Here is a 288,358-nt window from a genome sequence, read left to right as displayed (position 1 = left end):
AATGTTGGATTGGGGTGCCAGTCTTTCGAGTGACTCCAATGGGTGTCAGTTTGTGAGTGGGTGTCTCAAAAAAAACCTACTTTATATCTACCAGTTGCATCCCTCTGGTGATTTTGTTCACGTTATACCAGAAAATCCTACCAAAAATAGTGGATATGGCCCAGTCCATCATGGGTAAACCCCTCCCCACCACTGAGCCCATCCAAATGAACCGCTGTCACAAGAAATCAGCATCCATGATCGGGGACCCCTGCCACCACCTTTCTTCTCACTGCTGTCATCAGGAAGAAGGTACAGGAGCTTCAGAACTCACATGACCTGGTTCAGGATCAGTTATTATCACCCAGCCATCAGGCTCTTGAACCAGTGGGGATAACTTCACTCAACTTCATTTGCCCCAGCACTGAACTGTCCTACAACCTACGTCTCACCTTCAAATACTCTTCATCTCATGTTCTCGATGTTTATAGCTTATTTATTTATTTATTGTATTTGCACTTCGATTGTTGTATTTTTCATGTTTGTTGTTTGTTTGCCCTATTGGGTGTTATCTTCTATCGATTCTAATTTTTGGACTTTGAACTCCTCCCCTTCCCCACTGAAGAAGAGTTGATAGAGCAGGGGAATCTGAAGGACCCCTGCAGAGTCAGGTGGAAGAAGGGGAAATGGTGATGATGATGAAGAGCACAGTGCATAACATGGCTGACAGCCTGTAATGCCAACATAATACATACTATTTCGGCATGAACAGAGTAGGTTAGTGCAGAGGTTTCACAGAATGTTGTTGGAACAGTGCAAGAGGCAAAAAACAGAGCAGTCAGAGCAGGAATGGGATGGAGAATCAAAGTGATGTGCAACAAATCAGGTTCATTGCTGTGGATTGAACAGAAGTACAGTACTCTCCAATCTTCCTTTGGTTTCCACATTGTGTAGGAAACCATATTCTGAACACTGAAAATCAAACTAAATGCAAGTAACTCGTTGCTTCATTTGGAAGGACTGTTGTGTTTCTGGATGATGGGAAGCAAGGTGGTAAAAGGATTCAGCACTCAATATTAAATTCAATTATTTCCAGTGACCATATGATTTTACTGGTTTAATCTTCAAATTATTCCTTTGTTTCTTTTTAATTCTTTCTCTCATTGCAATGTTTTAAGAAAATCGTTACCTTTATAACTTCATCTATCCCATCATTCTCTAAGGTCTCTGTAGCCTTCCCCCTTTTTGCAATTTAAGCCCCACTTCTCTCATTTTTTTCAGTTCTGGAGAAGGTACCTTGAAATAAAGGACTGAGTGTTTTTTCTGTCTTCAGAGATGATGCCTAGCATTAATTCAGAATCTCCCAGGTAGCTTAGCTCTGGGTTTGGAGGGTGAAGCAATGGTGGCCCTGTCTGTGATCATTTCACTATTGTCTCTAAGCAGTCCCACCCAGGAGGCTGTATGGTTCAGCATTTTGCAGTCCACAGTCCTGACAATGTCAAGTCAACTCCCCCCTTCAGCTTTTGGGCAGTATGCTTGCTCAGACCTCTCAATCATGCATTCCACACTGTTCCTTCAGTTAGTTCTGGGCCATGAGTTAAAGATGAAAGCAAGACATTCACTTGAGTCATTTTTGAGGCATCTCTGTGTGAAATCAAAGAGAAAAGGGTCAGTCAGACACTAAACAGAAATGGGAGGCACAACTTAGCCCTAGGGCATGAAAGCCCATATAAAAGGGAGTGATGGGCAAAAGAAACTGGGTTGTTGGAATTTGAAGCAAATTTTATTTTGGAGAAATGGCCTGGAGCAGGCCCTTCCAGTCCTGATGCACCATCAATAACTCATTCTGAGACGTAAAAGCCGATATCTCACCTTTACGTCTCAGAGTGAGTTATTGATGGTGCATCAATTTTATTGACTGGAAGTTTAAAAACATGGAAACCGTTTTATGTCCGGAAAGATTGGATTTGGACCCCCAAGACCCTGAAGCAGCTCTTGCCTTTGAACTCTGGCTTGCATGCTTCCAATCATACTTGGAGGAAGTTCGTGTGTCTGAACCCGCCGTTATGCACAGAATTCTCCTCTCGAGGATCACCCCAAAAGTTTATTCATTTATCAGGGACCTGTCGACCTATGAAGGGGCACTGGACGCCCTCAGAAGACAGTACCTGTGGCCGGTGAACACCGTCTCCGCAAGACATCGCTTAGCTGCGCAATGACAGCGGCCTGGAGAGTCAAGCGCCGAGTTTCTCCGAGCCCTACAGACACTCGTCCGAACTTGTGACTGCAAAACACTCACGGCGGAACAGCATGTGGAGCTCCTGGTAAGAGACGCCTTCGTTACAGGACTGAGGTGAGTGTACACGCGTCAGAGGTTTCTGGAAAAAGCTGATCTTACCTTACGCTCGGTGATCGAGATGGCCGACACGCTGGAGACTGCTCTGCACAACGCTGATGCTGTCCAGTCGCGCGATTCCCCGCCGGTCCCCGCGAGCAAATTTGCCAATGCCGCTGCCAGTCGCGATTCCACGAACTCCCCGAACCCGACCACGGCTGCGGCCAGGCGAAAGCCTGAGCTGTGTTATTTCTGCGGAGTCGAAAAGTACCCCCGAAAATGCTGCCCGGCTCAAGAAGCGACCTGCTCCAGCTGCGGGAAGCAGGGCCATTTCGCCAAGGTCTGTAAGTCTAAACTACGAGTGGCGTGCCGCATTGCGGTTGAGACATGGGGGCCGCCATCTTGCATGCCTGGATGTGGGCGGCCATCTTTGTCAGTGTCAGCATGCCCCGCCCCCGACCCGCCGGTGTTTACCGGGCACCATGACGGCTCAACTCTGGCCACTGTAACCCTCGACCAAAGCGCCCCACACCAGCTTGCAAGGTCAATGATGGACATCCTGGTGGAGGGGCACAGGACTAGCTGCCTGTTTGACATGGGCAGCACTGAGAGTTTTATTGACCCGGACACGGTGCAACGCTGTGGACTCGTGACACGGCCAGTAAGCCAGAGGGTCACCATGGCTTCTGGGTCGCATTCCACAGACATCCGGGTGGGTTGTGTAGCGACATTGGTGGTGCAGGGCACAGAATATCGGAACTTTGCGCTATTGGTCATGCCTCAACTGTGCGCGCCTGTACTATTGGGGCTGGACTTCCAGAGCGACCTCGAAAGTGTGACTATGGTATATGACAGGCCCCTCCCACCACTCACTGTCCGGAATCCTCAGTTTGGTGGGACTTTGCCATATACCCCGCTACTGACCGCTCACACACACCGACCCACACATCCCACCCAGCACCATGCCGACAGCTGCGCTACTGACACCACTTGCAGTCTCTCCACCCTCAAGATCCCTCCCCCATCGCTGTTCGCCAACCTGACACCCGATTGTAAACCTGTGGCAACTAAAAGCAGGAGGTACAGCGCGGGGGACAGGGCCTTCATTCAGTCAGAGGTGCAGCGACTGCTCAGGGAGGGGATCATTGAGCCAAGAACAAGTCCTTGGAGGGCCCAGGTGGTTGTTGTTCGGACCGGGCAGAAAGATAGGATGGTCGTGGACTATAGTCAAACCATCAATAGGTTCATGCAGCTTGACGCGTACCCCCTACCCCGCATCGCGGATATGGTCAACCAGATAGCTCAGTACAAGGTGTACTCGACAATAGATCTGAAATCCGCTTATCACCCGTCCCCTTCGGTGTCACGAATGGTGTCTCTGTCTTCCAGAGGGAAATGGTCCGGATGGTGGACCAGTGCCAACTGAAGGCCACATTTCCCTATCTGGATAATATCACCATCTGTGGTCGCGACTGGTCGGATCACGATGCCAACCTCCAACGATTTTTCCAAGTGGCCGAAGCTCTGAACCTTACTTATAACAGGGACAAGTGTGTGTTCAGAACCACTTGACTCGCTATACTTGGGTATGTCGTGGAAAACGGGGTCATTGGCCCTGATCCCAACCGTATGTGCCCCCTGTTAGAACTCCCTCTTCCCACCACTCTCAAAGCCCTCAGACGGTGCCTGGGTTTTTGTTCCTATTATGCCCAATGGGTCCCCAATTACGCAGACAAGGCCCGCCCCCTGGTCAAGGCTACCACTTTTCCCCTCTCTGCTGAGGCCTGCGCGGCCTTCAGCTGCATTAAAGGGGACATTGCCAAAGCAACGATGCATATGGTGGACGACACCATTCCCTTCCAAGTAGAGAGTGATGCCTCCGATTTTGCACTGGCTGCTACACTCAATCTGGAAGGCAGGCCAGTAGCATTCTTTTCTCGTACCCTTCAAGGCCCTGAAATTCGGCACTCCACGGTGGAGAAAGAAGCCCAGGCCATAGTGGAAGCTATTAGGTACTGGAGGCACTATCTTGCTGGCAAAAGGTTCACCTTGCTGACCGACCAGCGCTCAGTTGCCTTCATGTTCAGCAACCAACAGCGGGGCAAAATCAAAAATGATAAGATTTTGCGGTGGAGAATAGAACTTTCCACCTACAACTAGGATATCCTGTACTGGCCTGGCAGACTCAATGAGCCCCCTGATGCCCTATCCTGGGGAATGTGTGCTAGTGCACAGCTCGACCAGCTATATGCCCTTCATGCACATCTTTGCCATCCGGGGGTCACCCGATTTTACCATTTTGTGGAAGCCCGGAACCTGCCGTACTCCCTGGAGGACATCAGGACGATGACCAGGGACTGCCAAATCTGCGCTGAGTGCAAACTGCACTTCTACCATCCTGAAATGGCGCAACTTGTCAAGGCCACCCGCCCCTTTGAGCGACTGAGTGTTGACTTTAAGGGCCCCCTTCCCTCCACCGACCGCAATGTCTACTTTCTCAACATTATTGACGAGTACTCACGGTTCCCCTTTGCCATTCCCTGCCCTGACACCACTGCCACGTCCGTCATAAAAGCCCTGCGCCAGCTCTTCACTCTGTTCGGGTATCCCTGCTATATCCACAGTGACAGAGGGTCCTCCTTTATGAGTGACGAGCTGCTCCAGTACCTGCTGGCTAGGGGCATTGCTACTAGTCGGACCACGAGTTATAATCCCCGGGGAAATGGACAGGTGGAGAGGGAGAATGCTACAGTGTGGAAGGCCACACTTTTAGCCCTTAAGTCAAAAGGGTTGCTGTTCTCTCGATGTCCTCCCCGAGGCACTCCACTCTATCCTCTCCTTGTTATGTACGTCCACCAATGCCACCCCTCACAGACGCCTATTCTCTTTTCCCAGGAAGTCTGTTACTGGGACCACCCTACCACTTTGGTTGACGTCCCCAGGGCCAGTGCTGCTCCGGAGACATGTGAGGAGTAATAAATACTCCCGCTGTTCGGGAGGGTTCACCTTCTATATGCGAACCCCCAGTATGCCTACGTGGTCTTACCTGATGGGCGGGAGGACACGGTCTCCGTCCATGACCTGGCGCCTGCAGGAGCAGCAGACCACTACCCCGAACACTCCCTGGCAACTATGAACCCTGTACCTGAGGTGACACCGCGCACACCAGGGCCTACACAGACTCCTCATGACACTCATATACCGGGCGTTTCGTACGCGTATATACCTGACGCCTCGCACACGCGTGAGGGATCACTGACGTCTAGTGGGCTGACACCTCCCGTCAGGCCGGAACCAGCACAACCTCCGTCTCCGGTGCAATCACCACTGGCACCTGTGCAATCACAGCCGGTGCTACGTAGATCGCTGCGACAGATTCGATCACCTGATAGACTTAACCTGTAAATATACTTGGAAGAAACTTCACCCCATGGGGACTCTTTTTAAAACAAAGGGGGGGGGGGTGAATGTGGTGAACTACATATACCTGTCTGGACACGCCCCCTGATGACTGCTCCTGTGGCTCCTCCCACAGACCCCGGTATAAAGGCGATCAAGGCCTGAGCCCGGCCTCAGTCTTCAGGATATAGTATGGTGGTCACTCACTGCTTGTTCCTTCTTCCAGTCAATAAAAGCCGATATCTCGCCTTTACGTCTCAGAGTGAGTTATTGATGGTGCATCAATGCCCACCCGGATGTCTGTGGAATACGACCCAGAAGCCAAGCTGACCCTCTGACTTACCGGCCGTGTCACGAGTCCACAGCGTTGCACTGTGTCCAGGTCAATAAAACTCTCAGTGCTGCCTGTGTCAAACAGGCAGCTAGTCCTGTGCCCCTCCACCAGGATGTCCATCATGGACCTTGCAAGCTGGTGTGGGGCGCTTTGGTCGAGGGTTACGGTGGTCAGAGTTGAGCCGTCTTGGTGCCCGGTAAACACCGGCAGGTCGGGGGCGGAGCATGCTGATGCCGACAAGGATGGCCGCACACATCCAGGCATACAAGATGGCGGCCCCCATGTCTCAGCCGCAGCGCTGCCTGACCCCGCTCGTAGTTTAGACTTACAGACCTTGGCGAAATGACCCTGCTTCCTGCAGCTGGAGCAGGTCGCTTCTCGCGCCGGGCTGCTTTTCGGGGGTGCTTTTCGACTCCGCGGAAATAACACAGCTCAGGCTTTCGCCTGGCCGCAGCTGTGGTCGGGTTCAGGGAGTTCGTGGAATTGCGACCGGCTGCGGCGTTGGCGAATTCGCTCGCGGGAACCAGCGGGGAATCGCGCGACTGGACAGCGGCAGCATTGTGCAGAGCAGTCTCCAGTGCGTCGGCTGTCTCGATCGCCGAGCGTAAGGTAAGATCGGCTTCTTCCAGTCAATAAAATTGATGCACCATCAATAACTCACTTTGAGATGTAAAGGTGAGATATCGGCTTTCATTGACTGGAAGAAGGAACAAGCAGTGAGTGACCACCATACTACATCCTGGAGACTGAGGGCCGGGCTCAGACCTCAATCGCCTTTATGCAGGGGTCTGTGGGAGGATCCACAGGAGCAGTCAGCAGGGGGCGTGTCCAGACAGGCACATAGTTCACCACAAGTCCTTTGAGCCCTTTCACCAGCAACCCACTAATTTAACACTAGCCTAATCACAGGAGGATTTACAATGGCCAATTAACCTACTAACTGGTACATCTTTAGACTAGTTAGTAGGTTAACTGGAGCACCTGGAATAAATCCATGATTTCACAGGGATGACGTACAAATTCCTTCCAGATGATGTTGGAACTGAGCTCTGAACTCTGTTCCCCGAGGTGTAATAGTGTTAACTGCTGCACGATTGAGGTTAGTTGTAATTTTTATTTCATTTGTATTATTTTCTTAAAACAATCCTGAGCATTCTGGTACTTGAGGAAAACTGTGTCTTTCATTCTGCAGAAGTAAGTGGGATAGCTGCTGGCAATATAGGATACAATATTGTATCATATCTATTATGATTCAGAAAGAGGCCATTCACTATTCAGTTCATGCCAGATCGAATGAGATCAATCTCAACATTCCATTTCCTTTTGTTTTATTTTCCTGCAGCCCTGAAACTTAATCTCTTTCACATATGCACCAACTTCACTTTAAGAATGACTTTGGCAAGCTGTGCCTCGAGGGCTAATGGAGTGTTGCCAGCACTGTCACCACTGAGCTGTGTGTCTGATTAGCCAAATGCTGGGGAAAGCACACTCTGCTCATTTGAGCAGATCCCGCTGGATCTTGTGAGATGATTGAACAGCCTGCAGTGAGGTCTAATGCCGTCCAGTCAGGACCCACAATACCAGCAGTGGTCCCTTTAATTAACACTGAAAGCGACAAAGTAGTGAGATGTGCCCTGAGTTTTTCTGCAACTGATCCACAAAATTGTGACTTTATAGTTGCATCGATAAGGGAGTCAACGGGCTTCAGTTATCTTCACGTGCACACATACAAACCCAGAGTCATTCAGGTGTACAAAAGTGTTCAGTCCATTTTCCTCATGGGTGCATTTTCTCCAGGAGATGAATGCTTGTACTATCCACATTACTTAAATCAATTTTTGCACAACGTATGGGTAAAAAATATCAAAGATTCATCAAGTCATGGAGCTATACGTTCCCTCCATGACTGTCTGGGTTTCTTCTGGATGCAGCAGTTTCACCCCACATTCCAAAGACATATGGGTTGGTGGTTTAATTAGTTGCATGTATGGAATTGGGCAGCATGTGCTTGTTGGACCAAAAGGGCCTGCTGACCCGGGCCTGTGGAACCAGACCCGGACAAATTATGCCCCTTCATCGCAATTTGTCTATGCGGACCAAAGTGCCTACCTAAGCTAATACTATTTGACTCATATTCTTTGAAATCATTCCTATCAAACCTGGCAAAATCTTGTAATTGTACCCACCTCTAACATTTCCTCTGGCAGCTCCCCTGTGGCAGAAACTTGTCCCTCAGATCCCGTTTAAACGTACCCCCTCTCACCTTAAATTATTAGGTCTATTAGGTCACCTCTCAACCTATTCACTCCAAAGAAAACATTTCCAGCCTGTCCAATTTCTCCTTATAACTCAAAACTATGTCTATTAGATTTTTGGTGAATAAAATGGGCAGCGCCACTTGAAGATGAAGATACGTCTTTTAAAAGTTCATGTGAAATATTTAAAAGGAGGCGAAATTCCTTCAAATAAACTTATGGGAAGAATTTGCTGAAAACATGTGGTTCAGAATAAAAACAGGAACAGATGTTGATATTACTCTAGGCTGCCAGGTTTTTGTTGGGGAATTTTCCTTTCCAGTGGGTTCATAATAAAGTCATTGCACATAAGGAGTGAAATGCATGTGAAATATGATGAATTATTGCCAACAGATTTGATGTAACTCAGCTTCACAACCTAGTGCTTTCTGTGAGTTAGAATATAATTAAAATTCAAATGTTAGCACTGGAATCATAGAGATTTTTAATGTTCCATAGCATTGTACCAGACACCGCACATAAATGGCTGTTTGCTTTTCAAGTTGTCTCTGGCCACACACCACTCCCTCAGCAATTGTTTTCAAAAAGGTGAAGCTTGTATATCCTTTGACAATTACTGATGCAAATTGGTTCCTAATTGTTGAAAACTTTTTTAAATAAGATTTATTTGGTTGACTACAAATGATCAATGTCAGTTCAGTATCTCCAAACAAATGGATAATTTAATTGAACTTTCCACAATGTTTGGCAATGCAGCCACTGCAGAGTTTATTAATTCATTTCATAAATGTTTTGTTGTATTATGTTTCCAATAGAAATACCATCACTTTCAATTGAAATGCCATTTTGGAGGCAACAAATGAAAAGTAATAAAGCCAGATTAATTCCTGCACCTAGTAGTTTAAGATATCAATTGTTGACACATAAATGAGTGATCTGAGCATTACTGTCCTTGAAACATGCAGCAGTTAGCCTCTGCCTGGATCCTGCTTATTTGTTTTGGGAGAATAGATGCAGAACCATGGCTGACATTACAAATGAGTCCAGCTGTGTTGATTTGCATGTTTATTTGAATAAGTGAGAACTGAAATTATATTCAATTTTTGTTTGAAGCTGATAAATCAGCCATTTCTGGAGTGAAGTGAGCAAGAGGATAAGACGTGAGAGAATAGGACCAATCAAGTGTGACAGTGGTAAAGCATGTATGGAGCAGGAGGAGGTGGCAGAGGTACTTAATGAATACTTTGCTTCAGTATTCACTGAGAAAAAGGATCTTGGTGACTGTAGGGATGACTTGCATCGGACTGAAAAGCTTGAGCATGTAGATATTAAGAAAGAGGATGTGCTGGAGCTTTTGGAGAGCATCAAGTTAGATAAGTCACCAGGACCAGTCAGAATGTACCCTAGGCTACTGTGGGAAGTGGGGGAGGTGATTTCTGAGCCTCTGGCAATGATCTTTGCATCATCAATGAGGACAGGAGAGGTTCTGGAGGATTGAAGGGTTGTGGATGTTGTTCCCTTATTCAAGAAAGGGAGGAGGGATAGCCCAGGAAATTATAGACTAGTGAGTCTTACTTCAGTGGTTGGTAAGTTAATGGAGAAGATCCTGAGAGGAAGGATTTATGAACATTTGGAGAGGCATAATATTATTAGGAATAGTCAGGATGGCTTTGTCAAAGGCAGGTCATGCCTTATGAGTCTGATTGAATTTTTTGAGGATGCGACTAAACACGTTGATGAAGGTAGAGCCATAGATGTAGTGTATATGGATTTTAGCAAGGCATTTGATAAGGTACCCCACACAAGGCTTATTGAGAAAGTAAGGAGGCATGGGATCCAAAGGGACATTGCTTTGACGACAGAAGGCAAAGAGTGGTTGTAGACAGGTCATGTTCTGCATGGAGGCTGGTGACCAGTGGTGTGTCTCAGGGATATGTTCTGGGACACCTACTTCTTGTGATTTTTAAAAATGTCCTGCATGAGGAAGTGCAGGGATAGGTTAGTAAATTTGCTAGTGACACAAACGTTGGGGGAGTTATGGACAGTGTGGAGGGCTGTCAGAGGTTACAGCGGGACATTGATAGGATGCAAAACTGGGGTGAGAAGTGGCAGATGGAGTTCAACCCGGGTAAGTGTGAGATGGTTCATTTTGGTAGGTCAAATATAATGGCAGTGTTACGCCTGCAGCCCCCTCCTTTTTGAGAATCGCAGGATCGCTATTGATTGGGTCAGGAGACCCAGGAAATGAGAGAGAGACGTGCGGAATGTCTTGACCCCCCCCCCCCCCCCGGCGATATAAAAGCTACGGGAAACGGCCATTGTCTCTTGGAGATGGACTTGTGTATTACAATACTGTGCTACGTAGAAGCCCTCAGGCAAAATGGGCTGGTTGAGGGAGGGATTGCATCACCCCAACCAGATTGACATCTGAGACCCTGTGAGTCAGGATAAAAGAGGGTCTGTGGGAACAGCCCCTCAGACACACCAGAAGAAACGCTAGCGATCCCGTAATAGCGGAAGCTGGTGGGGAGGCCACGCGCGTTCAGTTCCATTTGCCCCAGAACCGGTGCCCTTTACCATGGAAGAATGGCTTTTAGCTAACAACGGGGAAACCAACTCCCAACGACTCTCGAAGGATTGACATCGTGAAAGGACTGGGCAAGTTTTAACCTGTCTTTCTCTCAAACCAAACGCTGCAGCTTGAACAAACTAACAGTGACTTTTATATTTCCATCGGACAATACATTATCCCCTAGACAACGATAGAGCTATTTTTTATTGATTATTATTATTATACCAGCGCTTTTAGATTTAGTATTGACGACGTATATTATCTGTATGTTTGCATTGATATTATTTTGTGTATTTTTATCAATAAATACTGTTAAAAATAGTACCATCAGACTTCAATGGACCTCTCTATCTTTGCTGGTAAGTGACCCAGTTACGGGGTACGTAACAGCAGAATATAGTATTAATGGTAAGACTCTTGGCAGTGTGGAGGATCAGAGGGATCTTGAGGTCTGATGCACAGGACACTCAAAGCTGCTACACAGGTTGACTCAGTGGTTAAGAAGGCATAGGGTGTATTGGCCTTCATCAACCGTGGGATTGAGTTGAAGAGCCGAGAGGTAATGTTGCAGCTATATAGAACACTGGTCGGACCCCACTTGGAGTACTGTGTTCAATTCTGGTCTCCTGTTTTGAGGTGGAAAATAACATGGCGGTGAAGAAATCCACCCCCCCCCTACAAATGACCAGGTGCTGTGTCTCACCGTGGTCGATGTGAGAAGAACCCTGTGCAGGGTGAACCCACGGAAGGCTACTGGACCAGAAAACATTCCTGGTAGAGTGCTCAGAGGATGATGCAGACCAGCTAGCAGATGTTCTCACTGACAGCTTCAACATCTCCCTGAGCAGCGCCACTGTTCCAACGTACTTCAAGGCCATCACCATCGTCCCCATGCCGAAGAAGTCTTCAGTGTCCTGCCTAAATAACTACCATCCTGTTGCACTTACATCCATCATCATGAAGTGTTTCGAGAGGCTCATTATGAGGCATATCAAGACCTTGCTGCACCCCCTCACGGGACCCCCTGCAGTTCGCGTACCGTCCCAACTGCTCAACAGATGACACCATTGCCATCAGCCTCCACCTGGCCCTAACCCACTTGGACAAAAAAGACACATACGTTCGGATGCTGTTCACAGACTTCAGTTCAGCATTCAACACAATCATCCCTCAGAAACTGAGCCTACTGGACCTGAACACCTCCCTCTGCAACTGGATCCTAGACATCCTGACTGGGAGACCTCTGTCAGTCCGGATCGGGAGCAGCATCTCCAACACCATCACACTGAGCACAAGGGTCACCCAGGGCTGTGTGCTCAGTCCACTGCTGTTCACTCTGCTGACCCACGACTGTGCTGCAACACACAGCTCAAACCACATTATCAAGTTCACCGATGACACGACCATGGTGGGTCTCATCAGCAAGAACAATGAGTCAGCTTACAGAGAGGAGGTGCAGAGCCAACAACCTGACTCTGAATCTGAACAAAACAGAAGAGATGGTTGTTGACTTCAGGAGGGCATGGAGTGACCACTCCCCGCTGAACATTGACAGCTCCTCGGTAGAGAACGTTAAGAGTACCAAATCTCTTGGTGTTCACCTGATGGAGAATCTCACCTGATCCCTCAACACCAGCTCCATAGCAAAGAAAGTGCAGCAGCATCTCTACTTTCTGCGAAGGCTGAGGAAAGTCCATCTCCCACCCTCCATCCTCATCACATTCCACAGGGGTTGTACTGAGAGCATCCTGAGCAGCTGCATCACTGCCTGGTTCGGAAATTGCACCATCTTGGATCGTAAGACCCTGCAGCGGTTAGTGAGGTCAGCTGAGAAGATCATCGGGGGTCTCTCTTCTTGCCATCACGGACATTTACACTACACACTGCATTCACAAAGGAAACAGCATTATGAAGGATCCCACGCACTCCTCATAGAAACATAGAAATTAGGTGCAGGAGTAGGACATTCAGCCCTTCGAGCCTGCACTGCCATTCAGTATGATCATGGTTGATCATCCAACTCAGAACACTGTACCTGCCTTCTCTCCATACCCCCTGATCCCTTTAGCCACAAGGGCCATACCTAACTCCCTCTTAAATATAGCCATTGAACTGGCCTCAACTGTTTCCTGTGGCAGAGAATTCCACAGATTCACCACTCTCTGTGTGAAGAAGTTTCTCCTCATCTCTGTCCTAAAAGGCTTCCCCTTTATCCTTAAACTGTGACCCCTCGTTCTGGACTTCCCCAAAATCAGGAACAATCTTCCTGCATCTAGCCTATCCAATCCCTTTAGAATTTTATACGTTTCAATAAGATCCCCCCTCAATCTTCTAAATTCCAGCAAGTATAAGCCCAGTCGATCCAGTCTTTATTCATATGAAAGTCCTGCCATCCCAGGGATCAATCTGGTGAACCTTCTCTGTACTCCCTCTATGGCAAGAATGTCTTTCCTTAGATTAGGAGACCAAAACTGCACACAATACTCTAGGTGCGGTCTCACCAAGGCCTTGTATAACTGCAGTAGAACCTCTCTGCTCCTGTACTCGAATTCTCTTGCTATGAATGCCAACATACCATTTGCCTTTTCCACCACCTGCTGTACCTGCATGCGCACTTTCAAAGACTGGTGTACAATGACACCCAAGTTGCATTGCACCTCCCATTGACCTAATCGGCCACCATTCAGATAATAATCTGTTTTCCTGTTCTTGCCACCAAAGTGGATAACCTTACATTTATCCACATTAAATTGCATCTGCCATTAATTTGCCCACTCACCTAATCTAAAAGTCACCCTGCATCCTCTTAGCATCCTGCTCACAGAGAACACTGCCATCCAGCTTTGTGTCATCCGCAAACTCGGAGGTGCTGCATTTAATTTCCTCGTCTAAATCATTAATATATATTGTAAACAACTGGGGTCCCAGCACTGAGCCTTGCGGTACCCCACTAGTCACTGCCTGCCATTCTGAAAAGGTCCTGTTTATTCCCACTCTTCGCTTCTCATACAAACTCTTCTCCCTCTTTCTGTCTGGGAAAAGGCACTGAAGCATTCAGGCTCTCACGACCAGACTATGTAACAGTTTCTTCCCCCAAGCTATCAAACTCCTCAATACCCAGAGCCTGGACTGACACCTTACTGCTCTATTGTCTTGTTTATTATTTATTGTAATGTCTGCACTGCTTTGTGCACTTTATGCAGTCCTGGGTAGGTCTGTAGTCTGGTGTCGTTGTTTTTTCTTCTGTGTTGTTTTTTATGTAGTTCAGTCTAGTTTTTGTACTGTGTCATGTAACACCATGGTCCTGAAAAATGTAATCTCATTTTTACTATGTACTGTACATAGCAGTTTTGGTCGAAATGACAATAAAAGTGACTTGACTTGACTTGACTCGACTCACTACAGGAAGGACGTGGAAACCATAGAAAGTGTGCAGAGGAGATTTACAAGGATGTTGCCTGGATTGGGGAGCATGCCTTATGAGAATAGGTTGAGTGAACTTGGCCTTTTCTCCTTGGAGCGACAGAGGATGAGAGGTGACCTGATCGAGGTGTATAAGATAATAAGAGGCATTGATCGTGTGGATAATCAGAGGCTTCTTCCCAGGGCTGAAATGGCTAGCACGAGAGGGTATAGTTTTAAGGTGCTTGGAAGTAGGTACAGTGGAGATGTCAGGGGTAAGTTTTTTACGCAGAGAGTGGTGAGTGTGTGGATGGGCTGCTAGCTGTGGTGGTGGAGGCAGAAACGATAGGTCTTTTAAGAGATTCCTGAATGGATACATGGATCTTAGAAAAATAGAGGGCTATGGGTAAGCCTAGGTACTTCTAAGGTAAGGACATGCTCGGCACAGCTTTTTGGGCCAAAGTGCCCTGTATTATGCTGTAGATTTTCTGTGTTTCTATGTTTTTAATAAATAATCACTGAAAAAAGGAAAACTATTCACTGACCAATTACTTAAAGCTGAATTTAAGGTGAACTTTATCAACATAATACTGCTCCAGCACTTCACTTTAACAGAGGCCAGACAAAGAAATCCTTCACTCTACTTATCTGGAAACTCAAGGCAAAATGAACCCTGAAAGGCTTAAGGATATTATTGCCGCCTACGTTTATGATTCCTGCTACTTGCTCCAGCTATGGCTCATCTTCCATGTTTATTTCTTCGGCCTGTACCATGAGTGAAACGACTTTTCTCCTACACTACATGGTGATGACTTTAGGTGTCCACTCAGTCACCCCACAAACGGTTCAATGCATATGGGGTAAACACTGTATTGCCAATAGAATGCACCGAAATGGTGATGTGTGACACAGACTGATGCCCAATTGGTCTTGTATGAACTGGTTGGTGGCTTTCATGTTAATATCTTAGTAGGTGAGTGTGTACATTTAAGATGTGACCATCTGATCACCCCAGTAGTATGCATTAAACACAGGGAATTTCACGAGAATCTCACACTGGTTAAAATAAATCAGTACCAGGTTCTGAAGGCTCTGCTCCTAAAGGGGAGTTGCTTTTCAACCACGGCAGAATATTATGGCTACCCAGAAGAAGGAAGGTTATTGTTTTATTGACACTGTCCTAGGCATCCATATTGAAGAACTCATTCACATCAAGGGGGTCCCTGTGCACCAAAGATCTTTTGACCTCTGCAGCTGTGATGACGTGGCAATGGAAAGAGTTGGCAAGGAAATCAAACGCAGGCCAAAGTTTGTTTGAAGCTGTTGCCAGTGTCAAAAGAAGATCAATAACCTCAAGTCAATCCTAATTGATCATGGAAGCCATTTTATTCACTCACAATGGCTATAATGGTGTTCAATTGAGCTATTAGTAGGAGTTGTACAATTCTAAATGCAGTTGCATGACCTGCTGTCCTGCTGTCAGTAAGTCCACGTGATGCCCTGGTCTAGAGCACTGTCAATGGAGCTATACTGTTTGTTTCTCATTTCTGCTCTCAGCATGCTAGGATTCATTGTTCCCCAGTGGTAGTTTGTCGACAGCACCTAGCCAGCTAATTTTGATTGCTGTTGGTCACCCCTTATGGCCAACAGTTGTCTCCTTCTCCTTCTCAAGGGAACAACATTAACTTTCCTGGATGAAGTCACAAGTCTGAAGACAACTCTGTTTATAATTAGTGAAGCAGCCAAAGCACTTTGGAGACAGACACAAATGGTACACTAAAGGATGGCAAGGGAATCTGTGTACTGTAATGTTATTGAGTGCTTGTATAATGCCGCTGTTAGCAAATTGTGTAACTATAATGCTGTTGTTGCCAATGGTTCTGCCTGTCTTACTCTTTGCTGGATGAGAACAGTGAAACAGTCACTTGACATAGTGAAGCCAACAGGAGAACTGAGGCAGTGAAGGGATTTATGTCTCTCTTCATTGGTGGACAAAGTAAGGTAATGCCATTGCTGGGTAGCCAGTGAATTTACCTGATTGCCTAATTTATTTGACAAGGATGTTTTTTCCAGGACTGTTGCAATGTTTGCCTTGAGGGATCTCATTCTCTTGTTGTTTTGGGGACAACTGCAGCAAAGAACATGAAGGAGCCGACGGAGGAAAGACATATTTCCAAGTCTGGAAGCTGAGTAATGAGGTGCTCTGGCGGCAGCAGACATGGCCCAGCGAAGGAACCAATCTATCAACCCCTAAATCAACAGGCAGTCGAGAATTTGAACGTCTCTTTTCCATTCTAGGAGAAGGTAATTCCCTTTCTCTGTCTGACTGTAGAGCATCCATGATGAACATAGGTATAGGGTATGCACACACTGCACAACAGGCAATGTAATGAATGGAGGGTAAGTAATACAAGATGATCATAATTTCTACAGGAAGCTCATTTCCTTCACTAGCAACCTTTACCACCAATAACAGCAAATAAACTTTGGTCTTCTTGCTAAAAACATAGAAGGAGTGCAACAAAGATTCATAAACTGGTTCCAAGGATGGTGGGAGAGATTGAATAGAATAGGTCTGTATTCTCTAGAGAGGAAATTTCATTGAACGTTTACAGCATTCTTATAGGCTTCAGCAGATGGATGCAGGGCTGATGCTTCCCCAGGTTGAAGTGTTTGGAATCAGGCACCATAGTCTTTGAATGACCATGGTGAATATTTGAAACGTTCAGCCCTGAAGGGCTGGAAGGACACAGTGACTGAGTTTGTTCAAAGAAGAGATCAATATATTTCTGGGTCTTAAGGAAATCAATGCAAGGGTGGATAGTTCAGAAAAATAACATTGAAGTTGGAGATAGGTGGTAATCTTGAAGATCAACAGAGCAGGCTGGAGCGATCAAATCAGCTCTTCCTGCACCTATTTCCTCTATTCATAGATTCTTAAGAAGGAAAAGGGCGGGCTGTGCATGATAACTCCACTATTGGCAGTTTTTCCTCCAAGTCACACATTACTCTGACTTGGAAATAACATAATGTTCCTTAGTCTTTATTAGGAACTTCATTCCCAACAGCAGTGCATGAGTACCTTCTCCAAAGTTAACTATAGTGATTTATTTTCATTTATTTAGAAACCCATTGCAGTGTCAGGACCTACTGCCCAATGAGCCTGTGCCGTCCAATTACACCCATGTGACCAATTAATCTGTTAACCAATTAATCTAATGTGGGAGAAAACCAAAACACCCAAAGAAAACCCATGTGGTCATGGGAAGAACGTACAAATTCCTCACAGACAGTGACAGGGCTTGAACTAGGGTCATCGGTGCTGTAACAGTGTTGTGCTTTTAGCTATGCTACTGTTAGATGAAACTATATAATTATTATTTCTTTCCAGTTTAGCTTTGTATGTCTGCTTATATTTCAGATAATTACCTACAGTATATACTGTACATGTAATTGTATAGTGCGTCACCAAATGGTTACGGTTCTGTCTCTTTCTGGATGCTTCTTTAGTATCGCATTATTTGAATAGCGCTAGCTGATCGGTTAACTCTTAACTACAAAGTTGAATGAAATGCCTCTTATCTATGGTATACGAAGGGCAGAGCCCTTCACTGTTTCTTCTCTCTCTTCCTCTCCTGGACTCCTGCTACTGTCTGTTTCTGATTCCTTTGTTTTCTTAGTGCTTACTAACGTGATCTGTTGTATACTTCTTTCCTGACTTCTGAAAAACGCTTGGATCCAAAACATCAGAATTCAATAGTTTAGCGTGGTCAGCAAGAGTGGTTGTGAAGATTTAAGGATTCAAATGAATCCCAGATGAAGTGTAAATTTTAGTGTGAAGCAAAGGAAGTGAGAACTTTCTCTAATTCCAGGTCATCCAAGTAAAACAAGTTCTACTTCAGTACACCTTCTGGTGGGAATATAAGAGTGAGGAAACTACTATTCTGTCTGTTGCTATTTGGAGAAACTCGAATCTTTAAAAACAGACTAACAGTGAAATCACTATCGTGTTCAGATTAAATTCATACAACCTGGTGGGGTATGGAGAAATACTTTGGTTTGCAATCTAATAATATTTCAGATCATGGTCAAAGTGATAAAAAGCATGTATAAATCAAGCGTTACACTAGATTGAATTAAGATAATGGCCAAAGTCGTGGAACTAAGCTCTTACCTGAATAAAACATATCAGTCTGATAAGATTAATGAAAAAATCCAGATGAAAAATATCATCAATGTTAAGTTTATTAAGAAGGCATGTGATAAGATGCAGAGAATGCTTGAGGGAAAGGAAAAAAGACATGAGTTAAATATACAAGCAAGTGGTCAGTTTGATTGAATGTATGAGTAAGTGAAAAAATTAATGAATTGAGTTGAATTGACTTTATTGCTTACATCTTTCATATACATGAGTATATGTCTTTACGTTATGTCTCCATCTAAATGCAATGTGCAATTTATAGTTATTTATAATAAGTTGTATGTACAACAGGACAGTCAATATAACATAGAAATACGGTTGTATCACATGAATTAATTAGTTTGATGGCCTGGTGGAAGGAGCTGTCCTGGAGCCTGTTGGTCCTGGCTTTTATGCTGTGGTACCATTACCCGGATGGTAGCAGCTGGAACAGCTGTGGCTGAGGCGATTCGGGTCCCCAATGATCCTTTTTACACACCTGTCTTTGTAAATGTCCTGAGTAGTGGGAAGATCACATCTACAGATGTGCTGGGCTGTCTGTTCCACTCTGCAGAGTCTTGTGATTAAGGGAGGTACAGTTCCCATACCAGGCAGTGATGCACCCAGTCAGGATGCTCTCAATTACCCAACCTTTTCAACTGTCTGAGGTGAAACAGGTGCTGTTGTGTCTTTTTCACCACATAGCCGGTATGTACAGACCACATGAGATCCTCGGTGATGTTTATGCCAAGGAACTTAAAGCTGTTCACACTCTCAACATCAGATCCATTACAAGCAAGTAAAGAAGTTAATTAAACAATTGGGGAAAAAATGTGGAACATGTGATAAACTACAAAAACAGTCTGATCGAGGTAGTAAAAATATAAAGAACAAATTTTTGCAGTAATTGAATGAACAAGATAATAACATCGTAAGTATAATTGAATCAAAGTGCATTGTATGGAGCTAAGCAGCAAACTAAAGCAATATCAAAAAGCTGAGCAGGGCCTTCAAGTGGGCTTTCGTACCTGTGATGCTTCTCTTGGGGGAGCAATGCCAACACCAGACAGTCTTCCAATTCAGGGACACCATTCAAATGCTGAGGAATTACAGCTTACATGGGGCAGTCCTCCGAGACAGGGACACCATCTGAACCCTGAGGGATTACAGGATGAGCATGACGAGGACTCTACAGCGGCACCTAGTGACTCAAGTGAAGAAACAAAAGAGAACACTTGCAGAACGGAGCAGGGAATCTACGAAAGGACACTAATAGTGGATCACCGGGTTGCTAATCAGTGTATTGAAAAGCAGATCCATCAATTATCTTCAATGCCCTGAACCAATCACAAAAGTAGTTGATAGTTACTGATATGGCCAATGGATTCTGATCTGATACTGCTGGCTTCTGAATGCCAACTATGGTTGTTTCTCAGAGCTGATGGTCAACAATACCAGTAGAGAAGGTTACTACAAGGGTTCCACAACAGACTCACTGCATATCACATGGCTTTGAGACAACATCTGAGGGAGCCACCAGCCATTGATTCAACCATTATACAATATGTGGATGATAAGATTAGAAGACTATTAGACATGGGAGCAGAATTAGCCTATTTGGTCCAATGAGTCTGCTCCACCATTCACTCATAACTGATTCTTTTTTCCCCTCTTCAGCACCACTCCACTGCCTTCTCTCTGTAATGTTTGGGGCCATGTCCAATCAAGAACCTATCAATTTCTGCCTTAAATACTCCTAAAGATCTGGCCTCCACTGCTGCCTGTGGTAACAAATTCCACAAATTCTTCACCTTCTGGCTAAAGAAATTTCTCTGTATCTCTGTTTTAAACGGATGCCGCATCGATCCCGAGGCAGTGTCCTTTTGTCGTAGACTTCACCACCATGGGAATCATCCTTTCCACATCGACTCTGTCTAGGTATTTCAATAATCAAAAGGTTTCAATGAGATCCCTCCTCATCCTTCTAACTTCCAGGGAGTGCATATATGGAGCTATCAAATGTTCCTTGTATGATAACCCTTCCATTCCCGGAATCATCCTTGTGAACTTCCTCTGATGTTGGCGCATCTTTTCTTAGATGAGGAGCCCAGAACTGTTCACAATACTCAAGCTGAAGCCTCACCAGTGCCTTATAAAGACTCAGCATCATATCCCTGCACTTGTATTCTAGTCCTCTTGAAATTAATGCTATCATTGCATTTCCTTCTTCACCACTGATTCAACCTGTAAGTTAACCTTTGGAGTGTTCTGCACAATGACTGCCAAGATCTTTTGCATCTCAGATTTTTGGATTTTCTCCCCGTTTAGAAAATAGTTTGCACATTTATTTCTACTGCCAAAGTGCATGACCATGCATTTTCCAACATTGTATTCATTTGCCACTTTCTTTCCCATTCTCCTAAACTGTCTAAGTCTTTCTGCATCCTACCTGCTTCCTTAACACTGTCTGCCCCTCCACCAATCTTTGTATCATCTGAAAAAATTGGCAACAAAGCCATTTATCCCATCATCTAAATAATTGATATACAGTACAGAAAAAAGAGGTCCCTAAACCACCCCCTGCTGAACACAATGTCACTGGCAGCCAACCAGTAAGGATCTTTTTATTCCCACTCACTGCCTCCTATCTATCAGCCAATGCTCTAACCATGCCAGTAACTTTCCTGTAATACCATGAGCTCTTAACTTGGTAAGCAGCCTCATGTGTGGCTCCTGGTCAAAGGCCTTCTGAAAGTCCAAATATGCAACATCCACTGCATTCCCTTTATCTATCCTACTTGTAATCTCCTCAAAGAATTCCAACAGGTTCATCAGGTAAGATTTTCCTTTAAGAAATCATACTGACTTTGTCCTATCCTGTACTGCTTTGCTAAGTACTCTAACTTCATCCTTAACAATTGATTCCAATATCTTTCCAACCACTGAGGTCAGGAAAACTGGTCTGTAATTTCCTTTCTGCTACCTTCCTCCTATGTTGAAGAGTGTAGTGACATTTGCAATTTTCCAGTCCTGTGGAATCATGCCAGAGTCCAATGGTTTTTGAAAGATCATTTCTAATGCCTCCACAACTTCTACTGCTACCTCTTTCAGAACCCTTGGGTGCAGTTCATCTGGTCTGGATGACTTGTGTACCCTTAGGTCTTTCAGATTTTTGAGCACCTTCTCCCTTGTAAAATTAACTGCACACTCTTCTCTTCCCTCACACCCTTCAACACCTGGCACACTGCTAGTGCCATCCACAGTGAAGACTGATGCAAAATACTCATTTAATTCACCTATCATCTCCTCGTTCCCTTTCATTATTTCGCCTCATTTTCTAGTGGTCCTATATCCACACTCAACTCTATTACTTTTTACATAATTGAAAAACACTTCCACTATCCACTTTGATATGTTTACTATCTTGCATTTATATTTCATCTTTCCCCTCCTAATGATTCCTTTAGTTGCTCTCTGTAGGTTTTTAAATACTTCCCAGTTCTCTAGTTTCGCAATAATTTTTGCTTAGTTGCATGCCCTCTATTTTGCTTTTACCGTAGTGTTGATTTACCTTGTCAGCCACGGTTGTATTACTTTGCCATTTGAATTTTTCTTCATTTTTTGTAATACATCTATCTTGCACCTTCCTCATTTTTTCCAGAAACTCAAGCCATTGGTGTTCTGTTGTTATCCCCTGCCAATATCTCATTCCGATTAATTTTGGCCAAATTCTCTCTCAGAGCACTGTAATTTCCATTACTCCACTGGAATACTTTACTGTCAGACTTTACTTTCTCTCTATCAAATTTCAAGTTGAACCTAAATCACATTGTGATTACTGCCTCTGAAGAGTTTTTACCTTAACCTCCCTAATTGTCTCCAGTTCATTACGTAAGACCCAATCCAGTAAAGCTGATACCCTAGTAGGCTGAACGACAAACTGATCTGTAAAGACTGAGAAAGGATTAAGTGTGTGGCTAGTGGACATCACAGAAGCATATCCCTGTTGATGGCAAAATTATGCGTGAAAAAGCACTTAGCCTCTATGAGCACTACTGTGAAGGGGTTGAGGAGAGCGCGAGGAGAGTTTAAGGCTAGTTAAGGATGGCTGGCTAGCTATGTAAAGCGCTGCAGCCTCAAGAACTTAAAGATCACGGGAGAATTGGCATGGTAGATGTACCAAGTTTCCTATTATGGACCTGATCGAAGTACATGCTTGAAGTCTCTCAGAAAAAAAATTGTTGATCACAAACCATCAAAAGCTCACACTGCTGCTCTAAGTGCTGAAAATATAGCTAGTGAAGTTGCTCTTGGAAAATTATGTGACACCATGAATGATTTGTATCTAAAGGCAACTTGTTCAGTTTTTCGTTCTGCGTATTATTTAGCTCAGAATGACAGACCATATTCTGATCACTTTGGCTTATTATCAAGCAGATAAATGGCAAACTTTGTGTTCTCATTGATGAATCAACAAGCCTGAGCATTAAGACTATCCTCATAGTTTATTTGAAATGTGTAAGTGATAAGGAAGGTGATCCCCATTTTATGTTTTTAGATCGAATTGAACTGCCTGATCAGAAAGCTGAAACTACTGCTAAGCATGTATTAAACTGTCTCAATAACCATGGGTTTGATGACTGTTAATTGAAACAGTACCTTGTAACATTTGCTAATGATGGGGCGAGTATAATGCTTGGTGTCAAATCTGGTGTTGCTACAATTCTCAAGGAACATCACACTGATATGATAATTTAGCACTGTCTTAATCACAGTTTAGAACTTGCAGTAGGTGATTCAGTGAGAGAAATTCAAGGAATAAATCATTTTCAATCATTTATGGACAAATTGTACCCTGTTTACAGTAGATCACCTCTAAATCAAAAGGAACTGTCTGAATGTGCCTCTCAACTAGAACAACAAATTTGCAAAATAGGCCATGTTCTGGGCACCAGGTGGGTAGCTAGCTCATTTTGAACAGTTTCATCAGTGTGGCAAAATTATGAAGCACCGTGTTTTCATTTTGAAAAAGCAATGAAGGATGAAACAAGATTTGGGAGTGCCAGGAAAACCTACGCAGGTCTGTTGAAAAGACTCTTCAAAAGAGTCTCTATTGGACTTGGCTCTAATATATGACATGTTGCATGAACTTGGTTTCCTGTCAGAGTGTTTACAGAAGCGCACTACTACGATTGTTTATGCAGACAAGCTGATCCAACGGAGCAGGATATCACTGCATGGACTGAAAGAGCAACCTGGTACAAAAACTCTAGAAGCTCAAGAAGCAGTTGAAAAGGAGAAGGTTGGAGAAATTACCTTAACAAGCAACAACAAAATTGTCTCCATTAATTATCTACAGTTTCTTACTAGTTTTATAAACAATTTGCAGCACCGTATGTTCACGGCAACATCCTTGAAAGGTTCTCAAACTTCTAAACCTCAAAGTATGTATAAATCCCTGCTGAATGAAACATATGTCCTTGATAAAGATAACTGGCCTGCTGAAATATTGCCTAATTATGGAAAAGCTGCAATATCATCTCTCTGTAAGAGGTTTAAGCTTTCTTCCTCCTCTGTAATAAATCCTTCGGAGATTATGTGGAGGATCGTGGACACCACATCCACCAAGAATTTTGTCCATTACTGAGCACAAGTTATTCCTATTAGTACTGCTGAGTGTGAGAGAGGATTCAGTCACATGAACTTGATAATAACAACAACACATGATAACATGTATCATGACTTATGTTTGTTAAACTACACAGACCTCTTCTAGTTCAGTGGAATCCTGAGCCGTATGTCACATCATGGCTGCGGTACCACAGATCAGCAGATGTCACCAGGACAAGAGTTGCTTCAGACCCCCGAACATATATTATGCCTGACCCTCTGTGGAAATTATAGTGAAACTTCTCATTGGTGGTATTTGGTAAGTAGGTAATTACATTTAAATTGGTAAAATACATGATTACCGTCTTTTTCTTTACTTGTTTGATAATTATATTTTATGATAATTAGTGAGTGCAATCATGCAATACTTTGTCATGTTATTAAATTAAGTATTATATGTTTTATTATACCAGTTATACACTGAAATGTAGTGATAGGCTATAATCTTGTTAATGTCTTAACTATCACTATATTTTTGTGGAGCTCTGGAAAAATATATTTCTTTCATGTTGGTTCAGTGCTTGACATTATAAGAAGCCCAATTTATATTCTATATATATATGTGTGTGTGTGTATATATATGTACACACACACCCAATTTGTGTACCTGCTCATTATGTGAATGGGGCAAGGAAGTTGCTGTCATGGTCCAGTCCATGATGTCCACGTTCCGGTTCACAGTCCGGTCTGTGGACTTCAGACTCCGGGTCTTCTGGCTGCCTGTTCTTTCATTTGGGCTTAATCTTAGGCACCTGATTCTCATATTAGGACTGGAATATAAGTGGCCCTGGGTTCAAGTGTGGTTGCTGATTTGTCTTGTCAGCATCCTGTCCTTGCCTTTGTGGGGTTTGTCTTGTCAGTATCCTGTCTTTGCCATTACCCTGTGTCCCTCTCTGCCCTTGCCTCCTTTGGGTAAGATAGGCCATCTTTGCTGTTACCCTGAGGCTGGACTGTTCCCTTCCCTTCCCCTTCTTTCAGCACTCCATGCCTGAAGCCTTGCCTGCATCCTCACCTGTATCACCGTCAAGTTTAGCCACTGCAGTGAGACCGGAGCCCTGCCATGCCAACAGAAGGAACTATCTATTGTTGAGCTTGGAACTGTCTCTTTGTGTTCCCATATTTAGTGTCTGTGTATGAGTCCTGGCCCTACATCCCCTCTCCAAGGAGGAGTCCCGGCTCTGTGTTCAGTGTTCCTGTGCTCGAGTCCAAGGCTCAGTAGGCAAGCAGTTTGCCTCTACTTGAATGGACTGTCGTTTGTCATTCCATGTCCAAGTCCATTCTGTGCCTAAGGCTCTGAGGATGTTCCAGTCTGTGTCCAAGTCATAGCCCAGGCCCTAAGTCCTGGTCTCGTCCAGGACCAGTGTCTGCGTCCAGCTACGTCTCTCCCTGTTTCTGCTTTGCTCTCCCTCGACCAAGACCTAGTCTGAGCTTCATGTCCTCGTCCAGCCCTGGAGTCCCGCGTCCTGCCCCCACGTTCAGTCCTCGCCTGGATCCGGAGTCTGAGCCCAAGTCAAGACCTGGGTTCTGGGTTCCTATCCAGTCTCTGGCTCAGAGTTCTTTTCCAGGTTCCTTGTCCCTAGTTCCCTGTTCCTAGTTCCTCCTCCAGGTCCCACTTTTCTACTCTAGTCCTAGCCCATGCCCTGAGTCCTGGTCTTGTCCAGGGCCTGTCTTGTCCAGCATCGTTTCTTCCCTACTTCCCTTGCTTTCTTGATAAACCTAGTCCTCTTCCTAGCACTTCAGTGTCTGTGTCTTGCATTTGGGTCCATTCCCAACACCCACCTTGTGACAGTTGCCCAGTACATGAAGTAAGCAGGTATACAGATTGGCTGTGACATATATATAGAGAGCATTTTGTCAGCTCCAGCACCTAAAAAATTAGCACTGCACCCCTGACCTTTTCTATTTCCCATTGCATTGCTAGCTTTTTTGATTCTGCATCCTAATGCCACTGGTACTCACCCTGCTGGCTGCAATTTTGTTCTATCATCTGCTGGCCCTTCCTGACAATCTGATTGCATGCTATTTTTGTTTTTTTTTAACCATCCATCCTATCCTGAGTCTCCCTTACTCTGGTTCCCTCCCCCTTACTCTGGTTCCCACCCCCTGCCAAATTATATTAAACCCTCGCCAATAGCTTGAACAATCCTGCCCACAAGAGTATTGGTCCCCCTTAGGTTCTGCTGCAAACCATCCCTTTTGAATAGGTCATACCTCCCCCAGAAGAGATCCCAATGATCCAAGAACCTGAAGCCCTGCCCCCTGCACCAACTTCTCAGCCATGCATTATTTTGCCATATCATCCTGTTTCTAACCTCACTAGCACGTGGCAATCCAGAAATTACTACCTGGAAGTCCTGCTTCTCAGCTTTCTGCATAGCTCTCTAAATTCTCTTTTCAGAGCCTCTTTTCTTTTCCTTCCATGTCATTGTTACCAATATGTACCAAGAGATCTGGTAGCTCTCCCTCCCCCTCCAAAATACTGTGGACAGGATCTGAGATATCCCTGACCCTGGCACCTGGGAGGCAACATACCATTTAGGTTTCCATTTTTATCCACAGAATCTCCTGTCTGTTCTGCTGACTAATGAGTTCCCTATCACTACTACTCCCCCTTCTCCCTCTTTCTCTTCTGCACCATGGACCCATATGCAGTACCAGTAACCTGGTCTCTGTGACATTTCCCTGGGAGGTCATCCCCCACAGCAGTATCCAAAACAGTATATTTATTTTTGAGGGGAATGGGTTTATTTGCTCAATTATTTATCCTCAAAATGTCACAAAGCAAATTTAGTCAAGGCAACAAGGAAAAGTAATTTACTTAGGAAAGGAAATTACCCATGGTCTGCAGGAAATCACTGAGGATCATGCAAAAGTTGTTCAGTCAGCAAAGGCACCTACAAAGGACCTGCAACTCTGATCATTTCTGAGTTTGTGTAACTGCAACAGAGCATTGGTCAATTCATATGCTGAAACTGCCCAACCATTCAACAATCTACTGAAGATCAGAGGGCACTCAGATGACCCTGTGACTCTTAGTGAAGTACAATGGAAAGAATTTCAGACTTTAAGGAGACATTGTGTACTGCACCTGCCCTAGGAATCCCTGATGCGGATAAACCCTTTACCCTGTATGTCATGAGAAACACATGAAGGCAATCTTAACTCAAGATCATTGACACTGACAGCATCCTTTTGGTTATTACTCTTCCAAAGATCAGATTCTCTATACCGATGGCTCTTGAATAATTGAGAAAGGAATTTGAATGACTGGATGGACCATTGTTTCTGAAACTGAAATGCTAGAATCAGGAATCATAGCTCCTGGTACCTCTGCACAACAGGCAGAACTGATTGAAACCTGTAAGGAGTTGTTCATGATTTTGGACACTTAGGGAAACAGAGAGTATATCTTACGGCTGCAGAAACTCCAATCAAAAATAGCCAACTAGTACAAGAACATATGAACTGCCATCAGAAGTTGTTGCATTAAAATGTAAAAGCCACTTCAAAATGACAGCAATGGGAAGCTGTGGAAATATATTCAAGAATGAAATTGTGAGAAAAGCAGAATGGGAAAGAGTAAAAGAATTAAAAGAAATATCGAGAACATATGCAATAAATACGTTAACTGAAATTATGGAAAAGATGTTGGACTCTGTATTACAGATGAACACACAATGTATGCAGGAGATGCAACTCAATGGCTTAAAAAGGGAAAGTAGTTCTGGATGGAGGTTATGCAGTGATAGAATATGGAGATATAACACTAGTATTAGACTAGTAGCTCCGACTAAATTGCTTTCTTATCTGGCACAGTAGATACTCTCCCTAGGACACACTGGAATGCAAAAACTGATTGACAGATTTTCCCAGTAGTGGTGAAATCCAAAGTTCAGGACACAAGCTCGAAAATCTTTTGAAAGATTCATGACATGCCCAGAGTACAAATCCTGGAGCAGCAGAGTGGTGGGTATGAGGAATGCACTGCCAGTGGTGGTGGTGGAGACAGATATAATAGGGTCTTTTAAGAGACTCAGATAGGTACATGGAGCATAGAAAACTAGAGGGCTATTCATAGGGAAATTCTAGGCAGGTTCTAGGGTAGGTTGCATGGTTGGCACAATGTGGGCCAAAGGGCCTGTGATGTGCTGTAGATTTCTATGTTTCTATCACAACTATGTGTTATTGCCCCACCATTTTTATACTTAGAAGTAGACTACATTACTTTGCCAAAGCATCACGGGTATTCAGGCTTACTGGTAACTGTGGACAAGTTTTCAAGATGGATGGAAGCTATTTCAATATGGAAAACCGCTGTCATTCACTTAGCAAAAACTCTGATTAAGGACTATATCCCTCATTGGGGATTGCCATGAGACTGACTCTGACAAAGGAACATATTTCAGTGGGAGTGTTTGAGGAATTATGTCGACTGATGAACATGCAATGTATTTTTCATTGTCCACATCACCCGGGGTCATCAGGACAAGTGAAGAGAATGAGTGGAACCATTTAAGGAGATGTACTATGGCCTGTGGCTCTCCCTATGGTTTTATGCAGCAGCAGAGCAACCCCAAACAAAAAAACACTAAACTAAGTCTGCTCAAGGTGGGAACAGGGCATCTTATGTCACTGCCGAGAGCCCTTGATCTGAGGGGCTGATATACACATTATAGCAGACTTTTTAGTAAACTATTGTGTGAAATGAACCCAAACTGTACCGTTTGCTTCTCAGTGGGCTTCTGCCACTTGGAGTGATCCAACAGAGGAAGGACACGCCTGATTTCTGGTGTGTGGGTCCCGATTAAGAAGCCACATAAGGAACCATGAGATGGCAAGGTCCTCATCAAGTGAGGTAAATTATAAACTTGGCAGTGAAAGTAGGAGGTAAAAGTGAATGGATACGCAACGGCTAAAGTGGTATCTGATGAGGACAACAAGTACTCTAGTTAATGTGCTAGTTGCCTCTGATCAGTGCCTACACTGCTGAGCTACAGTGAGCAAATCACTTACTAGCCAGAATAGTCAACCACTATTGGACATTATCAAATTTATTCTAATATTATTTGTTGTTATCTCTTTGCCAATTTTCTCTACTCCTAATGTGCCAATTGAGGTGATACATAATGTGTACTTGCAAGTATCACATGAATTTGCTGATGCTGTTAATGCCTCCAGCTGTTCAGTACATGGGTACATCTTTTTACTTGTATAAAAGTATCATTAATAGAGTAGTTCAAACTCACGTTAAATGTGTCTACTAATCTAACTAGCATTGACATAATCCTATAAATACCCTTTGAAGTGTCCATAGCTTAAGCAGTTTTTGATTATTTTAAGCTTAATGTAGATACTCCAAATTTTTCTGCCTCTGAATTTTCAGATGTAATGATTCTAAAATGTAATTTAGAGTCAAAGGGGGGGAAAGTTAGATTAAACTCTATAATTGCTATTTCTTTGCAGTTTAACTTTTTATACCTGAAAAAAAAATATGCAATTTTTCAGTGTGTCCCCTAGTAATTGCAGTTCTGTCTCTTTCTGGAAGCTTCTTTGGCATCACATTATTTGAATAGGGCCTACCTGATTTGTTAACTCTGATCTACATACACTTTTGAATTCAATGTCTCTTATCTCTGGTATAAGAAAGGCAGATCACGTTCGCCCACCATCTTTGCTTCTTCTTTTCCTTCCCCTAAGACTCCCGCTACTGTCCATTTCCAATGTCCTTTGTTTCTTTAGTGGTTAACAAAATGATTGCAAAGCAACAAGTTTTATGCCTCTTTTTTGTCTTTTTTCCCAGAAGAATCATAGATCAAAAACAGAATTCCGACACTACTGCGTCACAATTTATGAAAATGTCTCACTGCTACCTCCTTGAGGACAATTGGAGTTGATGGACCACCTCATGAAAAATAAATTTTAAAAAATCACGATAAGCTTTCACAGCAGATTCACTAACTGAGCATCAGAGTGGCTTTGATATGATTCAGGCGTTCTCAATGTACCCAGTGGCATTATTCTCATTCACAGTTCATGAACAATTATTTGATCAAAATCAATAACTTAAGTGTCATGTACAGTTACTCAATTTCTTGGTCATGATCTCTGAGTTAGAAAGCACACTGTTCTTGGAAAAATCATAGTGAACTTAAAGGGAAATGTCATTGCATCCAATAGTTTACTTCATTATTTGGATATACTCTATACAACATTTCAAGTTGAGTAATTTAAAGGAAGAATAACAGGTGAATTGCTGTTTATAAAAAAGCAGTGGACAGGGCCTAGTCCATCACGGGTAAGGCCTTCCCCAAAATATTGTCACCGGAAAGCAGCATCCATCATTAGGGACCCACTTCACCTTTGTCCTGCTCTCTCCTAGCTGCTGCCTCCACGAAAAAGGTACTGCCTTAGGACTCACACCTCTGGATTCAGGAACAATTACCACCCCTCAACCATCAGGCTCTTCAACCAAAGGGTATAAGTTCACTTAACTTCACTTGCCCCGTAAGTGAAATGTTCCCACAAGCTAAGGACTCACTTTCAAGGTCACTTCATCTTATGTTCTTGATATGTATTGGTTATTGATTTATTATTATTATTATTACAGTGCCTATAAAAATACTTACCACCCCCACCCCCCAGAAGTTTTCATGTTTTATTGTTTTACAACATTGAATCACAGTGGATTTAATTTGGCTTTTTAGACACTGATCAACAAAAAACAGACTCTTTCATGTCAAAGTGAAAACAGATCTCTACAGAAGAGATGAAAAGTATAAAACATTGATTGCATAAGTATTCACCCCCTTCAACTCAGTATTTAGTAGATGCACCTTTGACAGCAATGACAGCCTTGTGTCTGTGTGGATAGGTCTCCATCAGCTTTGCACACCTGGTTACTAAATTTTCCACATTCTTCTCTACAAAACTGTTCAAGTTCTATCAGATTGCATGGGAGTCATGAGAGAACAGCCCTTTTCTGGTCCAGCCACAAACTCTCAATCGGATTGAGGTCTGGACTTTTGACTTAGCCACTCCAGAACATTAATTTTGTTTTTTTTAAGCCATTCCTTTGTAGCTTTGGCCTTATACTTGGGGTAATGATCTTGCTGGAAAACAAATCTTCTCCCAAGTCGCAGTTCTCTTGCAGATGGCATTAGGTTTTCCTCCAGGATATCCCAGTAGTTTGATGCATTCATTTTACCCTCTAACTTCACAAGTTTTTCAGGTCCTGCTGTAATGAAGCAGCCATCATTGTACTTCATGGTATAGATGGTGTGATTCTGATGACATGTGGCGTTTGGCTTACACCAAACATAACGTTTAGTATGATAGTCAATTTTGGTTTGAGTAGTCCATAGAACGTTCTTGCAGCTGACTTTAGCATTTTCCCACATGCCTTCTGGCAAACTCCAGCTGAGATTTCATGTGAGGTTTTTTCAACAGTGGCTTTCTCTTTGCCACTGTCCCTTGAAGGTGTGACTGATGAATCAGTTTTATGCACGGTCTCTCCCATTTCTGCTACCGCAGCCTGTAACTCCTCAAGAGTTGTCATAGATCTCAGTAGCCTTCCTCACCAGTCTCCTTCTTGCACGGTCGCTCAGGTTTTGAGGACGCCTGCTCTAGCTAGATTTATAGCTGTGCCATATTCTTTCCATTTCTTAATGATTGACTTAATTGTACTCCACGGTTATTCAGTGACTTGGAAATTTTCTTGCATCCATCTCCTGACTTGTGCTTTTCAATAACCTTTTCACTGAGTTGCTTGGTGTGTTATTTTATCATCTCGGTGTATTTTGTTTGCCAGGATACTGACTCACCAGCAGTTGGACCTTCTAGATACAGATGTATTCTTACTACAATTAATTTCAAACACCTTGACTGCATACAGGTGATTTCAATTTAACCACTTATGTGACTTCTGAAACCACTGGCGCACCAGTGATAATTTGGTGTGTCATATTAAAGGGGGTGAATACTTATGAAATTAATTATTTTGTGTTTTATATTGTAATTAATTTAGATCACTTTGTAGAGATCTGTTTTCACTTTGACATAAAAAGTCTTTTTCTGCTGATCAGTGTCAAAAAAGCCAAATTAAATTCATTGTGATTCAATGTTGTAAAACAATAAAACATGAAAATTTCCAAGGCGGGGTGGAGGGGCGAGGGCGGTGAATTTTTTTTATAGGAACTGTATTTTTTTCTTTTTGTATTTGCACAGTTTGTTGTCTTTTACACACCAGTTGAATGCTCAAGTTGGTGCGGTCTTTCATTGAATCTATTATGGCTATTATTCTATTATGTATTTATTGAGAATGCCTGTAAGGAAATGAATCTCAGGGTTGTATATGGTGACTTATATGCACTTTACTTTGAACTTTTTCAACACATTAAATGTACATATATTCACAGTCCTTGGACTTCACCATATCACGGTGTATTGTTACAACACAAGAAATTATTGATCCTCAGATTTGTAAGCCCCAAAAAGGGTAAAAAGAAACAATTTAAAACAATTGCAATCAGTTCCAGATTTATTGGCTGTTTAATTCCATACTGTTCACTTGTTTATATGACATATGCTTTCATTACCCAGATTGACTATGTATTTAGATTAAAATTTATGAAAACCACGTTCATTTTGGTATACACCTTTATGTCAATATCGGCAATTAATTTGAATCGCTGTTGGTCAGCCCACAGAATTAGAGTCAAAATTTGCTCAATACCAGTGGAAAGGAACACAAACAAAAGCAGAAAATGCTTGAATAACGCCACAGGTGAGGCAACATAAGAGGAAAGGAGAGCAATAAGATGGCATCAGAACTGTGATGATTAAAACTCAAATCAACTTTTTAGCTTCAGAGAAGTGGCACCAGAAGAGATAGAAACAGGATAGTGTGGCAAACTGAGGATGAAGAAAACCTGCATAATACAAATGGTGGCGCTGCAGGAGAGAGGCTGGTAAGTGCATATTAATGTCATTTAATCTGTGAGAAAAGCAGCGTCAAGGGTGAGGAAAACAGATCATCATCTCAGGTCAATAACTCACCTCTCACTGATCAGACCTGGTACAAACCAAAAAAAGGTGGTTATCCTGGTGTTGTGGAATTCACTATTAAGTCTTGAAAGCAGGTGATATACCATCAAAACAATTAGATGTTTCTCTTAGCTTTATTGGGGAAGTCCGATCCAACCAAGTCCTCAATGGTGGAACAGGCGGACAAAGTTACTTTGATCTCAATGGCTGTGAAGGCGGATGAAGGCTGCAACAAATCCATCAGCTCCAATCATTGTGGTTTCCATGCTATTGGAACCAGTTGGTTGATTTGTGAAGTATTGTGTGCTTCTTGGAGTGCAACATCAAGTGCACGTTAAACAAATACATGCACAGATGTCTTTGCTTGTGATAGATCAATGGAATGAAGACCATAATCCTTGACCTTGAGGGATAGCCATGACGACGATGATTGGGGCAGTCTAATGGGCCTCTGATAGGAGAATGGGGATGGGATGGAGAACTAAAGAGACTGGTAGCTATAATATGGATTAAATCGTTGTGTTTTGCAAAACACTCACCCATTCTAGATTTGATTTCTAATGTAGGTTAAATTGGAAGCACTGAATACTGAAATGCTGAACAGGAAAAGGAAAAGAGAATCACTGCTGCAGGAACACTAGTCCAATAACTTGAATACCTGCCTAAAAATTTGAAAGCAAATGCAAATTTGTACACAATAACTTTTATTGAAAGATTTAGTACAGACTTTTCTTCTGGAATCAGATCAGCATGCTGGCAAAACATTATATTGATATTTATAGAGTCTGAGTATCTCACATATCTCAGCTGTGGGTTAGTATGGTGTTGTTTGATAGTATTTGTTTCTCATGTCTCTGAACAGTGAGTGAATTTCCTTGCAGCTATTGAGTTATTTTTTTAGTTCACTCCATTGCATGTATACCTATGAACACATTCAGTTCAAGGAGCCAAGGGGGAAGAACAACAAATAACATTGACTGCTCATGAAAAGTTTTCCCAACCTGGGGTCCACACACCCCTTGCATAATGGTATTGGTCCATGGTATAAAAATGTTTGGGAACCCCTGCCTAAGAATGAAAACAGCTTGGGGGAGGCCACCCAACCTATGCTATCTGTGATGGATATCTCCAGTTTTTCTTTCTATAGACATAAGTGTTTTACTTCCTCAGGTTCTTATCAAATAACTGTCGGAGGAGAGTACTGTTATCAAGATAGGCACAGATAGATACTTTATTAATCCCGAAGAATTTATAGTGTCATAGTGGCATTACAAATTCACTGATTTACAATATAAGAAAAGGAGAGTAAATAAAAAAATTAAGTTACCTCAAACAGTCTAACTGGAGGGGGGTCACCACTTCCCTGGCTGTAGCTTGACTCATTACAGAGCCTGATGGCCGAGGGTAAGAATGACCTCATATAGCGCTCTTTGGAGCAGCACAGTTGTTTTAGTCTATTACTGAAAATTCTCCTCTGTTCAGCCAAGGCGGCATGCAGAAGGTGAGAAACGTCCAGGATTGCCAGGATTTTCCGTAGGATCCTTTTTTCTACCACAGCCTCCAGTGTGTCCAGTCTGTACAGGCAACAACAGACTGGTGCAACATGTGAAGGAGAGTTTTGCATACTCCAAAGGACCTCAGGAAGTTGAGGCGACTCTGGCCCTTCTTGTACACAGGTTCTGTGTTGACGCTTCACTAAAGTCTGTTGTCCAAGTGCAGCCCCGGGTACTTGCAGGTCCTCACCACGTCCACATCATCATCATCAATAGTAACAGGGAGCAGTGCAGGTTGAGTCTTCCTAAACTCCAACACCATCTCCTTCGTCTTACTGATGTTGAGCTGCAGATGATTCAGCTTGCACCATTTGACAAAGTCCTCCACCAAGGGTCTTGTATTCGTTCTCCTGTCCTCCCTTTATACACTCAACTATTGCTGAGTCATCAGATATTTCCTGCCGATGACAAGGTACTGAGTTATTTGAAGTAAAAAGGGTAAACAGGAAGGGGGCCTATGGGGTCCCAGTGTTGCTTATAGCCATGCCTGACACACAGCACTGAAGCCGCACAGATTGTGGTCTGCCAGTCAGGTAGTCCATTATTCAGGATAGAATGGAAGTGTCACCTGCACTGAACAGAGCTTTGCCCCCCAGCATTGAGGGCTGTATGATGTTGAAAGCACTTGAGAAATCAAAAAAACATGATCTTCACAGTGCTGCCCTGCTTATCCAAATGGGAGTAGGCTCTGCTCAGCATTGTTGACTTTGGTAGGCAAACTGTAGGTGATTGAGGGCTGATCTGACCAGGAGTTGGAGGTAAGCCAGGACCAGCTTCACGAGGGTCATCATGATGTGTGAAGTCAGGGCCACTGGGCAGTAGTCATTCAAGACTTTTGGTCAGCCCTTCTTGGGTACTGGGACCATACATTATGATTTCCACACTGTGGGATCCTTTCCAGGCTGAGACTCCAGTAATGTCTGGATCTATGTCATTCAGAGCAATGATCTGCTTCACCCCTGCCCCTTAGCACCTGTGCGTGCTTTTATCTAATATATATGCTGTATGTAGTTGTGCACAGATACAACAAATTGGCGACAAGTATGAACCTCAATGTCAGAAAATATCATGAACTGCACAAAGGTTATGGCACAATTATGGGACAAAACAGTGAGAGTTAAACAGCATAAGATCATCACATGTGTTAACAGATGTGTGAGTACAGTGCATAGTAACATTGAAAGATGCACTGAATTTAGAGTGAAAATAATGTGGCAATGGCTTCAGATGGGAATGTTGACGAATTTGATAGAGCTGATAGAGGCTGGGAGTCGTATTATCGCAAGGTTTGAATTGTATTGTAACACAAACAATGTGGAGGAGCAAAAGAAAGTTCCTACACTTGATAGGTTAATGGGCTCAAGAACATACAGTCTCTTACACAACTTAGCAACCCCTGTAAAGCCAGCAAGCAAGATGTTCGATGAAATTGTTACGATTTTACAAAACTGGTTGAGTCTTAAACCGCTGATAATAGCAGAGAGATTTAGATTTCACAAAAAGGACAGGTCAAAAGATGAAAGCCTTTCTGAATACATTGCAGAGCTGCGCAAACTTCCCTACTATTGTGACTTTAGACGTGGACTTTATGACGCATTAAAGGATAGGCTTGTATGTGACATGCATGGCCAAAGCTCTCAAGTGAGGCTACTGGCAGAAAGAGACCTAACCTCAGAATGGGCATTGGCCATTGCAATATCATTAGAGACCTCAGCAAAAGTTGCAGCAGAACTACAGAAAAGGAGGTTAGGATGTGAAATGCACAAAATGTCCCTGAATGGTGCAAAGAGCCAAAAATGTCATCGATGTGGCAAATTGTCCAATGCAAATGACTATTGGTTCAAAGAAAAAGTCTGCAGGAAGTGCCCCAGACAAGGAAGAAAGTGTGCGAGGCAGACAAAAAGCACAACCGAGTGAAAAGTCTCAAACACAAAACTAAGCAAATGCAGTAAGTTAGTGAATGTAACTTGGGGCATTGAAAACTTGATAGTACACAGTAGTTTCCAGGAACGAGGTACAGTATCTGTGTAGAAAGATGTAAAGAACTGGTACTTGGTGAGTCAGTTTTCTTGGAAGTATATAATCTCTGTGGTTAACCTGCCTCAAGGCTTCTCCTTGCTGTGCATAATACTAACGTTAGGGAAATGTTATCTGCATCTTACTTGACTCATTCAAAATGCCTTTTCATTTCTGGAATCAGCATGCACTTGCTGTGATATTTTGCAGAATGCAGCAAATTGAAATCATTGAAGCTCCTGCAAGGCAGTGTTGCGGATGGTCATCGGATTATTTTCTCGGCACTTAAAAGGAGACAAGATTTCAAAGATCTGTTCAGTGACTTCTCTTTTTCTAGTACAGGATTCGTTATTTGTAGTTTCCCTCTAAATGCTGAAATTTTACCAGGATCATAAGCCACACAATAACATTTGAACAACTGAAACAAGTCTCTGAGTCAAAACAGCTGACAATTCTTTCCCTATTTGCAATTAGTGCAGCTCATGGTTTTATATTTGCTTTGTTTCACTTTTAAAGGTCTTATCAAGGACCACATATTCTTCATTCAATCTTATTGCTTTGGGTGTTTATTTATTCTGAAACAGTGTCATTATTTCTTCAAATCTCTTGTTTTGTGTTGCTGTTCTTTGGTCTCCCCTGTAAATTAGTTTGAGCTGTCATGTAATTATATCATTATCTTTTTCTTATGGTTATCTACCTGTCCTTGGAAATTAGTTTCATAGTTCTGGTTTTCAAATCAACATAACTGTATTGAAAATCAATTGGACTCTGTAAATTGCATTTGTGACTATTTTTGATTAAATCATATGAATTGTGAAGTTCAATTTGTTTTGAATCATCCTAGCATTCCTGGTGTAACCTTCTGTCAGGTGTGGATAGGATGATGTCCCTGTATATTGCACATTATGTGCAGCGTCCCATTTGGAGGGTTGTCCATGATACCCTAATCTGCACACCAACTTCCAGCATACAATCAGAGCAACTTTTGCTGTTGAGATCCCCATCATTATCAACATCTCAGGCCTTCTCCTGGTGCCCATGCCAGAGAATGCTGGCCTCCTCCAATCCCAAATGCCAGAATCTCTCTCCATCCCAACCATAAGTGACGTCTCTACCTGACCATTACCAGTGTCTCTATTGCCTGCCCTCCTTACAACAGAATGGGTCATTTGAACATTCATTCCCTTCTAATAATTTCCTTGCTTTCCCCACCAGCTATACAAGACGAAAAATCCGGAGTACCATCAAGGCAGTGGACCCCTGATCCAGGAGCCTTATTTGGCCAAATAATGAATAGTCTCAGGCTAATTGCTTGAGCTTAAATTTGGGATAGGAGATTTGGGCAGCATAAAGGGTCTCAGCCTAGAAAGCTGACAATTCATTTCCCTTCATAGATGCTGCTGAGCTCCTCCAGCTGTTTGTGTGTTACCACATTTTCAAAAACATTCTCAAGCCTTGGTTGCAAGTAAACTTAGATTTAGTGAAGAAATACAAAAACAAGTCATTGCTCTTCCAGAGAACACTTTAGGAATACACAGGAATTTTTAGAATATATTTCAGATCTTGTGATTGTATAGCTTCTCCTGCTCAGGTTTGCCAGATGTTTTATCTCTTGGACATGTTCTTTTTATTAAGGATATCAAGCGAACACTAATATTATTTCTTAAGGCCACATTGATGTACTTCATCAAGAGGTAATATTGCATGATATTATAATATAAACTTATGCAGTAGGTTTCCTGTTTGTTCACTTATGTTGTTTGGTTCAGAAAATAAAAATTGCATTTTCAGTATCTAAGACCTTACGTAACTTCAGGGCACTCCAGACAATTTGGTTCTCCAGCAGAATCTGGACCCGAAAGCTTAAATGATTGTCTATTGATATATCATTCTTCCTTACTTCTCACCTTTAATTAAGGGTAGGTCTTCATTCCATTCACACCAGATAATTTCCCCACTTTATAAAAGTGGCTTTATTAATACCACATTTACACGCTTACCCATTCAGTTCTGTTGTGAACTCCAATCCGTAGCAGAGACTAGAAACTTACTGGAGACCAGTTCTCAATTTGAATTTCAACTGACCTTCAGATATATCAATTTTGCAATGCCCATCTTATTTCTATGAAGTTTACTCTAAAGTGTACACTACTCCTGGGCCTTTCACTGTTGCATTTAACCTTCTTCTAATGTCTTATATTGTTTATTTTATCAGGTAAACTTATCGCCTTTCCATTTGTAATGTATTTATGGAATGCACGACTGTCTACTTCCCAGAGCAAAGGATTGCCTGCAGCTGGAAACTTTTTGTGACCTGCCTCTAGGTTGATTTACTACCATTTCTACCATTTCTGTCGGGATCTCATTACTACCAGTTTTCTGTTCATATATATAACCTCTTGGGTAGCTGGTTGCATTCCTGTGAAAAAGGTAAATAGTTCCCAGCCATCAGTCAAACCTCCAGTTCTCCACTGAGTGATCATTTACTTTCCCATTCACCCAGATCATTAATAAGGAATCAAATCGGCATGTCAACTTATAGTTTCCCATTGCTTACTATACAGTCTTAAACTAAGTTATTGAGATTTTTTCAAAGAATTATGAGGGAGAGGAGATCAATAAGGTGAATTTTACTGATTGTATTGATTTTAAATGGAGCACTAGTTTGGCAGCAGCATTATCTATAGTGGCAGATTAAACAACTCTAAAGTCAAAGGAAAAGAAGCACAGGAGCAACCAAAATAACTGTTTTGATAATGCACTTAAAGCTCAAAGACAGCAGACTGCTGTTCTTCAGGTCAAGCTGGCCTTGCATGATAATTGGCAGTACAGCTGTCTAAATTACCCTCATAGACAATGCCTTGTGGTACATTTTGGTTCTACTGCACCTGGTGGGGCACAACAGGGGCATCATTGACCCCTGATTAGCCTTCAGTGGACTGTTATTTATTTGAGTAATTGGCTGACTGGCATCAGCTCCTGGAACCACAGAATCACAGCATCAGGTCAGTCAGGCAATATCACCTATATTGGCTCTTTCAAAGAACGTACCAATTTGTCCAAGAATATTTTAATTGCATATAGTGCCTATAAAAAAGTATTCACCCTTCTTGGAAGTTCCATGTTTTATTGTTTTACAACATTGAATCACAGTAGGTTTAATTTGGCTTTTTTTTGACACTGATCAACAGAAAAAGACTATTTTGGGTCTAAGTTTAAACAGATCTCTACAAAGTGATCTAAATTAGCTTTGGCTTTATGATTGGGGGTCAGTGTCATGCTGGAAAACATATCTTCTCCCAAGTCACAATTCTCTTGCACACTGCATCAGGTTTTCCTCCAGGAGTTCCCTGCATTCATTTTACCCTCTACCTTCACATGTCTTCCAGGACCTGCTGCAGTGAAGCAATCCCACGGCATGATGCAGCCTCTTCACAGTGCGGTGGTTGGCTTACACCAAACATAGCGTTTAGTCTGATGTCCAGGAAGCTCAGTTTTGGTTTCATCAGGCCATAGAACCTTCATAGAGCCACAGAGTCTCCCACATGCCTTCTGGCAAACTATAGTGATAATTCAATGTGAGTTTTTTTCAACGGTGGCTTTCTCTTTGCCAGTCTCCTATAAAACTGTGACTGGTGAAGCACTCAGGCAACAGTTGTTGCATGTGCAGTCTCTCCCATCTCAGCCACTGAAGCCGGTAACTCCTCTAGCATTGTCATAGATCTTTAGGTGGCCTTCCTCCCTAGTTCCCTTCTTGCACGGTCACTCAGTTTTTGAGGACGGGCTGCTCTGGGCAGATTTATAGCTGAACCATATTCTTTCCATTTCTTGATGATTGACTTAACTGTGTAATGTATTGTGTGAGTATTCATAGGTCAGAGTGCATATGACATCAGGACGGGGGTTAAGAAAAGTGGAAGTCTGTTGAATAAACCTGGTTGTTCAATCTACAGCAGTGTCCGAGTCACATCAATACCTCATGCTGTCAGAAGAAATCGTGAAAAAGAAGGAAGAGAAGACACATAAAAGGTGTCACAGTTACAGCCACCATCAAGTTTAAGTCTACAAGGTAATCTTGCTGAGAACGGGAAAATATGGATCCAGAAGTTTGAACTGTTTTGCACCGCTAGCAGCATAGCTGAAAAGATGGAGAAAGTGCAATGTGCTACATTTCTGCATGTGGCGGGTGAAGAGGCAATAAAGGTTTGCAGCACATTTGTCTTCCAAGTTGAAGAGCAAGATAAAATTGAAGTGTTGAAGAAAAAGTTTCAAGATTACTGCGAACCGAGAAAAAACCTACTATACATCCGACACATGTTTTTCACGAGGGCTCAAGGACCAACAGAGACCATAGATGCCTATGTAACAGATTTGAAGAACAAGGCAAAAGACTGTGAGTTCGGACAACTGCATGATACTTTAACACGTGACAGGATTGTATGCAGCATACCAGATGAGCAAGTGAGAATCAGGCTTTTGAGAGAGGCGGATCTTACATTAGAAAAGGCAACTGATACTTGCTGTGCCAGAGAGATCACGTCAAGTCAGGTTAAAGTGTTTAATGAAGAGATTGAAGTGCACAAGATAAAAACTGTGAAAACTAACAAGAGTAGGACAAAGCCAGCTCCACAGGATGATAAAAGGAAGTTAACTGCAACAGATGTGGTTATAAACATGGATGTAGAAAATGTCCAGCCTTTGGTCAGACATGCAAGATATGCCAGAAAAGAAATCACTTTGCAAAGATGTGCAGATCGCAGGAGCATGCAAGGAAAATGCATTCTGTGGAACAGAGTGAGGGCAACAGTGACATGTTCATTGGCACAGTTGAAGTGGAACAGGAGGTATGCATCAAGAATATTGACAATGCAGAGATGGAGGATGAAGATGATTGGACAAGATCTGATGGTAAACAGGTAGAATGTGACATTTAAGCTTGACACTGGGGCAAAGTGCAATGTAATGTCAGCAGAAACATTCAACTCACTGGACATCAGAGGAAGACTGAGAAAATCCACCTGCAAGCTTGTTGCATATTTCGGCCACAAGACAGTGCCATTGGGAAAGAAAGCACTCACCTGTGTGTACAAAGGACAAAAACACAAGATCGAGTTTGAGATAGTACAGCAACATGTTCCAGCAATACTGGGCAAAGCAACATGCACAAAGCTAGGCCTGGTGAAGCGAATCTATGGTGTTGAAAAAGAAAATGACATTCTCAAAGACTTTGCTGACTTGTTTTCTGGATTAGGATGTTTACTGGGGAAACACCATATCCAGATTGATCCAACTATTGCACCAGTCGTGTGTGCTCCGAGAAAGATTCCAGTAGCTCTGAGGAATCAAGTAGTGGAAGAGTGATACAGAATGGAACAGATGGGAGTCATAACGAGACAAATAGAATCGACCGACTGGGTGAATAGTATGGTGACAGTGGTCACAGAAAAAAAGATGAGTATTTGCATGGATCCACAAGATCTCAACCAAGCCATCAAAAGAACACTATCGGCTGCTCACAGTTGAGGAGTTTGTCTCCCACATGCCTAATGCGAAACACTTTTCAGTATTAGACTCAAATCAAGGTTTCTGGCAGATCAAGCTGGATGAGGAAAGTTCCAAATTATACACTTTCAACACGCCCATAGGGAGATATCGTTTCTTGCATCCACCCTTTGGGATTTCTTCTGCATCAGAGGTATTCCAGAGGTCCGTGGCACAAATGAATGAAGACCTGGACGGGGTGGTCAACATCATGATGATTTACTGATATGGGGTGACACAATTGAGGAACATGATCAGAGACTGAGGAAGCTCCTGGAGAGAGCACACGAATACAACCTAAAACTGAACAAAAGTAAATGTAGGATCGGAACTACAGAGATCAAATACACAGTTCACGTACTCAGTGCTGACGGTCTAAAACCAGATAATGAAAAGGTCAGGGCTGTGGTACAGCTACCACCACCCAAAGACAAGCAAGAACTATTGAGGTTCATGGGCATGATACAGTATCTTGCCAAGTTCATTCCCAACTTATCGGAGGTCAGTGCTCCACTTCAAAAGCTACTAGAGAGCAACACGGAATGGCATTGGGAAGATGAACGAAAGAAAAGTTTTGACACATTGAAGCAGTTGGTTACCAATGCACCAGCACTCAAGTTCTATGATGTCAATAAACCGGTGACAATGTCTGTGGATGCCAGTTCGGAGGGAATAGGAGCTGTTATACTGCAGGATGGGAGGCCTGTGGCGTATGGATCACGAGCACTTACGGACTGTCAATGCCGATGTGCTCAAATCGAGGAGGAATTACTCGCCATAGTTTATGGGTGTGAGAAGTTCTACCAATATGTATATGGCAAAGAAATCCAGGTTGAGAGTGATCACAAACCACTTGAGAGCATCTTCAAAAAGCCACTTCATCAAGCTCCTATGAGGCTGCAAAGGATGCTTCTCAGGCTACAGAGGTACACCTCACAGTCACCTATAAGCCAGAAAAAGAACTGCACATCACTGATGCTTTGAGCCGTGCTTACCTCAAAGAGCAAAAGGAAGAGTTGCTAGGAAGAGAGCTGGAGGTCAACTGGGTTACACCTCAGCTACCCATCTCTGAGGAGAAGTTGAACATGTTCAGGAAAGCGACTGCAGATGATACTGAAATGCAAATGCTAAGAGATATTACAATGAATGAATGACCAACAGAAAGAAAAGATGTTCCAAAGGAAATGCAGAAATACTGGACATTTAAAAAGGAAATCAGCTATGCATCAGGACTAATGTTCAAAGCAGCAAAATTCATCGTACCAAACCAAATGAGACAGGAAGTGCTCAACAGAATTCATATATTACACCTGGGGATAGTGAAATATAAAGAAAGAGCAACTCAGATAGAGGACATCGTGTCTCATTGTGCTGTCTGTAATGAAAATAAAAACAGCAATCCAAGAGAGCCTCTGCTTCCCCACCAATACGAGGAAGACCATGGGAGAAGCTTGGCACAGATCTCTTTCGCTACAATGGTGCAGAATATCTGCTCTGTGGTCTACTATTCAAAATATCCAGAGATCACCAAGTTAAGTGACACGTCCAGTCAAGGTGTTATTACCACAATGAAGTCGATATTCGCAAGACGTGGTATTCCAGATATTGTTGTTAGTGACAATGGTCCACAATATGCCAGTGGTGAGTTTAGAGGGTTCTCAGAAAGCTGGGAATTTCAACATGTTACTTCCAGTCCAGGGCACGCACAGTCTAATGGACAAGCAGAGAGAACTGTACAAACTGTGAAGAACATGCTCAAGAAGTCACAGAGCAACAACGGTGACCCTTACATTGCTCTGCTTGAATACCACAACACACCGATTGAGGGTGTGGGGTTCTCTCCTGTGCAGCTGTTGATGGGACTGTCTGAAGTCCAAGCTGCCAACATCCACAACTCTACTGACTCCTGAAAGTAATGCTCAAGTACATGACAAGCAAAAGTACAAGCAAATAAAGCAAAAGAGCTACTATGACAGACATACAAGACAGTTACCAGATCAGCATACAGGTGAAAATGTCAGAATACAGAGAGGAGACACTTGGCAACCAGCTGTGGTTGTGAAAAGACATCTGCAACCAAGATCCTTCGTAGTTCGCACGCCGGATGAAAGAGTCTACAGGAGGAACAGAAACATCCGCTGAAGACAGGTGAGAGGGTGTTTCCACGTACAGACACACAGGACATTTCCACAGATACAGACATGGAAACAAACGACACCAAGAGTGATGCAGACCGCAAAGACACAGAGGTCACTCGAGAGACTGACACTGATGAAGGACAAGCACAGTCACAGTTGTGTTACACACGGTCAGGGAGACAAGTCAAACTTGCAGCTAGATACAGAGACTAGATCTATCTACTGTCTCACACAGTTTGAGGCAAAGTCACACATGTTATAAGTCCCAAGGTGTGAAATAAAAGGTTTATTAGTCTATGTTAGTAAAAGAAAATACACTGCTATTAGTATTGAAAGATACAATGTAGAATACAGTGTAAGAAGTTAAGATTTTTTTTTGGTTATGTCACGGCTGTTGCAATGTAAGAAAGGCATACCTAGAGGTATTGTTTTGGTAATTCACAGTGTTGTTAAAAAAAATCTTGAGAAGGGGGATGTAATGTATTGTGTGAGTATTCGTAGGTCAGAGTGCGTGTGACATCAGGACGTAGGTAAGAAAAATGGAAGTCTGTTGAATAAAAGTGGTTCTTCAATCTACAGCGGTGTCCGAGTCACATCAGTACTACAAACTGTACTCCAAGGGATATTAACTGAGTTGAAAATTTTCTTGTATCCATCTCCTGACTTGAGCTTTTCAATAAATTTTTTGCTGAGTTGTTTTGAGAGTTCTTTTGTCTTCATGGTGTAGATTTTGCTAGAATACTGACTCACCAGCAGTGAGACTTTACAGATTTAAGTGTATTTTTACTGCAATCAATTGAATTGAATTGATTTTATCTCTTACATCATTCACATACACGAGGAGTAAAAAGCTTTATGTTACGTCTCCATCTGAATGTGAAATGTGCAATCATAGTAATTTATAATAATTTATAATAAATAGAACAATCAATGTAATACAGAGTACACTCAGATCAGCCTGAGTTCATCAGTCTAATGGCCTGGTGGAAGAAGCTGTCCTGGAGTCCATTGGTCCTGACTTTTATGCTGCAGTACCACTTCCTTGATGGTAGCAGCTGGAATAGATTGTGGTTGGGGTGATCTGGGTCCCCAATGATCCTATTGGCCCTTTTTACACAACTGCCCTTGTAACTGTCCTGAATCATGTGAGTTCACAACTACAAATGCATTGGGCTGTCCACGCCACTCTCTGCAGAGTCCTGCGATTGAGGGAAACTCCTTGACTGCACGTAGTGATCTCCATTTAACTTATTATGTGGTTTCTAAAACCATTTGCCTGCACCAATGATGATTTGGTGTGCCATATTAACGAAATTGAAGACAGTACTTATGCAATAAATTATTTTAAGTTTTATAGTTGTAATTAATTGAGATCACTTTGTAGAGATCATTTTTCATTTTAGCATGAAAGAGTCTTCCTGTTGATCAGTGTCAAAAAAAACCTCTGTGATTCACTGTTGTAAAACAAAAAAACATGAAAGCTTCCAATTGGAGTGAATACTTTTTATAGGCACTGTATATAATTATGTTTTGAACATTCCTATGGAATTTGCTTCCACCCTTTTTTCCTGGTGAAAATAATTCTTTCCATTTCTCCTCAAACTAGTTTTCTACTTTCCTTAGATCCATGATATTTGGCATACAGTATTTGCTTGATCGAGACACCCATAATGTTGAATATTTTCATAAGATTTCCTCTCAATCTTCTCTGCTTTAAAGAAATCTGTCTTAGCTTCTACATTCTCTCAATTTTACTGCTGTTCATCACCATCTCTGGTACAATTCAAGTTCTCATCTTCTGTATCCTTTCCAAAGCCTGTCACCCTTCCTACACTGTCATGCACAGAAGCACAGACACCATTGCAGCTGAAGCCCATTGCCAGATACAAAAGTCTTCATGTGATTCTTTTTATATATTTTCTACAATCTGTTCTATTTACAAGTTTAAATTTTCCATGAGTTCCCTTTGCTGTCTTACCCACTTGCTTGGCTAGCTTCAAGAATTTATGAAAATATACATGTTTGTTGCAGAGTTCTTATACGCATCTTAATATAGTATAATTTAGGTTATGTATTTCTTTCCATGTTGCTCTCTCACGTGAATCATTTCACAGTTTCATCTGTGGATCTGAACGAATACACCATGTCTGTCACAGGCTTTATTAAGGCAGCTGTACATGAGAGTGCCCCCCCAAAAAATCATTCAGAGTCATCCTCATCCAGGAGCCCTGAGAATTACAATCTGCTGAGGGCCAGATCAGAGGCATTCAAGTCTGGTGACCAAGTAAGTTACAAGAGGTCCATGTTATAATCTCTGGAAAGCCTTCTTATGGGTGAAGTGGCAGTTTTGGACTAAACTTGAATTAATGAAAGATGTTTGACAGTGGTAGCAGGGCATGGATACCATTACCTCTTATAAAGTTAAACCAAGCAATGTAGACGACCGCAGGGCTTTGCTTCCTGGTGAGCTCAGTGCCTTCTATGCTCACCTTGCCTTTGCTGTCAAAACATGAAGGAACCATCACAAACTCCCACAGCCTCAGTTGATCCTGTGATTTTTGTCTCTGCAGCTAACGTGCAAGTAGCCTTCAGTAGGGTGAACCCACAAAAATCATCTGGCACAGTCAGGGGACCTGGCCAAGTACTAAAGATCTGTGCTGATCAGGTGGCTGGAGTGTTAATGAGATCTTTAACCTCTCACTTTGGCAGTCTATGTTATACATTTGCTTCTATTCTACCAGTACCTATGAAGCACATGGGGGTGACCTTCCTCTATGACTCTCATCCAGTGGCACTTAATTCACAGTGATGAAGTGTTTTGAGAAGTGACTTGGATCTGCTCCAATAGAGCAAAGGGCCCACAGCAGATGCCATCTCATTGGCTTTTCACTCAACTCTGGAACATCTGGACAGCAAGGATGCATACATCAGGATGCTCTTTATCGACTACAGCTCAGGATTCACTACCATCAATCCCTCAGAACTAATCAATAAGCTCCAAGACCTTGGCCTCAATGCCTCCTTGTAGAACTCAGTCACTTTGAATTGGCAGCAACATCTGCTCCATAATCTCTATCAGCACAGGTGCACCACAAGGCAATGTGCTTAGCCCCCTTCTCTACTTGCTTTACACTTATGACTGTATGGCTAAGCACAGCTCCAATGCTATATTCAAATTTGCTGATGATACCACTATCGTAGGCTAAATCACAGGTGGTAACAAATCAGCATATAGGAGGGAGACTGAAAATATGGCTGAGTGGTGCCATAACAACCTCTCACTCAATGTCAGCAAGACCAGAGAGCTGATTATTGACTTCAGGAGAAGGAGACTAAAAGTCCATGAGCCTGTCTTCATGTGAAGATCAGAGGTAGAGAGAGCCAGCAGCTTTAAATTCCTTGGTGTTATTATTTTGGAGAGCTAGTCCTGCGCCCAACACATAAACGTAATTATGAAGAAAGCACAGCAGCACGCCTACTTCCTTTGGAGTTTGTGAAGATTTGGCATGACATCTAAAACTTTGACAACTTGTATATGTGCATAGTGGAGAGTGTATTGACTGGTTGCATCACAGCCTGGTGTGGAAGCACCAATGCCCTTGAATGGGAAAGCCACCAAAAAGTAATGGTTACAGCCCAGCTTATCACAGGTAAAGCACTCCTCACCATTGAGCACATCTACATGAAGTGTTGTCATAGGAAAGCAATGTCCATCATCAGGGACCTAGGACATGCTCCCTTCTTGAAGAAGGCTACAAGAACATCAAGACTCACACCACCAAATTCAGGAAAAGTTATCACCCCTCAACTATCAGGCTTTTGAACCAAAGGGTATAAGTTCATTTATCTTCACTTGCTCCATCATTGAAACGTTCCCACAACCTATGGATTCATTTTCAAGGTCTCTTCATATCATGTTATCAATATTTATTGTTTATTTATTATTATTATTATTTCTTTCTTTTAGTATTTGCACAGTTTATTATCTTTTGCACACCGGTTCAATGCACAAGTTGGTTTAGTCTTTCTAATAAGTTAACAAATTTCACAACATCTGCTGGTGATATTAAACCTGATTCTGATTATGGTTATTATTCAATGGATTTATTGAGTATCCCCACAAGAAAATTAATCTCAGGGATAGATAAGGTGACATAGATATACTTTGATAATAAATTTTACTTTGAACTTTGAACTTCCATTATCAACCACCATCTGCCGTATGTCCAGCTAAGTCAACAGTTGTCTTAGCCCTCCAGAACTATTTATTGTGTCTCAACTTCTGTATCATTTTCAGACTTTCAAATTTCACCTGCTGATTTCTGTATCACTAAGAAAAACAAAGTGTCTGATACTAACTTACGAGAAAATTCACTAACAGATATCAAAGGATCTCTCTACAGCTCTACCTCTTTTTTATCCCACAATCAGTACCCACCTACAAACTTCTTACCTTTAATCAGAAAATTTAAACACCATTTAAATCAAGTGTTACTTGAACATAATGATTTTCATCATGGTGAGTGTCTAGAATATGGATCTTGCTACCACCTGGAGTAGTTTAGGTGTATAGCAACTATTCATTTCAGGGAAAGCTGGGTACAGTGGGGGGAAAAGGAACAGATGGATTTGCTGACAAGGTGAGATGGTGAAAGGAGGCTTGTGCAAATCATAAACATGAGCACAGACCAATCTGGTTAAAAGATTCAGTATTGTAAATCCTATGAAATACAATTTTTTCTGTTTAGATTAACATTAGTATTGCTGATTGATAAAGAAGTTCAAGAAATAATTATTTTTAAATGAAACCCTGTGAAATTTCCAATGCATCACTGCACTGTGGAATAACATGGTCTGGTTGTGCTGCATCTGAAAAAGAAAATCAATGATAATAAGAGCATTTGTGTAGCTTGACAAAACCTTACACCATATAGAACTTACTTACGGTCATTTTAAAAAGCAATGGCAAAGATACAGTTACAGAGGATTGCATTTCTCGAGGGAAAGGTTCAATGGTCCAGAATTTCTGGAAAGGTTGGGATTGGAAATGTGTATCATAAATTTCTCAGTCTAGTTTCTTTTTGTTGAAAAGTTACTCCCAATTTTTCTTCTCAATTAGTATATACCGTAGCAAGTGCAATGCCCATGCAGGAATTGGATGAACGTCTCTCATGCTGCACAAACAGCAATTAATCATTTGTGCACTGGTCAGCAAAAGCAGCATAATAACCATAGTGTACATTTTGTGGGACAGTAACTGATTAACCCTCATCGACTGTTCAAATGCTAACATAGATTACTGCTTGAAATACTCATGGTTCATTTGTCTCTGTTACTTTAGTCTGCCGGTAGAATGTAATTTCTCAGTATGAAACTGCTCTGGGAATTAACACTGAAATCCAAACCTGTTCCTATTGGCATCATTCATTTTGCCTTCAGTTGGACTGCCAGCTTGGTTTGAACAGAACAGAACAGGCGTAAACATCACATTATTGGAACTAGCTGTCATGAAGTGGTTCTGAATGGGAAGCTGGAAGCAGAATCTAACATCAGGTAATATGTAAACTGACTCCCTGCTAGGATTCCATAGTGCACAGTTTTTTAACCTTTCTCTTCTACTATATATAGCCCACAAATGGCAACTAAATTAGTTTGCCCTGAAAGTCGGCATGGAGATGGGGATTAGCCTACATCTGTTAATTTTATATTGTGCAGCATGACAATTTTGTTTCAGCTGGGGACCAATATGGTTGATTAACTGGCAAACAGTCAAAGCTGGCCTAAATTACTGAATATCATTCTGTACCTTGTAAAATAATTGCTTTGTAGCTGAAGTAAGTAATAGTGCATTCAGGAATTCATTTTGAATGGGAAAATATTGATGAATACGCACAAGAGACTGGGCACAAAGTCTTTAACTCTGTTGTGCAGGGCAAAGTAGTGGAGAGGAGGTACGTTCAATGCACACAGGATTAGGAATTCTTCCTGACAGACTAGGGGATGGCGAGGGGACAGGGAGATACCAATGATGCCTTGAGGATCCTGATGCTGTGTTGAAACTGAGTGGTCTGCTGCAAGTGGTCTGCTGAGGATCAGTGTCCTCAAATGCAACAACATATCCTGTTCACTCCACCTCTGGCCTCAGATACTGCCCATGGCACAGCAGCGCCTCCACTCTGTGTCAAACAATGTGAACCAGTCAGGGCTCACCATTGATTTAGCATGTGATGACATCTGTGTCAGTTGTTCAATCTTGACAGGTACAGTAACAAGGAACATGGCATACAGACACAATGTCTTCTTCCATGACCAAGCAACCAAATGGAGCAGGGGACAGGCACAGTTGCACTGGTCTACCCCTGCATCATAGTTAGTGTTAGCTACCATTGCAAAGGGAAACAACAGAAGGTCACACTATCCTTACAATTAGCCCATCTTCCCACTTACTACTTGCCCTGTATCCCAATTTTTTTCTTATTTAGAAGTCATGGATGGAGTAAAGAGACAGCCGATGCTTTACACCCCCCACTCCCCCACACCCCCCAGATCTTATGCCTGGATTCTTTCGGCTAGCCAGGGGCACTAATTGGTCAGGTAGTGTTGAAGGAAGGCAGCACTGACATTGGTAACAAAACAAAGTCACTGAATTCAATTTTGATCTCATATGCAGCAGCTCGGTAGATGAATTTTACTTTGAGGGGAGATTTGCATGTGATGACATATCAGGCATGATAATCCTGTAGCTGCTGAAGGGATCAATAACAGGAAAGATGACAGCCTTTAGAGGGCAGGATCATATGTACAAGGAATCAGATAAGTATTCGGATGATGTACAGTGCAAAAGCAGCCAAATAGATATGAATGAAATGGCACTTGCTGACCGCCTTGCTTACTCCTGTCTGTGTTAAGAAGCTTTCTGGGTATTAGTGAAGAATATTAAATCATGGTCTGCCCCGTGAAATGGCAGAAAGGGACTTTGACAGCTGTCTAACATGCCCCTGGCTTAACTGATTCTCAAACCTGCCAATATTTTGAACTTTGTAAACATCCCTTAAAACTTGAAAACTATCAAAACTTTTAAAAATTAATACTAAATGTTTCTTAACTAAACAATGGAAGTGACTTTACATTTTCCATCATCTCCAGCAGCTGCTTCTGTTTCTGCAAAAACTAGGTTCTGCTTTTGGGGCGATTCCTCTTGTGGAGTACAAAGTCAGAGAGCCTTCTGGAAGAGACTGGTGTCTACAAGTTCATAACTTTGTAGTCCCAAGCACAAATCAGAGAGTCCTAAGCCTGGTCATATTAAACTAGGGAAATGCTGGCAGTTCCACAAGCTGAAGAAAATAAAGCCAAGATAATTTGTTTATTTTTACCTCACAATATATTGCTCATGGAAAAATAAACTTGCTTTTGCTGCAGCAGCTTGAAATTATTGTAAAGATAAATGGACCATAAACATGCATGGAAGTGAACAGAACAACACTTGACTTATTGGGACTATCTCAAATTGGAGACAAAGGGAAAAATAAATACCTTGCACAACTCTAATAAAGCAATCAGCATTCAATTGAGATCATAAGACCACCATCAGACACAGAACCAGAATTAGGCTATTTGGCCCATTGAATCTGCTCTGCCATTTCATCTTGGTTGTCCCATTTTTCCTCTCAGCCCCATTCTTGACCTGTATCCCCTGACCATGCTCTGACCAGTATATCAACCTCTGCCTTAAAAATACCCAATGACTTGGCCTCCACAGCCACCTGTAGCAACAAATTCCACAGATTCATCATTCTCTGGCTACAGAAATTCCTCCTCATCTGTGTTCTAAAAGGATGCCCCTCTATTCTGAGGCTGAGTCTTCTGGTCCTAGACTCTGCCACCATCCTCTCCACGTCTAATCTAGTCTATCAAGGCCTTTCAATTAGGTCACGCTTCATTCTTCTGAATTCAGTGAATACAGGCCCAGAGCCATCAAATGCTGTTCATATGACAAGGCATTCAATTCTGGAATCATTTTCATGAACCTCCTTTGAACCCTCTCCAATGTCAACACATAATTTCTAAGTTAAGGGGCGCAAAACTGCACACACTACTCTAAGTGAAGCCTCCCCAGTGTTTTATATAGTCTCAACATTAATTCCTCGATTTATATTCTGGTGCTCTAGAGATGATTGCTGACATCACATTTACTTTTCCCATCACTGACTCAACCTGCAAATTAACTTTTATGGAATAATGCATAAGGACTCCCAAGCCCATTGATACCTCAGTTTTTTGTATTTACTCTCCATTTAAAAAAATAGTTAACACTTTATTTCTTCTATCAAAGTGCATGCCCATACACTTCCTGACACTGTATTCCACCTATCACTTCTTTGCTCATACCCCTAATCTGTCTAAGTCCTTCTGTAGACAATCTATTCCTCAAAGCTACCTGTCCCTCCACAATGGGAGACAATGACCCTAAACATAAAAGCCAAAGCTACACAGGAATGGCTTAAAAACAATAAAGTTAATGTCCTGGAGTGGCCAAGTCAAAGTCCAGGCCTTAATCCAATTGAGAATTTGTGGTTGGACTTGAAAAGGGCTGTTCCCTCGCGATCCCATGCAATCTGACAGACCCTCAGCAGTTTTGTCAAGAAGAATGGGGAAAAAGTTCAGTGTCCAGATATGCAAAGCTGACAGAAGCATATCTACAGACTCAAGGCTGTCAAAGGTGCATCTAGTAAAGGCAGACTTGATCAATTATTTTATGTCTTATATTTGTAATTAATTTAGATTATTTTGTAGAGATCTGTTTTCACTTTGACATGAAAGATTCTTTTTTTCTGTTGATCAGTGCCTAAATAAACCCAAATTAAATTTGCTGTGATTCAATGTTGTCAAACAATAAAATATGAAAACTTCCAAGGGTGGGGGGGGTGTGTGAATACTTTTTATAGGCACTGTAATGTAAAAAAGATTGTTCCCAATACAGACCCCTATGGAACAACACCAGTCATCAGTAGCAAATCAGGAAAAGGCTCTCTTTATTCCCATACTTTACCTTCTGCCAGTCAGCCACCATAGGCTCATAGCTTGTTAAGCAGTCTCATGTGTGGCATCTTGCCAAAGGCCATCTGAAAATCCAAGTTCCCAACATCCACTGATTTATCTTTACTATCCTGCTTGTTCTTTCTTCAAAGAATTCCGATTGTCAGATAAGATTTTTCCTTGAGGAAACCATGCTGACTATAGCCTATTTTATCATGTGCCTCCCAGTATCCTGAAACCACATCCTTAACAATTGACTCCAACATCTTCCCAACCACTGAGGTCAGACTAACTGGCCTATAATTTCCTCTCTTCTGCCTCCTTCCTTTCTTGAAGAGTGGAATGACATTTGCAATTTTCCATTTTAATTCTTCTGGAAGCATTTCATAATCCAGTGATTCTTCAAAGATCATTACTAATGCCTTCACGATCTTTTCAGCCACCTATTTCAGAACCTCGGTGTGTAGTTCATCTGGTCCAGGTGACATATCCACATTCAGACTTTCAGTTTCCCAAGAACCTTCTCCCTTGTAATGGCAACTTCACACACTCCAGACCTCTGCCATCTGAAACTTACAGCACGCTGCTCGTGTCTTCCACAGTGAAGACTGATGCAAAATACTTTTTCAGTGCATCCGCCAGTACCTTGTTCCCCATTACAACCTCTTCAGCATCATTTTCCAGTGGTCAGATATCTACTCTCAGCTCTCTTTTACACTTTATGTATCTGAAGAAACTTTTGATACTGATTTACTGTTGTCCACCTTGATTCCTTTTTAAGGGATATGATATGAATTTTAAAAACCAGTTAATCGAACACCATTTAGAATTACCGGTCCTCAAGAAAACATGCTCTGTGTTGGTGTTTGTAACTGTTTTATATATTCAAGGAATAATTAAATGACTGTAAAGGAAAGATTAAAACAATTAACTATGTTTATTTTTTCTCCAGTCTGCATTATCTTTTCTCTTGTTCTTAATTCCAACTTTATCCCTTAAGTAGTTCTTCGCAGTGGCTGACAATGTTCCATTACAATCCTATTTCTGCAAATTATATCCGGCTGTTCAGCACAGTACACCTGTTGTCCACCAGAAAATCCTGACCTTCAGTGTGTATCTGACTTGTGTACCATTGTACAGGCACAGCATCTGGTCTGAGATGACTCATAAAGAGGGTGTTGCTAGCAATTCTCTGTAAGAGTGCCCGACACAGGTAGGTAACTTATGTCTTTACATGCCATTGTGGCTGGAAGTCAGCTATCAATTCACTCAGTTACCCGATTAAAACAGAATCAAGCCACAGAAAGGACCAATGCAAAATACTGCAGAAGCTAGAGAACTGATACAAGAATATAACAGTAGATCACAAAAAGCCGATTGATCTAAAATGTCTGATTATTTTGCTCTCCACAGAAGTTGCATTTCCAGCATGTTCTGTTTTTTTTAATAAAGAAGAGAAATAATGGGGTGGAGTTTCAAGATGGCGACATAAACATCTGCCTTTTAGGTGCTCTTCATTTTTTCAACTATAAGCACCCTTTAATCAAATCTTTTTGAACTTAATCATATGAGTTGCTACTTCTGATTAACTTTTTTTTTCCTAAAACAATATTTGATCTAATCTTGTCAAACTTAAAATGGCTACAAGCAAGAAATTGTCTAAGGATCCTTTTCCCGTCGACATAATTTCTAATCTTCTGGATGCTAAACTTGCGGGTTTGGAAGGCAGATTAGAAGGTAAATTGGGAAGTAGACTGACAAGTTTGGAAAATAAGCTTACCATGAAAATATCTGAACTTGAAGAAGTTGATAGATCGCTTGAAACTAAGCTTCAATCGCAGGCATCAGATATTCAGCGGCATGAAGATAAGATCACGACTCTTGAAAAATCAATTTGTGAAAAAGTACGTACAATTGAAGCGCTGGAGAAGAAGATAGAGTTGACTGCTAAAACTATGGATCAGTATAAGTTTAAAATTACTGATCTCGAAAACCGATCTCATAGACAGAATTTGCGTATCATCGGATTTCCCGAAAAAGTTGAGTCCGGTGATTTAACTGAATTTTTCTCTAAATTATTGTGGGAAATTTTCGGTGATGAAGGCTTGCATACTAAACCTGTTATCGACCGCGCTCACAGAGTTGCGAGATTTTCGGCTGTGTCTGGTAAACCACGAGCGGAGATTGTTCGCCTTCATTATCCTCGGGAGAAAGAGCTTTTAATTCGATTAGCTCGTAAAAAAGGTATGATCTCTTACAACACCAAATCATTTCGAATTGTTGAAGATTATTCATACGAAGTAATGAGAGCGAGAATCGCTTTTAAACCAGTGATGGCAGAGATTCACTCGATTGGACTTAAACAAGCTTTAATGTATCCAGCGAAGCTTAGAATTACGCTGAACGACAACAGTCAGCAATTTTTCAACACTCCGGAAGAAGCGAAGAAATTTGTTGAAGAATATCGATCTTCTAGTGCAACTTGAACTATGTGTTATATTGAAGATTTTTCGGAGAGAGGATGCCATCTCATTTTAAGTTTTAACCTATGAAGCTGGGTTACAACTTCTTATCCTGATCTACGGGTCTGGTTCTTTTTTTTTTACTATCATCATTGTTTATAGATGCTCTTTTAATTTTTATAATATCTTTTTTTTATTCTTTTTTCTATTTCGGATATACACGTTTATATTTTGTAATAATGATTTACTTTTTTTTCAAGATGTCGTTTCTTTTTCCCATAAGACTTTGCTTTCTGTAAGCGTTTATTTGTTTGCCTGTACTTAGAAATGGGACGAATGTTTTGAATTTTTTAGTCTTTTTTTTATATATTGTAGTGTCTATTAAATCTTTCTTTTAATCCTATTTTGATAACTCTTTTTTATTAATTTTTTTTAATAGATTGCTGAACTTACATTTATATTTTGCAATATGGCTTTTTCAAAATGTCGTTTCTTCTTCCCATAAGTCTTTGCTTTTGAAACATCATCTTTCTTGTATTTGAACATGGAATTTTTTTTTAAAGGTATATTACACTTTCAAACTTTAATGTTTATACTTTTTTTTATTAATGATTGTTTGTTTTATTATATTAGTTTTTTCATCCTGACTGATATATATTTTCTTTTTGCAATGCTATATTTAAATCTGGGTGTTATATAGTTTTTAAAAAATCTTTTTATGGAGCTGCCATCTTGAAATGGGGGTAATGTTAGTGTTAGATTATGCGCCTGCTGCTTGGCTTTCTTTCAAAGGGTGGGGGGAGGGGGGAGGGATCTTTTTTCACGCTTTTGCTTTTTATTTTTTTGCTTTTAGTTTATGGGCCAACTTTAAATTATTAATATTGTTGAGGTGTCATGTTCTCCGGTTGCTCCTGAATCAATTTTCCTTCTTCCTGAATTATGGGTTATGTGTCTTTTTAACCTTTTATGATACACACAACTAATGTTGGCATGATGGATAAATCTATTAACTTTATCTCTTGGAATACTAATGGTTTAAATAATCTGATTAAACGTAAAAAAATATTTAAAGTATTCCATAGATTGAACGCTAATATTATTTTTGTACAGGAGACCCATATTAGGAGGGAGGATAATCAACATTTTTTTAGGTTCTGGAAAGGTCAACAATTTCACTCGAATTGTACCGCCAAAATTAGGGGTGTGTCTATTTTTATAGACCCCTCAATTTCGTTTACACATCATGAAATTATTTCTGATCCATAGGGCAGATTTTTGTTGATAACTGGTTCACTTTTTAATCGAAAAGTGATTCTAGTTAATATTTATGCTCCAAACTTTGACTGCCCTGAATTTTTTAAACGTTTATTTACTTCCCTTCCTAATCTAAATGAATATATGTTGATAATGGGTGGAGATTTTAATTGTTGTTTGAATCCTTTGATGGATAGATCTAAACCTATTCGAACTCTTCCGAATAGATCAGCCTTACTTATTAATTCTTTTATGGTCGATTTGGGAATTACTGAAATATGGCGGTTTTTGAACCCTAAAGATAAAGAATTTTCATTTTTTTCACATGTATATCATAGTTATTCTAGAATTGATTATTTCCTTATTGATCATCATTTATTAACAGATGTTACTGATTGTAAATATGATTCTATTGCCATTTCAGATCATGCACCTTTGAAGTTATCTATCAAGATCTCGGACTCTTCCATTAATACTAGATCTTGGAGACTCAACGCTACTTTGTTTCAAGATCCAGAATTTATTACCTTCATAAAACAACAAATTGACTTATTTTTTTCAACAAACTATACCGAAGAGATTGACAGAGGAATACTTTGGGACTCCTTCAAGGTTTTTATTCGTGGACAAATTATCTCATATTCTGTTGGTAAAAGAAAACAAAGATATTTAGATATAGCTTTATTGGTGGATAAAATTAAAGAAATTGATAAGATTTATTCCGTTACTCCTACCAAAGAACTTTATAAGAAGAGTGTTGAGCTTCAAATGGAACATAGCTTATTATTATCTTCTTCAATTGAGAATCAATTAATCAAGACTAGGGCTCAATTTTATATTCATAGTGATCGAACTGGTAAACTGTTAGCTAATCAATTAAAAGCTATTTCGACTAAGTGACAAATTATTAAAATTTGTAAACAAGACGGTAATTTAACTACTGATCATAAAGAAATCAATAACACTTTTCAAGATTTTTATAAATCTCTATATCAATCGGAATTTGATGGTGACCTGTCCATGATGGATAATTTTTTTAACAATTTGAATATCCCTAAACTGATAGATGAAGATCGTAGCTTGTTAGATTCTCCTATCTCTATGGCCGCAATAGGAGAGGCTATCTCATCAATGAATTCAGGGAAAGCTCCTGGCCCTGATGGTTATATTGTAGAATTTTTAAAAACTTTTTCTTCTTTGCTTTCCCCTTGGTTATGTGAAATCTTTAATGATGCGTTTGCTAAGAAGAGATTACCTCAATCTTTTTATGAAGCTACTATCTCTCTAATTCTTAAAAAAGATAAAGATCCTACTTCATGTGCATCTTATCGCCCTATATCATTATTAAATGTAGATTCTAAGATTCTTACAAAAATTTTAGCCATTAGATTAGAAAAGGTACTATCACAGATTATTTCAGAAGATCAAACTGGTTTCATTAGGAATCGGTATTCCTTTTTTAATGTTAGAAAATTGATTAATATAATTTATACTTCATCACCCACAACCCCAGAATTTGTTATCTCATTAGATGCTGAAAAAGCTTTTGATAGAGTTGAATGGACATACTTATTTAATGCATTGAGAAATTTTAATTTTAGTCCTAATTTTATATCATGGATTAAATTAATATATTATGAACCTGTTGCTTCTTTTCTTACAAATAATTATAGATCCTCTTTTTTTCAATTATCTCGTGGTACGAGACAAGGTTGTCCTTTGAGTCCTTTATTATTTAATATCGCATTAGAACCTTTAGCCATTGCTATTCATGAATCTCCTAATATTTTTGGTATTACCCGTAATGAGAAGTTATACAAATTATCACTTTATGCTGATGACTTGCTGTTATATATTTCTGATCCTGACAGGTCTATTCCCGCTATTTTATCCTTGTTGTCTCAATTTGGTAGTTTTTCTGGTTATAAATTAAACTTAGATAAGAGTGAATTATTCCCCTTAAACGTGCAAACTTTATTGAATGACAGGATACCATTTAAAGTTGTTACTGATAACTTTATCTATTTAGGTATAAAAATTACCAAGAAATATAAAGATTTATTTAGACTGAATTTTTTACCTATGCTTCATCAGATTCAACAATTTACTACAAGATGGTCTCCCTTATTCCTATCATTAGTTGGTGGGATTAATGCTATTAAAATGATGATTTTACCAAAATTTTTATATTTATTTCAAGCCTTACCAACTTTTATTCCTAAATCTTTTTTTGACAACATTGATTCAAAAATTTCCTCATTTGTGTGGCAAAATAAAAACCTCAGGTTAAGTAAAAGGCAATTACAAAAATCTAAAAAAGATGGTGGTTTAGCTTTACCTAACTTTAGATTTTACTATTGGGCGAATAATATTCGTAACCTAACATATTGGAAATTAGATTTGGACTCACCTTTGTGTCCGCAGTGGGTAAGTTTGGAATGCAATGAGGTAAAGGGATATTCTCTATTTTCCGTTCTTGGTTCTTTTCTTCCTGCTGATTTAGTTAAATTCAATAAACAGATATCTAATCCTGTTATCAAACATACACTACAAATTTGGTTTCAATTTCGTAAGTTTTTCACTCTGAAAAACTTTGTTCTTGATAGCCCTATTTTACTTAATTTTTTTTTCAAACCTTCATTGACAGATCAAGCTTTTAGCATATTGAAAAGGAAAGGTATAAAATGTTTTCGTGATCTTTTTTTTGAAGGTACTTTGATGTCTTTTGACCAACTTTCCAACAAATTTAAATTACCTAAATCTAATTTTTTCAGATATTTACAAATCAGAAACTTCTTACATAAAGTTCTACCATCTTTTCCCAATTCAACTTCAATGGATTTCTTAGATTTGTTTTTTACCTTAAATCCTTGTCAGAAGGGATTAGTAGCTTTTATTTATAATATGATTATGAAGATACAACCAGAAATATCAGATAGAATTCAACAAGAATGGGAAAAAGAACTTCGATACAATATATCAACAGATAAATGGGAAAAATTTTTACAAATGGTTAATTCTTCTTCTATATGTGCTAAACATGCTTTAATACAATTTAAAATTGTACATAGAGCTTATATGTCTAAAGATAAGCTTGCTCGATTCTATTCTCATATTAACCCTCAATGTGACAGATGTCATTTAGAAGTGGCTTCATTGACCCACATGTTTTGGTCATGTCCCACTTTACATAACTATTGGAAGGACATATTTGTTACCATTTCCTCAATTTGGAATATCGATTTACAACCTCATTTTATTACTGCAATTTTTGGTATACCAAATGAGGATGGTGATCAGTTTTCCCCTTCAATCAGATGAATGATTGCTTTTGTAACATTAATGGCCAGAAGGTCTATATTACAAAACTGGAAAGAAGTAAACCCTCCTACCACGTCTCAGTGGTTTTCTCAAACTATTTCTTATCTGAGTTTGGAAAAAATTAGAAGCACTATTTTTGACTCATCAATTAAATTTGAAGAAACTTGGGGACCGTTCATTCGACATTTTCATATGAATTAATTTGGCCTTTTCCAGACCTTCTGTCTGCTTATTCTTGTTCAGGTATGGAGTTCCGGAGTTTTTTGACACTATCATATACTTATAAACTGTTATTATTGCCCATGTTAGTTTAGTTTAGTGTTTTTTTTCAATATATATTCTTTTTTATATATTTTCAAATTTTTTTTCCTTTTCTTTTGATGATTATTTTTGTTTTTTTTTCATATATAATTATATAGACTTGATTGATTAATGTACCTTTTTTGTTGATGTTTAATAGGATATTATTATCCTATTATTAATGCAATTTCAAGTCTACTGTATTCATAACCTATTCATTATTATGTTATGTTTTTTTATATATATATATATGAAACTCAATAAAAAGATTGAAAAAGAAAGAAAGAAGAAGAGAAATAATGAGAACTTCAGTTATTTCAGAACTATTTAAGAGCGTATCTTTCAAAACATCCTAGGAGAAAATAAAAGTCTTAGAGAATTTAGATTCAAGGTCAAGATGTTTGAAAAAAACAATATTGAGTAACTAATCTCTCTGCTGTCAGTCAGAATGCTGTTTTCCCAACCAAGATGACAACGATGTGAAGATTGGTAGAGATGCCAGAAGTTCGTGAATTTTGTTGCTTTTAAAAGGGCAAAGAATACTGGAAATGACCTTTGACTCAGTAAATGCAGAGAACTGGAACATCTAGGTTAAATGCTGCTTCCTTAACTTTTGTTCTGTTCATTGGACTCTCAGCTGAAGCATTTCCATTAACTAATACAGGCCCTCAAGAAAAGACTGGACAACAAGAATCTTGCAAAGTTGTCATACAATTTCTTTGTCGAGCTTAGGGAATTGCTCAAGAGGTGCTTAATGGCAGCAAGTTTGAGGAGTTTCTTCTGCACAATGCACTTTTAAACTTTGGATTCCCTAATCTAAGTCAATACTGCTCATTTGTACACTATTCAGCAATTGCTGTATTTCCAATACTTCCACTGCAATTAATTGCAAGGATAAACAACCCCTGTGGTAGTTAATTAGATGAGAACAGCACAAAACACCAGTAGAATCAGTAATACGACAAACAAACCTCAATTAGCTGTAACAAGCTTCAAACAAGTATAAAAATATGTAAGATTTGGAGCTGAGGGAGCTCTTCTACCTCACATGGTTGTTGTCCGTGTCAGTAAGTACATGGATAATAACCCAGCAGAGAAATAGGCCCAGATTTATTTTTCTATGCACAGTTTGCCCTTGCCCTGGGCTAATGTACAGAATGAGGCCAAAAGAAGCATGGCAGTAAGGTCTCACACAATACAAAAGTATATCACAGAATATTAATGCTGTAAAGAGTCATATGCACTCATTTATATGGACTGTAATGTGTCATAGCAGATGGCTGATTTTGAAACAGGTGCATAACATAACCTATAAAAGATCAATATTTGGGCACAAGGTATGGCATTGGTTGATTTAGTTATGCTAATTTCCCCTCCAGTTTTTATTGCAAACATAAAAATAATTTGTTTTATTGATGCATGTAATATTGCGAGTTTGCATTAATTTCTGAATTAAAACTGATAATCTGCTAAATGATTACTTGGAAATGCTGATGGTGGTTACTTTCAAACTTACCACAGCCCTTTTCCCCAAGTTTCCTGAAAGTCACTGGTGCCTGATTCTTGAAACTCAATGGTGCCCCATGTCCTGCGCTCTCTTGAAATTAATCTGCTTCTGTATCTGTACTTCATTTAATCCTACTGGGTTTGTTAAAAATATATTACATTATGAACATTAAAAGTGTGGTGGGATATTAATAGGAATAACATCCAAATATGTCACACTCTTACTGAGTGGCACACAAACGCACAGGACTTGCAGGATTAGCAGGTTTACCATGTTTAATGGTCTGTGGGAAACAATCTGCTCAAACCAAGAACTTTTTGTACAGTTTTGTCAATGAAGTTGTGTCTTAAAACAATGGTTAGACATTTTTGAAGGAAATGTGTGGAGATAGTTTTAGGAGTCTTTGAGGGACAGTGAGAGGGGAAACAAGTATATGATGGGAGTGTTTAGCTGGCAATGAATTACTATGAAATTGTGTGACTCTCGCAACAAGAAAGATGGGCCCCAGTTTTAAGTCCAGGACTTGCAAATTTGAAGACACTTCTGACACTAACATGCATTCTTATATACAATTGCAAAAGTAGGTGGAAATCTAGTGTCTTGCATCTCTGGACATTTTCTTGACCAGATTTGTTTTATGTTTATTATAAAGGAATCTCATTTGTCCTTTTGATCCCAGGCAACGATTGCATGACTACTATTGTGCATTGGGAATAAGGAAAAGCAGGAATTTCAGATGATGAAACTTTGCTGAAATGACATGACAATGTAACAAGAAATAGCAGAAATTACTGAGAAAACTCAGCAGGCTGACAGCATCTGTGGGGGGAGAATCAGGTAACATTTCAGTTGGATGAGAACTGAGAAAATTTAAATGGCAGGCATGTTTAAAGTTGACTGAAGAATGCAAATAAGATTGAGAACTGCCAAATAGTGTTGATTCATTCCTTCCTAGAAGGAGCAATTGAACTGGCTGCTGGTGGGTACTGCATGCCAGGGAACTTCAGAGATGGCATTGATGCACCATCAATAACTCTGAGACGTGAAGGTGAGATATCGGCTTTTATTGACTGGAAGAAAGAACAAGCAGTAGTTGACCACCATACTGCATCCTGGAGACTGAGGGCCGGGCTCAGGCCTTGATCGCCTTTATACCGGGGTCTGTGGGAGGAGCCACAGGAGCAGTCAGCAGGGGGCGTCCAGACAGGTATATGTAGTTCATCACAGGCATAAACAAGACTTTCTTCAAGGATGGAGACAGAATTTAACTGCATTAACAACTGGTGGTCTCCCTGTTATCTGTGTGGGGAAAGGCATTTTTTTGATCCTCCTTGATCGGCACTGTCCCAAATGCAGATTCCACATATCTGGAGGCAGAGTGGGGATGACCTTCAGCAATGATTTTGTAAGGGAAATAGAGAGAGTAGCACTAACCACTACCCTTCAACCTCATCCTAACCCCAAACATTTTCTGACCACATATAAGCCTTTGGTTCTGTCATTCAAGAGGGAAGATGGAGCATCTTTCTCAGAGTTATGGGCTTGCAACAAAATTATTCCCAGGCTTCAAACTGTTATCTCATACACAATCTGAACATATTCCATTATTGTTCCAGGCTGTGAAGTTGTTGCAGGAAAAGATTGGAAGAAAAAAGATGTAGGTATTGATCGTGGTTGTACTATGTCTCATATATACATATACTGTGGAATATGCAAATCCTCCTTCATTAAGTTTATTAAATGGGAGATTTAGATCTTGTCCTAATTCAGGATTACCTCTGTTTAACACCACCTCGGTTCTAAAATATTCCTTCCATGTAAAACAATGATTCACCTGCACTTTTCCACCTTGTATTTGGTGCCATGATGTAGTTTCCTCTCCTATGGATAAATTAAGTACATATTGATTGACTGCTTTGATGACTTGAGGAAAGTCCTCAAGAGTGACCCTGAGCCTATCACTTCAATTCTCAATCTTATTTGGACTCTTCAGGCAAGTTTAAACATTTCTGCCATTTAAATTTTTTCAGTTCTCATCCAACTGAAATGTTAACTGTTTCTCCCTCCACAGATGCTGCCAGCCTGCTGACTTCTATCAGTATTTTCTGCTATTACTTGTTACAATGTTATGTCACTTCAGCAAAGTTTCATCATCTGAAATTCCCACTTCCCCTTTTTGCAATGCGTAATAGTAGTCATGCAATCATTGTCTGGGATCAAAAAGACAAATGATTTTAAAAACAAGATTCTGATGTAATAAGCATAAAACAAATATGGTCAAGGAAAAGTCCAGAGATGCAAGACACTAGATTTCCACCTACTTTTGCAATTGTATGTAAGGATGCACGTTAGTGTTAGAACTATCTTTGAGTTTGCAAGTCCTGGACTTAAAACTAGGGCCCATCTTTCCTGTTGTGAGAGTCACACAATTTCGCAGCAATTCATTGCCAGCTAAGCTCTCCCATTATCGACTTGTTTCCCCTCTCCCTGTCCTTCAAAGACCTAAGTCTACTGCTTATATAAGCACATTTATAGAGGTCTTTTGCTTTTTTTGTAACACTTAGATATTTTAGAGAAATTTCCCTTCTTTTGTTAGTACAGGGTATCCCTGGATAATAAACAGGTTCTGCTTTTAAAGACACTCAGAAGTTGAATTTGTCTGTGTTACGAACCCTGTAACTGGGTGACTCACCAGCAAAGATAGAGACGTCCGTTGAAGTCTGATGATACTATTTTTAACAGTATTTATTAGTAAAAATACACAAAAATAATATCAATGCAAATATACAGATAATATACGTCATCAATACTAAATCTAAAAGTGCGGGTATAATAATAATCAATAAGGAATAAGCTCTATCGTTGTCTAGGGGATAATGTATTGTCCAATGGAAATATATAGTTCGTTCAGTTCATACAGGCTGCAGCCGTTGGGGACCGCTGTGCTTCAATTGTTGGAGAGAGAGAGAGAGATTATGAGAAAAACTTGCCGGCTTTCCTTTATGATTTCGATCCGTCAGGTGTCTCATTGTCGTGGCCATTCAAGTGTGACCTCTCCTTTAGCTAAACCATTCTTCCGTGGTGAGCACGCCACCCAGGCAAGGGAGGACACACACGAGCCCCCACCGGCTTTCGCTATAAAACGCTGTCACGGGATTTCTAGCGTTTCTCCTGGTGCGTCTAAAGGGGTTGTTCCCCAGACCTCTCTTTTATCCTCACTCACGGGGTCTCAGATGTCAATCAGGTTGGGATGATGCAATCCCTCAACCAGACCACTCTGGTTGTCCCCTGAGGGGTTTCAATGAATAGTACAGTTCTCAATACACAATTCCTTCTCCAAGAGACAATGGCAGTAATCAGTGGTTCCATTCCGCCTATGTCAGGACACATTCCACTTGGTTGTGTATTCTGCGTCTCTCTCCCTCATGATGTGTATCTCTCTCATTTCCTGGCTCTCAGACCCAAAATAATAGCGATCTTGCAATTCTCAAAAAGGAGGGGGCAACTTTGTACCCTTCGGCCCCTCAGAGTTGCTTCACCTTCATAACATCCCCTTCCTTCTAGGATTTTTGCCACAGGTAAAAATTAATTAATAGAGTCTTACAGGATTTCAGAATCTAACACAATACAAGAGAGTTTTTTTTTCACTACAGAGTAATAGTTATACATTCAATTCAGCATCTAAACAGTTAGTCACTTCCTTTAATATCTTAACATCTTGTACCTTAATAAATTCTTGTAGCATCAGACTCCAATTTAATAACCACCTATTTATTTTCTTTTCTTCAGCAAATCAGCAAAACAAAACTAAAGAGTTGTGATCTTAGCTTACGTGTATACTACAAAAGTTCATGCAAATACTAATCCTTATTTTACTTTCAAACTTAACTGTCTACCTTCCATGGTGTTGTCTTTATTATTTACATGCTTTGTCGAAATCCCTCAAAACCAGATCCTGTTATTTAAAATGGCATCCCTTCAACCCTCGCCCCTTTTCCAGTTAACTCCCACGTGGTTAGCTTGCTTCCCAGTGTGGAATAGGCTTTTGCATGCTCCTTTTATAGGAGTTATTTTATCAACAATGTTTTCCGAACTTAGCCCATTTGCTGAATTTCCACACAATTCTTTATTTTTAAGCAAGTCGTTAGTTTTATCTTCAGGACCCATCATTCTATTGGTTTTCAGTTTAAAATCTGCAAGCAATCTCCCTTTGTCCAAACAACATTTCACACTCTGCCTCTTCGCAGCACACTCCTGGATAACATTAGCGGGTGGGGCACCGTTACATTCCAAATCAACCCATAATTGATTCGCAGGCACTGTGTTAACAAGCTATTGTCCCTTCAGCCTGGTTACTACTTCTGACACCAATCCAGACTTTAACTTTTCTTCATTCAATTTAGGAACTACACTTTTCCCTTCTCCTTCAATAATAAGATTCACATCACCACCTTTTATCTCCTCACTAACTTTTAACACACCTTCGAACACAAACAACTGGGAATTCTCACTTCTCACTAGTGCCAAGGTTAACCCTTTCTTCACTGAACCAAATCCATCTGACCCACAAGGACTGTGTTCCTTTTTAACTGAATCAAATACCTCAGACTTTTCCTGAGTTTCATTACTAGGTTCAGTACCACGTGCATCCACATCTTGAACACACTCAAACGGGACATCTGCCTCTTCCAGGCTTTCAATACCCGTCCCCTTTTCAACTTCTAAGTTCCCCTGATCCTCCCAGTTACTCTCTGGGCAACTCCCTTCCAGAGTAAACTCAACCCTGCAGGCTGAAACAACCTCATCTGCTAACCCAGCAGACTCCTTCCACGTAACAGCATCCTTTTCATCTTGGACTGCCCTCATTTCATTATCGGGAACACCTTTAAAATTTTCAACTTCTTCAAACAGTTCTGTCAAGCCAGACAGATCATCCATGTCCAACCCTGGACCTTCTAACAGCCTTATCTGTTTCTCATTTTTACTCCATGCCTCTATAATTTTCCTCCTGGCTAAGGGCAGGTCTACCTCCTCTCCCTTACTCTTTTTCACCTCCCTATTCTCCGTTTTACCACCCTCTAACCCCTCTTGGTACAGGGTCGGTAAAAACGTCTCAGCCAAATCGATACTGGCCTGAATTAAACTGATCTCTGTCTCAGCTGCCTTTCTCGACATGCTGCGAGTGGTCGTGCATGCGGGATAAATCTTGGAACGTAGGGTTGGGCCCTCAACACTCACAGGCTTGCTCGTCAGCTCCATTGCTGACCAAACTTCACCACCAGCTAAATCGTTACCCAGAAGGATGTCTACGTCAGTTCTCGGAAATTCTGATCGCACCCCTACTTCAACAGGTCCAGATACCAGATCACAATCTATAATGATCCTATGTAAAGGCACAGCTTCTGTCCCTTTTCCTATGCCTCTCAAAGCTACCTCTCCAGTCTTGGGACCAAAATCTAGCACTGTACTGCGAATCAATGACAGCTCAGCTCCAGTGTCTCTCCAGATCCGCACTGGAACTGGTGTGTCTCCCTCTTTCACAGACACAGTTCCTTCTGAAATAAATTTCTCAGGCCCCTGTCGTATTCTGTCTACCTAGGGCTTTCTTGTCGATTTACTGATCAACACAATACATCCTGTAGGGACTGCTGCTTTCCCTTTTCCTGTCTCCTTCCTTGGAGCAAAGCACTTAGATGCAATATGCTCCACCTTTCCACAATTAAACTAGGTCAAGCCAGGACCCTTCCTGCCGTCTTGCCTTTCTTCCTCCTTATTTTTACCACTGGCTCCTGGCTGAATCTCTGCCTCAGCCAGCGGACTTTCTCTACCATTCCCACGGTCTTTCCGGTAACTTTTATTTGAGGAAAACTTTGTCTTGTGGGTTAGAGCATATTCATCTGTGAACCTAGCAAATTCGGATATGGACTTATTCGGCTTCTCGTTCAAATACATCTGGATATCATCCGAAACACAACCTTTAAATTCCTCAATCAGAATTAACTCCCTGAGATGCCGAAAATCTTCTTCCACCATTTCTGCTGCACACCAACGATCCAAGAGCACACCCTTCTCATAAACTCTGCTTACGTCTGATTCCACCCTTTCTTTAAATTTCTGAACTTTTGTCTAAAGGCCTCAGGTACCAATTCGTAGGCCCGAAGAATGGCCTCTTTTACTCCCTCATAATTCTCAGACTCCTCCTCTTCCATGGACAACGCCGCATATGCCAAATGTGCCTTCCTTTTTAACACACTTTGTAACAATGCCACCCATTGCTCTTTGGGCCACTTCTGACTCTCTGCCACCTTTTCAAAATGCAAGAAATAACTATCAACATCTGTCTCCTCAAACGGAGGTAGTAACCTAAACTCCCGACTAACATTAAACCGCTCCTCTCGGTCTGGCCCTTGAGCTCTTTGCTCTTGCCTGAACCTCTCCATGTCCAGCTCATGTTGCCTCTGTTTCTCTTCTCCTCATACTCCCTCTCCTTTTCAGCTCTTTCTTTCTCTTCTTTAGCTGCTTCCAGCTGTTTTAACTGAATTTCATGCTCGCTCTGCTTTTCAGCTCTTTCCTGCTCCCTTTTCACCTCTAACTCCTTTAGCTGGAGCTCAGACCTCCTTTGCTTTTCGGCTCTTTCTTTTTCCTTTTCAGCTGCTTCCAGCTGTTTTAACTTAATTTCATGTTCCAACCTTAATTTCTCCAACTCTAACTGAGCGGTCCAACTAGCTGGTGCCTTTTCAGGGATATTTTCCAATACTTCAGCCAAAAACACATTCTTCACAATATAATACTGAGTTATGGCCCTCTGCACCTCCTGCTTTTTAATTGACCTCTGCGAGATTTAGTAATTACGCAATATTCATCAAGTCCGACTTTGTGGCAGCCTCTAGCACCTCCAGAGTCGGGTTTTCTATAAATTCGTCTACGTCCATCTTTGCTGGTTTCCCATCTGGTTACCTGCGCAACCAGATCCAAGTTTGGGCTTAAAAGCCCGATTTACTGGCCCTGCAATTTGGTATCAAATCTCGAGACGAGGCCCCTCGTTGTTACGAACCCCGTAACTGGATGACTTACCGGCAAAGATAGAGATGTCCGTTGAAGTCTGATGATACTATTTTTAACAGTATTTATTAGTAAAAATACACAAAAATAATATCAATGCAAATATACAGATAATATACGTCGTCAATACTAAATCTAAAAGTGCGGGTATAATAATAATCAATAAGAAATAAGTTCTATCGTTGTCTAGGGGATAATGTATTGTTCAATGGAAATATATAGTTCATTCAGTTCATACAGGCTGCAGCCGTTGGGGACCGCTGTGTTGCAATTGTTGGAGAGAGAGAGAGAGATTAGGAGAAAAACTTGTCGGCTTTCCTTTATGATTTCAATCCGTCAGGTGTCTCGTTGTTGTGGCCGTTCAAGTGTGACCTCTCCTTTAGCTAAACCCGTTCTTCCGCTCGCCATAGTACAGTACTCAATACACAATTCAAGAGACAATAGCAGTGGTCAGTGGTTCCGTTCTGCTTATGTTAGGACACATTCCACCTGGTTGTGTATTCTGCATCTCTCTCCCTCATGATGTGTATCTCTCTCATTTCCTGAGTCTCAGACCCGAAATAATAGCGATCTTGCGATTCTCAAAAAGGAGGGGGCGACTTTGTACCCTTCAGCCCCTCAGAGTTGCTTCACCTTCGTAACATCTGTAAGTCAGAAAATACACAAAAATCTCTTGATATTATTACTGTATTGTAATGAGTAGCATCAAAAGCAGATACAGCTGTTAATTTATTTCTTTTTATTTAGAGATACAGCACATTAACAAGGTCTTCTGGTCTAATGGGCCCACCCTGCTCAATTACACTCATGAGACCAATTAACCTACTGATTCATATGCCTTGGAATGAGGGAAAAAACTGGAGCACCTGGAGGAAACCCATGTGGTCATGGGGAAAACGTACAATCTTATTACAAGCAGTGGCAGAACTGAAACTGGGTCACATTAATTCAATGTGGTGTAATAGCATTACCACTAAAGAACAATTACTAAAAAGATGGAGGGAGGGCGGGAAGTAGTTCTGTTGCTCAGAGGAAGGAGCATACACCAACTTTTGTGTTTAATAATATTATGGGAGCTTTGTTGGACTTAAAGTCAGGAGTGCTTGGTGCAGGCTCAGTCTAAATGCCAAGAGGGCAATGTCAAGGGTTCTAATTTGTTTTAGATACCATGCATCCAGCAGTTTGGATCAAGGGCTGGGCCAGAAACAGGAGGGAATCACAGAAGGAGGCCATTCAAGCCAGTGTCCCTTTATCAGTTCTTTGGAAGAGTGAATTGATTTCTTCTTCAGTAATACAAGTTTTTCAAAGCCCAGTATGCTTTCTCTTTTTAATTATTAATTCAATTCTCTTTTCAAAGTTATTATCAAATCCTTTTTCATTTCTGTTTTGGGCAAGGCACATCAGGTCATGTTAATTCAACATGTGTACTTTATTTTTCTCATACTACCTTTGGTTCTTTTGCGATCAAAAAAAAAATCACCGTATCTGAAGTAAAGGAAAATGAAAATATTGGGAACACTCACCATGTGTGGTAGCATCTGTGAAATGAAGAAAGAAGTAGATGTTTTGGGCTGAACTCTTTTTAACAGAACTGGGGAAGAGAGGATACAAGTTAGTTTTAATTTGCAGAGAGGTTGGAGGAGTAGTAACAGGACAACGGAGATATATCTGATAGGGCGAGACCAGGTATACTGTTGGGATCAGTTGTTGTGGTTAATTAGTTGGTGATTTAACAGGTGTGGTTAGAGAAGGGGATAATGTACAAATGCTATGAAATGAAGGCTAGTAGATGGTGAGAACACAAACATAAAAGTGCAAAATCTATGACGTGCAAGATTGAGGAACATGTCAGGCAGGTCAGGATGTGATGAGAGAGAAGAATTGAGCCAATCTCAAAATGAATATGGCAGAAATAGTTAGATCTGACAAATTCAGAGATGGTAAGATATCTGAAGTTATAGTATTTGATATGCCGATCAGAGGGCTGCAAGATAAGAAGGTAAGATGCTATTCCTCAGGCTTGCATTGGGTCTTGTTCTAACAAGACCCAGTGTAGCAGGAGTCAACAAACAGAAATATCAGAGTGCAAATGGGATGAAGAAAAGTTGTCCAAAGTGTGTGTGAGAGGCAATAGGGAGCACAAGGTTACCTCCAACAATGATGGTTTGCCTAATCACCTAACACCAAATCTGTGTTTGGTTTCTCCAGAGCAGAGGAGGCCACGTTGTTGATACTAGCTACAGTACACTAGATTGAAAGCAGTGCAAGTGAATCACTGCCTCATTAAGAAAGACTTTCTTGACCTTGGAAGGCGGTAAGGGATGTTGCTTCAAGGCTTTGAACCACATGTCTTCAGAAATTTGCCTGTCCTGTGGAGAACAGCCCCAAGATTAGCAAATGAGAATAATACAGGTCCCAACATAAATGCAATTTGAAGTCTAATTGGAAAGTCTGGAACACTTCCCCACTTCACCAATTGCACAGTGGATACAGCAGGATGAGTTTTCATAAGTTTTAGCAGCACACAGATTTCCTCTTGTTCATTATTTTTACTTTGGTCTGTTCAGTTCTGATCATAACCACAAAAAATAATCACAAAACTAATGCAAGTTTAACAACCTATGTCACTTTTCTTCAGTTCTATTTTGTTACACATGACTAACGTGAAAGCATTAAAATGCAATTTACACCTCAATTAAATCTTGCAAGTGAATAAAACATGTTGACAGACATGATTCAAGGTGGTAGAAATTCATTTTAGTGTGTGAACGATGCAAGTGTAGAAACATTTTAACCAAGTCTGTTTTTGCACTGAATCTGCCAGCCAAATCATTATGTACAGCCTTGTTGTGACAGATGCACTTAAGTAAGATTCATACAACCAAATAAACCAATGTCTTCATCAATGGACGACAATAGTCTGTTGAGAAATTGAAACTGATAACATTTGCATTATTTGGAACATGATTTATAACAAAATACTGGTGAGAATTTTTGGTAAGTTCAGGGAGGAGGAATCCTTGGTGGCAGACTTGGAGTATCAAAAGGTCACGAGACAATCAAAACAAGCATCCCTCCTAAGGACAAAGAAACTTGGAGCTACTTAAGTTATGGCATAAAGATGGTTAAAGTACATTAAATTAGTTGTGAGATCTTCAAAAGAAGAGTGAGAACAGAAATTAAAGCAAATTAAAAGATATATAAATTCAATGAGAGTTTAAATTATGAGAGTCTAAAATGTTAAAAAAAATCTTGAGGAAGTCTGCAGATGCTGGAGATTCAAAGCGATGCACACAAAATGCTGACAGAACTCAGCTGGTCAAGCAGCACCCATGGAAATGAATGAACGGTAAATATTATTAAAGAGTGAAACACTTCTGGATCCAGTTAAAAATCTATAAATACTTCCGTACCTTTCATTATTTTCAATTAAAAATGAGGGTAAAGATCAGTTACTTCTTAAATTTGGTATGAGATGTTTTGGTGTTTGGAGCTTAACTGGCGAGCTCCTTGACCAAGTTCATATTCTCCCAATGAATTCAGAGGAAGCTTATTTAATCTCCAGCAGAGTCAGCTTACAGCAACTTTCATTTTTCCAGACCTTCAGGTTCATGGGTGGAAAAGTGAAAGTTGCTATCCTTTTTGCAGTGGAATGTGAGAAAACTTGACAGCTGTCCCTGCTAAAGCTGGAATACCTTGTCTATGATTTCTGTTGTTTAGAAAAGATATCAAGTAACATCAAAAAGTAAAACCTTGCACATTCTTACAGATGCTTAAATAGATAAAATACTAACTTACAAATTAGGACAGCATCCAGGCCTTTTGGTCCTCAAGCCAGCTCTGCCAATTAATTAGGTTATTGCGGATCTGATTATTTCTACCCCTGTAGCCTTTTACTGCTTTCCTGATCTTCCTTCTCTACCTTTACCTTAAAAATAGTCAAAGACTCTGCTTCCACTGCCAAACAAAAGAAATACTTCTCTAAGGGTGTTGGCAAACTGGTTAGCTCACTGCACTTCATGAATAGAAAATAATGGTATTTATAACTTGTTAGATTTGACCCAATAAGACTCACAAGATTAAGTACTATTTAAGTAAGGACTTGGAATGGTGATTTTCCTTCTAGTTCCACTAGTGTAACCTTTAATGTCCCAAACCAAATGTCCAAAGGTTAGTGGAATGTCTGTCTATTTGTTCACATTATGGTATTTATTGGCAATCCTCAAATGGCCTTGAACTGAAGAGGCACATATTCATTGAACGATGTAATAGTAAAGTCTCTTCAGTCTATTGAGTCCATACCAACAATCAACCATCCATTTACACCAATCCTTTTCATCTCTATCAACTCCCCCATATTCCACCTGTCATGTCAATATGATAGATATGAGGGGTCATTTATAGCACCAATAATTTACAGCACCCAAAGGTATTACCTGCACATCTTTGGTATATGGGAGGAAACTGAAGCACATGGAATGAATCCCTGCTGCCACGGAGAGAACATGCAAATTCCATGGAGACAGAACCAGAGGTCATGATGGAACCCGATTCAATGCCTTAGTTAGGCAGAAGCTCTGATAGCTGCATTCAAGAGCCAACCAAATTGATAGGTTTGAAATCAAACACTGGCTAGATCAGGTGGTGATAGTGGACTGATTCCTTGGAGAACAGTAATGGAGCAGCAGGGTCTTTATGGTAATTAGTTGTTTCCTGATAAGTTTAGCTTTTTACTTCCTGATTTACTTGAGCTTTGAACTTAAATTCACTGGCTTATATGAAATTATTTGAACTATTTTCTCCACAGTTCCAGATTCCAACCTTAGAACTTAGTCACAAAGTTCCTGGACCCAACATGTAAGTGCAATTGCAAAGAAATCATGGCAGCACCTTTTCTTCCTTAAGACTCTGCAGAGATTTAGCATGACATTTAAAACTTTGACAGACTTCTATAGATGCATAGTGGAAAGTGTACTTTGATAAAAAATTTACTTTGAACTTTGATGAACTTTATAGTTCCTGTCCCTTTGCTCTTTAGACTGTAGTCAGCATTGAAGTAAGGCATTGATCACGTGGCTTGCTCACAGCAATCTCCAAGTAAGTACCAGAAAGAGGGTACTAGAGGTGCTAAATGGGGAATGGAAGCAAGGGCTCTGGAGTTAATGTCAATGCTCCATGCTCCAACAAAAGGATTTAAAAACATGATTTTGAAATTTAGTTTTCATTGTATACAGGTATTCTCTTTAACGTTGACTAATTCCAGCGCAGCGTCCCTGACCTTTGATTAATGTCCTCAGTCAGCTTTGCTGCTCTATCATTCCACTGCTAAATAAATGTTCTTTACTGCCATTTTATGCCTAAAAATCACGTACAATACTTACCTGTCACTACTATTAGCAACAAGAATCCAAGTTTGCAGGCAGTGATAATTAAGGGATTCTCAATTGTTGTGACAGCTTGTGGCTGAACATTTTTTTAAAAAGGCTTAAATGTATGTGAAACAGAGTAAGGGCAGATGCCTGTGTCTCACGTCAGTGCTAGTAATGTGATATTATTGCGTATGTCTGTGCTGCTGGTATTTACTGTTGTTCAAACCAAGTCGTCCCCTTGATGGCAGCATAAGATATTGCTCCAGCAGTTGCTAAATTCTCCAGGGAGCAACCACCAAAGGGCAGCATGCCAGCAGAATCTTAATTAGCCACTGCAGTCAGTGACAACACTTCACCCTTTTATTAGGTTTTCAGTCAGTGGCAGAGGACAATGCACTAGCAAGAGGATAGCATTCTGGCTCATCACTGTACATATATTGTCTACACACAGAGAATAAAATCGTTTGATGTTGCTATTACTTGGCAAGTCATCAATTAGTATGCAAACAGCCCAGGGAAGAAAACAATGAGGCCATGTTTATAGATCACATACCAGCATCGAGGGGAAGGACGCTTAAGTGAATGAGGCTTATGGAGGTGCGCTTTGAAAGGAGTAATTTATTAAGCTAACAGACCTCCCTCGCTGCATCTTTGGAACAGGGATTTATGCCCATCTTCACCTTCCTCTTCTCTTTGTGATTGCTCCCTTCTCAAATCCCAGATAAAGGTTCTTTAACTGACAAGGTTCTGCAACTGACTGCTATTCTGTGAATCAATCTCGGGTGTGCTGCAAAACCCTGGAATTCTGAAAAATGTTCAATGCATCATTACACAGTGCCGAGCCTGCCCGTTTGTATACCTTGCCTGTATTTCAATATCTCTCAACAGAAAGGGGATGTTGGTCACTGGCCCAAGTCACATCAGATCGGTGGAATCACATGGTCATGGCAATTAGGTGTGACATTTATACTACTCTGCATGTCATTTGCGTTGGTATGGTAATCTGGCAGTTTCAAGGTCACCAACAATGATAGTACTGTCTTTTTTTCATTCAAGATTTCATAGTACATTCTGAGCTGTGAGCTATGGATTTATTTATTTATTTGGACATACAGCAAGGTAACAGGCTCGTCTGGCCCGACACGCTCATGCTGTCCAACTACACCCATGAGACCAAGTAACCAACTAACCCGTACTTCTTTGGAATGTCGAAGAAACCGTGGCACCCGGAGGAAACTCACGCATTCATGTGAGGAAGATAGAAATACCTTACAAAGAGTAGTGGAATTGAACCTGGGTCACTGCCACGGTAATAGCTCTGTGCTAAACACTACGATATTATGCTGTTTACAAATATTGAGTCATAGCTAAGGATGCTGTAATTAACAAGTAATCTGAGAAGTTATTCTTGCAGACTGTTGTCTTCTTAAAAGTATTATGACCCATTGTTTTGCCTTAAGATGTGGGCGTTCTGGGTGAATTATTTTCTGTGCAAGAGTTCAGGAATTATTAAGGTTCAAAGGTTTATTTATTATCAAAGTATACGTCTGAAATTCTTCTCCAGATAGTCACGAAACCAAGAAAAAAAAAGAATGGCAGCGCGATCATCAATCCCCAAATCCCTCCTCCCTGCACAAAAAATGAGGAAAAATGGAACAGGCTCGTTGTAATTATGTCACCATATGTATAGTGTTATTGAATAAATTGAAACCTATGCACTTTTAAGTGTTTCTGCTATTAAGAAGACTCCAGGAATGTGCAATACTTCCCAAAAGAAGATGTATAACATTGTCATAAAAAGCCCTCTGTCTTTGATTTAAGGCACACAGTAGCAAAGGGAGAGATAGAAGATGAAGTTCTGCGCCGATTGTAATATATTCCTGTCAAGATATTATTTATAAAGATCTTGTTTTCAGCTAATTATATATACATTTTATTAAGTATTCTTTGTCTCGCTTGCTCTTCCTCTTGGTTGAATTTGAAACATCATTGATGTCTTAAATGATAGGAGCACTTGATTGACAGTTTTGATGAGATCCTAATACAGCATTGTAGGTTTCTTTGTGAAGCCTGTATGGCATAACTGAGTATGGTTGTGGATGCAGATTGGCTCTGCACACCTATCGCCAGCGTCTCATTGCATTACAGTCCTGCTTGCTAATGGATTTGCTGACAGTGTGGCAACAAGAGATTGTAACTTCCAAAGCAGCTGATATGATGCAGCTAAATCACTGCTGCACCAGCTTCTCATGTAGATGGAGCAGTTACTCATGTAACTTTTGATCAGTATGAAGCACCAAAATACAGAATAATTTAAATGATACCCTAAATTCAAAGAGGCCTTAATAATTTATTCTTTTGAATAGTAATGAAACCATTTAAATAAATTTTCTTCAGGAAAATGAATGACACCTTGGGACTCCCAAGCAAAGCCAACGTGGTATTTCTGAAAAGGATAAGAGCTCCAGACAAAATTTTGTGTTCACATAACAATAGTGCCTGAATAAACTATTTGATATTAACATCACAATGTTAGTACCAGAGTCACTGCATTGAGTTTTTATTTTATTGGAAATCAATTGTATCCTTACAATTTCAAAATGAAAATAGACAATTTGTATTAACTATGTACAGTAGCTGCTATTGCAAATTTCAATTGCCAAATTTCAACCTGCTATGTAAATATTCCGATAATAGTTTCAATGATGTAAAATGGTATACTAATTCTCAGCTGATGTAATTTCCCTTCAGTATAACACCTATGCTCCAGTATAGCATTGCCTTTTGGTAAATGTTCCAGTATAGTTGCAACAGTGGCATCTGCTGACGAGATGGAAATTTGTCCAAATTGTCCTATCTATAAAAAGCAGGACAAATCTAGTTTGGCTAATTATTGTCAAATTAGTTGAATTTCAGTCAAAATTATTAAGCAGCTCTTACTCACCAATAACCCAGTCATTGATGAGCAATTTAGGTTATGCCTGGATGACTCAGCTCCAGACCTCATCACAGTCTGCGTCCAAGCATGACGCAAAGAGATGAATTCCTGAGGTGAGTTGAGAGTAACTATCCTTGAAATCAACTGCAAGCTATGTTTTTCTTGTCTCGTAGCTTCTTTTTACTCTTCCCTGAGTGTCAAGCTTCAATATTTGTGCATAGCTTCTACACTTGTACCAGCACATTATACCTGTTTTTTTTTACACACTTTTAGGATTGTTCTTCACTGGCAATATTGGCTATCAGGTACTGCGCTTCAGAAAATGATAGTGAGAAGCTTTTTTGACAAACTGCAGTCTTTTTGGTTGAGTAGAGGAATCTATGATTTAGATCCAATGGACCAGCAATATATTTCCAAGTTTGGATAGTGTGTTACTTAGAAGGAAACCTGCAGGTGGTGGTGTTCCCATGAACCCACTCTCATTGTTCTTCCAGGGAACAGTGGTTTTGGGTTTGTGAGATGGTGGTACATAAGAAACTGCAGTGCTTTTGATGAATGATACACACTTGAGCAGCATGCTGTGCAGTGGAGGAGAGATTGACTAGTATATTTAGGGTTATTAATGGAATGCTTATAAAGTGACCTGTTTTGTCCAAGTATGGCATAAAAGTGTCCCGGTAAAACTGCAGTCAACAATCTTCAATGGAAAACGTTCCAGTGGTTGGAGACATAATTTGCAAAAGGAGAGATGGTTGTAGTTGTTAGAAGTCAGTCACCTCAGGCTCCGGAGACAAACAGGACAAAGTTTACATAATAAATAGCAGGACCCTGGCAGGGGTTGTAAAGAAGAGAGACCGACGGATACAGATATTAAGTTCAAGGAAATGGAGATAGGGTGGTGAAGAAGATGTCTATATTCACCGGTCAGAAGTTGGGACTTGTATTTCAACTGTACAGGTTATTGTTAAGACCTCATATCATGTTTGCTGTTGTGTGGTGGGGCAGCAGGCTGAGGGTAGCAGACACCAATAGAATCAACAAACTCATTCGTAAGGCCAGTGATGTTGTGGGAGTGGAACTGGACTCTCTGACGGTGGTGTCTGAAAAGAGGATGCTGCCAAGCTGCGTGCCATCTTGGACAATGACTCCCATCCACTCCATAATATACTAGTTAGGCACAGGAGTACATTCAGCCAGATTCCATCAAGATGTAACACTGAGCATCATAGGAAGTCATTCCTACCTGTGGCCATCAAACTTTACAACTCCTCCCTCGGAGTGTCAGACACCCTGAGCCAATAGGCTGGTCCTGAACTTATTTCCACTTGGCATGTTTAACTTATTATTATTTAATTATTTATGGTTTTATATTGCTATATTTCTTCACTATTCTTGGTTGGTGCAGCTGTAACAAAATCCAATTTCCCATGGGATCAATAAAGTATTTCTGTCTGTCTGTCTCATATCACAGAAACCAACTCCTCTCTATTGCACTCTGTCTCTATTTCTCACTGCCTCAGTACAACAGCCAGCATAATTAAAGACCAGCTATTCTCTCTTCTCTCCTCTCCCGTTGGACAGAAAATATAAAAGCCTTAAAGCACGTACCACCTGGTTCAAGGACAGCTTGTATCCTATCAGTTAGCTTTTATAGTTTACACTGTATTGTTACTGTTTTATCTTATTTTAGATCAATGCACTGCATAATACTGGATGTGTTTTAAACAAGCTTTTCACTACATCTTGGTGCATGTGACAATAATAAACTGATACAAGTATCAATACATATTGTGTGCCATTCTGGTCACCCAGCTCGAGAAAGGATGAAAAGATACAAAAGAGACCCAAACAGATGCTACCAAGATTGGAGGGGTTGAGCTTTTAGGAGAAGCTGGGAACCATGGGAGGCTGGGGAGTGACCTTATACAGGCGTATAAAATGATGAAGGGCATAGATAACCTGAATAACTACAGTTTTTTTGCAGGGTAGGGGAGTCTAAAACTAATGGATGGAGATATATGGTGACTGGAGATAGATTTAAATGGGAGTTGAGGAGCAACGTTCTTACTCAGATGATGGTAGATATTTGGAGCATACTACCAGATGTGAGTACAATTACAACATTTAAAATCGCTTAGATAGGTATGTGGAACGGAAAAGTTAAGAGCAGTATGGTCCAAACACGGGCAAATTGGACAAGTTGGGCCAAAGAGCCTGCTTCCATGATGTGAACTCTTTGACATCACTGCACAATTTCCTCAGTGCAGTACCTTTAGCTCAGCCACCTTCAGCTGCTTCATACATGACATTGTTTTCTATGATAATGTCAAATGTGAGGATGTTGTTGATGATTGCACAATTTTCTGCTTTGCATTTCTGACAGCTCAGCGAGTGTAACAGTCAGTGCTTGTTCGCGGCAAGACTTAGGCTCCATTTAGGAATGCACTGATAACTGTCCTGTAATATTCATGCCACAGAAGTGTCAGACAATTACTTACTCCAACAAGAGAAAGATCTTAACCAGCTACTGCTCATTTTCCACCATAGATGTTGCCTTACCTGCTGAGTTCCTCCAGCATTTTGCGTTGCTCAATGTTTCCAGCATCTGCAAATCTTTTGTGTCTCCCAAGCACCTACCCTTGATATTCAGTGGCATTACCATTGTTCAATTCTCCATTGACTTGGAGGATCACCATTGACCAGAAGCTCAGTGGGGTTTGACACATAAGCACTGTGGTGACCTGGTGAGGGGCTGCTTAGCCACTCGTTAGTGACTTGTCTCTTCATAACTTCAGCCCTACAAAGCATGAGTAGCCAAGAATGCGAGGGAATACCTTCCGCTGGTCTGGGTGAATGCAGCTCCTAAAACCCTTGTGAAACTCACTATCGTGTTGGACAAAGCAAGTCACTTAATTGGCATCCCATCAATAACTCTACTCTTTCCATTGTGCTGTATAATGCATTGCAGCTTCTTCAGTAAGCTGCTCCAACAGGCCAAACATGGAACCTCTGCCCCCTGGAAAGTCAAGAACAGTGGATTCATGGGAATGCCACTACCTACACATTTCCTTCCAAGTCACACACCATCTAGACTTGGAAATGTATCCTTCATCATCATTGCATTTTAATCCCCAAGTAAGCTTCTCATCAGCACTTTGAAAGTACTTCATCACAAAGACCACAGAGGTTCAAGCAGTCCGCTTGCCATGACTTTCTCAAAGGCAATTAGTGATGTCCAATACCACAGGCATTGCCTGTGATGCTCGCATCCCCAAGAGAACTAAAAACACATATAATGCATTGGCACTGGTGTAGGAACATTGAACCTTGATGCACTGGGCCAATCAACAAACTGTCCCTGGACGAGGAAAACCTATTTTTCTGCTTATTTCTCAATATTGGCAATAGCCTTTTTCGGGTGTGCCGTTCATGAAATTATCTTGAATATGTATTTACTCTCCTTTCCTAAGACTTAAATGACAGGATGTTTCTTGCAGCCTAATAGTGAAACCATTGAAAACAAATACCAGTCTTTATACCCTGGGAATCTCTAGATACATTATGTATCATGTATTCTTCCACTTGGGAGAAAATCTATCCTTCGGTTATCACTGCTTCTTCTCAGCTGGCGACTATCCTGTCATGAATTGCTGAATAACACCTGAAGTCGCAATATAACTGTGTACCATAGATCTCTGTGAGTAAGGACACACTGCCAAATAATTCATTCCAAGAGATCCTGGAAAGGCTTCAATTCCAACAGAGGCAATTAACTTTTTCAATTTTGGAGGATGGGCTTTTATTACATTGGACGATGCAGCGACGATATGTGCAAAGCCTGTTTTTGCCAGAACTACCTCTTCTAGTTCATGCTTGCTACATTAAACTCAGTGATCTTTATAATGAGAAACCAATTTAGAAAAAAGGTCATAAATGTCCTAAATTGTTCTGAAAAGTAGCATTATAATTTCTTGAGAAATTCTCTGCTTAATAAAACTCATTAAAAGGAAGATCAGACATAAAATAGAAAGTTAAAATTTGTCACATTTTGTTAAATTATGTGATAGAGGAAGTGGTTCACTGGGTTCACTGAGAGTGCTGTAGCACAATATGACAATTAACTTTAAGTAGAGTCGCTGGTTAAATTGACAGTGAAGGCATTTTTCTGCATGCAACTGTGTGAAAAATGATTTAATTAGCATATCTTTACCATCTGATAATACAAGTGAATTTGTCAGCAAAGGTTATTAATACAAGTTCTTCATTTTGCATCATTAGTTGCAGACATGATAATTATTTTCCGGAGCTAAATTCATTTTGATGTGTTGTTTTTTTTTCCCCAAGTAAGGGTAGGAAATTGCTTCATAAAAACCTGTTTCCCATATACTGTATAAAATATGGAGAATATTGCAAATCAAAATCTTTGCAATTTATGTTCTGGCCATTCATGAACAAATAGGAATTACTGAGTCCTTGCCAGTTGTTTTTGACTGCTGACATTCCTCTTAATACAACATTTCTAAAGCTCTAAAATGAGAATTAGACTGTTTAAAAGAGGCATTAACTCTGTTTTAGGCTACATTTTCATTTGTAACTATAAATTCTAGAAAGCAATAATAAGTCTAAAAAGTATAATGCAGTCTGTATAATAAAGTCTGTTGGTTCTATTGTCAGTATTGCAGACACAATCTTCAAATTCCCAATCTAAATGTCTGTCATTGTAATTTTTCTGCACTGAGAATTGTGGCTCACAGAATATGCAAAAATCAGAATTAACTACATGTTCCTGGCATTCTTTAAATGAATGCAGAATATTGCTGTGTTTAATGGGACTCCATTTACATCTCCTTTACCAATCTCCATCAGGCTTTCAACCCTGATTCTCAGGTAACTGTTATTAACAACTTGGAAGTAACAGAAGTATTTAGCTGCACCTTATGTTTTATCCAGCTCTAAAATTCATGTGGTGTAGACGCTACCATGCATGCTATTTCTTTTGAAAAGGGTGCAGAATAAAACTATCTGCTGGAGCAAATCAATTGGACATTTGTCGAGCAAAAAATAAACTCTTCTAGAAGCTTTTGCTCCAGATTCGAGCATCTGCTGTAACGTGTCTGGAGTATCAATGGACATATTCAAACTCTCAGTTTTGTGGTCTGAGCTTCACACCTGATTCAGAAAGTTATCTGTTGTACTGGAGCCCAAGAAGAGCAGGGTGACCTGCCTCAATGACTACTATCCATTAGCACTTATGTAGAGCTCTCAGTAACATTAACTGTGGTGTTGACTGTTCAGGCTAACAAAATAGCTTCTCTGTAATGTTACTTAATGCTGTAATGGGTTTCTGTGTCTGGAATGTTTGGGTTATAACTGCAGGTAAGGGGGGAACTAACCAATGGAGAATTGTTATGCTATCTTGTATGTGTAAGCTGGGTGGGAGTTCGTGGTCTTTTTCAGGGAGGTGAGCGAGGTGGACGGACGTGTGAGGAGAGGACTGTGGTTCCAGAGCAACGGATACTGGACATTGGCGGTTTGGACGGTGGCCAAAGGCTCGGAAGGTCATTGTGGATGGAACCAGAGGCGTGAGCTCCAATGTATTAAAATATTATGTGCACAAACTGATAAACTTACTGATTTGGCGCCTTTAGGTTAGCTGTTTCTACTAACCCATCACTAAGAAATAACTATAAAGTTGTAATTATTTACTCGTCTTTGGTGTATTGTCTGATATTTGTGTGGTGAGCGTGTACTGGGGGGTGCATTACACCGAAGTATTGCACTGTTGGTGGGGCAATGGTGGTTCACCCTAGGTGAATGGGGGTAAATTGGGGGCACGGATGCTACACTTACATCAACCATAATGATGTGCTTCAACAGGTTAGCTGGACCCTCTGCAATTCACTTACTGCCACAACAGCCGATAAGCTGTCTCTGGCTCTCCACTCTGCTCTGGACAATAGGAACTCATACAACAGGCTTCTGTTCATTGACTATAGCTTGGTGTTCAACACCATCATCCTATCTGAACTTATCATCCAGCTTCAAGTCCTGGGCTTCTGTTCCTCCTCTGGAAATGGACTCTGGATTTTCTCATAGCCAGACCTCAATCAGTGAGAATTGGTATCAATCTTTCCTCCTCACTGATCATTAACAACTCAAGACCGCATGCTTACCCCCCTCTTCTACTCTCTATACTCACAAGGCTATGTAGCTATGCACAGGTCCAACTCCATCTTCCAATTCATCAATTACATGACTGTTGTTGCAGAATCACAGGTAATGATGAGTCAGCTAACCAGAGTGAGGATAGTATACCTGGTTGAGTGGTGCCTCGGCAACAAACTTACACTCAATGCCAGTAAAATTAAAGGGCTGATTGTCGACTTCAGGAAGGGGGAGGAGGGAAGGCATGAACCTGTTTACTTTGGGGGATCGATGGAGGAGAGAATCAGTTGCTTTAAATTCTTGGGTGTTGACATATCAGTGGACTTGTCTGAGATCCTACACATAAGTATTTTTCACAAATAAGGTGAGCCAGCATCTTTACTTTCAAAGGAGATGGAAGGGGGTTGGCTTTTCTGGAAACAATGACAAAATTTCAAAACGTATACTGTTGAAAGTATCCTGACTCATTGCATTATGGTCTGTTCCAACAATCCAAAAGCACAGAAATGCAAGAAGCTGCAGAGAGTAGTGGATTCAACCAAGTACCTCACCAGAACATCCTCTAGTATCTACAGGAAGGACTGCCTCAAGAAGGTAACATCCATCATCAAATATCTCCACCATCTCTTGGCCATGCCATTTTCTTGCAGCTGCCATGTAGAAGGAGGTACAGAAGCTTGAGGTCTCACTCCACCAGAAGCCTGAAACCCCATGCCACCACCACCAGTGGGGCGGCATGGTAGCAGAGTGGTGAGTACAACGCTTTACAGTACAGGGGACCAGATTTCAATTCCCATCGCTGCCTGTAAAGTGTTTGCACGTTCTCCCCATAACTGCTTGGATTTCCTCTGGATGTTCCAGTTTCCTCCCACAGTTCAAAGATATACCAGTTGGTAGGTTTATTGGTGATTGCAAACTGTTCTATGATTAAGCTAGGATTAATATCTGGGGATTGCTGGGCGGCATGGTTTGAAGGGCCAGAAGGACCTATTCTGCTCTGTATTTCAATAAATAGGTAAAAGATTCAGGAATGGCTCCTTCCCCTCAGGTACAGACAAGAGTAAATCTGTAGATGCTGGATATCCAAGCAACACACACACAAAATGCCGGAGGAACTCAGCAGGCCAGGCAGTATCTATGGAAAACAGTACAGTTGCTGTTTTGGGCCGATACCCTTAATCAGGACTGGAAAAAAAGATGAGGAGTCATTCAGTTGTTCAGCTGCTGAACCAATTAGTACAACCCTAATCATTATAATTTAGCAACACTGTGATTACTTAGCACTAAAATGGACTTTGTTTTTTTAATTGAATCAGAATCAGATTTCATATCACTGTCTTCTATGAAATTTGTTGTTTCGAGGCAGCAGTACAATGCAAAGATATAAAATTACCAGAAATTGCAAAATCAATAAGTAGTAATAAGGTAGTGTTCATTGTTTCATGGACATTCTGAAATCTGATGGCAGAAGGGACAAAGCTGTTTCTGATTCACTGAGTGTAGATCTTCAGTCTCCTGTACTTGCTCCCTATTGGGTAGTGATGAGAAGAGGACATGTCCCAGATGGTAAAGATCCTTAAAGTTAAATGCCACCTTCTTGAGACACTGCCTCTTGAAGATGTCCTCGATGGTGAGGAGATTGTGCCTGTGATGGAGCTGGCTGGGTCTATAATCCTTTGCAATCTGTTGTGGTTCTGTGCATTCGAGTCTCCTTAGCAGACTGCAATGCAAGTCGGAAAGGTCCCCATTGTACATCCATAGAAATTTGCACCAGTCTTTGGCGAAACACCAGATCACCTCAAACTCCAAGCAAAGCAGAGCCGCTGGCCTGCCTTCTTCATGACTCCATCAGTGTGTTTGGCCTTGGATAGATCCTCTGGGATACTGACACAAAGGCTCACTCTTTGTACAAATAGCCCTTCAATGAGGACTGACACATGTTCCCTCAACTTTCCCTTCCTGAAATCCATCATCAGTTAACTCCTCTGTCTTGCTGATATTGATTGCTAGATTATTGTGACATCACTCAATCTAGTCACTCCTGGACTCTTGTAGTCACTACTTCTTGTAGAAAATGTGCATAATTTATGTTTTTCTTGTGAATGCCACTGATATGATGCTATGTGCATGTGATGCTACCGCAGGTAAACTTTTAATTGCTCCTGTGCATATATGAATTTGTGTAGATGTCAAAAAATTGGACTTTGATTTTTTTTGTCTCCATTTTACTCATGCTCCATGATGATTTGGGTATCAGAAAGAATGAGTTACAAGCATACTACATTGATTGCCCTTACCTCAAATAATAATGAGGTGGCCTACAGGAAGAAGTCATCTTTCTGACACAATGGTGTCAGGAAAATGACCTCTCCCTCAATGTCACAAAAACAAAGGAGCTGGTTGTGGATTACAGGAGGAAGGGAGACGGGCTAACCCCTATTGACATCAACGGATCTGGGGTTGAGAGAGTAAACAGCTTCAAGTTCCTTAGCATTCACAGCACCGAAGACCTGATGTGGACTGTTGGTGAAAAAGGCACAATGACGCATCTTTAACCTCAGATGGATGAGGAAATTTGGTCTGGGCCCCCAATTCCTAAGAACTTTCTACAGGGGCACAATTGCGAGCTTCCAGACTGGCTGCATCACTGCCTGGTATGGGAACTGTATCTCCCTCAATCACAGGGCCCTGAAGAGAGTGGTGTGGACAGCTCAACGCAACTGGAGTTGTGAACTTCCCATGATTCAGGACATTGCTCGGGATTGCTACCTGTGCCATGTGCAAGTGAGGCGAAGAATAGAATGATTACGCACATTAATACGAGGCTGAGAGCATGGTGCAGGAAGGAAGGGTTCAGGTTTTTGGATAATTGGTCTTTGTTCCAGGGACGTTGGGATCTGTTTCGAAGGGACGGTCTACATCTGAACTGGAGGGGTACTAACATTCTTGCAGGAATGTTTGCCAGTGCTGCTCGGGGTGGGTTTAAACTAGATGTGCAGGGGGCAGGGATCCAGAATACGAGAGAAGATGATATGATGAAGGATAAGGGACAGGTGGGGAATACACGTTTCCCAAATATTAATTGTGTAAAGGAGAAAGGTGAGACAGAACATGTGTTGGAAAAGTTACATGTACAGAGGGTTGGTCAGAAAAAGCATGGGGTTAAATGTGTAGAAGGTTTGGGTGATCTTGAGAAGGTCATCAAAATTCAAGTTGCAATTAGCCCGATGGAAGTTCAAGGAGCTGGGTTAGGTACAATAGACAGTGTTTTAAGCAAAGAGAGGAGGAATGGCTAAGAATTCTATACTTGAATGCACTTAGTGTCAGAAATAAGACAGATGAGCTTGAAGCTCGGATGAAAATGGGGAACTACGATATTGTTAGGATAACGGAGACATGGCTGCAAGGGGATCAGGCCTAGGAATTGAGTGTACCAGGGTATACATGCTATCGTAGAGTCAGAAATATGGGAAGAGGGGGTGGGGTGGCCCTGTTGGTGAGAAATGAGATTCAGTCCTTAGCAAGGGGTGACTTAGGAACAGGGGAAGTAGAGTCTGTGTGGATTGAGCTGAGGAACAGTAAGGGTAAAAAGACCCTAATGGGTGTTGTGTACAGGCCCCCAAACAGTAGCGTAGATATTGGGTACAAGTTGATTAGGGAGTTAACATTGGCATGTGCTAAAGGTAATGCAGTCGTTATGGGAGATTTCAACATGCAGGTGAACTGGGAGAATCAGGTAGGTGCTGGACCCCAGGATAGGGAGTTTGTGGAGTGTCTAAGAGATGTATTTTTGGAACAGCTTGTGCTTGAGCCAACCAGGAACGAGGCTATTTTGGACTTGGTGATGTGTAATGAACAGGAATTGATAAGTGATCTTAAAGTAAAGGAGCCATTAGGAAGTAGTGATCATAACATGATAAGTTTTATCTACAATTTGAGAGGGATAAGGGCAGATCAGAGGTGTCAGTGTTGCAATTAAATAAAGGAGACTATGGAGCCATGAGGGAAGAGCTGGCCAAAGTTAAATGGGCGGATGCCCTGGCAGGAAAGACAGTGGATCAGCGGTGGCAGATATTCTTGGGGATAATACAAAAGATGCAAAAGCAGTTCATTCCAATGAGAAGGAAGGATTCAAAGAGGGGGAAGGGGCCACAGTGGTTGACAAAGGAAGTCAGAGATTGTATAGCATTAAAGAAAAGGAAGTATGACAGGGCTAAGATGAGTGGGAATACAGATGATTGGCAAAGTTTTAAGGAACAGCAGATCTTAACTAAAGAAGCAATACAGAGAGAAAAAATCAGGTATGAGCTTAGTCTAGCCAGGAATATAAAAGGGGATAGCAAAAGCTTTTTTAGCTATGTGAAGAGAAAGAAGATAGTTAAGAACAATGTTGGCCCCTTGAAGAATGAATTGGGAGAAATTGTTATGGGAAAAAGGGAAATGACAACAGAATTTAATGCGTACTTTAGATCTGTCTTCACCAGGGAGGACACAAGCAATCTCCCAGATGTATGGATGGGCCAGGGTCATAAGATATCAGAGGAATTGAAACAGCTTGACATTAGGAAAGAAACTGTGATGAGTAGACTGATAGGACTGAAGGCTAAAAAATCCCCGGGTCCAGATGGTCTGCATCCGAGGGTTCTAAAAGAGGTGGCTCAGGAAATTGCGGATGCATTGGTAATCATTTTCCAATGTTCCTTAGATTCAGGATCAGTTCCTGAAGATTGGAGAGTGGCTAATGTTATCCCACTTTTCAAGAAGGGAGGGAAGGAGAAAACGGAGAACTATCGCCTAACGTCAGTCGTGGGGAAGATGCTTGAGTCCATTATTAAGTACGAAATAGAAGCATATCTTGATGGCAGTAATAGGATTAGGCCGAGCCAACATGGATTTACCAAGGGCAAATCATGCTTGACTAATCTGTTGGAGTTTTTTGAGGGTGTAACAAGGATGTTAGACGAGGGTAAGCCAGTGAATGTAGTGTACCTAGATTTTCAGAAGGCATTCGATAAGGTGCCACATAGGAGATTGGTGAGTAAAATCAGAGCTCATGGCATTGGGGGCAGGGTTTCAACATGGATAGAAAACTGGTTGGCAGTTAGAAAGCAAAGGATAGCAGTGAATGGGTGTTTCTCGGACTGGCTGGAGGTGACTAGTGGGGTACCACAGGGCTCTGTATTGGGACCACAGCTCTTTACGTTTTATGTCAACGATTTAGATGAGGGCATTGAAAACTATATCAGCAAGTTTGCTGACGATACTAAACTGGGTGGCAGTGTGACATGTGAAGAGGACGTTAGGAGAATAGGCTGGGTGAGTGGGCAGATACTTAGCAGATGTCATTCAATGTGAATAAATGTGAAGTTATCCATTTTGGAAGCAGGAACAAGAGGGCAGAGTATTGTCTGAACGGTGTAGAGTTAGGTAGGGGAGAAATGCAAAGAGACCTAGGAGTCCTAGTTCATCAGTCAATGAAGGTGAATGAGCAAGTGCAACAGGCAGTGAAGAGGGCAAATGGAATGTTGGCCTTTGTTACAAGGGGAATTGAGTACAAGAGCAAGGATGTCCTTTTGCATTTGTACAGGGCCCTGGTGAGACCACACCTGGAATATTGTGTACAGTTTTGGTCTCCAGGTTTAAGGAAGGACATTCTGGCAATTGAGGAAGTGCAGTGATAATTAAAGGATTTGATAGGATTGAGGCAGGAAATATGTTCCAGATGTTGGGAGAGTCCAGTACCAGAGGGCATGGATTGAGAATAAGAGGTCAGTTATTTAAAACAGAGTTGAGGAAAAACTTCTTCTCCCAGAGAGTTGTGGAGGTGTGGAATGCACTGCCTCGGAAGACGGTGGAGGCCAATTCTCTGGATGCTTTCAAGAAGGAGCTAGATAGATATCTGATGGATAGGGGAATCAAGGGATATGGGGACAAGGCAGGGACTGGGTATTGATAGTGAATGATCAGCCATGATCTCAGAATGGCGGTGCAGACTCGAGGGGCCAAATGGTCTACTTCTGCACCTATTGTCTATTGTCTATTTACAAGGACAGGTGTGTAAAAAGGGCCTGTAGGATCACTGGGGACCCACACCATCCCAACCACAATCTATTCCAGCTGCTACCATCTGGGAAGTGGTACTGTGCATAAAAGTCAGGACCACTGGGCTCTGGGACAGCTTCTTCCACCAGGCCATCAGATTGATGAACTCACGCTGATTTAAGTGTACTCTATATGACACTGACTGTTGTATTTATTATAAATTATTATAAATTACTATGATTGCACATTTAGATGGAGATGTAACGTAAAGATTTTTACTCCTCATGTATGTGTAGGATGTAAGAAATAAAGTCGATTCAATTCAATTCAAATCCGTTCCAGGAATTCTCTGCAGATGGCCTTAAGCAGCAGGTGTTCTCCTGAGGGTATCCTCGTTATCACAGGGAGAAAGGATTAATAGTGGATAGCTTTAATCACAGCTTTGATCTGCTTGAAGGCATTTAAAGGGAGTGTCCAGAAATTTCAGGCATTAGCCCTGTCAGTTAGTACCAGAGACAGAATGGATACCAGATGATGTCATTGCCACAGATAGGAGACATACAGAACTTCAGTCCACTGCAACTGAAAACAGGCCCTTCACCCAACTGACTTTGTGTCAACCATTGAATGCCCATTTACCCCAATTCTGTATTTGCCCTATTTTTTTTAAAAAATTCTGCCCACACTCTTAAAAACTTTCTACAGATTCTCTCACTTGCCGCCTCACAGGACAAATTTACAGTGACCAACCAACAGATAGAGTGCGGAAAAGGCCCTTCTGGCCCTTTGAGCCACTGCCGACACCTATTTAACCCTTTGGACTGTGGAGAACACCCCCGAGCGGCACAGCGAGGACGCACAGCCACCTTGCAGAGGCCGCGGGATGGAAATCTGAACTCTGAGCTGGAATAGCATCGTGCAAATTGCAACACAAATGTAGCTCCCCATGTTGGATAAAATTGGAGTGCCAGGTAGGAACCTGTGTGTGGCAGAGAGGATATTTAAGCTCCACACAAGCTCTACTAAAGATTAAGATTGATTTTGCATTTCTGGCTCTGTGAGGCAGCATTTCATTAAAATGAATACAGTTCTCCCAACTCTCTTTACTGAGGGTGGGTTTCTGGCTAATTGGTGACTGACTGGAGAGACAGCTTTATAATAATTGGACAGAAACCAGAAAGCCAATAATGGCATTTACAAGAGATTAGAGTGAAAAGCTGAAAGTGTTTGATTTACTCAGCAAGTATACCAGCACATACGGAGAGAAAAACAGATAATGTTTTAAAATATTTCAACTGGATTTTTTGTTAGCTATCTCAGAAGGATTTCAATTAGGCAGTTGATTATACATAAGCCCTGGAAGAGTTATGGGCACAACTGGTGTGTTGTGTGTTTCACCATGCTATGGACAACAGTTCATCATAGAAATTATTGGAAAACTTTTGGCTTTAGGAAGTTATCATCTAGAGACTTAGTATAATAACACATTGGGGTTTAGTATCCATATGATCTGGTTACATAAGAACCAGAAGCTGTGACTAAAACTACCACCCAGTATGAAATAATAGAATTCCTACACTGTTCATCTTGTTTTTTTGAGCAGGGTCTCTGACCTATTCTCTACACAGCTTTGGCTGAAATGTGTGCTTGACAGGAAGAAATGGTGTCAAGTAGTTGTTAAAATGGACAATAGCAGTATCGCTGTTGAACTCTGTATTATTGCTGTACCAAAATTTGCTGCCCTGTGTATGATTCAAATTTGTACAGTACAGTATGGTTCATTTTGGATGCCAATGTAATTCTGATCCCACAGATTCCCAGGGCCTGGAAAAAAATTAAACTGAAACTAATCTTGTTGCTAATTATAAGTAAGCAATCACTGTTAAAGGAGCTCAATCTTAGAGATTGGTTGACGATACTGTGAAACTTAGCTGGAGTGCCGACCAGTTTGATTTTAATTTAGTTGTGTATAGGGGATGGGCTTCAGTAGCAAAGCAGGCATTTATTGTCCATCTTAACAAAATAGCTTGTGAGGCCATTGTGGCATTTATGGCTGTGAATATCAGTTTTAGCACTGTGTGAACTGCCAAGTGAATGCCTCATCTCTTTTGCTCAGTAAGATGAAAACTTCATTTTAAACATTTATTAGATTAATTTGGTTTTATAGCTAGATTTTATTAACCAAGCCTTCATACTTAGTAGCAAGCCAACAGTAAAAGTAATAGGCAATTTGTTGCAATGAATGAGGCGAACCCAAGTGCAGGACACAGGCACGGAGGTTGTGTTAGGATGCAGATGGAGGCATGAGCATTGAACAGCAAACAGGAGAGAGTGCAGGAAGGCAGGACACAGGCAGAACTGGTCTTGACATGGAGCGTAGAAAGGGAAGCGGCAGACAAAATTTTTCTTAGCACGGAGAGACTGAGTTTCATGGGTAATTCTTGGTACGGAAGCAAAACTTGGAACACACAGTCTAAGTGGCTAGGAATCGTTAATTACATTTGCACAGGCAAAACCAACAACCTGGCAACTAGTGGTTGCAAAGCCAGGGTTCTTATGCTGTAGGTCTTGATTAAAACCAGGTGTGTCGCCATCAAAGGAAATTAGGAGAAAATGTGGAATTAACTTTGGGACCATGACACAATTGGCCCGGCAAATTCTTTGAATTTGATAACTGAAGTTACTGTTAAACTGTTGAGTATAGGTGATAATATATGATTAGACCATTTGGTCTGTAGGGTAACGTAATTGGGAGAAATGTACATAATTCACAACCACCAACACTGAGTTGGGGTTTCGCTTTAAGAGGCTGGTCTGACATGATGACGTATTTACATAAAGATTTTTAGCACAATTTTATTGTGTAGGTTTTGGAGTTCAATAAAATGGGTTATGGGTGTCATTAAACATAAAACGCCTCACTTTGTTTTATTTGCAAAAACCTGCATTGATGACCCTGATGCTCCAGGATGATTCCGGAGTTATTGAACATGTTTGCCAACGCAATTGCTTTGAAAGTGCTGGCACTTTGGGAGCAAAATGCCTTTGCTTGGTTCGTACAAGTGGAGGCCCAGTTCGCTCTGCGAGAAATCACCGCTGGCAACACCAAATTTTATTACATGGTAACGTCGCTCAGCAACACCACTGCTGCGAGAGTAGTGAGTCTGCTTGAACACCTATCTGAGCACAAGTTATACTGATCGCTGAAAACTCATCTTTAACAGCCTTTGGGACTATCGAAGTCTGAGCACACCAACAGTTGCTCTCCTTGCCAGGTCTTGGTGATGGTACCACATGCTGTCTCAATAAGCCCGGTCAGCAAGGCTCCCAACATAAGGACACCCACAGCTGTGAAACAGCCGATGCTGGGCCTGTGGTTTTATCACATACATTTTGGTATGAATGCTAGAATGTGCCGACCACCTTGCAGCTTCAACAGTGTCAGCGCATTGGGACATCGGAGGCCTGTGTACATGAAGGGTTCCTGCTGCCAAGGCCATCTATTATTTATTATGGATACCCTTTCAGGGCGACGCTTCCTGTGTGACACGGGTGCTCAAGAGAGCATGCTGCCAGCCTTGCCTATTAATGAGAAGGCAGAGCGATGAAACCTCACTGGAAGCCATCGATGGAAGTAGGATCCAGACCTACGGGACACGACAGGTGAAGCTCTGCTTCTGTGGGCGACGTTACACATGGAACTTTGTCCTGGCTAGAGTGGACAGACCTCTGCTTGGCGCTGATTTGCTGTGTGCCCAAGGAATGTTAGTTGATCTTAAGAACTGCTGGCTTGTGGATGTCAAGGATTTTGGGTCATTACCCTGGTCCCCCAGTAAGTTCCCCATGACCATGTCAAGCACATGCACCACCGCATGTGAGTTTACTTAACTGGTGGGTGAACTCCCAGACCTCATCAAGCCCACATTCTCCGCTACAGCCACAAAACATGGGGTCGAACACCTCATTCCCACATCTGGCCCACCAGTCCATGCCTGCGTGTGCAGACTGGACCCAGAAAAGCTGGCAACAATGCAGATTGAGCTTGCCAACATGGAAAGACTAGGAGCTATACGCTGGTCGGGTAGTCCCAGGGCTTCACCCCTCCATGTGGTCCCTAAGTCCAATGGTGTTTGCTGCCCACGTGGTGATTACCAATGCCTTAAAGAGGCTACCATGCCCGATTGGTATCCAGTTCCACAAATCCAGAACTTTTTGGCATGTTTAGCCGGAAAGTTAGTTTTTTCCTAAGTAGATCTAATGAGGGGCTACCGTCATGTGCCTGTGTGGTTGGAGGACATTCCCAAAACAGCTGTGACACTTTGGCCTATGAGTTTCTGTGCATGCCATTTCGACTGAAAAATGCAGCACCGACTTTCCAACGGCTAATGGACTCTGCACTAAAAGACTCAGATTTTGTTTACCTGGGTAACAGTCACTGGCTTACAGCTGACTGACATTAAGATCGGGGAAGCTGTGGTTTCTCTTCCTGTGCAATGTCTCAATTGGTCACCCTCATCCCATTGTGCTCACAAACTGGCAGTGAACTGTTTTTGACTCCATGCATGGCCTCTTGCATCCATGCTGGACGGCCTCACAGAAACTGGTTGCACTGAAGTTTGTTTGGCATGACCTCAGAAAGGACATGCATGACTGGACTGCAGCTTGTGTGGAGAGCCAGTAGGCAAAAATTAATCATCATATTCAGGTGCCACTGACACCTTTTGAGGTCCCTGACCGATAATTTGCCCATGTCAATGTGGACCTTGTCGGTCCTCTTCCCCCCCCCCACCCCCCGTGGTTTCATGAACACGGTGGACCAGACCATCAGGTGGCCAGGGGTTGTCCCTCTAGCATCGATGACCCCGCAGATGTGGCTTGGACATTCATCAGAACCTGGGTTTCTCTGTTTGGCACCCCATCTGATATCTCCTCTGACCACAGTCCCCAATTCATTTCAGACCTCTGGGCTGCAATGGCATTAGGATCGATCACATCACAGCTTTAGGATACATTACACCACGGTGTATCACCTGCAGTCCAATTGTCTATGGGAGTGGTTTCACTGGTCTTTAAAGGGTGCTCTGAGGGCTTCCCTGACCGATGAGTGTTGGCTTGATTTCCTCCCATGGGTCCTGCTGGGGCTCAGATATGCTCTAAAAGAGGGCCTGTAGTTGTCGATGGCTGACTTGGTATACAGGCAGCCATTCTGAGTGCCAGGTGATTTCATTCCTGATACCATGACTACCTGGTTGACCTCTCAAAAATGTTCTTCGGGGGGGGGGGGGTGGAGTTTCAAGATGGCGACGTAAACATCTGCCTTTTAGGCACTCTTCACTTTTTTAACTATAATCACCCTTTAATCAAATCTTTTCGAATTTAATCAAATGAGTTGATATTTTCGATTGACTTTTTTTTCCCTAAAACTATATTTGATCTAACTTTGTCGAACTTAAAATGGCTACAAGTAAGAAATCGTCTAAGGAGCCTTTATCTATCGATGCAATTTCTAATCTTCTGGACACTAAACTTGCAAGTTTGGAAAGCAAGATGGAAAGTAAAATGGCAAGTTTGGAAAGTAAAATGGCAAGTTTGGAAAACAAGCTTACCACGAAAATGTCTGAACTTGAAGGAGTTGTTAGATCGCTTGATACTAAGCTTCAATTGCAGGCATCAGAAATTCAGCGGCATGAAGATAAGTTGGAGACTCTTGAAAAATTAATTGTTGAAAAAGTACGTACAATTGAAGTATTGGATAAGAAGGTACAATCGACTCTTAAAACTGTAGATCAGTATAAGTTTAAAATTACTGATCTTGAAAATCGATCTCGCAGACAGAATTTGCGAATTATCGGGTTTCCCGAAAGAGTTGAGTCCGGTGATTTAACTGAATTTTTCTCTAAATTACTGTGGGAAATTTTCGGTGATGAAGGTTTGCAAACTAAACCTGTTATTGACCGTGCTCACAGAGTTGCGAGGTCTTCGTCTACGACTGATAAACCACGAGCGGTGATTGTTCGCCTTCATTATCCTCGTGAGAAAGAGCTTTTAATTCAATTAGCTCGTAAAAAAGGTATGATCTCTTACAACACCAAACCATTTCGAATTGTTGAGGATTATTCTTATGAGGTTATGAGAGCCAGAATCGCTTTTAAACCAGTGATGGCAGAGATTTACTCGATTGGACTTAAACAAGCTTTAATGTATCCAGCGAAGCTTAGAATTACGCTGAACGACAACAGTCAGCAAATTTTTAACACTCCGGAAGAAGCGAAGAAATTTGCTGAAGAATTTCGATCTTCTACTGCAACTTGAACTATGTGTTATGTGGAAGATTTTTCGGAGAGAGGATATCTTTCTATTTTAAGTTTTAACCTATGAAGCTGGGTTATAACTTCTTATTTTGATCTACGGGTCTGGTTTTTTTTTACTATCATCATTGTTTATAGATGTTCCTTTTAATTTTTATAATATCTTTTTTTTCTTTCTGTTTCGGTTATATACGTCTATATTTTGCAATAATGATTTACTTTTTTTTAAGATGTCGTTTCTTTTTCCCGTAAGATTCTGTTTTTTGTAAGCATTTATTTGTTTGCCTGTACTCAGAAATGGGATGAATGTTTTGGATTTTTGGTCTTTTTTTATATATATATTGCACTGTTTATTACATCCCTTTTTTTTAATCTTATTTTATCTTTTAACAGATTACTGAACTCACATTTGTATTTAGTAATATGGCTTTTTCAAAATGGCGTTTCTTCTTCCCATAAGTCTTTGCTTTTGAAACGTCATCTTGTATTTGAACACAGGATTTTTTTTTAAAGGTATATTACACTTTCAAATTTTGAAGTTTATACTTTTTTTATTAATGATTGTTTGTTTTATTATATTAGTTTTTTTTATTCTGATTGATATATATTTTCTTTTTGCAACTCCATATCTTAATCTGGGTGTTATATAGTTTTCTTTTAATCCTTTTATAGAGCTGCCATCTTGAAATGGGGGTAATGTTAGTATTAGATTATGCGCTTGCCGCTTGGCTTTTTTTCGAAGGGTGGGGGTAGGGGGTAGGGATCTTTTTTCACGCTTTTGCTCTTTATTTTTTTGCTTTTAGTTTATGGGCCAACTTTAAATTATTAATATTGTTGAGGTGTCATGTTCTCCGGTTGCTCCTGAATCAATTTTCCTCCTTCCTGAATTGTGGGTTATGTGTCTTTTTAACCTTTTATGATACACACAACTAATATTAGTATGATGGATAAATCTGTTAACTTTATCTCCTGGAATACTAATGGTTTAAATCATCTGATTAAACGTAAAAAAATATTTAAAGTATTCCATAGATTGAACGCTAATATTATTTTTGTACAGGAGACCCATATTAGGAGGGAGGATAATCAACGTTTTTTTAGGTTCTGGTAGGGTCAACAATTTCACTTGAATTCTACTGCTAAAATTAGGGGTGTGTCTATTTTTATAGACCCCTCAATATCGTTTACACATCATGAAATTATTTCTGACCCACAGGGTAGATTTTTGTTGATAACTGGCTTACTTTTTAATCAGAAAGTTGTTCTAGTTAATATTTATGCTCCAAACTTTGACTGCCCTGAATTTTTTAAACGTTTATTTACTTCCCTTCCTAATCTAAATGAATATATGTTGATAATGGGTGGAGATTTTAATTGTTGTTTGAATCCTTCGATGGATAGATCTAAACCTATTCATACTCTTCCGAACAGATCAGCCCTACTTATTAATTCATTTATGGTTGATTCGGGAATTACAGAAATATGGCGGTTTTTGAACCCTAAAGATAAAGAATTTTCATTTTTTTCACATGTATATCATAGCTATTCTAGAATTGACTATTTTCTTATTGATCATCAGTTATTAACGGATGTTATTGATTGTAAATATGATTCTATTACTATTTCGGATCATGCACCTTTGAAGTTATCTATTAAGATTTCGGACTATTCCAATAATATCAGATCTTGGAGGCTTAACGCTACTTTGCTTCAAGACCCAGAATTTATCACCTACATAAAACAGCAAATTGACTTGTTTTTCTCAACAAACTATACTGAAGAAATCGACAGAGGAATACTTTGGGACTCTTTTAAGGCTTTTATCCGTGGACAAATTATCTCATATTCTGTTGGTAAAAGAAAACAAAGATATTTAGATATTGCTTTATTAGTGGATAAAATCAAGGAAATTGATAAGATTTATTCCGTGACTCCTACCAAAGAACTTTATAAGAAGGGAGTTGAGCTTCAAATGGAACATAGTTTACTATTATCTTCTTCAATTGAAAATCAATTAATTAGGACCAGGGCTCAATTCTATATTCACAGTGATCGAACTGGCAAACTGTTAGCTAATCAATTAAAAGCTATTTTGACTAAGCGACAAATTATTAAAATTCATAAACAAGACAGTAATTTAACTACTGATCATAAAGAAATTAATAATACTTTTCAAGATTTTTATAAATCTTTATATCAATCAGAATTTGATGGTGACCAGTCCATGATAGATAATTTTTTTAACAATTTGAATATTCCTAAACTGATTGATGAAGACCATAGCCTGTTAGATGCTCCTATCTCTATGGTGGAAATAGGAGAGGCTATCTCATCAATGAATTCAGGGAAAGCTCCTGGTCCTGATGGTTATATAGTAGAATTTTTTAAAACTTTTTCTTCTTTGCTCTCTCCTTGGTTATGTGAAATTTTTAATGATGCGTTTGCTAAGAAGAGATTACTTCAATCTTTTTATGAAGCTAATATCTCTCTAATTCTTAAAAAAGATAAAGATCCTACTTTATGTACATCTTATCGCCCTATATCACTATTAAATGTAGATTCTAAGATTCTTACAAAAATTTTAGCCATTAGATTAGAAAAAGTACTATCACAGATTATTTCAGAAGATCAAACTGGTTTTATGAGGAATCGTTATTCCTTTTTTAATGTTAGAAAATTGATTAATATAATTCATACTTCACCACCCACAATCCCAGAATGTGTTATTTCATTAGATGCTGAAAAAGCTTTTGATAGAGTTGAATGGATATATTTATTTAATACATTGAGAAATTTTAATTTTAGTCCTAACTTTATATCATGGATTAAATTAATATATCATAAACCTGTTGCTTCTGTTATTACAAATAACTATAGATCCTCTTTTTTTCAATTATCTCGTGGTACGAGACAAGGCTGTCCCTTAAGTCCTTTATTATTTAATATTGCATTAGAACCTTTAGCTATTGCTATTCGTGAATCTCCTAATATTTTTGGTATTACCCATAATGAGAAGTTATACAAATTATCACTTTATGCTGATGATTTGCTGTTATATATTTCTGACCCTGATAGGTCTATTCCCGCTATTTTATCCTTGTTGGTTCAATTTGGTATTTTTTCTGGTTATAAACTAAATTTAGATAAGAGTGAACTATTTCCTTTAAATGTACAAACTTTATTGAGTGATAGGATACCATTTAAAGTTGTTACTGATAACTTTACCTAATTAGGTATAAAAATGACCAAGAAATATAAAGATTTATTTAGACTGAATTTTTTACCTATGCTTCATCAAATTCATCAACTTACTACAAGATGGTCTCCTTTATTTTTATCATTAATTGGTCGGATTAATGCTATTAAAATGATGATTTTACCGAAATTTTTATACTTATTTCAAGCCTTACCAATTTTTTGATAAATCTTTTTTTGATAACATTGATTCAAAAATTTCCTCATTTGTGTGGCAAAATAACAACCCTAGGTTAAGTAAAAAGCAATTACAAAAATCTAAAAAAGCTGGTGGTTTAGCTTTACCTAACTTTAGATTTTATTATTGGGCAAATAATATTCGTAATTTAATGTATTGGAAACTAGATTTGGATTCACCATTGTGCCCACAGTGGGTAAATTTGGAATGTAATGAGGTAAAGGGATATTCTCTATTTTCTGTTCTCGGTTCTTGTCTTCCTGCTGATTTAGTTAAATTTAATAAACAAATATCTAATCCTGTTATTAAACATACATTACGAATTTGGTTTCAATTTCGTAAGTTTTTTACTTTGAAAAACTTTGTTCTTGATAGCCCTATCTTACTTAATTTCTTTTTCAAACCCTCTTGGACAGATCAAGCTTTTAACATATGGAAAAGGAAAGGTATAAAATGTTTTCGTGATCTTTTCTTTGAAGATACTTTGATGTCATTTGACCAACTTTCCAACAAATTTGGATTACCTAAATCTAATTTTTTCAGATATTTACAAATTAGAAATTTCTTACATAAAGTTTTACCATCTTTTCCTAATTCAACTTTAGTGGATTTTACAGATTTGATTTTTACCTTAAACCCTTGTTAGAAGGGATTAGTAGCTTTTATTTATAATATGATTATGAAGATACAACCAGAAATATCAGTTAGAATTAAACAAGAATGGGAAAAAGAACTTCGATATAATATATCAACAGATAAATGGGAAAAAATTTTGCAAATGGTTAATTCCTCTTCTATATGTGCTAAACATGCTTTAGTACAATTTAAAATTGTACATAGAGCTCATATGTCTAAAGATAAACTTGCTCGATTCTATTCTCATATTAACCCTCAATGTGACAGATGTCATTCAGAAGTGGCCTCATTGACCCATATGTTTTGGTCATGTCCCACTTTACATAACTATTGGAAGGACATATTTACTACTATTTCCTCAATTTGGAATATAGATTTACAACCTCATTTTATTACTGCAATTTTTGGCATACCAAATGAAGATGGTAATCAGTTTTCCCCTTCAATCAGACGAATGATTGCTTTTGTAACATTAATGGCCAGAAGGTCTATATTACAAAACTGGAAAGAAGTAAATCCTCCTACCATGTTTCAATGGCTTTCTCAAACTATTTCTTATCTGAGCCTGGAAAAAATTAGAAGCACTATTTTTGACACATCAATTAAATTTGAAGAAACTTGGAGACCGTTTATTCGACATTTTCATATGAATTAATTTGGCCTTTTCCGGACCTTCTTTCTGCTTATTCATGTTCAGGTATGGAGTTCTGGAGTTTTTTTGACACTATCATATACTTGTAAGCTATTACTATTGCCCATGTTAGTTTAGTTTATTGTTTTATTTTTCTTAATATATACTTTTTTCACATATTTTCAAATTTTTTCTTCTTATAATGGTTATTTTTTTTTCATATATAATCATATGGACTTGATTGATTAAGGTATTTTTTTCTGCTGATGTTTAATAGGATATTGTTATCTTATTATCAACGTGACTTTGTCTATTGTATTCATAACTTACTCATTATTATGTTATGTTTTTTTTTATATGTATATATGAAAATCAATAAAAAAATTGAAAAAGAAAAGAAAGAAAAATGTTCTTCAGTAAATTCAATTCCTTTTCACCTATTCCTACATCCCATCATGAAGTGCTGCACTCTTAGGTTCCTGTTGATATACATTCCTCCTCATTTTTTTTTTGTCCACCATGATGCACACCAACAGCACCTTAGATCTCCTTACAATGGCCTGTTGCACACTTTGGAACAGAGAGAAAAGACTTCTATCATAGATAAGTTGAGTAAACCTGAATGTATTTTGACAGATCATCTTTAACGGGGTCACCATGATTTGGAGTATTCCACTGCCATTCCCCTGGCATCACAACATGACCATGACCATGCCAGAGGCATCTATGGTTCCTCTACACAAGGAACACAGGACCAGAGCCTGGTGGCTCATCTGAGATCCAGACAGGCTCACAATGTCTGTTTTAGTGACTTCAGTGGAGGTTTGTGTAGAGTAATGTAATTGGGAGAAACACACATAATTCACATTCTCTGACATTGAGTTGGGGTTTTGCTTTAAGAGACTAAACTGACATGACAATGTATTTATGCAAAAGATGTTTAGCATAATTTTGTTTTGTAAGTTTAGGAGTTCAATAAAATGTGTTATGGATTTCATTAAACATAAAACGCCTCACTTCATTTTAATTGTGAAAGCCTACAGGTTTATTGAGTCTGCTCCACCATTACATCATGGCTGATTTATTATCCCTCTCAACCCCATTCTCTTGCCTTCCTTTGATGTCTTTACTAATTAAGAGCATATTAGCTTCTGCTTTGAATATATGCAATGACTTGGCCTTCACAGCCATTTGTAGTAATGAATTCCCCAGATTCACCACTCTCTGGCTAAAGAAATTCCTCATCTCTGTTCTAAAGAGATGTCCTTGAATTCCGAGGCTGTGCCTTTTGATCCTAGATTCCTCCACTATTGGAAACATCCTCCCCTCATCCACTCTATCTAGGGCTTTCGGAAGACGCAGGATAAATACATCCCAAGGAAGAAGAAGTATTCTAAAGGTAGGGTGACACAACTATGGCTGACAAGAGAAGTCAAAGCCAACTTAAAAGCAATAGAGAAGGCATACAGTAGAGCCAATATTAGTGGGAGGTTAGAGGAATTGGAATTATTTTTAAACCAACAGATGGCATCTGAAATAAGTCAAAAAAATGGAATATGAAGGTAAGCTAGCCAATAATATTAATAATATTAAAAAGGATACCAAAAGTTCCTTCAGATATATAAAGTGCAAAAGAGAGGTGAGAGTAGATTTCAGACTGCTGGAAAATGGTGCTGAAGAGTTAGTAATGGAGGACAAGGAAATGGCGGACAAACTGAATATATACTTTGCATTAGTCTTCACTGTGGAAGACATTACCACTATGGCAGAAGTTCAAGAGTGTCATGGGGCAGAAATGAGTGAAGTTGCCATTACTAGGGAGAGATTTTTGAAAAATTGATAGGTCTGAATGTAGATAAGTCACCTGGACCAGATGGTCTATGTCCCAGGGTTTTGAAGGAAGTAGCTGAAGAGATTATGGAGGAATTAGTTATGATCTTCCAAGAATCACTGGATTCTGCCATGGTTCTGGAGAACTGGAAAATTGCAAATATCACTGCACTCTTCAAGAAGGGAGGGAGGCAGAAGAAAGGAAATTTATAGGTCAGTTAGTCTGACCTCAGTGGTTGAGAAGGTGTTGGAGTTGATTGTTAAGGATACGGTTTCAGGGTACTTGGAGGCACATGATGAAATTGGTTGAAGTCAGCATGGTTTCCTTAAGAAAAAATCTTGTCTGACAAATCTATTGGAATTTTTGGAAAAAAATAACATGCACGATAGACAACGGAGAATTGGTGGATGTTGTGTTCTTGGGTTTTCAGAAAGACTTTGACATTGTGCCACACATGATACTGCTGAAAAAGTTAAGAGGCTATGGTAATACAGGAAAGGTACTAATATGGATAGAGTATTGGCTGATTGACAGGAGGCAAAGAATGTGAATAAAGACAGAGTTTTCTGGTTGGCTGCCGGTGACTAGTGGTGTTCCACAGGGGTCTGTGTTGGGATCACTTGTTTTTACATTATATATCAATGATTTGAATGATGGTATTGATAGCTTTGTGGCCTAGTTTGCAGATGATATGAAGATTGTTGGAGGGGCAGGAGGTGTTGAGGAACAGAGAGGCTATGGAAGGACTGAGACATATTTGAGGAATGGGCAAAGAGATGACAGATGGAATACACTGTTGAGAAGTGTATGGTCATGTACTTTGGTAGAAGAAATGAAAGTGTTCACTATTTTCTAAATGGAGGGAAAATACAAAAATCTGAGATGAAAAGGGATTTAGGAGTCCTTGTGCAGGGTTCTCTAAAAGTTAGTAAGCAGGTTGATTAGGTGGTAAGGAGGCCACATGCAGTGTTAGAATTTATTTTGAGAAGACAAGAATATAAAGACAGAAGTGTAATGTTGAGGCTTTAGGCACTGGTTGGGTCTCACTTGAAGTACTGTGAGCAGATTTGGGCCCTTTATCTAAGAAAGTATATGCTGACATTGGAGAGGGTTCAAAGGAAGATCATGAAAATGATTCTGGATTGACAGGCTTATCATATGAGGACCAATAGATGACTCTGGGCCTGTACTCACTGGAATTCAGAAGAATGAGGAGTAACCTAATTGAAATCTATTGAATGTTGAAAGACCTCAATAGAGTGGATATATAGAGGATGTTTCCTATGGTGGAAGAGTTTAAGAAAAGAGGGCACAGTCTCAGAATAGAAGTGTGTCCTTTTAGAATGAAGATGATTCCTTTCGTGAATCTTTTGAATTCATTGCTATTGACAGCTGTGGAGAGCAAATCATTGTGTGTATTTAAGCCAGAGGTGATAGATTCTTGGTGAGTCAGGGCATGAAGGGACAGAGGGAGAAGGCAGCAGAGTGGAGTTGAGAGGGAAAATGCATCGGTCATGTTGAAATGATGGAACAGGCTTGATGTGCCAAATGGCCTAATTCTGCTTCTGTGTCTTATGGTCTTCCAATATTCAATAGGTTTCAGTGAGATTCCACCTCATTCTTCTAAATGCCAGTGAGTATAGCCCCAGAGCTCCTCATTTTTGAACCCTTTCATTCATGTGAACCACCTTGGACTCTTTTAGTTGCCTTCCATTGGTTTTAATAACCTTCCCAATTCTCTAGCTTTCCACTGTTTTTTTGTTATATCTCATGCCTTCTCTTTTTCTTTTATGCTGGCTTTGACTTCACTTGCCAGCCACAGTTGTCTCATCCTCTTTAGAATGCTTCTTCTTTGCTGCAATGAAGTGACCGTGCACCTTCCAAATACTACTAGAAATTTCAACCATTGCTGCTCTACCGTCAATCGTGTATGCTGCCTTCACTCTCATGCCCCTGTAGTTCAAATTTACTCTATTGTAATACTGATACATCCAACATTAGCTTCTCCCTCTCAAAGTGCAGGGTAAAATCTATCATATTATAATCATTGCATCCTAAGGGTTCCTTTATCTTAAACTCCCTAATTAAATCTGGTTCATTACACAACACCCAATCAAGAATTGCCTTTTCCCAAGTGAGCTCAACCACAAGCTGATCTAAAAAGTAATCTCAAGGGCATTCTACAAATTCCTTCTCTTGGGATCCAGTACCAACCTGATTTTTTTAATCTGCTTGCATATTGAAATCCCTTATGACTAACAGTTCTTTTTTTACATGTCTATCTCCCATTGTAGTCTTTATCCTGCATACCAGCCACTATTCATTGGCCTGCCTTAAATTAAATTAATAACCCTATCAGGATATTTTTATCTTTGCAGTTTCCTAACTCTACCCACAAGGATTCTACATTTTCTGATCTTATGTCATATCTTTCTAAGAATTTGGATTCAATTTTTACCAACAGAGCCAGCCCACCACCTTTGCCTACCTGTTGTCCTTTTGATACAAGTGTATCCTTGAATTTTAAGCTTTCAGGTATGATTGTCGTTCAGCCATGCCCACAACATCATTCCTGCCAATTTCTCACGGCTCTACAAGATCATCTACATTATTTGCTGTTGACCTGTTGTGACAATAGGCAAATTGGCATGGACCCAGATTACTCCATGACTAACCTCTTGAAGGATGCAAGACAAGGTTCAAAATACCTTGTTATTTCAGGTTCAGTGAGTCAGTCTGATGATAAACCTGGGATAACTCAGCTAATGAGATTGTGATTCCATTAAATTATAATCCACAGTCAACATTTAACTTAAATTGATATCGTAAAGCTAATAGACAGCATTATAATTAACATCTGTAAATAGCCAGTTAATACCTTACTAGACAATTAAAGAAATTAATTTAATTTAAAGCAGGGTCTGTAGAGTGGATGGCATTTTGCAACTAGAGTATGTGGGAGCTAATGGAAACTTTTAAGATGCATGGCAATCCCATTTGCAATAGGTCTGCAGACACCAAGATGTCTTATCTCTGGACCTTGCAAAGCATCTCCCAGGCCGCATTGTTCCAAGAGGCAGTCATACCCCTTAGATTAAACACTACTACCATACAGTATGTCATTTCTTTCTGGAAACCAGTGTACATCCACTTATTTCCACTGATACAATTTTCTCCACAACACTTAGAACTTTTTGGAAGATCTTCTAAAACTTCAACAAATGTTTATTTTAACATGTGTCAAAATTGTATGATTATCTTATGATTTCCTAATTATTACAGTCAACAGTCTTAAAAATAAGTTCTTGTAGCGGTGTGCTACACGCAGCGCTAAAATTACGACACGGAGTCGGTAACTACAGTCGAAGAAAAAACTTTATTCGAAATACCCAGCCTTGCTTTTAAGCCTCCCTCAACCTGCCCCCCGTGGCACAGAGGCTCCAAAGCTCTGTGCTCGCAAACCCCCATAGGCTATCTCCCTTAGCCGGAACGCTGGCTAATTGTGAGCTGGTTCGGATGTGCCAGGAAATGGGTCGCCACATAACCACCCCCCAGAACCGGCGATACACCCTCCCAATGTCCACAGTCTGGGCCGGAACCTGTTTGGGAGGTCGGCCTCTGCGCCGAGGTGCCGGAAACTCGACCGGTTGCGCTAGGTCCACATGGGCCGGTTTGAGGCGGTCCACCGTGAAAACCTCCTCTCTCCCCCCCATGTCCAGCACGAATGTGGACCCGTAGTTCCGGAGCACCGTAAACGGCCCCTCGTAGGGCCGTTGCAGCGGTGGCCGATGCCCGCCCCTTCGTACAAACACAAACTTACAGTTCTGCAGGTCTTTGGTATGCAGGTCGGGTTCTGCCCAAGCTGCGAAGTGGGTATGGGGGCCAGGTTACTGAGCTTCTCGTGAAGTCTGCCCAGGACTGCTGGGGGTTTCTTCCTCTTGCCCCCTTGGGCTGGTAGGAACTCCCTGGGGACGACCAGGGGCGCGCCATACACCAACTCGGCCGACGAGGCGTGCCGATCATCTTTGGGCGCCGTGCGGATGCCGAGTAGGACCCAGGGAAGCTCGTCTGCCCAGTTAGCTCCTCGCAGGCGGGCCATGAGGGCCGACTTCAGGTGACGGTGGAAATGCTCCACTAGCCCGTTCGACTGCGGGTGGTAGGCAGTGGTGTGGTGCAGCTGAGTCCCCAAAAGCCTGGCCATAGCTGACCACAGGCTGGAGGTGAACTGGGCGCCTCTGTCGGAGGTAATGTGGGCCGGTACACCAAAGCGAGATACCCAGGTGATGATCAGTGCCCGGGCGCAAGATTCGGAGGTGGTGTCGGTGAGCGGGATCGCCTCTTGTGAGCCGGTCCACGATAGTCAGGAGGTGACGCGCTCCGCGCGACACTGGCAAGGGGCCCACGATATCCATATGAATGTGGTCGAAACGCCGGTGGGCGGGATGGAACTGCTGCGGTGGGGCTTTGGTGTGGCCGCTGCACCTTGGCCGTCTGGCAGTGCATGCACGTTTTGGCCCATTCACTGACCTGCTTGCGGAGTCTGTGCCAAACGAACTTGCTGGAAACCATCCGGACAGTTGTCCGGATGGAGGGATGCGCCAAGTTATGAATGGAGTTGAAAACGCGTTGCCGCCAGGCTGTTGGGACGACGGGACGGGGCTGGCTGGTGGCGACGTCACAGAGTAGGGTCCTCTCACCTGGGCCTATGGGGAGGTCCTGGAGCTGCAAACCGGAGACTTCGGTTCTGTAACTTGGAATCTCCTCATCTGCCTGCTGTGCCTCTGCCAGTGCCTCAAAGTCTACCCCTTGGGAAAGGGCATGATTGGTAGGGCGAGAGAGCGCATCCACCACGACATTGTCCTTACCCGAGACGTGCCAGACATCCGTCGTGTATTCAGAGATGTAGGACAGGTGGCGTTGCTGGCGGGACGACCAGGAGTCGGATGCTTTCGTAAACGCAAAGGTAACGGCTTGAGGTCCGTGAACGCGGTGAAGGGCCTACCTTCCAAGAAGAACCTGAAATGCCGGATTGCCAGGTAGAGCGCCAACAGTTCCCGGTCAAAAGCACTGTACTTGAGCTCGGGTGGCCGCAGGTGTTTGCTGAAAAACGCCAGGGGTTGCCAGCGACCTGCGATGAGTTGCTCCAGCACCCCACCGACTGCCGTGTTAGATGCGTCCACTGTGAGGGCGGTAGGGACGTCCATTCTGGGGTGCACTAGCATTGCGGTGTTCGCCAAAGCTTCCTTCGTTTGAACGAAAGCGGCGGCGGACTCCTCGTCCCAGTTAATGTCCTTGCCCGGACCGGACAGCAGGGCGAACAGGGGGGCGCATGATCCGGGCAGCTGAAGGGAGGAAGCGGCGGTAGAAATTGACCATACCTACCAATTCCTGAAGGCCTTTGATCGTGGTGGGTCGGGGAAAGTGGTGAACCGCATCTACCTTAGCGGGCAGAGGGGTTGCCCCATCTTTAGTAATCCTGTGGCCCAGGAAGTCAATGGTGTCGAGCCCGAACTGGCATTTGGCTGGGTTGATTGTTAGACCGTACTCACTCAGTCGGGCGCAGAGTTGACGAAGGTGGGACAGATGCTCCTGACGACTGCTGCTGGCTATGAGGATGTCATCCAAATAGATGAACGCGAAGTCCAGGTCCCGTCCTACCGCGTCCATTAACCGCTGGAACGTCTGTGCGGCATTTTTCAGGCCGAATGGCATGCGGAGGAACTCAAAAAGGCCAAACGGGGTGATGAGAGCCGTTTTGGGGACGTCGTCCGGATGCATCGGGATTTGATGGTACCCTCAGACGAGGTCTACCTTGGAGAAGATCCGTGCGCCGTGCAGGTTTGCTGCAAAGTCCTGAATGTGCGGCACAGTGTAGCGGTCCAGTGTGGTAGCCTCGTTCAGCCTGCGGTAGTCGCCACATGGTCTCCAGCCCCCTATCGCTTTGGGCACCATGTGCAGGGGGGAAGGCCCATGGGCTGTCGGACCGCCGGATGATCCCCAATTCCTCCATCCTCTTGAACCCCTCCTTTGCCAGTCGGAGTTTGTCCGGGGGAAGCCGCCGAGCGCGAGCGTGGAGAGGTGGTCCCTGGGTCGGGACGTGGTGCTGTACGCTGTGTCGGGGCATGGCCGCTGTGAACTGCGGTGCCAGAACCGAAGGAAAATCTGCCAGGACCCTGGTGAAGTCGTCGGACAGTGTGATGGAGCCGAGGTGAGGGGCTGGCAACTGGGCTGCACCCAGGGAGAACGTCTGAAAGGTCTCGGCGTGGACCAGTCTCTTCCTGGGCAGGTCGACCAGTAGGCTGTGAGCCCGCAAAAAATCCGCACCCAGAAGCGGTTGGGCTACGGCGGCCAGTGTGAAGTCCCAAAGTCCCACGTGAACCGGCTGGAGCTGAACTGTAGCTGCACCGTATGGGTGCCGTAGGTCCTTACTGTGCTGCCGTTCGCGGCCCTCAGGGGGGGACCCGGTGCCCTGCTGCGGGTGTCGTAACTCGTCGGAGGTAAGACGCTGATCTCAGCCCCAGTATCGACCAAAAACCGGCGTCCCGACCTTCTATCCCACACATACAGGAGTCTATCCCGATGGCCAGCCGCCGTAGCCATCAGCGGCGGCTGGCCCTGGCGTTTCCCGGGAACTTGCAGGGCGGGTGACAACGGCGGGCTTCTGCGCCCCACCGCTGGTGGTAGAAGCACCATTGTTCGTTGGGCCCCCCCCACCTCTGCCCCTGGGGTTAGTGGGCTCTGCAGCCGGGCCTGGACTGGCTTGCTGCTGGGAGCATGGCTGGGTGATCTGTGCGATGGACGCCCCGCTCACCTTTTTGGCGTTCCACAGCAAGTCCGCCCGGGCTGCCACCTTCCGGGGGTCACTGAAATCCGCGTTGGACAGCAGCAGGAGTATGTCCTCGGGCAGCTGCTCCAGGAATACCTGCTCAAACATGAGGCAGGGTGTGTGTCCGTCGGCCAGAGACAACATCTCATTCATTAAAGCCGATGGAGGTCTGTCTCCCAAGCCATCCAGGTGCAGTAAATGGGCAGCCTGCTCGCGCCTTGAGAGTCTGAAAGTCCTGAGGAGCAGGGCTTTGAATTCCATGTACTTGCCGTCTGCCGGGGGCGACTGTACGAACTCCGCGACCTGGGCTGCTGTGTCCTGGTCGAGGGAGCTCACCATGTAGTAGTAGCGGGTGTCTTCTGAGGTGATCTGCCGAACGTGGAATTGGGCTTCGGCTTGCTGGAACCATAGGTGAGGTCGCTGTGTCCAGAAACCCGGCAGCTTCAACGAAACCGCATGGACAGAGGCGGCGACGGTCATTTCTGGTCCAAAAATCGTTTGGACTGTCGAGGTCACCAATTGTAGCGGTGTGCTACATGCAGCGCTAAAATTACGACACGGAGTCGGTAACTGCCCTCGAAGAAAAAACTTTATTTGAAATACCCAGCCTTGCTTTTAAGCCTCCCTCAACCTGCCCCCTGTGGCGCAGAGGCTCCAAAGCTCTGTGCTCGCAAACCCCCGTAGGCTATCTCCCTTAGCCGGAATGCTGGCTAATTGTGAGCTGGTTCGGATGTGCCGGGAAATGGTTCGCCACATTCTTACATTTTGTTTAGACATATGTGAAATTAACTGACTTGCACTGTGGATTCCCATTTTCTGTCTTCCCCATTTTTTGAATTAAGGTATTTCATTCTAAACTTTTAGAAGTCAGCCAACATATGAGAAGTGGAACTGTGGCCTAATAATAAAACATCAAATTCAAAAAGTATAAGGGAGGCAGGATCTCAATTCAAAATATCTAGAAATAAGATTAGCCTGTGTGAAGACCATCACAGCAAAGGACAAAAATCCTTGGTAGATGTTGTCTGCATGTTCCCTGTCGGTATTGGTATAGTAGGTTATTGTACAAATCAGAAGGGACATAAAACAATGATAATATATGATCATGAGGTACTTTACCTATATATTGAGTTGGAAACAAAGTCTGAACTTTATCTAAATGCCTGTAGTATTAGAAACAAGGTTAGTGAACTAGTGGCACAGATCAGTACCAAGGCATATAATTTAGTGGCCATTACAAAACCTGGTTGCAAGGTGGAGATGACTGGGAATTAAACATCCAAGGGTATCAGGTGATACAGAAAGATAGAAGGAAGGCAGAGTGGTGCTCTTGATCAGGGATGAGATCAGGGCGATTGTGAGAGACAATATAAGATCTATGGAGCAGAATGTTGAGTCCATCTGGGTAGAGATTAAGAATAGTAAAGGGAAAAATTCACTGGTGGGTGTTGTCTATAGACCACCTAATAAAAATATTGCAGTGGCAGAGGCAATTAACCAAGAAATAACTGAAGCTTGTAAGAAAGGAACCTCAGTTATTGTGGCGGATTTTAACTTCCACATTGATTGGGTGAATCAGGTTGGTCAAGGCAGTCTTGAGGAGGACTTCATAGAATGCATCCGTGATGGCTTTCTTGAGCAGCATGTTAGTGAAGCTACAAGGGAAAATACTATCTTAGATGTAGTCCTGTGCAATGAGATAGGTAAGATTAACAATCTTGTAGTCAGGGATCCTCTTGGAAAGAGTGATCATAGTATGATTGAATTTTGCATTCAGATGGAGGATGAGATAGTTAGATCTAAAACTAGTGTATTATGCTTGATCAAAGGAGTCTACAACGGGATGAGGGAGGAGTTGGCTAATGTGGATTTGGAGCACAGGCTATTTGGTTGGACCGAGTTGAGGAACAGCGGAATACTTTCAAAGAAATTTTTCACAGTGCTCAACAAAAGTATATTCCAGTCAAAAGTAAAGACAATAAGAGTGGAGAGAGCCAGCCTTGGATAACTAAGGAAATAAAAGATAGTATTAAATTAAAAGTTCATGTGTACAAAGTCACAAGAGGTAGTGGGAGACTGGAGGATTGGGAAAACTTTAAAACGCAACAGAGAACAACTAAACAAGAAATAAAGAAAGGGAAGATAGAGTATGAAAGTGAATTAGCACAAAATATAAAAACAGATAGCAAAAGTTTTTAAAGTAGAAGAGGGTGGCTAAAGTCAATGTAGATCCCTTGAAAGACGAGAATGGGAAATTGATATTGGGTGATACAGAAATGGCTGAGGCATTGAATGGCTATTTTGTGTCACATGTCAGAATCAGAATCAGAATCAGACTTTAATCGCCAAGTACCTGTACACATACAAGGAATTTACTTCCGGCAGATGTTGTCTCTCTGCTCATAACAGATGATAATTATAAATGAAAATATAGATTATACATACAAGTAGTGCAAACCAAGTAATAGTTAGCCGACAGTTAACCGGGAAAAGCAAATTGTACAGAGGATGTGGAGAGTCTGCAGAGAGCTATAGATAGGTTAAGTGAGGGGGCCAAGGTCTGGCAGATGGAATGCAACGTTGGTAAATGAGAGATCATCCACATTGGAAGGAATAATAGAAGAGCAAGTTATTATTTAAATGGTGAAAGATTGCAGCATGCTGTTGTGCAGAGGGACTTGGGAGTGCTTGTTCATGAATCACAAAAAGTTGGCTTGCAGGTACAACAGGTTACTAAGAAGGCAAAAGGAGTGTTGCCCTTTGTTGCTAGAGAGATTGAATTCAAGAGCAGGGAGGTCACGCTGCAACTATACAGGGTACTGGTGAGGCCACACCTGGAGTACTGTGTGCAGTTCTGGTCTCTGTACTTGAGGAAGGATATACTGGCTTTGGAGACAGTGCAGAGGAGGTGCACCAGGTTGATTCCAGGGATGAAGGGTTTAACTTATGAGGAGAGATTGAGTCACCTGGGACTATATTCTCTGGAGTTCAGAAGAATGAGAGGGGATCTATAGAAACATACAAAATTTTGAAAGGGACAGATAAGATAGAATTAGGAAAGTTGTTTCTATTGGTAGGTGAGACTTGAACTAGGGGACATTGCCTTGAGATTCAGGGGAGAAGATTTAGGACAGAGATGAGGAGAAACTGTTTTTTACAGAGAGTGGTGAATCTGTGGAATTCTCTGCCCAGGAAAGCAATTGAGGCTTCTTCACTCAATATACTTAAGTAACAGTTAGATAGGTTTTTACATAGTAGGGGAATTAAGGTTTATGGGGAAAAGGCAGGTAGATGGAGCTGAATTTATGGACAGATCAGTCATGATCTTATTGAACGGCAGGGCAGGCTCGATGGACTGGATGGCCTACTCCTGCTCCGATTTCTTATGCTCTTATGTAAGAAAGGAAAGGGGGAGGAACACCAGAGGGAGGTGATGGGAAAATAAGGAGATAAGGAAAGACATTATATATATGAATGATGATAAAATTGATTCTGATATGGGTGACTATTGTGAACTGAGAGTGGGAATGGGGCAGGGAGAGGAGAATCATGGTTGGGAACAATTGAAAGGAGAGGGGAGGAATCACCAGAGAAACATTCTATAAATTCTATAATGATCAATAAACCAACTGTATGGAGTCAATTGACCTTGGTTTGTGTCTCGGGGGGGGGGGTGTGTCTGTAACCACACCACCCCTACCCCTGACTCGCTTAGTTTGCCACCTGTCCCACGTTCGTTCTGCAGTGCTCCAATCTCGCCATTTCCAAGATTTTTGCTCCCACCAGATTTACAAACTCACTCTCTGCTCCACTTTGATAAATACAGTATTGGGCAAAAGTCTTATGCACCCCAGCTATACAGTGGCATGCAAAAGTTTGGGCATCCCTAGTCAAAATTTATTTTACTGTGAATAGCTAAGTGAGTAAAAGATGATCTGATTTCCAAAAGGCATAGTTAAAGGTGACACATTTCTTTAATATTTTAAGCAAGATTACTTCTTTATTTCCATCTTTCACAGTTTCAAAATAACAAAAAGGGAAAAGGTCCCGAAGCAAAAGTTTGGGCACCCTGCATGGTCAGTACTTAGTAACATCCCCTTTGGCAAGTATCACAGCTTGTAAATGCTTTCTGTAGCCAGCTAAGAGTCTTTCAATTCTTGTTTGGCCCAAAGCATGATCAATGCACCCCCATGCTTAACAGTAGGAGAGGTGTTCTTTTCATGAAATTCTGCACCCTTTTTTCTCCAAACATACCTTTGCTCATTGCGGCCAAAAAGTTCTATTTTAACTTCATCAGTCCACAGGACTTGTTTCCGAAATGCATCAGGCTTGTTTAGATTTTAACTGATGAATTTAAGCGGGGGGGTGGATTGAAAATGGTTTGGGCTTGTGTTGCAGCCAATGGCACGGGGAATATTTCGCTGGTAGAGGCAAGAATGAATTTAATTAAATACCCGCAAATTTTGGAAGCAAATATCACACCATCTGTAAAAAAGGTGAAGATGAAAAGAGGATGGCTTCTACAACAGGATAATGATCCTAAACTCACCTCAAAATCCACAATGGGCTACCTCAAAATGCGCAAGCTGAATGTTTTTTCATGGCCCTCACAGTCCCCTGACCTAAACATCATCGAAAATATGTGGATAGACCTCAAAACAGCAGTACATGCAAGACGGCCCAAGAATCTCAGAGAACTAGAAGCCTTTTGCAAGGAAGAATGGGCGAAAATCCCCCAAACAAGAATTGAAAGACTCTTAGCTGGCTACAGAAAGCACTTACAAGGTGTGATACTTGCCAGAGGGGGTGTTACTAAGTACTGACCATGCAGGGTGCCCAAACTTTTGCTTTGAGCCCTTTTCCTTTTTTGTAATGCTGAAACGGTAAAAGATGGAAATAAAGAAGTAACCATGCTTAAAATATTAAAGAAATGTGTCATCTTTAACATTATGCCATTTGGAAATCAGGTCATCTTTTACTCACTTAGCTATTCATAGTAACAGAAATTTTGACCAGGGGCACCCAAACTTTTGCAAGCCACAGTATACTGTCTATGTGCCTAAGACTTTTGCACAGTACTGTATATCCTTTAAAAAGACAGAAACACAACAGAATAAGTGTTCAAGCCGTGGCTAATTAGACCTGTTAATGATACTGTTAGATCAAAGGAAAAGGCTGACATTTGAATTTCCATCCATTCTCCCGGTTCTTCTGTTTCAGTTGCTACTGCTCCAATTTATTTCCTTCAATTCTGCTCTGATCCCATTTTCTCCGGGACCAATTAAGGGTTGATTTTCAATGGTCCTCTTCTTCCATCCAACAGTGTCCCTATTTAATGGATCATACTTTTGCATATTTCAGGAGCTTCAGCAATGTTCCATCACTTGACACGTACCCCTCTCCCCTTTCAACATTTTGAAGGATTTGTGATTACCTATCTGGTCTGCTATTTTGTCCCCACCAAACACTCCCCCTTTTATGCCACTTGCTCATGTAATGTCTGACCTTTCATCTCTTTCTTCTCTGCCATCTCATTACCCAATAGTCTTTCCAGGTGAAGCACCAATTCACATGCTCTTGTTACTGCGTATAGTGTTCACACCGTCTGCAAAATCAAAAGCAAACTCCGGCTGGCTGATCATCTTGCAAGCCCCTGTGTGCAGTCTTCAGTGGCGACCCTTTATGTCTCATCTTCCACCAGTTTAATTCTCTATCCCATTCCCACTCTGATCATTCTGTTTGTGGTCTCCTGCAATGATACAATGAGGCCCAGTGCATGTTTGAGAAATTATTACCTCAGTTTCCATCTGGGCATGTTGCAGCCTGCAACTTCAAATTTGCATCAATATCAAATTCTCAAACATGAGGAAATTTTTTGTTTTAGTTTATTATTGTCACATTGACTGTGATCCATTGAAAAGCCTGATTGCATACTGTGAATACAAATCAAATCATTGCACGGTACATTGAAGGAGAACAAAGCAAAACAGTAACAATACAGAGTGCAGTGTGACAGATTATACTGGTTACTTTAATGAGACCACTAGAAGAATAACCAGAATCCAGATTTCCTTTCTTTCTTTCTGTCTGTTTCAGAATTGGCCATTCCTGCTTGTTGCCCACCTGTGAGCAACACACACAAAATGCTGAAGGAACTCAGCAGGCCTGGCAGCATCTATGAAAAAAAGTACAATCGATGTTTTGGGCCAAAGCCCTGATTTTGGTTCTACTATTAGTACAATTGAGCACTTCACTGCTACTAGTAACATATAACACAAATGAAGAAGCTAAAATGTGCTTCTAATCCCTTTGGATCATTCTACCAGAGATATTCAGATATTATACCCAACTGTCCCTCATCTTCTGTGCTATAGTAAGATATATTCTTTACTACTCAGTTCTGAAGAAAATCTCATTCAATTACTCAGTTCTGATGAAAAATCTCAGATGTGAAATGCTACTTGTTTCTTCCACAGAATTCCAGCAATAAGCTTCCAGAACAATTATAATGTCGACAGTAAGAGCAGTAAATCTGAATGCTGGGAAAATTTCAGAATTCAGCATAGGAAGACTAAGGCATTGGAAAGTAGAATATGAGAATTAACCTGGAAAGAAAGATCAAAATAGATGATAACAACTCAAATCACTATGTAAAGAGGAAAGGTTTAGCATCAGTTGCTTAGAAAGATGTGAGAAATTGGGGATATTGGGGAAATAATGAAAAAGCATAGAAATTAAATGTTTTGTGTCTGTCTTCACAGAAGATGATACTGCAAAACTTTAGGAAATAGTAGAGAACAACAGATTTTGGCTGAATGAGGAGCTAAAAAAAAGTAGCAAAACAGCAAAACATTGATGGGACTGAAAGATAATAATTCATAGAACCTGATGACCAGCACACCACTGTTTTGGAGATAGTGAATGAATTGGTTGTCACTTTCCAAACTTTTACAGTAATAAAAAAAAAGGTGGTAAATGTAAGGATGAAAAAAAAATTGGGGAATTGTAGATCAGTTTGCTTGATATCAGTAATGGAGAAAAGTCAGAACTGAGTATTAAGGAACGGTGGAAGGGCATTGTCTATTGTAATGTATTGTAACCTAAAGTGTACTTTTGCTCCTTTTGAATTAGACTTGGTTTGAATAGCTGAATTGGAAACACTGAGGTACAGGTAAAAAGTAAATAGTCCATTGGAATGTTAAAGATACGATCTATTCAGTGAAGGTCAGAGGATTGCAGCAATTTTTATAGCAAACTCTATGGCAACCAAGCAATATAGATTACAACTTGATTGACATACTTGGAGACAATTGGATATGCCATGTTTTATTGGAATACACAGGTTTTGGGATAATGGGCATGGTCACAGGATAAAAGACATCCGAAAGAATGTGGGAATAAAGATAATAATTCTTCTGAGATAGATGAACCTCTTCTGGAGAAATCAATCCTTCAGAATTTGTAGGTGACAAATCGGTTAAAAATAAATAATAGAGTCGTAGTGAATACAACACGATATTGTGCTGTATTATTTTGTGCAATACAGCTCAAACCTTAAGCCCAATGAATCTATGCCAACCATGGTCTATTCTATTCAAAATCCCACCCCTCCATGTACCTATTCAAGTGCTTCTTAAATGATATTCTTATACTTGCCTCAACCACTTTAGACAACTCATTCCATATAGTCACCACTGTCTATTTGAAAAAGTCGCCCCTCAGTTCCTTCTAAATCTTTCCCCCATCACCCTAAATTTATGTCCTGTAGTTTTTTTCAGATTTACTCTGGTGAAAAGACTGTTACTGTCTACCTTATCAATGCCTCTTGTAATTTTAAACATCTCTATAAGGTCACTGCTCATTCTCCTACATCCTGAGCAATTAAGTTTAAACCTGGCCAATCTCTTTTTTCTATGGCCAATTTCTATGTTTCTATTAAAGGGATCAGGGGTATGGAGAGAAAGCAGGTCCAGGGTTCTGAGTTGGATGATCAGCCATGATCATACTGAATGGCGGTGCAGGCTCGAAGGGCCGAATGGCCTACTCCTGCACCTATTTTCTATGTTTTTATGTTTCTTTGTATAACTCAGGTCCTTTAGTCCTGGCAACATCTTTATAAATCTTTTCTGTACCCTTTCCAGTTTGACTCCATCTTTCCTACAACAGGGTGGCCAAAACTGTACACAGTAACCAAGTTCGGCATCACAGAAGACTTACACAACTGCAACATTATGCCGACTCCTATATTGAATGTCCTGACTGATGAAGGCCAATATGCTAAACATCTTTTTCATCACCGTTTACTAGTGATGTTACTTTCAATAAACTATGCACTTGTGTTCCACTACACTCCCTAGTGTCCGCATCTCTTCCGTTTCACACAGGCTGTCCTCATCCCATCCTCCCACCATCACACCAGAGATAGGGTTCCTCTTCTTCTCATCTACCAATCCACTAGCCTCTGCATCTAGCTCATAATTCTCTGTAACTTCTGTCCTCCCCAAAGGAATCCCACCACCAAACACATCTTTCCCTCCCCCACTTTCTGCTTTCCTTAGGGATCACTCCCTATGTGACTAGCTTGTCCACTTGTCCCTCCCCAGTGATCTCCCTCCAGGCACTTATTCTTGTAAGCAGAACAAGTGCTACACCTTCCCTACACCTCCTCCCTCACTGCCATACAGGGCCATGAACAGGGCCTTCTGGGTGAGGTGATAGTTCACCTGCAAGTGTATCTACTGTATCCAGTGCCCCCGGTGTGGCCTCCTGTATATTGGCGAGACCCAACGTAGATTGGGAGACCACTTTGCTGAGCACATATGCTCTTTCTGGCAGAAAAGTGGAATCTTCCTGTAGCCATCCTTTTTAATTCCACTTTACATTCTTATTCCAACATGTCAGTTCATGGCCTCCTCTATGCTATGATATGGCCACACTCAAGTTGGAGGAGAAACACCTTATATTTTGTCCGGGTAGCTTCCAACCTGATGGCCTAAACATTGATTTCTTGAACTTGTGGTAATTTCTCCACCTTCACCATTCCCCATTCCTGTTTCCCTCTCTCACCTTATCTCCTTACCTGCCCCTCACATCCTTCTGGTGCTTGTCCACCTCCCTTTTCTTCAATGATCTTCTGTCTTCTCCTAGATTCCCCCACTCCAGCCTTTATCTCTTTCACTGATCAACTTTCCAGCTCTTTACTTTACCCCATCCCTCTCTCCCGGTTTCATCTATCACCCACCACCTTGTACTTCTTCCTCCCCTCCTCCTACCTTCTTACTCTGACTTCTCCCTTTCCTTTCTAGTCCTGAAGAAGGGTCTTGGTCTGAAATTTCAACTGTTTACCTTTTTCCATAGGTGCTGCCTGGCCTGCTGAGTTCCTCCAGCATTTTGTGTGCATTGCTTTGGATCTCCAGCATCAGCAGATTTTCTCTTGTTTGTTGTTTAGCTTACTCTAGTTTTCCAAAAACAGAAAATCAACCTTTCTCAGCATACATTGACTTGGTGCTGTGGCTCAAAATGCAATAGCTGTGACCTTTGTCCATGTCGTAGAAAAAATATAAATAACTCTCATGCAGAAAAAACTGTCAGTCATTAGTTTTCAACTTTCTGGCATCTAAAATCTAAAAGCTGTCTAAATTAGTCCAGTTTCTCTATTCACAACTTAACCAAAAGCAGTTCCATGTCGCTTTGAATGCCACTAAATTGGATGCAAAATTGCCTCTAACCTTCATGAAGTATAAAATATTCTATGTCATCTGTCGGCTTTAAAATTTTATTTAACTACTTATCAGTTTACTAATTTACTATGACTTGACAGCATAAAAACGTGAATGCATTACTTACCTGAATTGTAACATACCATTAAAATTTATGGGACTCTTAGGAGTTAACCTTGACGCAATTACTGAAAATGCAGTGGAACATATATTAAATAGTTACCCGAGGGACTCACCAATATTGGCTTCTTGAGAGAAATTCCTGCTCAGTGTAGACTTGGATTCCACTAAAAATCATTGCACTGGGACTGAGGTAGGCTGAAAAATGGTTGTTAAAGGCATGGGACTTCGTAATACATGTTACCATGAACACATGTTTCACATGTTTTTTTATACGCTACTCTGCTTTCAACTGAGGACCTTTAACAATGGAAGAATTGGATCTACATTAAAGGAGCCAGGGAAAAAGCAGAAATGATGTCTTCACCTGCAGGATAGGCCATGCTGGAAACAAGCATAAACTAACTTGGTTATATATATGAGAAACTCACACAAAAAGCTGGAGGAGCTCAGCAAGTCAGGCAGCATCTGTGGAGGGGAATAAACAGTCAATGTTTTGGGCCACGATTTGATGAGTTCCTCCAGCATTTTGTGTAGGTTCCTCAAGATTTCCAGCATAAACAGAATCTCTTTATTTATACTGTACATATATAAAATATATATACTATGTATACAGAATTTCTCTCTCTCTCTCATAATCTCAGAAGCATAATATTGAGTATATATATCACAATTTGATTAATGAACAAGTCAGTTAAGTGTTAAACACATAATAGGAGCTAATGGTTATAAAAGTAATGTGCCATTTTAGATGTGGCATATGTTTAATCTGTCAAATAGGTATGGCATTTAAATGCTGACAAGTATGCTACCAATATTATGTTCTGTATTATAGAAAAAGTTTAATCTGATATCCATTCCAAAGTTTAGTAGAGAGCTATCAAACTACAAATTTCACAACTTGACAGATAATTGTTAATATTCAGCTGCACAAATGTCTTAGGGATTTAACAGGTCAATAGCTTAGGTGTGCTGGCTTGTAAAGTAAGTGCTACCTCCAGGTATATGCAGTACATATGTTGTAGTATGGTTTTGTTATTGGATTCATAGCTCAAAGCCCAAGTGTTAGGGTCCGGTCTGGAGCCCGCCTTCCAGGTCTTGCTCCGGTCCGCAGACTCTGGACTCCGGGCCTTGCAGCCAGCCCTCCTGTCACCCGGAGACATTGGATCATCTTGGCTTCAGGAGGTACAGCTGTCGCCTATTAGGGGCAGATGTTTATAAGGGGCTCAGGGACTGAGCCTACTTGGGTGGTTGTTTTGCTTCTTGCTTGCTCTGAACCTGGTTTGTTTGCCTGGAATCCTGCTCTTTGCCTGTTCTGCAACAGGCTTGGTAACCTGCTCTGCCTGGTTTGTCATGCTTTTCCTGCTTTTCTTGGGTATGCTGGTCCTGTTGTTCTGCCATATTTGCCTTGCCCATGCTGTTGTGCTGTCTGCTTGCTTCTCCCTATTTACTGGTGCGTTGTGGTTGTCTTGCTGCTCACCCTGGACCCAGCTCCCTTCCTGTCCCTTGCCTCTGTCAGATAAGCCAGGCTGTTGCTGTTATTCCTTGGGTGGTTCTGCCCCCTTCCTGTCCCTTGCCTCTGTTGGGGAAGCCAGGCTGTCTGCTGTTGCCTGTTGGAGGGACTCTGTTCCCTTTCTTACCCCTTGCATCTGATGGGTTGTGCTCTGCACCTGACCAGGGGTCTCTGCCTTGCCCAGGCTTCTGTGGCCCTGCCTGGGGTCCATGTGGCCTGCCCTGAGAACTCTGACTGTTTCCACCCATTGCTCCCTATGGGTTGTGCCCTGCACCTGCCCAGGTGTTCTGTGTCATGCCCAGGCCTCCATGTTCCTGCCTGAGAGGCAGCCTTGCCCAGGAGTTATGTGCCTGCCTCAGGGGGCTCTCCTTCTGCCTGCCACAGATGTTGTGATCCTTCTGCCTGCCTGACCTCTGGGATCCAGCCCTGCCTGCATTACCCCTTAAATGCCTTGGCATCCCCATCCTGTCCTACCCCTAGTACTTCAGTGCCTGTGTCCTGCATTTGGGTCCATTCCATGTTTGTTCCTGACACCAAGTTGTTATTTCAGAGGCATGAATTCAAATCTCACCTTGGTTATGATTTTTTGCTTCTTTTTCAAAGCCAGCATCTGTAATTATAAACTTTTTGTTTTAAAAGTTCATCTGCTTCTCCAACACTCTCCAGGAAGGAAAATTACCTTTCTTGGAGAGCTGATCAGTGTTGCTCAAAATTTAATATGTTCAACTCTGGTTTTCAGTGAAGAACCAGGGGTAGGTCATACAGTCTTCTGTGTCCATTCCAATAAAACTCAATTGGATCATTGTTGATGTTTTGTCTCTGCAAAATGTTCCCTTGTTAGACAAAGACTGCTTACCAATGGCATGTGAATTCAGAGTCAGATGACAGTGATCCCAAGCTATCTTACTATATATTCCAAAATCCAAAACACTTCCTGCTCCAAGCATTTCAGATAAGGGATATTCAGCCTGTATCAAGTCTATTACTCTGTGCATTAATTGTACTTAACAGCTAAACAATTGCACTTTTCCTGTGTCAAGAATTCCAAAAATTCACTATTGCACAGGTGAAGAAATTTCTTCTCATCCTCATCCTGAATAGCTAACTTTGGAGGCTAAGGCTGAATAGCTGTTTGGAGACTGTGATCCCAGACTCGTGACACTCCAGCCATAGGAAACCTCATCCCTGCATATACCTTAAGATTTTTGTACTTTGTAATAAGCTCATCTGGTTCTTTAAAACAGTAGGGTTTGGGGTAGAACTGCTCAATCTCCTTTCAAAGAAGAATTATTTATAGAAGTCCTTTCTCAGATCAAGCAGGAGAGTGTCTCTTTGTTCTATTTCTCAGTTTTCTCCAAGTGTACAGAATGATAAGTTATCAAAGTCACTGGGCTTGAAATAATCCAAATCATGAAGGCATGTTATTAGCTACTAACATTATTTTCCATGTATGACTGTCATATATCTCTGATTCTCAATAGTATCTGACATGACATTCATTAATCAAAACTTGGTCATTATCATTCTTTCCCAAGTTTAGTTGAACTCCACAGTTCTGTTACTGCTGGCCATTTTCCTTCCTTGGAAGGTGAACTTTCTGGAAACAATGAAAGATGAGCTTCTTGGGAATTTCAGGAACAGCTGTGTAGAAAAGTTGCTCACAGTTGTAGGAATAATAAAGTTGTATTAGAGGGAGGTATCAATTTCCTTAATTTTGACTGGGACACCCAAAGTGTTGGATGAAATATGCCCAGTTAAAATGTAGTGGGCCATACATGGGAGGGGGCAATACTGGACCTCCTCTTAGTGAATAAAACAGAAATTAACTGAAGTGACAGTCAGGGAGCACTTTGGCTCTAATGATTATAATTTTATTAGTTTAGAGGTTTGGAGATAGTGATGGAAAAGATTAGGATAGGCCCACAAATTAGGGTCGTAAACTAGGGCAGGGCTAATTTTGAAAGAATTAAACAGGATCTAGCAGAGGGTGATTGGTAAGGGAAGGGAATGAATGGTTTGGGAATCTATTAAGAGTGTTCCAGAGCATCATGTTTCTCTTAAGGTGAAGAGTAAACTTGGATGTTTAGTGAACGTTGGCTGATGAGAGATTTTGAACTTAGTTCAAGATAAGGTAAAAAGCATACATTTGGTGTAGGAGGTTAGGATTGAACAAATCCCCTAATTTTTATAAATAAGATTAAGAGTACTACTAAAAAGAAAATTGGAGGGGAAAAAGAAGGTATGAGGTAAGGATAAGGAAAATTCTAAGAGGTTTTGTGGCTATATTAAGAATGAAAGGATGGCTAGGGACAGTATGGTTCCCCATAGATATCAGCAAGGTCACAAATGTCTTGAACAGCAAGAGATTGCTGGGATTTTTAATCAGTATTTTTCCTCAGTGCTTATTGAAGAGAAAATAATGGTTCCTCAAGAGATAAGGAGAACAAGAATGAGATTCCAAATGATACTGTGTGTTGCCTTCCCAGTTGCCGGGGCCAGGAATACTTTAGGTCGAGACCATAAATTTCTTAAGAGAGGGGTTGAGCCGCTAGATGTTGTGATCCATGTCAATATCACTGATTTTGGTAGGAAGGGTGATGAGATTCTCCAAAGTGAGTTCAGGGAGTTAGGTGTTAGTTAAAGGACAGGACCAACAACATTGTATTCTCAGAAACGCTACCTGTGCCTCATGCTCATGAGGCCAGAAATAGGATGATAATACAGTTTAACACATAACTAAGGAGATGGTGCAGATGGGAGGGCTTCAGAATTTTGGATCACTGGGCTCTCATCCAGGGAAGGAGAGACCTGTATAGACAGGATGGGTCGCACCTCAACTAGAGAGGAACTGGTTTCCTTGTGGCAGAGGGATGGGATCTAGGGTGCCAGGGCAGCAGGTAGAGTGGTTGTGGGGAGAAATGCTGTTCAGCCCACATACAAAGAAAGGAAGCAAAAGGTTCAGCATACTGGGAATAATATTCTGAGTTGCATATATTTCAATGCAAGGAGTATTTTAGGTAAGGTGGATGAGCATAGAGCATAGATCAGCTTGTGGAATTATAATATTACAGCCCTCAGGGGTGCTCAGGGAGAGGTAGCACCTCTGGTGAAAGGACTTGTCATTTGCATTCTGAGGCAACTCACTCACCTATCATCCCCACCAGACACTCACCTCTCACCTGTGGTTCAAAGTAGCTCTTTGCATCCTGCTACACCGCTTCGATAGGCAGACTATACCAGGTGAGGGTCTCGTACCCCTGTGAGTTAGGGACACGTCTGTCACAATATGTGAAGTCAGCTCCAGCAGACTGGGGGGATGATACCCAGTGAGGAAGGCGGTTCTGCAATGCTCCATGGGGAGCGGAGGGAATGACAAGACACAGAAAATATCATGGTCATCCATTGCAACCCCAGTTTGTGATGCTTGTTTGTACCGCTGGACCCAGACTTCTGAGGTAGAGAGAGTGGAAATGCCCCAGTGCAATGACTTTTCCACCTTAAAAATTCTCCTGCATGGGTTTCCTGTCATCATTGTACATGACGGACAGCCACCACCAGCCAGTAGTGGAACTTGTTTGGAGGACGGGCAGGAGTGGCAGCTCAGTGTTCTGACATTCTGTTGTTTTAGACATGATGGAGCTGGAGGGATTAAAGGGGGGTGTATGGCACTGTGAGTTAGAGAAAATGTCACAGAATTGCTCAGACAGGACAGAATGGACAGTTTGTCTACTGAAGGTATATGGGTGGAACTTAGGAATATGAAAGGGATGACCACATTAATAGGATTAAATTATAGATTACCCAATAGTCAGCAGGTTTAGAATTTTTTGTATTATGGATTTTTTGTATCTGAATTTACTCGGGAGATGGACATAGAGTCTATAGAAGTGAAGCAAAACTAGTTAGCCCCAAGACAGCAAACTAGGGTGAATAAATCCCCAAGGTCTGTCAAGATGTTCCCTTGGACCTTATAGGAGTCTAGTATAGAAATTACAGGGGCCCTAGAAGAGGTATTTAAAACATCCTTAGCCATGGGTAAGGTGCTGAGGTTTGGTGGATAGCTAATATTGTTCCAAAAAAGTCTCTATGAATAGGCTGGGAAATTATAGGCCAGGGAGCCTAATGTCAGTAGTGAATAAGTTATTGGAAGATATTCTAAATGTCCAGACATATAAGTATTTGAATAGACAGGGACTGAATAGGTATAGTCAGTATGGCTTTGTGCATAATAGATCAAGTCTAACCAGTCTTATAGGGTTATTGAAAGAGATTACTAGGACAGTTGATGAAGGAAAGCCAGTGCATGTAGTCTACGTGGACTTTAGCAAGGCCTTTGACAAGATCCCAAATGGGAGGTTAGCCAAAAGGTTCAATCACTTGGGATTCAGGATGAAGTAGAAAGCTCGATTCAACATTGGCTTCATGAGAGATGCCAAAGAGCGGTAGCAGATGGTTGCCTCTCTAACTGGAGGCCTGTGAGAATTGATGTTTCACACGGATTCGTGTTGGCTCTGTTGTTTGTCACCTATATCAATGATCTGGCTGTGGTTAACTGGATCAGTAAATTATCAGATGACACCAGGATTGGGGGTGTACTGGAGAGCAAGAAGGATATCAAAGATCAGCTGGAAAATTGGCTGAAAAATGGAAGATGGAAGTTAATGATAAATAGATAGATAGACACTTTGTTGATCACAAAAGAAATTATAGCGGCATAGCAGCATTATAAGTGCACAGATATACAAATATTAGAAGAGAAGTAAGAAAGAATTAAAAAAAAGTTACCTTATAAATAAGGCAAGTGTGAGGTTTTGTAAGGTCAAACCATGGTAAAACTTACACAGTGAATGGTAGAGTACTGAAGAGTGCAGTTGAACAAAGGGATCTGTGATTACAGATTCATAATTCCTTGAAAGTGGTGTCATCAGTAGATAGGATCATAAAGAGTACTTTTGATAGTGGCCGTCATAAATCAAAGTATTGAGTGCAGTAGCTGGAATATTATGTTGATGTTGTATAAGACCTAGTTGAGGCCAGATTTTAAGTATTGTGTTCAGTTCTGCTCAGTTCCTTACAGGAAGTATGAAAGTATCATGAAAGAGTACAGAAAAAAAATTCCAAGGATGTTTCTGGGACTTGAGGACCTGAGTAATAGGGAAATGTTGAATCCTGGGGCATAGGAGTATGAGGGGAGATTTGAAAGAGATATATAAAGTGACAAGTGGTATAAACAGTGTACATGCAAGCAGGATTTTTCCGTTGATTTTGCGTGAGACTAGCACCATAAATCATGAGTGAAGGGTGAAAAGTGAAATGCTTAAGGGGAACTTCTTGACTCACAGGGTGGTGAGAGTGTGGAACAAGTTGCCAGTGGAAGTAATGGGTGTGGGTTTGATTTCAACACTTCAGAGAAATTTTGATAGGTATATGGATGGGACAGGGTTTGGAAGGCTATAGTCTGGATGCAGATCAATGGGACAGGGCAGAATAATAGTTCAGCACAGAACGGATGGACTGATGGGACTGTTTATGTGCTATGACTCTATGTTTTGGAGCATAATTATATTACAGGGCAGAGGTAATTGCAGTCTTAATGTTCATTGAGGGCAGCACTGATGGTGGAGAAAGGGGTTCCCCTCTTCACTATTCCCCATTCTTATTTCCCTCTCTCACCTGTCCATCATCTTCCACTGGTGCTCCTCCCCTTTCCATTTCTTCCACGGTTTTCTATCCTCTCCAATCATATTCCCCCTCCTCCAGCCCTTTATCTCTTTCACCAATCAACTTTCCAGCTCTTTACTTCATCTGTTCCCCCTTTCCCGGTTTCACCTATCATCTGAAACTTTGTACTTCTTCCTCCCCTGCACCTACCTTCTTATTCTGACCTCTCCCTTTCCAGTCCTGAAGAAAGGTCTCAGCCTGAGACATTGACTGTTTACTCTTTTCCATAGATGTTGCCTAGTCTGAGTTCCTCCAGCATTGTTTGTGTGTAAACACTAATCAAAATGTTTATTCCTTTTCATGCTTAGTTTTACAGTTTGCAAATTGCAGTCTGTTTTTTGCATAACCTGTCTTTGAATAGAATTGTTCTAAGCTGTAGGAGAGAGTTGTCAATCTAAATGGAATTGTCCTATTCTGTGGCAGAGAGTTGTTAATCTAAAGTCTGAGGCAAACTCTTGGTCTAATGTTCGTGAATTGATTACAGTGGCAGAGGAATGATGTACTGAAAGAGTATAGTTAAAAGAGCCATCTTCTCCTATGGTTGTTTTACTTCCACTTTTGGTTGCTCCTGAGTCACCCAATGGACAGGACAGTTTTCCTTGAATCTGCCTGTTACAGTGTTGGGAAATAATCTTGTAAAACTCTGCATTCTGTAGTGCTATTTCTGCCAACGCACTCAGTGATCCCCATATCCTATCGTAACTTCTAGCAGCATATGGATTTAGCAGTCATTTCAAGACACTTCAGCACATTCATTAATCTCCCCTGCATCATACAAACATAGCAAAATTGATACCCCTCCACTCTACTCCCAATTTCAATAAAGGGTCTCTCACCTGAAACTTCAGCGGATTTCTCTATCCACAGATGCTGCTTGACTACCTGAGTTCTTTGCAGTACTTGTTTTAAGTTGAATGATGGGCTAGTGGCAGAAAACTGAAGTGTATTAACAGTTACTCATTAAAATAAAGTAAAGCTAAACCCAGCATCTGCAGTGCAGTCAGTTTAATATCATTGATGCACAGCAGCATTAATACTTGAATGGAGCAAGATTTAGATTCAGAATTACTTATTTATCACATGTACATCGAAACATAGAGTGAAATTTCTCATTTGCGTTAACAACCAACAGAGCTTAAGGATTTAGCATTCATTTTGAGAGGATTAGAATTTAAAAAAGCAAGTTATGTAATGCCAAGGCATCATAAGGCATTGGCCAGATTGTACTGAGAGTATTGTGAGCAGTTTTGGGCCCCTTATCCAAGAAAGGATGTGGGGGGTGGAGTTTCAAGATGGCGGCGTAAGCATCTGCCTTTTAGGCGCTCTTTATTTTTTTAACTATAATCACCCTTTAATTAGACCTTTTCGAACTTAATCATATGAGTTGCTACCTTTGATTGACCCTTTTTTCCTAAAATAATAGTTGATCTAATCTTGTCAAACCTAAAATGGCTACAAGTAAGAAATCGGCTAAGGATCCTGTATCCATCGACGCAATTGTTGGTCTTTTGGACACTAAACTGGATGTTAAATTTGCGGCTATGGAAAGTAAATTGGACAATAAACTGGATGCTAAATTTGCGGCTCTGGAAGGCAGACTAGAAGGTAAATTGGACAGTAAACTGTTAAGTTTTGAAAGGAGGATTACTTCGAAAATATCCGATCTTGAAGGAGTTGTTAAATCGCTTGAAACTAAGTTTCAGTCGCAGGCGTTAGAGGTTCAACAGCATGGAAATAAGATCACGACTCTTGAACAATCAATTTGTGAAAAAGCACGTATAATTGAAGTGTTAGAGAAGAAGATAGAGTCGACTGCTAAAACTTTAGATCAGTACAAGTTTAAAATTACTGATCTTGAAAATCGTTCTCGCAGACAGAATTTGCGCATCATCGGAATTCCCGAAAAAGTTGAGTCCGGTGATTTAACTGAATTTTTCTCTAAATTACTGTGGGAAATTTTCGGTGGTGAAGGTTTGAAAAATGAACCTGTTATTGACCGCGCTCATAGAGTTGCGAGGCTTTCGTCTGTGTCTGATAAACCACGAGCCGTGATTGTTCGCCTTCATTATCCTCGTGAGAAAGAGCTTCTAATTCGATTAGCTCGTAAAAAAGGTATGATCTCCTACAGAAATTATTCATTTCGAATAGTTGAAGACTATTCGTATGAAGTTATGAAAGCCAGGATCGCTTTTAAACCAGTGATGGCAGAGATTCATTCGTTTGGTTTTAAACAAGCTTTAATGTATCCAGCGAAGCTTAGAATGGTGCTGCCCGACAACAGTCTACACTTTTTTATCACTCCTGAAGAAGCGAAGAAATTTGTTGAAGAATATCGATCCTCTAGTGCAACTTGAACTATGAGTTACATTGAAGATTTTTTTTTGGAGAGAGGATGTTATTTCATTTTAAGTTTTAACCCTGGAAGTTGGGTTATAACTTCTTATTTTGAACTATGGGTCTGGGTCTTTTTTTTTTACTACTATTATTATTGCTTATAGATGCTGTTTTAATTTTTATAATATCCTTTTTTTATATACGTTTGTATTTTGTAATAATGAATTATTTTTTTTCAAAATGTCGTTTCTTCTTCCCATAAGTCTTTACTTTTTATAAGCGTTTATTTGCTTGCCTGTATTTAGAAATGGAACAAAGGTTTTGAATTCTTTTTCTTTAGTTTTTTTTTAAATATGTTGTAGTGTCTATTAAATCTTTTTTTTTATAAAAATATTCTATTTTGATAACTTTTTTACTATATTTTCTTATTAGATTGCTGAATTTATATTCATATTTTGTAATATGGCTTTCTCAAAATGTCGTTTCTTCTTCCCATAAGTCTTGGCTTGTGAAACGTCATCTTTGTATCTGAATATGGAATTTCTTTTTTAAAGGTGTATCACATTTTTAAACTTTAATGTGCATTTTTTTTTATTAATGATCTTTCTGGTTTTACTATTTTAGTTTTTTTTTTTTTTGATTTGTCTGATATGGGTGTGTATGTGTATGTGTATATATATATATATATATATATGTAGGTATATATATATATATATATATTTTTTTTTTGCAACTCTATATTTTAATTGGGGTGTTATATAGTTTTTTCTTAAAAAATTTTCTTATGGAGCTGCCATCTTGAAATGGGGGTAATATTAGTATTAGTTTATGCGCCTGCCGCTTGGCTTTCTTTCAAAGGGTGGGGGGAGGGGGGAGGGATCTTTTTTCATGCTTTTGCTTTTTATTTTTTTGCTTTTAGTTTATGGGCTGACTTTAAATTGTTAATATTGTTGAGGTGTCAGGATCTCCGGTTGCTCCTGAATCAATTTTCCTTCTTCCTAAATTGTGGGTTATGTGTCTTTTTAACCTTTTATGATACACACAATTAATATTGGTATGATGGATAAATCTATTAACTTTATCTCGTGGAATACTAATGGTTTAAATCATCCGATTAAACGTAAAAAAATATTTAAAGTATTCCATAGATTGAACGCTAATATTATTTTTGCACAGGAGACCCACATTAGGAGGGAGGATAATCAACGTTTTTTTAGGTTCTGGAAAGGTCAACAATTTCACTCAAATTGTACCGCTAAAATTAGGGGTGTGTCTATTTTTATAGACGCCTCAATTTCGTTTACACATTATGAAATTATTTCTGATCCACAGGGTAGATTTTTGTTGATAACTGGTTCACTTTTTAATCGGAAAGTTGTTTTAGTTAATATTTATGCTCCAAACTTTGATTGTCCTGAATTTTTTAAACGTTTATTTACTTCTCTTCCTAATTTGAATGAATATATGTTGATTATGGGTGGAGACTTTAATTGTTGTTTGAATCCTTCGATGGATAGATCTAAACCTATTCGAACTCTTCCGAATAGATCAGCTTTACTTATTAATTCTTTTATGGTTGATTCTGGAATTACTGAAATATGGCGGTTTTTGAATCCTAAAGGTAAAGAATTTTCATTTTTTTCACATGTATATCATAGTTATTCTAGAATTGATTACTTTCTTATTGATCATCGTTTATTAACAGATGTTATTGATTGTAAATACGATTCTATTGCTATTTCGGATCATGCGCCTTTGAAGTTATCTATCAAGATTTCGGATTCTTCTATCAATACTAGATCTTGGAGACTTAATGCTACTTTACTTCAAGATCCAGAATTTATTACCTTCATAAAACAACAAATTGACTTATTTTTTTCAACAAACTATAATGAAGAGATTGATAAAGGAATACTTTGGGACTCTTTCAAGGCTTTTATTCGTGGACAAATTATTTCATATTCCGCTGGTAAAAGAAAACAAAGATATTCAGATATAGCTTTATTGGTGGATAAAATTAAAGAAATTGATAAGATTTATTCCGTTACTCCTACCAAAGAACTTTATAAGAAGAGAGTTGAGCTTCAAATGGAACATAGTTTATTATTATCTTCTTCAATTGAGAATCAATTAATTAAGACTAGGGCTCAATTTTATATTCATAGTGATCGAACTGGTAAATTGTTAGCTAATCAATTAAAAGCTATTTCGACTAAGCGACAAATTATTAAAATTCGTAAACAAGACGGTAATTTAACTACTGATTATAAAGAAATCAATAACACTTTTCAAGATTTTTATAAATCTTTATATCAATCAGAATTTGACGGTGACCGGTTTACGATGGATAATTTTTTTAATAATTTGAATATTTCTAAACTGATAGATGAAGATTGTAGCTTGCTTGATGCTCCTATTTCTATGGATGAAATAAGAGAGGCTATCTCATCAATGAATTCAGGGAAAGCTCCTGGTCCTGATGGTTTTATTGTAGAATTTTTTAAAACTTTTTCTTTATTGCTTTCTCCTTGGCTATGTGAAATCTTTAATGATGCGTTTGTTAAGAAGAGATTACCTCAATCGTTTTATGAAGCTACTATCTCTTTAATTCTTAAAAAAGATAAAGATCCTACCTTATGTGCATCTTATCGCCCTATATCATTATTAAATGTAGACTCTAAGATTCTTACAAAAATTTTAGCCATTAGATTAGAAAAGGTATTACCACAGATTATTTCAGAAGATCAAACTGGTTTTATTAGGAATCGATATTCCTTTTTTAATATTAGAAAATTGATTAACATAATTTATACTTCATCTCCTACAACCCCAGAATGTGTTATCTCATTAGATGCTGAAAAAGCCTTTGATAGAGTTGAATGGACATATTTATTTAATGCATTGAGAAACTTTAATTTTAGTCCTAATTTTATATCATGGATTAAATTAATATATTATAAACCTGTTGCTTCTGTTCTTACAAATAATTATAGATCCTCTTTTTTTCAATTATCTCGTGGTACGAGACAAGGTTGTCCTTTAAGTCCTTTATTATTTAATATTGCATTAGAACCTTTAGCTATTGCTATTCGTGAGTCTCCTAATATTTTTGGTATTACCCGTAATGAGAAGTTATACAAATTATCGCTTTATGCTGATGATTTGTTGTTATATATTTCTAATCCTAGTAGGTCTATTCCTGCTATTTTATCCTTGTTGGCTCAATTTGGTAGTTTTTCTGGTTATAAGTTAAACTTAGATAAGAGTGAGTTATTCCCTTTAAACGCGCAAACTTTATTGAGTGATAGGATGCCATTTAAAGTTGTTACTGATAACTTTATCTATTTAGGTATAAAAATCACCAAGAAATATAAAGATTTATTTGGACTGAATTTTTTACCTATGCTTCATCAAATTCAGCAACTTACTACTAGATGGTCTTCCTTATTTTTATCATTAGTTGGTCGGATTAATGCTATTAAAATGATGATTTTACCGAAATTTTTATATTTATTCCAAGCTTTACCAATTTTTATTCCTAAATCTTTTTTTGATAATATTGATTCAAAGATTTCCTCATTTGTTTGGCAAAATAAAAATCCTAGGTTAAGCAAAAGGCAATTACAAAAGTCTAAAAAAGATGGTGGTCTAGCTTTACCTAACTTTAGATTTTATTATTGGGCGAATAATATTCGTAACCTAATGTACTGGAAACTAGATTTGGATTCACCTGTGTGCCCACAGTGGGTAAATTTGGAATGTAGTGAGGTTAAGGGATATTCTATATTTTCCGTTCTTGGTTCTTTTCTTCCTATTGATTTAGCCAAATTCAATAAACAGATATCTAACCCTGTTGTTAAACATACACTACGAATTTGGTTTCAATTTCGCAAATTCTTTAATCTGAAAAACTTTGCTCTGGACAGCCCTATTTTATGTAATTTTGTTTTCAAACCTTCATTGACAGATCAAGCTTTTAGTATATGGAAAAGGAAAGGTATAAAATGTTTTCGTGATCTTTTTTTTGAAGGTACTTTGATGTCTTTTGATCAACTATCCAACAAATTTGAATTACCTAAATCTAATTTTTTTAGATACTTACAAATTAGAAATTTCTTACATAAAATTCTTCCATCTTTTCCTAATTCAACTCCATCGGATTTTTCAGATTTGATTTTTACTTTTAATCCTTGTCAGAAGGGATTAGTAGCTTTTATTTATAACATGATTATGAAGATACAGCCAGAAATATCGGATAGAATTAGACAAGAATGGGAAAAAGAACTTCGATGTAATATATCAACAGATAAATGGGAAAAAATTTTACAAATGGTTAATTCCTCCTCTATTTGTGCTAAACATGCTTTAATACAATTTAAAATTGTACATAGAGCTTATATGTCTAAAGATAAACTTGCCCGATTTTATTCGCATATTAATCCTCAATGTGACAGATGTCACTTAGAAGTGGCTTCATTGACTCACATGTTTTGGACATGTCCCACTTTACATAACTATTGGAAGGACATTTTTGATGTCATTTCCTCAGTATGGAATATCGATTTACAACCCCATTTTATTACTGCAATTTTCGGTATACCAAATGAAGATGGCAATCAGCTTTCCCCTTCAATCAGACGAATGATTGCTTTTGTAACATTAATTGCCAGAAGGTCTATATTACAAAACTGGAAAGAAGTAAATCCTCCTACTACATTTCAGTGGTTCTCCCAAACTATTTCTTATCTGAGTTTGGAAAAAATCAGAAGCACTATCTTTGATTCTTCAATTAAATTTGAAGAAACCTGGGGACCATTTATTCGACACTTTCATATGAATTAATTTGGCTTATTTCAGATCCTTTTCTCTACTTATACTTGTTCAGGTATGGAGTTCTGGAGTTTTTCTTGACACCTTTATATATTTATAAAGTGCTATTATTGCCCATGTTAGTTTTAGTTTAGTATTTTTGTTCATTATATATTTTCTCTCATATATAATTTCAATTTTTTTTTCTTTTTTCGACGATTATTTTTGTTTTTCATATATATTTATATAGACTTGATTGATTTATGTACCTTTTGTTGATGGATGTTTTAATAGGATATTATTATCCTATTACTAATGTAATCTCAAGTCTATTGAATCTGTAATCTATTCATTATTTTGTGTTGTTTTTATATATGAAATTTAATAAAAAGATTGAAAAAGAAAGAAGAAAAGAAAGGATGTGCCGGTAATGGGGAGAGTCCAGAGGAGGCTCACAAGAACCTGTGGCGTTTATTACCACGGGCAGCTCCCGCATAGGAGATCCCTTACAAAAAAGCACTGGAATTAAGCTCTAAATTCTTGAACTCCCCGGGCTGTAGGAATGCTTTGGGAATGGAATACAATGAAAGCTGGTGTGTGCTGTAAAGAAAAGTCTAATAAAATTATCTTTGCATTGATGGGAACTGTTAAAATTAATTACTGAAAACTGCATACTCATTTCTCCTTGGGCTGCAGATTCACTGCTTCCTGCCTTTTTTACAGAATTCAGTAACGGAAGGCTCCGAAGGCAGAGGATTCTTGGTTCAGCCAGTTCACAGTAAAAGTAAAGAATGCTACGAGCAATTTATTCATGTATAATTGATTAGTTCAATGTTTCTGGAATTTCAACTACAATGATTGATTCATCAAGTAACCTCAAGGCACATGTTGGAGTTTTACAATGCCCAATAAATTGTTGGTATTACTGTCTAAGTGCAGGAACCTGGTGATTATGTTCCAGTTGGTTTACTGAGCAGTGTTCCAGTAATTTGTGTCACCATATTTTTGATTGCCATCTGTGATCATTTAACATTTAAAGCTCGATTTAATGTGTTCAGGCAGGAAGTATGGTTCAATTAAACCAGACTAAAACTTTAATAAAAGAGATGGTAGATTGATGCACAATATTAGAAAAATAACAATCATTCGTCAAACTGCACTGCCCCTGGCAGAAACTTGTTATGCTTGGTTACTGTATTTAAATCTGAATGAACATGTACTTATCTGTGGTTTATAAATGTAACAAGTGGATAAATGGGTTGGAAGAAATGGATGAGAGTGTTTATAATTTTTCATCCTGTTCTGTGGCTGGAGTTACTTTTTGCTAGTAAAGATCTCATACCCTTGAAGGAAGCAAAGATTAAATGTGGCAGAAAACCAGCTGGTTCAAACAACAACAGATGCAACTTCTGCACTTATGGAACAAAGGTACAGTACTGAGAGTGCTGATAATCCAAAATAAAATCAGAAAATGCTGGAAATATTCAACAGGTCAGACAGTAGCTGTGGAGAGAGAAATCTCATTAATATTTCAAGTTGATGCTCTTTCATAAGACTGAGGAAAACTTGAAGCTCCTGGGTGTTAATTTCTCTGAGGATCTATCCTAGACAAAACAGATTAGTGGAATCATGATGATGGTACAGCAATAGCTCTTCTTTGTTAGGAACTTGAAGAACCAAAGACCCCTGCAAGTTTCTATAGATGTGTGGTGAGAACATTTTATGCCTTTGCATTGTACCGCCACTGAAACCCAACAGTAATCACAACATACAAGTTGGTAATATTAAATCCGATTCTGACTCTGAAATTGGAAGGAAATGAAAGGTGGTTGTTGTGGGAGTAAAAGAGGACATAAATTGAGAATATTCAACACTTATCTGAGGAATGCAGAGAATGCTGGAAATCTAAAAGACACAATAATCAATAATGTTGATTATTTGAAATTGCTAAACTCAATGTTTCCAGAAGGTTTTATTGTGTTTTGTCAGAAGGCATGCTGTCCCTTTCTCTTAGTTTGAATTTTGTTGGAAAAATGCTGAAAACTGAGGTCAGGTCAAAATAGATGTAAGATAAAGAAATAAGCTACTTAGCAATTGGAAGTTTTGGACAACTTTTTTGTGGAATGAATGGAAGGCTTTCTGCAAATACATCAGTCTATCTTTGCTTAGTATAAAGATGAAAGAAAATGAGATTTCACCCTGATGAACAGTGCTCTAAATGCGAAGAAGTGTGAATAAATAGCTGTTGCTTCTGGAAGTGTTGTGTGAGGGCTTCAATGATGAGGAAGGAGAAGGGAAAAGAACAATATGGGTTTAGATCTGAAACATTGACTGTGTTCTTTTGCACAGATGCTGGCTGGCCTGCTGAGCTCCTCCAGCAAAATGTGTGTGTTGCTCAGATTTCCAGCATCTGCAGATTTTCTCTTTATGATTGGAATATTCTATCTTACATTTTTTCTCAAGAAGGCTTTCCTGAATGTTTGTAGGATTTTCAGCACCACTTAAGTTATGAATTCTTACAAGGGGCTTCACAGCAACCTTATTAACTAATATTTAACAGCAACTGAAGTAGAAAATTAGTGCAAAATCCAAAAGGCTAAAGACAGAGATTAAAAGAGTGAAATAAAATAGACGGACAGTGAGGTCTCGAGAAGAATTCTATGTGTTGATGTTGGATTTGAGATTGGTAAGAAATTTAACCAATTAAAGGTAGTGGAGGATATGAAGGAGGCAGCAGGATCAAAGCTGTCCTTGACCCTGATGGTATGTGCTTTCAGGTTTTTAGTGAGATAGGAAGATGAGAAAGAAGTCTAGCTTAGTTGGTTCTTTGATTATGTTAGCTGCTTTACTGAGACAGCAGGAAGTGAAAGCAGACCCCATGGAGGGGAAATTGATTTTCATGATGTTCTGAGTTGTGTTTACATCTCTCTCTCGTTCCTTCTGGCCACAAGGAGAGCAGTTGCCACTGAAACTGCTTTGAATCTATTCCACTACCACATCTGGAGGTTTATTTGAGGCACCTACTACTCTCTATATATTTTTAAAGTAAGCTTGTCCTATGTATATCCCTGTGGACCTAATCTGGAGCCAATGTATTGATGCAGTTATAAAGAAGGGAAGACAGTAGCTATATTTCATTAGGAGTTTGAGGAGATTTGGATTGTCAACAAAAACACTTGAAATCTTCTGAAAATTTACTGTGGAGAGCATTCTAACTGCATCAGAATGGGGTGGGTGGGGGAGGATTTACCGTACAAGATCAAAATAAGTTACAGAAACTTGTAAAAATTAGTCAGATCCATCATGGGTACCGGCCTCCGCAGTATCCAAGACATCTTCAAGGGGCAGTGCCTTAGGAAGGCAATGTCCATCATTAAGGATCCCCACCAAACTGGACATGCCCTCTTCACACTGTTACCATCTGGAAGGAGGTACAGGAGCATGAAGGCACACGTTCAGTGATTCTGAAACAGCTTCTTCTATTACGCAGTGCAGATATGGTCCAAGTGCGGAGTGAGAGACACTGAAGCAGGTCAATAGTTCACAGACTTTAATGTGAACAGTGTTAAAGAGAAAAGAAAACAATAAACACTTGGCCAAATAGGGCATTAACTAAAACTCTCAAACGGAAAATAGCCTACACTGCGGCTGCGGAAATTTACACTACACGCTGCATCCACAAAGCAAACAGCATTATGAAGGACCCCATGCACCCCTCATACAAACTCTTCTCCCTCCTGCTGTTTGGGAAAAGGCACCGAAGCATTTGGGCTCTCAGGACCAGACTATGTAACAGTTTCTTCCCCCAAACTATCAGACTCCTCAATACCCGAAGCCTGGACTGACGCCTTACTGTTCTATTGTCTTGTTTATTATTTATTGTAATGCCTGCATTGTTTTGTGCACTTTATGCAGTCCTGGGTAGGTCTGTAGTCTAGTGTAGTTTTTTTCTGTGTTGTTTTTTACGTAGTTCAGTCTAGTTTTTGTACTGAGTCATGCAACACCATGGTCCTGAAATATGTTGTCTCATTTTTACCATGTACTGTACCAGCAGTTATGGTCGAAATGACAATAAAGGTGACTTGGCTTGTCAACTAAGAATAAAATGAATACTGCTAGTCTTCAGAGTCAGTTGACTTGACAGTCCAATTTCTCAACAAGGTGGAAAGCAAGCAAGCAGCGAAACGTTGCCATGTCCGAGTCTCGACAAGAACTACGACAGAATGAATGAAATAAGATGCTATCACAATGAAATAATAATTAGCTGACACATGCACGTTCACTAGCGCAATTGCCAAATTTGTTGCGCTGCTGAATCTGTGGTTGTGACATCTTCCCCTTTGTCATCCAGTTTCTAAATGAACACCATGTCACTACTTTTTATTTGTTTTTTGCACTACTTATTTTAACTTAACTATTTTATACATGCATATTTAATGTAACTCAGTTATTTCTCTATATTTATTGTCTCTGTACTTCATTGTACTGCTGCCATGAAATGAGCAAGCTTCACAACATAATAACCGGTAATATTAAATCTGATTCTGATATCCCCTTTAAACTTCCCCTCTCACTTTAAAACTATGCCCTGCGATATTCAGGTATCACTATCTTATCCCACCCTTTAAGTAAATCCAGCCCAATACAAATTTAGTTAAGCCATAGTTGGTCATAGAAACAGTCCCCAGATTAGAGCAGGATCTGTTCCTGAGAAATGTTCATAAATTGGAAATGACCAAAAGCAGCATGTCGGAGAGGATTGCAGAATCAGCTGTGACCAAAATGAGTGAGCAAGTGCAGAAAGGGTCGCCGCTGGCCACCTTCACCAACTTGGAGAGTGAGAGACTGCTGAGCTAATTCGAAGCATTGCTTGCTTTGATATAGACCCTGATTGTTGACGCAGGTAGGGTTGTGGTGGGAAAGAAAAGACATGTGGAAATACCCTGTTCTCACTTGGCAGAAGATGCCCACAAGATTGCAGTAGATGGCAAATCCATCCCACTGGTCTGCCAGTCACTTGGTCACATGTATGAGTTGTCTATAAGTTTGGTGTTTGTAACCTGGAGAGTACTTGTAGCGAAATGCAGCACTGAAATAGGCCTCCAGTTCACCAGGCCCACCTCAACCATCAAACAACCATTGTTTTTCACACAGTAAGGTTTCTCTAATTATTCTAATTTCATTCATTTGAACTCTCTCCCAGATCTTACACTCAGCTACACACAAGGAGCAATTCTGAAGAGGCTAATTAACTTGTGAACTAACACATTTTTGGGATGTGAGAGGAAACACATGCAGTCGCAGAGGAGAATATGGAATCTCCACATAGGGAGCACAGGAGGTCAGAATTGAACTTTGCTCATTGGAGCTGTAAGCTGACAGTTTTAATTGTTGTATCACTGTACTTTTCCACTATTCTCTGAAATGACCCAAGTAATTATGCAATTGTTCAGTTGAATGAAGAATACTCAATAAGTGATAAGGACAATTTAATCTCTTGGCCAGCAAAAATGAATGATTGAAACTGTGCAGATATGTATTTGGAACAGAAGTTAATTTCATTGAAGACTGCCACAGAAGCATAGCCAGTGTCAAAGTTCAGAGTTCAATTTGTATGTTCTTCCTGTGTGTATGTGAGCTTCCTCCAGGTGCTCCAGTTTCCTCCCACAGTCCAAAGATGTACCAGTTAGTTGATTAATTGCTCATTGTAAATTGTCCTGTGATTGGGCTAGGGTTAAATCAGTGGGTTGCTAGGCCGTGTGGCACAGTGTTGACTTGTTCCATAATGTATATCTAAAAAAATAACATAAATTAACTTCTTAATTCTACTTAACATTACTCAATTTCAAAAAAATAATAATGATGGGGAGGCCTCTTTATCTTGAATTGTCAGGCTTGTTGTGTAGTTCCATTTACACGAAGATCAGATTGTCTTTGATCACAGATCATATTGATTAACTTCCTTGATCCAATTAGTAGCATTATTACTTTGATCAAGATCAATAGCTTATTCTCTTGTAGATGTTATTTTATGTTCAACACAATTATGCAAATTTTCTTATTTGTAACAAGATTATACAGATTGACTGAACTGTTGTCTTCAAACACTCATGTAAATTATTGAGGATGCTTGAAGATAAAACTGATATTGCAGATAGACTGACTCCAACAGTAGCTGTTTGGTTTAATTTGCCCTGATAATAGTGATAAAGCATCTGTCAGAGCACTTAGACATCCACAAACACCAGACCAAGAAGCACTTTTGAAATGTGATCACCATTTCAATGTGAAGTTATAGCTATCAATCAGCACAGAGCAAGAAATTGCAAGGAAATTGAGATACAAAGAAGATCACCATTGTTGGCAGAATTTCTGATGGTGGCAAAAGAGCATACAGGAACGAGATATACCAGTTGGTTGAGTGGTGTCGCACCAACTCCACATCATCCTGCAAGAGCAAAGAGTGGATAGTGGACTTCAGGAAGGTTAAGATGAAGGAACACAAACCAATCCTCATAGAGGGATCAAGTGGAGAAAGTGAGCATTTTCAAGTTCCTGGATGTCAATTTCTCTGAGGATCTAACTTGGATGTAACATATTGATGCAACTATAAAGAAGTCAAGACAATGACTATATTTCAATAGGAGTTTGAGGAGGTTTTGCTTGTTAATAAAAACACTTGAAAACTTCTACAAATGTATCACAGAGAGCATTCTGATTTGGCTGTATCACCGTCTGGTAAGAGGGGTGGGGTGCTACTGCACAAGATTGAAATAAGTTGCAGTAACTTGTAATATTGGTCAGTTCCATCCTGGGTACTAGCCTCCGCAATATCCAATACATCTTCAAGAAGAGGTGTCTTAAGAAGGTGGTGTCCATCATTAAGGATCCCCACCACCTAGGACCTGCCCTCTTCACACTGTCACAGAAGCCTGAAGGAACACACTCAGTGATTCAGGAACAGTTTCTTCCCCTATGTCATTCGATTTCTAATTGGGCATTGAACCCATGAAAACTCCCTCACTATTTTTAATTCTGTTATTTTGTACAACTTATTTCAATTTAACCATTTAATAGACAGAAATATACTTAATGCAACTCTTTTTTTCTCCATATTTATTTACATGTATTTCATTGTACTGCTGCTGTAAAGTTAACAAACTTCACATCGTGTGTCAGCGATGTTATGACTGATTCGGATTCTGATGTTTGTCGGTTGCCCAGGTCACTTGAGGAAGATCAACCCTTGTCTTCTTCAAATCATGAGGTAATTACTGTTGTTCCAGTTCTGATTGTCAGTTTCCTCGAGGATCCAGATTTAGTACTGAAAATTCAATGCATGTGTGTACAGTACTGTGCAAACATTGACAATGCAGCCATTTCTTTTCCATACTCATAAATCCAGCTTAGGAAAGCCAAGTTAAGGGCATTCCCCAACACTTGCTGTTTGGATTTGATGAACCATTACCTCCAGGTTGGCATTATTTATTTATTTAGAAATATAGCATAGTAACGGGCCCTTCCAGCTCAATGAACCTGTGTTGCCCAATTACACCCATATGACAAATTAACCCATTAAACATATGCCTTTCAAATTTGGGAGGGAACTGAAGCTCCTGGAGGAAACTCATGTGGGCATGAATATACAAACTCCTTACAGACAGCCCTGGGAATTGCACGTAGATGGCTGGCGCTTCAAGAGCATTACAGCAAACACTAGGCTACCAGGCCTCCCCTAATGTTCATCTCCCCCACCACCTCCAAATAAATCACCACCCTTCCTCTAATTATTCATTTCAGCGTAACAGAAAGCCTGCAAGAGATTTCATTAACAATCTGTTAAATTAGATTTTTCTAATTTTTTTTGAACATTTTATAGTTTTTACTGCTTTTAAAGAACTTGAGGGTGTTTAGCAGCTGCATTGGTATTAAATATTGGAATCCTTTCATGTGGGAGATGAAAAAAAAACAATGCTTCCCACTTCAAAAGCTATGATGTATCCAATTAAGCCAGAGTTATGTGTTAGTTGCCAGTCACTTCTCCTGCTTGGTGCTCACTCCCCTCTTCTCCCCCTGCGATCTTATGTTGTGGGAGCCCTTGTGATGGTGGTGCATGGAGTTTAACATCATCATCTGAGAGCTTTACATGCCATAGCTAGTGAAAATGATGCACCTAAGCCAGCTGAAACAAGTTCTTCATTAACTTATTTTAAATACTTGCTTGCTATGCCTGGGAAATTAGTCCAGAGATGATTGGTCAAGAAATTCTTTGGCATACTTCGATAACCCTTTTATGATGAGTCAATTGTGTGGACCTGCTGATGCAAGATTCAATAACATCTGAAGTGCTTGCACACTTCCCTTCTCTGTGTTCTGAAAGTGAGGTTGTGATGGTGTAGGTGAATTATAGTGTTTCATGACAGCGGTCATTGATGTGGGATGTGATCTGGGGTTCCCTGCAAATGGAACCCATGAATCTGGTGATTGGGCTTTGGTTTCAGGATAAGCTTCCAGAGAATAGTTGTCTGAAGAGTGAAGAACAGTGATTATTCCTCAGTTCTACTGGATCTAATTTCTTGCAAATTCTACTTGTAATTGCTTCACCAGCCCAAGTTTGACTTGCACCTGGAAAAGCCCAGAAAAATTTCTGGAGTGGCAGTGTCTGACCTAGAAATGTCTGCAGTTGTTACTCACTCTGGAATTGAACAGTTTTCATGAGCACTACTATAACATTTAGGAATTTATTTCTTCCTGCTGATGAATGTGAGCGATGCATTGATAGGTTTCTGAGTATTTCGATGTTCTTGAGTACAGCCTTCAGAGCAACCATTGTGAAATGCTCACTTTTAAAAGATTCGGGAACTTCTTCAATCAGTCAATTAACTCTCAAGGGGTTATCGTCTTTAAAATTTCAGGAAAATTATTATTTGTTGCTGTCAATATTTCTAGTGGGATGTCTACCATCCAGGAGGACCTTGTCACACGACCTGCTGCTCTCAACCAAAGAGCAAGGAGAATAATTTGGCTTATATCAATCATGCTTCTAGCCACAGTCTTAGAGACTGTCCATTGGCAAAGTAGGTATGGCCCTGCAGTGCAGTTGTTGGTTTTACTCAGAATGTGATAAATAACAGTGAGACTTCTTGGAGATGTGTGCGACAATGCTGCTTGGAACACCTCAGCCCATATCATTCTCTCAAATCCTGAATCTCTTTGTATTCAGGAATGTAAATCAAATACCCATCAATCTCACAATCAATAATTAACAAACATAGAAAAATTTCATTCTTTTAAATTTCATTTAACTGCTTCACACTTCAACAGTGTTGGTGTTGCACAAAATTTGACATTATCACCTGAAAGCTTTACGTGTTAGTGAAAATGAAGCACCTGAGCCAGCCTAACAACATTGTCAAGCTAGTAATGAGCTGTCATGACAAATCAGGAACTGTAATATCTGAAAAATTGGATACCCAAATTTATTCTCTAACATTTAACCATCCCTAATTTCTAACTAAACAAAAGTAGAAGCAGTGGAACAGATTTTGAAATGTCTACTGCTGACACTACAAACCATTCCCATCTCTTGCATCTCTGTCAGCTTTGAGATACCTCACTTCACTGTTGTTAAGAGTTCAGCATTCTCTGTGATGGCAGAGCTTCAGTATTCTGTAATGTTTCTGTCCTTGTCCCAAGGACAACCAAATCAGTCTGCATCAGGAGCATTAATTTTTCAGGACAAATGCAAAGAAACTCCTGACAAACTTAATGCATTTTAACACTATTGCTGTTATGGTTCCTATTATGATATTTCAAAGAGCACAAAGATGGCATTCTATGGACATCAGAAGATGTTTGGCATTTATGTAAACATAAAAGACATAATTTTTGAAAGCTTCCAACCACTCCTGGTTACTGATATGAACATCAAATGAAAGCTTACATCACTGAACAGATTAGAAATGACAATAGCACGCACTGATTCAAAAAAAGAAAATGTTGCAGTTCTAGGTGAAATAACTTTAATATGAATCTGATCTTTGAACAGCTCGAATTAGAAGTGTGTGGAATGTGGGTTGTGTTGGATTAGAGTCTAAATTGTTATTTTTCTTGTAGTTTTTCTTTCCTATTCTTATCACTACCAACCACATTTGCAGCTCGTATTTCAAAGAGTGGTGATACTCAAGGAGTGAAGCATATGTTATAAATTAGCTAAAGGTCACAGGGTCCAATTTGGAGTCATTGTGAATTGATTAGACAGGGATAAATTTGCATATGTTAAGAAGCATCCTGTAAGCGGAACAGAACATATCTTAATGGGGCCACAGTGAGCTTGCTTATGATGTTTTCCAGCAAGGACCAAGACATTGATGCTTATCCTTTCAGAGACTTGCTGGAGGAAATTTATGCCCTTCCTTTCCAGGGCGTGGAGAAGCAGTCTGATAATCTATGGGCAGTGGAGGTGGACAAATGAGGTGGTGGAGAAAGAGGAAACTGACTTGCCTTTCCAGTATTTTTTCCATAAAATTACTGGATAAATAGATTATTCAGTATTGTGATGCTTTTGAAATTTATACTATGGCCACTTTCTTAGGTCCACTGTACACCTGCTTGTTAATGCAAGTATCTAATCAGCCAATCATTTGACTGTAACTCAATGCATAAAAGCATGCAGACATGGTCCAGAAGTTCAGATGTTGTTCATACCAAGCATTAGGGTGGTGAAGAAATGTGATCTGAGTGATTTTGACCATGAAATAATTGTTGGTGCCAGATGGGGAGGGTTGAGTTCCTCAGAAACTGCTTACCGCCTGAAATTTTCATGCTCACCATTTAGTAGAGTTTATAGGGAATGGTGCAAAAAACAGAAAACATTCAGCAAGCAGAAGTTCTGTGGGCAAAAATGCCTAGTTAATGAGAAACATCAGAGGAGGATGACCAGGCTGGTGCTAGTGACAAGAACATGACAGTAACTCAGATAACTAAGTATTACAACAGTGGTGTGTAGAAGAGCATCTCTGAACACATCAAATCTTGAAGTGGTTGGGCTATAGCAGCAGAAGACCATGAGCATGCACTTAGCCCACTGCTCTACTCTCTCTTTTCCCATGACTGTGTGGCTAGGCATAGCTAAAATACCATCTATAAATTTGCTGATGATACAACCATTGCTGGTAGAATCTCAGATGGAGATGAGAGGGCGTACAGGAGTGAGGTGTGCCAACTAATGGAGTGTCGCAGCAGCAACCTGGCACTCAGCATCAGAAAGATAAAAGAGCTGATTGTGGACTTCAGGAGGGATAAGATGAAGGAACACATACCAGTCCCCATAGAGGGATCAGAAGTGGAGAAAGTGAGCAATTTTTAAGTTCTTGGGTGTTAAGATTTCTGAGGACCTAACCTGGTCATAACATATTGCTGCAGCTATAGAGAAGGCAAGACAGTGACTATACCTCATAAGGAGTTTGAAAAGGTTTGGTACATCAACAATAACACTCAAAAATGACTATAGATGTACAGTGGAGAGCATTCTGGCAGGCTGGATTACTGGCTGGTATGGGGGTGGGGATGCTACTGCACAGGACTGATTGAAGCTGCAGAGGGTCATAAATTTCATCGGCTCCATCTTGGGTGTGAGCCTACAAGGTACCCAGGACACCTTCAAGGAGCAGTGTCTCAGAAAGGCAGCTTCCATTATTAAGGACTCCCAGCACCCAGGGCATGCCCTTTTTTCATTGGGTAGGAGGTACAGAATCCTGAAGGCACACACTCAGTGATTCAGGAACAGCTTCTTCCTGTATGACATCCAATTCCTAAATGGACATTGAACCCGTGAACACTACCTTACTTTTTCAATATATATCTATATATATATAGATATATATTTCTGTTTTAGCACGATTTTTAATCTCCAATATACATATACTGCAATTTATTTATTTATTTATCTTCTATTGTATGTGTTGCATTGAACTGCTGCTGCTAAGTTAACAAATTTCACGACACACGCCAGTGATAATAAACCTGATTCTGATTCTGACAAGAATTCCTGTTCCGAAAGTACCTCCTGAACTAATAACGTGGCACTGTCTGTAGATTCAATTTCCAAAAGTACAGTGTTTCACAATTACTTAAAATTTATTTTAGGAATGAATTATATTGGCAATGTTAGGAATGGCATGACCCTTGAATTATTTGTATTAACATTATGCTTCATAAATATAAGCATATTTTATATTTCATATAAATGAATTCTTATAAATGAATTACTTTTGGTAACCCTTCTATTATAATCTACAGGATTAATCTCAAAGCTTCTGTTGAATGGGCCAATTTTCCACGTTGCATCTCTAAATAAATAAATAGATCACTGTAGCCCAGCTGGATGTTTCCGTTTCTGGATTCTTGCATGTCTTCCCAGGAAACCACATAGAAAGCCTCCATTATTCTAATGTAACATATTTATTCTTAACTTGTATATTAAAATATTTATCATCTTAAACTAAAATCAAACATGCTGGTATTGGACAAGGGAGGGTTGAGATATTTTGTTAACACATTTATATGATGTTACAGTCCATTGATGGAGGGGAAATGTTTGTGGCTGGAACACCTCTGCTGTTGTTTGAAAAAATATGTGCAGTAGTTGCTACAGTCACTGATGTGGAAATTGCCTGGAAGCCAGTGCTTTTGACAGATTTCATTATTCAAGTGAAACCATATCGGTTAGCAGTGAGAAATGATATACTAATTTTCTCTCTTGCACTAAACAATGCTACTGTCACAACTGTTCACTTATACACTTCTTTTAGAAGGCAGGCAGATGCCTTTTACTATGATCTCTCAGTACATGCAGATCTCACTTCAATATCTGCTATTTATTTGTGTAGTATTAAATACTTCATGATTGTAGCTTACTGTAGTTACATATTGTTACTCCCCACTACCACTAATTTATCATTTCTCGTCAGAGTCACTTAATGTACAGATACTCCTGTTCAATGTTGTAGTGTTTGCCGAATTTGGCAATTAGCTTGCAGACATTTCATTACCATTTGAGGTGATATGCTCAGTTGTTAATGTTACTCTCTGGGACTCTTGCATTTATATAGCAACCCCCCCCCCCCCACTTCTCCTTCATCAGTCCTGATTGGCTACCCCTTCAGCTGACCTTTGAATTCTATTGGCTCTTAGAGGTTTGTAGACAGTGTCTATTTTGATATGTTTATTTACGGAGTTATTGGAAGAGAACCACAATTCTAAAATTTCTCATGCCTACTTTATGTTTACTTGAACTTCCATGCTGTCCTAGTTAAAGTGGTTAAGTTGGATTTTATTAACTTTGCCACTGTCCTAGTTAAAGTGGTTAAATTGGATTTTATTAACTTTGCCACTGTCCTAGTTAAAGTGGTTAAGTTGGATTTTATTAACTTTGCCACTGTCCTAGTTAAAGTGGTTAAATTGGATTTTATTAACTTTGCCACTGAATTCCAAGTCTTCTTTGGGATTGCTCTCTCCATAATTACCTTGTCCATTTGTCCTTGCCTATTAATTTCCCTCTTGGTACATATCCCTGCAAGCAACAAAAACGCCAACCTGCCCATTCAGCTCTTCCCTCACCTCCATTCAAGTCCCCAAGCAGTCTGTCCAGTTAAAGCAACACTTCACCTGTGAGTCTGCTGGGGTCATCCTTTGGATCTGGTTCTCCTGATGTGGTCTCCACCGCTTCATTTGTCAAAAGCAGGATTTCCTGGTGGTCAACCATTTTAATTCCTATCCCCATTTCTGTTCCAAGATGTCAGTCCTTAGCCTCCTCTTTTGCTACAATAAGGCCACCCTCGGGGTGGAGGAGCAACACCTCATATTCCATCTAGATAACCTTCAATGTGATGACATGAACACCAATTTCTCCTTCAGGTATTTTTTCCCTTTTCCCTTCCCCCTTCCTTCTTCTTCTATTCCCCACTCTGGCCTCTTCCCTCTTCTCCTCATTTATCTGTCACACCCCTGCTGGTGCTACTCCTTCTTCCCTTTCTCCTGCGGTCCACCCTCCTCTCCTCTCAGATTCCTCCTTCTCCAGCCCTTCTTCCATCCTCCCAGCTTCATCTATCACCTTCCACCTTCCCCTCCCCCCACCTTCTTTATTCTGATGTGTTCTCCCTTCATTTTCAATCCTAATGAAGTGTCTTGGCCCAAAATATTGACTGCTCATTCATTTCCATAGATGCTGTCTGACCTGCTGATTTCCTCCAGCATTTTGTGTATGGTTTCTCTGAAGTTTTGTGTTTGTGGGAGGGAAAAAAAATTCAGTATCTTTATTGCTGTATGATGTGAGAATCAAACAGCATTTGCTAACTCCATGCTTTCACTGTGTTTTATTGTTTTTATTGATCTAAGGCACAAAGTCAAAAAGTGCATGAACACCACCTTCATTAAGGACATAAGAAATAAAAGTGGGTGAAGACAATTCAACACTTCATTCTTCCTCAAAGATTTAGTAAGTTCATGGAAGATATTTTACTGTGCCAATGTGCTCTACCCATGTCTTACATTTGATTCTCTTAATATAAAAAAAATCATTGATCGTTAACCGAAATATGTTGAGCAACTGAGCTTCCACATGTTTGGATAAAAAATTCTAAAAATTTACTATCACCTGGGTGAAGAAATTTCTTCTGAACTCTTTCCTTTAATCTGAATTGTTATCTCTGGCTCTGGACACCCCAGCTATCCCAATATCATCACTACCAATCACAATAAGCATTTTGTATGTTTCGATGAAATCACCTCTCATTCTACTAAATTGGATAAAATACATTCTTAAGTAATTTAACCCATTTCATTCCCAATCCAGGAATCAATATGGAGAACACCACTGACATCAGTATATACTTCTTTGGCAAGGGGCCGTGACTTGTACGCACTATTTTATGTGTGGTCTCACAAGGACCATTAAGCTGAAAATAAGTTTATTTTTATTTTACATCTTTGGAACGTGGGAGGAAACCAGCACACCTGGAGAAAACCTATGTGGTCACTGGGAGAACCTACAGACTCCTCACAGGCAGTCACGAGGATTGAAACTGATCGGTGATTGCTGGTACTCTAATAACTTTGTTAACTGCTATATTACTGAGGCCCCCATTGTATGTAGGTAGTTCTTCCTTAAACTGGACACCCCAGCCATGGCAACTATCATCACTACCAACCTTCTTGGTTGGCCCGAGCCCCTCAATTGGGCTAAAATTAATCAATGTTCACAGAACAGAACAAGCTAGAACTCTGTTTCTTAAAAGCATCTCACTCCAATGAACACTTAATGAGATATCCCCATCTATATTGGCAATTACTCCTGCTCTCTGTTATCTTGTAAGCTGATCATAACTTTACGTATTATTCACTCTAACTGTAGAAGATTTTGAATGTAACTCATCCTGGTGTAACTTGGAGGAACGTGTTCCCATGTTTATGGTGAAAATCAGTCTTGTCCATAAACCTGCTGCAAGTTTGCCTTTGGCATTTTGTATTTTGTAAGTTCCTCTTTCTCTCTTTCATTGTCAATGTGGATAAACTGAAAAATTTCTTCACTTATTCTCATCTATGGTCTTGTCCTCTCACTTAATCTTCTTAAATCACCTGAAGCTTTAGTGCATTCTCTTCACAGTCCCACTACAACCCAACTTCATATCCTCAGGAAATGTGGTATTTGCATATCATCCCTGAGGCTGTTTGAGTTTCTTTTGGTTTCTGCATTACAGTGTTGCATGACATAAGGAGTGAAGTTGACTGGTGACATTGCTCTGCTAGAAACAATATACACCAATAGGCTGAGTGGCCCAATCTATACTGTAATAAACAAATTGACTCTATCTCTCTGGCTCCTTAGTGTTTCTGGAAGGTGTTATGTGTTGTTTTTTGGGAAGACATTCTGGGAAGACATTTCTTTTTGCTTGCCTCAGTGAATAAGGGCTCCACAAGAATTTTTCTTGATGTCTTTGTTTTTACTTTTCTATAGAAGCTTTTATAGGACACATTTTTCACTTTCCTTATCAACGTCAGCTTTTTCCTTTGACAAATTATGAAATATCTTCAATCCTGAAGACATAGTGCTTTTGATGACAAATTTGAGTCCTTTGCTGTTGTATAACCTTTACCGATTTAGCCTTGGTTGGATCACTTTCATTGGGCTTCACAGTTTGCTTTGTTAAACATTCATTGAAAGGGTAGAAAAAAGATGATCAGTGAAAAAAGGTAAACATTTAAGGGAAAAAAATTCTCCCTGGAGTGTAGAGATTAAATATTATTTAATCACACTACATTCCTCAGTTTAATTATGTAAATAGATAGAAGGAATCAAGTTCTGCTATGGAGATGCCAGAAAAAAGGGTGATAATCTTCAAATTAAAGTTCAATTGTTTATCCTTGATAGCAAGAAATCTTTATCACACAAAACAGAGTAGAAATCTACTGGGTCTAAGCCCCTTATCAGTATACCCATGACTACGTCTCCACTCACAGCTCCAATCCGCTAATTAAATTTGCAGATGATACTACATTGATTGGCCTTATCTCGAATAATAACAAGGCAGTCTACAGAGAAGAAGTCATCACCCTGACACAATGGTGTCAAGAAAACAACTTCCTCCTCAATGTCACAAAAACAAAGGAGCTGGTGGACTACAGGAGGAATGGAGACAGGCTCATCCCTATTGACATCAAAGAATAAGCATTTGAGAGGGTGAACAGCTTCAAGTTACTTAGTTTACACATCACTGAGGACCTTACTTGGTTTGTACATACTGGTTATGTGGTGATAAAAGGACAACAGTGCCTCCTTCACCTCAGATGGTTGAAGAAGTTCCACGTGAATCCTCAAATCCCAAGGGCTTTCAACAGGGGCACAATTGAGAACATCCTGACTGGCTGTATCACTGCCTGGTATAGGAATTATACTTCCCTCAATCACAGGGCTCTGCAGTGAGTGGTGTGGACAGCCCAGCACATCTGTGGATTTGAACTTACAAATATTCAGGACATTTACAGCGACAGGTGTGTAAAAGGGCCTGAAGGGTCATTGAGAACCGAGTCACCCCAACCACAAACTGTCCCAGCTGCTACCATCCAGGAAACAGTACCACAGCATAAAAGCCAGGACCAACAGGTTCCGTGACAGCTTCTCCCACCAGGTCATAAAACCACTTAATTCACGCTGCTACGGTTGTATTTCTAAGTTATTTTGATTGTTCTAATTAATATTTTACTTCTTATTACAAATGACTATAATTTGCACATTGTACATTCAGATGGAGATGTAATCTAAAGAATTTTACTCATGTATGTGAAGGATGTAAGAAATAAAGTCAATTCAATTCAATACAGGTCTCTCTCTAGAAAGCTAAAAGAAAATATATTGTTCATCTCTATAGTCATGACTTTTTGTTTTGAAGGAAGACAAAGAGGAAACAAGGAAAAATGTTGGACAGGTTAATATATTGCAAATGTCTTAGGAGGGAAAGAGCCCAATATAACGTACTGTATGTGAATTAGACAAAGGAAAAATGACTGAAAGCTGACACAGAACAGAAGAGAGGAAAAGCGATTACCCGAATTGCAGACATTAATCTTACTTTTATAATTCAGGATGGAAGTGATGGCTTCTAGACAAATATTTACTAGCAAACAGCAGCCATCTGGAACTCTTCAAGTCGTGTATATAAGATTCAGACGGGGTGGGGGGGAATTTGTTTTTCAGAGTCACACAGCATGCAAGCAGGACAAATTCAAGTCCCCTTTCCATTTATTCCACCCAGAATTTACCATTCATATACACCTTGGGGCTATTTTTCAGATGCCAACATGCAGTTGCCAATTGTCACCATCTGCACTCCTCAAGTAACCATGAGCTTGACAAATGACTACTGTACTCTTATCATTTTTTTTTTCTTTTTCAAAGCAGAGTAAAAAGAAATGGGAAAAAATTATCCTTTTGAAAAGTTAGAGATCAAGCAATTTAACCACTGAAAGTTAAGTTTAGGTTTTTGATTTATAAGTGTCTTAATGGCTACATTAGCCCAAGTTGGCAGTACTACACAATTGTTTTTCAGCTATCTTGGCAACAATGCAAGTACTTGCTGGAGATGGAGAGTAGGATCATATGCCAGGAAACAGACAGTTACATCATTCAGAAGTACAATTCCCAAGTGTTATTTGTATAATTTTCAAATATTCACTGAGCGATAGATAAGTAATGGTATGAGTAATGGCTGTCTGGTTGATTTCCAAAGATTGTGGATACAATTATTCATTTGATAAATAGCCTTCTCTAGATAGAAGAGGCATCCAACAAAAATGAACCAATTTTATCCCTCCTTCAATTTACTTCAAGCTATTCCACTCCTTCATCTTTGAGATATGGTCAAGGATGAGATTTCATGATTGAAGAGCAACTCAGAGTCCAGTGCAGTATATCTAATAGGGCTTGATTCAGCACAAGAAAATACACGGGGCAGATCAGTTGGAAGAACTTCAAACAAATCAAACAGTTTGATCAATGATAATGCCTGACACATCCCATTGCTTGCCCAGTCAGCACTGGCGCACCACTGGATATGCTCTTTCTGCTCTCCTATTTTTGGTATACACCAATGATTGCATCTCCAGTGATCCATTTATTAAACTGATAAAGTTTGCGGACGACACCGTAATTAGACTAATCACCAGCAACATCAAATCCAAGTACCATCTGGAAGCAATGGCTGGTGTCCTGGTGCAATCACAACAACTTGAATTTGAATGCCCTCAAAACTGCAGAGATGCATATTGACTTCAGGAGAAATGTGTCTCAAGTCCACCCACTCATCATCAACAGTTCTAGAGTTGGCACTGTTTCAATATTGAGTATCATTATTTTACAGAACTTCATGTGTAAGAACCGTATCTCCTTTACTAATAGAGGATATATTTCTTGTGGCAATTTATAAAATTCCATTTTCCCCAGACATACTGTTACAAATCTACACTACCATCAGGAGCGTCCTCACATCAGCCATTACTGTCTGGTTTGGTGCAGCATCTTCTCACATTATATGAAAACTACAACAAATTGTAAGGTCAGTAGAAAAGGTCATTACCATTACTGCAGGATTTGTATGTGTCTAAGACAAAGATGTGGGCAGGAAAAATCATTATGGACACTACCTAACCAGCAAACTGCCTTATACAAAAATTCCCTTCTGGAAAACAATACAGGGCTATTTAAACAAAAATCACACCATCTTAAAAGTTTCTTCCCCCAGGTAATTAATCTGATCAACCATTCTAGTTATACGCACCCCAGTCCCTCTATTTATTACCTCAATCACTGCACTGAACTATAAACACTTTAAACCACTTTTTACAATGCTGTTTATATTGTAAATGTATACTGATATTTATATATTTATGCATATTTTATTCTACATCAATACTTTAACCTCTAAATGTATGTTTGTATAATTCTTAATTCTTTATAATTGTTGAATGTTGTTTTTTGTGGTATGTTGAGCCAACACATCACAGCAAATTCCTAATATACATAAATGCACGTACATTGAGAATAAAGTTGAACTTCGATTCTTGACTATGCCGCTCAGTTTCAGTGGTGCTGAATACTTCGACTGAAAGATGACTCATGTTTTTAACATGTATCTGGCACATCTTCCTTCCTGAAATATGGCTTTTTGTTTGCTATAGTTGACAGATCCCTTGATCACAACTAATCTGCTTTCTGTACCTCTTTATTTACCCCTTTCCTCCCAGCCAGAACACTGAGAATGTTCCCTTGGTTTCACTTTGTACCATGGCGACTGAGTACTCTTCACCATTCTACCAGCTTCAACAAAATTGCGCTGTCTCTTTCTCACCTTCTATGACTCCCTAGTCCACTTTTCTGTTGCCATCTTATGGCACTTTCCATGCAATTACAGGACAGGTTACACCTGTCTTTTTACTCCTTCAGTTCCCACCATCCACGTACTTCCAAATGAAGCAGGGATTCATACACATTACTTCCACTCTAATTTACTGCATTCTGTCATCAGTGTAATCTTCGGTATGTGGTGAAAATAGAGGGTGACAGCTTTGTCGAGCATCTGTGTTCATTCTACAGGAGTGACCTTGAGCTAACTCTATCAGAGAAATCCCCTTTTTTCCTATACACCCCTTGCCACACCCTGTATTTACTATGCATCCAATTTGTCTTCCCTCTCTTTCAGTTCTGCAAAGGCTTTTGACCTGAATCATTACTTCTATTTTCTTTTTCACAAAAGGTTTCTGTTGTCTGCCACTTTAATTATCTTACCCCCTCCCTCTAACCAATCTGTCGGTTGCTCCCTGCATTGTAATAATGATGTCCAATGTGGGGTGGACATCATTATAACAACACAGGGAACAGCTCATCTTCTGTTGGGCCACTTGGTAGCCCTCTAAATTTCTCACTTGCCACAACATGATCTGCTGGACACAGCTTAGAACCCTGCATTTCACTACTGGGTAATCCCTCCCCCTGCTCCCCTCCATTAACCCATCAATCAGATGTCCTCTGCAACTCATCCCAATGCATCACTTCAGGGGTATTTCTTTTGTATTATCTATTCTTTCCCTAATTTTTCTGTGACTTCAACCTCATGTGTTATTTCTCCCTCTCCCCCCCCCTCTCTCTCTCTCTCTCTCTCTCTCTCTCTCTCTCTCTCTCTCACAAGTCTGTCAAAGGTTTTTCAGCCCACTTGCTCATTTTGATTATCTTTCTACATGTACTGCCTGATGTTTTTAGTGATTCAAATATTTTCTGTTCTTATTCTGAATTAGTTTGAAGGCTGGTTCTTCCTCATATTGTTGATTCCTATATGAACTACACTCCTTTCTGCTATGACTCTGCACTCTTCTAAAAGACCATACCAAAATACCTCTATACTGTACCCTGTTCATTATGTGAGAAGTAATTTAAGTATGTAATATTTTGCAGTTGAGACCAAACTTGACATCATCCATGGCTCAGTTACATGTAATACATACAAGGTAATGAAGTGCCTGCAACTCTGAACGAATGCTAACATTTTGCTCAATAAGGATCACGAAAAGCAATCATGGTAATTTAATCTATTTCTGATTCAGGAATGCAAAAAGACATCATGATTATGCCTGAGATCATTCAGATAAGTGCAAAAAGCCAGGTTATTTTCTTAATGCAGATCATCCATTTATTTTTAATACTATGCATTGTATTTTGTATATCTCTAATTGCATATACCAGAATCTTTTGGATTAAGTTTGATCATGCAACTGGGAAAGAAGGTCCAGCCATCTCCACACATTGTCCAGAGGTTTTGCCTTTCTCAAGAAATCACAAGGTTTTGGGTGAGGTGTATATATTGTGATAATTACTGTCTTAAAGGCTGTATAGACTAAGGTAGGGGTGGTGGGGCATTGTCCTTTCCTGTCTGTTACTCTATATTCACTTTACAGGATGAAGGAAGGGTAGGCCACAACTCACAAATATTTAAAGTAGGAGAAGGCATGAAAGCATGAACCAAAGGGAAAGAGTAAAGGAAACAAATGAAAGGCAAACAAAAGAGTGTCAAATGAATTAAACTTCTCAGCAATTCACCAAAACACTTTTCAGAACAGATACTAATTTTAAAGTGTAATGTTGATCTGTGCTTGTTGTGTGGTTGTCATTTTGACACACAAGTGCCAAAAAGAGTCCATTCTATGATGTTGTTACAACAATCCATTTGACAAGTTTCTGATCGTTTCTGTAGGTTAACTATATTTGCTTTAATTTGGTGTTCTTGCTTTTGAGCAGCTGTAATAAATGAAGGAAGCGTCCTCAATTTCCTGGAGCACATCTTTATTCTCCTTCAGATGACATGATCCAGAATGCTGAAGTAAAACAATGGAATCATTACTACTGCAAGGGATATGTGCATTTACCAACACAATCTTATGCCACTGGCCACTGACCACTTGACATTGACAGAGTAGTAACTCTTGCATTTAATGTTTGCTTTGGAATTGTGTCTGAGAGCCATCAATTATGCCCAAGACTTGGATAATCCTACCATGAGGAAGAATTACAGTTTGCCTCTCATTCTGGTACTGGTTTTACATGGAGAAATGATGACAGAGCCTGGTCTGGCCTGTAATGTATCAGACATCTGCTTGATGAATCTGTGTACTTTAGAATGATAGATATTGTCTACATCCCTTGGAAGCAGGCAAGACTTGAATGTTCAGTACTGCAAGTCAGTCGCAGCCATTAAAACTGAACGGCTTCTATAGCATCTGTCATGACCTCATAATGTCCCAATGTACTTTATAGCAAATAACATTCTTTTGAAGTGTATCACGGGTGTAATGTAGAAAGCATAACAGGCTGGTTTCACACAAGATCCCACAAAGAGCAATAAAGTAAATGAGCAAATCATCTTAGTTGTTTGAGGGGTAAGTGACGGGCATCACACCAGGGAGTTTCTCCTGCTCTTCTTCAAGTGATGCCCTTAGATCTTTTAGTACACACGGGGGTGCAAACAGAGTCTCAGTTCAAAATCTGATGCAAAGGATAGCTCCTTTAACATTGGACTACTTACTTGCACTGTAAAGAAATATTAGTCTCGATTATGTCCTCAGGTCTCTGGAGTGGGCATTAAAAGCACAGTTATTTCTGTCTTGGATGCAGGAGAACTGTTTTCTGAAGCAGTAGATGAACTTACTCAATCCACCACCTCCCTGGTAAGACTGGCTGTTTTCAGATATTTCAAGGCAATGTCAACATCTGGATGGACAAAAACCAGTGCTGTTGCAAACAGAACAGGCCCTCTTCGAAAAAAAAAGTCAATTAGAGTGAAACACTGAATAGAATGGACAGTTTAAGCATTTGGTTTTCAGTAATGAAAACCCCAACAAATAAAATTAGTCTTTATTGCCTATTTTATATCAGCAGCATGTACTGTGAATGGGAAGATTAGAAATTCACCAGGGAGATAATTTAAATCAATTTCCATATTATAATGTGCTTTCTCACATTTCACGCATTGGAGCTTTAGATTGTCTGAAAAGCTAATGGAAAGATTGAAGATAGCACATCACAGTAGGAGCCAATACGGACCCTCCCCTCCCCTTAACTTCATGATTTTAACAATGAGCCTTTCTGCCAAATGGCATGGATATTATTTTGTTCTCCTTGTTGTTTAGGTTCTGAATCATAGCTGTCAGCTTTATATTCACAGATTGGTGCTGAGCAGCAATCAAATACTCCACACAGAGAAAATGAATACTTCTTGGTAAGTAAAGTTGTTCCTCCCTCCAAGGTCTTTTCAGAAGGTAGCCACTGAATTAGCTAGGGAGATTAACCCAATATACTATCTCTCTCTGGTGTGCATTGCAGTCAGTGAGAGTTTCCGTAGGAAGAAATAAAATAAGTACCTTAATCTATTTGCTTCACTTGTGGCCAAGGAGTAAGTATACAGAATGTGGAAAATTCTAGAGCTTGTAAGTCAACATTGTTCATCAGTGTCTGTGAAGATTTTACTTATAGGATTTGATGGGCACAAGAGTTTAGACTTGCTGCACTTTGACAGAGCAATCTAGTTCATCCATCTACACCACAATAACAAAGTGATTAACAGGGCCCTATTACAGCTCGGGGTGTCAGGGTTCAAAGTTCAATTCCAGTACGTCCTCCCCATCAACACATGGGTTTCCTCGAGGTGCTCTGGTTTCCTCTCACATTCCAAAGGCGTATCAGTTAGTAGGTTAATTGGTCACTGTAAATTGTCCTGTGACTAGGCTTGGGTTAGTTATGTGGGCTGCTGGGCAGAGCGGTTCATTGGGCCAGAGGAGCTTTAGCTCTAAATAAATAACAAACAAACAGATAAATGCGGTTTGCTACTCTTTCCTCATTAACCTGTAATTTTATAGCTTTCAGATATTTATCAGCACCCTAACACCCTGCTGACCGTTGCAGGGGATGGTGGCTGGGCCAGCTTGAAGAAGTCTCTGGCAAACTATGAGCACCAGGTCACCTGCGGAATTAGAGGAATCAACCCAGTTGATCTCTGTTACACCCTCATTGAGTATGCTTACTGTGCCATCCTGCGCCTGTGCCTTGTTAAGCCCAATCACTAAGCTGTACTTCTACCAGCATATATTGTAAGCAGAGACTGAGGAACTATGGTCAAGGGGGGGGGGGGGCATTGAGTCAGTGGACTGGAGCATATTCAGGGATCTGAATAAATAAGCTACAGCCATGACCTGTGTGGAATGGTGTGTACTTTTGGTGTTGTGGATAGTGTAGAAGGTTGTCAAGGGTTACAATGGGCCATTGACAGGATGCAGAGCTGGGATGAGTGGTAGGAGATAGAATTCAAAGGTTTAGAGGTTCTTTTCTTATCAAAGTATGTATCCATATACATCCCTGAGATTTGTCTTCTCCAGATAGCCACGAAACAAAGAAAGAACTTGAAAGTGATTCAGAGAGAAACATCAAACCTATCTCCCTGACAAAAATGGCATCCCGCACATCAACCCCCAAACCCCTTTTCCCTGCACAGAATGAAACAAGAATTTTGAACCCAAGCCCCCTCCCCTTGCACAACAAAATGGAAAGAAAAATACAGAATATGAAAACCATAAGTCTGAGAAAGTCCTGATTCCCTAAATGCAATAGTCCAATCCAAAATGTAGAATTACGGCAACATCTTCCTTCATCAATGAAGGGTGAGACACCATATGATTGCAGAAGCCTACTTACCTGCCACAGCTAGCCACATGGTGATAGGCTGCTCACAAATTCCTTCCTGATAGTGGTCAAAAGGAAGGCAGCTGGTGCTGTACTCTCATTTGCTTTCAGCATTCACTTGATGTTTCAATCTTCCTCGACACATTAATTGGCGATTAGTGGATGCCATTGTTGGAGAAAAGAGAGAGAGAGCTACCGCTTCTACCTCTTCCAATGATTCTCAGTGAAGCACAGAGAGATCTGTATTTACTGACAATTACCTTTATTGTTCAAACTAACAAGTACGTGAATTTATACACTAAATACCTTGTGCGCACACCTGCTAAGTATCCCTGACTCTCCTGGATAGTCAAAGAATAGCAAAGGTATTACCCGGGCGGAAGAATTTACGCTGGCCTGGCGTTCCTTGTTCCTCGTGGTCCCGATTCACTCTTCACGTGCTTCATGCAGGGTTCTTCTCGCTTGTATCTTCAATGGTTATTCTTTGAAGTTACTGCCACCAGCACCCACAAAGCATCCATTTTTATATCCATTTCTTATCAATTCAAATGTCGCATTCCCGTGTCATTGGCCACAGGTCATGTGTCTGGCCTTTAACACCTGGTCATTGGTTCTGGTCCAAAGCAGCATCCATCTATTGTCCTCTTCCCATCAAGGGACAGTTGCTGACTCATGGCTCTTTGTTCTCAGTCAGCAATGAGCTCAAATCGCCTGAAGCGTTCACAATCCTGCGTGTTATAGCCAACCAAAGAACACCTCATAAATAACTCCTTTTTTGGAAGTGACCTCCTGTCCAGCAGATCACCTGAAGAGTCTTTGTGCCTTCTTTAAAACACTCATCAAGTCCAGCATGTCAAGCTCACAAAATGGAGAATAGAGTGTCTTCACAAAATGGCAGTCTCCATCCCCCAAGCACACGGCAAGAACAAAGACTGCTTCCACTGTCCTTGATTCATTTGAATTCACTGATTTGAAGATTGTCATTCTTTCTGGCCAACACCTTAATCAGTAAAATTAAGTTGGACATCAGTTCATGTCCCTCTTGAAGTTTCTTCGCCTCGAGGCTGTCCAAGTACATGCTTGCTTCCCCGGAATCTTCTTGAATACAGTGAACTTCTGAATCCCTCAAAAGATCTCCAAACTGTAAATGACAGGTTCTAACAGCTCCAGAAACACAGTTAAGCAGAAAAATCAATGTAAAACAAGTAAAATAGACATTTTCATGGGCTATCTAGAAGATGTTGACTGAGGGAGCATTGTATGCTGATGCCACCTTGATGGGAAAAGTGTGAAGTGTTTCACTTTAGAAGGTTGAATTTGAAGGACCAATACAGGGTTAACAGCAGGATTCTTAGCAGTGTGGAGGAAGAGAGGGATATTGGGATCCATCTTCATAAATCTCTCAAAATTGCCACACAAGTTGATAGGGTTGTTAAGAAAGCGTATGTCCTTCATAGGCCAGGGATTGAATTCAAGAACTGCAAGGTAATGTTGCAGCTCTATAAAACCCTGGTCAGGCCACACTTGGAGTATTGGGTTCAGTTCTGGTCACCTCATTCTCAGAAGGATATGGAAGCTTTAGAGAGGGTGCAGAAGAAATTTACCAGGATGCTGCCTGAATTGGAGAGCTTGTATTTTAAAGGAGCAGAAGAAGTTACTTGATAAAGGAGTAAAGGAATACAATATGATAGGAGGTATAGATTGAGTAGACAGCTAGAGAATTTTTTTCCTGGTGTGGAAATGACAAATATGGGGAGGCATAATTTTAAGGTGATAGAAGAAAAGTACGGCAGCGAGGGGGGTGCGGAATGTCAGAGGTAAATTTTTTGCACAGTGATTGATGGGTGTGTGGAACACTTTGCCAGGGCTGGTGGTGGAGCTAGATACAGTTGGGACATTTAAAAGACTCTTTGATATGCGTATGAATGATAGGAAAATGGAGAGCTATGTGGGAGGGAAGGGTTAGGTTGATCTTGGAGTTGGTTAAAAGATTGGCACAACATAGTGGATCAATGGGCCTGTACTATACTATAATGTTCTATGTTTCAGTCCAGGCACGTTGAATCTAGGGACACATTTGGATGCATGACAGGTTGGCAGGGTTTGCATGCCATAACTTTCTATGAGGTGAAATCTAACAGCAAACGTGGCAGTGAAGCTTCAGTCTGTGATGAGCTCAACACATTTCATGCATGCTTTGAAAGAGAGAGTAGAACAATGCCTGTGCAAATCTGCACAGCATCCAACGACCCTGTGACCTCTGCCTACCACCACCATTGATGCTGCCCTTGCCTGCATTTCCTCCATTCCCTGCACATTACCCTCAATCCATCTTCCTGCCACTGTAACAGAGTTATGGTACCCCTTGACTTTAACTGCTGCCGAATGAGCCTCTGTATCTGACACATTCACTGAAACCTCCGTTATCTACAATGGGATCCTACCACTAAGTACATCATTCCCTCACCCCAATTCTCTGTTTTCCACTTCCTTGTCCACTCTTCCTAACCACTGATCTCCCTCTTGGCACTTACCCCTACAAGCGAGATGAGTGCTACACCTGCTCCATACCTCCTCCCCCACCTCCATTCAGCATCCCAGACAGTCCTTCCAGGTGAGGCAACACTTCACCTGCGAGTCTTTTGGGGTAATCTATTGTATCTGGTGCTCCCAGTGCAGCCTCCTCTACATCTGTGAGACCCAACATAGATTGGAGGACGGCTTCATTGAGCACCTTCAGTGCATCCACCACAAAAGGCAGGATCTCTCAGTGGTCACCTATTTCAATTTTACTTCCCATTTCCATTCTGGTTAATTGCCTCCTCTACTGTCATGATGAGGATTCACTCAGGTTGAAGTAAATGGAACTCATATACCATCTGGGTTCCCTCTAATGATGGCATGAACATTGATTTCTCTAATGTCTGGCAATTTCTTGCCCCTTCCATCTTTTTCCAATCTACTTTCTGGTTCTCCTCTCATCAATTCTCTTCTCCTCACCTGCTTATCACTGCCTCCTCCTTCCCTTTCTTCCATGGTCCACTGTCCTCTCCAGTTAGATTCCCCTTTCAGCCCTTTATCTCTTCTACCTACTCATCCCAGCTTCTTACTTCACTCCTCCCCACCCCCCATCCTCCGTTCACTTCACCTGGTTTCACCTGCCAGTTTGTACTGCTTCCGAACCTCTCCCCACCCTCTTACTTTGGCTTTTGCCCCCTTCCTTTCCAGTTCGCATGAAGGATCTCACCCCAAAATGTCGACTGTTCTCTCCCTTCTTTAGATGTTGCCTGACTTGCATTTTGTGCATGCTGCTCAAAATTTCCAGCATCTGCAGAAGCTCTTGTGTTCATTAAACAATACATTCCTTTTTCCCAGCCAAACATAGATTGCAAATTTAATTCAGCCATCCTTTGTATTAACTATTTAGTTAAATAACTAAATTGATTGTTGGGTATGATGAATTTGCTAATCATCTAAAAATCATATTCCTTGAAAGGATTTGTTATATGCCCTCTTTGCAAATGAAAGGGCTACAGTAAGTATTATCTTTGGAGTGTTATAGGATGAGGTTTAGCCAATGCAATTTAATGAGCAATTGATTTTGTTCTGCAATATAGAACCGATTTTGATGGCGCACTGCTCTCTTGTGGTTCTCATCCCTACAGCACATACAGAAAACTGGCCGAACTCAGCAGGTCAGTCAGCATCTATGGCAACGAGTCAAGAGTCAATGTTTCCAGCTAAGACTCTTCATCGGGACTGGAAAGGAAGGGGGAAGATGCCAGAATAACGAGGTAGGGGAGAGGAAGACTAGCTAGAAGGTGATAGGTGAAGACAGGTGGTTGGGAAAGATAAAGAGCTGGAGAAGAAGGGATCTGATAGGAGAGGAGAGTAGATCATGGGATAAAAGGAAGAAGGAAGGGCACCATGGGGAGGTGATAGGCAGGTGAGGAGTAGAGGGAAGAGGACAGAGTGGAGAATAGAAGAAGAGTGCAGGGAGAGGGGGATAAAAGAAGAAAAGGAATTACCAGAAGGAGAAATTGAAGATCATGCTATCAGGTTGGAGGTTCCTTGATGAATATGAGGCATTGCTCCTCCATCTGGAGAGAGGCCTCATCATTGCGGAAGAGGAGGTCATGGATCAACCTGTCGGAATGGGAATTGGGATCAGAATTAATATAGCTGGCCACTGGGAAATTACGCTTTTGGCAGATAGCGTGGAGGTGCTTAACAAAACGGTCTCTCAATTTACGTCAGTTTGCACCAATGTAGAAGAGGCCACATTGTTGAGTACTGAATTGTCACATCGAGGGCTATGTGCCAGGAGGGAGAATAGTGGGGAAGGAGGAAATTACAAGAGAATCATGGAGGGAGCAATCCCTGTGGAAAGCGGAGAGAAGTGGTGGGGGGAGGTAAGGATGTCTTTGGTGGAAGCATCCCATTGAAGATGGTGAATTTTGTGGAGAATGATGAGTTGGATGCCAAGGCTCGTGGGGTGGTAGGTGAGGACAGGAGGAAGTACACTGCTTTTAAGACAGCAGGAAGATTGGGCGAATGTGGATGACTGGAAAATGGAGGACATGTGAGTGAGGGCAGTATCAATGGTGGAGGAAGGGAAGACCCATTTTTTGAAGAATGAAGAGATGAAGGAACTGAGAAAAGGGAACAGCCTTTTTAAAGGAGACTGGGTGGGAAGAGGTACAGTCAAGATAACCGTGGAAACCGGTAGGTTTATAAAAGATGTTGGTAGACAGTTTGCCTCCAGGGATGGAGACAGAGAGTTTGAGAAAGGAGAGGGAGGTGTCAGAAATGGACCAAGTGAATATAAGGGCAGGTTGGAAGTTGGAGGCAAAGTTGATGACATTGATGAGCTCAACCTGAGTGCATGAAGCAGCACCAATGCAGTTCTTTCTCCTGGCACTTATCCCTGCAAGCAGCAGAAATGCTACACCAGCCCACTCACCATCATTCAGGGTCCTAAAGAGTCCTTGCAGGTGAGGCAACACTTCACCTGTGAGTCTGTTGGGGTCACCTATTGTATCCGGTTTTACTTTGGAGAGACCCAACATAAATTGGAGGACTACTTTGACGAGCACCTCTACTCAAAGTGCCAAAAGCAGAATTTCCTGGTGGACAACCATATTAATTCCTATCCCCATTCCTGTTCTGGTATGTCGGTCCATGGCCCCTTCTTTTGCCATGACAAGGCCACTCTCAGGGTGGAGGTGCAACACTGCATATTCCACTTAGCTAGCCTAATGGCATAAACATTGATTTTTCCTTCTGATATTCTTTTCCCTTCCCATTCGCTCTTCTTCTATTCCCAATCAGGCCTCTTACCTTTTCTCCTCACCTGCGAATCACCACCCCAGTGTCCCTCCTTCTTTCCTTTCTCCCATGATCCACTTTCCTCTCCAATCAGATTCCTTCTTCTCCAGCTCTTTACCTTTCCCAATCACCTGTCTTCATCTATCTCTTTTGAACAAGTCCTTCTTCCCCCTCCTCCCACCTTTTTATCTGGCATCTTTCCTTTCTTTCCAGTCCTGAAGAATGGTCTTGCCCCAAAATGGCGACTGTTCATTCATTTCCTTCGATGCTGCCTGACCTGCTGAATTCCTCCAGCGTTTTGTGTTTGTTGGTCTGGATTTCAACCATCTGCAGAATCTCTTGTTTCTGAGCCTTACAAGCCGGCTCTACCAGTTTTTGTACCTGTACTGCCCCCTGGTGTAATTCCCCTGGAACTGTGTATATGCTCATCTTTTTGTCCATAATTACTATTTACTGACTTTGACAATTACATTTCCCTTATCCGAGAAGTGTGGAATTTGCATTTATTTTGACGACAGTCTCAATTCCGACTTTGATTTAATTTATTCTGGTCTTAGTCAGAAGTAATAGACTTCACAGTGAAACTAAGTGTTTTTGCTAAATTTGTTTTGGCAACAGTTGGTCGAAAAATATGTTCTCAAAAGTCATACCAAATGTAAGTGATACAGTCGTGGGTTGTGATAACAGGTTTCTAAAATCATAAAATAACATGATACATTTTAGAAAGCAAACACTAATCTTAGAATTTCTACATGTTACATCTATACACTGTATACATTTATATTATAGGCTTAATATCAATCAAATAAATTATATCAAAATGAAATTTGCAATCTGAATATTGTAAACAATACATTGTAAAAACTTCCTCTCTTCTCTTGTCCAATGAATAGCTGATACATGAAAACCAGAGATGTCTTGGGGCTTTGCTGAGAGACCTAATGTCTTCACACTTGAACTGAAGGTCACCGCATTTGCTTTGAACTAACTAAATGCACACCTACAATCTTTCAGCTTTTTTAAATCGTATTCTCATGCTAAAGGAGGTTCCGGGTTATTGCTATGACGGGATTCTCTGGGTTTTGTCCTTGCAATAGTGAAGGAATGACAAGTAAATATAGGAAAGTTACCTGAATTGTACCTTGGTTACAGAGGAGGCAATGCTACTGAATGTGAATAGCAAGTAGCCACAATGTGCCCTGTAGATTGTTGAGAATGTAGTACTTAAGGGAAGGGCATATTGAATTCATTGGTAAAGGCACCAATCAAACAAATTGCCTTGCTGCAGCCGAAGTTGAAGCTCTTGACTGTTGTTGCTGTGAGAAGTGAGTAATCCATCATTCCCCTCACACAGGCTTTGTAGCTGGTGGAGAAGTATTGAGAGCTCTGGTGAAGTTTGACATTGATTGCACTTGTATGGATGTCCAGAGAGAACTAGGCCTGGTCTGAATGTGATGCCGTTGGAATTCCAACAGTCAGACAACAGTCCATGCTGAGACACAAATGTGAATAATCACTCCTAACCACCGCGTGTGACTGATGTTTGCTGCACCCAGCAAGGAAGCCATTGGCATCCGAAACGAGAGGAGAGAAATCTTATTCCAAAATTAAATGGCAATAATGCAACTCTAAATAACTGATGTAAGTATAACAACTACAAGTTTGTCTTTTTAATTCACAGATTGTACAGTTTGGATGAATGTTCTTCTGTTTTCCTTTTGCAAAGTTGAGTTGATCTTTGTAAGGCTGATATTCCACTGCAATTTATTGCATAATATTTTGTTCATTTACATTGATTAATCTCCAATTACACATTCCAATAAGATGAAAGCAGCTAATTTGATGAGGGTAAAAGTTTAATCCAAGCCTCATGTACCGATATTGCAATAACAGGTTATCACAAGGAAAGGCATCATCAAACACCTCCCACGAAAGATAAAACATCCACCCATTGTTTTGCAGAGCAGCTACGTTTACTGAACACATATTGAATTACGATTAGTTGAGGATTATACATTCATATTATCAATAGGAATACATATAATCCTGGTTAAATGCACAGCAAAACATGTAACAGTTAAAGGTATATTCATAATAAGCCTATACTGTTAAACATCTCAAGTCTGCTCCCACAGGCAGATAAATGTTCAGAATTCTGTGTAGCTTTCATAAGCATATCTCTTAGGGAGCACCAGTGTGTTGTAATGCTCTGTTTGGCATTCCGCCATCTTTCAAGGCAATGACAATCCTGCTGCAACAGAACAGCTGCCTGAAAAAGTTATGGAACAGTTTTGAAAAGGTCAATGTATTAAAGTCAACAGTGTACAACATCTTCATGCGTTGCGCAGAGTTGTAAAATATTAAACAGTAGTTTCCGCGTAATTGGGTCATCAGTTAATTAAGGCAGCTGCATATTTGGGACATTTGGGAAATCATCTGGGATTTCTTTCATTTATTTGGGACACAATGCTGCTTAACTATGGCAGAAGACTGTTGCCGAACAGTTTCTAACTAGTGTCAGGTGGAAGCGTTCGCTTGCGTGGTTGTTAGACGCTGCACTGTTCTTAGAGCAAATAGTTTTTAAATAGTGTCAGTTGTGTGCATTTTTATTCAAAAGCAGTGGATTTTTTCACTGATAGTTGGCGAGAAATAAGTAGTAAGATAACTCAGAACTGTTTTGCTCACTGCAGTTTCAAACTTTCAGGCTTGTAGATGCCAGAAACTGCCAGGAGTGAAAATGAAATGATTTCACTACTTCAACAAGTTATAAACTAGGAAGAATTTGAAGGTACTGACAATCATTTTGGTAAAATGAAAATGAAGATTTGGAGGATCCAATTGTCGATAACATTGTGTGAAGGCAGTCCATTATCTATACTAGAAGTCTGCTGATTTTGTTCATTTACAATCAATCAAAAGAACACATACAATGGATAAATTCCTCTATCAATAACCATTAGGAACTAATATGCAGTTTTATAGTACTGCAGAAGTAGTGATAGTGTTCTAATTGTTCTGTATTTCATTTGAACGAACAATTTGTATCTCAGTTACAGTAGTTTGTCTTTTTTATATATTTTAACTATTTTCATGAAACTTGGGCTAATTGGGATAGGTGCTTAATTGGGTTAAAATGTACTGGTCCCAAAGTGTCCCAATTAATTGGAATCCTATGCATTTCATTTATTTATCTGACGTTAGCTCTGAACTTGATTGTACATTTTGCAAATGATCTGTGCTGATACTTTTTTCTTTGTGTAGTAAACAGACCATGATCATATAACACAAAGTGGGAGGTTTGATATGCATTACTCACAAAAGAAGAAGATTCTGTAGGAACATTAAAAGCAAGCAGTTTTTGTATTATTGAGATGCAGAGTTGCTGGCAGATTTATTATTCCTTGCCCTCCTTTAATTGCCCCTGCTGGTTCTGACGGTAGTTAAGAGTGAATTATGTTGCTGTGGCTGAGAATAAGAAAAATGCTAGACACTTGAAATAGAAACAAAAAATAAAAGGTATGTTCACCAGAAACACTTCCATTCTTGGTTTCTGAATAGTCCTTAACCTGGAATGTTAGCTACTTCCCTTTCCACAGATGCTGCTTGACCTGATGAGAATACCCTACATTTTCTGGTTTGATTATATTGTTGCAGACCCAAGCTTACGTCACACAGCTTTCACATGATTGACAGCAGTACAACTCCAGCAGAAACAAATACCTGTGCAAGATTCAGCAACACATGTTCCTCTCAAGGTGGAGAATAGTTATAGAGAGCAGCTATTAACTGCTGGTGGAAAGGCAAGATTGCATCCTCTGCACACCCCCTCACCACCCCATGGAGGAAATGCTGCCTGCTGTAAATCAGAGACCATGGCTGGCTTCAGGTTTGAGGTCATAGATGTGTGGTATGGATCAATGGTTCCCAATGTGGGTGATGTTGCTCCTCCCTGGGGGCAGTGGGAAAAAGTCAGCATTAAAAAGTCAGCGGAAGGATTACAGGCTTAATTTAATAAATGAATTACTTATTATAAGCATTTGACCCCCAGATTTCACTATTGTAGTGTACTGTTGGCTAGTATGATTCCCATACCCCGATCACGCAGAGACACAAGTCTATTGGGTTAAAACTCAGAATCTGCCCTTTCCATTCGCCTTGACTGCATTTCTCAACCCCATGGCCCAATCAAGCTATTGCTACCCCACTTTATGTATTGTCAGATAAAGAGTCATATTTTGCCTGAGTTATGATAATATCATAATTTTCTCCTTTGTTCATCACAGCACTTAAGGTTGGACATAGACAATATGTGATTGACTGTGATAGTTAATCCATAACGAAAATGGCAGAAGCAGACTAAATAAAAAAGAATTGTAGCCAGTGTAGAGTAGAATACCTTAAATACAGATTTAAACCAGCACTAAACAACCAACGGCAGCTAATGTGTGAAAAAGTTTTTTTGTGAAGAAGTCTGATGTGTGAAAAAGTTTTTTTCAAATGAGGCAACAAGCCATCCACACTTCTTCACAACAAAACAGTAATGGTCGGTGAGCTTCATAGAATATTTCATTGCTCATTGCTAAATCTGGAAAGTCTGATACAAATGGAGAACTGATTCCGCCAACAATAAGGGAGGTTCTGAATATGTACTTGCATAAGTCATGATACCAATAATTAAAGCAATTGCACTCAGTGAAAACTCTGTTCAAAGACAAGTAGATGAAACGTCTGAGAATGTGGAAGCCACATTGCACGACAAAATTTGCTCTGCAGTTGGATGAGTCAACTTTTTCAGGCAACAGATCTTTGCTTCTTGGTTATGTTTGCTTCATGAAAGATGAAAACATGGTGCAAGAGTTGTTACTTGCAACGGGACTGGAAACAGGTACCAAGGAGAGTCAATATCAGAATCAGGTTTAATATCACTGGCATATGTTGTGATATTTATTAATTTTGCAGCCAGCAGTACAATGCATGTATATCTCAAATAGTTAAATTAAACAAATGGTGCAAAAACAGAATTAAAAAAATAGCAATGAGGTAGCTTTCATCGTTTTTATTTCCATTCAGAAATCAGATGGCAGAGGAGAAGAAGCTGTTCGTGAGTTGCTGAGTACGTGCATTTAGGTTTCTGTACCTCTTCTGTACTGGTGGTAACAGTGAGAAAAGGGTATGCCTTGGGAGATGGGGGTCCTTAATGACGGATGCTGCATTTTTGAGGCACTGCTCTTTGGATACTGCAAAGACTACGTTGGAGCTGACAAATTTTTCAACTCTCTGCAGCTTACTTTGATCCTTTACAGTAGACACCCCCACCCGGATACCAGATGGTGATGCAGCCAGTTAGGATGCTCTCCGAGGTATATCTGTAGAATCTTTTTGAGTGCTTCAGATGACATTACAAATCTCCTCAAGCTCCTAATAAAATATAGCTGCTCTCTTGGCTTTCTTTATAGCTGCATCAATATGCTGGGATCAGATAAGGTCCTCAGAGATATTTTCACCGAGGAACTTGAAACTGCTCAGTCTCTCCACTTCTGCTCCCTCAGTAAGGATTGATGAGTGCTCCCTTGTCTTACCTTTTCTGAAGTCCACAATCAGTTCTTTGGTTTTACTGACATAAAGTATAATGCTGTTGCTGTGACATCACTCAACTAGCTGGTATATCTCGCTCTTGTATGCCCTCTTGTCTCCATCTGAGCTTCTACCAACGATGGTTGTATCATCAGCAAATTTATAGATCTGAGCTCTGCTTAGCCACACAGTCATGGGTGTAGACAGAGTAGAGCAATGGGCTAAGCACACATCCCTGAGGTGCGCCGGTGTTGATAGTCAGCGAGGAGAGATGTCATTTCCAATCTGCACAGGTTGTGGTCTTCTGGTGTTGTTGAGTAATTTCTTAAAGACAAGGACATTCCGCTTGCCAGTATGCTTTCTTGTGCAACAAATGAGGCACCGTCAATGACAGGATGCTACTGTGTGGGGTTATTATTTTCTTGAAAAAATCTGTAGCTAGCATATTTACCATTCACTGTGTAATTCATAGACAACATTTCATTGCAAAAAACCCAAGTGATCAGCTGCACAAATCATAAAATAATGTTATCACAGCAGCAAATAAAATTAAGTCCCATGCTCTCTAATTCAAGAGATTTATATTGAGAATGATGAACTGTTTGAACACTTGCTATTGCAGAGAAGTCAGATGGCTTTCAAAAGGAAATTGCCTGAGATACTTTAACGTGCTTTTTGAAACTGTGATAAAATTCTTTGAAGACTCAAGAGCTTCATTCAGTAATCAGCTCAAGACTATTAGGCATGACTTTGCTTATTTGCCAAAATTATTCACAAAGTTTAAATAAATCATTCTTCAATTGCAAGGAAGTGATGTGAATCTTACAAAAGTCAAATCAGCCATCTCCATGTTTCTGTCCAAGCTAACCCTATTTACATGGAACTTTGTGACTTTATCCAATTTCCAAGCCACTCTGAGTTGGAAGAGAAGAAAGGATAGGACTGGACCCAGGATTGAGATTTTTGATTGGAGAAAGGCTAACTTTGAGACGATGTGAAGGGATTTACAAGGAGTGGATTGGGACAACTTGTTTTATGGGAAGGATGTAATAGAGAAATTGCAGTCATTGAAAGGTGAAATTTTGAGGGTACAGAATCGTTATGTTTCTGTTAGGTTGAAAGGAAAAGTTAAACGTTTGAGAGAGCCATGGGATATTGGAAACTTGGTTAGGAAAAAGAGAGATATCTACAATAAATTTAGGCAGCATGGAGTAAATGAGGTGCTTGAGGAATATAAAGAATGTAAGAAGAATCTTAAGAAAGAAATTAGAAAAACTAAAAGAAGATATGAGGTTGCTTTGGCAAGTAAGGTGAAAATAAATCCAAAGGGTTTCTACAGTTATATTAATAGCAAAAGAATAGTGAGGGATAAAATTGGTCCCTTAGAGAATTAGAGTGGACAGCTATGTGTGGAGCTGAAAGAGATGGGGGAGATTTTGAACAATTTCTTTTCTTCGGTATTCACTAAGGAGAAGGATATTGAATTGTGTAAGGTAAGGAAACAAGTAGGGAAGTTGTGGAAACTATGATGATTAAAGAAGAGGAAGTACTGGTGCTTTTAAGGAATATAAAAGTGGATAAATCTCCGGATCCTGACAGGATATTCCCTAGGACCTTGAGGGAGGTTTGTGTAGAAATAGCAGTGGCTCTGACAGAAATATTTCAAATGTCATTAGAAATGGGGATGGTGCTGGAGGATTGGCGTATTGCTCATGTGGTTCCATTGCTTAAAAAGGGTTCTAAGAATAAACCTAGCAATTATAGGCCTGTCAGTTTGACGTCAGTGGTGGGTAAATTAAAGGAAAGTATTCTTAGAGATGGTATATATAATTATCTGGATCAACAGGTTCTGATTAGGAACAGTCAACATGGATTTGTGTGTGGAAGGTCATGTTTGGCAAATCTTATTGAATTTTTTGAAGAGGTTACAAGGAAAGTTGATGAGGGTAAAGTAGTGGATGTTGTCTATATGGATTTCAATAAGGCCTTTGACAAAGTTCCACACGGAAGGTTAGTTTGGAAGGTTTAATTGTTAGGTATTAATATTGAAGTAGTAAAATTAATTCAACAGTGGCTGGATATGAGATGCCAGAGAGTAGTGGTGGATAACTGTTTGTCAGGTTGGAGGCCGGTGACTACTGGTGTGCCTCAGGGTTCTGTACTGGGTCCAATGTTGTTTGTCATATACATTAATGATCTGGATGATGGAGTGGTGAATTGGATTAGTAAGTATGCAGATGATACTAAGGTAGGTGGCGTTGTGGATAATGAAGTAGGTTTTCAAAGTTTGCAGAGAGATTTAGGCCAGTTAGAAGAGTGGGCTGAGCGATGGCAGATGGAGTTTAATGCTGATAATTGTGAGGTGCTACATTTTGGTAGGAATAATCCAAATAGGACATACATGGTAAATGGTAGGGCATTGAAGAATGCAGTAGAACAGAGTGATCTAGGAATAATGGAGCATAGTTCCCTGAACGTGGAATCTCATGTGGATAGGGTGGTGAAGAAAGCTTTTGGTATGCTGGCCTTTATAAATCAGAGCATTGAGTATAGGAGTTGGGATGTAATGTTAAAATTGTACGAGGCATTGGGAAGGCCAAATTTGGAGTATTGTGTACAGTTCTGGTCACCGAATTATAGGAAAGATGTCAACAAAATAGAGAGAGTAAAGAGAAGATTTACTAGAATGTTACCTGGGTTTCAGCACCTAAGTTACAGGGAAAGATTGAACAAGTTAGGTCTTTATTCTTTGGAGCGTAGAAAGTTGAGGGGGGACTTGATAGAGGTATTAAAAATTACGAGGGGAATGGATGGAGTTGACATAGATAGGCTTTTTCCATTGAGAGTAGGGGAGATTCAAACAAGAGGAAATGAGTTGAGAGTTAGGGGGCAAAAGTTTAAGGGTAACATGAGGGGGAATTTCTTTAATCAGAGAGTGGTAGCTGTGTGGAATGAGCTTCCAGTAGAAGTGGTAGAGGCAGGTTCAGTATTGTCATTTAAAGCAAAATTGGATAGGTATATGGACAGAAAAGGAATGGAGGGTTATGGGCTGAGTGCGGGTCAGTGGGACTAGGTGAGAGTAAGCATCCGGCATGGACTAGAAAGGCCGAGATGGCCTGTTTCCGTGCTGTAATTGTTATATGGTTAAAGAAAACTAAATGATGATCTGTAAGTACATTGTACCAACTTGGGTGAGTTGCATAAAGAGATGTTAAAGATCCTCTCTTGATACAAATTCCAGATTGGGCAATAAATCCATTCCTGAACACTTTTTATAAGGAATGCACAGGAAGGATGGAGGAAGAACTGATCTCGCTACAAAATGAATAAGCTGAAGCTGAGGTTCAACAAATCATAGCAAGTCTTCTGATTGTGGAAAGAAATCTCTGAACACTGTCATGCACTGTGGAAAAAGGTCAATATGTTCTTTATTGCCTTTCCAACATCATATTCCATGGAATGCAGTTTCAGTACATTCACTCAACTTCTTTCAAAGCAATGAAACAGACTGCAGATTACTGAGTGTAGGATATGACTCTTTCTGAGTGACATTTAACCTGATGTTGAGAAGCTGATATGACTGCACCAAGCCCATCCATCTCATTGAAAGGTGAGAAAGCAATGAAGTGGTGAATGGTTAGACTACTAATATATGCTCTAAAATTGTTGATGAAAATTGTGTTTGCTGTAATTAAGTAAATTAATTTTATTTGCAGCTTTAAATAGATCTGAATAAATTTTACAATTACTTGTCACTGGTTTGAATTGGCTGTTCCTGTTTCCTTTCAACTGAACTTTATTGATAATGCTGCTTGTACAGTATGTGAACTCCTGCCATGTGGGAGTGACTTAATGAGTGACACAGGAATAACACTATCCTCTACCTCAACTGTTTTGTGTGCAAATTAACATGTTTTTGATTTTTAACTTTTGTTTCAGATTCAGTTTGTCATTTAGAAACCACAAATGCAATGCAGTTAAAAAATGAGACAACGTTCCTCCAGAATGATATCACAAAAGCATATGACAAAACTGACTACACCAGAAAATCCACGTAACGTTTGGCAATCCCCAATCCAGAGTCCGGAGAGGCTGCTGCGTATTAATATCGCGCTACCATCTTAGCGCGTTCCCCAGAAAGGAGCTTCAAATCCACCAGACAAAACAAGACCAAAAACTAAAGCTACAAGACCTGCACAAAACCACATAGTTACAACATATAGTTACAACAGTGCAAACAATAGCATAATTGATAAAAAAAACAGACTATGGGCACGGTAAAAATAGTCCAAAGATGTTAAAGGACTATAAGTTCAAAAGAAATCACCACACAGTTTCCACAAGTCCCCAGGGTCCCAACAGACTCGCCATCCCACGCTGGCAGCAGAATGGAATACCCCCACTATGGACTTCCATGGCACTGCCCGACTCAGCTTCGCAGACGCAGCATACAACGAAAGCTCTGTCGAACCCAGTCTCACAGACGCAGCACACACCGAATGCGACCTGACCGCAGCAGACTCCAAGTCCGTCGAATCTCCGAGCCGTCAACCCCACTGGCACAGCTTCTCTGAGGTTTGGAATGTTTATTATGGTTTTTGTGTTTGTTTGTCATAATACAAAAAAAAAAGTATTGTGTCAAAAAACATTGTGGTGTTCAGTCACAGAAGGTTGTGGAGGACTGGGATTGTTGGTGTATGAGAGATCTGATTTGGTCTCTTTTGTCATAATTGCTTCCTCATTGCCTCTGCCCTTGTCTTCTGATCCACTGGTATAGCTGGTGGTATGCATTGTTGATGGAAAGGATATATGTGGCAGGCAGGAATGATGACAAATTTTGACACCAGTTCTATTAAGTATAAGAGAGCTCTTTCAAGCCTGCTTTGATTGGCAGTACGGCTTGTTTATTCATGTGTATTGGAGATGGGAAGCAAGAGCCATATGGTTTGCAGACAGTCCTTTTTGCCAGTGCCATCCTTTGTTGTGGGTGAGTACATGTCGCATAGCAGAGTGCCTTAGAATTAAGACAGTGTAATTGCTTTAAAGATACCAGGCATACTGCCAGGTTCCTTCCAGAGCTTGGAACACAACAGTATGAACTCAACAGGCAACTTGGTCTTGTGCTCCAGTCAAAAGTGCTTTGAAAAAAAAGCTCATGATAACAGTTTAGTCTGGTCACACACTGGTTGAGCACTGAATGAGCAGGACACCTTTTGTGAGGTCCATCACTAAGTGGAAATTTGATACCTGCAAAACCACTTGTCTGCTGTTGTCCATACCCTGCTCTTCATGGACCCTTGTCTGCCCGATGCTCTCAGGTGAGAGAAAAATAAATGAACTTCGCTTTCTTAAGCCTTATACTGCATGAATGGGTTATACATCATTAAATTCTGTAAGTATTTCAAACTCCACTCTGGAAGCATGCTGACAAGCTAATGGCTCGTGACATTGGTAATGCAGTCCTCGCCCTCTTCTGAGACTATAGTATGGGATACAGCATATTTCAGTGAAGATATCCTACATGTGGTGCAGATGCTTTACTGGTGTTGGCTGTACATTGAACCCAGAGCACACTTCATGGAAGCAGGCACCCGTTGAGATCTTTTTCCCCTGCTCCTTCCTTTCCCAGCATAGTACTGAATCAATTTGTTGTCATGGTTTTCTCTTCACTCTGAGGAAAATAGCTGTTGATACAACTTGTCTGGCAGCAGTTGTGTTTGGGGAGGCCCTTTAGAGGTAAGACAAATTGCTTTATTGCTAGGTGTGCACTCATTGTAGAAATATGAAGAATAAATCCTTGTAAAGATGTAGCTGCAGCCAGCAGAAATCAGTTGGCAACTGTTACAAGCTATTGATGAAAATCATAATGTAGAAATCCTTTCTTTCACCAAGTGTATACTTAGATCAAGAAAGATTAAGAGACTATGTTCGCTGTAGCCTTGAAGACTAATTTTGTAACAGTGGTATCAAATTGGCAAGAATGGAACTTTGGGTGTTAATTTCCAAGGTGAAATGCACATAACAGTCTTGTAGCTAACAAACAAAATACTAGAAGAGTTTATTGACCCAGACAACATCTGTGGAGGGTAACATATGTTAATTGTCGATTTTGATCCACAGGTGCTGCTTGACCTGCTGAGTTCCTCCAGAATTTTGTTTGTTGCTTCATATTACAGCATCTGCAGTCTGATCACTACAGCTTAGCAGCAGCATGAACACTGACCATTTTGCACTAAAATGAACTTTTTTGTTTGTTCCTATTGTGTTTCATTTAATTTATGCTTTTCTTGTGAGTGATGCTCATATGATGGCAGTGCCTGTGATGCTGCTACAAGTACGTTTTTCATTGCATCTGTTTATTCATGTACTTGTGCAGATGGCAATAAACTTGATTGCTTTTTCCCCTCTTGTGTCTCCTCAGTTTCGTGGTTGATGTGACTGTTCACACAGAGGTGTCTGTACACTGACCAAACAATTAATATCAGGCTCTGAACAAAACGGCAGAAGGAGACTCATTGCAGAATGATACACCTACTCTGGCTGACATAATGATGCAACCAGAAATTAGAGAGCAGACAGTCTGCTGTACATTATGAAGTACAAGGAAGAAAAAAAACTCCAGCAATAAAGAAAAACTATTTTCCTGACACTTACTTTGCCTTTAATTTTTTTAAATGATCCAGATGCCAAATTAGCATGTGCTGCAAAAACCCAAATGTTGCATGAGTTTTTTTTCAGTAAATCATCCACACCATTAGCTGAATAAAACCTGCATAAATATCTAATATTGTGCAAAACAGCAACATAAAATAATTCACATTTATTCTTGCTCATGGGAAATCATGTTTAATTATAATCTACATACCAAATAAAGCTGCAGTTATCCTGATTTTAATCTCTGAGTGTCTAAGTGCCTTGATGTGGCAGATTTAAATTTTGTTCAGCCAAAAAAATATGCAACCTCCCAACAGAATCATTGCTGTCAGCAGCTTTCTTGAAGAAATCTGGACACGAAGCCAGAAGAAAAATCATCCTTGTCTGGTCAATATAATCTCTTAGGAAAATCAAATGGAAATAAGAGACCAAATTGCCGGGATGCTTTTCCAAGTTTCAGGAAGGGACTTTGTTCAGAAGTGGACTATGACGTGGAAACTTTCCACTTGTATGCCATGTGAAATAATTCACTAAGCTATGCTTATCAATAATTAATAAAATAAATTTATGCAAGCTCATGTGAAGTATTTCGTATGTCAGCGTCATACTCCTGGAAATGGGAGTGCACTAGAAAGGTTGGCCATGACTAGAACAGCGCAAGATGTTATAGCCTTTGGCTATATTGACTGTACATTTCTGAGTTGTTCAAACATTTAACCAAGTTCTACTCCCACAATTTGAAACACCACCTGAGAACTTACAGTATACAGAAAACTAGGTTTTGTGATTTTTATGTATTTTAAAATTTTCCCAGTAGTCATCTGTTCTGTCCTTTGCATATTCTGATAGATACTTTGTAGAAGCGAGCTTTTGACACATTGGCCATCATAAATGAAGAAACTGATTTCAAGAGTTGGGGTGCTATGAAGTTGTACAAGATGCTGGTGAGGCCAAATTTCAAGTCTTTTATGCACTTTTGGTCACCAACCTACAGGATTGTAGAGTACAGAGAAAATTTTCAAGGTTATTGCAGGAACTTGAGGACCTAATTTATAGGGAGATGTTGAATAGGTTAGGACTTTATTCTTTGGAATGCAGAAGAATGAGTGGATCTCTTATATAGGTAAATAAAATTATGAGGGGTATAGCTAGGAGAATGCATGCAATTTTTTCCCCTCAGGTTGGGTGAGACTTGAACTAGAGGTCATAATGAAAGGTAAAATATTTAAGGGGTATCTGAGCTGCTTTATTCAGAGGGTGGCATGTGATAGTGGAAGTGATAGATGTGGATTGAATTGTTACAATTACATTTATTTGTTTCAATTGCAGCAAGGGAATTTGGATAGGTACATGGATGAGAGGGGTTTGGAGGGCTATGGACCAGGTGCAGGTCGATGGGGCTATGCAGAAGCTTGGGTTGAAATGGAGTGGATTGGCTGAATAACCTGCTTCTGTGTTGATGAAGACTATGACTCTATGACTCTAGAATAAAGCAGTGAACTAACTCAGCTTCCAGGAAGACCCAATCATCATTCCATAGGCAATGCCATGAGATATGTATCAAGAACTGGAACTGGTCCTTCTGGATTGTAGTGTGAATGATAGTGTCAGTTGTGGCACTAGGTTTAAAGATTGTGATTTGTCCTCCACAAGCCACTGCAAGAGTATAGCTATAGGCTAATTCTCTGGTGCAGTGCTGAGGGAATCTTGCAATGTTATGGGTGCTGTTTTTTTCAGGCGAGAAGTTAAACTGAAGATTAGTTTACCTTCTCAGTCTGATAGAATACATGAAGAAAAGCAGAGGACTGATACTTGGTGGATTACTCAATGTTTATTCAAACAGATTAGTGTGTTATCATTATGTTGACACAATTCAGAGGTATTTCATTCCTGATACGGATATGAAGTGTACTACCAAAATGCATGTTAGTAATTTTTTCCTATTCTATTGGGTGATTAGGTCAACTAAGACTAGAAAACTCAGAGCATGATGGGTATAGACACCATACGAAGAAAAGGTGGACAACAAGGTGAACAGTATGAAAAGACCAAGGACGAAGAATATACTTGGATCACCGTCGTTTGAAAAAAATGTTGGAGTGGTGTTATAGATGTCTTGGTGGAGACTAACATCACTTTGTGCAATTATTTTGAATCAGAGTGAATTGAGTAATGATACAATCTGTAGCAACTAGAGTGGTTAGGGAGCGCATATGCACATTGTCATAGTGGACGAACTAATCAATTCTTGTCTTTGTCATGTATTAAGGAAACCAACTAAAGTAAAGACCAGCTGAATATTTCATTCCTGATATTGTGCCACTTGCATTGTTTCTAGGCCGTGTGAAAGAATAGTTGTTCACAGTTCAGGGAGTTGATACTCTCTATATTGGAATATCATCATCAATAACCTTGTAGGAACTCAGCACATTTGAAATAGTGAGTGGAGACTCCGTAAAATAAATACCTGCCACTAAAAAATGGAAAACCTTATTTCTGGTATTCAGTAGTTCTACTTCTTAATTATGTGACTACTTCAGCAGACTTCATGTAGGCAGTATTTTTTTTTCAGTAAGGGCTATATCCTACATATGCTTGCATTTGCTCATTTGAAGTAGTGAAAAGCAATATGCCTATAACACCATTTTAATTATCAGTGTGCTGCAGCATTGAATTATTAACAGTCAGTCATTTATCTTTCAGACGCTTGTGATTTGAGATGAGTTTCTAAGCTCTGGTTGATTGAATGCCATGTTTCTCTATGTGTAATTAGAAACACAGCAGCTCATAGGCCAGTAGAAAGGGTTCTAATCTAAGTTTCAGCAAGGCATTGATACATGTGCCATTCCATTCAAAGTATTAAAGGTTGTTTGGTAGTCTTTATTTTTCAATCAGAACAGAAGCCCTGATACACAGACCTCATCTCTAGACCAATTATAAAGCTCTCAAAGCTTCGCTGCAATGTGCTTGGTTTACAATTTGTGCATTCTTTTTCTGTCGAGCTTAAAAGCAACAGGAAAAATACCAACCCATGAAATATGTTATCTAAAATCGCTTGTAAAATGAGTGAGCTGGAAATACTTAGCATCAAATAACTTGTAAAATTTCATGGCAACTATTTAAGAGCATAGCAATGCCGATAACATCAAATGGGGAAAGAAAAGATAGTGGCCTCAGATAGACTGTATACTTACTTGGATCAGATGCATTTCATTAACTGATTAGTCTTCACCGAATTAAGGGCTAGTCTGTGGATTGGTTATTCCAGTCAAAATAAAAAAGTCAAGGTGAGCATGATAATTCCGGCCAGTCAAATACTCATAATGACTTATGCCCTCAGAGGGAGTTGGCTATTAGACCTGAGAAGTACTTGTGAACTCTTTGTTCCTTATGTACTTCTAATTAAATAATTAGTATAATTTTGTTGGTGTATTCCTTGGATCAGATTACTACATGAGCATGCCTTTGCTTTTTATTGTGCAATAAAAATTATATTTTTGCACGTGCTATATTTCAGAAATAGGCATAATGAAATAAATCTATTCCTTCTGCTATTTCTCATTTTGCAATTTTGCATACATTTTTAATAATAAATTATGAGCACCAGTGTAGCTGTTCTATGAATTTGAGAGTGAGATATAATGATTTGCTCAGTATTCCAGAATACAGTTGGTGAATTTTCTGAATTAAATGTGAGGGAAGATTATCCTTATTTGTTATACATTGAAACATCGAACCATACAGTGAAATGCATTGTTTACGTCAAGTCAAATCAGCGAGGACTGTGCTGGGCAGCCTGCGAGTGTCACCATGGTGCTGGCACTAACAGAGCATAGCCACAATTTATTAACCCTAACCTGTATATCTTTGGGAGAAAACGAGCATCCAGAGGAATCCAACATGGTCATGGGGAGAACATACAAACTCCTTACAGACAGTGGTGGGAATTGAACACTGATCAGTAATTTCTGGTGGTATAAAGTGATTATGCTACCATGCTGCACCAGTATACTTATACCTTACTTTATTGTCACCAAACAATTGATACTGGAGCGTACAATCATCACAGCGATATTTGATTCTGCGCTTCGCGCTCCCTGGAGTGGAAATCGAAGTAAATATAATAAAAAATTAAATTATAAATCATAATTAGAAAGTAGAAAAGGAAAAGTAAGGTAGTGCAAGCCAGGTCCGGATATTTGGAAGATCCAGATCCAGGTCAGGATCCATTCAGCAGTCTTATCACAGTTGGAAAGAAGCTGTTCCCAAATCTAGTCATATGAATCTTCAAGCTCCTGAACCTTCTCCCGGAGGGAAGATGGACAAAAAGTATGTTGGCTGGGTGGGTCGTGTCCTTGATTATCCTGGCAGCACTGCTCCGACAGCGTGCGGTGTAAAGTGACTCCAAGGATGGAAGATTGGTTTGTGTGATGTGCTGGGCTACGTTCACGATCTTCTGCAGCTTCTTCCGGTCTTGGACAGGACAACTTCCATACCAGGTTGTGATGCACCCTAGAAGAATGCTTTCTACGGTGCACCTATAAAAATTAGTGAGGGTTTTAGGGGACAGGCCAAATTTCTTCAGCTCATTTTATAAGAAATTTCTTTCAGTACACAATACATTAGATGGTATACGTGTAGAAAGCAGGAGAGTTAATGTTTCAGTTAATAATCTGTTTACCCCTCTCTCTTTACTGCCTGACTTGTTGCGTATTCATAGCACTGTTCTGTTTTATTTTGATTTTTGAGGAAGGGTTTCTGCCAGATTTTGCTGTTTCTTTTAGTGCGATTAATTTACAATTACCCAAGCAAAGGTTGAGAATATCAAATGTAAACCGTGTCTTGCGCAATTTGCATTTCCATTGCTTAGGAAACAATAAAACTTCGTGCGCTCACAATATTGTCTGCAGGCACCGGTTTGAATTACTCATTAAGGCGAGTTTCCTTTGTCCATGCCTGCTGGTATAATATAAAGGCCTCTCTTAAAACTAATTTTTGTTTTAGGTGCAAGTTCAGAAGTAGGCATATGAGAATAGCCTGCAGTTCTCAGGAATTATTTCATTGATCTAAAATCTGGTGTTTTGAAGGTGACAGATTATTTTAAAAAATATTTCATAATTAAATTCATTTTCTGATGTTATAGTCAAACAATGCCAAGTTCACAATTTACAATTGAATTTTTAAAGCAAATTAAAATACAAGTGCATAAAACTGTTTGATTTTGTTGGTTCATTTAATATTTTATTTCTGGTAATGTGAAAAGGACTGCATGGAAACTTGAATAGGATATTGAGAGCTTAACCTTAAATCCAAGGGAGAATAGACAGCATGAACAAGGAAATGCAAAGCTCTTCATGAGGAAGATGTGAAAAATGAGCTTTATTGCAAGACGATTGGCTGGCTTCAGGTGGAGCTGGAGGCAGATTCAGTCGTGGTTTCAGAAGGAAATTGAACCAATGTTTGAAAATAATGTATGATTAAGGAAAAGGGCAGGGATGTATTTGTAACTTCATTAATCTTGCAGAAAACAGGCGGTATATACTATATACAATTCACTGAGCTTTCCTTGACAGTGCTTGCAACCCTGCATATAGATATGCAAGTCTTGCACATACTAGCTCTTATCCCTGCAGCGGAACTTCCAAATTGCACACCACCTGATCTGGATATGAATTATATCTGTTTCTCCAATGCTGATAATTCACAATTACAGATTAAGATTCAGATTCAAACACGAGGAAATCTGCAGATGCTGGAAATTCCAACAACACACACAAAATGCTGGTGGAACACAGCAGGCCAGGCAGCATCTATAAGGAGAAGCACTGTTGACATTTCGGGCCAAGACCCTTCGTCAGGACTAACTGAAAGGAAAGATACTAAGAGATTTGAAAGTAGTGGGGGGAGGGGGAAATGCGAAATGATAGGAGTAGACCGGAGGGGGTGGGATGAAGCTAAGAGCTGGAAAGGTGATTGGTGGAAGTGATACAGAGCTGGAGAAGGGAAAGGATCATGGGACAGGAGGCCTCGGGAGAAAGAAAGGGGGAGGGGGGAGCACCAGAGGGAGATGGAGAACAGGCAGGGTGATGGGCAGAGAAAGAGAAAAAAAAAACAAACAACTAAATATTGTCAGGGATGGGGTAAGAAGGGGAGGAGGGGCATTAATGGAAGTTAGAGAAGTCAATGTTCATGCCATCAGGTTGGAGGCTACCCAGACGGAATATAAGGTGTTGATCCTCCAACCTGAGTTTGGATTCATTTTGACAGTAGAGGAGGGCATGGATAGACATATCAGAATGGGAATGGGAAGTGGAATTAAAATGTGTGGCCACTGGCAGATCCTGCTTTCTCTGGCGGACCGAGCGTAGGTGTTCAGTGAAACGGTCTCCCAGTCTGCGTCAGGTCTCACCAATATATAATAGGCCACACCGGGAGCACCGGACGCAGTATACCACACCAGCCGACTCACAGGTGAAGTGTCGCCTCACCTGGAAGGACTGTCTGGGGCCCTGAATGGTGGTGAGGGAGGAAGTGTAAGGGCAGGTGTGGCACTTGTTCCACTTACAAGGATAAGTGCCAGGAGGGAGATCAGTGGGAAGGGATGGGGGGGAACGAGTGGACAAGGGAGTCACGTAGGGAGTGATCCCTGCGGAAAGCAGAAAGGGGGGGAAGATATGCTTGGTAGTGGGATCCCGTTGGAGGTGTCGGAAGTTATGGAGAATTATACATTGGACCTGGAGGCTGGTGGGGTGGTAGGTAAGGACAAGGGGAACCCTATCCCAAGTGGGGTGGCGGGTGGATGGGGTGAGGGCAGATGTGCGGGAAATGGGAGAGATGCAGTTGAGGGCAGAGTTGATGGTGGAGGAAGGGAAGCCCCTTTGTTTAAAAAAGGAAGACATCTCCTTTGTCCTGGAATGAAAAGCCTCATCCTGAGAATAGTTGCGGCGGAGACGGAGGAATTGTGAGAAGGGGATGGCATTTTTGCAAGAGACAGGGTGGGAAGAGGAATAGTCCAGGTAGCTGTGAGAGTCTGTAGGCTTATAGTAGATATCAGTAGATAAGCCGTCTCCAGAGATGGAGACAGAAAGATCAAGAAAGGGGAGGGAGGTGTTGGAAATGGACCAGGTAAATTTGAGGGCAGGGTGAAAGTTGGAGGCAAAGTTAATGAAGTCGACGAGCTCAGCATGTGTGCAGGAGGCAGCGCCAATGCAGTCGTCGATGTAGCGAAGGAAAGGAGGGGGACGGATACCCATATAGACTTGGAACATTGACTGTTCCACTAAGCCAATAAAAAGGCAGGCATGACTGGGACCCATGTGGGTGCCCATGGCTACACCCTTGGTTTGGAGGAAGTGGGAGGAGCCAAAAGAGAAATTATTGAGAGTAAGAACTAATTTGGCTAGACAGAGGAGAGTAGTGGTAGAGAGGAATTGGTTAGGTCTGGAATCCAAAAAGAAGCGAAGAGCTTTGAGACCGTCCAGGTGGGGGATGGAGGTATATAGGGACTGGACATCCATGATGAAAATAAGGCGGTGGGAGCCAGGGAACTTAAAATCATTAAAAAAATGATTATCCCTTGATCATGACCCCACTAAGAAGCACCGGGCCACTGTCTCCTATACCATCACCAACCTTATTAGCTCTGGGAATCTCCCATCCACTGCCACCAACCTCATAGTTCCCACACCCCACACTTCCCGTTTCTACCTCCTACCCAAGATCCACAACCCTGCCTGTCTCAGCTTGTTCCTGCCCCACCGAACTCATTTCTGCATACCTTGACACTGCTTTATCCCCCCTTGTTCAATCTCTTCCCACCTATGTTCATGACACTTCTCACGCTTTGAATTTTTTCAATGATTTTAGGTTCTCTAGTCCCCACCGCCTTTTTCTTTTACCATGGACATCGCCTATCTTAGTATCATAGAACATAGAACAGTACAGCACATTACAGGCCCTTCACCCCACAATGTTGTGCTGACCCTCAAACCCTGCCTCCCATATAACCCCCCCACCTTAAATTCCTCCATATACCTGTCTAGTAGTCTCTTAAACTTCACTAGTGTATCTGCCTCCACCACTGACTCAGGCAGTGCATTCCACGCACCAACCACTCTCTGAGTGAAAAACCTTCCTCTAATATCCCCCTTGAACTTCCCTCCCCTTACCTTAAAGCCATGTCATCTTGTACTGAGCAGTGGTGCCCTGGGGAAGAGGCGCTGGCTGTCCACTCTATCTATTCCTCTTAATATCTTGTACATCTCTATCATGTCTCCTCTCATCCTCCTTCTCTCCAAAGAGTAAATCCCTAGCTCCCTTAATTTTGATCATAATCCATACTCTCTAAACCAGGCAGCATCCTGGTAAATCTCCTCTGTACCCTTAGTATCGTCTGCATACTTATTAATCCAATTTACCACCCCATCATCCAGATCATTAATGTATATGACAAACAACATTGGACCCAGTACAGATCCCTGAGGCACAGATATATGCTGAAACTGTTTGCATCTTATAAATCCTCATTGCTCCGGGAATCCAGGCTCAATCTTAACCTCTGATGACTGGAGAATCAGGGTGAAGTTAAAGGGCATGTGAAATGAGTAGAGTGCAGAGAAATAAGTAAGGACTAGGATTGAACAGAGTCATTCATATTGCCTCCTGTATCATAGGGGACATATATAAACTATGAAACAAAAGAAACTCTGAGATGAGGGGAAACAGAATGTGAGAAGAAAGAAAAGTATGAGCTAGCCCTGATATTCTATGATTGCTGCATTGCAGATGGTTGTGAGCTCTGGGACCATTGTCTGAACCATAGTAAACAATTTGTAGTCCAACTCATTCAGTCTGTGCATGTTGTACAACTGCTACCTGTTTGGTTCTGATGCTAGCAGCTGTATGCTGCCACTTTCTGAAAAAGATTTCATGAACCTCTTGCAATGTGATTGGGTGAGGTATGTGCCATGGTTGAGGAGCACTGTGTCTGTTTAACAATTACCATGCTAGTGCTAATGAGTGCATTGCCTCATGTCTGAAGTTTACTGTTGGGTCAGAGTTAAGATTGATTGAGTTTGTTGTTGGATGTGAATCTTCTTCTCAGTCTGGACCACAAGATCAAGGATGCACCCAACATTTGTACATGTCATACATATGGAGTGGCATTTCAGAGACTGGCGGGATGGATTTGCTAGTTGTTGTGCGGCTGAAGGAAAGGTCTGACACTTAGGAACTCAATTCTCAGCCATTATATCCAACTTGTCAACTGTTAAGTTATGAACAGTTCCTATCAACAGAACCCTGCTGTAACATGGAGACGGCCTGTACTTGTCACAGATGGTCAGATAGTTTGAGATATTGTTGATTGTGCATGGCCCCAATAGTCCTCTATTTGAGAATTATGTGTTCTATTCCCAGATACTCCTTCTCCATTTTGAATAGTCACAGATTTTCACATATCAATGGGGATTGTGCATTTTTTCCAAGGAGGCTTCCAAAACATTTTCCTTGTTCTCCTGCAATTCTCTTGCTGTGATTGAACTTCAAGTTCAATGCATGTTTGGGAATCTGGGGTCAGGAGTATGGAAGACATGACATGCAACAGTCAGCTGCTCTTGGCTCTGAACCATTTAATGAAGGAGGGCAGACATTGTTGCTACTTGGTAGATCATGAAATTGGGATTTGAGTTCCTGATTTTCCACAGTTGATCAAAGCACTGGGGCATGGTGCTATCATTTTTGACGTTTGCCTGCTGAGAGGTTGTTTCTGACTTGGAGCTTGATCCATGTCACAATAGCTGGCAAAGTATTGGATGTAGAGACCAACACTTAGGAGAGGTGCAGTGACATCTGCCAGCATCAGCCCAACACTCTTCGTTCTTGGCTGAAGGACTGGTTAAGTTGTAGCAGGATACACTGAGATGATGACAGAGGGGTGGCTGGGGTGGTTCTGGAGTAAATAATGGTGGTCTGGAAACAACAGAGCTAGAAGAGTGTGGATTTCTTGCATCAAGATGTAGCAGATAGCATGACGCTATTACAGTTCATGGTGTTGGAGTTCAGAGTTCAATTCCATCACCATCTGTAAGCTGTACGTTCTTGCAGTAATCATCTGTATTTCCTCTGGGTGCTCTGGTTTCCTCCCACAGTCCAAAGATGTACCAGTTAGTAGCTTAATTGGTTGTTATAAATTGTCCTGATTAGGCTAGGGTTAAATAGGTGGATTGTTGGGTCCATGTTGTATCTCTAAGCAAATAAATAAATAAAGTCAGTAAGCATGGTGACCAGAATCTAGCATTGGGATGTGTTGTGGACTCATTAGCTGAACATGCATTTGAAGATACTTTATCCATGTCCTTGACATATCCCTTCTGATCTTGACTTCTTCAGCTGCATCCTTTGAGAACTGACCTGCATGACTTCCTGGGACCCTGGGTATTCAGGATCTCTCTCTTCATCTTTCCAACAACACACAAGCGAAGGACTTGAAAATTGGAATGTGTAATGAGCCACACCTCATCATGTTTCAAAGCTGCACCATGATGTCGCCTCATGATTGGGGAAAATGAGGTCCTACTCATTGTGAGGAGCAGGCATGATTTAGTCTGCACAAATGGATTCTTTAAAGGTTTGCATTAGCTGCAGGCTGTAATCCTGTTAATAAGTTACGGGTGAGAGTTTCAGATGTCTTGGGTTATCCTAGGGCATTGCAATTCCAGTGGCCCATTGAGGAGTTTGACAAGAGGCAGTGTCTCTGGAAGGCAACATCCATCAGAAAGGATGTGCTCTCCTCTCTTTGCTGCCATTAGGCAGGATATACAGGAGCCTGAAGTTTGCAGCTCAAAGTTCAACAGTTGCTATCATGTTATTGAATGGACATACAAACTCTAATCTACCTTGGACTATACTTCCCTCAATTTGACTAATGCTGTTCAGTCTACGTTTGTAATTTTGTCATGTAAGGTATGCATAATTTATGCAAACTTACAGTTAAGTTTATGTAATTCATTTTTGTCATATTTGTAATGTACTATACTGCTGCCGCAAAATGCAACGTTTTGTGGCATTTATACCCTAGGTATGTATGTCCAACTTGAACTTGATTTCTACAGCAACTACATTTCCAGGACATTACTGTGTTTGGTAACACAGATAATAGGAAATCATAACTGTACAATTTTTAAAAATATGACAGCTAGGCTACATAAAAAATTTTAGAAGAAGCATTGAGGGATCAGAATTCTGTTGAAGGGTGAATGTAATTGAATCAAAAACTATCTACTATTTCACTAATGAATCCGCTAATGACATCTGTTTCTCACTGTTTCAGTCTCTTCAAACACAAGATGGCCTGAAGTATCTTTCATAACTGCACATAAGTAAGCTTCTGGTGTAACCTATTCTATAATTGGGTAACTGTAGGCAATGAAGATTCCTTCTGAGCTTGCCTTCTCTCAGGTGTCTAATTTTGATTGGTGCTTCCTTCAACTGCTGTATAGTTACCTGTACTTATGTATTTTTATGTATAAATGTTTTATTGTAGATTTTCAAATTATATGAATAATATCTTAGTTTGACATTGGGTGATACATTTGTGCAACCAGAGGTGTTGTTGGTGTTCTGGTTTCTTCCTACATGCCAAAGTTTGTAGCCTAATTGGACAGTGCAAATTGCCCTTAGTGTTCAAATGTGTGTTAAAAGCTGAGAATGTGGGGAGAAAGAAGAAGGGGATTCATGGAGGATTGGTGTCATGGTTACCATGGACCAGGCAGGTCATACTGTATCTCTCTATGATTCTAGTTTGCCTTTGTGCAGTGAAAATCAAAAGGCATTATTTGATTTAACCTACATCCTGACCTTGAATGGAAAGTATTTGAATAAAGCAGTATGCTTGACCATCTATCTATATACATACACACACAGTACTGTTCAAACGTCTTAGACTCATATATATAGCTAGAATCCTTGAGACTTTTGCACAGTACCATATTTGTCAACGTGGAGTGAGAGCCAGTTTGTAGATCTGATGGCAACAAAGGATGTTGGGAATTGTGAAGGTGGAGCACCATGGGAGGAATGTGAGGTAGGAGGCAGAGAAGGAGCAGTGAGGGGGTGGCTTGGGTACAGACACACCCTGTGCTGAGACAGTAGGCAAGATCACTTGATTCCATATGATTGGTTTATAGATCATTATAGAACGTCTCTCATATGTTTCCCACTCCCTCCCCTCTCCTTTACCTTTTTCTCAAACAACATGCCCCCTTTGTCCCCTTTCCACTCTGTCCACGTTGGAATCAGGTTTAACATCACTCACACATGGTATGTCATCAAATATGCTTTTATTCTCTGCAGCAGTGCAATACCTAAAATTACTACAGTACTGTGCAAAAGTCTAACACACCCTAGCAATATATATATATAGTTATGATCCCAGCCCCCTCCTTTGTGAGAATCGCAAGAGCACCCTTCGAGGGGGGGGGGGTCAGTAGACCCAGGAAGTGAGTGAGAGAGAAACATGCCAAATTGCATGTCCCACCCGAGATGCAGAATAAGATGACAGCGACTATTGTCTCATGGAAACCACGTGAAAAGCCCTCGGGCAAGGTGGGCTGGTTGAGAGAGAGATTGCATCATCCCAACCTGATTGACACCTGCGACCCCATGAGGAAGTATAAAGGAGAGTCTCAGGGGGACAGCCCCCTCAGACGCACCAAGAAGACATGAGAGAGTGTTCCCGCAGCAGCGGGAAGCCATTCTGAAGGAAGCCACGTGTGTTAGATTCTGGGATTGGAATCTGTGGCTGGAATCACAGAAAACCGCTTTTAACTAACATTGGGGAGAGGGAACCAACGCTCCCCCGATTTCACGGAAGCCTCATCAAGACTCGGCAAGTTCTTTCTCTTCTCCCCAATCTCTCTCTCTCTCTCGGTCGCCCCACGTGAAACCCAGCGATTTTCAAAAGGCTGAGGCCTGCAGACTTCTGAATGACTTTTTATATTTCCAATGGACAAAAAAATATTATCCCCTAGACAACAGCCGAGATTACTTCTTAATAATGATTATGACTATACCTGCGCTTTAGATTGCGTATTGGTGATGTGCGTTATCTGAATGTTTGCATTAACCTTACTTTTGTGCCCCTTTATAAATAAAAACATTTGAAAATAGTGACATCAGACTTCAACGGACCTCTCTATTTTTGCTGGTAAGTTCTCCAGTTACGGGATTTCGTAACAATATATATTTATATATATATATATATATAGAGAGAGAGAGAGAGAGAGAGAGAGAGAGAGAGAGAGAGAGAGATATGTAGATATATATACACACCTATGACTTTAGCGCAGTACTGTATATACTCCTTTAACAGAATAATTTAAAATGCCTTTACTGTTTTGATTACACTTAAGAGAAACTGAAGGGCGAGTCCCTTCTTCAAAAATCTGAGGCAGAGAAGCCAGTAAACTGCAGTGCAGTTTGTTATGCTGCTAAATCTCTAGAGTTCATGAGCCTAAAATTTTAAATAGACCCTCTGTAGTGGGACTAGCTGAGACTCTCATCTGTTAGTATGCCTTGGCCCAAATCTTGGGGGTGAGGATCATTTATTTTGTGCTGTAAATCAGGTCAGATCCATGTGGGTGAATGCTTGCACCATTTCTGGCACTAACAAGGGATTAGCAACTACAAGTAGCATGATACCACAGTATTTATGAGCCAACTGTTCCAGCAGAAGATTTCAAATTCCAAAAGAATTTGCAATGTTCCATTGGCAGCTGCCAAGTGGCAATCGATTGCTGCAATCTCTGGTATGCCAAGAACATAAATCCTTTGAAAAAGGTACTATCAAAGTCAGCATGGAGTTCAAATGAACCAAAATCTTCACAGAACAGACCAGGGAAAATTACGAGAAGAGTAATTTGGCTTTTTGTACTGGAGCTGTTCAGATTAAGTGTTGACGTGTTAGAGTTGCAGAACAATGAACATCCCCAAAAAAAGTTTATTCTGGTACTTTCACTTATCAATAACCTAGCAACAATAAAAAAAATTATAGGAAGATAGAATATGTATTTTGACAGAGAGCTGCACACCATAAAAAGAAAAGATTTTCTCATGTTTGAAGTACTGTAAATGACTTGACAGCAGAGTTGGATAGATGGCTAAAATCAGATACAGTTGTAGGTATGTAAACATACAGAAAAATGGATTGAGAATGCAAGTTCATACAGAGAAAAACATGATACGAAGCTTGATGGACTAAATGCTCACACATTCTGTGCTTAAATCATGAGGAGAGAAATACAAAATCATGGACATAAAATACAACAATTAATTTTCCAGAAGATTCTATCCAGTGAAATATTGAAATATCCGATAATATGCAGGGCTTCAGTCCAAATGTCGACACATCCTTCCCCACTTCCACCCCCTGTCCAGCACACACAGATGAAGCTCGACCAATTCAGATCCTCCAGCAGGTTGTTTATTGATCCATCACTTCTCTCTCTCCGTCTCTGTCTCTCTCTCTCTCAATCTGTTTTTTTGTTTCTCAGTCTATGATTTTGATTAATTCTACCAGTGGCAAAAGACTATTCTCCATGGTTTTTCCAGTGTACATTTGCTGTGAACTCCTGTTTTTGTTTCAGTGCCAATATTTGCACCTTTATTCCTTTCATCCACATTTCCATGCTGAGCTTATTTTAAAAAAGGAAATCAATTTGAATCATCTATTTTGCATTTACAGTTCAGATTTTAATAGGGATCTACATTTACGATGAGCCATTTAAATTTGCACTTATGATATATCGATACAGGTCCTCACAGAGGAATTGGGCTCTGTGAAAGAAAATCATTTCATTGAGTATGGCTTGGATTGTACTCCATTGGCCTGTGACTTAAGGTTTCTGGCTAAGCTATTTATTAGCAACACTTGCATTTTGTGTCTGCCAGTATCCAATTTTCTTGCAAGTCCTCTGAAGTGGTTCCAGCAATGACTTGGATCCAGTTCTCCGGTGATGGACCTGGATCTGAACCATTCATGCAGTCTTTCAACAAAACCTTTGAACTGCTTTGAAATGTCTTTGACATGTTAAAGTTACTTTAGCAAGGCCTTTTACGAAGTCCTGCAGAGGAAGCTGATCAACAAGGTTCAGTCGTTTGCCATTCAGGGTGAGGCAGTAAATAGATACAACACTGGCTTTACAGGAGATGCCAGAGAGTGATGATAGACGTTTGCTTCTGACTGAAGGCCTGCTGGGTTCTTGGTTGTTTGTCAGCTATAACAAAGATCAGGATGACGCCAGTGGTAAACTGAATCATCAGATTTGTGGATGGCACCAAGATGGGGTGTATGGAGGACAGCGAAGAAGGCTATCAAAATTTGCAGGATCTGAACCAGGTGGAAAAATGTGTTGAAAAGTGGCAGATAGAATTTAATGCTGACAAGTATATGGTTTTGCACTTTGGGAGGAAAATCCAAGGTAGAACTACCATCGTGAGTAGTAGGGCACTGAGGACTGCAGTAGGATGGAGGGGTCTGAGAGTACAGATCCATAATGACTTGAAAGTAGCGTCACAGATATAAGGGTCATATAGAGAGCTTTTGGCATATTGGCCTTCATAAATCAAAGCAGTTAGTACAGAAGTTGGGATGTTATTGTTGAAATTGTAAAGACGTTGGTGGGGCAAAATTTGGAGAAAACTTACAAGGACGCAGCAGGGATTTGAGGACCAGAGTTGTAGGGGAAGGTTGAATAGGTTAGGATTTCATTCCCTGGAGTGTAGGACAATGAGGGTTGATTTGACAGAGGCATGCAATATTATGAAATGTAAAGACAGAATAAGTGCAAGCAGGCTTTTCCCACTGAGGTTGGGTGAGACAAGAACTAGAGGTCATAAGTTAAGGTTGAAAGGTGAAATCTTTAAAGGGAACCTGACGGTGATCTTCAATTAGAGTGCAGTGCAAGTGGGGAACAAGCTGCCAGTGGAAAAGGTGGATATGGCTTTGATTGCAACATTTAGGAAGGTTTGGTTAAGTACATGGATCGGAGGGTTAAGGGAGGGTTATTGTGCAGTTGCAGGTCAATGAGACTTGGCGGAGTAACAGTTCAGCATGGACTAGATGGGCTGAAGAGCCTGTTTCTGTGCAGCAGAACTCTACGACTCTATGATTAAAAACACTTAAAAGTTGGTTAGAAGTACTTGAAGAACAAGTTTTGTAATTAATTAAACAATGATTCAAGTGTCCATAAAAATGAAATAACAAATTTATCTTTTGAAATATATTTGAATGATAGAAATCAATTAAGGAAAATGAAAGTAAAGACAAATCACTTACTTGCACATTCCTTTGCAATCAAGGCTGGTAATCTCATTCAATTGATTGGTTGCTGACAGCTGGAGTGATTGTAACAAGCTGGATGTGAGCTTGCTTAACTTTGTCTTTGTTCCAAAAGACTATGTAATTGTTTTGGTTTTGAGAAGTCTAAAAAAGATAATGTGAAATACATACTTTGGTGTTGAAGAAATAGGATTTGAATACTTAGAAGATATACCATATGATGCTACTGTGGCGACCCACTTCCTAGCGCACTCGAACCGGCTCACAAATAGCCAGTGCGCTGGCATAAAGGCCAGTCCCAAAAGGGCGCCAGGTCTGCTTCACCAACAAAGGGAAAAGCCTGCGCGGGATTGTGAGTACGTGCCCCCTACAGCATCCGCGCCCGGGGAGGGCGGGATCAGGGAGGCTTTAAAACGAGGCTGTGAAATTCGAATAAAATCTTCCTTAACTGCAGTTTACCGACTCCGTGTCATTATTTAACGGTGCGTGTAGCACACCGCTACACTACTATATATATATATAATTTTGTACAGAGCAATGGTAGTAAAGTACTATCAGGTGTATCAAGTTATAACATAAGCTTAGCATGCATTTCATCACTTCACTAAAAACATTCATCTTTTTTCAAAAATATTAAAACCATTAGTTGGCATTTTCACTTTTCCCTCATTTCTCCTTCTTGTTTTATACAATCATCTTTTATTTGTTATTTAGAATGTTTGAATGAATATTCATAGGATACTGTCTATATCATTCCACATCATATTCCCTAAGTATTTGCAGTCCCCCCACTATGCTCATTCAGTGTACTTTATTATACCCTGGATGCATAAACGGCTGCTGCATATATGAGGGTAATCCAATGCCATGCAAATATTCTGAATGTATATGTGAACTTTTAAAACCCTGCAAAAATGCAATCTGTTTTTGCTATCAAATCATCTCAGGAACTCATAGCTGGAAGATCCCCAGTGATTTGTGTAAAGATTTAAAAGCTTTTAGGGAAGCTCTGATATCCCCCTGGGATAGGAAAGCAAGATGAAAATTGGGTTGAAACGCCTCTTGTTCCTCTTTTCTTTCTCCTCAATATATTTTATTTATTTCAACTTGTGCGGCTGTTGAATTTTTTTCCCTGAGCATGTTTATTTAAGAACACTCACTTTCATCTTATGCATTCACAACCTGGAACGAAAGAGCGCACTATCTTCACCTTTCTTAACAGCTCTTGCATAAAAAATCCATTGCTTTCTCTGGCCCCAGTGTACTAAACTCTCTAGAGAGGAATCCTATTGCAAGGCTGCTTTTTTTTTTCTGTGCTTATTTGAATGGTTGAAATCCAATGAATCAGAATGCAGGTGCAATCTCTTTTCCATCAAGGTACTTTAGATCTTAAAGAATAAACTTATTTTTGCATAAAACCAAGAAACAAGAGAGGAATATGATCCAATAATTCTTAGCCTTCTCAAAATGGATTATTTATGTTCTGTATGATGACACAGACTTATCATGATGAAATTTCTGTGACATTAGAATGCAAACATTGCCAAACTGCTTTTGTATATAGCCCATATTTTGGTTTGCAGAAATAAACTGTGTGCTAGAAACATATTACAAAATATTTAGTGAAATTACTTTTGATGTTTGGAATATACAGTATTCAACAATATTAATTTTGTTTAATCTTATTGGTTACTAGTTATGTTAAGATTAGTTAATTCAATAATGTTACCTGTTATTGAATAATTATTGATTGGCAGGATGAGTTTTTCAGTACCGCTTTGATGCTGCATACAAACTGTAATTGCCAAACTGCAGGGACTGTAATACTTCAGAATGTTCAGCTGTACAGTATGCTTGAGCTAACACTTTTTCACAAATTGCTATTGTGCTTCGATAGGTTTCTTAAATGTTTGGAGGTTAAAAAGCAGTGTGAAAACTTAGATTAATTTTCAACACCAGTTTGACTTTAGACCTCACATTAAAAGGGAGGTAGAGAGGGTTCAGACAAAGTGCTCAGGAAAAGCCATGGCCGTAGAGAACCTGCGGATCTCAGGGGCAGGACCTTAACAGTTTAAAGCTATTAAGTGCCTGTTTGATACTTGACCAGCGTATACAAGGTCAGTGGGTCTTCTCACATTTGCAGCTGAGAGCTGGGCTGTGATTGATAGGTGCAGTGGCCATGATGGTACACATATGAAAGTTGGTGAGGAAAGCATTATGGCTATAGCACAATTCTGCCAATTATGGGCCAGAATCAAGTTTAATATCTCTGGCATATGTCATGAAATTTATTGATTTGTGGCAGGGGTATATGGCAAAACATAGTAATAAAAGCTATAAATTACAATATGAATATATAATATGTAGTACAAAGAGAAAATGAAAAATACTAAGGAAATGTTTATGGGCACATTGACCATTCAGAAATCTGATGGTGAAGGGAAAGAAGCTGTTCTTAGAAGATTGGGTGTGTATGTTCAGGCTCCTGTACCTCCCCTTTGATGGTAGCAATGAGAAGAGGGCACGTTCTGGCTGATGGGGGACCTTAATGATTGATGCCGCCTTTCAGAGGCATCACCTTTCAAAGGTGTCCTGGATACTGGAGACTAGTGCCAATGAAGGAGGCTGAGATTACAACTTTCTGCTGCTTTTTCTGATCTTGTGCCCCTCTATACTAGACAGTGATGCAACCACTTAGAATGCTCTCCATGGTATATATGTAGAACCTTGTGAATCTTTGGTGAATACCAGTTCTCCTCAAACTCCTATTAACACATAGCCTCTGATATGCTTTCTTTGTAATTTTATCAATATGATGGGCCCAGGATAGATCCTCAGAGATTTTGACTCCCAGGAGCTTGAAACTGCTCACTTCTGATTCCTTGTTGAAGACTGGTATGTGTTCTCTCATCTTACACTTCCTGAAGTTCACAATCATTTCCTTGCTGTTGACAGAGATCATAGGGTCACCAGGTTCTGCATGGATATTCAGAGATGTAATTTTGTCCTCCCTTTCAAAGCATGCATAAAAGGTGTTAAGTTCATCTGGGAGTGAAGTATCACTACCAGTCATGATGTTAGGTTTCACTTTGTAGGAAGTAATGGCCTGCAAACTCTGCCAAAGCTATGAGCATCCAATTCTGTCTCGAACCTCAATCAGAATTGTTTTTTCGCTTTTAAGATAGCCTTCCATAGGTTGTATCTTGTCTTCTTGTACATAGTAGTTTTGAACCATCGTTCTTGAATGCTGCAGATCTAGCCCTCAGCAGACTACAACTCTGCTGGTTCATCCACAGCTTTTGATTTCGGTATGCACGATTTGTTCTCGAAGGCACATGCTCATCCACACGGGTTTGATAAAGTCAGTGACAACTGTGACATATTCATTCAGACTTGAAGATGAATCCCTGAATATTGTCCAGCTCCTGGACTCTAAGCAGTCCTGTAAGTGCTCCTTCACCTCCCTTGACATATCTGCTTGGTCCTCACCACTGGTGCTGCTGTCTTTAGTCTTCAGCTGTATGCTGGAAGAAGTACAGCCAGTTAATTGGACTTAGCAAAGTGCGGACGTGGAATGGCACCATAAATGTACTAGGTGGTGCTAAAACAGTGGTCAAGTGTGTTGACTCCTCTGTGTTGACCACAGATGATATGTTGGTAGTAATTGTTTAAAAATTTCTTCAAGTTGGTCTGGTTGAAATCTCCCACAATCGGAAGTCATCAGGGCGTGCAGTTTCGTGCCTGCTGATTACATTGTTCAGCTTCTCCAGTGCCTGCCTGATGTTGGCCTGAAGTGATGGTGGAAAACTCCCTCGGCAGATAAAATAGATGACAGTTGACTGCTAGATGTTACTGGTCAGTTCTATGTATGAGTATTCCAGGAAAATCTACTTTCCCAACCTCTGTCCTTGGTGCTGTGAGTTGATTCATGTACACATCAGCTCACTTTTGATGGCTGCAAGATATCTCCCTCCACTACTATTACTGCCAGTGCATTCTAGACTCTAATGGCTTACTGTACAAAAATGGTAGTTCACAAATATCATGTTTTGGTTCGTCTGCAAATTACCTTAATTCTATATACCAGGAGTGATTGATATGTTCGTGGCCTAAGGTGGAAGGGGCTATTTTAGAAAACCTAGCACATTTATTTTTCCCCTCCTATATTCACACACTTAGTCCAGTGGTCATGGAGCATATGGATCTTGGACCTCCAGGAGGTGTCCATAGCAGGGGTGATTGATAAGTTTGTGGCCGAAGGTAGAAGGAGATGAGTTATACAGCTCTCGTTACATGCACATGCAGTTCAACTCTTTGTGTGATTATGCAGGAAGTTTGAAGTTAATAACACATCTCCTTCTACCTTAGGCCACAAGCTTATCAATCACCCCTGATGTGTTATTAACTTCAAACTTTCTGCACAATCACTCAAAGAGTTGAACTGTACGTGCATGTAAAGAGAGCTGTATAACCCTATCTCCTTCTACCTTAGGCCACAAACTTATCAATCACCCTGGTAATAATAAATAAAAGATGGAAAACTCTTGTAATACTTAGCAGGTCAAGCTGCATTTGTGGGAAGAGAAACAGAGCTAATGCTTCAGGGTGAAGACCCTTCATCAGCTTTGTCTCTATTCCCACTAAAGCAATCTGAACTGCTGAGCATTTCCAACATTTTCTTTCATTTCAAATTTCCAACAACAGCATTTTTGATTTGTTTTAAACTTCATTTTATGCCCTCTGGATTTTGAAACCTCTGCTAGTGGGGGCACTTTCTCACTAACTGTTGCATCCATACCCTTCACAGATTTACATACTTCTATCTGCCCACATAACCAAATTTCCTCACTCATGAAGTACTTGCAATAAATGTCTTCTCAACTTCTTTAATACTTTGACTTTTCCTAAAAGTATGACATTTTGGAATGGATACAAAATACCATTTCTGATCAAGAGCCCGTTTTATGAAGATCCCTTTGGACTTCCATGCTCTTGTACTCTATACAACCTTTTGTAAATCCCAGATATCTTCTTAAACACTTTTCAATCTGCCATGCAAAATTTGGACAGATATATCTTTCTCTTCTTCTTTCTCTTGTAAGCTGTGCCCTCTAGTTATATTGTCTCTTTTTACTCTTTCTAACAAAATGTAACACTGCAATATTATTAATTAAATATAATTAAAATAAAGTAATAGGGAAAGATGAAACATAAGGAGCAGGCTTGTGTAAGACTGAATGAGAGGGTAGGGCAGCTTGAGCACAATCCATCCAATGTACAGTACATATCCTCCTTTGCCAACATCCAAATTTCTTCCCATCCCCATTCTTCCCCTACTTTGGTTTCTGTTTGGTATTATAGATGAGCCTGCAGATATTATCGCACTGGGCCTGCGTATTTGAAATTGAACTCCACTTCTACATCTGCTCAGAAAAGTTGGTTAGCATTAGAAAATGCTAAGAGGAAAATAGGATCAGAGTGGGAATACTACTGGTGCTATTTTAAGTGATTTCCTTACTTGGTGTTAGTCAGGTTAAGGTAGTTAACATGGGGCCTTAGATCACTGACACAATACAAAAACAGCCTGGTGCCAGTTGAATTGCAAGCAATTTTGATGTTCTGTTATCCAAGAGTAGCTCAAGTTTAGGGGGGGGGGGGGGGGGAAGAGGAGACAGAAAGATAAGAAAACAGAAGTGAGATCACTCAGTGGCCACCCATTTTAATTCTACTTCCTATTCCCATTCCAACTCCAACATGTCAGTCCATGACCTCCTGTACTGCCGTAATGAGGCCACACTCAGGTTGAAGGAAGAACAGCAGCTTATATTCTGTCTGGGTAGCCTCCAGCCTGATGGCATTAATATTGATGTCTCAGGCTTCCAGTTATGACCCCTTGCCCCTCTCCTTCACAATTCCCCATTCCCATTTCTTACTTTCACCTTATATCTTTACCTCCCATCATCTCCTTCTAGTGCTCCTCCCCCTTTTTTTTCTTCCATGGCCTTCTGCCCTCTCATAGCAGATCGCCCCCTTCTCCAGCCCTTTATCTCTTTCACCAATCAACTTCCCTTTATTTCACCTCTCTTGGTTTCACCTATCATCTACTATCATGAATTTCTTCCTACCCTCCTTCCACCTTCTTACCTTCTTTTGTCCAGTCCTGATGAAGGGTCTCAGCCCGAAATGTTGATTTTCTACTCTTTTCCATAGATGATGTCTGGTATTTTGTGTGTGTTGCTAAGAAAACAACATTGCCTACTTTCTATTGTCAAAGGATTTACTTAATTCTGATTGATCAGAGCAGGCTGTCCAGAGATTTGTGTTGAAATTTGATCGAAATGTCTTGAATAGAATGAATAATAGGAAAAGAACAGCAGAGGTGATCTAATCCAATCTTTTCAAATTGTCAATTTCAAACACACAAAGGCCTAAATGTCACATCAAGGATAGTGTCTTGGGTAAAGCATAATTGGCTGACAGAATCAGATCTTTAGATTCAAGCAGAGTTTGTGTTGGAAAAAAGAGAATTAGATAAGTTTGGTTGAATGTGATGTGTGCTGTCCTTAATTGTACAGACTCTGACCAGTTCCCTTTCTTCCATTTTTTCCTGGTTTTGAATCTGGCAGGAACTGAAAGAGAGATTGATAGATTGCAACGATGGCACGGAGCATGGTACATCAAGCCTAAGCAGGCAATGGAACAGTGAGTGACAAGTGTCAATAAAACAGTTTTGTTTGTATTTTCTGCAGTTGGTAACCATGCTGAATGTGGCAATAGTAGAATTAATAGCCTACTTTGAATAGGTGCATAGACAAATCAATACTCAATCACTTCTGAATGTTACATCAGGTTTCAATAGGAGTCATTGCAAATATTTGGTACAAGTCACTGACAGCCTATCCCGGTCCAACCACGGACAAAAGATCTCCACAACCCCTCTACTTCCCCTGAGGGTTAAATAAATTTTGCATATCTCCTTTGACCTCATTAATTTTTATTGATGCACAACAGGAATAATCCTATCTACATGCATCATGGTTTGGTATGGCAAATGCTCTAACCATGACCGCAAAAAACTTCAGGAGTTATCACAGAAACAACTTACCCACCATGGACTCTGTTTGCAACTTCTTGCTGCCTTGGTAGAGCAGCGAGACTAATCAAAGACCTCTCTCACACTTGTCATTCTGATCCCCATCCACAGCCCTCACTGTGCAGAAGATACAAATGCCTGAAAGCAGTTACTCCCAGGCTTGAGGACAGCTTCTATTCTATTGTTATAGGATTTTTGTTGAATGGCTTCCTATGTGATAGATATTTGCTTCTATCTCAAGTATGTTAAGCTTTTGTTCTAAATAGCAGTTACCATTTGAAAGGTCATGTGGTGAACTATGTGCCTGTCTGGACACGCCCCCTGCTGACTGCTCCTGTGGCTCCTCCCACAGGCCCCTGTATAAAGGCGATCTGAGGCCTGACGCTCGGCCTCAGTCTCCAGGTCATAGTATGATGGACACTCACTCCTGGTTCCTTCTTCCAGTCAATAAAAGCCGATATCTCGCCTTACATCACAGTGTGAGTTATTGATGGTGCATCAGGTCACAAGGTAAGTAAACTTTCAATGATATTGCATTATTTAACTTCTGGTCATAAATGGAAGTCAGTCTTCAGTTCTTGAAATGTAAATGGAAACCAGAATGAAGTTAAAAAACACTCTTCATAGAACAACTTTGCAAATTGTTTCTGTATTTTGAAGATGCTCTTTCTGTAAAAAGTCACTGCACCTTCTTTATTATTGATCAAGATCAGAGTATAAGACATTAGGTTGTTTAATTTGTGTTGTTTCAAATAGACAAACTGAGTCTTAAGTTGCTTAATTTAAGGAAGCTCGTAGAACAGCTAGATATCATTTATCATATTAATAACTTATGTGTTTATTGTTTGAAAGGACTTAGAGAAGTTAGCTTTACAGCATTAATGGTAGTTAGCCAAAATCTATGTCTCCAAAAATGCTTTTAGACTGTTTGTATTAAAAGGATATATGAAGTCACTTAAGGCTGAAATGTGGTAAGAAACTTCAAGAAACATGGATGAACTCAAATCTATTTCTCCAGTTTTGATTGGCCAATTGTTTTGTTTGCATATTTGGAATATCCTTTAAGTTTACATAAATTTTACCTGTGCTTTGGAAATGCTTAATCATTTATGTTAGAGAAATGCTTTGTGCCTTGTGCTTTGGAAATGGTTTAAATTTTAGAAATGTTTGTAACTTGGAAATATTTAAAATAAAAATTCTCTATGAGCTTTAAATGTGTTTTAAGAGGGTTGTGTTGATGTAAACGTAAGTAAATGAACTGTGTTTTAAACTACTTTGTTGGCTGAAGTATCTTCACCTTGGTAGGGAGGGGAGATCCACTGCTTGAATAGTGGGTGTTGGCAGCTGAACTCGCTTTGGAGAACAAAGAGGGAAGTAAGCTCTTCTTTGAAGATTGGGTAGTTACAGCATAATTTCCCTTAAGTGAGAGTATTTGTGGCTATTTATATTAGATAGGGTTTAAAGTCAAATTTCAAAATAAAATTTATTATCAGAATGATTACATGTCACCACATACAATCCTGAGATTCTTTTTCTGCGGGCATACTTGGCAAATCTATAGAACAGTAACTGTAAACTGTAAGCATCAGGAACTATAAAATGTAAACTATGCAAATGCAGATATAAATAAATAGCAATAAATAACAAGAATGAAGAATAAACTCTTCTTGGGCTTCCAGCCAGGTACAGGTATCGATTATAACCCACGTTTCAATGACAATTTCCACCATTATCACCAGGGATGGTGCCTGGTCTTGTCTTGTCCAGTGGTATTTATACCCCTGTAGTCTGTCCCTCCTGATTGGTTAGTCCTCATCCAATCAGGTTTCCGCTCTCCCACCTTGTTTACAATTGAATTCCAGTTCTTATGAAGAGTGCGAAGACAGTTGTCTGTTCACATTGATGTTCTGAGGGGATATAGTGTAATGGATACGCTTCCTAATCTTGACCGTAATTATGTTAGGAATGTGGTAATAAGAGATCTTCCCATTTAGTTATCTACTGGAAGGAGAACACACAAATGTAAACTTCATCCACTTTTTTCCGTGTTGAAGAATATTCATGAATTATTATTGGCTAGACTATTAGCACGTGTGTTACCCATCCTGGAAATACTGCAGACCTCTTACTCAGCTATGGTAATAAACTAGCTGATAAATGAGTAATGACCAAGTAAAACAAGATGTCAGGATGGACCTTATTATGGTAAGGGAGTAGTAATAAATTTTAAAAAAACATGATGATGTTGAAGAATTTCCTAGAGAATAACATACACAATCCCAAAGAACTTCTCACATGGTACACATATTAAACCGATGGCCGAGGTAAGGTTTGGGTTTATCGCCCTAAAAAGGAAAAGAAGCAAATAGCTCCTACCCACAAGTGGGAAACACTGATTCCAGAAGCCATCAAAGATTCAGATAAAAATATGGTGGTGGACAAGGCACTCAAGTGAAATTGGCCACGTAATGGTGGCCTTACATGTTAAGTGATTGTAATCAATTCTTGCAAATTGTAAAGAATGTCTAGCCTATAGCAAGGAGCAGTCAGAAGACCGATCAGTACTACTACTACTATTACTACTGTTACGTAGCCCGTAACTGGATAACTTACCAGCAAAGATAGAGAGGTCCGTTGGAGTCTGATGGCACTATTTTCGAACATTTTATTCATAAAGGGGGCACAAAATTAAGGTTAAACCAAACATTCAGAACATATACGTCGGCCAAACTCAATCTAAAGCGCGGGTATAGCAATAATCATCATTAAGAAATAATCTCGACTGTTGTCTAGGGGATAATATATTGTCCGTTGGGAATAGAAAAGTCACTCAGAAGTCTGGAGGCATCAGTCTTTTTGGGGAATCGCTGGGTTTCACATGTTTCAGAGAGAGTGAGGAGAAAACGGGAAAACTTGCCCGGGTCTTTGACGAAGCAACACCATTGAATCAGGGGAGCGTTGTTTCCCTGTTATTAGTTCGAATTCCTTCTCGGTATTATCAGCCACCTGCTCCCCAGGCAGAGAAGTTACGGAGTGCACGTGGCTTTTGACTGGCCTCCAGCTATCACGGGAGCGTTGAGCGATCGAGTCCTTCTGGTGCATCTCTCTGGGGTACCATCTTCTGCAGTCCCCTTTTATCTTGACTTGCAGAATTGTAGATGTCCATCAAAGTAGGGTGATGCAATCCCCACCCAGTTGTTACATAGCAGGGTCATGCCCTCAGCACAGGTGTCTCTAAGAGCCCTGGCCAAAACCGTTACTTTGTCTCTCATTTGCCAGAGTCCGAGACCCGAATTAATAGTGCTCTTGCGATTCTCCGGAAGGAGGGGGCTGCTCCCGCCCCTTCAGCCCCTCAGAGCTGTGGTACATTCATAACACCTCCCCTCTAAAAAAAACGTTTTTTACCAGCGGTTAAAAATGGAGTTGTACAGAGTCTTACATGGGTTTTAATCTAACAGAATACCCAAGCTTTTTCTTTTAATTACAGAGCCATACAGCTATACACTTAGCTCAGCATCGAGATAAACAATCTGCTAGCACATTATCACTCCCCTTAATGTGCTGTATCTGCAGCATCAGACTCCAGCTCAATAACCTCCTGGTTTTATTTTCCATATTGGCCAGGAATACCAACGGGTTGTGATTGGTTTTCATGGCCGCACTGACCACCGCGGGGGTAGTGTCATGGTACCTTTTCATCATGTTCACGTGAACTAACTGGGTCGGCTTTCGCCGATTGGGGGTTTCAATCACATAATTCAGCGAGTCTATTTTCTTACGCACTGTATATGGTCCTTGAAACCTCACCTGAAGGGGATGGTTAACTACCGGAAATAGGACCAAAACCTTGTCGCCTACGTAAAACTCTCATTCTCTCACTCTCGGGTTATACCACTGGCTCATTTTTTTCTGGGATTCTTTAAGGTTTTCCTTTGCCAAGGCGCGTACTTTATGCAGCCTCTCCCGGAATTTCAGAACATAGTCAATCACACTGACTTGAACGGTCGGGCTGGACCACTTTTCTCTCAGGAGGGTTAGAGGGCCCCTGGGCCTGTGACCGAAAACGAGCTCAAACGGACTGAACCCCAGTGAGCACTGGACTGTATCCCTGACGGCAAATAACAGAAGGGGTAAAGCCTCATCCCAGTCTCAAACGTTCTCCTGACAATAAGTTTTAAGCATGGTATTTAGCGTAGCGTGGAACCTTTCCAACGCCCCTTGGGATTCCGGGTGGTACGCGGAGACTAGAATTTGTTCTACCCCTAGCTGGGTCATCATCTGCCGAAATGCGTTAGATGTGAAGGTACTCCCCTGATCCGATTGCATCTCCTTAGGCAGCCCCACTGTGGTAAAGAATTTGATGAGGGCCCTCACCACCACAGCGGTCCTAATATTACCCAGAGGTACAGCCTCTGGAAATCGTGTAGCGGCACACATCATGGTCATGATATACTGCCGCCCCCTGACAGTTTTAGGTAGGGGTCCCACAAAATCCACAATGATTCGGGAGAAAGGCTCCTCGCACGCGGGGATAGGTCGGAGGGGTGCCTTAGGGATAACTTGGTTCGGCTTACCCACCATTTGGCAGGTATGACACCTTTTACAATATTCAGTAATCTCTTTTCTCATGTTTGGCCAATAGAACTCTCTTTGAACCCGATCCACTGTCTTCGTTATTCCCAGATGCCCACCTAACGGTCCCTTATGAGCTAAGTTCAGAATTTCGTCCCGATACGCTTTCGGGACTACTATCTGATGTACCACCGCCCATTGCTCATCGACCGACACCTTGGGAGGCCTCCACTTCCTCATCAACACACTCTCCTTCAGGTAGTAACCTTCGGGCTCGGTTTCAACCTCGGTCTCTGAAAGAACCAACTCTCTCAAGGCTATCAGCTCCTCGTCCCTTTCCTGTTCCCGTACAAACTCTCATCTGGCTAAGGGCAGGTCTACCTCCCCCTGTTTACTCTCTCCCCCCTCCTTACTCTCCGGTTTACCTTCCTCGAACCCTCGCTGGTACAGAATCGGTAAAAACGTGTCGGCCAAATCAAAACCGGCCAGATTTAGACTGCTCTCTCTCTCTCAGCTGTCTTTTTCGACATGCTGCGAGTGACCGCGCAGGCGGGGTATATCTTCAGATCTGAGGGAGGGGCTTCAATCCTCGCAGGCTGGGTTGTCAGCTTCACGGCTGTTCCCACTTTCCCTCCCGCAAGGTCGTTCCCCAGATGGACATCCACTCCTTCCCCCGGCAACTCCGGCAGGACCCCCAGCTCCACTGGTCCCGACACCAACTCACAATCTAGAAGGACCCTATGCAAGGGGACCAATTCGTAAGCCCGGAGAATGGCCTTTACTTCAGCATAATCCTCTGCTTCCCCCTCCTCCAGGGACAACACCGCATATGCTCGTTGGGCCTTCCCCTTTAACACACTTTGTAACAACGCCACCCACTGCTCTTTTGGCCACTTCTGATTTACTATCACCTTTTCAAAAAGCAAGAAATACTTATCGACATCTGTCCCCTCGAACGGGGGTACCAATCTCAACTCCCTACTAACATTAAACCGCTCCGCTTGGTCTAACTCTTGATCTCTTCGCTCGTTCCTCATCTTCTCAATTTCCCAGTCAAGTTGCCTCTGTTTCTCATTCTCGACTGCTTCTAGCTCCTTTAGGTGAATTTCATGCTGTCTTTGCCTCTCCCTTTCTTTCTCTCTCTCTGCCCTTTCTTTCTCTCTCTCAGCCACTTCCAGCTCTTTTAACTTAATTTCATGTTCCAACTTTAATTTCTCTATCTCTAACTGAACCGTCCAAATTGATGGTACCTTTTCAGGGATACCTCCCAATACCTCAGCTTCAAACACCTTCTTCCCAATGTAATATTGAGTTATGGCCCTTCGCACCTCCCGTTTTTTCATGGACAACCTCACTTCTGCGAGGTTCAACCCCTTCGCCAAATTTAACAATTCTGATTTGGTGGCCGCCTCTAGCGCCCCCACAGTCGGGTTTTTCATAAATTCACCCATGTCCATCTTTGCTGGTTTCCTGTCTGGCTACCCGCGTAACCAGATTCAAGTTTTGGACTACAAGCCCGATTCACTGGCCTCCCAATTTGGTTTCAAATCCCGGACGAGAAACCCCATGTTGTTACGTATCCCGTAACTGGATAACTCACCAGCAAAGATAGAGAGGTCCGTTGGAGTCTGATGGCACTATTTTTGAACGTTTTATTCATAAAGGGGCACAAAATTAAGGTTAAACCAAACATTCAGAACATATACATCGGCCAAACTCAATCTAAAGCGCGGGTATAGCAATAATCATCATTAAGAAATAATCTTGACTGTTGTCTAGGGGATAATATATTGTCCATTGTAAATATAAAAGTCACTCAGAAGTCTGCAGGCCTCAGTCTTTTTGGGGAATCGCTGGGTTTCACGTGTTTCAGAGAGAATGAGGAGAAATGACAAAACTTGCCCGGGTCTTTGACGAAGCAACACCGTTGAATCAGGGGAGCATTGTTTCCCTGTTATTAGTTCGAAGTCCTTCTCGGTATTATCAGCCACCTGCTCCCCAGGCAGAGAAGTTACGGAGCGCACGTGGATTTTGACTGGCTTCCAGCTATCATGGAGCGTTGAGCGATCGAGTCCTTCTGGTGCGTCTCTCTGGGGTACCGCCTTCTGCAGTCCCCTTTTATCTTGACTTGCAGAGTTGTAGATGTCCATCAAAGTAGGGTGATGCAATCCCCACCCCCACATTGCCCAAGGGTGTCCATATCCGTGGTAGCTGTCACGTAGCAGGGTCATGCCCTCAGCACAGGTGTCTCTAAGAGCCCTGGCCAAAACCGTTACTTTGTCTCTCATTTGCCTGGGTCCGAGATCCGAATTAATAGTGCTCTTACGATTCTCTGGAAGGAGGGGGCTGCTCCCGCCCCTTCGGCCCCTCAGAGCTGTGGTACATTCATAACACTACTACTACATCGACTCAGTCCTAGGGGGCTGGCGTCGGGCACGATTTCAGACTCTCCACTCCACTCTCTCCCTCATCAGAGTGTTCAGTTCATCTACATTAGCTGCGCCGCTATCTTCTATCTTCTAGGAGGTTACAAAAGTAAGTGTGCCAATACATGTGTGGACATTGATTGCATAGGCTTATTTCTGGCATCCCAAGCAACCCACCGTGTCAGAAACCTACTAAGTATAGTAAGTTTCGTGCTCGTTGAATTTTGAACAGGATATACATGGTTAGTCCCTACAACTTTTTGTAGTGAGACCACAACCATCACAGCTCTCCAAAACTCCATATTCCCATCTGCTGGCACCCTTGTCTGCATGCATGTCAGTAGCGTTCAAGCCATGTGTGAATGAACTTGTGGAGTACAGTACTTCATTCCACCCAAAATTGTGTGGCTTGCTGGAGTGAAGGAATGAGTAGATTATGCGAGGCTTGGCATAACTCTGGAGGGAAGGTACGGTACACTTGGTCCTGAAGGGGAACTGCTAGTAAACTAGAATGTTACAGCTTATTTCTTAATGTACAATGTCCAGCTAAATACGCCCTTAATTGCTCACTCAGGTAGCCATTATTTATAACTGATAGAACTCTCCTACTTTACTTTATTGTCACCAAGCAATTGCTACTGGAGCGTACAATCATCACAGCGATATTTGATTCAGTGCTTCGCGCTCCCTGAAGTACAAATCGAATTAAATACAATAAAAATTTAAATTATTATTCATAATTAGAAAATAGAAAAGTAAGGTAGTGCAAGTCAGGTCCGGATATTTGGAAGGTACGGCCCAGATCTGGGTCAGGATCCGTTCAGCAGTCTTATCACAGTTGGAAAGAAGCTGTTCCCAAATCTGGCCGTACTAATCTTCATGCTCCTGAACCTTCTCCCGGAGGGAAGAGGGACAAAAAGTGTGTTGGCTGTGTGGGTCGTGTCCTTGATTATCCTGGCAGCACTGCTCCGACAGCGTGTGGTGTAGTGAGTCCAAGGATGGAAGATTGGTTTGTGTGATGTGCTGGGCTAGGTTCACGATCTTCTGCAGCTTCTTCCAGTCTTGGACAGAACAACTTCCAAACCAGGTTGTGATGCACCCAAGAAGAATGCTTTCTACGGTGCATCTATAAAAATTAGTGAGGGTTTTAGGGGACAGGCCAAATTTCTTCAGCTTTCTCAGGAAGTAAAAGCATTGGTGGGCCTTCAAGTAATTAAGAGAGTTTGTTGAAATTGTAGAGAAAGCAAAAGACAAGATAATTTGGGGACCACAAGTAAGGGACTGGATCTAAGAAAAAAAGTTCCTTAAAAATAATTCTACTTTCTATCCTTGAAGGAAACCTCCTTGTTTCATTACCCAGGTAATCAACGACAGGACTGTGGTAATCTAGATTTGGAGGGGAAAGATGACTGTACATAAGACCACCTCCATAGAGAACATAAAAACTGCCTCAGCAGGATTTATTCCTCCAGAATGACAGAGAGGTATTAAAAAATGAAACACAAGTTCAGATCTGAAAAACAATGAAAAAATTCCCGTTTACTTGAGGAATACAGGTCCACAATTCATTGAAGGTGGCATCACAGGGAAATAGGGTCCTAAAGAATGCTTTTGGTACGTTGGCCTTCATAAATCAAAGTACTGTGTAACAGAGATGGGATGTTATGTTGAAGTTGTATTAAATGTAGGTGAGGCCAAATTTGGAGTATTGTGTGAAGTTTTGGTCACCTACTTACAGGAAGGATGTAAATAAGTTTGAAAAAGTACAGAGAAAATTTACAAGGATGTTACCAGTTCTGAAGGACCTGAGTTATAAGGAATGGTTGTATAGGTTAGGACTTTATTCTTTAGAACGTAGAATGTTGAGAGGGGATTTGATGAGGTATACAAAATTATGAGGGGAAGAGATAGGATAAATGCAAGCAGACTTTCTCCGCTGAGGTTGGGTGGAATGACAACCAGAGGTCATGGGTTAAGGATGAAAAATTTAAGGGGAACATGTGGAGAAACTTTTTCACTTAGAGGGTTAGGTGAATGTAGAATGAGCTGCCGGTGCACGTAGTGAAAATGAGCTCGATTTCAACATTTAAGAGAAGTTTAGGTACATGGATGGTGGAGATATGAAGGGCTATAGTCCTACTGTAGGTCAATGGGATGAGGCAGTTTAAAAGGTTTTGGCATGGACTAGATGGGCTGAAGAGACTGTTTCTGTGCTGTACTTTCTTATGACTCTATAGATCTCATGAATAAATTGCCCAGTGATAACGCATTCAGAATGTGTTGTTGTTTTCACATAAGACAGAATAAATCTCCAGGAAGAATTATTGCTTTTTGCTGCATTTTACTTATAATATTTGTGCTTATAACAATATGGTTCTGTGCTGCCTTACTTACTATTTGTTTTTCACAGTCAAAGTTATGTTTACTTTCGAAATTGTCTCATCTGACTCAGATGCCCCTAAAACTTAATGACTCAAAGAATATTATCTGAGAGCAATATTGATTCTAATTTAAATATCACTAAATGGCTTTCACCTTTTGGTCATTTGTGAACTAATTCACCGGAATGCTTAGTCCTTGCCTCTAGCAAAGTGATTATTCCTGTCCGCTTAAGCATTCCCTCTGACCACACTGAAGATGAAATGAACATAGATACATGGGAAGGCAAAGAATCACTTGTGGAAATCATTAATAGCAGCTTAACAAAACTGGAAGATTCCAGCCCAGATATTGAAATTAAATTAATAGATGAATCCTTTGACATGGATCCCTCTATACTCGAAGAAAAGTATGGATACTGTTAAGTCATTGAATGGTCCCACTCATGGGAACATAACTTTGAAAATGTTAGACCAGAACATTGTGAAAAACCCAACATTTTTCAACGAAGGCTTCTCATTAGTCAGATTTCTTATTGCACATACACTTTATGGTCAACAAGTATATGAGCATACTTACTACAAAGATTTTAGATGTTTCCATTTCTCCAAATCTGCCACTTTTCTGCTCTATTGTTAAATGTCAAGGTATCATGGCAATTTTCTGCATTTCTGGGTTGTGTTCAAAAAGGCTTCAGTGAAGCCCTTGATCCAGGTTTCTGCATGGAAAGATGCCCTGAAGCAGAGGTTAAGATGAAGCGAATGTTTTCAAGCTGAAACTGATAAATCCAATAAGTTTCTCAGAGATTGTAGTCCATAGACAATTGTACCTACCCAGATTTCCTATTTGTTCTCAATCAAATAGTTGTGAATAGCTTGTGCTGCAGTGCGAATAATACCTCTCAATGGCAATATGTTCAAAATTATTGGTGTCCTTACAAATTCAGTTATATTTCACTGACACTTACATTACAAGTTGGCAAATGGGGAACTAATTTAACTGTTGACCAACCGATAAAGCTCGATTTTGGGGTTACACAGATAACATTACTTCCTAAATAGACAAGCCTTCAATTATTGCCGTGTATTCAGTCACATGTTGTTAAGGTTAAGATTAAGGTAAAATTATTGTTGCAAGGTTGCTCAATCTGAAATATATACTTTAAAATACAAAATATAAGCATTGAGGTACGAAAAAACTAACAAAATGTGCGGTAAAAAGTAATAGTGCAAAATACAGATGTGCAATGAAATCATATGCATATACTTAAGGAGGGGGAGATATAGAGCTTTATAGCCACAGGGCGAAAGGATCTTCTCTGACATTCACTGGTGGACCTCAGTGGAATCAGTCTGTTACTAAAGGTGCTCTTCTGTTTGTCCAGTATGTTATGGAGTGGGTGAGAGGAATTGTCTGTAGCTTCTGCAGCATCCTCCTCTCAGACACAACCGCCAGCGAATTCAGTTCCACCCCTAGAACAGAACCAGCCTTCCTGACAGACCTATCAATCTAGGTGTCAGCTGCTTCCACTCTGCTGCCCTGGCAGACAACAGCATAGAATTAAATGCTGGCCACCACTGAATCGTAGAACATCTGCAGCATAGTACTGCAGACATTGAATGACCGGAGCCTCCTCAGGAAGTACAGTCGGCTCTGTCCCTTCTTGTACAGAGCCCTTGTATTTTCAGTCCAGTCCAGTTTACTGCCCAAGTGAATTCCCAAGTATTTGTAGTCCCGGGTGACTTCCACATCTATTCCTTTGATGGAGTTGGGAATGCAGGGTATTTTCACCTTCTGAAGTCCATTACCAACTCCCTTGTCTTGGTGATGTTGAGCTGCAAGTGATTCAGACCACACCACTCAACAAAGTTGCCCACCACTCTTCTGTACTCAGCTTATGACCTCAGCTGATACAGCTCACAACTGCTGAATCATCTGAAAGCTTTTGCAGGTGGCAAAACTCTGAGTCGTATCTGAACTGTCCACAGGCAGAGGAGAGAAAAAAATTCAGCCCTGAACAATTTTCATGATCATTAATAAAAAATATTATAGCAAAACCGCCTGTATAGCCTTACGCCGGCAGGGCTCACTTTCAAAATACTGATGTGATCCCTCAGTTCATTTGGAAGGTGAAACTTTCTGATGTCAAAAGTTGTTCAGACATACTGCTGTCACAGGATCAATTACTTTTTAACGTTTATAAATGAAATGACTCTTGGACTAACTTGATGATTTAATCTATATCATGCACCTCACGATAGAAATGCATGTCCAGTTTTAAGGAATGATTGATAGTGGAAGCAGAAATGAATGTTCTAGAAGAACTTGATAGCAGTTAATAATGACTAGAAGTAAATCAATCAAATTAAAAGAATATTTCTTTATATATCTTGAGAGTAACAGAACAGACACAATCAGATGAGCAGGGCACCTTTATCTTAAGATTTTATACAGTAAGTGTGTTGTTCATTGCTAATAATGGCACTATACTGTCATGGTTTACACCTTTGACTTTAAAACCATCTTTGTACAATGGTGGAAAGACCTACCAGGAGGAGAAAGATAGCTATCCTGAGGAATGCTATACTCCTGATAACTTTTTACCTGTTCGGTTGCGAGTTCTTCAGAAATGGCAATGTAATCCCAGAGCTTTTGAGGTTTATGAAGTGTGAGATTGTCCCAGGGTAGAGCTATTTGAATATGTTTCTCTTATTATTTGGTATGAGTGTAGATTGTGTAGGTGGTATTCCTACAATCTAACAAATAGGATCACTGAGCCTTCTTAGTGATATCGGTAGGAAGAAGCTGGGTTAGAAATCTTTGTTTAGCAAGGGGGGACGGTGATAGATATTTGCTTCTATCTTATGTTTGCCAATCTTGCTTTCTGAATTTGAAAAGACCTTGATCTCAAACCTTAGCTCATGTGACAATAGTAAACCAATATACCAATTCAAGTTGCCTTGTGGCATCTAGACTTCTGTGCAACTAAAATTAATATTTTGGAAAGATTGGATTAGATCATAGTATCTGCCTTAAGCAGATGGAGCTGCATGAACAGTTTGGAGCAACTTTATGCTGACACAAATTCAGTATTTACTGCATTACATCTAATTCCTTTCACAATGTTTCCTTCACTTTTGCACCAAAAAAGAGCATAGACAAAGGGCAAGAAACTAATCTGTCAGGAAATACATACTTATTTATGTGCAAAATTTCAGAATGCTGTTTTCCATTTAGAAATCCTTGTAAATAAAGACCTTCCCTTTGCCAGAGCAATAATGGTTGAGCAAAAGGATGTATTGCTGCTGAGGCTGAGTGTGGTCTAGAAGATTCTGACCGGATGGGGGAAGGTTGTATTTAGGGGCCTGGGAGTCAGAGATTTTGATAGCACCAGTGCATTCTGCATGCACAAAACTTATTTAGCCATGATTTTTAGGTATATTTCACTCATTTAGTACTTAAAAATATTGTGTTAGCAAGAACATTTTATGAAACTTTGTGAAATACATGACATAATTCTGTATGCCCATGTGATTTGACAGTTGGCTTCTGTCCATTCACCCCTTTGTCTAAAATAATCTACACACATAGAAATGATCACACATTTTTCTCCAAGACTGAGTGAAATTTAATTGCAAAAGAGGAAAGGAATTCATTCCTTTCTTTGATTGCAATTTAGAGAGTATTTTTAATAAGCCTTAATGAGACCCCCTCAATATGCTCTGTTTCTCTAAATAGATTTTTAAGGCATGAGTACATCATATTAAAAACTGAATACTGCTCTTGTTGGTAGCTCTGTGCATGCTATGCTTAACATGCAAGAGTAATAGCTAAATGTGTTGAAACTTATATTTGTACTCTTAATGAAGAAATTAATGGAATATAGTAGCGCAGTTCTTTTGTTCCTGAAATAATAATCTAGATACACAGATTTATAATCCAGAGATAAGTGTTCAAATCCCATTGTGGCAGCTAAGGATCATATAATTCAGTTAATTAAATAAATTTGGAATAAACTGTTCATATTAGTAATGGCAACTATGAAACTGTTGGATTGTTGCAAATACCGAGGTCTACATTAGGAAAATAAACTCCAAAAAGCTTTGTCCTGTATCTGACTCTTAATTGACATTATAAGTAGACTAATAAGTCATTCCATATTCCAAATGAAGGTGAAATCAAGAATAATATTGGATAAATTGCTTAGCATCAGCTTAAACAATGGACATGGCAAACTGCAAATGAACGAGATGACTTGTAAAGTCATCTTATTTAATTCTATCACTTTGATTTACTTCATGTAGTATCCCATGCAATGATTAGGAAACTAGTTCCAGAGTCTAGTCAAATCACATGCACAAATTAGGCACAGCTACCACAAGATTTTCCTTCATTATCAATGAGTATGCAACAATGTGACAGATAACTAAGGGTTGACGGTGCAATAATGTGAAGAGATTGGTGCTGAGAGGGCATAGTCCCAAAAATCCACATGGGGTCAGATCAAACATAGGCAAAGATATTTCCTACTGAAGAACTTACACTATATCAGGGGTCCCCAAACAGTTTTATGTCAAGGAGCCCTACCGTTAACTGAGGGGTCCATGGACACCAGGTTGGAAACCTCTGCTCTTCACTGAGTAGCATAAATGAACTAAGGTCAAGCAGAGAAATATCTAATGGGAAGTTGAAGCTACAAGTACAACTTCATCCTCCATAAAGATTCAGATTCAGATTCAGTTTATTGTCATTTAGAAACCACAAATGCAATGCAGTTAAAAAATGAGACAAAGTTCCTCCAGAATGATATCACAAAAGCATATGACAAAACATTCTACACCAGAAAATCCACATAACGTTTGGCAATCCCCAATCCAGAGTCCGGAGAGGCTGCTGCGTATTAATATCGTGCTACCGTCTTAGCGCGTTCCCTGGAAAGGAGCTTCAAATCCACCAGACAAACAAGACCTAAAACTAAAGCTACAAGACCTGCACAAAACCACATAGTTACAACAGTGCAAACAATAGCATAATTGATAAAAAACAGACCATGGGCACAGTAAAAATAGTCCAAAGATGTTAAAGGACTATAAGTTCAAAAGAAATCACCACACAGTTTCCACAAGTCCTCAGGGTCCCGACAGACTCACCATCCCACGCCGGCGGCAGAATGGAATACCGCCACTATGGACTTCCATGGCACCGCCTGACTCAGACTCGCAGACGCAGCATGCAACAAAAGCTCTGTCGAACCCAGCCTTGCAGACGCAGCACACACCGAAAGCGACCTGACCGCAGCGGACTCCGAGTCCGTCGAACCTCCGAGCCAACAACCACCCCCTTCGGCACAGCTTCTCCGAGCACCATCCTCTGCTGAGCGTATTAAGATGGCCCCACCAATGGCCATTGGCAACATGACCACGAGAACTGGGGGCCTGTTCTTCCCAGCAGAGTCCTGGGCCTCACAGCAACAGCAGCAACGAAGAAGGTCTTCCTGGAGATTTCCCGATGTTCCTCTGTGCTCCCACATCCGTTTTCAATCCATTATGATTGCGCACGGCACCTCACTTCATAAATAACAGATAATCAGCTCCAGAGTGGCCGCTGCAAGCTGCGTCGTGCCGCCATCTTGGAAAAAAAATCTCCAGAACAGAAAAGGCAGAACACAAATCAAGTGCAAAAGCAATTTTAGCTTGATGGGTTGCATGAATATTTTTCTCTTAGCATCTGCTTGAAGTCTCCACCATCTCTGAAGCCATCTTCAAGCCAGTTCAATTCAATTCACTCTATGTAATACCAGGAAATGACTGAGTGCACTGGAACCAGAAATGCTCTGACAATATCGTAAATCGATGGGACTAGGCAGATTAATAGCTTGGCATGAGCTAGATAGGCCCAAGGGCCTGTTTCTGTGCTGTAGTGCTCTATTACTCTAAGAGGTGAAGGGCTGAAAAAGATGGAATCTGATCGGAGAGGGGAGTGGACCATGGAAGAAAAGGAAGGAGGAGGGGCACTCGAGGGATGTGATGGGCCAGTGAAGAGAAGAGAGAAGGATAGTGGGGATCCAGAATGGGGAATAGAAAAAAAGAAGTGGAGAAAGTACCAATTGTTAGAGAAATCGAAGCTCATGCTGTCAGTTATAACCTGAAGGAACATGAAGTGTTACTCCTCTGATCTGACAGTGGCCTCATTGTGACAGGAGAGGAGTCCATGGACCGAAATGGAATTGAAATGGCTGGCCACAGGACATTCCAACATTTGTGGTAGATGAAGCAAAAGTAATTGCCAAGACGGTTCCATGATCTACAGAACGTCAAATCTCACTGATGTGGAGGAGGCTGTACTGGGCGGAACCGTGTGGAAAGTGGGTGATTCATGTAATCTAATTAAGTAACCCAAATAATAAGGAAATTGTGCAAAGGGATTCTTAACTATAAATATATGGGGTTTATACCCATAATCATGCAGTAAAACTTTATCTGCGTCACAAGTGATGGGAGTTACAGGAAGGGTTGTTACTGACCTGGGAGGAAGGCAGTCAGACCTCAATTAACCTCTCTTACTAGCACAGCCACCTGCAGAAAGCTACCACTGAGCTGAGAGAAGTTGTTTTAGTGTGGGGATTAGTGAGCTCCTCAGCAGGTACACAAACTCTCAGGTGACCCCAGGCTGCTGTGGCATATAGACCGATCAATCTAGCAGACATTACAGCATCATGCACTAAGGTACACAACATCAAAATAATATGAGCATCAGGGGAATGTACAGTGAAGGTTCTGGATACAAATTGAACAAGTAAAAATAAGTGACACAGTCTGTGAATTAAACATGCCTCACTGAGGGCCCTAATTTACTGTTCTTTACAATCTTCTGTGAAGTTTGCACTTTACTTTTGGTCAGTAACAAGGTCAGTTCATGGTCTGTATCTTTAAGTTCCAAAGCATGTTGGTAATTGAAGAAATGGGCACTGTCACCTGATGACATCTGTAGGTGTGCAGGTAACTCTGGAGAAAACAACAGGTGAACTATTGTTCAACTCCAGCTTCTGATGGATAGGATTTTACCTGGGGGCTGATCATGAGAAAGATCTACCACAGGATATATGTCTTCTATGAATAAAGGCTTTGTGCTTTCACTTGCATCAAATTGATAATGTAATAGAACTGACCACTTGGAAATTAGAAGGATTTTGGATACTTCAGGCTAGGTACAACTACGTGTAATAACACAAGACTAATATTTAATAGAAGGATACTGATTTTCTGTCTACATTATCTCTCCAAATCAATTACGGACCCCTGAGATTTTTTCTTTACTTAGAGCACACATGGGAAATTTCAAGCTGTCAATTCCATCACTGTATTACAGTCTGAGAAATTGCATTACATAGCACAATGCAATCATTGTTGTATGCCAGTGGTGCACTTATGGAGCTTTGACCCACATCCTTCATGTGCATGATGTATGTATGGAAATCACAGGTATTGTAGGGAAGACAACCAAAGTAAAGCACTTGTTTTGATTTTATTGTGCAAACTTCTATGATATTTATAAGCTCAGCAATGAAACAATGGAGAAATGCCTTTACTGGAGAGTTGCTATGTTAGTGTTAGTTAAAGGGCCTGAGTCTATCTGAGTTACTGGCTGTGTGTTCAACATGAAAACCTTCCTCCAGGTGCACTCTTTATGTTCTTTGTGTTTTTAATTGTCTTCAGCACACCTCCTCCATTCCCCTACCCTTTTTTGCTTCAGGGTATAAACCAGCCTAACTCTATTTGACACAGGGTTTGAGCTATTGTAACTTGCCCATTTAAACTGATTCAAGCCTGTCGATAGCACTGCAACACTGTCAGATGCACTGCTCAGAACAGCCTATGCTGGACAGCAGATGGAATTGCAAAGGAGTTTTAGCTCAAGTAGACAGACTGAAGAAGAGTTCAAAGTAAATTTATTATGAAGGAATGTATATGTTACCATATGCTATCTTGAGATTTATTTTCTTGCAGAAATTTACTGGAAAACAATAAACAACTTGGAGTTCCACAAGAAACTATGCATAAACAGACCAAGACTGACAGACAAATAAGGAGTAAAAGAAGACAAACTATGCAAATAAAAATTATAATACTGAGAATAAGAGTTATAAAGAGTCCTTGAAAGTGTGTTTGTATGTCATAGGATCAGGTCAGAGTAGTGGTGATAGAAGTTATCCATGTTGGTTCAAGAACCTGGTGGTTGTAGGACAATAACCGCCCTTAAATCTGGTGGTGTGGGACCTATTTCCTGTCTAATGGTGGTAGTGAAAAGAGGGCATAGTCTGATTGGTGGGTTCTTTGAAGATGGATGCTGCTTTCTAATGGCAGTGCTTCATGTAAATGTACTTAATAGTGGGGAGCCTTTACCTGTGATGGACTGGGCTGTGTCTACTATTTTCTGCAACCTTTTTCATTCTTGGGCATTGGTGCTTCCATATCAGGCTGTGATGCAACCAGTTAGGATATTCTCCACTGCACACCCGTAGAGTTTGTCAAAGATTTCAGTGACATGTTGAATCTTTGCAAACTTCTAAGAAAGAAGAGGCACTGCTGCATCTTCTTTGTGATGACACTTACGTGCCGGTCCCAAGAGATCCTCTGATCTGTTAATGCCAAGGAATTCAAAGCTACTGACCCTCTCCACCTCTGTTCTACAATTTCTCTCCTATATGTCGATTTATCACAACCTTTGATTTGGCCAACAGTAGTGGTGTCATCACCAAACTTAAATATGTCACTGGAGCTGTGCTTAGCACACAATCATAAACATAAGCTGAGTAAAGCAGTGGGTTAAGCACACGGCCCTGTGGCACTTCTGTATTAATGATGGGCTGGAATCTAAGAGAACTTGCAAACATTATTAGATATGAAACACTGTATAATTAGATGTGCCATCCGTTTGTGCCATCAGGCTTGTGTCTTCAATTGGACATTGCAGTGATTGCTGAGTCTCTACAACTCGTATGGACAATGGAATATACTAAATGAGTGCATCCGTTTAGTTTTGACTGGCCAGAATCAGATGCCTGAGCTGTCATTCCACAATCTTGAACTAACACTATATCAAATTAATTCTCAGGGACCTTGAGCATTATGTAAGTATAGTTCCAATCATTAACAATGGCACAACCAGTGGCATGAGGTTGAGACAATCAAAATTTTGGGAAAAGCACAAGTTGCAGCTGTATTTCAGAATGTAACTAGCATTCTGATTAATTTGGATCTCACAACCATTTGATCAGTTGGCAAAAAAAAAGTGGCAAGCTTTAGTAATCAAAGTCTTTAAGATAATCTCTATCATTTTAATAATGCAATTGAACAGTTGAGACAACTGTATAAACAAAAGTACGCAGCAGTGCCGCTTCAGATTGAATTTAATAAGATGGAACTGCAACACTATTTAATCATACCAAAAGGGAATTACTCCAATCATGTAATAACAGAAACCTTGGGCCATCGACTGAATGATAAGGGTTTTTGTTAACAAGTATTCTCAGATGCAACATACAGGAGTTCTGTTAGTGCAGATCTATCTGATCAATTTGTAGACTAATATTTCAGGTGCATCAGGTACAGCTTGAAATGAATGTCACATACAATGGAAAAGATGAATTTTCTATTCACCAAGATTGAGCCATCCATCTCTTGAGATGTTCGAAGTATTTGTATGACAGCTAATAACTTCGATGGCAGTTTGCCATGCTTCCCTTTGGGAACTTCCATTATACAGGGCAGTGGACTTGATTGAGATACTTCACTCAGAGTAGTTATATTGCTAAACATATTTCAGAGGACCTCCTTCAAAAGGTCTAACTGTGTCATGAGTTCCTCCAATGAAACTGCTTAGTGAATCATAAACTCCTAACAAGTCGGCTGCAATCCTCCAAGTGGACCACATTCATGTAGGGCTTGGAGGCTTGCATGCCTCAGTGACATGGAGAGCGATGTTGGCTGGAGTCACGCTTGTGCTTTGGCCCTTGGCAGGATCGTCCTGCCAAACATTTCAAAAGGTAGAGGCCAAACTGAGAGTGGTTCACCAGTTCTCCAGGTCTGGGGGTTTAGCTCAGGGCTAATAACCCTGACTGGTCAAAACAAATTTGTTATGGAAACAGGAATGAAGAATCCTTCTATCTCTGTGTGCGATGGTATGGACAGACAGAGATAGAGCACCTTCATTGCTGCCCCAAACACCAGTGGTGTAAGGGCAGTAAGTAAGTAAGTAATGGGCTAGTATGCCTGAACCTCCAGAGGGTTGCTGGTTTCCCACTTGAGAGTAATTGCTGCACTGTGTGCTGTTTGGTTAAATTCTGACAAGCTTATGAAAGTCCTAGCAGAATTTGTTAGCTTTGCCCTCTAGTAATTTCACTTTCTACTGGTCTCATCAGCGCTCGGAAGTCATGTAAGGTTTTCTGTCCTTGACTTTCTGCAACTTACAAAGCTCATTATTTTCCAGCTGAAGAACAGAGTACCAGGTGTCGGTAGGAATTTCATGAGTATTGGCTAAGGCAGTGTAAATCTCTTAATCTGTGTGGATGTGCACATGGAAGGCTGTGGATGGAGTTGGTTTGATTTGTTACAGACACAGAGAGATTCTGAATCTAAGAGAAGTGAGGAACACCACAAATTAAATGTGCCGTTAAAACAGATCATGCACAAAGTGAAAAAAAGCAGGCAAAAGGAAGGACAGTTCATTTGTAGAAGTGCAATTTGAAGGCAAAAATACAGATTGTAAATACAGCTCAAAAGATGAGATTTTAAAATTGCATATTGAAAGAGTTCTCTGAATATACTTGTTACTATAAGTAGCACTTGATAAAAATTAGAATTGTGTGGTTAGAAGTATAGAACATAAACCTCCAGCCAGGCATTTTTTGTAGCTTGAAAACCGTTAGAGCGAGGATTATAAAGATAATGGAAAAGATGCAACACTATCTGAAAATTCAGGGCCTTAATTATATATAGAGATCTTGAAAATTGGGGGACCTTTTTTTTTGCATTGAAACTGAAAGGTCTGTATTTACCTGAGAGGGCTTCAGGAGTTATGAACGTGTTCAAATGTGATGGATTATTTTGGTCTTTCAATAGCATTTTAATGGGAGACAACAAAAGCAAAGTAATCATGCCAAGAATAGAAATAGACAAAAATTTAAAAGTCTCTTTAGATAAAGGATGATTAGAATTTGGAATTCAAGGCTGCATTGCTACTGATATCAAGCACATCATTTCTTTTTGAAGGCACTTAAGAGAACTGATGCTTGAACATCCTTTGAAAAAGCAATTGCGTTTATTCATGCAAAGGGAAGAAGTTTTTGGACTGCTGTTTACATTTGCAATGACTTTATTTCCAAAAATTTTATTGGAAGCTACTTGGGCTCCAAGAAACTGCAGTACCAGTACTTAAGAAGCATGGATAAAGAGACTTAGCTCAGAAAGCTAAGGAATGAGTAGGACATTGCCTGATAATACAACTAGAAGGAAGAAAGAAGAAGAAAGGATGCAGATGGGAAACTCATCAGAAAGTAGGGTAACAATCTATTGATTAGAGTGATTTGGGGAAAATAGTATAGTTTCCTTAACCAAAATCACTCTTAACGCAGTCAGATTGAGCCAGACCATCTGTTCTTTCAAGGGGATCTCACTCATTCACATACCTCATGCCACTCAGACCTGGAGCTGCAGAAATTTTCAAGGGTTCCTGCATTGCTCATCCAGAGGCTTCATACTGAGACCAGACTGGGAGGTTCCTCGTCCTCTACAAGTGTAGCATGTGACCACTGTATTTTGTGCAGTTCGCACAGCCTAGCTGAGTGATGAGTGACACACCCACTCTGGTCTTTTTCCAGCCTGTTAAGAAATACAGTCGGCCCTCCTTAGCCACTGATTCCGCATGCGCGGATTCAACCAACCGTGAATTGGGAAAACCTGGAAGTTCTCTCTCCAGCACTCGTTGCCTCAGCATGTACAGACTACTTTTTCTTGTCATTATTTCCTGAACAATACAGTATAACAACTATTTTACATAGCATTTACATTGTATTAGGTATTATAAGTAATCTAGAAATGACTTAGAAGTACAGGCAGTCCCTGGGTTATGAATGAGTTCCATTCCTGAGTCCGTCTTTAAGTCAGATTTGAAGTCGGAACAGGTACATCTGGTATTATTTAGCGTCAGTTAGTCAAACTTTTTCTTAGTATATAATACATATTTTACCTTTCTATGCATATAAAACACTTAAGAAACATACATATTTCAATAATTTAACCACTGCATTGCTTAGTAATAATTGTGGCTTTCATCGGGACAGGGTCTTTCACATTCTCCAATAAAATTGTTCCAATCGTTGACCGACCGTAGCCTAATGCTTTTCCAATGACCGATGGTGTTTCACCTCTTTCTGATCGCTTTATTACTTCCACCTTATTTTCAATCATGATTGTGATTATTTTCGTGAACAGCAACACTGTGCATTCAGAGCTACGCCACCAGGTCCTAATGTCCACTGCTCTGAGACAGGTTAAATAAAGTCCGGGGTTCTGCTGGGTCCTAAAGACGATGGGACTGATACATGTTAAATAAGGGACTTGAGCATCCACAAATTTTGGTATCTGCTAGGGGTCCTGGAACCAATCCCCCGCAGATAAGGAGGGCCGACTGTACACGTAGTAGCTACTGGTTCTTGGGATGATCTTTTGGCTGGCCAAATATGTACCAATTTCAAACTCTGCATTTCTTCAGATTCTTTTTGTTTCTCAACTGTCTGAATCTTGATATCAGTCCATCATGCGTAAAACCTTCCCAACGATTGAGCGCACCACCATGTTGTGGAAAGCAGCATCCATCATCAGGGACCACACCACCCAGGGCATGCTGCCTTCTCACTGCTGCCATCAAGAAGAAGGTACAAGAGCTTGTGAATTCACACTACCAGGTTCAGGAATCAGGCTCTTGAATCAAAGGGGATAATTACACTCAACTTCACTTGCCACATCATTGAAATGTTCCCACAACCACTGGACTCACTTTTAAGGACTCATAATCCCATGTTCTGGATATTTTTTGCTTTTTTATTTATTATTATTATTTCTTATTTTTGTATTTGCACAGTTTGTTGTCTTTTGCACTCTAGTTGAACACCTTAATTGGGCAATTTTTCATTGATTCTGTTATGCTGATTATTCTATAGACTTATAGAGTATGCCCACGAGAAAATGAATCCCAGGGTTGTATATGATGACATATATATACTCATATAATAAAAGTTACTTTGAACTTTAATTAAGATCAATAACTTTTGAGTACCTCACACTTAATGCAAGCTTCATTTGAGATTCTCAGTATGTGTGACATGCAGGGCTGACAACAATTGTTGCACAACATTCCTATCAACATGGTTCAAGAAAATCCAACCAGTATGCATTGTGAATCATACACAGAAAGTCGGCTCTGAACAGTGGGAGCAATCCCTGTACTTGCAAACTTTCAGGGCAGTTAGCAAAAGTTGAGGAGGAGCTTGTTGAAGTAAACTATGCTGGACTAGAAGCTGTAGAAGATTAGTCACGTTCTATGCACTTTTGAGAACTAATAGTATGGCTTTGGTCATGGTCTCCACCAGGAAAGGAGCATGAACGGATGGCCTGAGAGCAATGGCTTCTACCAGAAATGGAGATGTGTTGTGAGCAATAAGGCATTTGCCTGAGTCTCCCATGTGAAGTGTTCCAACTCCACTTTTCTAAAGGTTAAAGCATTTAAACATTATATTTAATGGGTAATGATAGCAGTAATTTTCCTCCTTCTGTAGTTAAAATTCAGCTGAGCACTGGTGCCTGGCTCACATTGTTTTGGAGGCAGGTATCGCTACCAATCCAAGTCATTCCAGCTGCTGCTGACTGATAACTAGCAAGGCTATGGCAGTTTACCACTGAATACAGTGTGTGGATATACACTCCATGAGTTCTCCAAGAACAATGCTGAATGCTCTTACTTGTTTCTATGACAACAGCTCCAAAGGCACAGACCTAATCTTAGTCTCATTCAGCATTTGCCACCCTCATTAACCACCCTATACATTGATGAGGCCACCACTGAAACAGACCAAGGGTGTACACCTACCAACAAATGAGCGGCAACAGTGTAGCACTTCTACATCATAGTGAAAGCCTTCTTGTAGCAGCAGAAAGAAACGGGCAGCTGTTGCTTGGGTGCTTGTAAAAGGCATATTTTGCGACTCAGTATGTGCTCAATGGGATACTTGCCATTGCTTTGTGCATACCTGTTTTTGGGTATCAAGGTGGCATGGTAGTTTGCTTCTGAAATTAATAACTCAGGGATCTGGACCAACAGGTTCATATGTCACAGTGGCAACTAAAGTCAAAGTTAAAGTCGAGATTATTGTCATATGCACAAGTGTATGTATGAATGCAATGAAATATCTCCCTGCAGCAGCATCACAGACAGAAACATTATATAAGCAGCATTCACAAGGAAAATAAAGTTAACCATAAATTATACATAATTCCGCCATGGACAGTCCCAATCCTGGAAAGGAGGATGGGCAACTTCATTCTGTAACAGCCCAGCATTTCAGAAACATCAACAGAAGTTCCAAAGATCTCATCGCTAGGAGAAGAAGGATCTTCAATGGGCTACACCTTGAAATACTGAAAGGATGGCCCTCGACAGAGGACTCCAGCAAGTTGATAAACTGTTTAAGCGGTGATGGGCTGAAGAAATTATACATGATGTTTACAAAACAAACTCACAAAAGAAATTAAAAAATAAGCAAAGTTCATTTTAGTGCAAAATGGTCAAAGTGGTCATGGTGTGATTGCTTAACTGTAGTGATTAGGATTTTTCCATTTGTTCATGAACCAAAAGGTTTAATGGAGGGAGCTGTTCTGGAACATGGGGGTGCTCAGCTTCAGGTTTCTGTGCCTTCTGCCTGATGGTATGAGCTAGGTGATAGGATCTTTGATGATAGATGTTTCCTTCTTGAGACAGGGCCTCCTGAAGATACTACGAATTGTGGGAATTTAAATTTGGTGAATAATCTGGACTCAACATAAAAAGTTGTCTTGATAGTGTTAACCAAACTTTCACATTATTTAAAAAGGGCACATTCAATAATGTCCTAATTGCAGGGAATCTATAACCTGATCTGGTTTATATGTGATTCCAAACCCATAGCAATGTGTTGATGCTTAACTGATGACTGAAATGGATTTGTAAACCTTAAGGCAGTTTGATTAATCCCATCTGATATCAAAAGATGTCTCAGAACATGTTGACGCAAGAAAATCAGCTGGGCTGCTCAGTGACCCAGCTGTAGTCATAGGTCAACAGTCACAGCATAGCTCACTCTGATGCCTTTCCAATCATTGTGTAAGACTTCAACCAGGCTGGCTTAAAGAAGTTTCTAACTAACTATCACAAATATATCATCTGCCAAATCATAGGAGCCAACATACCCCGTCACTGTTATACCACTTAGTAATGGCAAAGAATTGATCCCTTGGGGAACAAATTTCATGACATATGCCAGTGATATTAAACCTGATTCTGACTCTATATTACTTCAACCATTCAACATTGAAAATAACTTACTAGTTCCAGCTCTTTGTTTTCTATGTGATGACTACTTTCCATTCCACACCAACACACCTCCATCAATACCTTGGGCTGCTAATTTATACACAAGCCTCTGATGAGGCACAGTAGCAAATGCCTTTTGGAATTCTAAATACACAACATTGACAGAATCCCTTTTATCAACACTTCCTGTCAATTCCAAAAATTTGTCAAACATGACTTACCTTTCATAGAACCTCTTTGAAAAATTTGATTATATTTTACTTTTCTCTTTGATTATTGACTCCTGAATCTTACCTATGATAGATGTTAAGCTAACTGACATAATTATTCTTCCTTCCTTTTAGAACAAGGGAGTCACATTGACTGTTCTCCAATCTTTTGATACTTACCTGGAACTTGAAATGCTTTAAAAAAATTCAGCCAATGATTCCACTAGTTTCTGAATATTATTTGAAATTATCCAACTTGTAAACTTTGGGATTATTACATGTCTTTCAGAGTTAAGATTTATGCCAAAAATAATTAAACATATCAGCCATTTTTTTCTTTCCACTTATTTATTCACCTGCCTCATTATCTAGAGAATGCTCTTATTTTATTTATATAGCCACTAGAAACTCTTATTGTTTGTTTCAGTATTACATGCAAATTTTCTCCCAAAAACCATTTATTCCAAGTAGCCTTTTTGCTACTGGATCCTAAGAACTTCCCAGTACTCTGGCCTACCACCAATCTTTGCTACTTTATATGTTTATTTTAATTAACACTAGACGCTTCATACCATTGTCTCTTCTTTTGGATCATGGGAAGCTTCTTACACCCCAGAGAGCTAAGGGCATATCTTTGGGTGTCTCTTTCTTCAATTAGGATCTTAAGGTTAGGGTTAGATAAAATGGGGTGTGATGGTATTGGGTTTGCTGACTGCAAAGTTCTAAACTCATACTAAGTTCTATTGGATATAAATAACCATGGATACTCTCACTAAAGTGTACCCAATCTTCAAAGATTAGTTCGCTTCCTTATTTATTTTCCATGGTGAGTTTAGCCAATACTCATTATTCAAACAGTATGTCCTCTCTCCTTAACAAGGAGAAAATATCTCCAGCTATCTGAGTTTATTTATTTACAGTGATACATATTTAAATCCAAACAACACTCTTAAAACATTTAAAACTCAGAGGGTTTCCATCTTAAGCATTTCCAAATTTTCACAGAAGATTTCCATCTCATCTTAAATTATTGAATCATTATTTTACACCTTGAAACATGATGAAACATTTCCAAATTATAAACCATTCCTAAAACACAAATTATTAAGCATAAAGCATTTCTCAAGTCAGAGGATAATTCATAAAGCATAAAGACAAAGGATTTCCAGAACATAGGCATACTTCCTATAAAATGGGAAGACAAACAGCAAAGGAGTTGCAGACAAACAACTCATCTGTTGCAGAAACCAAATCTGGAGGAATGGTTTGTTGTTCACCTCTTGTTTCTTTCACGGCTTTTTGATATTCTTTACCCCATTCCCAATAAGCCTGAACTGCTCTCTGCATTTATATCCTTTCTCTGCCACTTGGGTGACTTCATACACATGTGATATTTCCTCAGATATCCTTTTAACACAAATGGTCTTAAAGTAAATTTGGAGACACTGATCTTACCAAGCTACCATCAATGCTATAAAGCTGATTTCTGAGCACACAAGCCTCTCAAATATATACACTTTAGTAACTGATATGTTAAATTATATTATCCATCTGCTTTGCAAGCTTCTTTGACCTAAGCAAATTAAGAGTCAGCTTGTCTGTTTGAAACAACCCAAGTCAGTCTTATACTCTACCCCATTGCAGCAGCAAAGCTCTTTACAGACAGATTGTCTTTAAAATACAGAGCCTGCTTGCAAAGCTGTTCTACAGAGAGAGCTTGTTTTAAATTCGAGCTGATTAGTACTTGCCATTTACATTTCCAGAACTAAAGACTGAATTTCCTTTAGAAAGTTGGCCAGAAGAAATGGCAGTCTAATGAAGGACAGGGGAAGCAGACAAACCAGCTCTCTTTGTTTCCTTCCATTTTGTGGACTCTGAACTGATTCATGCATAACTCTTGCATAACCTAATCAAAGCAACTGAATGTGGATGTTTCAATTAAGGATCTATTAAATCTGAGACCAGTCTCAAACAGGTAGCTATTTGCTATGGAAAGGGCATGGACTCTGAACAGATTCTTGACTCTGGGAGATCTAATCAGAGCAATAAAGCTGAGACCATTCTCAGAGGAGTAGCTACTTGTTATGTAAAATCCCAGACCTACCAAAGAAGCAATCTAATCTCATTAGACTCTGTCTAGGTTGCCTCATTTAACTGGTTTGGACCAGTCAGAATGTAAAGGGACAAGTACACAAGGTGGGCAGAACCATGAAACAATGTCGGTTGTAGCCCTGTACAATGACGAGTAGGCAGGTGACCCAGGTAGGTCAGGTGACCTTGAGCCAATGGGATAGAGATCCAATGGTTCAATTGATGAGGAATAGGATAAGACCAGGAGCTCCAAATATACAAGAGTGATAACTCTCCAGCAGGTAGAGACCAACCATTGCGGATAAGGAGAACCCCATAGACACATGGAGATTGGGACCATGAGGAATGCCTGACCAGCATGGACTCCTTTCCTCCGGTAATACTGCTTCTCTTCATTGGCTGTTCATGAAGGGTCAGGGATTCTAGTAGGGTGTACACAGGTGGATAGTTTGTGAATTCACGTGTTTTTAGTTGAGATAATAAAATTTTCTTGTTGGTAAATACAGATTCCTTGTGCCTCACTGATCATTCTACCAAGGGGTGATTCTTGTAACAAGAACTAGAAGTCAAACAACTGTTCGATGAAATGCGACTTACATCTGCTTTTCATTGTCCAAGAGGCAGCTGCATGTTTAGAAGGGAAGCTTACTAAAAAGGCAAGAAAGAGAAAGAGGCCTACTGGCTAAGAATGGAATATGCTTCACAGGTAATCACTACTGCTACCCAAGGTCTATAATAACTTGCAGCAGTGACCAAGGTCAATACTTGTCCCCACATTTCAACTGTGACAAGAGATACTAAATGTTCATTACTGCTGTTGCACAGGGTTACAGATATTACTTTCAGTTAGTTTGTGCTGATGTGCCTCTTGTACTTGAATCTCTGTTGGAAGAGTGTGCAGGAAATAGCTTGTGTATAATACTAGAGCAGATGGTCAGTGCCATTTTAGGGGAAGTTTGAAAGCACTGCTGAATTTTCAAGTCAGTGTTTGATTGTATAACAATGGAAGCAAAGGTACAATAAATGATTTGTAATTTAAGTTGGATATTGTCAAGATTGCACAAACCTAACCTTAATAGTCTTCTGTAGAGTCTAAAGCCTAGAAGTTCTTTTTAGTGAATATTTATAAACTGTAGCTATTACCTTAAGGACTGGTTGAGAAGACTACATAGATGTACTTGTATAAGGATATAATGAGGTAAGGCTGGTGAGCATCAATCAGTGGGGATTAGTTGAAGAGAAGTGAGAGAAGGCTTGTGTGGAACACAGATGTCAGCCAGTATCTGTCTGTCTGGAGTATTACTGTGGAAAATATTATGAAACATCAACATGACTCACCCCAGATGGTTTACTTGAAGAAAATAAGGATCAAAACTCCCCACATACACCAGCACCTTTACCCATGAAGGTACAGTAGCTTCAAACTTTTCACATACAAGCATCTGCTTTCTAAAAATAAAATTGCAGAAAATGAAGTAGAAAGTTCTCCTGGAAAACCATGAGAACTTAAGATGTGCCTTAAATCAGTGCTGAGTTCTAATACAAAATAGTTTGAAATCTCCCATTGGAAGTATCACTATTAAATATTTTAAGATGTTCAGGAGCCGAATGGTAATTTGACTTTAATTTGTACTGGCAATGTCAGATAATGATGAGATGTGTTCCCTTCATCAATGGGAAACACAAATTTTAGTATCCATTTAACTTCTAATAAATAATCATGCTCTAGGAAATGCAGCAGGTGCTCATTTAAACCTCATACCATTTCAACGCTCGCCTATTTTTCAATATTTAAAAGAAACTCAAAATACGTATTCATAGGAAATTAAGTCTGGAAAGGATGTAAGAATTTAGTTCATCAAAAATCATTCCTAATCTGAACTGCATAATCTCAACAACCACTAGAGGGCTCAGGGGAAAACAACTCTGCAGCCCCAGAGGAAGCTGGATATCCAGCTGGCCTCCTCTCATCTGTAAAGTCGAAGAACAAGCTTTAGTTTCTCACAGTTCAATTTTGCAGTAAAAGCAATGCCATTCCGTGTTAATATTTTATCATTTGTAGTTCTGTGTTTGTGACAATTCTTTATGAAAAATTAAAGGCTGATGTGGCAAGTACGAAATAAATTAAAACTGCAGATTGCCTCGCATGTTTCAGTCAGACTCTGATAAGAAATTACAGAAATAACAAAGTGAAATTATTACAGGTCTGGAGTGGTAAATATAATCTCAGATCATAAGCCTGTAAGTCCATAAAATAGGATCAGGATTGGGCTATTCAGTGTATTGAGTCGGCTCCACGAGTCCATCATGGCTTATTCACTCTCCTTCTCAACACTGTTCTCCTGCCTTCTCTCATAACCTTTGACACCCTTACTAGTTAAGAACTATCAACCTCCACTTTAAATACTTCTAAAGATTGAACAGCCTCTAGTTAAAGAAAGTCTCCTTATCACTCTTCTAAAGGGACATTCTTCTATTCTGAGGCAGTGCTGTCTGGACCTAAATTCTCCTACTATTGGAAACATATTCTTAATGTCCACTCTATCTACATGGGTATTCAATAGGTTCCAATTAGATCCCTCCTCAATCTTCTAAACTCTAGACTCAGAGCCGTCATGTGCTCCTTAAATACTGACACTTTCATTCCTGGGATCATTCTCATGACACTTCTCTAGTGTCAATTCTCATGAACTTGTACAATACCAGTACATCCTTTCTCAGATGTGGGGCCCAAAGCTGCTCACAATACTCCAAATGCAGCCTGACCAATGCCCTATAAAGCCTTAGCATTACATCCCTGCTTTTATATTCTGGTCCTTTCAAACTGAATGGTAACATTGCATTGCCTTCCTTACCATTGACTGAAACTGCAAGTTAACCTTTTGTTACGTATCCCGTAACTGGATAACTCACCAGCAAAGATAGAGAGGTCCGTTGGAGTCTGATGGCATTATTTTCAAATGTTTTATTCAAAAGGGGAGCACAAAAAGCAAGGTTAACACAAACATTCAGATCGTATATGTCAGTAAAAACTCAATCTAAAACGCGGGTATAGCAATAATCATCATTATGAAATAATCTGGACTGTTGTCTAGGGGATAATATATTGTTCGTTGGAAATATAAAAGTCACTCAGAAGTCTGCAGACATTTGCCTTCCGGCTGGGTTTCATTTGTTTTAGAGGGATCGGTGAAAACGAAAAGAGAACTTGCCCGGGTCTTTACACAGCCACTCCAGTAAATCAGGGGAGTGTTGTTTTCCCCTTTTTTAGTGCGAGGTCTTTCTCGGTATCATCAGCCACCCACTCCCTAGGCCAAAGGAGTTAGGAGCGCACGTGGCGTTGCACGGCTTCCAGCTCTCACGGGAGCGTTGAGCGATCGAGTTCTTCGGGAGCGTCTCTCTCTGGGGGTACCGCCTCCTGCAGCCCCCTTTTATCTTTACTTGCAGAGTTGTGGCTGTCCATCAAAGTAGGGGGATGCAATCCCCACCCCCACATGGCTCGAGGGTATTCATGTCCATGGTAGTTGTCACGTAGCCGGGACATGCACGTGACACAGGTGCCTCTACGAACAATGGTCAAGACCGTTGCATTGTCTCTCACTTCCGTGTCCCAAATTAATAGCGATCTTGCGATTCTCGGGAAAGAGGGGGCTGCTCCCGCTCCTTCGGCCCCTCAGAGCTGTGGTACCTTCATAACACCTCACCTCTAAACAGCGTTTTTTTTTACCAGCGGTTAAAAAAATGAAGTTGTACAGTGTCTTACAGAGTTTTTTTTTCAATACCCAACCTTGCTTTTTTTTTACAGAGCCATACAGTTACACCTTTTGTTCAGCATCTAGATAAACAATCCGCTAGCACATTATCACTCCCCTTAATGTGCTGTATCTTAATATTGAATTCCTGCAGCATCAGACTCCAGCTCAATAACCTCCTGTTTTTATTTTTCATATTGGCCAGGAATACCAACGGGTTGTGATCGGTATAGACCACTAGGGGTTTTTGCGCGGGACAAATGTACACTTCGAAATGTTGTATCGCCAACACAAGTGCCAACAATTCCTTTTCTACAGTAGAGTAATTCCTCTGGTGTACATTGAACTTCCGAGAGAAATATGCTACCGGGTGCTCCACTCCATCCCCCGCTTGCTGTAAGAGGACTGCTCCTGCAGCCTCGTCACTGGCGTCCGTTGCCAAGGAGAAGAGTGCTAACAAATCAGGCGCTTTTAACACCAGGTGATGGCACAATACGGCATTTAACTTTTCAAAAGCACTCTGATAAGAGGGACCCCACTCAAATCTTTCCTCCTTCCTCAGGAGTTTTGTAAGGGGGAGCGCAATGTCCGCGAAATTTCTACAGAATTTCCGATAGTATCCCACCATGCCCAAAAACCTCCTCAGAGCCCTTTTATTGTAGGGTACAGGAACCTCAGAAATAGCCTGTACCTTTGCCTGCACAGGAGCCAACAGTCCCTCTCCCACCACATACCCCAAATAGGTGATAGTGGCATGACCAAATTCACTCTTTGCAAGGTTTACTGTAAGGTGGGCTGTCGACATTTGGGTAAACAGATTTTCCACGGCCTCCAGGTGCTCCCCCCAGGTGTCCACTCCACACGATCACATCGTCAAGATAAGCCTTGGTGTGGGTTAACCCCTTTATCACAGCGTCTATCATCCGCTGAAATGTCCCTGGTGCATTTTTCATCCCAAACGGCATAACGTTGTACTCGTACAACCTGGATGGGGTGACAAAGGCGGAAATCTCTCGAGCCCTGTCCGTTAAAGGAACACACCAGTATCCCTTTAGCAAGTCAATTTTTGTGATGTACCTCGCCTTCCCCACTTGGTCAATGCAATCATCCACCCGGGGAATAGGGTAAGCATCTGTCTGGGTGACTGCGTTGACCTTCCGGTAATTGGTACAGAAACTTATGGTACAGTCCGGTTTTGGGACAACCACGCAAGGAGAAGCCCATGCGGAAGAGGATTCGCAGATTATCCCAGCAGCTAGCATATGTTCAATCTCCTTCCTTACTAGCTGGCTCTTTTCGGAATTCATACGATAAGGTGCCTGTTTTATGGGCTGAGTTGAGGTAACTATCACATCATGTTGCGTCCCACTACACCTTCGGGGAACATCTGGGTATAAGTCTGCATGCCGGTGAATGAGCTGTAATATCTGCTCCCTCTGTTCAGGCTGTAAGTGTATAACTTTATCCGCAAGGCTTGCCAATACCATAGAGTTCTCCAATCTGGTGGGGACTATACCTATCTTTTCAAACCGCTCTGGTCCCTCCTGACCATCCCCGCCTACCTCATCGGTTTTCCTGGCCGCCCCGACCACCGCGGAGGTAGTGTCATGGTACCTTTTCATCATGTTCACGTGAACTAACTGGGTCGGCTTTCGCCGATCAGGGGTTTCAATCACGTAATTCAGCGAGTCTATTTTCTTACGCACTTTATATGGTCCTTGAAACCTCACCTGAAGGGGATGGTTAACTACCGGAAATAGGACCAAAACCTTGTCGCCTACGTAAAACTCTCATTCTCTCACTCTCGGGTTATACCACTGGCTCATTTTTTTCTGGGATTCTTTAAGGTTTTCCTTTGCCAAGGCGCATACTTTATGCAGCCTCTCCCGGAATTTCAGAACATAGTCGATCACACTGACTTGAACGGTCGGGCTAGACTACTTTTCTCTCAGGAGGGTTAGAGGGCCCCTGGGCCTGTGACCAAAAACGAGCTCAAACGGACTGAACCCCAGTGAGCACTGGACTGTATCCCTGACGGCAAATAACAGAAGGGGTAAAGCCTCATCCCAGTCTCAAACGTTCTCCTGACAATAAGTTTTAAGCATGGTATTTAGCGTAGCGTGGAACCTTTCCAACGCCCCTTGGGATTCCGGGTGGTACGCGGAGGCTAGAATTTGTTCTACCCCTAGCTGGGTCATCATCTGCCTAAATACAGTAGATGTGAAGGTACTCCCCTGATCCGATTGCATCTCCTTAGGCAGCCACACTGTGGTAAAGAATTTGATGAGGGCCCTCACCAGCACAGCGGTCCTAATATTACCCAGAGGCACAGCCTCTGGAAATCGTGTAGCGGCACACATCACGGTCATGATATACTGCCGCCCCCTCGCCGTTTTTGGTAGGGGTCCCACAAAATCCACAATGATTCGGGAGAAGGGCTCCTCGCACGCGGGGATGGGTCGGAGGGGTGCCTTAGGGATAATTTGATTTGGCTTACCCACCATTTGGCAGGTATGACACCTTTTACAATATTCAATAATCTCCTTTCTCAGGTTTGACCAATAGAACTCTCTTTGAACCCGATCCACTGTCTTTGTTATTCCCAAATGCCCACCTAACGGTCCCTTATGAGCTAAGTTCAGAATTTCGTCCCGATACGCTTTCGGGACTACTAGCTGATGTACCACCACCCAGTCCTCATCGACCAACACCTTGGGGGGCCTCCACTTCCTCATCAACACACCCTCCTTCAGGTAGTAACCTTCGGGCTCGGTTTCAACCTCGGTCTCTGAAAGAACCAACTCTCTCAAGGCTATCAGCTCCTTGTCCCTTTCCTGTTCCCGTACAAACTCTCATCTGGCTAGTGGCAGGTCTACCTCCCCCTGTTTACTCCCTCCCGCCTCCTTACTCTCCGGTTTCTCTTCCTCTGACCCTCGCTGGTACAGAGTCGGTAAAAATGTGTCAGCCAAATCAAAACAGGCCGGATTTAATCTGCTCTCTCTCTCAGCTGTCTTTGTCGACATGCTGCGAGTGACCGCGCAGGCGGGGTATACCTTCAGATCTGAGGGAGGGGCCTCAATCCTCGCAGGCTGGGTGGTTAGCTTCACCGCCGCTCCCATTTTTCCTCCCGCTAGGTCATTCCCCAGAAGGACATCCATGCCTTCCCCCGGCAACTCCGGCAGGACCCCCAGCTCTACTGGTCCCGACACCAACTCACAATCTAGAATGACCCTATGCAAGGGTACAACTTCGGTCCCTTTTCCTATGCCTTTCAGGGCTACCTCTCCCGTCAGAGGTCCGAACTCTAGCACTTTACAGCTAATCAATGATAGCTCAGCCCCACTGTTTCTCCAGATCTGTACTGGAATTTGTGGGCCTCCCTCTTCCGGGGACACGGTTCCTTTGGAATTAAACATCTCACGCCCCTCCTGTACTCCATCTACCAGGGGCCCTCTCGCCGATTTCCCGATCGACGCGATGCATCCTATAGGAATAGCTGCTTTCCCTTTTTCTGGCTCCCTCCTCGGAGCGGAGCACTTTGATGCAATATGCCCCACCTTTCCACAATTAAAACAGGTCAAACCAGGAAATCTCTAGGTTTCTGGCCTGGTGTCCTCACTTTTTCGGCTAGCTCCCGGCTGAGTTTCCACCTTAGCCGGCGGGCTTTCCCTACCGTTCCCACAGTCTCTCGGGAACTTTTTGTTGAGGAAAACCTTGTCTTGTGAGCGAGAGCATATTCATCTGCGAACCTAGCAGATTCTGAGACGGACTTAGTCGGCCTCTCGTTCAAATGTATCCGGATCTCCTCCGGAACACAACTTTTAAATTCCTCAATCAAAAGTAACTCCCTGAGACGCCCATAATCCTCGTCCACTCCTTCCGCAGCGCACCAACGGTCCAAGAGCACCCCCTTCTCATGGGCTAGCTCGGTATACGTTTGATTCCACCCTTTCCTTAAATTTCTAAACTTTTGTCTATAGGCCTCAGGTACCAATTCATAAGTCCGGAGAATGACCTTTTTTACCTCATCATAATTCTCCGCTCCTCCCTCCTCCAGGGACAAGGCCGCATATGCTCGTTGGGCTTTCCCCTTTAACACACTTTGTAACAACGCCACCCACTGTTCTTTTGGCCACTTCTGATTTACTGCCACCTTTTCAAAAAGCAAGAAATAACTATCAACATCTGTCTCCTCGAACGGGGGCACCAATCTCAACTCCCTACTAACATTAAACCGCTCTGCTTGGTCTAACCCTTGATCTCTTCGCTCGTTCTTCATCTTCTCAATTTCCTGGTCATGTTGCCTCTGTTTCTCTTTCTCGTCCCATTCCCTCTCTTTCTCTTCTGCTTCTAGCTTCTTTAGGTGAATTTCATGCTGTCTTTGCCTTTCTCTCTCTCTCTCTCAACCCTTTCCCTCCCTATCTCAGCTGCTTCCAGCTCTTTTAACTTAATTTCACATTCCAACTTTAATTTCTCCACCTCTAAGTGAACCGTCACACTTGATGGTACTTTGTCAGGGATATCTTCCAATACCTCATCTTCAAACACATTCTTCCCAATGTAATACTGGGTTATGGCCCTTCGTACCTCCCGCTTTTTCATGGACGACCTCACTTCTGTGAGGTTCAACCCCTTCGCCAAACTTAACAAGTCTGATTTGGTGGTCGCCTCTAGTGCCCCCACCGTCGGGTTTTCCATAAATTCACACACGCCCATCTTTGCTGGTTTCCCATCTGGCTACCTGCGTAACCAGATTCACGTTTTTGATTTACAAGCCCGATTCACTGGCCTCCCAATTTGGTGACAAATCCCGGATGAGCCCCCAAGTTATTACGTATCCCGTAACTGGATAACTCACCAGCAAAGATAGAGAGGTCCGTTGGAGTCTGATGGCACTATTTTCAAATGTTTTATTCAAAAGGGGAGCATAAAAAGCAAGGTTAACACAAGCATTCAGATCGTATATGTCAGTAAAAACTCAGTCTAAAACACGGGTATAGCAATAATCATCATTATGAAATAATCTGGACTGTTGTCTAGGGGATAATATATTGTTCATTGGAAATATAAAAGTCACTCAGAAGTCTGCAGACTTTTGCCTTCTGGCTGGGTTTCATTTGTTTTAGAGGGATCGGTGAAAACGAAAAGAAAACTTGCCCGGGTCTTTACACAGCCACTCCAGTAAATCAGGGGAGTGTTGTTTTCCCCTTTTTTAGTGCGAGGTCTTTCTCGGTATCATCAGCCACCCACTCCCTAGGCCAAAGGAGTTAGGAGCGCACGTGGCGTTGCACGGCTTCCAGCTCTCTCGGGAGCGTTGGGCGATCGAGTTCTTCGGGAGCGTCTCTCTCTGGGGGTACCGCCTCCTGCAGTCCCCTTTTATCTTTACTTGCAGAGTTGTGGCTGTCCATCAAAGTAGGGTGATGCAATCTCCACCCCCACATTGCTCGAGGGTATTCATGTCCATGGTAGTTGTCACATAGCCAGGACATGCACGTGACACAGGTGCCGCTACGAACAATGGTCAAGACCGTTGCATTGTCTCTCACTTCCGTGTCCCAAATTAATAGCGATCTTGTGATTCTCCGGAAAGAGGGGGCTGCTCCCGCTTCTTCGGCCCCTCAGAGCTTTGGTACCTTCATAACACTTTAGAAAATCCTGCACTAGACCTCCCAAGACTCTTTGCACCTCTAATTTCTGAATTTGTTCCTGGTTTAGAATATAGTCCATGCCTTTATTCCTTCTATCAAACTTTGGTATTCTCTTTTATATTATTTGCTAGCCTATCTTCATATTTTATCTTCCCTTACTACTTTTCGGTTGCCTTCTGTTGGTTTCTAAAAGTTTCTCAATCCTCTAGCTTCCCACTATTTTTTGTTATATTGTATGCCCTTCCGTTTGCTTCCATGTTGTGTTTGACTTCCCATTTCAGCCATGATTTGTCTCATTCTCCTTTTAGAATGCTTCTTCTTTGGGATGGGCAGATCTTGCGCCTTCTGAATGAATCCCAGAAAAAGCAGCCATTCTGGTTTTACCATCATCCTTACTCGTGTCCTCTTCCAATTAACTACATCTAGCTCCTCTCTCATACCTCTGTAGTTGCCTTTACTCTACTGTAATATTGATATATCCAATTTTATCTTCTCCTTCTCAAAATGCATGATAAACACTATTATATTATGATCTCTGCTTCCTAAGGGTTCCTTTATCTTAAACTCCCTATTCAAATTTGATTCATTACGCTGCACCCAACCAGAATTTTTGTTTCCCAAGTGGGCTCAACCACTGTTCTAAAACACCATTTCATAGGCATTCTACAATTTCTCTGCTTGAAATCCAGCACCTACTTTATTTTCCCAATCTACCTGCATATTAAACTCCTTCATGACCATTGCAACATTGTCCTTTTTAAGTGCCTTTTCATTCTCCCTTTGTAATTTGTGCTCCATACACTGGCTACTGTTTAAAGGCCTGTATGTAACTCCCGGCTGTCCAGCTGGTGGCGCAGTGACATCAGCGCTGGACTCCGGAGCGAAGGTTCCCGAGTTCGAACCCCGTCAGGCCACTCCCGGGCACACCTTCCATCTGTGCCGGGTAGAATGTCAAGCTCGCAACTGGACCTCGTAAAAAAAACACAACTGCGCTGTGAGAAGGACGTTGGGGACCACTCACAGAATCTTTCCTCCAAGACAATCACATGAAAAAAAAGTGGTCGCCAAGGCTCAGGCAGAGTATGGCACACAAAAAAAATATAACTCCCATCAGGGTCTTTCTACCCTTGCAGTTCCTTATCTCCTCCCACAAGGATTCTAAATCTTCTGATTCCATGTCACTTCTCTCCAAGGATTTTATTTCATTGTTTACACTGCTTAAACATGGATTTTGTAAACACAGTTTTTTTTATCAGATGCATCTTTACATTTCTATGGTAGCATAGCGGTCAGCATGATGCTATTACAGTTTGGGATGTTCTGAGGCTCGGTATTCAATTCTGATGCTGTGCATAAGGAGCTTGTACATTTTCGCTGAGATTGTGTGAGTTTCCTCCAGGTGTTCTAGATTCTTCCCACAGTCCAAAGACCTACTGGTTAGTAGATTAATTGGTCATTGTAAGTTGTCCTATAATTAGGATAGTGTTAGACAGGTGACTTTCTGGGTAGTACAGTTTGTTGGGTTTGAAGGACAATAAATAAACAAACAATAAACAAGCAAGCAGACAAATAAATTGATCAAAACTATTCAGCAGTTAATACCAACTGAAATTTTGTAGTTTTAAGTTTTAAGTTAAGAAACCAAAGAACGTCTTCTATTGCATTTGATTGACTGCTACTACTAAACAACATACTTTCAATTTGGCAAAAAGTAAGAACAACTGAAGTCTTCACGATTGCTGCCATCTTGTTGCCACTTCATAACCAAGCCAATCTACCTTCAAATCATAAACAAGAAAAAAATCTGCACATGTTGGAAATCTCAGCAACACACACAAAAAGCTGGAAGAATTCTGCAGGCCAGGCAGCAGAAAAAAAGTACAGTCGAAGTTTCAGGCCAATGCTGCCTGGCCTGCTGATTTCCTCCAGCATTTTGTGTGTATTGCTCAGTCTTCCTTCAGCATGGTTTCCATAGCAGACAGAAAATGCACTCAGTTACTTCTGTTAATCAACCATGAAATGGATCTTGAGGCCAGATAAACAAAAAAAAACATTATTTTTCACACCAGTCAATTGAATGTAATTTTGGTCCTGTATATAATCAAATGCTAGCCAGATTATTTGTGCTATGATTTCATGAAATGCTGCAACAAGACCCAAGCATGTGCTTTAACCTTCAACTTAATAACTTCACAACTTTTCCTTGAAGTACATTAAAAAGGCAGAAAGTCATTTTTCTTAATTTCCATCTCCAGGATCCTATTGATATGATTGCTAACAACCAAGCTCATATCTGATAGAAATAACAAAAGTACTGATTAATCAGGTGTAGAATGGTTTGCTTCCTTCATGGTGTAGTGTAGAACTTATGCATGCTGTGTGGGAGAAGGCAGAATATTCAGTACTTCTATTCCCTTTGAAATTTGCTTTTGCCACGTTACTTTAAGGAAATAACTTTCCATTCCTTTCTACTTCATACTGCTTGAAAATGATCTGAAGAAGCAGTCAGCACCATGCCGACAACAGCTCAAGAATACATAAATGTGAGCAATCAGCCTAATTCAACTCAACACTTCTGCAAGGTGTCAGTATAACTGAATGCACCCTGCTATAGATAACTACCAGTACTGGGCAGGCAGTGGGTTGTGAGTAAAGAATACTCATTAGCAGCAAAGTAACACTTCATTGCATCTCCTGTTTCTTCACTGGAATATAAACTCAACAAGGAAACGCCATACATATCCAACTAAGTTTGTGCATTTTGATGCTGAATGGTGTTCGGATTTGGGTACCATGTTTTGTTTTAATTAATTATATCTTGGAGGTGGGGGAACTTAGTAACTTTCCATATGGGATAAAATGCTTATTATGATCAGCACCAGCCTAGTTTGAAAGCAATGGATTCAATGTGTATTCAAAATGGATTATTCAGCCTTGGGCACAAGTATCATTGTGAAACACATTGATGTGTCATGAGCAGCAAGCATACTACTATTCTTTTTCTGGAAATTGATGTCCTATAAATCTTATTTTTATTTTTAAACTTAATTTCTTCATGTCTAGTATACTCATGCTGTAGTGATTAATTGCACCACATCTTGTCAAAGTCTGTAAAATGAACCTGTTTCGTCATATACTGTGAGCAGTGTTGGAAAGAGATGAATTAAAGAAGTATAGAGGAAGACTGAAAGAGGATTAATCACAGCATTCGAAGACATAGACCAATGGTCAATCAGTAAATATGAAAATAGCACTTGTGTGTCATGTACTTGCAGCTGCAATCTTTTCTGCTTTTCTATGCACCCTTTTAATGCTCACTGTTGATTTATTCTGCAGCCCAACGAGGGAGAGGATTTCCTAAAGTCTTGAAATCCTGTCCAGAGTGAGTTTCACAAAGTAAGTTTGTCAAGGTAAAACTGGGCTTTCAGTCTGAGCACAGCATGAAGGAAGAATGGAGACGCAAGTGACTGTGGATGCTGGAAATCTGGAACAATGCCTGGAGGAACTCAATAGGTCAGACTGAGGGACAAGAACACTTCAGGTCGAGATTCTTCTTCTGGACTGGAAAGAGAAAGTGGAGAAAACTATTATAATAAAGTAGAGGGAAGCAGTGGAGCAAGAGCTGGCAGATGATAGGTGGACACAGTTGAGGGGGTGATAGGCAGGTAAGGGAGGGAGGAGAGTGGGAATGAGAGTGTCAGATATTCAATGTGAGTGGCTGGCTGCTTAGAGAGGGGAACAAAAACTTGGAGATGCATGATGGTGCAAACGTCCAAATATAGAGTAAAAATGTACTTTTGGAGGAATTCAACAGGTTGAACAGCATTTTTACAGGCAGAGAGTTGATCAACGTTTCAAGTTGAGACTCTATGTTGGAACTGGCCCTGAAATAGGTTCTCAACAGGAAAAAATTGACCATTGCTCTGCTTCCACAGATATGCATGATCTGCTGAATTCCTTCAGCACTTGGTTTTATGCAGAGAAAAAGAGTTTGCTCTCTCTGTCACTCTCTCACTGTCTTTGTGCTCTCAAGATCGGGAGTGAAGAGCTAAACAGTGCATTTGTGAAAGAGGGTAAAACAGTCCTGCATAAGGAAGCGTTCAAAATCAGAATCAGGTATATTATCACTAGTCATGATACTGCCATGACAACCACTGAAAGCTCTTCATTAGAGTAGATGTGAATGCCCCTGGGTCATAGTTGTTGAGACAACTTGTTGTTGAGCTGAGGAAAATATGGGTAACTCTAGGTAATTTCTAAAGTAGGGACATGTTTAGCACAGCTTTGTGGGCCAAAAGGCCTGTGTTGTGCTGTAAGTTTTCTATGTTTCTAACATCAATGGCTGTGATACTTCACTCCCAGATGAACTCAATGGCTTCTATGTCAAATCAACTTTATTTTCATTTAACTATATACATGTATATAGAAAGGAGCCATCATTTCTCCAAACCAGGAAGTAAAGCACAGTAGTGCACATAACACACATAGCACAATAATTTATGAAGTTAAGGATAAAATCTACAGATGACCGTGCATAAATAACAAACTAAAGTGCATAAGTTAAATATTGTAAGGTATGGAACATATTAACCAGTGACTCTTCCAAGGTGATGTGGCAGGGAGTTCAGAAGTCTAATAGCTTGAGGGAAGAAACTGTTTCCCATCCTGACCATTCATGTCTTTTTGCATCGGAGTCTCCTGTCTGATGATAGAAAGTCAGAGGATGCTGGTTGGATGGATGGGACCCCTAATAATACTTTGTATGCAACACTCCTGATGAATGTCTCCAATGGATAGCAGGGAGACCCCTGTGGTCCTCCCAGCTGTTCTCATGGTCCTTCGTAGGGATTTTCAGTCTGATGCTTGGCTGCTCCCAGATCAGATAGAGATACAGCTTGCCAGTATGCTCTCAATGTGGTTCCTGTAAAATGCAGTTAAGATGGGCCAGCGGAGGAGGTAAGGTGTTGGGGGAAACCTTGCTTGCCTTAGTCTCCTGAGGAAGTGGAGTAGCTGCTGTGCCTTCTTGTTCAGGGAGGTGATATTAAGGGACAAGAAGAGGTCATCGATAATGTGAACACCCAGGAACCTGGCACACTTACCTCTCTCTACTAAAGAGCAATGTATTCACAGAAGGGGATTGCTCATTGGTTGAGTGCTGTCATAACAACAACCTTGCACTTAACATCAGAATTGATTGCAAACTTCAGGAAGGGGAAGTTGAGGGAACATAGACCAGTTGTGATCGAGACATCAACAGTAGAAAAAGTGTGCAGTTTTAAGTTCCTGTGTGTCAACATCTCTGAAGATTTATCCTAGGCCTAACATATTGATACAATTACAAGGACAACAGCTATATTCCAATTGGAATTTAGGGAGAATTGGTATGTTACCAAATATACTCACAGATTTCTACAGATGTACTGTGGAGGGCACCATGACTGGTTACATCACTGTCTGGAACAGAGGTGCCACTGCATAGGATTGGAAAATGCTGCAGAAAGTTGTAAACTCAGCCAGTTCCACATCATGGGTACTCACCCCTCTGGTATCGAGGACAATTTCAAAAGACAATGACTCAAGAAGGCAGTGTCCATTATTAAAGACCCTCATCACCAAGGACACGTCCTCTTTTCATTGCTACCATCAAGGAGGAAGTACGAGATCCTGAAAACCCAAACCCTTCATTTCAGGAACAGCTTCTTTTTTCTGCTATCACATCTCTGAATAGATATTGAACCCATGAACCCTACCTCATTATTTTTTCTTCTCTTTTTGCAATACTTCCTTAATTTATTTTTTTCTATTTGTATTTCTCATTGCAAATTATAGTTTTATTATTATGTATTGCATTGTACTGCAAAACAACATATTTTACAATATATGCCAGTGATATTGTTTCCCAATTGTGATTTTGTTTCTGTTTAGTGGATATAAATGATGGTAACTCTAGGGAGCTAGATGCTCTGGCCAACAACAACTAACCAATGACTCCCATGTTAAGTCAGGTTACTGACACCATGGCTGAGGACTGTGTGCACCAAAGGTGTTACATTGGTCTAGTCTTGTCCTCTGAACCTCCTCCTTCTCAGTGTAGCAGAACATATTCAAGACTTTATCCTCAGTGGGCTGATAACTGGCCCTCTGCCTTAGCCCTGGACTACATGTGGCTAATATCTCATTATCATCAGCTCCCATCTCAAAATGTGCACACAAATGCATTAATGGTGCAAAGTCTGAGAAAAAGTGAGAGGTATATGCTTACACAATCTGCAGCTTGTGAATTAAAGTCATTATGTGATGGAAACAGAAATGGAAAGTGAGAACAGGATTATCTACTGTTAGACCGTCATTTTCAATTACCTCAGCAGCAGCTATCATAATAAAGCTGAAACCATGGGAACTAGGATATACAGATTCACCTGACCATATCCGTTCCCACTTCTTCCCCTTGGCATAGCTGTGTTCTGCAGTGAGAGGGCTGTATATCAATGAGTTCTGTGCAATTTGGCTACTGTGACTTTGGTGAATATCTAGCTGTGGAATGTGCACTGCCAGCAATGCTGAATGTGTGTGTGAGATTGATGAAGTATGTGAATGTTGCTCACAAGTGCTGTTTATTGGTAAGCGTGTGATGAAGATGCAATGTCTGAAACTGTCACTGAAGCTGCTGGTGAAACTGGGATGGTATGTCCCATATGAGATGCATTCACTGATCTTAATTGCAGTCAGGATTGCAAGATGGCATCAGCAACCAATATTACTAAAGGCAAAATCCTGCAGACGGTACACAAAGCTACTTCTCCTTTTAAATATACTTTTGAAAGTATGTGTGTGTGATTGGTGCCTGTAATTTACATTTTGATATTGTGTTTTTGGGCCGACTGTGCAATCTGGTGTTTTTGCTGTCTCTGAGGGAATTCAGTGTGGTTGAGAACGGAGTGTGTGACCTAATGGCAGAGATTGAGCCAATAGAGTGCTCCATTTCTCGCCAATTAAAGCATTGAGAAAAAATTAGTTCAACAAGGATGAGAGTGGAAGACAAGCAGGTGTTCAGAGCCGACCCCCTGCTTTTGACCAGTCTCCCTCTCCCTCTCCGTTGTTGCTGCCAGAGCAAGGAGCAGGAATCTTGGGTCTTGAGCAAGGTTTGATTGGCGCATTTCATGGATTCAACTCATTTTCAGAGCACTCTGCAGTTCATGCTATGCTTTGGTTTCTGGTCACTCCTTTATTTATTGCTATTTTGTGTGATTTTGATCAGGTCAGACTGGCCCTTCAGTCTTCAGTCAACAAACGATATACTGAATTGAAATGAACTCAACTGAACTTTCCCAGACTGTTTCAAGGAGCCTGTGGTTTGATGTTTACTATACCGTGTTATTCGCTTGTTTATTTGCCGTTTACACGATTTGTTCTTTTTTGCTCGTTGGGTGTTTAGTACTTTCTTTCAATGCATTCCATGGTGTTTTTCTGTATTGTGGTTCTCTGTGGGAAATGAACCTCAGTGTTGAAAACTGCTTACATCCTTTGGTAATAAACATACTTTGACTTTGCATTTGATTATGTGTTGTTGATTATGTGCCTTTGACTTTGGGTTTGATCAATGAACTTTGAGCAGTACTGCTTCCTGGTCTTCAAGGTTTGTGCCAAGTATTTTCCCTTCAGGATTCCCTGGTTCCCCCTGCTGCATATATCTACAGTCCTGTTCCTTTAAGGATATATTTTTCCCTTTATTAACTCCTCCTCAACAAAACACGTGCTTGGCCCTCCCTGATCCAGAGGGTCAGAGGAAGATCGTGAGAATGATCCAGGGAATGAAAGGGTATGAGAAGCGTTTGATGGCTCTGGGCCTGTATTTGCTGGTGTTTAGAAGGATGGGGGGGGGGGGGGTCCTTATTGAAACCTATCAAATATTGAAAGGCACAGATAGAGTGAATGTGGAGAGGACACTTACTGTAGTGGTTAAAAGGTACACCCTCAGAATAGAAGGATATCTCTTTGGAACAAAGATGAGGAGCAACTTCTTCAGCCAGAGGGTGGTGAATCTGTGGAAGTCATTGCCACAGACAGCTGTGGAAGCCAGAATGGGTATACTGGGTATACTTAAAGCAGAGGCTGATAGGTTTATTGATTAGTATAGATAATATAGATGTCAAAGGTTACAGAGAGAAGGTAGGAGAATGGGGTTGAGAGGGTAAATAAATCAGACATTATGTAATGGCAGAGCAGACTTGATGGGCTGAGTGGCCTAATTCTGTTACTATGTTTTATGGTCTTATGAACCACATCTGTCCCACAAATGCATCTAGTTCAGGGTTCTAAATCTTTGCTTTCTGATTTTCACAATTTTCCAAGTCAGGTTCATTTCTTGTGTACCTGCTATCACTTGCTCCAACCAAAATGTACCTTCCTTTGTGGACTGAAGATCAGCTGTAGATAGAAACAGGCTATAGTAAATGGGTGCTAGGTACTCATGATACTAGCCTTCAGGCTGGATTTAACAGAAGGTCCACGCTGTGGATAGAGCTGACAAGACGCTGAAATCATAAGACAGCCTAGAGTTGGCATGGGATTGCTCTCCGCTGGTATGTAATTCCTTCATAAATAGCCATCAACTTTACCTCTGGTAATGCTACATTCTGGGTTACATAAAATAGATTTCTGATGAATACAGTCCTAAACCCAAGGTATTTGGACTAACCATTGAACTGAATATCTGATATATTTTTCAGGCAACTTAGTGAAACCCTTCTGAGAATCCATAACATCCAAAAGATTCTTGCAATGAATACATTTTTATTTCCTCAATTATTAATATATTGTGGCGACCCTTTTCCTGGCGTATCCGAACCGACTCACAATGAGATAGCCTACGGGGGTTTGCGAGCACAGAGCTTTGGAGCCTCTGCGCCATGGGGGGCTGGTTGACAGAGGCTTAAAAGTGAGGCTGAAGTTTTGGAATAAAGTTTTTTCCTTCGACTGCAGTTACCGACTCTGTGTCGTAATTTTAGCGCTGCGTGTAGCATACCGCTACAATATCATAGTGCAAAGAGGAGATTGAAATTCTATGGAAAGCTGTAACTAAATCATGATCATGACAACAGTTGAAGTGATTACTGTTTAGAAGAGGCAGAAAGAAATTTCAGGAACAATGTCAGGAAGTCTTCACTTAAGAATTATCAAGGCTTGGAAAAAGATTCAAGCTTCACTTTTAATTAAAAGTGTGTGAAAATTCTGTCATACTTCTCCAGATGGTATATCAGGTTGGGTCAACTTGCCCAACTCAGAATTTTGCTGCACTGTAACTCCTGATATAGTTACATGAAAACTCAGCAACGTGTACATCACAATATTGTACATTTTTAAATAAGGTGGATAGGTTCTGAAAGAGCAAAAGTGTACTATAGAAATCAGATTTTTTGTTTAGTTTAATTTTTTTTTGCTCAGCATAGCAAAGCTTTCAATTTCCAGATACACTTACATTTACATTTCTTCCTCTCTCAGATATCAGGTATCAGAACACTTCCAGCAAAATATAGACATCATCACAACCTCCTATACAAAAGCCCTTATTAGTATAGCAGACAGGTTTACATCTATATACTGCAGAATAGGTTGCCATGTTTTATGAAAACTATTCATTTTTGAGTGTACCATACATGTCAAAAAGTCCAAAGGAATGTATTCCATAATTAATTTACGCCAACCAAGTAAAATGTTCTTCCTCGCACAGAAAGTCAGGATGCTAAAAAGCTTTTTTCTGATGTGCATTAATAATACTACTGTTGGGTAAGCCTAAGAGAAAATACACTGGGTCCAGTTTAATCTCCATCTTCATAATCTTTTCCATTTCACCCAAAATATCACTGCAGTATGCCTGAAGTTTGGGACAAACAGTAAGTGAAAGTTCCAGTATTCACTTTACATTTAGAACACATCAGAGAAACTCCCGTCTTAAAATTCAAGAGAATCTGGAGTCAGATGGGCTCTATGCAAAATTCTGAGTTGCAATGCTTTTGTTCTATTACAAGCTGAAATCTTCTTTGCATTATCACAGATATCTTCCCATGTTTCAGCTGTAATTTCTACTCCCAGCTCTTCCTCCCAGACCATTCCCAGCTGCTCAGCCTCTCCACAAGAACATTCCCTCAGGATGCTGTAAAAAATACTAATGGAAACTTCACCCTTAGAATGAAGCAGCCTCTTTTCTATGTCAGAACTACAGAAAACAGTTAACAATGATTTTTTTTTCTGTATAAAAGACATCATTGTTCCTTCATCAAACAGATCTGCTAGATGGAAAATACCCTTAGAAATCCAAAGTTTAAATCCAGAGTCCATTATGCCAGGCTGAAAAGTTGGTCTGCCGGTTATTGGAGTGAAGGGTGATATTTTTGCTGCGTTGCCCTCAATTTGTTGCACTGCCATCCAAGCCCTGACTGTATTAATTGTTATTGGATTGTGACAATATTCCTTAACGAGTTTCATCTTATTGGGGAAAAGCAAATTAATAAGAGGGCATTTTGTTTGTGAAGCTTCAATTTCTAGCCAAATTGAGGAGGGGTCCCTGCAAACCCAGTCAACCACCTATGATAAAAAGGAACTTGATTGATATTTTTGATGTCAGGAAAATCCAGACCCTCTGGACTACTGGGAAGCTGTAACTTAGACATTTTGATACAGGGTCTGTTTTTGTTACAGATGAAAGTAGCAAGCCAGCCATTTATTTTTTTAAGTATTTGTTGGGTAAAAATGACTGGAATTATTCGTTTTGGGTAGAGCAGACAAGGAAGAATGTTCATTTTGAAAGCCAAGCCAAGAAATGGGAAGAGTGCTCCATCGCTCAAGATCCTGTTTGATTTTGTCAGATAACTGTGTAAAGTTAGCTTTGAACAATTGATCAAACATAGGTGTGATAAATATGCCTAAGTAAACAAAACCTGTCTGTGACCATTTAAAGGGGAAAACACCCTTAGTGTCAGGAACCTGCTGCAGATTCCCCAGAGGCATAGCCTCTGATTTAGTAAAGTTGATTTTATAACCTGAAAAGGTGTTAATGAATTGATGCATTGTATAAAGTGGTGTACTGATATAGCAGGGTTTGATAAGAAAATTAAAACATCATCCACATACAATGTAATTTTATGTGACTTTAGTCTTAAGTCTGGAGCAGATATTTTGGGGTCTCGCTGAATAGCCTCAGCCAATGGCTTGATCACTAGTGTGAAATGTAGTGAAAAGCCCTGCCAGCTGCCCCTCAGAGTACTAAAATTATCCGACCTAATACCATTAATGAGAATCGCAGCCAAAGTGTCATTATAAAGAACCTTCACCCACTTAATAAAATTATTGCCCAAACCAAATCGTTCTAAAATGAAAAAAGGATAAGGCCGTTTGACACAATCAAAGGCCTTTTCTGCATCTAAGGAAACCACTGCCACTGCCTGTTGCTGTTTGATCCTCTTTTATGATAAAAGGTAACACAGTTCAAATCAGATTGTTTGAGATGACAACAATCAACCTCAGCCTTGGTATATGTTCATAATCATGAATGAATGAATGAAATTTTATTTCCGTCAGTACAAACATAACAAGAAGCATAATTTTCAACAATGATTTCATAAGATAAAATTAAATAATAAAAATATTTAAAACAGACCAAAAGGGTGTAGGCTGAAGATACAGCTTATTATGTCTACCCCTCTTAATTATACAAAAACATATTTGATGTCAATCATCACATCAAAACAAAAATATTCATAATCTTTTAACACAAAATCCAATTCCAAGTATCACTTCTTTACATTACTCCCATTCATTTTAAATCATGAATTTTATATTTGTTCATTAAATTATTTTAAAATAATTTTTTAAACTTATTACGTGTGGTGCATGTTTTTAAATTCTTACTACAACTGTTCCATAGTTTCACCCCCTGACTGAAATGCAATGATTTTTTACATTTGTTCTTATCCTTTGGTTTTGAAATATACAGGTTCCTCTTAAATCATGTTGACTTCCTTACATTTTAAACGATCTTTGGATACATTGTGGTAACAGTCCATTTTTTACTTTATACTTAATTTGTATTATTTTAAAATCTACGAAATCTCTGAATTTTAAAATGTTGAATAAATAGTGGATTGATTGGCTCATAATAACTTGTCTTATTTACAATTCGTATGGCTTTCTTTTGGAGTAGAAAAATTGAGTTTATATTTCTATTTCCTACACAGTAAGTCATGTATGGGACTATAAGTGAACAGTATAATGTATACAAAGATTCCTGATTTAAGAAATCTTGCACTTTGTACAAATTTCATAATCATGCAAGTACAAGTAGTCCAAAGATGACTGCAGCATCAGCATCATGTCATATTTATTTGTCAGCATATGAACATTACTCCAACAGCACTCAAACTGAAGTTCTTCAGAAGCTATATGGATATTCTTGGAGGAGATTAGAGAACTTTAGTGTAGTATACTATATATACATATTTTTGGTATTAGAGCAAGTAATAAACCAAGTTTTCACCTGAGCTGATTATATAGTTTGTGGTTTCTTCACATAGTCAGCATGAGACTATATTGGATTATATTACTGCGACAAATGGACTCAATTTTCACTTCCCACATTATATGGAAGATAATGACTTAGAAAGAGTCAGTTCACTTTACAGCTTAAGTGAGCATTGCTATACCAAGGTCCATCACCAGCTGCTTCTGATTTGATAGTTTTATTCATGAAAGCTACTTGCAATTTTGCAATGCATCTGTGGAATCCTGATTTAAGACAACTTTGTGAGGGTCACTTAGAAGTTCTGCAACAGTTCAGGTATACAAGTTCATTTGGCTCTGACTCATTTGCTAGTACTGATCACAATAGAAAAAGTGTTAAATAAAGACACATCATAGGAAGGAGGCAAATTAAAAGAAAGATGAATGATTGATATGAGGCAGGTTATGTAAAATTAATGAGACAAATCTTATTGGCTTGGTTTCCTATGTCAGGTTGCCACCCAAATGCTGACCTCAAAAATAATTTCCATGCACAGATATGTGAGGTTTATCCTGCTGACCCAAACCATCCTGTAGTGTGGTCTGTTAGGCAACAAGGGCTCTGGTAGCACTGTTACGTACTCGTGACACATGACAGTGGAGCCCTTGTCATGTGACTGGGGTTGAAGCTGTACTGGACTTGAGGTGATGGTCTTGTGATGGTGGAATGACGTCATTTTCCCGCCAGTAGAGATCATGTGATGGGTTTTTTACAGGTTATAAAAGGTAGACCCCACCCTGTGAGGAGGGGCAGTTCGTGGCTGGATTTGCCAAGTTGACTTCATGCCACTGCGTGTTTGAAGTGATGACGCAGTTTAGTTGAAGGATGAAGTTTTTATTTAATGCCTAAAGTTTAAAAGGTTAATGCCAACAGGTTCTTTATGATTCTGTTAGTTTGAGAATTAAAGGAGAGTGAAGATTCAAGGTTGGAAGTTAAAGATCGAGGAGAATCGCTTTCTACGGTGAAACGGGGGCGACCTTTGTTTGATCCTTATTTGGAAGGATTTCGTTGACTATCTTCGTGTTAATCCCTAGGTTTACCTAGAAAGGATTGAAGGTAGTGGAGAAGGAAAGGTCAGTGCCTTTAAGCCGTTCTGTTTCGTAAATTCTTCGTGGGAATTTCGACGTCGGGAATCGAAGCAAGCGACGTGAAAGAGAATTCAAATCGTCTTGTAAAGTCTCTCCTTTTAAATGGACTGTGAGCATATCGAACTTTTGGCAATACCACTTTAAAGAACTGTTTTGGAATATCACTTTACGAACTGTTTGAACAGCCGCTCAGCAGCTGTTTCCGGTTACGGTAGTGTTTGTTTACTTTTGGGGGGTTTGTTTTCTGTGTTTAATAAACGTGTTGTTTTATTATAAGAAACCCTTGCCGAACTCATATATTTGTTGTTGCCTGAATACGTAACAGCACTCTGCTTTATTCCTAAAGCACCCTGAAAGCTAAGACAGGCAATGCTGTGAGAATCAATTAATAGTTTTTGCAATGTTACTAATATACAAATGCCAAACACACTTAAATTTTAATCTAATAAACCAAACCAAGGAAATTTAAAATAAAAAAGAATTTAATTTCCAATATACCTTTTACTCTTATACTTTCAATCCACATTGGTTTTGATGGGGTATCAGATCATGTATCAAATTGGAGCTTGTGCAGGATTTGAGAAGTAGTACACAAGTGCAATTGCTGTGGAGTCTGAGAAGATCAGTTGATGATGCATACACAAAAGTCCTGGACTTTCAACTGTTTAAGCAGCAAAGCACTAGCAGTTTAATTTGGAACATGCATGGGCTGCAGGTGCCAAGTGGGAAATTCCTGAGAGGGTGCAAAAATTTGCAGAATAAGTTCATGCAATTAAGATCTTTGCAACACCATATCAGAGGAAAGCAGATACATTGTAATCAGAGTAAAATTAAGCAACAGAGCATAAAGAACATAGTAGAATGGTAAAATGTAAGTAATCATAAGTATGAACAATATGAGTAACAATATCTTTTCCAAGATGGCGCCAGTGACCAATGCAAACAGTTGCGATGTCCAGCTTAAAATTCACAAAACTACTTATTTTACTTTTAATTCTTCTTCTTTCAAATATAATTCTACAACTAAACTGTACATGATTGGAACTGATGGTTTACATTTTGATGCTGTGTTTTGGGGCTGATTGTGTGAATAGGCACTTTGCTGTCTCCAAGGGACTTTGATGAGGTTTGGAGCAGAGCGTGTGACCTGGAGGCCGGGAAACTTGGAAACTGGGTGCAAGCCCATTATTGACACTGCTTCTCTCTGACTGAGGAGTCAGCCAAGGTTGAAGTCGACAAGGATGAGAGAGGTGGACAGTCAGTTCTTCGGTGTTATCTCTCTGCATTTCGCCAGTCTTCCTCACCCTCTTGTTAGCTGCTGCTGGAAAAAAGTTCAGGATTCATGTTGCTAGTATTGGTCGGTGAGGGTTTGGACTCATTTTGGGGTCTTTGAGCTTTCTGTAGCATGTGCTCCTGGATTCTGTTTACATTTTTTTTACTGTTTTTGAGTGGCTTGATTGGGGTGATTAACGCTGACTGGAGCACTTTGGTAAAGAATGACCATGCAGCCTGCAGTGGGCTGGTGGTGTGACACTGAACTGGACTGAACTGAATATACTGGTTTGATGGTTGATATTCTATAAGCTGCTCACTCGCTTTTTGTCGTATGTGCATTTTCAATGGTTTATTTAATCAGAAAATGTATAGAGTATACAAGCTGAAGTTCTTAATGCTTCACAGGCATCCATGGAAACAGAATAGAACCTCAAAGATTGAATGATATGAAGCATTAGAACACTAAAGCTCCTTCTCCCCCTCCTATGGACAAGGCATGAACTCTCCCTCTCCCTTTCCATCATTATGTCATCAGGAAGCACCAACACCCACCACCCAGCAAACAAGCAATGGCAAAGCCCCCAAAGAGAGACTGTTATCTGCAGTCCAACCAAAACTAATTGTTCATCCAACAATTCAACATGCTACAAGCTCTCTCTCTCTCTAACAAGGAACAGAGAGGTGTCACTCTTGTCCACAGCGAGTGGGGAGACCATTGAGACAAAACAACCCGCTGATTATGATGTTATCGTTTACTGAGTCACCTTTACTCTGAGTTCTCTGACTTGAGAATCAGCAGCAAACTCTCTTCATCATTGAGAGAAAGAGGAGAGAGACAGAGGGAGAGGAAAAACAATTGCCCACGTATAGATGTCTCTGACAGGTAATCCGTTGTTCATTATGTTCTGTTTCTCCCGCTTTGCCTTAGTCGGTGACACTGACGCGCAGGTGCACGTCTTCCAGGCCTCATCCTGGGGATACCTAGAAACAGCCGGTCAGTAAACTCTGGGAGTGGGGACCACTGGCAGTAAGAACTACAGTTTGAGTGCAGCTGTAGATCATGGACTCCAACAGAAACCTATCCATCTTGAAAAGGGAAAAAGACTTTAATTGGAAGAAATTAAGCTCGAAGAAGCCACCATCTAATGACATCTTAGCTTCATCCCTTTCTGCCACTTTGTTCCTTTATTTGCACATCGGGTGTTTAAAGTTTTCTTAAATGGGTCCATGGTGTTTCATTGTTTTGTGGCTGCCTGTGAGAGGACGAACCTCAGAGTTATATTCTGTGTGCATACTTTGTGCATATGTAAATGTACCTTGTATCTTTTGTATCTTTAAAAAGAGAAGTGTTAAATGCGAATAAGATCTGAGAGTGGAGGAAAGAGACTTCAGAGATGATGAGCAGAAATTGGTGGTGAGCCTTACCAAAAGTTCATTGCAGATTTGTAAATGCATAGGTGGCTAGGGAGAAGCAAAATCCCTGATAGTTACAAGCAAGGTGAGAATTATTGTAACAACTGTATAGAAACTATTGAAAATAAAAGTGAAGAAAAAACAATGCACTAGCATTGAGTTGGATACATGCAAGGATCTTACGAGAAATAGTAGAATAAATAACCAGCATCTGGTTGTGATACATCTGGGCTTTGTTGAGAGTTGGTATGTGTTGGAACTTTGGAGAATGGCAAACATAATATCTATTTCCACAAAAGTAGTGAAAGTTAATCTAATAAATCCAGGCTACATCTGTTAAACATCAGTCTAAATGTGTAGATACTAAGTTTGAGGGAAAATAACAGAAAACAAGCAAAATGTAGTTCCAAATACCCTTCAATGATAAATCCATTTAAAATTTCTGAGAAATCTGGGTGATATTTATGTCATATATGTGTCAAGTAATAAACATCTTCCACAAAAGCCAAACTAACACATCTGCTTAAGATTCAGTTGACTACCTTAATTTAGTTCCCCCGGCCATCAACATGCTGAGGGCCAGAGATGACCAGAACAAATATGGACCAGCCACAGAAATATTATAGCCGTAAGAGCAGTTAGAATGCTTTTGCGGTTTTCATTGACAGGCTTTCCTCTGAATGACATGAAATTTATTGCTTTGCAGCAAGACTATGGTGCAAGCACATAAACATATAATAAATGACAAAAATAAATAATGTGAAAAGGAAGGATTAATGAAGTACTGTTCATAGACCATTCAGAAATTTGGAGGAGAAGAAACTGTTAAATGTTGAGTGTTGGTCCTCAGGGTTCTGTCCCTGCTCTCTGATGGTGGTAACATGAAGAGGGCATGTCCTCGACAGTGATGGCCCTTAATGAACTACAAGTCAGCAGTCAGTGGAACTCCCCTCAAGCTGAACACATGAGTGTATCCTAGCAACGATCAAGGATTTTGACATTGCGTAGGATACTGTTGTACCAGATTCTACAGATACCTGCCAGAACAACATCAAAGCCAAGAGGAAGGAACTAAACTATTTAGATGTGACATTGTACTATATATTTCAATTACATTTACAGTTGCCAAAATATTGACATATTGCTTCTTCCTCCTTCACTATTGAGAATTTGAGAATACACTGCTGGACTATTACTGTTTGGTCTGTGCTCACCGAAGTGACAGGAGGGTCTAAAAGGTTACCCTGCTTATTTTCACAAATGTCCTGCACTAGTCATCAATCTATCACTTATGAGTAGTCCTGATTCCAGAACAATACACATACTTGAAGGTCATTGAACTCCATCAGCACAATCATACTTCATACTCACACTCGGTTCTATTCCATACACCACTCCATGGTAAATTAGCTAGGATGGATGATTTTGTTTTATCCCAAGTACTTACAGGAAGCAAAAGAAGTGACAGGAAGATTAGATTGTTATGGATCCTCACCAAATGTTGTTCACCTTATATCTGAATCACATATGATTGAAATTCTTCTGGGCGAGCTCAGTGGCCTGCTCAATCAGAACAGATTGCTTTTGAATGAAGAATTAAATGTTATTTTTGAATCATTCATTTTATTTGTTTCAATATAGAACATTTTTCTATGTCATAAATGATAAAATCTTTTTTTTCCAGCTGATTTGAAAGTTCAAATGTCAAAGTAAGTTTATTAGCTAACATCAGCATATATATCCATGAGATTTGTTTCCTTGTGGGTAAACTTAGTAAATCCAAGAACCATAATATAATTAACAGTTACCAGACCCAAACAGGGTGAACAAACTGTGCAAAAGACAACAAACTGAACAAAATAAATAGGTGAATTAATAACAATAAATAAATAAGTAAAACATATCAAGACCATGAGATGAGTCTATTGGTTATGGGAATAGTTCTATGATAGGGCAAGTGAAGTTGATTAAAGTTATCTGCCCTGGTTCAAGAGTCTGATGGATAAGAGATAATCACGGTTCCTGAACCTGGTGGAATGAGTCCTAAAGCTCCTGTACCTTCTGTCCAATGGCAGCAGCGAGAAGAGAGAATGACATGGGTGGTGGGGGCCCTTGATAGATGCTACATTCCTACGATAATGCTCTGTGTAGGTGTTGAGGGCTCTACCTTTGACGGGCTGGGCCATATCTATTACTTTTGTAGGATTTTCCCTTTAAGGGCCTTAATGCTTCCATACCAGGCTACGATGCAGCTAGTCAATATACTTTCCACCACCACACATCTATAGAAGTTTGTCAAAGTTTTAGATGTCATGCCAAATCTTCACAAACATCTAAAGAAGTAGATATGCAGCTCTGCTTTCTTTGTAATTGCACTTATTTGCTGGGCCCAGCAAAGGTAATCTGAAATGATAACACTGAGGAATTTAAAGTTGCTGACCCTCACCACCTCTGATCCCCCAGAGAGGACTGGCTCATAGACCTCTGGTTTCCTCCTCTGATGTCAATAATCAGTTCCTTGGTTTTCTGTCATTGAGTAGGTGGTGGTTGTGTTGGCACTACTCAGTCAGATTTTCAATTTTTCTCCTATATGCTTTTATCACCACCTTTGATTTGACCGACATCAGTGGTGTCATAAGCAAAGTTAAATATGGCTTTGGAGCTATATTTAGCCATTCAGTCATAAGTATAAAGCAAATAGAGTAGGGCATTAAACACACAGCCTTGTGGTGCACTTTTGATGATGAAGACTGTGGAGGAGATGTTGTTGACAATCCAAACTGACTACAGGTGAGGGAATCGAGCATTCAGTTACGCACAGAGGCATTGAGGCCAAGGTCTTGAAGCTCATTGTTTAGTTTTGAGGGGCGATAGTATTGAATGCCGAACTGAAGTTGCTAAAGAGCATCCTAATGTATGCATCTTTGCTGTCCAGATGTTCTAGGTTTGAATAAAGAGCCAAAGAAATGGCATGTGCTGTGGACCTGCTGGTTGGCAAATTGGAGTGGATCCAAGTCACTTCTCAGGAAGGAGTTGATATGATTCATTACCAATCTCTCAAAACACTACAAAACTATGAATGTAAGTGCTACTGAATGACAGCCATTGAGGCAGGTTAACATTTTCTCTGTTGCCGCTGATAATCGAAGCTTGTTTGAAGTAGGTGGGTACCTCAGACTGCCAAAGCAAGAGGTTAAAGATCTCAATGTACACTGCAGCCAGTTGATCAGCACAGGGTTTTAGTACTCGGCTTTGCATGTGTTCACCCTCCTGAAGGATGCTCTCACGTCACCTTCAGAGACTGAAATCACAGTATCACTGGGGGCGGTGTGTGTGCGTGATGTTTCCTCCATGTTTTGGTGCTCAAAGTGAGCACAGAAGACATTGAGCTCATCTGGAAGTGAAGCCCTGTTTTCACCGATGTCACTTGATTTCACTTTATAAGAGGTGACAGTATTCAAGCCCTGCCACAGCTGTCGAGCATCATTCATTGATCCAAATTTCATCCGAAATTGCCACTTCACCCGTGAGATCATTTTCTGGAGATTATACCTGCACCTCTTGTAACTTACTTGGTCGCCAGACTTGAATCCTTCTGTTCTGACCCTCAGCAGATTGTGGTTCATCTAAAGCTTCTGGTTGGGGAAGACTCTGAATGATTTTGTTGGAACACACTCATCTGCAATTATTGTTATAAGGTCCGTGACAACCATGGTGTATTCATATGAACATGAACATTATCACTGTTTTGTGAATATTATATCCATTGCACCATAAATCACACATGGAGGCAAAGTCCAGTCTGTTTCACTAAAACCAACTTAATTTGCAGTGTTCTAAAATTAGATCTTCTGGTAGATTTTTATTCTATTTTATGGAGGATATTCAGTACTTATGTTCATCTTATCTGAGCTGAGGAGCAGCCATCCTTGTACATTAATCTTGCAGGATCAGCTAACTCCATTTAATCTGAAATGCATGAAACGCAGCAATTAAGAATCACTCATCTTTAAAAGCTATTTTGTATTCTGTTAATGTGAAGTGTTTCTCCCTATTGGGAATACTCAATGTTGAAATTGTCGCATAGAAACAGGACGGTGTCAGCAGTGGAAAATCTACATATAAATGCCCTGTATGTTGGGAAGTGTATGTGGAGGGAAGGTGGCATGAACACTGCAGGTTGATAATTTTTAATCAGACATGCAGAATGCAATATTATTAAATAAAAACAAATAGAACCCAACAAATTTATTTTGCAACATCTAAACACCTTCAAAGTAAAGCCTTTATTGCAATAGGATAAGGTCTCTGCCATAAAACAGATTCTTGAACTGCCAACATCATTTCAGCTTAAGAAAAATAAAGTTTATGGAAAAAGAACAATTCCTGAGACTGATTTTAACTTGTGCAATAAATTGGGAATAATAGGTTAAGTGATTATGCTAGAAATAGATTCATGGGCTGTGTGAGAGGAGGAACTTTTAACTGAATATATCAATGTTACATCACCTTGATCACACACCAGAAAGAGTTGCAACATTTCAAGCTGACTAGTATCACAATAAAATGAAACTTTACTGCAGAGTACCAATCCAAGGCATATAGTTTTGAAAAGAGCATTATTAAAACAGATAGAAGAATACAATTTGGCAGTAATTAAGTAGACTCTGATGTCTGTATGTTGTTAGTGAAATGTGGCATCTGAGGATGCATTCAATGAACTTTGCAACCTGCTCAAAGTCATTGTAATTTCTTCTCCGATCCTGGCTTTAGTCTTACATTGGCACAGCTATTTCCTTCCACAGCCTTTCTAGCATTAGTGTGAAGAGCTTCTATATAGATTGAATATATCCCCTGATGCATTGTTTCCATCAAGGTCTCCAGTACAACAATAGAACTTCTTTGCTCCCATGTGGTCCTATTGTTCATCATTTCCTTGGTCAGCTTCAATTATGTAACACTTGCCAGTTCCTGTTCCAGTTACAACACATTGCAGGCTGGCTCTATGTAAAATTATGTAGATCTGCGGGGTACTTCCAGCATTCCCTTTTTGTTTCAGCAGCTACTGTGTTTAGTTTCTCACTATCCTTTTGTTTTCTCTCTCTCTCTTTCTATCTTTAATTGCCTTTGTTATTCTGACACTGAAAACTTTCAGACTTGCTGTCATCTGGATAACCTTGGTCTTCACACAAGCACAGACATGTCTTTTACTTCCTCCTCCCCTTTCTTCTCTGCAACATAAAACATGTTTTTCCGCTTTCCCAGTTCAGAAGAATATTGCTGGATATGAAACAGTAACACTGTTTCTCTTGTTATACAGTAGATGTTGTCTACATTGCTGCATACTTCCAGCACTTCTTATTCATGTGGAGTTTCTGATACTGGACCATTTCATGATACATATGGCCAATTAGGTCAGCTCTGGCATTCGTGTGCATGAACTGACAGCATGAAAGTTCGAACTAGTTGCAGGTTCTGGAGCTCTGACATAAAACAGAAAAATGCAACGCTCAACAGATCTGACAGCATCCATGGAATGAAAAGCAGCCAGTGTTCCAGTGCTGGGACCCTTCATCAGAACCTTCTGACTTGCTGTGTCCTTTGAGCACATGATGTGAATTAGGGAGGTACCCATATGACAAATAACAGCCAGATACTAATAGTGTACTATAATCCAAATGATTGTTAATGCCTTCTAATTTACTTCTGTCATGCAAGCTGATCAGAGAAGAGCCACATCACTGAACCTAAGATTAGAGTTCAGGGAAAACAGGAATAAGATAGTGAAAGCAGATATCAAATGCAATAGTATCACATCATAATATTCTTAAAGGGCTTGACATTTTGGATTCAGGAAGGATGTTTCCTCTGATTGAAAAACTTGAACGAGAGCATATAGCTCGAGAATAAGGCGTAAAGATCTATCACATCCTGCTTTGTAGACCCACCTGTAATGATGGTAGCATGGGAGATTTCAAGTTATCTGCAATGCTTGCTATAGTGGCTTAGTATTAGCTGAATTATCACCTTGCTTCTGCAACTGAGGCCTCCTGATAAAAGGCACTGAAAGATCTCCACCCTTTATGTGTGAAATGTGGGCCGGAAGTCTTGAGAGGTCACAATTCTGTTTTATTTCATTGTCTCATTGTGAATGACCTGTCATTCTTGCAGAAGACTATTATAGCCACCACCTGGCTCTTCTTACATTAGCTTGGAAGCTTCCATTGTCCCCACAGCATCCAGGCTCTTCTTTCTGGCATACTGTTTTTGATAAGAGCTTGCATTTCCCTTTGAGTATCGGTGCCAGCCATTTCCTTTTCACCTGCAGCCTCTTTCTCCTACGTGGGACTCAAAGTGTCTGCTTCTGTTGATCTGATATTTTGACACAGCAAATGCGGGCATAATCCAGAGTTCATATGTGGAGTACTTAACTCTGTTATCATGGAGTGTTCTCACTAACACAAGACTTATGAGCAGGAGTAGAAATTGGTCCCTCAAACTGCTCCACCATTCAGTGTGATCATTGTTGATCTATACTGGCCTCAACTTCTCTTCCATGTCCATATAGATCAACCATGATCATACTGAATGGTGGATCAGGCATGACAGACCTCTATGTTATGTTTTGTAACTCCAAAACATAAAACTCATTGAAAGAAAAACATGGAGCAACATGTCTATTTGGTTCTTTACTTTAGTGAGATGTGCACATATGATGTGGTGGTGTAGTAACGTATGCTATTCATGTACTTTTACATATAACTTATAATGAATTATAGAACATAGAAAACCTACTGCACAATACAGGCCCTTCAGCCCACAAAACTGTGCCAAACATGTCCATACCTTAGAAATCACCTAGGGTTACCCATAGCCCTCTGTTTTCTGAAGCTCCATGTACTTATCCAGGAGTTTCTTAAAAGATCCTATCGGATCCATCTCCAATTTATGTAAACAACAAAGAATTCTTAATCAAACAAATTATTTACAATATCACTCAAATATTGCCAAAATATTAAATACACAACACTCCTCCCTGCTTAGCTACTGTATAAACTCCAACTCAATATATAGAGTGCATCCACACACACACACACACACACACACACACACACACACACACACACACACACACACACACACACACACACACACACACACACACACACACACACACACACACACACACACACACACTCTAAACGAAATAATACAACTACTATACAGATATCCACAACACAGCAAAATTTAAATTGTCCCATTTAGGCCTAAATATTTAATCACTTTAATGGTCTTTGTTGGAATAAATGCTGGGACTGCAGAAAATGGTTGTGACAGCCTTGGACAACATTCTTCTGGATGTATTGGCATCTGGAACAACACATCACAAGCTGTTCAATCTGTTAATCTATCCCAGGCCACCAGACAAAGCTTCAAGCCAATGCCTTCATTTTAAAAATAGTATATAAATTTAGATACTATTGAGGGGAATGACCTACCAAATGGGAGCCACAGTGACTGGGTATCTGGCACTGAGTCTGATTCTGTGGCTCAGAAGAGCTGAGAGGTGAAGGGGACTGCAGTGTTGATAGGAGATTCCTTAGTCAGAGGAACAGAGGTGAGGTTCTGTGGACCTGATGGGGACACCCAGATGGTATGTCGCCTCCTTGGTGCCAGGATCGGGGATGTCTTCGATTGTGTCCATGCTATTCTCATGGGTGACGGTGAGCTGCCAGAAGTCCTGATACATATTGGCACTGTTACGAACCCCGTAACTGGGTCACTTACCAGCAAAGATAGAGACGTCCGTTGAAGTCTGATGATACTATTTTTAACATTATTTATTAGTAAAAATACACAAAAGTAATATCAATGCAAAAATACAGATAATATACGTCGTCAATACTAAACCTAAAAGTGCAGGTATAATAATAATCAATAAGAAATAAGCTCTATCATTGTCTAGGGGATAATGTATTGTCCGATGGAAATATAAAGTTCACTCAGTTCATGCAGGCTGCAGCCGTTGGGGACCACTGTGTTGCAATTGTTGGAGAGAGAGAGAGATTTAGGAGAAAAACTTGCCGGGCTTTCCTTTATGATTTCGATCCCTCGGTGTCTCGTTGGTGTGGCCGTTCAAGTGTGACCTCTCCTTTAGCTAAACCATTCTTCCGTGATGAGCTCGCCACCCCAGGCAAGGGAGGATGCACACGAGCTCTTACCTGGCTTTCGCTATTAAATGCTGTCACAGGATTTCTAGCGTTTCTCCTGGTGCATCTAAAGGGGTTGTTCTCCAGACCCCTCTTTTATCCTTACTCACGGGGTCTCAGATGTCAATCAGGTTGGGATGATGTAATCCCTCAACCAGACCATTCTGGTTGTCCCCTGAGGGTTTTCAATGAATAGTACAGTACTCAATACTCAATTCTGTCTCCAAGAGACAATGGCCATTATCAGTGGTTCTGTTCTGCTGAGGTCAGGACACATTCCAAACCTTGTGTATTCTGCGTGTCTCCCTCTCATTTCCTGGGTCCCAGACCCGAATTAATAGGCAATCTTGTGATTCTCAAAAAGGAGGGGGCAACTTTGTACCCTTCGGCCCCTCAGAGTTGCTTCACATTCATAACAGCACCAATGACATAGGTAGACAAGGTGAGGAGGTCCTGAAGAAAGATTTTAGGGAGCTAGGTAGAAAGCAGAGAAACAGGACCTCCAGTGTAGTAATTTTTCAATTGCTGCCTGTGCCAGTGAGGGTAAGAATAGGATGATTTGGCAAGTGAATTCATGACTGAGAAACTGGTGCAGGTGGCAGGGTTTCCGATTTATGGATCATTGTGATCTCCTCTGGAGAAAGTATGACCTATACAAAAGGGATGGGTTACACCTGAACCTCAGAGGGTCCAATATCCTTGCGGGCAGATTCGTTAAAGTTGTTTGGGTGGATTTAAGCTAATTTGGAAGGGGGTGGGAACCAAAGTGTTAGTGCTGAGGATGAGGTAGTTAGTTTAAAAATGGAAGCAATGAGTATTGAGACTGTTTGCAAGGACAGTCCGATGATACAGCAAAATTGTCAACAGGATAAGTTGCAATGAAAAAGGTGGACAAAATTGAAAAAGGGGAATACAGAACAAAAGGTGTTATATTGGGATGTGTGCAGCATATGGAAAACAATGCTGGAGAGGTAGCAATGGGGGACAAGGAAATGTCAGATGACTTGAATAAGTATTTTGCATCAGTCTTCACTATGGAAGACACTAGCGGTATGGTAGAAGTTCCAGGCTTCAGGGGTCATGTAGTGTGTGAAATTATCATTACTAGAGAGAAGATTCTTGGGAAAACGAAAGGACTGAAGGTAGATAAATCATCTGGAGTAGATGGTGTACACCTCATGGTTCTGAAAGAGGTGGCTGAATAGATTGTGGAGGCATTAGTAATGATCTTTCAAGAATTGCTCGATTCTGGAATGATTCTGGAAGACTGGAAAATTGCAAATGTCACTCCACTCTTCAAGATGGGAGAGAGGCAGAAGAAAGGAAATTATAGGCCAGTTAGTCTGACCTCAGACGTTGGAGTTGATTATTAAGAATGTAGACTCTGGGTTCCTAAAAGCACATGATAAAATAAACTGTAGTCAGCATGTTTCTTCAAGGGAAAATCTTGTCTGACAAATCTGTTTGAATTCTTTGAAGAAATAACAAGCAGAATAGACAAAGGAGTGCCAATTGATGTTGTGTATTTGGATTTTCAGAAGACCTTTGACAAAGTGCCACACATGAGGCTGCTTAACAAGCTATGAGCCCATGGTATTTTCGGAAAGATTCTAGCATGGATAAAACAGGGGCTTATTGGCAGGAAGCAAAAAGTGGGAATAAAGGGAGCTTTTTCTGGTTGGCTGCTAATGACTAGTGGTATCACAGGGGTCTTTGTTGGGATCAGTTCTTTTTACATTGTATGTCAATGATTTGGATGATGAAACTGATGGATTTGTTGCAAAGTTTACAGAGGATACAGGGATAGTGGGAGGGGCAGGTAGTTTTGAGTAATAAAGGTGCTACAGAAGGACTTAGACTCGAAGAATGGGCAAAAAGCAGCAGATGGAATACAATGACAGGAAGTGTATGGTCATGCAATTTGGCAGAAGAAATGAAAGGTTTGAGTATTTTCTAAGTAGAGAGGAAAATACAAAAGGCCCAAATGGACTTGGGAATCTTTGCGTAGGATTCCCTATAGGTTAATTGGCAGGATCAGTCTGTGGTGAGGAAGCCAAATGTGATGTTAGCATTCATTTCAACAGGGCTAGAATATAAAAGCAAGGGTGTAATGAGGCCTGACTTGGAGTATGGTTAGTAGTTTTGGTCCCCTTATCTAAGAAAGGATGTGCTGAAATTGGAGTGGGTTCAAAGGAAGCTCATGAAAATGATACCAAAATTAAACAGCTTGTCATGTGAAGAGCGTTTATAGCTATGGGCCTGTATTCACTAGAATTCAGAAGAACGAGTGGTGAACTCATTGAAAACAATTGAATGGTGAAAGGACGTGATAGATTAGCTGTGGACAGGATGTTTTCCATGGCTGGGAGGGTCTAAGACCAGATGACACAGCCTCAGAAAGGAGAGGTCCTTTTAGAGTGGAGAAGAAGAGGTATTTCTTTAGTCAGAGAGTAGTTAATCTGTGGAATTTGTTGCCAAAGGCAGCTGTGGAGGTCAGGTCTCTATGTCTATTTAAGGCAGAGATTGATAGATTCTTGATTGATCAGGGCATGAAGGGATACAGGGGGAGGGCAGGAGATTGGGACAGAGAGGGAAAATGCAACAGCCATGATGAAATAGCGGAGCAGACATTAGCCAAATGGCCTAATTCTGCTCCTGTAACTCTTGGTCACACAAGGCAACTCCCTCAAGGACAAGTTCATGCTGGTGCTGGTTAAAATGGGGGAACTGGAACTTCTGCTGCACATTCCAATCATGTTGGGTGGCCATGTAGACCTGAGACAGTGTGAGATCTTTTCTGGTTTCCCTTTGGATCATCTGTGCTGTATTAGGGATAGTTACAATTTGCATTTGGAGAGAATACATCAAGAGGAATTTCCTCTTTTGTAAGTTTTTCTGGTATTTCCTTTTCCAAGGGGAAATGGGGCAATCCATTCACATTTACATGAATTTGATCTTGTGGTTGTGTCCTCCATAAAACAGAGTGCAACACCCTTCTGTGGATTCAAAATAGACACCAGTGGTTGTAGATCAGTAATGAGAGAAGAACTCTCTACCATACAAGTGTTGCTTGAAATGTTTTACAACCAACCCAGACTCAATGCCTCTATAATTTTGTTCTACAGCAGTTAAGGAACGTGATACAAGGCTGAGGTGCATTCATTACAATCACTCATAACATGTGACATGATTACACCTATACCATTAGAGGAAGTGTCACAGGCAAGCTTCTTTGTACGATATGGATCATAATGTGTGAATACAGTGTAATGACATCAACATTTTCTTTGCCTTTTGAAAAGCCACTGCCCACTGTATTGTCCATTGCTATTCTTCCCGATCTGTAGTAATGAGTCAAAGGGGTGGAGTACAGTAGCTAGAACCTGTTATAGTATTTCACAAATCTCATAAAGGAACACAACTGTGACACACTCTTTGGCTTTGGGACATTCACCAACATTGAATTTTTTCAGAACACTTTTGTAATCCTTATGCGTCAATATTATGACCACAGTAAATGATGCTTGGCTTAAAAACACATGCTGTGCTGTGCTCTGAGCCTGTAAGCTTCTAATCTTTTTAACACTGTTTTGAGATTTTAGAGATGGTCTTTGTCATCCTTACCTGTATCAATAATGTCATCCCAGTAATACTGAGTGCCTAGGAAACCTTGCAGCACCTGGTCCATACCTTTCTGCCAGAGAGCAGGTGCAGCTGCTACTCCACAAATAAGCCTATTTCAGTGAAAAAGCCGTTTGTGAGAGTTTATGGAGAGAAACACTTTGGACTCTTCTTCCATCTCCATCTGTAGGTAGGGCTCAGCGGAAGCATTTCCTTCTAGAAAGGTTTGCAAAAATATCCTTTATCTTGGGCAGAGGGTATTGATCTACTTTCACTATTGGGCTGACGGTGACCTTAAAATCACCACAGATTCTGACAGACCTATTCTTCTTGGCTACTGGGACTGCAGGCAGTGCTCAAGGGTTCCACTCAGCCTTGGAAAGTATTTCTTCAGCCTCCATGTGATCCAGCTCACTAGCTACTTTGTCACGGATCTGGGTATGGCATTTTCATTTAAAACTATTTTACCCTTGATACAGTATGCTTGACATTTCCAATGCAGTCCCTGTGGCATCATCCTGTCTCTTTCCTATTTTGCTTTCAGTTGACTCTATTACAGAGGATGTAGCATGCATGTTGTTGATGGATCTCCAATGTTGATGCCATCTCCAATAGCAGTCTCAGCCAACCATGTTCTAACAATGCTGGCCCTACTGTTTTTATCACATACAAGTCCAATGTGGCTGCTGGTTGTTGTATTTCGTTGTTGTTCCCATAGTTATCTTTTCTCCAATATAAATTCTTAGTTGGATATTTACAGAATCTTTGAAATCCAGTCAATCTTATTTTATGGAATGATTGAAACAGCCAAGACAGTGTCCAATTCCATATTAATTAAATTGTCATTCACTTTTGATGTAAGCCATATTGATTGTCTTCTGTTAGTTTTCACATTGTAAATCTTAAGGCTATTCGCTCCTGTGTCACGTTCATCATTATTAGATTTTTCAAGCAGATTTGTGCTTTTTTTGAAACTGCAACTTAACTTCTCATCTTTTTCTCTTCCCTGTGAAGCCCATTTAATTTTTTCTGCTCAGCCTGCTCTCTGTGTCTGTCCTACTTTGTTAAACTTTCTGCAATTTTCATGTTTAAACCTGCATTGGTCCAATGTTTGTGAGCTCCTGCCAAAGTGCTAACACATTTGTTTGGCTAGGCAGATTTCTGTTTGCAATTCGTTCAAACACTTTCATTCCTGACTGCAACTCAAATGTGGCTCTGTCTGCCGTTTGCATTGATACAGAGATTTTAACAGCTCCTTTAAATGTAAGTTGTGCTTCAGTTAGGAGCTGTTTTTGAACGCATTGTTGGAAAATTCCACAAACCAAATTATCTCTCAGTGCATCATTAAGCCCATTATTGAACAGACAGTACTTAGACAATCTGTTCAATTCAGCCTTGTGAACTGAAATGGAACCCCCTCCCTTTTAATTCTGCTTATGGAGCCTAAAGTATTCTACAATCAAAAATGGTTTCAGTTCTAAAAGTTCCTGCATTAAGTTCACAAATTCAGCAAAGCTCATTTTTGCTGGTTTGGTTGGAGCAGTTAAACTTCTAAGCAAGCTGTATACTTTTCCACCAATTGCATTCAGTCAAGCTGACACTCATTTCTTATTGGTTATTCCATTTGCTTTAAAATAGCACTTAATTCATTCTGTGTACATGAGCAACTGTCCTGATGTATCCCACCATTTCTGCTCTTTTTTAAAACTTTTGATTACTATCACCCAGTGCTCATTATTTATGAGCCCATGAATTTCATCCATTTTCTCCCTCTGTTTAAGCTTGACCATCTTTCTCTCCCATTGTACTTTTCAAAACCTTGAACATCTCACCGAGCTTTTATTTAACTCAAATGTGTCACTGAGCTTCAACTGGTAGGTAGACGTCTCGGGTTTGTTTAAGAATCCCTCGTCACCACTGTTATGTTTTATAACTGCAAAACATAAAAAAACTAATTGAAAGATAAACATGGAGCCAGGGATAACTGTGTACACTTTGTTTTTACTTTTAGTAAGGTGCACACATGAGACTTGAGTGTAATGACATATGCTGTTCATGTACTTTTACATATAATCCGTGATGAATTATATAAGCAACAAAGAATGCTTCATCAAACAATATATTTACATACTCAAATATTACTGAAATGCTAAATACACAACACTCTTCTGTACCCAGAGTCTTCAACTTTTCAGCTAACAGGTAGCATAGTGGTTCTGCTGAACAGAGGAAAGGAATGGACAATTTCCACAGTGGATTTAGCACTGACAACCCTTGTGGAGGGGCTCTCTCTCCATCTATCCCCTCTCTATCCCTCTCCCATCCCCCCTTTCTCTCTCTCTCTCACACACACACACACATACCACCCATCATCATTAGATCTCCACTTCTCACATTCATTGTTCTGGTTTAAACATTTCCCTGACATAACTTTCCCCTGTGACACATGCAACTTGTTCAATAAAGTGGGGTAACACATACCCCACTTTCAAATGAATTTGCCTACTGTCTAGAGTAAGTGCAAGTCTTCTGCCTTGAAATAGTGCTATAGGAAGCCTCTTGATATATGGCAGAGTTTCGATCCACTACTTCAGCAAGAAAGTAGTATCTGAAATGCTATGCCTAATTTATCAACTCCACATACAGTTGGCCACTGTTGGAGTGCACAGAAACAAAAATCTAATCACCAAGATGTCTGCAGCCTTTTTGATGAGTGCAAGTGTCCACATTCAGCAGTAAACTGGACTTTAATAAATCTCCAAGTAAGTAATCCCACTGAATTGAATGCTGCACAAATCAATTTCAGTGAAAAGTTCTTGTAAAGAAAAATCAGAATCAAAATCAGAATCAGGTTTATTATCACCAGCATGTGACGTGGAATTAGTTAACTTAGCAGCAGCAGTTCAATGCAATACATAATCTAGCAGAGGGAAAAATAATAATAATAAATAAACAAGTAAATCAATTACAGTATACGTATATTGAATAGATTTTCAAAACCATGCAAAAACAGAAATGCTGTATATTAAAAGAAGGTGAGGTAGTGTTCAAAGATTCAATGTCTATTTAGGAATCGGATGGCAGAGGGGAAGAAGCTGTTCCTGAATCACTCTGTACCTCCTACCTGATGGTAACAGTGAGAAAAGGGCATGCCCTGGGTGCTGGAGGTCCTTAATAATGGACACTGACTTTCTGAGACACCGCTCTGCTGTCATGCCTTCTTTATAACTAAATTGGTATGTTGGGATCAGGTTAGATCTTCAGAGATCTTGACACCCAGGAACTTGAAACTGCTCAGTATCTCTACTTCTGATCCCTCTATGAGGATTGGTATCTGTTCCTTCGACTTACCCTTCCTGAAGTCTGAAGTTCTGCAACTTCTCAGTCAGGGTTGTGGGACTGATGATATTAAATGTTGAGCTGTAGTTGATGAACAGCATCCTGATGTAGGTGTTTGCGTTGACAAGGTGGTCTAAAGCCGTGTGGAGAGCCATTAGGATTGCGTCTGCTGTTGACCTATTGTGACGATAGGCAAATTTTAATGGGTTCAGGATCTTGCTGAGGCAGGAGTTCAGTTTAGTCAGGACCAACCTCTCAAAGCATTTCATCACTGTCGATGTGAGTGCTACTGGGCGATAGTCATTAAGGCAGCCCACATTCTTCTTCTTAGGCACTGGTATAATTGTTGCCTTTTTGAAGCAAATGGAAACTTCCACCCATAGCAGTGAGAGGTTGAAAATGTCCTTGAATACTCCCGCCAGTTGTTTGGCACAGGTTTTCAGAGCCTTACCGGGTCCTCCATTGGACCCTTCCACCTTGCGAGAGTTCACTCTTTTTAAAGATAGTCTAATGTTGGTCTCTGAGATGGAGATCATAGGGTCATCAGGTGCAGCAGGGATCATCACAGCTGTAGTAATATTCTCCATTTCAAAGCGCGCATAGAAGGCATTGAATTCATCTGGTAGTGAAGCATCGCTGCCATTCATGCTATTGGGTTTCACTTTGTAGGAAGTAATGTCTTGCAGACCCTGCCAGAGTTTCCATGCTTTCAATGTTGCTTCCAACCTCATTCGAAAATTGTCTCTTCACCTTGAAATAGCCCTCTGCAAATCACACCTGGTTTTCTGGTACAGGCCTGGATTGCCAGACGTGAATGCCACAGATCTAGCCTTCAGCAGACAACGTACCTCCTGGTTCATCCATGGCTTTTGATTTGGGAATGTACAGTAATTCTTTGTAGGCACACACTCATCCACACAGGTTTTAATGAAGTCGATAACAACTGCAGCATGCTCCTCCAGATTCAAACATGAATCCCTGAATACAGTCCAGTCCACCAATTCAAAGCAGTCCTGCAGGCGCACCGGTGCTTCCCTTGTCCATACCTTCTTGTTCCTCACTACTGGTGCTGCAGTCTATAGCCTCTGCCTTTACTCAGGGAGTAGAAGTACAGCCAGGTGATCAGACTTCCTGAAGTGAGGGCCTGGAATAGCACGGTAGGCATTCTTGATGGTGGTGTAGCAATTGTCCAGGGTGTTGCTTCCTCTGGTATTGCATGTGATCTGTTGATGGTAGTTGCTTAGTGATTTTTTCAGACTGGCCTGGTTAAAATCTCCCAAAATGATGGTGAAGGCGTTAGGGTGTGCTGTTTAGTGCCTAATGATCCCATTGCTCAGATCATCTAAAGCCTGCTTGACATTGGCCTGAGGTGGAATGTAAACTGCTACCAAAATGACCCCACAGAACTCCCGTGGTAGGTAAGAAGAACAACACTTTACTGCTAGATATTCCAGGTCTGGTGAGCAGAACTGGGACAGCACTGATACATTTGTGCACCAAGAAAAGTTGATCATGAGGCATACTCCTCCACCTCTGCTTTTGAGAGACTCTATAGATCTATCCTGATGGTGTCTAGTAAACCCATCAATCTGAATCGCTGCATCCAATATGGAGGATGTTAACTAGGATTCCATGAAACAAAGGACACACACAGTCCTAATGTCCCTCTGATTCAGCAGCATAGCTCTGATATCATCGATTTTATTCACCAGAGACTGCACGTTTGCCAGCAAGATAGTTGGTATTGGGAGTTTAAAACCCCGTTTCCTCAAACGCATTTGCAACCCTGCTCTACACCTGTGTTTCCTCCGAGGTGTCCGATGTGGGCGCTTCTGACCATAATCAATGTTGTTTTCATAGAATTTAAGCAGCGATAGTTTCTTTAAACACATTAAGACATTTTTGTTGACTGTACTGACCTTGAAGGCAGTTGAGCTTTTTAGCTGAATCAGGCTGAAACGGGAATATTTAATCATAACCATTGAGACTACTGCTGCTACTCGAGTCACGCCTGGGTGCCCAGGAAGTTTGGGCTATGTTAACCATGAGAAAATCATGATCCCTCACTGCAAGCTCCAGGAAGTCAATTATTTTCTTTTGGGTCCTTCATGAGTTTGACATGGACAAGTCAAAACATCCAGCTAGCCATCGCTTCCAGGCCTTTTCAAAACCACAGATACTGTAGGCACCCAGTGGGGGGCCTTCACACTGCTTGAGACTGACTTCAGTGTAATGTAAATGGCTCCTGACCAAGCAAGTCCAGCCAGTGAAGAGCAGAGCGGGAACTTGGTCACTGGTAGGTTCTTTATATCTTACATGCTTATGGCTTACACTCCTGGACTCCACTTCTAATTTCAATTGAATCCCAAACTTATTACCCTTATCTAACCCCCAATCACCAATGCTCCCAACTATCAGCTGCTCCCATGACATCTGGAGCTGATTATGTACTACTGATCTCTGATGACTAAATGGTCCCTGGCTGCCATAACCTCTTAGTATTTCCTCAGCAACACACACAAAATGCTGGAAGAACTCAGCAGGTCAGGCATTTATGGAGAGGAATAAACAGCCGACATTATCCAAAAATCAATTTATTTATTGAACTAAACAGTGAATAGAACGATGCCTGAATTAAATTTGCAATTCATCTTTGGCTGGGAAAAGGCATGTTTTGTTTAATAAGCAAGAGATTCTGCAGCTGATGGAAATCTTGAGCAACATGCACAAAATGCAAGTCAGGCAGCATCTATAGAAGGGAGTAAACAATCGATATTTCAGATCAAGATCCTTCATCAGAATTGGAAAGAAAATGGGAATAAGAAGGTGAGGGGAAGAGAAGGAGTACTGTAGTGTCCTTGCTGAGGTGTTGTTATATCAGCTAGACAGTCAGTCAAACTCCATTCAAAAATGACTTGAGAGTCAGGATATAGGTTCCTAGCTCCTTAGTTTTATTGCAGACTCAATGACATGACATGTGAATGAGGAGATAGGAGGCCATGGTGCTGTGCTAGCTGCAAGGAGATGTGGCTGTCCTTGGCAGCATAAGGGGGTTTCTTTCTCCTCTGCTCAAGTGTGCATGTTTCAGCCAGCCTCCAATGCAGATGAGTTCGTTCTGAAGGATAGGACTGCCCTCAGAGTGCACTGTTGCGACCACTGGGAAGGCTTCCCTCTAGGCAGCTCCCACAATGACATTTGGAATACGGGATAGGTTGCAAAGGGGCCATCCCTTACACCCATTGGGCTGGTTGAAATACTTGCGAGTTCCAGTAATGTGGATTAGAAATGCTATAGCTCCAATGAGTGAGCTCAAGGTTGCGAAGAGCAGGAACGTTCAGTGGTAAGGTTTCCCTCTTGTATCTTAGTCATGAAGCTGCTCACCTGTGGACAAATCCCCACATCTTTCTCTGGATCAACTAGGACAAATTTCCGGTCTGCATCTGAATTGTCTGCATGATATCTGCGCAGGAAAGCTGGACCATTGAACCACATTGTCTGCACCAGACGTGGTGCAGGAACCAATGGGGATGCATGGTCTGCAGGATTATTCTTTCCGTGTGGACGTAGAACCACTGCTCTTTTTATTCTGGATTTATTTTCAGAGTTTGGGTGAGGGCCTATTCGTGATTGTCAGCTGGCACTGCCAGGGAACTGGAAAAGGGCGAGGAGCAAACAAACTGTTTGTCTCATCCCTGTAGACTTCCTTGTCCATTGTTTTCAGGAAGATGGTGTTTTCATGGACTGGGCAGGTTTGTTGTCTGACTTTGTCTGGTTGAGCACAATTTATACAAGTGTCTCCTCTCTTAACCAGCTAAGATTGGGCAGACTGTTGCGTTGCTCCCTGCCATGAAGCTGTTGCAGGGGTTGAGGTTAGAAGGATGACCATTCTCCAACACATTAGTCCTGAATGTGCCCGCTCATGGCTTATGTGCATTTCCCAGCACCCAGCCCAGATGAACTCCCTGTACAAAAGAGGCATGGTGTGGTTCATTGACCTACTGACTGACTCGATGCACCCTTACAATGTCTCTCCCAAGCAAAATGAAGACTGAAGGTTGAGCTCTGGAATGTGTGCTGTCTCACTCTCTGATGTGGATGATGAGGAGCTGCATCTGGCATTGGTATTTCAGAGTGATTATTGAGAATCTCATTGCCCTTAGGTAGTGATGAGAAAAAATGGCTGACCTTACCATCAAGTAATTTAACCTGGAAGCCTTCTGCCTTCCTTGCAATTGCAGCAGCGCAGGTACTGAGTGAGTATGAAGAAGGATGGCTTATAACATCAGACAGTTCAAAGAAGGCTGACCTGACCAACTTTGGTCAATGAGTATGACTTACATGCTGACAGCTCTTTCACACTTGCCCTAAGGGTATGTTCTAGCATAGTGGTTGCCAACCCGTCGATCGTGATCGACTGGTCGATCTTTGAGACTTTCCCAGTAGATCCTGAAAAAAAAGAAAAATAAATACACAAATACTGTTGAGAGATTGTTTCTGGGTTGTGGGGTTTTAGTTCCGTACCTTCTGCCCAGTGCGCATGCGCGTGACTAACCAATTTAGTAGGTCAATCTTGCCTTTCACCAAGGCTGAGGTAGGGGATCTTGGGCTTAAAAAAGTTGGTGACCACTTGTGGTGAACTACATATACCTGTCTGGACACGCCCCCACTGCTACCCACCGAGGTGTATACCCACCTGACACCACACACATCAAGCCCTACACAGACTCCTCACGACTCTCCCATACCGGGTGCCTTGCACAAGCATGACAGATCACTGACGCCTAATGGGCTGATGCCTCAAGTCAGGCCGGAACCAGCACAACCACCGTCTCCGGTGCAATCACCACCGGCACCTGTGCAATCACCACCGGTGCTACGTAGATTGCAGCGACAGATTCGACCACCTGATATACTTAACTTGTAAATATACTTGTACGAAACTTCGCCCCATGGGGACTCTCTTTTAAAACAAAGGGGGGGGGGTGGTGAATGTGGTGAGCTACATATACCTGTCTGGACACATCCCCCCCTCCCCCCACTGACTGCTCCTGTGGCTCCTCCCACAGACCCCGGTATAAAGGAGATTGGAGGCACTGCTCCTCCCTCAGTCTCCAGGATGTTGTGTGGTAGTCTCTTGCTGCTGACGGTGCTTTCTTCCAGATGATAGAAGCCTATCTCGACTCATGTCTCCGAGAGTTATTGATGGTGCGTCACCACTACTCTAGCAAGACCTAGCTAGCTGTTCTGGACCATAAACAGAGTTAACAGCAGCCTTGATGGCAGGGTTTCCTTTATCCTCCCCACCACTGTCTCATGAAGACGTAGAAGTCTTGAGGCATTGTGGTGCCAAACTGGGTGTATGGCTGTGTTATGGTGAATGCTATTACACTCGGTGCACTTCACAATAGCTTTGCAACCCTTTGTCAAATGAGTCACTGAGGTGTAGCACTTAAAGCAAATTTTATTCTGTTTGAGAAAAACCTTTCTTTCATTGCGTCTCTGCTCTAAAGCTCTTGCATTTCCTGACTGGGTGTGGCGTGTTATGAATGGAACAGTTCTTCCCTGGCACATCGCTCTTTTTTACAGAGGAGTCCACAGCAAAACCTCAGCTGACAAGATTTCTTTCTTGCTGACAGATATGGAGTTCTTTGTGCCACAGTTCTTGAAGATAAATTTGTCTGATTTCTTTGGTGCATTGCTGCTGCTTGGAGCAGTGAAGCTGGAAACTGATAGGAGAAGAGAGTGGGTAATGATAGAAAGGGAAAGAGGTAGAGGTAGGCAGAGGTAGGTGATGGGAAGATGAGGAGAAAAGAAAGGGTAAGAGGAGATCCAGAATGGGGAATGGAAAAAGATAAAAGGGGAAAAACTTAATGGAAGTTAGAGACATTGATTTTCATGTGGTCAGGTTGCAGGCAACCCAGATGGAATATGAGATGTTGTTCTTCCAGCCTGAGAGTGGCCTTAACATTGAGGTAGATGAGGCGATGGACCGAGATATGATAATTGGAATGGGAAGTAGAGCTAAAATGGGTGGCCATCAGAAAATCTCACCTGTTGTGGCAGATGGAGTGAAAGTGCCTGATGAAATGGTCTCCCAATTTACGTTGGGTTTCACTGATGTAGTGGAAGCCACACCAGGAGCACTAAATTCAGTAGATAACTCCAACAGCCTTGCAGGTAAAATGTTGTCTCTCTTGGAAGGACTTCTTGGGGCTCTGAATGGTGGTGAGGGAGGAGGTGATGGGGCAGGGGTAAGTGTCAGAAGGGAGATCAGTGGGGAGGGATGAGTGGACAAGGGAGTCATGTAGACAGGGATAAAGTGGAGAGTTGGGGTGGGGAGGGTAAGATGTGTTTAGTCGTAGGATCCTGTTGAAGATGATGGTAGTTATGGAGAATGATGTGCTGGATGGCGAGGCTTTTGAGATGGTAGGAAAGAACAAGGGGAATTCTATCCCTGTTTTGTGGTGGGAATATGGGGTGAGGGTGGTTGTTTGGGAAACAGAGGAGATGTGGGTAAGGGCAACATCAATGGTAAAGGAAGGGAAACCCAGTTCTTTGAAAAAGAGAATGGACAGATTCATCTTTAGAATAGAAGCAGTGTAGACGGAGGAATTGAGAGAAGACAATTGCAATTTTCCAAGTGACTGGGTGGGAAGAGATACAGTAAAGATAGCTTGGTTTATAAAAGATATCAATAGACAGTCTGTCTGCAGAGATGGAGATAAAGAGAGGTGTCATCAGAATCTGCAGAATCTCTAATGTTGACTATTTTTTTTGACAGCAGATTCCACTACTGATCCCCATTCATCTTCTGTATTATGCCTTGGTTTCCAAACTGCTTCTAATCTCCATACTTATTATCCTCACAGATTGCTGACTTTCAATTCCAACTTCAGTGGTCTGTGAACTGGACCCAGTCTGATCCTTTGTGCACTTCACAAGGGTGAAGCGTGCAAAGCAATAGGCCTTTCCAATTGTAAAGCCTGAATTAGTAACTCATTGGGCTTTGTGCACTGTGGAATTTTACAGCATTGGAGTCTCAAATAAATATTAATTGAATTGTCTTGCATTACTCCACTAACATGTATCTCCTGTAGTGTAATTCAATTTCCATAAAGACACGTCATACCAAAAAAAAGGACTACAAATGCATTTCAACTGAGCTTCCCATTTTGGCCATTTGAGACCATACTTTGTACTTTAATCTACGGCTGAAAATCACCAACCCTCCAATTGCAGGCTTGGTAAAACTGAAGAAGGAAATGAAGTGTCATCTTACATGAATTTCCAGGTAATAAGTGGATGAATAATTGTGCTTGGAATAGCCTCTCAAATCTATATGTACTTCGGGAACTTGTAAAATATGTAATCATTTCTTGATCACAAGAATGAGATATAGTTTTGTGCACTAAACATTACAAAAGTCTAAGCACGTGAAAGCAATCTACAACATATTACCTGCAATAATATTAATTGGATCAGATAAAGCGCTCTATAAATACCTGGTTTTCTTTTCTTTGTGCAATCTGTAATAAAGATGTTTCCATCATGTGGCTAGACTGGAAATTGCAGCTGTTACAAAGCTTTAAGCATTTTTTTTGTCTAGGCAATCTAAGCTATCAGCTTTGAAAATAGACACGTGTCCTTAAAATAACATTCAAAAAACTTAATTATTGTGGAACATATATTAATAATTTCACATCATTGATGTTTAAAATAAAAAATAACAAATAAGTAGACATGCAGCACGAGAAATCACTTGCTGACTAATGTAGAATAACGTTGCCACTGTGTGTTCACTTTGAGAATAACAGGAAGTGTCGGGCTTCTCCAGCATTAAGAAAAGGATTCGACTCGCATGATATTTCAACTTTATATGTATGAGCTTCCATCTCTACAGACATGATTTATTCACTCCATTTACTCTAATTATTACAGTGAATTTAAAGCATATTGCTAATTGCCAACTGGTCTTACAAGACAGGGACAAAAATATTAAATGTGATACCATATATGATGTAGCTTCATATTATATATTTGCTTCTATTATTATTTCTATGCAAGAGTATTTAAAAGATCTCTGAGTTCAAAAATAAAAAGGATTAATATATTGGGATATTTTTATTTATTCTTTGTTAGTTGAGATATTTTATTTTTAATAACCTGCACCACTGATCTGTGCTGATCTGGCTCTATGGCTAAGGCTTGCAACTATCTGGCTCTTGGACTGACTTCACATGCTTCAGCGGTGAACTGCTCCATGGCTGAGGACTCACATTCAGGGATTTGGTAGTTCATGTTCTGTGTGTTATTTGTTTACTTTTTTCTTGTTTGCACAATTTGAACTTTTTTCTTTTTTTCACACATTGGCTTTGTATAACAGGCTTTGTTGTGTGGGTTAATGAGTTCTATTGTGTTTCTTTGTTTATGGCTGCTTGTATGAATATGAATGTCAAGGTCATATATACTGTAGAGTACATACTTCAATAATAAATATACTTTGAAATTTGAACTTCAAATTGTTCTAAACTATTTCTTTTGGAGCATAAATCTTATTAGATTTGTTTTCCATGCTTACATTATTTTCAATGCAGAATTATTTTTTAATCATTCAAATTCCATTAAAAAGATGGGAAAAAGAGCACTTGATTCATCAAATCTGTTCCAATGTTAAACTTCTAGGCACGGACGAGTCTCAGAAACAAAATTCAAAAGGATTAAGAAAATCCACTGCTGAATTGCTTTTATACTTTCAATAGATTTGGAATTTAAAGACAATTTGCCTTCAGGAAGTGTTGTAGTTAATGTGGTGAAAGCTCCCTGCTGTTATTGTTGAGTATGATTTCCAGGACTTTCAGTAATGATGAAGGAACTGCTAACTAGGCCTGAGCCAAAATATTATGGAACTTTGATGGGAACATGGAAGTGGCATGAATGTTTCTGTTAACCACCAGGTAGCAGAGGATGCGGGTGGTGTCATACTAATTGCTTTAAAATGATGGAAAAGTCTTGGGGTGTCAATAATTAGCTACTTGTCACAGGCTGTATAGCCTCTAGACTGCTCTTGTCAGTTTTTGTGTGGTTAGTTCAGTTAAGATTTTGCTCAATGTTCTTCCATGGTATATTACAGGCTGAGGATACAATATTAATAATAATATTGAATTCCAAAGAGAAGTGGTACTTAAGCAATTTTGAGATGAACACTTGAATCACTAATACATGGGATATAATGTACTGTGTGCTGATGGATGGGATTAAAATAGATAGGCATTTTGATAGGTCAGCATGAACATAGTGGAATAAAGGAGCTACTTCTGTGCTGGAGACACAAGAAGTGTCTGGAATCTGGAACAACAAACAATTTGCTGGAGAAACTCATCAGGCCAATCTGCGCCTATGGGAGACATCGACAATTCCTTTCCCCTCACAGATGTTGCTTGACGCCTGGGTTCTTCCAGCAGACTGCTTGCTGTTCTGGTTCTGTGCTTTATGACTCTGGAAACCTATGACTTCATGGGAGACCATTAGTAGCTGTCTTGCTGGAGGCAGTCACTCTCTAGCATTACAATGGCAGGAAACATTCAAGCCTCACTTCAGGTAAGAAATGAAATGTAGTCAACTGTGTGGATCATAGACTACAATTCCTGAGGTGCAATGAAAGGAAATGAGCAATGTTCTCAAAGTTTGAGCTCATAATGTTGGAAATAATTAAGATCTGAGATTATGATCACATTTTTCTTGGTACTGCTGATGACCTCAGTCAGAGGAGTGATTTTGCTTATTTAAGGAAAGTGAGTGTGTGGGTGCTTCCTTCAAGGCACTGAAGGTAAACAAAGAATGTTCTAGAACTTATCAGTGACTCCAGGATACAAAGTGTATCTTCTTTACCTCTCGATCATGGAAGTATCAGGAACATCAATAAGTTTTAGAGAATCTGTACTCACAGCATGAATTGGTGATCTACTCCAAAGCTAACCACCCTCAGTTGGAAGGGAGGAATAAAAGAAAATGGTAAGTTGGATAAATGTGAATCCTATAGTGTGATAATGGAGTTGTGCTTGAGACTACCATGGAAGATATGGGTGGTAGAAGGTGCAAACTTCAGTGTGAGAATCAAAAGGAAACAGTTTTCCAAGCTGAGTGCCCACTGTTGGAACTGTGCAGAGCATAGTCACTTGCAAGCACAGGATGTCAATCTACCCTTCTCTGAGAACAGAAATGTAGCCTTCAATCTCATCCATTTCAGTTCCTAGTGTGTATGTTTAAGCACGATTAAAAAATTAATGGGTGAGGCTTTGAGGTTTTTGTGGAATATTCTGTGAATGAACTTAATAAAGGAAGGACGATGTCATGACACTTTCACCTGGCAGACAGCTGACCATCACCCAGCTTCAATAGATGAATAGACCTTGTACTAATTTGGCTGACTACTTTCAAGCTTCATTAATTCTTAAGCTATTTGTTACACAGTAGCTGAGCTACAAATGAAATACTCCAGACAACATTGCAACATGCCTAATGAGCTGCACCACGGAATGGCGGGAGAAGATTTGTAGCCATTATCATGTATCTAACCTTTCTAATCTGAACTGTACCACAATGCCATTATAGTAAAAAAAGAGAAGAAAAGCCAACCACTTTTCCACTGGAAGGGACGAGGTTCCTAAGCCCCTGTTGCAGATGTCCTTCGAAGTCGATCAGGCTAGTTTTGGCAGTGGCTAATAAGCAATTAATCTTTTCATTCCCTGTAAGGGGGTGGTCTGTGGAGCAGGGAAACACAGTAAAGAAAAAGGGGGCAAAATACTTAAAGGAAGTAACCTGTAACCCCTCGTGTTTTCCTCTAGTATGTTGTTGTGTTTAAATAAAATAATAGGTAAGTTTGCAAATATTAATTTGGATAACCATATGCAAATGAGCCTGCTCCTTGTAATTCTCCTTTTTAATTTTAATACCATGAGGTCATCTTTAATCTTTAAGGAAATTTTCAAAATTTAATTTTATACATGTTGTGCATAAAATTAATTATTCAGTTCGTCAAATGCTAGAAACTAGGCACGGAAAGTTCTCTGGATATCCCTGCCTTTATAAACTGCATAGTGAAAAAAACTGTAATGAACATGAATCCCTTCTTTTTAAATGGCAGAAACTGTTAACACTGATGACATTGTTAGAGGAAAACAGTTTGGAAGGTGTAATAAATCTGGTTGTGTGAGGGAGTTGAATTATTATCAGTACACATAGTTGTTAATCCAGAGCATTTTTGCAATCAAGTGATTTTATTGCAAATATTAATTCAACTTCACTCCAGCCTTCCCCTTCCCCCTCCCTCCCTCACCTCCCAATTATATTACAACCAACCAATTTCAAGGACAGGGTTATATTTATTTACAAGTATTGAACATGCATATTCAATTCTAATATCAATGACTTGATAATTCTTTCCAAATCTGAAGGGACTATATTACAAATCCATTGATTTTAATCAACATGAAATATTACATAGAAACATAGAAAACCTACAGCACAATACAGGTCCTTCAGCCCACAAAATTGTGCCAAACATGTCCCTACCTTAGAAATTACTAGGCTTACCTATAGCCCTCTATTTTACTAAGCTCCAAGTACCCATCTAAAAGTCTCTTAAAAGACCCTATCATATCCGCCTCCAGCACCTTTGCTGGCAGCCCATTCCACGCACTCACCACTCTCTGAGTAAAAAACTTACCCCTGACATCTCCTCTGTACCTACTCCCCAGCACAAACCCGTGTCCTCTTGTGGCAACCGTTTCAGCCCTGGGAAAAAGCTTCTGACTATCCACATGATCAATGCCTCTCATTATCTTATACACCCCTATCAGGTCACCTCTCATCCTCCATTGCTCCAAGGAGAAAAGGCGAGTTCACTCAACCTATTCTCTTAAGGCATGCTCCCCAATCCAGACAACATCCTTGTAAATCTCATCTGCACCTTCTCTATGGCTTCCACATCCTTCCTGTAGTGAGGCAAACAGAACTGAGAACAGTACTCCAAGTGGGGTCTCACCAGGGTCCTATAGAGCTGCAACATTACCTCTTGGCTCCTAAATTCAATTGCACGGTTGATGAAGGCCAATACTCTATACGCTTTCTTAATCACAGAGTCAACCTGCGCATCCACTTTGAGTGTCCTATGGACTCGGACCCCAAGATCCCTCTCATCCTCCACACTGCCACACTTCACACTTATCTGGATTGAAATCCGTCTACCACTGTTCAGCCCAGTTTTGCATCCTATCAATGTCCCTCTGTAACCTCTGACATCCCTCCACACTACCCACAATACCCCCAACCTTTGTGTCATCAGCAAATTTACTAACCCATCCCTCCACTTCCTCATCCAGGTCATTTATAAAAATCATGAAGAGTAAGGGTCCCAGAACAGATCCTTGAGGCATTCCACTGGTGACCGACCGCCATGCAGAATATGACCTGTCTACAACCACTCTTTGCCTTCTGTGGGCAAGCCAGTTCTGGATCCACAAAGCAATGTCCCCTTGGATCCCATGCCTCTTTCCTTTCTCAATAAGCCTTGCATGGAGTACCTTATCAAATGCCTTGCTGAAATCCATATACACTCCTGCTCTTCCTTCATCAATGTGTCTAGTCACATCCTCAAAAAATTCAATCAGGCTCGTAAGGCATGACCTGCCCTTGACAAAGACATGCTGACTATTCTTAATCATATTATACTTCTCCAAATGTTTATAAATCCTTCCTCTCAGGATCTTCTCCATCAACTTACCAACCACTGAGATAAGACTCACAGGTCTATAATTTCCCGGGCTATCTCTACTTCCTCTCTTGAATAAAGGAACAACATCCGCAACCCTTCAATCCTCTGGAACCTCTCCCATCCCCATTGATGATGCAAAGATCATCACCAGAGGCTCAGCTACCTCCTCCTTCACCTCCCACAGTAGCCTGGGGAACATTTCATCCAGTCCTGGCGACTTATCCAACTTCATGCTTTCTAAACGCTCCAGGGCATCCTCTTCCTTAATAACTACATGCACAAGCTTTTCAGTCTGCTGCAAGTCATCACTACAATCACTAAGATACTTTTCCATAGTGAATACTGAAGTAAAGTATTCATTAAGTACCTCTGCTATTTCCTCCGGCTCCATACACACTTTCCCTCTGTCACACTTGATAGGTCCTACTTTTTCATGTCTTATTCTCTTGGTCTTCACATACTTGTAGAATGTCTTGGGGTTTTCCTTAATTCTGCCTGTCAAGGCCCCCTTCTGGCTCACCTAATTTCCTTCTTAAGCTCCTTCCTATTAGCCTTATGATCTTCTAGATCTTTAACATTGCCTAGCTCACTGAACCTTTTGTAAACTCTTCTTTTCTTCTTGACTAGATTTATTACAGCCTTTGTACACCACGGTTCCTGTACCCTACCATAACTTCCCTGCCTCATTGGAACATACGTATATAGAACTCTACAGAAGTATCCCCTGAATATTTGCCACAATTCTTCTGTAATTTTCCCTGAGAAAATCTGTTTCCAATTTAAGCCTCCAATCTCCTGCCTAATTCCCCTTACTCCAATTAAACGCTTTTCTAATTAGTTTGTTCCTGTCTCTCTCTAATGCTATTGTAAAGGAGATAGAATTATGATCGCTAGCTCCAAAATACTCTCCCACTGAGAGATCTGACACCAGACCAGGTTCATTTCCCAATACCAAATGAAGTACAGCTTCTCCTCTTCTAGGCTTATCTACATACTGTGTCAAGAAACCTTTCTGAACACACCTATCAAACTCCACCCCATATCTAAACCTCTTGCTCTAGGGAGATGCCAATTGATATTTGGGAAATTAAAATCTCCCATCACGACAACTCTGTTATTATTACACCTTTTCCAGGATCTGTTTCCCTATCTGCTTCTCGATATCCCAGTTACTATTGGACGGCTCATAAAAAAACACCCAGTAAAGTTATTGAGCCCTTCCTGTCCCTAACCTCCACCCACAGAGACTCTGTAGACTCTTACAGGACACAACGGGTGATGCCCTGCTTCAGTGAACAACGTTACACATGGGACTTTATCCTGGCTAAGGTGCTTGGTGCAGATTTCCTGTGTGTTTAAGAATGGATGTCAAGGACTTTAAGTTCTTATCCACTCCCTCATTAAGTTCCCCATAATTACTCTGTCAAGCACAGGCACCACCCCATGGGAGTTTACTGCTGGGCAAACTCCCAAACCTCAACAATCCTACATTCTCCATGGCAGTCAAAAAACATGGGGTTGAGCACCACATTGCTACACATTTTTGGTTATTAACACTAGTTTGGGTTGTTAACCATTGACTTTCTCGGCCATCGTATCTCTGCAGAAGGTGCAAAACCCCTCTCATCAAAAGTAGCCGCTATTCTGGATTTCCAGCTGTCCTGTACTGCTAAAGCACTCCAGGAGTTTCTAGGCACAGTGAATTTCTATCACCACTTCATTCATGAGCTGCTGAAATTATGCTTCCCCTATATGGTGCACTTAAAGGTAATACCCCAAATCACGTGCTTGACTAGTCAGCAGACATGACAAGGGTATTTGATGATGTCAAACAAGCTCTTTCCAACACGACCCTACTGGTGCACCCATGCCTCCACACACCCATTGCCGTTTATACTGACGCTTCACTGTGCTGTGGGTGCTTTGCATGAACAGTTAGTGAGAGGCATGTGGCTCTTTTCTTCAGCCGGCAACTCCGTACCCCAAAGGCAAGTACAGCACGTTTGATAGTGAATTTTTTGGCCTCTATCTGGCTGTTCACCATTTTCATTTTCTTCTCGAGGATCACCATTTCACAGCATCTGTTGATCACAAGCCCCTCATGCACACGATGATCAAAACATCAGACCCTTGGTCTGCACAGTAACAGCACCGAATGGCCCACATATCAGAGTTCATAACCGATAAGTGACACATCAAGGGGAAAAATAATGCTGTGGCTGATTGCCTCTCATGGCCGTCCATTGAGGCCATATGCACAGGGGTTGACTCTGCTGGCATACCAGCCGACCAAACTCCTGACCCAGAGGTCCAGGGTTACTGAACAGCAGTCATGGGCCTGAAGCTGGCTGACATTAACTTCAGGGAAGTGAGGACTTCTCTGCTGTGCAATGTCGCAATGGGTCACCCTCATCCCACAGTGCCCGCAAACTGGAGGCAGACTGTTTTTGACTCTATACATGGCCTCTCGCATCTGGGCTGGAAGGCCTCACAGAAACTGGTTGCACTGAAGTTAGTGCGGCACGCCTTTAGAAAGGACATGCATGATTGGACTGCAACCTGTGTGGAGTGCTAGGGGGCAAAAAATTACGAGTCATGTCCAGGTGCCACTGGAACTTTTTAAGGTCCCTGAGCGATGGTTTGACCATGTCAATATAGACCTTGTTGGTCTTCATCTGCCCTTCCATGGTTTCATGCACCTTCTTATTATGGTGGATTGTGCAATCAGGTGGCCAGAGGTTGTCCCTCGATCATTGACAATGGTCACAGATGTAGCTTAGGTGCTTATCAGTGCCTGGGTTGCTTGTTTTGGTACCCCATCTGATATTTCCTCTGACCATGGTCCCCAATTCATATCGGGCTTCTGGGCTGCAAGGGGCCAGAACCTCTGCATGAGGCTACATCACACACGGTGTATCACTTGCAGTCTAAAGGCCTATGTGAGCAGTTTCACTGCTCCTTAATGCTGTTCTGAGGGCTTCCCTGACAGGTGAGTGTTGGCATACTTGCATTGTATGGCGCGTGGCCATGTGGATAAGGCGTTGGTCTAGTTCGAGACTTGGCTGAGGCTGCGTGTGTGTCCTCAAGCAAGGCACCTAATCACACATTGCTCTGCGATGACACCAGTACCAAGTTGTATGGGTCCTAATGCCCTTCCCTTGGACAACATCAGTGGCATGGAGAGGGGAGACTTGCAGCATGGGCAACTGCAGGTCTTCCATACAACCCTGCCCAGGCCTCAGTCATCATCAAAATCAATGGACAGCCGAAGAAGAAGAAGAAGAAGTGTCTTACAGGTCCTACTGGGGCTCAGGACCTCTTCAAAGGAGGACCTGCAGTCGTCCACGGCTAAATTGGTATACGGGCAGCCGTTATAAGTGCCAGGTGATTTTATTCCTGACACAATGACTCCCTGGTCGTCCTCTCAGCAATGTTCCACTCACCTCAGTAAATTCAATCCCTTTTCACCTATTCCTAACCATCATGGTGTACAACACTCTGGGTTCCTGTTAACGTGCATTCAGCCTCGTTTGTTTTGGTCCAGCATGATGCACACCGGCATCCCCTCTTACGATGGCATGTTCTGTGTTACGGAATGGAGAGAAAAGATTTTTATCTTAGATAAGAAGGGTAAACCTGAACGTGTATTGGTAGACCATCTTAAAATGGGCCACCAAAATTTGAACGATTCCACTGCGATGTCATTGCTGTCTCGACATGACCAGAGGCTCTTGCTGTTTCTCCACCCATGGAACATAGGACCTGAGCCGGACAGCTTGCCCAAGCTCCAAGCAGGCTCACAATGCCAGTTTTAGTGAATTCCGTGTAGGATAATGTAATTAGTGAATTCAAAACCACCAACGTTGGGTGGAGTTCACTGTAAAGGACTTCTAGCACGCTTTGTTTTCAGTTTTTGGTTTTCAATAAATGTGTTGCTATGGCTTTTCTGAAAAATAAGATACCTCTGTTGTTTCATTTGTGAATACCTACAGGAGAAGTAACATCTCGTATTCCACTTTGGTAGTCTCCAAGCTGGTGGCATCGGTACTGACTTCTCTAACTTCTGGTAACCACTCCTCACTATTTTCCCTGTTCACAACTCTTCTTTGCCTTTCCTCATTTCAGTGACCATTTTACCACTTCTCTTCCCCTCCTTTACTCTCTCAACTTGCCCAGCACCTCTCTGATTCCTCATCTCTTTCCCTTTATTTCATCGTATACTGTCCTCTCAAGCAGATTCTTCTTGCTCTGCCAGCTATCACCTTTTAGCTTGTCACATCATTCTTTTATTACCCCTCCCTCACCACCTACTTTCACCCTCACCAGGGTTCATGCCTGCTTGTGCTCCTCTCCCTCTGCCTACCTTTTTATTCTGGTGTTTGAACCCTCTCTTTTAGGTCTTGACGAAGGAAGGATCCCAGCCTGAATCATCTGCTGTTAATTTTCCTCCATAGATGCTCCCTGACCTGCTGATTTCTTCCAGCATTTTGCATGCATTGTTCAAGACTTGCAGCAGCTGCAGAATTTCTTGTGTCTCTGTATAACCTTCTCCAGTCAGTACTTAAAAGTGATCTACATAAACAGCAGATATAAAACATGGGAATGTGGGAACACAGATCCATATTTCCTTGACTGGAAAGTGGTGTCACAAATATATAGAGTCATAAAGAGAGCTTTTGGCACATTTGTCTTCATAAAGCAAAGTACTGACTACAGGAGGTAGGATGTTATTTTGAAGCTGTAGAAGACATTGGTGAAGCCTAATTTGGAGTATTGTGAGCAGTTCTGATCACCTACCTACAGGAATAAAATCAATAAGATTGAAAGAGTACAGAAAAAATTTACAAAGGCTTTTCTTGGGTTTGAGGACCTGAGTTACAGAGCAATGTTGAAGAGGGTAAGACTTTATTCCCTGGAGCATAGGAGAACGAGAAGAATTTGATAAAGATACACAAAATTATGAGGGTATAGATCGGGCAAATGCAAGTAGACTTTTTCCACTGAGGTTGATGAGACTAGAACTAGAGGTCAAGAGTTTAGGGTAAAAGGTGAAATCACACTGAGCATGGGGGCCCCCCAGGGCTGAGTGCTCAGTCCACTGCTGTTCACTCTGCTGACCCATGACTGTGCAGCAATACGCAGCTTGAATTATATCATCAAGTTCGCTGATGACATGACCGTGGTGGGTCTCATCAGCAAGAATGACGAGTCAGCACACACAGAAGGGGTGCAGTGGCTAAAGGACTGGTGCAGAGCCAACAACCTGTATCTGAATGTGAACAAAACAAAAAAGATGGTTGTTGACTTCAGGAGAGCACGGAGCAATCACTCCCCGCCAAACATCGACGGCTCCTTGGTAGAGATCGTAAGGAGCACCAAATTTCCTGGTGTTCACCTGAGAAGAATCTCACCTGGTCCCTAACACCAGCTCCATAGCAAAGAAAGCCCAGCAGCGTCTCTACTTCCTGTGAAGGCTCAGAAAAGTCCATCTTCCACCCCTCCATCCTCAACACATTCTACAGAGGATGTATTGAGAGTATCCTGAGCAGCTGCATCACTGCCTGGTTTGGGAATTGCACCATCTCGGATTGTAAGACCCTGCAGCGGATAATGAGGTCAGCTGAGAAGATCATCGGGGACTCTCTTCCTGCCATCACGGACATTTACACTACACGCTGCATCTGCAAAGTAAACAGCATTATGAAGGACCGTATGCACCCGTCATACAATCTCTTTTACCTCCTGCTGTCTGGGAAAAAGCTCCGAAGATTTCAGGCTCTCACGACCAGACTATTTAACAGTTTCTTCCCCCAAGCTATCAGACTCCTCAATCCCCGAAGCCTGGACTGACACCTTGCCCTATTGTCCTGTTTATTATTTATTGTAATGCCTGCACTGTTTTTGTGCACTTTATGCAGTCCAGTGTAGGTCTGTAGTCTAGTATAGCTTTCCCTGTGTTTTTTTTTATTACGTAGTTCAGTCTATTTTTTGTAGTGTGTCATATAAACCATGGTCCTGAAAAACATTGTCTCATTTTTACTATGCACTGTACCAGCAGTTATGGCCGAAATGACAATAAAAGTTGGCTTGACTTGACTTGACTTGAATTCCTCAATTTCTCAATTGTTTACATTTACATTTACATCATTTATTATTATATTGTAATTTGCCCTTTTCTGCACCTATTGTTTTGTTTATTAATTATTGTACTATCTGCACTGTTTTGTGCACTTTATGTAGTCCCATGTAGGTCTGAGGTCTAACGTACAGTTTTTAGTTTTGTGTTGTTTCACGTAGCACCATGGTCCTGGTTATGGTTGAAATGACAATAAAAAGCGACTTGATTGTTTAAGGGGAAAATAAGAAGGGGGCCTTTTCACTCAGAACATGGTGAGAAAGAATAAGCTGCTGATGGAAGTGCTGTAATGCTCTAGGACTCTGATCAGATATCTGATCATTGCATCTCTTTCTCAATAAAGGGAAGATTAATGAGGTAGAGGAATGCAGCAGAGGAAGTGGGTTAATGATTAAAATAGAGATATTCACGCATGACTTATAGACTTTATCTTTAATCCTTTGTCTTCTTATTCTTTCATTAAAGCGTTTTGTATATGAAACATAATCACAGTGGCCACTATATTATGTACCTCTTGTATGTATGTTCATGGTCTTCTGCTGCAGCTCATCCACTTCAAGATTTGATGTGTTGTGTGCCTGCAGTGTTCCTCCTCACACCACAATTATTACACGCTGTTGTTTGAGTTACTGTTGCCTTTCTGTCAGCTCGAACCAGTCTAGCCATTATCCTCTGACCTCTCTCATTACAAGCATTTTCGCCCACAGAACTGGATTTTTATTGTTTATTGTGCCAATCTCTGTATGGTCTTTCAATGCTTCTATTGTGTTTCTTGGATTTGCTGTGTATGCCCACAAGAAAACAAATCTCAAGGTTGTATATGGTGATGTATGTGTTCTTTGATAATCAATATAGTTTGAACTTTGTTGTGAGTGAAAATCCCAGGATATCAGCAGTTTGAGATGCTCAAACCACCCCATTTAGCATCAACAATTATTCCAGTCAAAGTCACTCAGATCCCCTTTCTTCCCCATTCTGATATTTGTTCTGAACAACACCTGAACCACTTAATCGTGTCTGCATTTGTTATGCATTGAGTGCTACCACATGACATATTTGTATTAACAAGCAGGTGTACAGGGGTACCTAAAAAGTGGCCTCTGAATGTTTGATGTTCACTTTGAACGGGTATATTGCATACATACTTTGACAATAAATGTACTTTGAATTTCACTTCTGAGTTCATTTATTTTCTTCCTGGATTTCATATTTAAGTCAAGGGTAGGATAATATAGAATTATAAATCCACAATAACACAATGTATTGCATGTACTTGATATTAAGGTACCATCTCTAAGATAAAATACTATCTTCTTCAATAATCTGATTTTTTATTGTAATAAACAAATTGTCCATTTAATTTTAATATTTTCTGAATGACAAACAAAATTATCCAATGTTTGACTACCAACAATGATATAAGGCAAATTAAAATACTTATTGAGTATAAAATTTGGTTCCGTAAGGTTAGACAGAGGAACAAAAGAGTTAATTTAGTTACACAAGCCTCCTCTAGCCACCTTTGGACTATTTCATTAATGTGATGCCCAAAAATATTTAGCATAATTTCAACATTCAAAGTTCAAAATTGAAAGTAAGTTTATTATCAAAGTACATATCTACTACCGTATATTACCTTGAGACTCATTTTCCTGCAGGCATTTACAGGGAAAGAGGAAGTATAATAGAATTTTACAAAAAAATATTCATAAGCAAACACTGACAAACATCAGT

The 288,358-nt window shown here is 40.7% G+C and overlaps 1 protein-coding gene and 1 long non-coding RNA gene across 9 annotated transcripts; one reads left to right on the top strand and one right to left on the bottom strand.

The window, feature by feature from the left end:
- Window positions 1-65,104: 65,104 nt before the first annotated feature.
- LOC132398208 (uncharacterized) lies at window positions 65,105-127,504 on the bottom strand. 8 transcript variants are annotated; one of them, XM_059977307.1, is made up of 5 exons: window positions 124,062-124,117; window positions 118,883-118,991; window positions 71,662-71,727; window positions 70,882-70,949; window positions 65,105-70,002 (listed from the first exon to the last, which is right to left on the bottom strand). In XM_059977307.1, exon 5 carries the CDS (start codon window positions 67,553-67,555, stop codon window positions 66,629-66,631), a length of 927 nt encoding a protein of 308 aa, XP_059833290.1. In that variant the 5' UTR covers window positions 67,556-70,002; window positions 70,882-70,949; window positions 71,662-71,727; window positions 118,883-118,991; window positions 124,062-124,117; the 3' UTR covers window positions 65,105-66,628. The 8 variants fall into 8 exon arrangements, with proteins under 8 accessions (XP_059833290.1, XP_059833283.1, XP_059833289.1 ...); XM_059977300.1 differs by having other exon boundaries at window positions 70,882-71,727; XM_059977306.1 differs by lacking the exon at window positions 71,662-71,727.
- Window positions 119,533-176,339, top strand: LOC132398209 (uncharacterized). The gene is made up of 11 exons (XR_009513579.1): window positions 119,533-119,569; window positions 134,477-134,537; window positions 140,907-141,020; window positions 148,151-148,250; window positions 152,751-152,862; window positions 154,755-154,807; window positions 154,904-157,071; window positions 162,194-162,322; window positions 165,211-165,497; window positions 173,370-174,005; window positions 175,852-176,339. It is a non-coding gene; the product is annotated as an uncharacterized LOC132398209 (long non-coding RNA).
- Window positions 176,340-288,358: the final 112,019 nt, after the last annotated feature.

This window comes from Hypanus sabinus, chromosome 8 (assembly GCF_030144855.1).
Source record: "Hypanus sabinus isolate sHypSab1 chromosome 8, sHypSab1.hap1, whole genome shotgun sequence".
Lineage (NCBI taxonomy): Eukaryota > Metazoa > Chordata > Chondrichthyes > Myliobatiformes > Dasyatidae > Hypanus > Hypanus sabinus.
Note: the sequence above shows the minus strand (reverse complement) of the source record. Positions and strands in the feature narration are given on the sequence as shown.

Coding starts and splice junctions, on each gene's coding strand:
- LOC132398208 (XM_059977304.1), bottom strand. CDS start 67,555: ATGGAGCTGACGAGCAAGCCTGTGAGTGTTGAGGGCCCAACCCTACGT.